At 44.0% G+C, this 253,729-nt stretch overlaps 3 protein-coding genes and 1 pseudogene across 6 annotated transcripts; 3 read left to right on the forward strand and 1 right to left on the reverse strand.

Annotated features, from left to right (window-relative positions):
- Positions 1 to 710: 710 nt before the first annotated feature.
- KPNA7 (karyopherin subunit alpha 7) lies at positions 711 to 17,347 on the forward strand. The gene is made up of 11 exons (XM_074964569.1): positions 711 to 794; positions 2,876 to 2,978; positions 6,718 to 6,855; positions 7,409 to 7,494; positions 9,248 to 9,516; positions 10,394 to 10,476; positions 12,427 to 12,690; positions 13,218 to 13,451; positions 14,315 to 14,497; positions 15,287 to 15,436; positions 17,078 to 17,347. The coding sequence occupies exons 2-11, from the start codon at positions 2,913 to 2,915 to the stop codon at positions 17,162 to 17,164; spliced, it is 1,560 nt and encodes a 519-aa protein (XP_074820670.1). The 5' UTR covers positions 711 to 794; positions 2,876 to 2,912; the 3' UTR covers positions 17,165 to 17,347.
- Positions 17,348 to 26,286: 8,939 nt separating this feature from the next.
- Positions 26,287 to 85,156, forward strand: SMURF1 (SMAD specific E3 ubiquitin protein ligase 1). 2 transcript variants are annotated; one of them, XM_074965146.1, is made up of 18 exons: positions 26,287 to 26,343; positions 57,608 to 57,646; positions 58,578 to 58,686; positions 59,297 to 59,430; positions 59,573 to 59,638; positions 60,764 to 60,839; positions 61,388 to 61,626; positions 62,431 to 62,515; positions 64,909 to 65,055; positions 65,727 to 65,928; positions 67,115 to 67,218; positions 69,672 to 69,786; positions 73,675 to 73,853; positions 74,702 to 74,839; positions 76,385 to 76,505; positions 78,152 to 78,353; positions 79,270 to 79,345; positions 80,487 to 85,156. In XM_074965146.1, the coding sequence occupies exons 1-18, from the start codon at positions 26,289 to 26,291 to the stop codon at positions 80,584 to 80,586; spliced, it is 2,187 nt and encodes a 728-aa protein (XP_074821247.1). In that variant the 5' UTR covers positions 26,287 to 26,288; the 3' UTR covers positions 80,587 to 85,156. The 2 variants fall into 2 exon arrangements, with proteins under 2 accessions (XP_074821247.1, XP_074821246.1); XM_074965145.1 differs by having other exon boundaries at positions 79,261 to 79,345; positions 80,487 to 85,155.
- A 14,216-nt stretch (positions 85,157 to 99,372) lies between these two features.
- LOC141994359 (urotensin-2 receptor-like) lies at positions 99,373 to 100,831 on the reverse strand (annotated as a pseudogene).
- Positions 100,832 to 105,047: 4,216 nt separating this feature from the next.
- Positions 105,048 to 237,528, forward strand: RNF216 (ring finger protein 216). 3 transcript variants are annotated; one of them, XM_074965149.1, is made up of 17 exons: positions 105,048 to 105,159; positions 148,653 to 148,778; positions 150,017 to 150,150; positions 153,638 to 154,507; positions 157,848 to 157,924; positions 162,638 to 162,740; positions 163,555 to 163,719; positions 164,953 to 165,067; positions 165,377 to 165,516; positions 166,565 to 166,615; positions 167,750 to 167,887; positions 169,294 to 169,442; positions 169,947 to 170,025; positions 215,091 to 215,188; positions 218,162 to 218,384; positions 231,788 to 231,857; positions 235,312 to 237,528. In XM_074965149.1, the coding sequence occupies exons 2-17, from the start codon at positions 148,712 to 148,714 to the stop codon at positions 235,629 to 235,631; spliced, it is 2,799 nt and encodes a 932-aa protein (XP_074821250.1). In that variant the 5' UTR covers positions 105,048 to 105,159; positions 148,653 to 148,711; the 3' UTR covers positions 235,632 to 237,528. The 3 variants fall into 3 exon arrangements, with proteins under 3 accessions (XP_074821250.1, XP_074821248.1, XP_074821249.1); XM_074965147.1 differs by lacking the exon at positions 105,048 to 105,159 and adding an exon at positions 127,939 to 128,062; XM_074965148.1 differs by lacking the exon at positions 105,048 to 105,159 and adding an exon at positions 129,102 to 129,296.
- Positions 237,529 to 253,729: the final 16,201 nt, after the last annotated feature.

Genomic DNA, 253,729 nt, shown 5'->3' on the forward strand with positions numbered 1-253,729 from the left:
CCCGGGCTCCTTGCCACCCGGCCTTCCCTGCACAGCCAGCTCCCAGGCTGCTGCCTGCCCGTTTCTCCCGCTCACATGCAGCCCCTCTCTCTGTACTGAACATGGTCCCCGCTAGCCTCAGATGGCCACTTCCTTTCCTTAAGGGGATTGTGGAGCAGATGTAGAGCCTGCCCCAAGCTTGATCCTTTCCACCCTTGCTCACCCAGGGTGAGCAACTGTGAGAGCAGTTTCATCTCAGGTTCATTTAGGGAAAAGACCATTTCCCAGATTTTCCCGGCTGTTTTTTTGTCTGAACTTTAACCACACCGCTTGCCCCTGCTAGCCAAGCAAATCCCAGCACCCTAGCAGAACAGTTAACGCACAACGTAGCCAGTCTGCATGGACTGGAAAATACCTGCTTCTAGTGCCCTGCTAGTCCTGGCCTGGCTGGGCCCTAACTTTGATGCAACAGGGTGCATGGCAAAGGGTGGGGAGAGACACTGGTGGGTTGGGGATGAAAAGCCCAAAGAGCCAAGCCAAGTCCCTGGCGCGAGAAGGGCTGGAGCAGAGCCCGTGGCTAGGGCCCCTTCGCAATCCCCAGCTGGCAGGGCGATTCCGACCCCTCCCCCCCCGCCAGCCTAGCGAAGGTAGAACCCGGCGTTGCTATGGCAAAAGAATTTTAAGCAATTACGGGGGCGGGGCGGCTCCAGGAAAGAGCCAATCAGGGAGGAGACACAGGTCCGCGGGAGATTAAAGTGCCACCTTCAGGCGGCTGCTCCAGCTGAAGTCTTTGCACAGCGCCAAGGGCTGAGCAGGTACGGGGGGGAGGGAGCAGCCCCCATTCCCCTGCCCTTTACCGCCTCCGCTGGGGGTGGGGGGCTTTGTTGAACACCTAGTGCCGCAGACGTTGCTGTGGAGGGGCTGTAGCGGGGGTCCCTGCGCCGGCTGGAGGGGTCGCTCGCCGCTTCCACTGGCGCTTGTTTGTCAGCCTGCAGCCCCCTCCTGCTGGGGGGAGAGGGGTGCAGTGGGTAGCCTCCCTCAGTCTGTAGGAGGCCAGGCTCTGCAGAGCTGCTCTCTGGGGGCGCAGCTTGTGGGCGGCTCGCCTGATGTGAATGCTTGCTGAGGCTGTAGCTACTCCCTCCTCTCCCAGCTGCTGGGGACAGGTCACTTTTCTGCTCTTGCTGGGAGGGCAGAAGTCCTATGCAGGTTACCGACCTGTTAGGTGTCTCGGGCAGCAGTGTTAGTTAGTTAGTACTAGAAGAGGCTCCTCCTGAGGGAGGCTTTCACCAGTTTTTCCTTGGACATTTAAAATCTTCCTCTGGGAAGAAGCAGGAGCATTTAGCCTCCCCTCCTCATCTCAAAGCCTGTTAGACTGAGCTCTCCCCCCACTATGCAATTCTGTAACAATTGACAAAGAAATGCAGAAATCAAATAAATGACTTGATGGGTGAAAGGTCTATTCTGCTAGTGGTACAGCCAGAAACAAAGGGTTTGCTCAGTAAACTGTCCTCCCCTATGTGCATGCAAGTTACAGCTTAAATCCAGCCCTAAAGCAGGGGTGGGTGAAGCCTGTGGAGTTGACTGGCCTCTTCCTCTCCCTGCTGCATGCTGGTAGAATGACTAGCCAAGAGTGTTTCCTCTTAGTGGGTGGCTGGCTAGTATGTACCTGTGGATTTGGCTATTAGTAGCAGTATCTGAGCCTCTGGCTTCTCATACACCTGTTAAGGCTAAATGGCTTTAAATGGTGCCTTAAGTGGGAAGCACCTCAAAGGGCCAACATTTTCAGGCTAGCCTCTCCAAAAGGCTTGGGCAATATATCCCATGCCTGGTGGTGAATACAAAAAGATAAAACTGGAACATGTGTGCAAAACTGCTACACTAGCATGTTTAGAACGACCTTACTTCTAACATCTCAGCTGCATCCATGATTTCAATGCCAGTAATCCCCTAGGACCGCTGTTGAAGGGTAAACTTGCCTTGCTTCTCCTTTACCAAACTGCTCAGGCTGTTTGGTCACCTGCATCATCTGCCACTGTGAAATAAACCAGCTGGTGGTGTGTACCATCTGCTTTCCCCAGCGGTACGCATCTGAGTTTGTCTGTAGTTGTGGCTAATATTGACCATTGTGTGGTCATTTTTTTTTTTTTAAACCAAACACTTGTAATCACAGCTTTGTGATGGGCAAGGCTTCTTAGTGCAAATTATGACTTGGAAAAATACTTAAATCTGAGCCACTTACTGGCTGTTGATAGTGGTGTAATAAGAATCAACAAATGTATCTGGGAAAATAGGAAAAGCTAGAACCCCTCTATTACCTTAACGGTGCAGGCTACCTGGTGGTGTAAGGAAATAGGCTTGCACATATTCAGACTCTTCATAGTCAGCCCTTTCAACGTCATGGATTCTCTTGCATCCGTCTCAAGCTTTGAATGTGTCTAAACTAAAGATGGCATGAGGTAGAATCTACAGTAACAAGTAATGGCTACAAAAACCTCTTAGGACATGTCTGGGTTCTTTTCCTAGATCTTTGCTCTGTGCTTAGTGACAAATGTAACTTCAATGGCCTAGTGTTAGTTACTGGGTTTTTGTCAGCGTTCTAAGTGACCCACGTTTGGTTAACTGCCAGGATAGCTCATGCTCCAGAGCATGAGCATTAAATGGTCTTTCCTGTCCCTGACCAGAAAACAAACTTGTACCTAAACACGGATGCAGTAGAGAGCTTTGTCCCCAGCACATGCCGTTTGGAGTACTAGACTTTGCACACGAGAACATGTTCACAGCCCATACCTGTGCCCGGTGCAGCCTCTCCCTTTAGACCAAGTTAAACCATGTCGGTGTAGTTTGTTGGCTAGTTGCCGTGAAACTAAATCTGTTCTGTCTCCAATCCTATCTGCAGGTGAAGCTTTGAACTTGCTCAACAGACAGCTGAAAAGATGCCTACCACAAACGAGCAAGATGAGAGGATGAGAAAGTTTAAAAATAAAGGCAAAGATACAGCTGTAAGTATGGAGGTCTCCAGTCAATCAGTGTCCTGACAAATTCATGTGTATGCATGATTCCTCACTAGGTGTCTTCCCTTATGGCACAGAACTTGAAAATGTTGACTGTGAGTGGTCTAAACAATATCTTTCAGAATATGATAAAGCATATAACATGAGATTTAGGCTTGGTCTACACTTGGTCTCAACCTGTGGGCTGCTTGTGGCCCACTAAGCATGCAGCTGTGGTCCATGTGATATCCTCAGGGTCATACAGGTAGCATATATATTGTGTGAATGTGGCCCACAGAAACCAGAGAGCTGCATATGTGGCCCACGATGGTAAATAGGCTGAGAACTATTGATCTATACTGTGAACTTATGTCAATAGAACTACATTGCTTCATGCCCCTGAGTGACGTAGTTATACTAAAATCTGTGGTGTAGACAGTTTCTTGGGAAAATGAATTACTTACGCAGAGAGGAGAAACCTGTCTCCTGTCAGTACAGGTAGCATCTTCACTAAGCACTACAGTGGCACAACTGCACCACTACAGCTGTATGTGTAGACAAGCCTTAATACAGCAGGAAGAAAACATGCCTTGGGCTTGAAGGAACAAGATCTAGCTTTAAACCACAAGAGAAACAAACTTGGTAAGAAATCATTGGGGCAGAAAGCTGGCTCTTGAAGCTTGTCAAAGGCAGAGATTCAGCTTTTCAGGTCTGTCAGACTGGAGCTTAAACTGTACTGGGCACAATTTTGTGCAGCTTGAAGCTAGCACTAAAACGGTCTCTTACTTGGCTTGGGGTTTCTTGTTTGAGTTTTACACTGCCCTCAAAACAGTTATCTGCCTGGGGGTCAAGGCTTTGAAAAGATTGCATAGAATATAGAATTTGAGAGGTGGATCTGGGTTTTATTCAGTTGGAACAGTGTTCTCTAGCACTTCCTCTATAGTCCTCTTGTAGAGAAACTGAGGAAAACATTTAAAAAGTAGGAAAAAATGCAAACTGACAAGATTTGGGGGCAGGTTTCATAACTGACGCAACTTTCTCCAGCTGGCGATATCTCAAGTTGACAAACCTTTAAAAGTCCTGCCGAGTTTTAAAATAAAAACATCCTGGGGTAAGGAAAATATTTGTAGGGGCTTGTGTAAACTTGAAAGCATCTTAGATTAACCTGAATTGCTTTAGGATAAACTGCCTTGCATCCACATGTTTAATTACATCATCTCATTCTACTTTAATCCATTTTGAATGCAGATACACTCTAATTTGGAAGGAGTTGCCCTGGAATAAGGTTGGTCTGAGTGCATCCCCATTCTGAATGAGCTATTCTGAGACTGGCAGTCCTCCCACCGCACTGCTATTGCACCCTGCATTAGTGCCTACCTGGGTGGGCCCGTCTGTTTACCTGTGTATGCACTACTGTTCCTGGGTCATTTTGATCAGATGTCATTGCCCTGATTAAATGTTGGTGTGCAGCCAGGTGTGCCCTCTTTTGGAGAGTGCGCGTGCTCTCTCAGTCGCATGCAAATTATAGCAGCCATGCTCCCATGTGGGATAACAGGAGAGGCATCGTGGGCATTGGTTTGACCAAGTCCTCAAATTCCAGTGGCTTCCGGTAGGTGTTCCCCCATACAGTGAGAAAAATCCCAGAACTCCTAAGCCTGGTGGTGGATCACTGTACCATGGGATGTCTGCCCAGAATGCTCTGCACTTACTTTGAAAAAGCACAGTGATGCATGGCCTCTGATTCTGTTACAGCACCATAACACAGCAGTCTGGACCCACAGCTTTGGGAATAGTTATACCTGATTGTCTTTGTGTCTCAATCAATCTGAAATAACACTCAAGTGGAGCCAAGTCCTTGTACGTGGCTGCAGTGAAGCTCTCTCTGAGAGAGGATAACTGTATTGTGATCAGTGTCAGATTTGTATGTGCACCAGAGAACAGTCTGACTATCCTGGCATCAGGAATGCCCTAAATGGGGGACTGACGGAGGATGGCTTTATCAAAACTTCCTGATAGGAAGTGCCATTGCAGACAGAGTTGTGACAGCCTTGAGAGAGGGGAAATGTCAGAACAAGTCCTCCTAAATCTTGGTCTGGAGTTTCCTAGTTAAATGAAACATCTATGCCAATATATTAGCTATTTCTAACATGTCTAAATGAAGCTGCCATTCCCCTTTAGCATGTGTGAGGATGCAAGACCAAAGCTGTCCTTCATAAATAATGACGAGGGCAGATTTCTGATGCAGAGTGATCTGAATTGCTTGGTAAATTGGGCACAAGCAAACAATGTCTTTAATACAGATAAATATATGCATCTAGGAGCAAAGAATGTAGGCTGTATTTACAGGATGTGGGAGTTGATCCTGGGAAGCAGTGACTCTGAAAAAGATTTGAGGGTTGTGGTGGATAATCAGCTGATCATGAGCTCCCAGGGCAATGCTGTCACCAAAATGGCTAATATGATTCTTGGGTACATAAACAGCAGAATTGCATGTAGGAGTAAGATTATTTTACCTCTGTATTTGGCACTGGTGCAACCGCTGGAAAAGTAGCTCCAGTTCTGGTGCCCACAATTCAAGAAGGATGTTGATAAATTGGAGAGGGCTCAGAGAAGAGCCATGAGAACAATTAAATGATTAGAAAACCTGCCTTATAATTGACTCAAGGAGCTCAGTTTCTTTAGTTTAACCAAGAGAGAGTTATGGGGTGACTTGAGTACCTACATGGGGAACCAATATTTAATAATGGGCTCTTCAATCTAACAGAGGTGTAACTTGATCCAATGGCTGGAAGTTAGACAAATTCAGACTGGAAATAGTGTAAATTTAACACTGAGGGTAATTAAGACTAGAACAAATTACCATGGATATTGATGTATTCCCCATCATTGGCGATTGGATGTTTTTTCTAAAAGGTATGTGCTCCAGGAAGCCAAATTCAAATTTTCATGTCTTTTATGATTGTGACAGAATATTGCTGTTTGGTTTTAAGCATTTTTAACTTTAAACATTCAGTTTCAGGAAATCATCTGGGGGGTGTCAGACAATTACTTAACAAGTGTTGAGATTCAGAAAAAGCTTTAAGCACAAATTGTCTGCATCACATGTCAAAATATACAAAGTAAATATTCTTAATCAAACTAGAATTTCTCAAATAGCACTTTTCTTTCTTTGCCTGTTGAATTTTCAATTGATATTTTTTTCACTGGTTTGTGTGGATGGTGAAATTGACACTTACAGACAAAAATGCAATCTTTCCAAACTTAATTATACAGGAGGTCAGACTAGATGAACACGATGGTCTCTTCTGGCCTCGCAATCTGAATCCGATTTACCTTAACTTTTTCCAGGATAGCACTAAAGCATCTACCACAGGAATATCCTCCGCTCTCCTAGTCACCAGAGCAGTTGCAAAGGTAGCTTCATGGCCGATGGCAGATCATTACAAGATTCCCCATTTTTTTGGTCTTGCAGCGTAACTCAAAACTTGCCATGATCCCTCGACCCCAATAACTATTGTTGTTGCCGATCTGTCATGTGTAAGACTTGTCACTATATTTGTGAAGCTACAAAGCTTAAATAAGTCAAACAGGAAATCTGAGCAGTATACTTGAAGACTAAACCTGGGATAGAAGTCAGATCACTTCCTAGAGAAATAACGTGTGCACTGCTATGAAACATCGTTTTTTTTTTTTTTCAGAGCTCACACTCACAAAACAGCTTGTAACATATGGCACTCTTCCTTCATAGGCAATGAGACGCCAGAGGATGGAGGTTAATGTAGAACTTCGGAAGGCCAAGAAAGATGAACAGATCCTAAAACGAAGGAATATTTCTTTCTCTTCCATGGGAGAGAGTCTTTCTCCAGAACAAGAGAAAAAGAATGCAGTGAGTACAGTGCACTGCTGTGCAAAAACCATTCTAGCTGCTAGACTCAATGGCCAACCTAACTTGCATAGTGACTTAGTTGGTAGCCACTCTGTAGTGTTCACTGCAACATCTGAGCAGCTCAAAGTCCTAGTTTAAGTGACTTAGTTCTACAGGAAGAATATTAAAAAAAAACCCAAGAAAGGGGATGTCTGAAAACCGTCTTCCAATGGTGTATGTTAGACTTCCTGTTAGAAGATAGAACTGGCAAGAACCCAAGCTGGCTACTTGAGCAGTGAATGCAATGTGATAGCTGATAGTCTGGCTACACTGGAACCTTCTCAACAAACTTTCAGAACTTACAACCTTATTCCTGCCTGGCACAAGGGATCAGTTACATCTGAGGCTTTCATGGACTTTCTTCTTCTCTCATCCTGAAACTGCACTGCATAAAGGATGGCTATTTAGACATGCAGTAGTGACCGATTGGGCCTAGGCTTCTATTTGACTACACAGGTTAAGTCTGAGTCTTGGCTTACCTTGTCTGACTCTGAATCTCATTTCTCCATGACAGACTGCTCAGCTCTCCTTGGAGGAAATAGTTCAAGCTGTGAATGGGAACAATCCTGAGCTTCATCTGAAGGCCACTCAGACAGCCAGGTATGTTGTAACAGTTTTCTGTGGAATAGAACACACACATTGATGTAGTGTCCATTTGTGCTAGAGACCTGTTCCCTGCTCAAGAGTTTTACTGCAGACCTAATTGAAGGACTAGAGAGGATGGATTGTCCAGTGGTTAGGGTATTGGCATAGGACTTGACATCTGTGTTGAAGTCCCTACTTCACCAGACTTCCTGTGTGACCTTGGGCAAGTTGCTTAGTGTCTCTGCCTCAGTTTTCAATCTGTAAAATGGGGATAATAGTACTTCACAACACAATTGTGAGGAAGGGAAGAAATCAGATTGAGGCATTCAAATACTGCAGTAATGGGGGGTGGGGGAGGGGGGACAGGAGGGCAAGGGTACAAAAGCCAGAATCCAAAACATGAGGCAACTCAAACATTCTCCTGTGTAGAGGTAGGGTTGCTTCCTTGCTAATTCTTGGGTGGGGAAAGGGATGATTCTTTCCTTTCCATAAGCAAGTGAGAGTGATGGAGGCCAAGTGGAGGGAGAGGGGGTGGAAGAAACCAACCAATGTCTGAAGCTCAGGTTAGAACAGTTTAAAAACTGACTTTAATGTCTGAGGGAACAAGCACTATGAAGGAACACAGCTGGTTAAGTGTCTCCTCTCCTCAAAAGGGTTAGGCCTGTTTGAGGTGCTACTCTTCCTTCGGCCACATAGCAGCCTCCCACCTTGGCCTTCAGAAGGCAGAGGGGTTGCTGTGGCTGCCGCCACTCACTGAAGGCTCCTCCTGGCTTCTTCTGCTGACTCTACTCCCTCAACAAGGGTATGATATGTCTGCCAGAATGACTAGGGCACATCTATACTGTAGTTAAACCTGTGGCTGGCCTGGGCTTGCAGGGCTCAGGCTAAGGGGCTGTTAATTGTAGTGTAGATGTTCCCAGGAGCTTGAGCCTGAGGTGGGAGGGTCCCAAAGGTCAGGCTGCAGCCCAAGTCTAAACGTCTGCACTGCAGTTAAACAGCCCCTTAGCCAGAGCCCCTGGCATGAGACAGCTGTGGGAGTTTTTTAATTGCAGTGTAGATGTACCCGAAGAGCCTTCCTAAAGGTCCCATGGTGGTTGATAGGCAGTGCAGTAACTTTGCTCCTCTGGGGACTGGTTCAAATGCATTTGCTTCACAAGTGACCAACTTGGCCTCTATTAGTCCCAACTTGTGCACATAATTAAAACAACTTGAAAACTAGATGTGACTGACCCCTTCAAGGAAGAGGAAGGCAGCCAGTCTTCCAGGTGCATGGCAGAGCTGACCTGCAATTGGCTCTTGAGTGTCACAGGAAAAATCTCAACAAGCTGTCGGTAGTCAAACTGGGAGACTGTACCAGAAAACAAGTCTTCTAAAGGATGCCCCACAAAAAGCAGTAAGCTTTAAACAGGAAAGAGGGAGCATTACTGCTCTTGTTAACATGTTCTCTGGTTGCCACTGCTCTGAGCCATAAACAAATCATGATATTGCTACCACCATGACCTCTTGAAGACCTGTGTGTTCTACGTTGCTTTTGTAGAAGACTAACTCTTGGATACACAAACAAAACTACTGTAGGATTTGCCTAAACTAGATGCTGAATTCAATTTTCCTGTAGTGAGAGCTACAGAGCTTGTCTACTCACTGTGTAAAACACTCCCAGGGTCTATCTCACTATCTGAACTATAGGATTGTGGTTCATCAAGATTTCCCACTGATGGAGAGAACTTACCCTAAGATGCCATTTCCTGTCTCCTGTCCCCCCCCACAGGAGGATGCTGTCCCGGCAGAGGAACCCACCTCTCAATCAGATTATTGAAGCAGGGATTATTCCCAAACTGGTGGAATTCTTGAGCCGTAATGATAACGTTACCTTGCAGTTCGAAGCCGCGTGGGCACTGACTAACATTGCTTCTGGAACATCTGACCAGACAAGAGCTGTTGTGGAGGCAGGTGCTGTCCCAGCCTTCGTAGCCCTCTTGTCTTCTCCACACATGCATATCAGTGAACAGTCTGTGTGGGCACTAGGTAACATAGCAGGTAAGATGTGCTCTCTAGCTTTCACAAAATGGTGACCTGTACAAGGGCTCTCCTTTGGAATGCCTCCAGATTTTGCCTTGTGATCAGTGTTGCCTTGGCAATAACCTCATGCCCTCTAGCCTTAATGGAACTAGATATCTAGGCTTCTCAAGATAAAGCCTAAAGTAGAATAAAGACTAGGGTAGAACCAATAAATTCATCTACTCAACCTTGTGGTATAGGCAAACCCCTTTGGCACACAGATGTTGGCTAACAACCCTTATTGAGACCTTAAATTCCTCTTGTAATGAAGGCAGAGTACTCAGTTTTTATTTTTTCCCCCATATCTGCCTCTTCTACCACTCCTTCCTTGCCCAAGAGAGCATAGTTTTGATTTTCTTAAAATTCAGTTGGTGTGAGGGGGAAAAACTGTCTGGCCACTGAATCCTCACCAATTGAAAACAAACAATACATCCGATGAAGTGAGCTGTAGCTCACGAAAGCTCATGCTCAAATAAATTGGTTAGTCTCTAAGGTGCCACAAGTCCTCCTTTTCTTTTTGCGAATACAGACTAACACGGCTGTTACTCTGAAACCAAACAATACTTTATAGCTCTAATGAGAAGTCCTTGTGGCACCTTAAGCTAACAAATTTGTTATCCTCTAAGGTGCCACAAGGACTCCTCGTTTTTGCTGATGCAGACTAACACTGCTACCACTCTGAAACCTGTCTCCATTTATGGCTCTAGTTTGCCTACCAAAAATAGACCACCTCATCACCTACTGTTGGTGGCAAGTGTAGATAGGACTTGTAGTAATGTTCTTTAACACAACAGGAAGATGTCTGGCTGCTAGATAAGACAACTGTCAACAAACCATTCTGCTCTTCTCCACACAGGTGATGGCCCCATGTACAGAGACTCCCTTATCCACAACAATGTGATTCCTCCTCTGTTGGCTCTGGTGTCGCCTTCTACGCCTGTAAATATTCTAACTCCTTGAATTAGTAGCTGTTAATCACTTGACTAATTGCTGAACTGTGACTACTAATCACTTGTAACACAGCCAAATGTTAACCCATTTGTGTCAAGGTGGGATGGGCTCTGCTCTTGAGATAAAACTGTTGGAGGAGGGGCTGGAAGAAAAGGATTAATTAGTGGCTTGTGATTGGCGAACTGAAGACTCCCACTGGATACAAACTAACAAAGATCTGACTGCTTTCACCTGTCGGATGTTGATTTGGCTGTCTAATGGTGGCAAATGTGTAGAGGTACCAAGCTGAACCCCCTGCACCTAGATCTAAGGAACTTTTCCACTCTAGGTCTCATCCTCTTTTAAACCTTTCCACTGGTCCAGTGCTCAGTAGTAAACAACTGTCAGAACTAGATAGAAAGTGGTGAGATGCTGAATTGTCACTCCCCAAAGGATGTGAAGGGGGCAGGGGGAAATGGCTAGTATTTGAGTCGGTGTTAAATGCTTCAAAACCAGTTACTATACACAAAGACAGTCCCTACCCCAAAGAATTTAAAACCTTGGCTCAAAAACCCAAAAAAACCCCAAATAATAAAGGGGGGGTTGGAGATTGGCAATGCAGGTGTATTATAAATCACTTTATCTGCAAACCCATGTGAGGGATCCACTAGACTCACCAGTCCAGTTGCTTACCACATAACTGTCAAATACACACTTCCCTGGACCAACTGCTTAGTCTGACCCTGCTGAGGGTTTCTGAGCTGATAACTGTGTCTCCAAGGCTCCCCTCCTCCCAGGAAGGGCTGAGGCTTTATATAAGATGCTCCCTGGGAAATGGCAGGGTTAGGGCTGGGCCTATTGACCTGCATGGATGCCTAGGGCAGGGTGTCTGTAGGGCACTGATGCCCTATATTGCCCTTTCCTATGGGTAGAATACAGGCAGGAGAGCCTGCTGTATACTTCTTCGAGGTAGAGGGGGGGCAATTTAGGGCAGTGTTAAGCAAACATCCTTCCCTTAGATCAGTGGTTCTCCAATTTTTGTATTGGTGACCCCTTTCACATAGCAAGCCTCTGTGTGCAACCCCCCCTTATAAATCAAACGCTTTTTAAAATTTAACACTACTATAAATGCTGGAGATGAAATGGGGTTTGAGGTGGAGGCTGACAGCTCATGACTCCCCACATAATAACCTTGTGACCTCCCAGTTTGAGAAGCCCTGCCTTAGATACTCCTAGTTCTTGCAGTATTTCTCTTGCTGCTGCATTCCTGGATGTTCTCGCATACTCTCGCCTCCTCCCAGGGAACAGCACAGACTGTGTATAGAAAACATAACTTGGTAGATGCAACTTTGTGAACCCAGATATTGCTGTCTTTCAGAAAGTCATTGCTTTCCTCCTGCTGTGATGAATATGGTCTGCACAGCACTAGCTATTCATAGCCTCTGTGCACAGTACATTAGATCAGCCAGTCTTGCCCATGCTGAGAAACCAACCACTCCAGATCAGAACTGGATAGGGGATTACTCCATAATCTTGGTCCCAAAGGTCAGGCAAATGCTTGCCTTGGAAATTGGCATTTAACTTGTAACATGCCAAACAGCTCTAGTTAAAAATCTCATACTGTTTTAGTATCTGTTTGAGAGACTTCTCACCAGGTGGCAATTTAACATGGTGGAAGGAGGCTGCTTTCTTACTCCTACCTCATCTCAGATGGGGGGCACCCTATTAACTAATCTCCCATCTTATCCTTTCTCCCCCACCCCCTGCCTCAAACTTCACAAACCTGCCACTGGCTTTGCAGGATTCCCCTACACTGACTGTCTTTGCTGTTCCCCTCTAACTCATGAGGAAATGCTATTAAATGGGGCAAATGCACCACTGCTAGAGTGCTTCCTTTCCCTGGCCTTAGCTTTGCAGACTTTCAGTCTTTGTATGAGAACATCCTCCCTTGTTTTTCAGGTTGGGTTCCTGCGAAATATAACGTGGACACTGTCAAACCTCTGCAGGAACAAGAACCCCTACCCTCCCCTTGAGGCAGTGAGGCAGATCCTGCCAGTACTCATTCGCCTACTGAAACATGAAGATAAGGACATTCTCTCTGACACGTGCTGGGCTGTTTCCTACCTGACTGATGGATCCAATGATCGCATCCATGTGGTGGTGGAGACGGGGATTCTCCCGAGGCTGGTGGAACTCATGGGCAGTCCAGAATTAAGTGTTGTGGTAGGTAGAGCACATGGCCTATGGCAAGGAATACTCATCCTTTCATGAACCTCACTCCTCCACAAAGGCACAATTCAGTGCTACAAAGGGAAACCTAAAAAGCAAGGCTCCTCCCTTCTAGGACTGGAATCGGAAGCATGCTGAAGGCGGGAGGGGAAACAAATGTATCCTTGTCCACTATAACAGGATTGTCCTGCTCCCTAGATTGCAGAGGTAGCTCTGCTGCTGATCCAACATCCTGGTCTTGCTCCTTTATGGTTGCATGACATAAAGGTTTAACAAGCCAACTTCCTCTGAAAGTGGAACTTGTCCTGAAGGTAGGACACCAGAGTTGTGCACTAATTTATGGCTGCATGGGCCAGCAGCATGAATGAACTTTTCTACTGGTCAGTAAGGGAAAGACCAACATTGAGGGGAAACACTTGTTAGTCTTTGGCAGGTACCCCAGACTTAAACTAGTTCTGCCTCTTGGGTGACAATCTCCTCATCTAGCTCATTCAAGGAGTGAATCATTTCTCTCTACCTAGACCCCTGCTCTACGTGCTATTGGAAATGTAGTCACTGGGACGGATGAGCAGACCCAGATGGCCATTGATGCAGGTGTGTTGGCCGTCCTGCCACAGCTCTTGCAACACCCAAAGCCAACTATACAGAAGGAAGCAGCATGGACTCTCAGTAACATTGCAGCAGGACCTTGCCATCAGATCCAGCAACTCATTACCTGTGGGCTGCTACCTCCCTTGGTGGAGCTGCTGGATAAGGTACGGGAGAAAGAAAAGGAGTACTTGTGGCACCTTAGAGACTAACCAATTTATTTGAGCATAAGCTTTCATGAGCTACAGCTCACTTCATCGGATGCCTTCTGTGGAAAGTATAAAAAGATCTTCTTCTATACTTTCCACAGTATGCATCCGATGAAGTGAGCTGTAGCTCACGAAAGCTTATGCTCAAATTGGTTAGTCTCCTTTTTCTTTTTGCGAATACAGACTAACACGGCTGTTACTCTGAAAGGTACGGGAGAAGCAGTGTGGGTGACATGTGGTGCTGGGATGACCACTACCACAAAAGCAGTGCTGAGTTAATAAAAGCACCATGCTTCCCACTTCTAGTCAGAGACTTGGTTTGGACTAAGAGGAACAGCATGTGCTGCTCATCCTCTTGAGGTACTCTGGCCTGTTTCATGTGCCTTAAAACTGCAAGGGAGCTGCCTGCTTTTCTCACATGCCCCTCATAGAAGCATGCAGGTACTCTTTCCCTATGATTAACCTCTTTCATACAGACATCACAAGTGTCAATGACTTGTGCCTGCTGATAGTTGTGGGGTGGGGAGGCAGAGTGAGGGCAGCTGGCTTCAGCAGTGTTACTGAGCATGCTCGGTCCATATGAGCATGCTCCGTACAAAGCCAAGCAGCAAATCAGGCGGGGGGCAGATTTGACCCTGCATGCCCTCCATGTGTCACCTCTACAAAGCTTAACTTAATTCAAGAACTAAGCAGACTCCTGAGACTACAGAGTGCTTAAGCAAACTGCATATCAAGGAAACTGTCTAGTCCTTTTCCACTTACTACATTTTATAGATACAGGTGACTGGATCTCCAAGTTCTAACAGGCATCTCTCTTGCAGGGAGAATTTAAAGCTCAGAAAGAGGCTGTGTGGGCAGTAGCCAACTTCACAACAGGAGGCACTGTACAGCAAGTGGTGGAGCTTGTCCAGTATGGGGTCCTGAAACCCCTGCTCAATCTGCTCTCTGCCAGAGATGGCAAAACCATCCTGGTCATCCTTGATACCATTTCAAATCTCTTCTTGGTAAGATCTTCATTTCCAGTGGTGGTCTTGCTTTTTTTGTAAGTGGTGGCTTTTCCCTTGGGGGGGGGGGGGGGGCTCAAACTTTTATGCACTAGGGTCACACCTTGCTTGTGCACATGGATCACCAGTATTGGCCCTACTCGTGGAATAGGCTGCAGGCAGTACAAGAATGCAAGTGTTGCCCTCAAATGACGACTAAATACCAAAAACTTGAGCTGACTTAGATAAAGTTAAAAGTAGTGCTAAGAGGAACAGAGCTGTAAGCAGGAATCTGCGCTTTTCTTCCTTCATAAGAGGATGCAACAAGCGAGTATGGCACTAAGTATCCTGTGTCCATACTGGCCCACCTCTAGAAATAAATCCATTCCTATTGACCTGCTGTGTAACAGCACAGAAGTAAAGGGTTCTTGAAAACTAAATCGTAATATGTAAATAAAAGCACTGAGGCTAACAACTAAAGATCAGCAACTGATCCCAGAGGATTATAACTAAATCCCATGGAGCCAAGTACTTATTGTGTGGTTTAATTTTTGTAAATACCTGAGTTTGAGGCCTCATTCTTGTAGCACTGCAGGATCCAATTGGAGAGCTTGTAGCTCACAAATGGGAGTTGACTGTCTTCAATACTTTGGTATACAGGAGTGGGTACTCAATGGATAGTCCCAGAACAAGGTGCCATCTGATGGAGTTAAATTATACTGTCACCAGATTATTTTCTTCAGCATGTCAAGAAGGCACCTCATGGCAGCTGATACCTAATCTCCTTGCTCCTTCTCCCAACATCCACAGGCAGCTGAGAAGCTGGAAGAGACAGAAAAGCTGTGCTTTCTAGTGGAGGAACTTGGTGGCCTGGAGAAAATTGAAGCACTGCAAACCCATGATAATACCATGGTTTATCGAGCTGCTTTAGGTCTCATAGAGAAATATTTTGCTAGTGAGGTATGTGGACTGTCTCAACTGTTCTCCCCGTTCTACCACTTGAAAGTAGTAATCACATGTGATCTCTGAGTAGTATCTTGTGCCAGGTCTCTCCATCCAGGCTTTCAGGACCCTGAAACAATCTTGAGTTTCTGCAGTTTGTTAGCCTCAGACTGTGCCATTATTCAGTTCACCAGTATCCATTACTGATCTGGACTCCAGAAGCTCAAGACTTGAGTTGATACCCAACAAAGTCAACCAGATCCTATCTTGCTTCTGGAGTTCCTTTTGGCTATCTCCAAATGACATCTGTTGGAATGATTCAAGATTTATATGAACTGCAAATGTACATAGGCTTTACTTATTTAAAGCTTAGCTAACTTATTGCCATGAATGGAAGACCAGACTAAACATCCTACTCTAATTGAGAACTCTTGTCAAGCTGCTATTCCTATAGGTAGAGGGTCAAATCATGTTAGTTCACAACAAATCTCCCTCTAGCAAAGGTTAAGCTTAGAACACTGGACTTATGCAGGAACTCTAAAGTTATGGTTACTGTTGCATGTGGGGAGGGGAAAATGATAGAGGGCACTTAGCCCTGTCTAGCAGCTCATGTGCCACTATGACTTAACTGCAGTTACAGCATTTGTGCATGCACAAACACAGAGCATAGCTGTGCTTCTAAAGTATCTGAAATGTATTTATAACATTAGGCTTAAGAGTGAACACTCATCGAGATGAATTGGGGCACCTTTAAATGACAAGCTTTTTGAGCAGGGCTTCTCATACCAGTCTGTACAGTGCCCAAGCACTGTGGGGCCCAGATTCTGTTCTAGAGATTCTAAAATCTCTAGGTGCGATATCAGCATAATGTTCATATCCCAAACCCTAAGGTCTAGAAACTATTGTTAAAAGGAACACTCTGCAGGATTTTAAAGTCATGACGTTTGTAGGGTAGCTGTTCTGGGTAGCTGACCCGAATCTTGAAGGATTAGGGACACAGGAAGAAGTCTGTTTTTGCCATCTTCCTTTTGAAGACACTGTCAGGCTGTAACAGCAGTGATCAGAACTTGAGTGAACCCTGATTCTACTGCTATGCTTCTGTGAGACACTTGACCTGTAGCCATGACAGTCAGCCCATCTACACAATCAATACCGGAGGCCTAGAATATCACTGCTTAGTGCAGTACTAGATGGCTTGGAACAGCACCTGAACTAGTCCCTAGTCTTCGTGGCACTGGCGGGGAGAGGACTGATCTGAGCGTTCCACTGCTATAAAACGAGTCATTTAGTCAAGTCAAATGGCCAGTCTCCATTGCATGAAACACCCTTAGGTAACTGCCCCCGATATGTCCACACTACAGCTGGAAGCAAGCTCAGGCAGCAGCTTGACCTCACAAGCCCATCCAACTTCTTGGATCGGAGCAAGGATGGCAAGCTGCAGTCTCTTCCGCTATTTCTAGTATACTAGATTGAGTGAAGCCAGTCCAAGTGTCTGCCTACTTGGGCTGGGAGGCTTGCGCCCAGCTGCAGCTTAGACCTACCCTGAGTACTTCCTAGATTTTAGAAGAGCAACAAGAGGGCATAAACTTGGGCCCTGGCAATCCCAATGAGCTGCTACTGCCACTATCATTCAGCTGAGGAATATCTGTCTTTCTCTAGGAGAATCCAAACCTGCAGCCAGAATCTGACCAAGAAAGACCAACCTTCAACTTCTCAACAGAGAAACCAGATTTCTACACCTTCTAAAGACAAAGCACCACAAAACACTGAGATGGTGGGTGGAGGTGTCCTCCTGTCTGGCAGCCGAGCCCTTAAAGAGGAACAAAGATGTTTAGTCTTTTTTTGTATTTCTGAAATCTGACAATAAATCACACTTTCTGGATTTGTACTACATGCTTCTGAAGCCTCTTTCCAAATCACTGCTGTGAATGTCTTCAACAGGGTCTGTCCTAATCTCTTTCTCTCTCTCTCTCCTGGGGTCCAACAGAACTGGTTTTCAGGCAAGGGGCATGGATGGAAAATTCAGTCCACCTCGTTCACAAAGCAAAATAAAAGCATTCTTAAGTTATACTCAGACTTCGTAAGAGAACACCCTGCTGCTTAGAGCATTAGAATAAAGCAAACTTTTATCTAGCCACATGGGATAAAATTTTCAAGTAAGCTTGGATGTGACTGAAACCTCCTTAGCTCTAAAATAAGCGATTTAAAGAGTTTCCATCTCATAGGCACAAAAAAAACCCCTGAACAACAGAAGGAAACTAAAGGCACTCTTTCATGGTTGACCTAAGCATCTGCTAAAGAGGATTTGTACTTTCTAAAACTGGCCTCAGTTGCTGATTGCCTAAAATGAGGCCTGAAGAAGTAGAAGCTGCTGACTTAATCTCATGCTAGTGGCAAAACTAGCTGTTGCAGGCAAGCCACAGCTTGCCTCAGTGGCCAAAAAAACAAGTTTGAGGCCATGTTTACTGTTGGAGTTTCCTGCTAATTTGCCAATGGCAGCTGCATTTTGAGCCATGTTAATGGAAGTTACATTTCCCTGGGGGGATCAGGAGGAACTAGCTCTTCCACGTCCTCCTTGCAGGCTGAGCATGGGGTGTACAGGCTAGGGTGAGAAGAGAGAATACTCCACTGTACAGCTTTTAAAACTGGTTCCATGAGTCAGTCTAATGTGTACCTGTACTATAAAGATAATTAGCTTGATTAAAGCACAAGCATATACTGAGGCTGCTTTTCACCAGGCTTTTTGCATACCAATTATGCATTTCATTATATGTAGCCTGAAGGCATTACCTATTTCACTGAGACTATCTTTTTAGATAACCATGAATTTAGCAATTTCTGTTTTGCTAGTCCAAGGACCAGCTGTAGGCAAGAATGGGCCCCTTGACTGTATAGTGACACTGGCTTTGGAGGAAGCCTTATTGTCTAGTTCTCAAACTAATACTCTGCTCAGAGCAGGAGCTGCATGACCAGGACTCCCAGCTCTGATGGGGACTAGAACAGTTAAGATCTCTGCCCTAACTATTGCCTTGATTTAAACATAGCTTGTTATAGTATCCAACTTCTGAAGCCCTTGTTCTCATAGTAATGTCACACTGCAGAGGTCTGATCAATCTCTATACCCGTGGTACCCAAAGAGTGGCCTATGAGTCTCCTCCTGACTAGTAACAGGATAGCTTTTAATGCTGAGGGGAATAAAACTACATTAAATGCTCTCAAATACTAATCTAGGCAGTGAGTGTAGCTGCTGCAACATTGTGTAGACTACTTCCTGCTGGCAAATAGTCTTATGGACTGCTTTATCCATCTATCTAAGATCTGGCCTACCTCTCTGAAGTCTATTTCAAACAGGTCCTCGTGTTCAAGGATGAACTTCAGCATTCCTACCCCCTCAATGCTTTCACACAGCACCAGGAGCTGCAGTTAGTAGTACAGAAGATGCCCTCAACTGTTTGAGGGTGAACGATCTCTCAGTGCTTCATAGAAGGTAAACCAGGGAAGGAATGAGTCTCCTAGAAGACTGCACTGTTCATAGCACCCTAATGGACTTCTTCATAAGAACTGCTCCCAACACCCCAATTCAGGAGTTAATAGCAGAAACCATAAACTGTCCTAGCTATGGACTTGGTCTTCAATTAATAGATGCCTGATGCTCTGACACTTCAGCTCCCTGATATTTATCTTTTATAAAGCAGATTCTGCCCCAGGCCATGAGGTGGTGGTGATAGAAAAGGGAGGGGCTGGGCAGAGGGCATCTGAACCTTGCTGTTTGCAGACACTTCCTATGCCTGTAATTACTTGACTCTACAAAAGGCTGCCTGTGGTGTCCAAATGAAAAATACATCACAGCTTCTTCCTCCTATGCTTTTTCTCCTAATTAGCAACTCTTGCCTAAAGACCCTCTCACAGAGCAGATCAAGAACCTGCCTATTCATTCCCACATGCAGTATCCAGTCTTCTGTAGAAAGCAATCTTGGTTTGGGTGGCACAGCAGCTAGGCTTGAGCAATGCTAACCTCTAGCTAACTCATTTGACTATAGCCCCAGGCAGTTATAAATGAAATCCTTGCTAGTTGAAAGCCATTTAGCCCATGTGCAATATGAGGCTGCCTCAGTCCTGGCGTAGAGGGTTTGCCCCAGCCTTATCCAGCTACTACAACAATGAGGGCAAGGGTGATGTGGCAGTTGGACATGATGCAATCTCAGTTGGAGCTATTGCTTCCGTCATAGAACTGTGACCAGTTGCCAGGGGAGCTTGCATGGCCCCTATCTAACTCAAGGGACATTTAGGTATTGCAGAAAACCCCAAAACCAGAAACTTCCCTAGCAGAACTGGAATATGCTGGAAGGCAGATGAACATCAGTGATGAATTTGCTTGAGGTAGATCTACACATGCAAGTGAGACTGCAAAACAGATGGGCAGGTGTGATATGTCTAGTTACCTTTTGACACCCTACGAAAAAAAGAAATTAGGCCTTGGATTATTCGCTCTCTGCTGGCCAATCGCAAGCCGCAGTGACAAACACTTGAATGGCATGTGGGACAGTTCAGATGGCTGTGATGATCATGAGATGGGAAACCGGTATAGTCATAACTACAGAATAAAAGCTACTGCATAAAGGGTAGGTATTATCTTGATCTTCTAATGTCTGTAGGAGTAATGGCTACCCTATTGGTGATTGGTGTAGAGTGGCTATATAAGGAAAAATACATAAGGTCTTCATGGAATGTAAATTCCACCTGATCTCTTCTCCTCTCCCGAAAATTTACCACAATTTAAGATTTCATGCCCCATTCAGGTTTCCTTTTGACCAAAAAAAAAAAAAAAAAAAGCCCCAGACTTGTTCAGGGGTTTGCACCCAGTGTTGCAGTGTATTAGGAAAATCTGGTATTGGAGAATAGAGAACCTCCTTCCATTAAAGTTAATTCAGCCTGGAAGCAGAACTGAACCTCTTCCCTCCTCTTATTTACCCAGTTGTAACTGAAGTGTTAATATGGCCAAGAGTTGCACACACAATCCATCTGCCCTGGTGAGATGCATGCAGTTTTAATCATGTGGGAGACGTGGGTATTCTTCTCTGTTTAACATTAAAATACCAGAGCTGCTGAATTACAAAGTGATCCTTTATTGTTTTTTTATTTCTTGGACATGATACTGTATATTCAAAACTGGGACAAAGCGTTGCCTGAACATGTAATTTAAACTATTAAATCTTTTGTCTGGGCCAGTGGGTTAACGTCAAAAGGGCTCCTCAGCTCAGCTGCCTGCTCCTTCCGGCATAGCATTGCTGCTGAGACTGATATTGTAGCTGGAAAATATTGTATTTCACCAGGTAAAAAGAATCTGAGGCAGATGTCTCTTTGGTGTAAATTGATACATAGCATAGAGGTGGGCCTTCCTCGGCCACCCTGTGACTGTCACCTTGAGATTGGATTACTTTAAAGCACTCTACCTGGTTGTGTCTGTGCTGAGCTTTTTCATCATCTCTCACCAATAGTCTAGCAGTGGTGAGTACACCAGTGGAAACTGTCCTCTAGCATTTGAACCACCGAGTTGTGTAACTTGGCAGCGCTGCTAGATGACGTGGGACTGATCTAAGCTAGCTCTACCGTCAACAGAGCTCCAATGATGGGCGATCTTTGAAAGACGCTCAGAATAGGCCAGGTCCATAAGACTCTTAGTACTCAGAATCTCAGCTGCCCAGTAACCAAGCAGTGTCTTTCTCAGACAGTATATTTCACTGATGCTCTGTAGTCTGCACTGGCTTCCTTCAGTTTCAGGGAGCAGTTGGAGGAGCTATAAATGCTTGGGATCTGGCTAGGCGAGAGACGGCCTCTTTCCCCAAAGGATGCTACAGTGGAGAAGCTTGAGTCACTGCACACTGGTTTAAAGGGGCAGGGACTGGTGCTAGGATGTTGTCAGGGAGAGGTCTTTTCCTCTGCAGCCCATTCCCCTTGGGCTGACAGAGCCCTGCCTTTGTTGCTGCCTAACATTTCTATTGCAGCAGCATTCGCCCTGCACCATTCAAGTGCATATGGCAGAAGTCAAATGGCACCAATCATCCTTATCCTGGGCTTGTTTTTCCAGCTCTTTTATATCCCGATGTAATAATGCTGCTTCAGCCATTACTGTGCAACAGAGCGTGCCTCTAGGTCAGCGGCTCAGTCTCTTGGCTTGGGGTCATCAAAGAAATGCTTGTTTAGGTAGCTTACTCTCAGACATTCTCATAAGGTGTCCCAGGTATATTCCATCTCTTCTTTTGTACTCCTTATACTGTTGTGGTAGCTGTACCCACTCTAGGATCTCTTATTACTGCTGTAACACCTAAGTACCACCAAAGGGATCAGGGGGCTGGACACTGTGCAAATGCAAAGCCAGGATCCCTGTCACAAAGAGCGCACATGAATGCACGCTGCAATGCTCCTTTAGTTTCCTTGGCTTTTGTTGTGGGGCTGTTGGATGAGCAGGGGTGAGATGTTATACTTTGGCAGTTGACTTTGCTGTGACTGGCTGAGCGAGCATATTCTTGTACAAGTGGCTAGAGTATTGGGATAGATGCCTGAATAAATATGCACATACCAGTGCTCTTTCAGTTGTCTCCTAGTGAGTGACTTTGCTACCCACAGGAATCTGCTTGCCTGCTTCACTGATGCTGCTATCCTGTAATCATCAACCTGAGAGGCCCCCTGCCTCAGGCACTGACTGAGTGTGAGGTGGCAATTTTCACTTTTGTTTTTACTGGGGCGGGGGTGGGGGAGTGGGGGGGGGGAACAGGAGGGTGTTTGAACTGCCTGACTTCTCTCATCATTGAAGGAAGCACCAGTCTGGCTCCAGAGTGTAACCCTACCCCGCCCAATCTATGCAATAAGAGTAACTGGTAGGATCTTTTGGTTGTATATCATTGCTAGGGCATCCGATGAAGTGAGCTGTAGCTCACGAAAGCTTATGCTCAAATAAATTGGTTAGTCTCTAAGGTGCCACAAGTACTCCTTTTCTTTTTTGCTAGGGCTAAATAATTCAACCAAAAGAGAGCTGTAGGGCAAAGGATTAATTATGAGGGATTAGTTGCCTGACTACCTAGTTCTCAACCTTGTATGAATCTGATCTCTCCTCTGAGAAGTTTGCATCCAATATAAGCACAGAGTGGAGATCAGATACACAAAGCTTAGGGTGAAGGTCCAGGCTTCAAGCGCTGCTGTTTAATTCAAATACACAATGTATGTGATTGTCCATGTCGAAAGGCTTGGAATAAGTGTTTTAAAGGAAGGATTTGAATGTAGGAAATCATCTGATGGTCTCCATTTCACCCATCACACCCGAACATCTTATCCAACGGTACAATCCAAGAAGACCAAAAATTCATGGAGTTTTCCTCTCTTTGCAGTCTACTTCTTGGAATTTATAAGAGAGGTGGCTGAGGTAGTATATTTTATTCGCCCAACTTCTGTTGGTGAAAGAGACAAGCTTTTGAACTCCACCGAGCTCTTCTTCTGTAGAGCTGAAAAGCTTGTCTCTTTCACCAACAGAAGCTGATCCAGTAAAAGATATCTCACCCGCCTTGTCTCTCTCATATCCAGGGATACCCACAAACTACAAGGACACTGCAGACGACAATGGAATTTATAAAGCAGTTTCCCCCTTTACCGCAACAGAATTCCATGTACAGAGAAGATTCACTGCTGAACTGATGCTGTGCTTAGTTAAGCCATCACAGACCTGTCTCAGCAAACAGATTGCAACGTCTACAACCGTTGTTCCTAAAAATGACAATCTGGAGACGAAAACAAACAGCAAGGAAAGTCTGCTGCTGGGAGACAAGGCATTTAGCCATCAGCATCCTGAAAATCAAACAGCAGGGACGCAGGGGTTAGTCTTAATATCCTTGCCTTCTTTCTCAGTCCTAATTTCTGAAAATATTTAAAGGAGTGGGACTTCTGGACTGAAAATATATTTCAGGCTGTCCAGTCCCTAGCTGAGCTAGGAGTTAACAAACACCTGTACAACACTTGGAAAACCTTAAGAGCCAGATTTTCAGCTGAGGACCTGGCCCTACCTGCTATATACTTCAAAATCCTGAATTATTATTTTTTTAACGGGAAGGGGCTTGAAATAACTGCATTTAGCCACTACCCCCCACCCCCTTCATGCTCCAGGAATCTTCATCTCATTCATCTGTCCTGGCTTCAATTTTTTCACCCCAAAGAAGGGAAGATTAGAAACTGCTATCTTAGCCTGTGGAAGGAGCCAGCCATGTCACTTTCATCCAGCAGCAGCAGATGATGATTTCAACCTAAATACACTCAGAAGCAAAGCAAAACCCAAGTGCATATTGTCCTGATTCCAGCTTCCAGTTCAATAAATCAGCAGGAGTGGGGAACTAGGTCATCTCCTTGCCAGCAGAAAAAAGAAAAGCTAACATTTGCCACACACTAGTGTTTACTCCTTCTGTCTGGCTATGCATAGCCTCATCTAACCTCCTCCAGTAGCATGTTCAACCTAGCATGTGCTTGCCTGAGACACAAAGCACCACATGCAAATAAATAATCAAGACATGCCAGTCTTAGCCCTACCAAAGGGTATAATCTATAGATTTATTAATGGATTGAATACAAGAGACACAAGCAGAGTTTGGAGGAGACTAAATCCACCTCTTTTGGGGGAGGGATTATGTTGTATTTATTATTCAAATGTTCATCATTGTTTGTTTTATTTTGCTGATAGCATTGTGTAGCTCCCTGAGCTAGGACGGGTTTGCTGTTTATAAAGACAATTATGTTATCCTATCTTTGTAAATCAAAGTTTTATGATATCTATGCAATATTTATTCTAGTTGATATTCTGTATCAGCATACATAGGCTATTTCAAAGTTTGGGTTGGATGGGAGAGTAATGGTGGTAGTTATAGCAGGAGACAGGGTATCAGGACTCCTAGGTTCTGTTCCTTGCTCTAATTTGCTATGTAATCCTGAATAAATCATTATACCCCTCTGTGTTCCAATCTCTTTGTAGCACAGAATAGTTGAGAGGGTTAATTAATGTTTGGAAAGCAATTTGAGATCCTTAAATAGAATGCTGTAAAAGAATAAAGAAAAGATGGGAATTGTCACAACCTGGCATGAGAGCACCGTTGTGATTTAGCATAACACAGAGACCTGGAAACATGAGCCTTCAGCCTGGCCATGTGGCAGAGGAATGTAAGCATGATGCACCGAGACATCATGGTGTGGAAAGTTCAGCAGATTCTGTGATATTGTGGCATGGAAATGTGCCAAAATGCTTGTTGTCTTGATATTTCCATGCCATGCCATATCAATCTTGTTATATATGTATATGCTCTCATCACTGTAATATCTGAATACCTCTGAAATATTACACATAGAAATATCAATAACCATCTCTATCTCCTTTCCTAGCCAGTAGGAGAAGTAGCTTGATTCGTTTTGCTTTATAATTTTGTGTGTGTTTGTTTACATGTATGTGAGTCACAAAATTATTGAGGGAGTGAGCTTTGCCTTTAGTTCTGAGGGTCATTCTTAGCTCTCATGGCTATGAGTTCCAAGTTCTTCCTGTCCTGTAACGCACGTACAAGAATGCATTTATTGACATTGAAAGGCAGCAAATTCATAACTGAGAAAAGGAAATACTTTAATTCAACTGTGGAACTCATTGCCACAGGATGATGTTGAGGCCAAGGATTTCGCAAGGTTCAGAGAGGGACTGAACATTGATATGGATCACAAGAATATCCAAAGTTAGAACAGTTAATGCTAAAAAAGGTATTTTCAGGATTTAAACCACTCTCTAACAATTAAGGGATTAGGATTAAACTTTCTTCAAGGGCAGATTATCCCACATCTGTTTACTAAGGGGTTTCTTGCATCTTCCTCTAAATAATCTGGTGCTGGCCTTGATTGGAGACAGACTACTGCACTAGATGGGTTAGGAGTCTGATCCAGTACGTAGGAGAATTCCTATATTGTTCCTGAGAAATGTAACTGCTATGGGTGGTCACGGTTGCAAAGGAAGCGGGTATCTTCCAGGTACCTTGAACCAACCCCAAAGAGGGCTTTGAGCATCATGATGGAGACTTTTCCCTGTATCCTGTATTCAATGGGGAGCCAATGCCTTGGAGAGCACTAGCATGAAGAGTGCACAGCAACTAGTGATATTGAACAAGACAGGCTGCTGCCTTTGGTACCAGCTGGAGCTTTTTCAGGGTGTCCAGCTTCATTCCTACATATGACAAATTGCAGTAATTGAGATCAGGAGTGCATGGGGCTGGGGCTGAGCCCCATAGGGGGGGAGTCCAGCATGGCTCAGTCCCAGAGGGCCCTGGAGGGGCGATGGGGGTGACCCATGACCCTTCGGAGGGAGGGGGCACATGGTGTGCAGCATGGCTCAGCCCCAGAGAACGGAGCGCAACAAGGCCTCAGTTTTCCTGTGGCCACCCTGAAATCCTGCACAGACTCAGTCTCCTCCCTGGTAAGAACCAACCTGCTCCCCTGTGGCTGCACTATTCGTGCCCTCCGCTGGGGGCGCTGCCCGTTCTGCCCAGAGCGTGACACCGGCCAGGCTCAGCCGGCGACCTCCCCGAGATGGCGGCAGCCGCTGGCCGCCGCGCTTGCGTCACGCCGTCTTCTCGCGCAGGAGCGAAGGCGGCGCGAGCGTGCAGTCCTCGTCCGGGTCGGGCTGGGCGTCGAGCTGCGAGCGGCGGCTTGCTGAGGCGCTGTGGCGGGGTCGCTGTGTGGGGCGGCGGCGGCCGGACAGGGGCAGCCCAGGCCGGGGGCCGGGAGAGGCAGGGCCCGGATGGGGGTGACTGTGGCCGGCGGCTGATTCCCACCCCCCCCCCACCCCTCTCCGCGGGGAGCGATGTCGAATCCAGGGACCCGGAGAAACGGCTCCAGCATCAAAATCCGGCTCACAGGTAGCGGAGCGGCGAGGGGCGGGGCGGCCGGGGTGGGGGTTTTACACCCCCCCCCCGCGCGCCCACACCCCGTGGGGCCTTGCACGGCAGAGAGGGGTCGGGGGAGGGGGCCGGAAAGGGATGGGGATCAGAGCCCGTCTGTGATCAATCCGGTGTTGCTCCTCTGGCTTGGGGCCAGTCGGGGCCCCGGGGGGGGGGGGTTGGGTTTCCTTTTCCCTTCCCTGGGAAGGAAGCTGGGGTGAGGAGGGTGGGGGTGCTCGGTTGGGTTTCCTTAACCCCGCCGATCATGGGAGGGCCCACCAGGGATTCTTTCCTCGAGTTGCAATTGGGGCGAGTTCCAGAGCGCTCAGGGCTGGGGGGTGTGTGTGTGTATGGGGGGGACGCTTTTCTCTCGTGTGGTGTGGTTTCTGAGGAGGCTGTAGCTTGCTGAAATCCAGAATAATTCTGGGGACTGAGTTAGAGAGTGCTGGGTAAAATTGAGAATTTTTCTTTCCTGTTTCTCTTCCTCTTTATTTCTAGCCAGACTCTGTTTCCTAGCAATGGTTTTTCCATTCTCACTGCTTCCTCCTGCAAATCTCCTTACCTCACAATCTACCATTTGTATTTCTCAAGCTTCTTTCTCCTGTTCCTGTTCCTTTCCCAGTTGGCGTTGTCAAGTGGGAGGTGTATGAAGTCTGAAGTCCAGACACCACTGAACTGCCTCTTTGGCTTTTTTTCTTCAATCAACTTTACATGTCTCCCCTCCCATTGTGTTTTGCATTTGCTCATTAGAGATCCCTTAACTGATGAATGTGTGAGTCCTGGTGTATGCATGCCTTATGGGGATGGACAGTTCCTGCTGGGAAGTATCCCTCTTTGGCAGTCTCCAGATGTCCTGTCCATTCCTGGCATCTTTTCTTTCCCCACAAAAAAGTCTGGTTTTGCTAGATGTGTTTAAAGAGTCATATTTTTCTGCTTGTCAATTTTGCTAGTGGAAAATCAGTTCCTCCCCACCCCCCTTAATAGTTTATATTTTGTTAGCCCTAATTAATAATGAATTTGCTTTTTTCTGCAATGGAGAGGTTCACTTGCTGGAAAACATATATTGAAAAATAAATCAAACATTTGTTTAATCTCTTTCAGACATTTTCACCTAATTCGCTTTCCTTCAGTAAATCACATACTACACTTTGAAGTTCATGTTTGGTCATGAGGTTGTAGTGGGTACATCAGTTTGTTATACCCTTACAGAGCTGAATTACCTATTATTTTATAAAAGGTGCAGCCTTCATTGGCATTTCTTGTTTAAGGGAAAGACATGTGATTTCTGTTTCTAAAGATGACAGCATCATGAATTACTGATGAATAAGATCCAGTACAGGTTTTGAAAGGCAACAGGTACATCCACAATAGGATCTCTTTGATTGAAAGAACCATAATGCTATGCTACTGCATGAACTTAAGATATATAGTTTTTGTTGGTACATAAAATATCATGGATTAATGAGAATATGGCATCAGTTAAGCTTTAATGATAAGCCTAATTTAGTTCCTAGTTACAGTGCAGTCAGTTATAAACACCTGCGTTAAAACCCATTTCCTTTTATAAAGTGCAAAGCTAGCTGATTTCAAATAGTATTTCTAGGAAACAGGGTGATTAAATATATGTTTCGGGTGGGGGGGAAGTAATTGATTGGAAGATATCAGCTCATTATTCTTTTTGGATCTAAACTACTACTGGTTTAGAATTTAGGCTTTGTGAGAAAAGGGTTTTAAAGATAGAATGAGTGTTTTATGAAACTGTACTTTAAACATTTTTAAACGTTTTATAGATATTTGATAGTTTTATACTGGTATATCTTAAATACATGCTCACAGATTCGTATAATTGTTTCTAAAACAGAAGTGCAGAACATTTTTTTGCTGATTTCAGAAGGAGCGGAGTAATTATTGTATAAGGGACACTGGCAGTCCCCTTCAGAACACTGTACACAGCCCAAGTAAAAATTATTCTGAACAGAAGTTACTGGTTTTGCATTTTTTAAACTAGTACTGCATCAGGTAGCTTGTATCTTCATTTTCACTTCTGGTTTGCATGAATCGACCTTCATAATTCAAAGCATTTCAGGAGATGCTGCATTTTTTGTTAATGGAGTAACTTTGGTGTCTTGTTTGAGCATAACGTTCTTTAAACTATATTGAGGGAATCTCCCACTTGGTCAATCTTACTTTCAGTTTTATTAATAAATAACCCCGACAGTGAATTAAAATCGGCAAGATTTACTCTAAAAAATAAATAATTACTTTTGGAGATTTGCCCCTTCAGAAGTATTAAACACACATTTTACGTCTTGCTTCATTTGAAATGTGCTTGTTGACTGATCAACTTTGAGTAACTATAGCTAATATGCCTTTTGTTACTACATTCTGTTTTGTTGTTGAGAGATATAAGCTGAATGAAACAAAACAGGACATCTTCTGTTTGATATACTACCTACATCATGTTGCCTTGTGACTTGCAATTTCTTTTCCTGTGATTATGAACCATCTCTGTTGTTTTACATCAGCTGAAAATTACTATGTAAATACCACTTACATAGAAGATGCCTTCAAGGACCACTTCATAAATGAGATGTGAATACTGGTAGAATCTTTCCTGTGTTTAAAGAAATGAACTTCATTCTTGTACATACACAAACATTTGCATTAACAGAAATGTTTTATTTATTTTTACTTATCCCAAGTTCTCGACACTTTGACAATGATTAAAAACACAGCTACTTGTGGACAGGATCAGACACTGTGGGCATTGCCACAATGCTATCCATAAAAAAAAAAAAAAAAGAGAGAGAATTGCATATCCCACCCCCCTGTTTAAAACAAAACAACAAAAAGCAAGTCCATGGAATAGAATGATCCCACCTTTCACAGACCCAAGCGCTCTGATGTCCCCCCTATACTCCAGACTTCCCCAGAGCCTGAGCAAATAAGGTCCTGGTGGAGGTAAGGCGTGCACAGGTTTTTACCATCATGTTGTCTGGTGCTTTTCAGAGCAACTCTGGACAACACAGTGTAAAAACATGTGTATATTAGTGTTATTATCAATGGTAGTGTAAGAATGAGAGCGTGCGCTCTCTTTTAAAAAAATAAATAAAAAAAGCTAGGTGCTTTGGTGGCAGTGTTGGGAAGCAATTTAAAGGAAGAAAGGATAGTATAGCCCTATGGATCAGTTCTGGGGAAAGGGGTTCATGCATAAGAATCTGAGTGAAAGAAAATGCAAAGATCTTTATGGGCTGAATGGACAAGTTGGTAGTAGAGGCAATTCTAATTGACAGAAAAGAAAGGGAGCTGGGGCGGAGAGGAGCAGTGTGATAAAACATGAGCGGATAAGTTGGGAGGGACAGAATTGTGAAGGGCCTTGAAAAGTAAGACAGCCATTTTTAACTTGATATCATGGAGATGGGGAGCCACTGGAGAGATTAAAGAGAAGGATGATATGGTCAGAGTGATAGGCAAGGAAGACTATTTTAACTGCATTTTGTACAGATTGGAGGGTGCAGTAAAGGTGTCAATGAGGGTATAGATGGGAGTCCTAGCTGTCTTGACAGGAAAAAAAGGTTGGATTTAGAAATGTTATGGAGGAACAGGCAACAAGATTTGGAGGCCGCCTGGATGTCTGAGGCAAGTGGGAGCACTAAAAGGTGACTCCTGGGTTACAGATCTGATTTTTACAGGAGAGATGGTTGTGTTAATAGTAGCAGAGAAAGGAGGAGAAGGGAGAATGGTGATACATACACCAATACCTTACAATAAACCTTGGATGAAATTTAGAGTAGTTCAGGTGCATTTAGTGTATAAAATTGAATGATCGGTATATTTCAAAAGCATGGCTTCCAAACATTTTGTAAGTAAACTCACCTGTAACTTAAACCTTTGGGGAATAAATTGACTTCAAGTTCAAAGTAAAATATTAAATTATATTTTAGATAGAATGCACTTACATTAGTGAAAAGGCAAATTTGAAAAGCACTTGTCACAAATGTATTAGCTTGTCTTGCTTTGGCTTCATTATTAATGTAATATTGCTTGCAGCAAAGTTAACTGATCAATAGCAACATTGAGACCGGTGATCCAGACAGTTTTATGTCTCATTTTCAGAAATGTTGAATAGCACTGCACATCTGTCTGTCTTGTCAGAAGCAGCTATGTACAACATATTAGGTACTTAGTATTTTTCTCACATTTTCATACAGAATGTAGTATACTGGTTGTAGAAAAGGATTGTCCTGGTACTGGTCTGACTATTATTATCCAGGGGTGAAAATTGAAATGGCTGGTTAATAAGCTCAGTATATTACACCAGTTGGACAGGGAAATGATTTTGTTGTAAACAGTGGGGTGGTGGGGAGGGGCAGGGAATAACAGTTGAGTCACTACAAACTCTGGATAATAGCATGGGATTTCATCAAAATCTGTGACCAAAACTTTCTTACTTTTTTACCTCAGTTTCTCTCCTGTGATGATTCTCAACCCCTTTACTGCAGACACTCTTCTGGGAGTCAGGTGGCTTTGTGGTTGGACCACTGGACGGAGTTCAGTCCTGGCTTTACCACAAACTTCCTCTGTGACCTTGAACAAGTCACTTAATCTCAGTGCCTCGGTTCCCCATTTGTGCAGTGGGGATAATACTACTGCTTTTCCACACAAAGGTGCTGTGAGAGTAAAGTCATAAGACGTAAGAACGGCAATACTGGGTCAGACCAAAGGTCCATGTAGCCCAGTATCCTGTCTTCCGACAGTGGGATACCTTGTATTGGCCAGAGGGAATGAACAAAACAGGTTATAAATCAAGTGATCCATTCCCTGTTGCTCATTCGCAGCTTCTGGCAAACAGAGGCTAGGGACACCATCCCTGCCCATCCTGGCTAACAGCCATTGATGGACCTATCCTCCATGAATTTATCTAGTTCTTTTTTGAACCCTGTTCAGCCTTGGCCTTCACAACATCGTCTGGCAATGAGTTCCGCAGGTTGACTGCGTTGTGTAAAGACATACTTCCTTTTGTTTGTTTTAAACCTGCTGCCTATTAATTTTATGTGTGTTATGAGAAGGAGTAAATAACACTTATTTACTTTCTCCACACCAGTCATGATTTTATAGACCTCTATCATATTCCCTTTGTCTCTTTTCCAAGCTGAAAAGTCCCAGTCTTATTAATCTCTCCTCATATGGCACCCGTTCCATAACTCTGATCATTTTTGTTGCCCTTTTCTGAACCTTTTCCAATGCCAATATATCTTTTTTGAGATGGGCGACCACATCTGCCCACAGTATTCAAGATGGGGGCGGTACCATGGATTTATATAGGGGCAATATGATATTTCCTGTTTTATCATCTGTCCCTTTCTTAATGATGCCCAACATTCTGTTTGCTTTTTTGACTGCTGCTGCACATTGAGTGGATATTTTCAGAGAACTATCCACAATGACTCCAAGATGTCTTTCTTGAATGGCAACAGCTAATTTAGACCCCATGGTTTTATATGTATAGTTAGGATTATGTTTTCCAATGAGCATTATTTTCCATTTATCAACACTGAATTTCATCTGCCACTTTGTTGCCCAGTCATCTAGTTTTTAGATCCTTTTGTAGCTCTTAGTTAAGTCCCAGGGAGACAGCAATCTTGAGTAGTTTTGTATCATCTGAACATTTTGCCACCTCACTGTTTACCCCTTTTTCCAGATCATTTGTGAATGTTTAATAGGACTGGTCCCAGTACAGACCCCTGGGGGACACCACTGTTTACCTTTCTCCATTCTGAAAACTGACCATTTATTCCTAGCCTTTGTTTCCTATCTTTTAACCAATTACCAATCTAAGAGGTAATCTAATCCTTTCATATCCCATGATAGCTTACTTTGCTTAGGAACCTTTGGTGAGGGACCTTGTTAAAGGCTTTATGAAAATCTAAGTACACTATATCCACTGTATTCCCCTTGCCAACATGCTTGTTGACCCCCTCAAAGCATTCTAGTATATGGTGAGGCATGATTTCCCTTTATAAAAACCATGTTGACTCTTCCCCAACCAATTATGTTCATCTATGTGTCTGACAATTTTGTTCTTTACTATAGTTTCAACCAGTTTTCTTGGTACTGAAGTCGGGCTTACCGGCCTGTAATTGCTGGGATCACCTCTAGAGCCCTTTTAAAAAATTGGTGTAACATTAGCTATCCTCCAGTCATTTGGTACAGAAGCTGATTTAAATGGTAGGTTACAGACTACAGTTAGTAGTTTTGCAGTTTCACATTTGAGTTCCTTCAGAACTCTTGGGTGAATACCATCTGGTCCTGGTGGCTTATTACTGTTTAGTTGATCAATTTGTTCCAAACCCTCCTCTAATGACACCTCAATCTGGGACAGTTCCTCAGATTTGTCATCTAAAAAGAATGGCTCAGGTTTGGGCATCTCCCTCTCATTCTCAGCCATGAAGATCGAGGCAAAGAATTCATTTAGTTTCTCCGCAATGGCCTTATCGTCCTTGAGTGCTCCTTTAGCATCTCGATCATCCAGTGGCCCCACTAGTTCCTGCTTCTGATGTACTGAATTTTTTTTTTTTTTTTTTTGCTATTACTTTTTGAGTCTTTGGCTAGCTGTTCTTCAAATTCTTTTTTTGGCCTTCCTAATTATATTTTTACACTTCATTTGCCAGAGTTTGTGCTCCTTTCTATTTTCCTCACTAGGATTTAACTTCCACTTTTTAAAGGATGCCTTTTTGCCTCTTACTGCATCTTTTACTTTGTTCAGACACAGTGGCAGTTTTTTGGTTCTCTTACTATGTTTTTTAATTTGGGGTATACATTTAAGTTGAGCCTGTATTATGGTATGAAACTCTCATAGTATGGTGATATGGAAGGGGAGGCATATAACTAGAGAAAAAAACTTAAATTTTTTTTTCTTTGTATTTGATGGGTAAGAATCCAGAGTGCAGCTTTTGTAATAGGCCTGCTGATATCTTCATTGAGCTACCAGAGTGGGAATCCAGAGAACAGCCTTTTCTTATGGGCAGGCTTGTGGGTAACAAGCCTTTTTTTTCCTACATGTAAGTCAAGACCATCTCAAAACCTTTGTCCTGGTAGAAGAAAATTAAATTTTCAAAAAGAGTTTGCTTCAACATCCCCCTCGGGTGGGGGAAGTAGGAATAAAGTCGCCATTGTTCCTAACTCAGCTTTCTTTTCTCAAACTCAGAATCTTCATATAAAGAATATAATTTGGAATACTGTTGAACAATTTAATTACTGCTTTTTCTTCTTTTTATTATCTACCAGGCTAAGAACTATTCTTTTCTCATCCATTCCTTTTAACTCTCTTTCATCTTGTATTTGTGTTTCTAAAACTGTTCTGAATGTCTTCTTTCTGTGTCTGCGAAGAAGTTAAACTTTTACTGAAAATTGGTTTCAATAGTGAACCACTGAACCAATATTGAAATGGCAGAAGTGGAGCAGATAAAACATCTTCATTATCATTTCAGATGCAGAAAGTGTGAGATTTGCTAATTTTTAGTCATGTTTTCTGAAACAGCATTGAAGATGATGTATTCGTACGTACACCACTTTTATTACTGATTTAGGGATGGAGTGGGACATGCTTCTGAAAATTATTTAGTAATTTCAATTTTGTAGTGTAGAGGTGATTAAGTTTTACCTTGTGTTCCCATTTATACAAGGAAATTGACCTATTGCTGACAGGAGCTGGCAAACACTTTACCTGCTGCTGGTGAAACACAAGTTTTCAGCATGGAGTGGTATCAGTTATATATAGCATGCTGAAGTTGGAACTCTGTGCTTCACAGAATACAAAGACATGCTCTCTGCCCCAGAGAGCTTACAATATAAATTTTAAACTGGACTTAGGCCTTGGTTCAGTACAGCACTTAAGCATGTATTTAACCTTAAGAACATAAGTAATCCCTTTGTCTTCAGTGGGAACACTCATGGACCTAAAGTTAAGCACATAAATCCTTTGCTGAAATGGGGCCACAGTTATTGGGAATGATTAACAAAGGTGGGAATAAGTCAAAGAAGGATGAAGGCTATGCCAGTTCAATAATGTGGTTACTTAATTTAGTCATGTGCACATCATGTGGTTCATTTAATGTTCTTTGGTATAAAAATAAGTAAGATGAAGATGTAAAGTAGTGAGTTCTCTTCTCTATCTTTGCTGAATATGGTTCTCTACACTGGTTCCATTGGAACCAATACTTGAAAATATTTCAAGTCCTCCTGTGGACAGAATAAAATTCTGGAATGCTGCTGAAAAATGTTGTCTGTACTAGCACTTTAACCATATGCAGTTTTGGTTCAGAGGGAACTGAGAACTATTCTCAGCAACCATTCAGCTTCCCAGTATGGCCAAGGCATCTGCTATTTTGTTGCTGAAGATGGTTTGTCTCTTTATACGCTGGTAGTTAAACTTTATAGAACATTGGTCCAGGATACCTCTTACTGACAACCATTGTAAACTGCATATGTTTCCTGTTGTAGATAGGGTTTTGAGTTTGGTGTGAGTGCCTGTGGTCTGCACTGAAGTCTTTCTGAAAATCTTCCATATTTGCTTGACACCTCCCGCTGTGCTAGAAATGATGAGTGCTAGTGTTGACTGACCACCAGCTTTTTTGCTGCCATATTATCTAACCCTGTTTAGAGCAAATTGTTAAAGACACAGTCAGTCCACATTAGAATTCCCACTGTTGCTAGTATTGATAGAGTTGGTGGAAGATTTTCACCAGTGCCTCAGTGTAGATGAGGTCTGTGTACATGGTAGGAGAAGAAACTTGAATCTAAAACCTTGTTTAGCTTTCCTTTTGAAAAAGGAAAATCTGCAATTCCATACTCCAGTTAAATAGACTGTCTGCTTGTAAATTGTGATTCAAGACAATTTGATAAGAGAATTGCAGTGCCATTTTAGTAATTTCTGAATGGGAAATCGGAATATGTTCTGCCTCTTCTCACATCCCAGTAACTCCTTGTGTAGACCTGAAAAGGCAACATTTTGAGCCTCCCCCACCCTTCTGTGGTGTGTGTGTTTGTATGGATTAAATTATTCTGTTTTTAAAGAGAGAGACACATCCTGGAAATATTTTTGGGGTGTCTAAATTGGAAGATATGTTGCTATCTAAGTCAAGTTAGTGTCACAAAGTAGGGTTGTATTCTGGGAAGAAAACTGTTTAAAAAAAAAAAAAATCTCACAAAGGGGTATAAATAGCTTGATACCTTCCTCTTCAGCAAATGATTTTTTTCAAGTTAAAGGCCAAAATTCATACTGGCTTGTTGTCAAGGTCACTGTAAGCACAGTAGACAGAAATCCCTAAGGCCACCAAACTCAGAGCATAGATGGGTAGAGTAGGCAGAGCAAGATTTTTTTAACCTCTTTTTTTGTTTTAAAGATATTGAAATTACTGTGTGTAGTAAGGCAGTTTAATAAACGTATTTATTTGGAATGTTTGTCCATCTATTTGTGGATAAAACAATCCACGGTTGTTTCAGAATAATGTTAAAATAATGCCTAATTAAAATGAGTATGTGGTGATGCATGCTACTCCATCAATTCCAGCTGTGTTCTCCTCCATTGCAGCTGAAAGGAATTCTAATTGGCTGAGGAATGTCTGTAGCATCATGTATCAGTGAACCCAAAGGTTTAGGCTGGCTGTGGCATGATGAAGCAATTTAAATGTTTTAAGATCCATGAGTCTGACTCTTGCTCTTATGGTTTCTTGAAATTGTGACAAATCCTCTGCAGCTAGGCACTTATATTATAGTAACTTTCTATTTTATTCTTTAATTTCTAATACTCAATTAGAGTGTGATGTAAACAATGTAAGTTTGAAGGAACACTGTCAATTCAAAATTATCAATTTAAAAAATGATTTCAGATATACTATGTGTCATTAAGTTTCCTTGCCAGTGTTTATGATCTTAGTCATATTTACCAAATACTTAGATTTTTTTCTCTCCCCAATGACTGTAAAAGATCTACACAAACAGGGAGACTGACTATGCAGGAGAATGAAATATACAAAAAATAAGCTGAAAAGTAAAAGATAGAGTATCTGAGCTCTTATCGGTAATATAGGTTTAAAAAAAAAAATCAGATGAGTGATTTTTTTTTTTAACTTGATAGTCTCTCCTTGTAAATTTTGCAATTTAGCATCTTTCAATAAAGGGGGGTTTATTATTGTACTTTTGGGGAAAAGTATAGAATGCTCATTATGCTTTTTTGTATCTTTGTACTTCAGTCTTCTGATTATACTTTCACTCAAATGATTAGATTAAAATAAAGTGCAGCACTGATCTGAAGCCTCTGTAGTTCAGCATATTACTATCTGAAGATTTGCATCTCTTGTTTCCTTTACAAAATGGCAAGATAAATCTGATTATGTTGATAAAGGAGGTAATATATTTTGTTTGAATAGTAAACTTTTTGGTCTCCGGAGTGTGGAGTATATTACAATAAATCTTTACATTATATCATTCTCTTTAAGTTCTAGATAAAAGAAAGTTGTGGAAATGTATTTTAGACAGCTGGCATTTGATTCACTTTGTACTCAAGATGACTGTTAATGTAAAGCTGAAATTTTTTTTCAGATGCTGAGTGGTGCCTGGCTTGCATCCAGTGTATGTACCATGCTCTTGAAAACTCTGGGTTGAAAACTCTGCGCCTTTGATCGATACTATTATATTTACTATAAATCCCATGGTAAATACTACCCAAAAAGCTTTTTGAAAAGAGAGAGCATTTTGTGAAACTAACACTCCTAATTGTTATACTGAAAGTGCAGAGGCTAAAAAGTCCAGATTTTTAAATGCATGTGAAGAGCTAAATGTACTGTACCTGGCTTGTGCTACATTTACTTAAGTCAATAGCGGTTTTATATGCATAATCACAAATGCTTAGTAGTACTTAATCCAGCTATGTAATTTATATGCTTTACAGTGATCGGTATATTTTGGGTTGAAATCTCCTGGTGCTTGCTTTTCAGCCCAAAGATAATCATAATGAGAAAGTTGGGTAAATTTATATTTGTGTGTTTTTGATTAATCAGTGTATATAACAGTTTTTTTTAAATGGACCTGATGCTGCACTCTAACTGAAAATTATGTAACTTCATTCTTCAACAATGACTAGTGTTAATAGCTTTTTTGAATACATCTTAGACAGATATTCTTTAGAAGTCTTTGGAAACATCAGTATATGATTTTACACTCAAGCTTACAATGCAGAACTCCAGTTTTACACATGCAGTTCAAATGTGTGTCAGATTCAGGGATAATTAATATTTGATTGTTAAAAGAAATTATTTTAAGAATAATGGAGAAACCCTGTTTAACAAGAGTCTGTCTACACTATAGCAGCACAGCTGCAGCATCACAGTGTAGAAGCTTCCTACATCAATGGAAGGGGTTTTTCCATTGATGTAGTTAATCTACCTCCATGTGAGGTGGTAGCTATTGACCTATCCATGTCTACAGTGGAGGTTAAGTCAACCTAACTGCATCACACGGGGCATGACATTTTTCATGGCACTGAGCAATGTAGCTAGGTTGATCTAACTTTTTTTGAAGTGTAGACCAAGCCTATGGATCTGAACTGTTTTCTTCTGACCAGGGTATGTGAGCACAGGCTCGTGTTGTGATATTAACCTTGTATTGAATGTTTGCCAGTTTTGTTGGGTTCTTGAAGTAGCATTTACTTTGGCATTGTTAGACAATAGCTGAAATATCAGCAGTGTCCCTCTTTTTTCTTTAAGATGGCCACAAATAAGGTCAACCTAGCTGTTTAAGGTGATTGTTTTTAACAGGCAGTTCTCTTATCTCTAATTTTCATATTATGCACACTCTCATTGTTTGTAAATGTCTTATTGAAATAGTAGACTCCTCAAACACTTTAGCATCAAGGAAAGAAGAAATTGATGGGTGCAAAAATAGTAACGTGCCACAATTTTCTGGATCTGTGACATTTTCTGAAAATTCTGTGATCTTGATTTTAAAAAACCTCTTTCCATTAGGAAGAGCACCTCCACTATGTGAAGTGATATACTGTTGCTTTGTTAACCTAGACTTAAAATTCTCTACCACCAAACAGCAATGGTACTTATCTCCTTTATATTTCAAAAAGCTTAACAAATGATTGTTATCCCCAATTTACAGCTGAATACTGAGGTGCAGATATGTGAAATGGTAAAAGGGGTAATTTTTGTAAGATTGCCCAGCGAAATCAGTGACAGAATTAGGAATGGAACCCAGTTCTTTTGACACACAGTCCATTCCCTGTCCCCTGGACCATGATGCCAGCAAAGATATATATTTGCCCTTCTTTCATCACTTTATTCAATTCAGGTGTGAAATTTAGTACTGGCATGAAGCATTTACTTGGTAATGTGTGGGGGAGTTTTTTTCTTCAACTCAGAAGTTAAATGCAAACCAAAAGCTTTATTAATATAACATTAAGTTTACAAATTTAAAAGCATATCAGAAAATGAAAATGATAGTTTTCTTTGCAAGATTAATGTACACTTACATACTGTGTAGTGAAGTATACATTTAACGGTAACTAGTCATTTAAAGTGTTTGTGGTAATACGGGCAAATTAATGTTACATTGAGCAGCATATTTTTTTCATTTCTTGACTTCAAGGTTAAATTTATAACTTGAATGTTGTATTAACATAACACTTTTTATTCAATAAGTATTGTTTAGATCTGTGTGTGTATGAATGTGTGTATATAAAAATAAAAATATGGGCAACAAACATAATCAGAGTTGTTGTAATTCTCCTGTCTACTCGCTCCACCTGCTGGCAGTAACCTTCTTGCCTCATCTATTGCAGGACTTTTGGAAACAAAATAAAAATTTAAAAGGTCACTGTTATTTTCAGTTTTTAGTTTAAAAATTAAATGCCCTCTCATTTAGAGGCCTCCGTTCAATAGCAAAGGTCCACCAGTATTTACGGAGCAAGTTTTGCTTCCCTGTATCTGGATTGTTTGAAACTCACATAGTGGTGTAAGCCACGGTAGTGATTTTCATTCTTCTTTGACTTGTCTAGCCATAGTGTTTTGATATGCTTTAGTGGAAATTAAAAATTATAAAACTACCCATCAAACTGAATTTGTAAAAACTTGCTTGGGAAAATAAGTGTTCTAAGTAGTCTGCAATCCAAAGCATTTCCTGTTCTGCATGCTTATCAAGCCTGTGAGCTCTACTTCCAAGCTGAACTAGAACAGATTTGAGAATTATTCCTAGCTGACTGGGGATGGGGTAAAAGAGAGGGAATAAAACAAAATTTCAGAGAAAATAGTACCACTTTTTTATTATTATTTCAAGCTACTAAGCATACAAATGTTGTACACAGAAAAAGCTTCATACTTTTGGGAGACCAAAGGAAAGAATTACTGTTCATTTGCGGAGGTGTGAAATGATATAAATGTTGTTGGAATACTTATTTGTGTGATCGATCCAAAGGCTCTATACATTTTTGACAGAACAGCTTCACTGTAGTAATCCGCGTACCAAGAAAAAACAAAATGACCTACTTGTTTCCTGGAATTTTTCTGCATTCACGCAGTTGTCAATCAGCAGTTAATTGTTAAATAAGACTGTTATGCTTTCAGATGCCTCAGTGGTGCTCCTTTTATGGTTGTAGCAATGGAAAGAATCATGTTGGAAGTCCCACACCTGGTCTTGAGTCTGATTTTTCTTTTTAGGACTATGGAGTCTAGATGTAGGAGGCTGGAAAAAGTGGTCCAGGGAATCAGTAGGTACTTTATTGCAAGACTTTTGGCCAGCCTGACTCGTCCAGAGAACCAGAAGCTGATACCTGTCAGTTTTATAGGTATTCATTAGTTCTATATAGCAGCAGTGAAAAAAGGCAGTTCTGGTCAGATTGCACTCTTCCTCAGTTTGGCAATGCTGTAAGCAAGAGCAGAGGTGCTCTAGAGCTATCTGTCTGCAGACTTCAGAAGGTACCCTAACTGCTATGTTCATAACCATAAGGGATAGAAACTTAATTTTTTAAATGTAAGCTTTGACTTTGCAGAAATTGATAGCAGTCACTAGGACAATTTCCTACTTACTTCAGGTGAACAGTTTTGACACGACATTTAGAACCCCTCTTTGTTGTCTTGGTAGAATACTATTTAATTTATCTTTTCCCACTACGTCCTTCAAATATTGATTATTTTTTTACATGCGCAAAGTGCTCTACAAAGATCTCACTAGTTCACATTCAGGACAATGCATCAAATTTCTACCATTCTGCAGTAGTTTAGAATAGCTTGTGCTTTTTTTTTAAACACCATATTATTTCATTTTGAAGTGTTCTTTGTGTGTTCCTAATAAGGAGTGGAACAATGTTTTCATACTTTTTTGAATGTGGTATACGGAAGTTAAATTTTTATCGGTTGTGTACTGAATTTTGCCTGATTTGGCTCTTTTCATCCTTTCAGTTTTAGTGTTACATGTTCTAACTAGGTGTGTCCTTTGTTTTAGATGTTTGGGTTAGAAATCAGACATTTGGGATATGAGAACTATGAATATGACATGAACTGAAGCAGTAGGTTAGGATTGAATATCTTGGACTGTTCTGTGGAAAAGAACAATTTAAAATTATTCTGTTGCTAGTGTAATTTTTAAAATGATTGAGTATGTATAGTAAAGCTGTCATAACAAGTGCAAGTACATTCAATAGGTTGAAAGTATAATGAGGAAACCCATCTTTCTGAGAGTCTCTATACTCTGCATTGCAGCAGTCTAGTAGCAGTCACTGCCTCCAGGGATGTAGCATGAACTTTATGTTGATGGTTTTGTAATTCTGTTTCTCTCTCTAATTTGAACTGTTCATTGGGACTGTTTTAATGGAGTATTGTGGAGGTAAATGAAATATCTAGTTAGAGGAATGTTAAACTCAAACCCAAGCAAATACTTTCCTCCATATTTAATTTAATTTGAGCTAGAATATTAGCATTGTATATGTTAACCATCCATGTGAAATATAATATGCTTGCTTGTTCAGCCAGTTTAAAAAAATCCTTCGTTTTCTACTGAACAGGTTTTCTCAATTAACTTCTAAAAATTATTAATTATAAGGTTTTAGTTCAAATCTTAGCATGGTTTGACTCTGTTAACTTTATTTCCCATGGAAAACACAGCAAAATTAATATTATGTAATCTCTGAAAATATTGCATCTTCTCTTTGGACCCAAAAGTCCCATATTTTTGCAGGGTTGGGGGCAGCTTTGGTATATTTTCATTGGAGCTACATTGCAATTATTTATCACCTTCCAGATGAGCATTTCAAAGTAGTACTGGAATTATAATTTGTTCATTCATTGGACACTGATTTTGGATGTAAGAACAATTTACTAATAGCAGTAACACTAGAAATTTCTCAATTTTATGTCTTTAAGATCTCAATCCTAATACTACATTAAAGCAGTAGTTGTCTCTTCAGTTCTCATCCATTGTAGATATAGATTTGATTGAGGTCAGTTAAATTGGTGGTATCCTGTTAGTACAGAAGTGTGATCTCAGCTGCCAAGCTGTATCCAGAAAGTCATAATATTTTAATAATTATGCATATGGAAAAGTAAGCTAATAAACTAGCTTTGCAGTGAAAATAATTATGGCATAAGTTGAAAAGTTTTAGCTAGAAAGCTTTGACTATAACACTATAAAAATCTATTGCTTTCATCCTGAACTGGATTGTCATTTTGTTCTTTTTGGTTTGCAATCAGTCCTTAGGTAAAAAATTTCTAGCATCTTTTGATGGAAAGTTTAGGCAGTGACACTTATCCTTCTCCATCTGCTTCTAAGAGGATTCTTCTTGTCTTTCCAGATTCCATTCCAGTATGTAGCCTAATAGCTTTAAGTGGCGTTTCACAGTTGGCTCAGTGAGGATAAGGACAACCTAATGCTTGTGGTCCAAGGGCTTACTGTGTTTCTCAGATGCCAGGGAATTGTCATGTCCTGCAGAGCATGAGCTGAAAACAAACTTAAATATTTAACATAGCTATGTGGTACAGGATACAGATTGGAATCATTTTGTATCCATGTTGTAAATTATGCTTGAGTTCACTAAACTCACAAGCAGGTTGTGAGCAGAATAATAAGGATAAATATTTTATGCATACAAGAGACATAGTTTGCTTGTATCAATTCTGTAATGTTCATAGACAGTGGGATGATATTGATCAGTCTTCTAAAATGAGAGGTGAGCAGGGATCTTTGTAACTGCAAACATGGAAAATATGATCTGCTTCTTACTCTGAAAACATTTCTCTTATTCCCATTGTATCTCAGTTGGTAGATTTGGTGTAACCAGTTTTTGTTTTGTTGTTCAGCCCTGGTGACTGCCAGTAGTGCTATGCTGTACAAACAGGGACTATTGATCACATTTGAAGTCATTAACTTGGCTGTTTAAATAGATGCTGTCCTATATAATTAGCGGAACAAGAGAGTAACACTGGCTGATACAACTTTATTCTAAATAAAAGCCTTCTTTTCATAACATCTTAATTTGATGCCATTCAGATGTTTTTCTTGTTTTGTATATTTAGCTTGCACAAGAACTAGGTTTTTAAAAAATTATTAAAATAAAATATATATTTAAAATCGAGGATAATAGTTTTGTAAATGTAAGTGAAGAATGGTATCAATATGATGTAAGACTGCAAAGCCTTTGATGCTAATTGTAAAATCAAGCTTGGAGGAAATGGTTACCAGGGTGTTTTGTGAGGTAAATGACTGGTTCATCTCATGCTGCCAGACAATTTCTTCGGTAGACAAATGAAAATATTTGGGGAGGAATGGCTTATCTCTCTGGCTCCAACTGCTTAGAGTACTCTGTACAAAATGTTTCAGCTTGCCGCCTCCTGCCCATAGTACCTTGTTTACACACTATTTACCTTTCACCTCTCCTTAGCTGAAAGGAATGAACATCTTAGCAGTTCTGAATTGTTATACTCCAATGGAGAAAAGAGGCAAGATATAATAGGTGTAAGCTGTTTTTTCAGTGGCTCTATATCTTTGTGGTATGCCTGTCAGTCTTCTATATAATTTGTATTTCCTAGGTGATGCTTAGCACAACTGAGTGTGAAGGTCAGCTACACAGTGTTTTGTGGTACACATGCTGGATTCCTTGACTATGTATTACAAATGAGTGCTAGATATGTGTTAGTGTAGCGTGAACAGCATTGGAACAGAATAGTGGTAATCTCATTAATATGTGTACAGTATGTGCCTGCAGACAGTCTAGTGTTCCTGAGTCACATTGTTGCTAGTCTCTGGAGAGTCTGCAAATTCAGCAGTAGGATGCATGCTTATTGACCCACATTTCCTCAGGCACAGAAATAGTCACGTGTGTCTTCCACACCAGGAAATGCATCTCATTTACTGTTTGGAAACCAGACAAGCATTGATGTACAGTAACTTGGTTCATCAAGCATTTATATGACTCCAACCAAAGTGCTTTCAGGGATTTACTCTTTGTATGACTGATATGTGATTTAGATAGACCAGGGGTTCTCAAATTTCATTGCACCGCAACCCCCTTCTGACAACAAAAATTACTATAGGACCCCAGGAGAGGGACCAAAGCCTGAGCCTGCTCAAGCCCCATCACCTCAGGTGGAGGGGGCAAAGCCAAAGCCCCACTGCCCTAGGCCGGGAGGCCAAACCCCAACGTCTTCAGCACCAGACAGGGGGCCTCTAACCTTAGCCCTGCTGCCCAGGGCTGAAGTCCTTGGACTTGGGTTTGAGCTTTGGTCCCGGGCCCCAGCAAGTCTAAGGCAGCCCTGGCAACCCCATTAAAATGGGGTCGTGACCCACAGATCACTGAGATAGACTATAGAGAGTATATGTGTATGCTTCCTTTAATTTTTGTCTATCAAGAAAACACAAATCTCTATGTGCACACTACTGCCTTATTCTTACAATAGCCAAGTAAAAAAATGCTTGCTTCTAAATCAAAAGTGTTTTAATTGTTTACCAGATATTAGAAATTTTGATATTAATCCAGTGAAAATGGTATTATATACGGGTATTTCCTACAACAGGTTAGCTGCTGTTATCTCATAGAGAATAGTGATTTTTATATTAAGATTAATAGACTCTGCAAAAGGATCAGGAATTGGGGGATGAATGAGAAATTTGATTTCAAAGAAATACTATAGACAACTTGTTCCATACTTTCTATGCATTTTCAGCTCTAAGCAAGAAGGCTTTAGTGGTGATCTTTAGAGAACTATAGGTGTCCAAATAGTAATGGGAATAAGAGTTTTAAGCTCTTTGTGCCAAACTACAGTAATTTGGACCGGTAAATGGAGGTAATGTACGATAGTTTGGGGATGTATAATAGAGTATGTATAAATCTCAGAATTTGACAGTTGAAACTTTGTAATGATTCAATTACGAGTAATATTTTAATCAAGAGACTTCTTATATTCAAAATCAAAGTTGTTGCCAAGAATCTCATCTTGTTTGATGTCTTGTTGCAGAAAATTTCTGTTCACTACCTCCCAAGACTTGAGAAATAAATTGCGTCCTAATGCTAAAACTTCCAAACTTGAGTTCCTAAAAATCAAACACCTAACTCCGTATTTAGGTGCTTAGGTAATAGGTCTGATTTACCAAAAAACAAAACAAAAACTTGGTGCCTGTAGTTTCTGTTGAAATAGGTGGGAGTTATCAATGCACTTCTGAAAATCAGAGCAATTACTTAAAAATAGATTTTTGGTGTGCAACTTTAGACACTTAAGTTTGAAAAATATAGGCCTTAGTCTTCAGATTTGGCTGTGCATTTTTATAATCTTCTGGGAATGGCTTAAGAAAATTATGCCTTGTTTTCTACTTCTGATAGAAATAATGTGGCTATCAAGGATTATTAATAAAAACCAAAATTGATTAATAGATGTTTGACCGCTAATCTGATACTTTAGGTGTTCTGTCTGGTGCCAGTGTATAGAATCGGTGGAGTTTTACTGTTTAGGTCTGTCTCTGTCTAGCTGCCATGGCAATGTGACTATAGAGCAGTATCACACTTCCTGGGTCCAGTATTAAATGGGGTTTGACTGTGTCCATTGCACAAATGGCTAAACTATGTGCAGCCACAGTTGGAAGGGTCCTGGAGGGAACAGTGATTGATATTGGTTTTCAAACACAGCCTCATTCGAGATGTAGACATGGTCAAATGTGGGTAATGAATGAAAATGGCTTTCTCCATTTTTAGTACTTATTTTCCTACAGGAAGGAATCCAAATGATGTTTAGAATGACTTCAGTGTGTTTATGCTGCAATAGCTTCATGTGGCAGGCTCACTTTGTTTGGCTGAGTGTTTTAGAAAGGGCTACGTTGAAGAGAAGGCAGTATATCTGTGCTAAGAAGCTGATCTTTCAGTATCAGCAGGGGTTGAAACTGTTCATCAGGATCTCATGTATAGTAACTAGCTGTGCATCAAAAAATAGGTAATCTAAAATCTTTAGAATTATAGATAAATCTTTTAAACTAATCTAGCTGATAGGCAAATCTTGCACTTGAAGGTCGTAAGTGTGAATGTCATTAATACCTTGATACGGTCCTAGATAAAATCTAAGACTTTATTACTAATCTGCGGGAATTCTTTCAAATGACATATGACACAACTGTCAACTTAAAATAAATATAACAGGGATTCAAGGCCGGTCACTCATATAGTTGTGAAATGAAGTTATATTCATGGGAAATAACTAAAACTGTATCCAGTATGTGTATTTTCTCCATATTGAAAACTAACAGTACCCCTGTCTAGCTGCTAGTGTCTGAGCAGTATCAGTGCCTTGATACCCGGCTGTGTGACACTGTACCTGGAAAAAATATTGGTGGGGCGGTGGAAGAGAAATGCTTTGAAGAGCTAGCCAGCACCAGGACATTATTCTCAGCGTTCCATGTTGGTATACAGATTTTAGGTTCCAGTGATACTGGATTACCAGATAGCATCAGCTGCCAAAAATAATTTCTTCTATTGGCCAGGAGGCCATGCCCCATCCTTTGGATGTGTGGTCATCCACGCATTTGTTACCCTTGGCTTGAGTATGGCAACACACTGTACCAAGGAAGGAAAATGACACTGATGAAAAAAGTCCACCTGGTTCAACTACTGGCTGTCCATCTGCTAAGTAGCCCAGATCAGTATGAACACCTCATCCTAGTCTTTTGGACACTCTTAGCTCCGCACTGAATGCTGGGTTTAATGTCCTGATCTTGATATTTATAGCCTTCAATGGGCTGGGGCTTGGTTACCTCAAAAATTGTCCCCCTTGTTGTCATGCTTACCCAGACAGCTGTATCTATCAGGAACAATGGAACTGTTGATAACAAGGGTGAAATTTGTGGAAGCAGGGAACAGAGTTGCCTTGGCAGTGGGGCCCATAGCTTTGGAATTCTCTCTATCACAAGGATTGATAAGTAGTCTTACTACATTTAGATGGAAATGTAAAAGCCATCTTTTCGCCATAGCTTTCTTACTAAAATATAAATGTGAAAGCCAGGTATATACTCTAGGAAATAGGGGAAAATCCCAGACCACTGGTTGCTTACGGTACTCAATATCAAAATGGAGGCTGCAATATTAATACCTATATACAATAGTAAGTAAAAGCAAAATAAATCCTATAGGTTTAAAAAAAGGAGAACATGGAATGTGGACTTCTTGAAAAGTACTTCACTATGTATTTATTTAGAGGCCACTCCAGTAGTAATGTCAGATTAAGAGACTTTATTTTATAATTTTACTTTAAAGAATAACCCTTAGTTCCAATAATTAGTTGGTGTAAGATTAACTGCTGGAGATTTGTTTCATGTTTAGACATATTCAAAATCTGGCCTTAAAGTTTTTGTGTCTGATATTTTACAGAGTGAAGTTTCCTTCTTTCTTAAATTGATGTCTTGTACTGGAAATCCTTCATTTGAATGTATTTAGTGATTTAAAAGAATTTAGGGAAAAGGGGGTGCTAGGATACTGTGGTTATGATGGTTATAGAAGTACCTTGGATAGTATTAGTTGCCATCAAAAGAATTGGTTGTAATTGAAAGTTGGAATATCCCTGTTGGTTCCAGGTCATTAATTGAATCTACAAGAGTGTGTGTTGGTTTCAGTCTATTTATATAGATCTCCCATGGACTTTCACTTGCTGTTGGGTCAGTTTATTCCTCTCTTACTTTATAATGGTATCTTTTAGCAGAATTAAGTTTACTCTTTGCTTCCCCCAGTTAAAAAGCTTTTTTCTTTCTGGTGGCTCTTGATTCCATCATCCGAAGTGATGTATAGTTTCAGCAGAAGCCAATTGCTAGCCACCTTTACACAGTGCATTACATAGCAGCTTTTGTTAGGTCTGCTCAGCTGAGTGCCAAGCTTTGACTGAAGTCATGCCTGTATTTTTACTTTAAGACCATGTTCCATGCAAGTTGTTTAACTGAAATCTTTCAAAGTGATACATTTAAACTCTCATGGGATGAACTAGCAGTTTGCATAGTTTACAGCTTACAGATGGCTTAACTGCATACATTTTTAAAATAACATTGTTTGTTTTTAAGCTCTTGCAAACATTCCTGTTGAGCGTTTGATGAAAACCAGACACTAATCTGTACCAAAAAAAGTATTGTCTATAAAAATTCCAGATAGGCTTATTTTCATTTAAATACTTTTGCTCTTGTATTGATTCAACATAAGAGACCCTGATTTTTCTGTTGTTGTCTTCCATTTATTTGAAAAATAAAATTTAATTTCACAATTGATTTTTAATATATATGGAATTCTGAATCATATCCTTGTCTCTTTTTTGGTACAATCTTTACGTAAATTAAATAGCATCTAAAATTGGAAGTAGTTTTTGATATAGTCTATGTGAAGGGCTATAAATCCCAAGCATTATTTGGCTGAGATGCAAAATGCTTTTTTATGAAGATTTCAGGATTGAAATGGCAAAAAAATGCTTGCCATTTGGATGGATGTTTTAGAGCTTTGACCATTTGGAAATACTATAATGTCGCTGTTGGGCTGTTGTCTTGTTATATTTAAATAAACTTTCTCAACAGCTTCAATGCAGAGGCTTCTGCTTTCCACTGTAGGACACTTGAAGCCTATGACCAGTCAGGTTTTTGCTATATTTTTACTGATGAGATAATTTATTTGGCGCTTAACTCTGTGTGTGTGTGTGTGTGTGTGTGTGTGTGTGTGTGTGTGTAAACAGGGTCAAAGATAATACTTGGTTAATAAGTATAATAGCTAACCATGTTTTGCCCTTGCCAGAGTTATATAAGCTGGCATGTGGTTCTCTTTTTGTCACCATTTCAAATGTGTTTTGCTCTGTGGACAATATATATAGCCGTCCAAGTTTTCCCAGTATACAAGGGACAAAGAAAGATGTTTCTTTGTAAGGACTCTCAAATTTGGTTGACACACAGATATTTGTTTAAAAAAAAAAGAGAGAGAGAGAGAGCAGCTGTGTGCACATAACTCGACCCTTGTCATTTGTGTTTCACGAATTGGTCACAAAAACATAATTATACTAGTAGAGTGGCTGGCTGAGCCCTTCGCTTTCAAAAGGGAGAACAGAGCGTATCTGGTAAAAGAGCAAGATCCAAAATGGTGCATTTTATAACTAGTATGTAGGTTTTCAGAAGACCATTACATATTTGAATTAGCACCCAAATGATCTGCTACACACAAGTTTTATAAAAATACATATTTTTAAAGAAAATCAGTTTTTGAGAAATTTGAAGAGCTTTCAAACTTGTGAAAGAAGAGGTTGAATATTATCTTAAATTCATTGTACCAGTAAATAGCTATGTAAATTATCTGAGTATTCTGTAAACACTTTTCTGCTAAATATGTACAAAGGAATTCCAAAGTAATTTTGGAAGAAAGCTTTTTGGATATTCACTTGGTTCTTTTCCTATTTCTCATGTCCTTAGAAAGTTACTCATTTATGTCTTGCATGAATTTCACTGTACAGTTGTGTTTGTAATCATTCAGAAGTGGATGAGTAGTTTAAGGCTAGAGTTTGTATTTGTGGAATGTTTGATTTCCTGGAAAATTAAAGGGGAGGGGGAGTCCAGGCCCCCATCTATATATTTAGTAATTAAGAATGTTTTTGCCTAAATATTCTTGTGGGTTTGATGTGTTACTAAATGAATGCTGTCTGCAGTTGGCAGCCCTTTTGTTTAGGTGGTTCTGTACTCTGCCAAAAATCTTAAATAATTTGAATGAATACTGATAACATTAACAGATGGGTAATTAAAGCACATTCATATAACATATCTAAGTGACGATTTCCATAATTTTTTTTAAAGAAACAAATAGTCCTGCCTTCCTAATATTAAAAGTTAGTACAAACTGATAAATGGCCTTTGCATCATTGTTAGTATTGTTCCTTTCTATTCCACACACGTACAGGATCCCAATGTCATTTAAAGATGTAGCTTCAGTCTTTTCATAAATAGGAAAGAACTACATTTAAAGGTTGAACCTAAAGATAATTTTAATAGCTAAAATCGGTACCTGTATTGTGTTCAGATCTCAAATTTTGTATTGAATTAACCATTCACTGTCGCACCTATATTTGTAAAAATCAAATGCATATTGGTGAAGTTATGATTAAAGATGCTGTTGTCAGATGCTTACTTTTTGGAATATTATTTGTTTTGCTGTTCAGCAAAGGCTGGGAGTATGGTATAACGTTAAGATATGGGGCAAGAGTCAGAACTCTTGAGTTTGATTACCAGCTCTACCTCAGACTTGCTGTGTGCGCTTGATATTTTCATGCTTTAAGAATGTTTTTAGTGCTTGGATAACAGAAACAGCTAATTTTAAAACTTCATCATGGGCTTATTTCTCAAAGATTTTGATGTTATTTCAAGAAAATTATGTGCTGCATATGTGCAACACTTGACCTTTCAACAAATTTTTTAATTTTATGGCAATGGTGGGGAGCTGTGCACATCAATATCTGTTTCAGAGAATGATCAGATATGTGCAAACCATTCAGATAAACATTGCTAGTCAGAGTATTTTTTTTTTTTAAATTGAGTGGAAATGAATATAATTTTATGGTTTAAGAAATAAAACTCACAAGAAATCCAAAATTGTGGTTACCATAGCAACTGTAACTTGGATGTATTGTTTCTACATCAGGGCATAAAATTAACAGCATAATCAGAAATATGCTGCATATATGGAAGGGAATATTACTACAGCTTTTGTTGGAATTGTAGCTTTGAATTTCCTGATTTTTGTTTAAATTCTCAGCTATGAAGTTGCGTTTAGGATGTTTGCACTTTATTTTCTGAACTTTATTCCCTGTATATACATCACGTAAAAAAAAAAAATTCTAACCAGTCTCTTAGTTGTTCACTTCTCAAAATACATATTGTATCCAGACTCTGACAGAAGACAATGGTGTAATGAGAGCATAATGTATTCTCAAATAGTTGAAAGATAATTTGTGGGCATTTCATAAAGAATTCACTTGGTCAGATTTGTTGGAACCATTTGTTAGAAAAGAGGGAAGAAAAATTTGACTGACTTTGTTTTCACTTTTGTTGTGGTTCTGATGGATACGTTACTTAGGAAAAGATTGAGAATAGTATACTATGCAGTGGGAATATGTGGCTGTATTCCCCTGAAATGTCAAGGGAGGCAGTGTAGTCCAATGAATATGGCACTGAACTGGGAATTGGGAGATCTGGGGACAGTTCCCCGCTCTGCCATTTACCTATCTGTAAAATCGGAATACTGATAAGACTGAAAAGTGCTTTGAGATCTGTGGCTAAAAATCGCTATTAAAGATCTAAATTGTCTTCTTTTGTTTTGTGAGGCTGGGAGACAGTTAAGGGGGGGAACATATAGGTAAGAAGGTGACTGAATAAGAGGAGTAGGTATTGGGTAGGAATTGAGTATAGAGGCTAAATAAGTGCGGCTGGTGAACGGGAATCAAAGGAAACTCCTACTTTCAAAAACTGATCTGCTTCCAGGAGAGGGAGCAGTGGCTGCACTAACAAGTCACTTCTGACTTCTTGAATTTCTGTTACAGAAATAGTAATTGTGCAGTGGGAGTGGGTGGGTTCTTGGCACAGAGGTGGAGGGAAGGACACAGGGTGAGAGTGGCTATGTTGTGTTGGGGCACAGGAGGATCATTCGTTAAGTGATACAATAGCTAGAATTGAGGGCATTTAAATAAATATTTAGGTTAGTAGATAAGTTGGATCGGGCACTAATTATGGGTGGGTAGCGAGGGGGACAGATGGGGAAGTTAATATTAAAAAAAAAAAAAATTCCGTACCTGCTAATATCTCCTGACAAAATTAAATTTGTGTATGTTTGAATGAATAAAATTGATTTAATTCAACACCAATTAATCTTCTTCTTTCCCATATAATTAATTCGAGAACTTTCACATGCCCCCCAATTTATTCTCTATTCCCCATTTCTGTAATTCACCACATATGCACAAAGGCCTAATTCTGTTCCCCTGCACACATTAGTCCCCTAATTCCTTCTGTAAATTCCTGCACAGTTCTGCTCAGAACTCTAATCTCAGTCCTCACGAATCAGCACTGCCCCACCATTTAGCCCTATATTTTTCGCGTGTGTGTGTGAGGACAGTAAAGGTTAAAATATTTCCAAAAGCTTGGAAAGCTAGCCAACTCTCCCATGTGTCCAACCCCCTGCTCAAAGCAGGACCGATCCCCAATTTTTGCCCCAGATCCCTAAATAGCCCCCTCAAGGATTGAACTCTCAACCCTGGGTTTAGCAGGCTAATGCTCAAACCACTGAGCTATCCCTCCCCCCAATTGCTAGCTATCGCTTAATAAAAATGACTCGCTCTAGGTGTGGTTTTTAAATCTCTCTTCAGAGGTGCCTACTGTTTGTAGATGGATATGTAGTGAGTTTCAACCCAGAAAAAAAACATACTTTGAACCCCACTGCAGCCCACATAAAAGGGCTGCATAAAAAGACCTAAATATCTTAAATCTAGTAACTCTTCCTTTGGCAGTTAATTAAGAGAGAACTTCATAGAAATGTAAAGGATAATGTATTGATTCAGTCCTGTAGCCCAGTTGAGTTCTAGTTTTAGTTAAGGTGGAGTGAAATGTCAGGATAGATTTGTATTTCCACTGAAGCCTGTTCTTTGCTGACTAGCGAACTGTCGTCGTTATAAGACTATTCTCCATCATTAATGCAGGTCAGTCATGTGATGTTTGCAAAATATTCAGATTAGTTATTACATGGACATCTGTACAGGTTTTCAGTTTGCCTCTGGTCTCTGGGTTTTAAATATCAGAGATCCAAGTATGTGATTTCTGAAAAGTTAAATACACACCACCCTCTGAAATCTTTCAGACCCTGAAGTGCAAAGTTGACTGAATTTTTAAAAAAAATTATTTCTGTCTCTCTCTACATTGGGAGCATTTTGCTGATATAACTATACTGGCAAAGTGCTCCTAGTGTGGATGCAGCATGTACTGGCAAAAGTACAGTTTTGCCAGTATAACTGTATACACGAGGGGCTTTTGCTGATGCAGTTACGTTGGTCATAGCTTGTCTCACCCTCACCAACATAGCTATACCAACAAAAACTTTTAGTATACACCTGACCTCAGACACACTGGGGGCTTTCTACACATGGAGCTCTGCAGCCATGCTGCTGTAGCACTTAGTGAAGACGCTACCTACGCCAGTGGGAGAGCTTCTCCCATCTGTGCAGGTATTCCACATCACCGAGAGGTGGTAGCTATGTTGACGGGAAAAGCCCTCTCATCAACATAGCGCTGTCTACATCCGAATTTCAGTTGGTATAATTGTGTCACTCAGGGTAGTAGATTTTCCACACCCCCAAACGACGTAGTTATACCATAAGTTTGTAATGTAGACCACATCTAAACGTAAACTAAATTGCAGCCCGATGTCCTTGTGTGGTATACAGTAATATTCATTACAATGTGTCAGTTATTTTGCATCTAGGACTTCCCGTTTTTCACTTTTACTCCTCTCTTCCCATAAGGAAACTTTCCAAGTAGTCATTTATAAATAAGAATTAAAAAACTTAACAGCATTAAAGATTTTAGAGCTTAAATAGAAATGACCTGTTAAAGTTCCTACTCTGTGCTAACTAACTTGACCTATGATTAGGGAGGGAAAGTCAAGACTGGTGTCAGATGTGTCAGTATTTTCCAAGTCAAAATCTTTTCTGCACCCTTATGTCCACCAATCTGGATTAATGCCTCTGACTGAGAATGCAGAGGGTTAAACACCTCTTGGAATGCAGTAATTGAAAGTGCATTTATACAAACAAAGATAATCAATTATAATACCTGATAAAAGCACAAAGATGACCAAAACCTAGCTCTGCAGACATCTTTCAATAAGACCTTCCCTCTTTCTGCACAGGAAGAGGTGACCATTCTCAGAGGACTTGTCTTCACTGCAAAGTTAACTCAAGTAATTCAAGTGTTGCTCCTAATTAGAATCCCATCCACACCCAAAAAGCCCTGACTTGAGTGCAGTGCTCCTTTTAACTCAAGTTGACTGGCCTGAGAAGGGGTATAGGCTAAAACTCAAGTGAACACAAGTTGTCAACTTCTAACACAACCACTCTGTAGTCTGGGTACAGGTTAGTGCCTCTGGTGTGCTTCTAGTCCTGCAGTATCTTCCCACAGTTCCTTCCATGTGCCCAGAAAGGATGGACAAGTTCTTCTACAATTCAGTGGCAAAGAGTTCAAAGTACCTCTGCTTAAAACACCGCCGGTATGCTAACGTATTGCGCACTATTCGGCTTATGTAAACCCTTCTGGTGCACACTAAAGGTTCCATAGTGTGCTTTAACATAACGCTGTTTGAAACAGCACTACATTAAAAGCGCATGAAGGAACATTACAGTGAGATTACTCATTACAGTATATACAAAAGAGAGAAGCCTAACTCCTCTATTTTTTGGCATCTACGTAAAACTCAAATTGCAAGAAATAAGCCCCAAAGAATAGAAGCCCTAAGTATGACAACAGTGTGGACACAGAAGCTCAAGTATTATTTCTCATTGGGGCCACTCCCACTTGAGCTCAACCAATTAAAGAGAAGTAACTTGAACAGATAACTTGAGTTAACTCTGCAGTAAAGTCATACCCAGAATGAGCACTGACGCTGAGGAAAAGACATTTTCCATACCTGCTGCCAAATAAGGTTCCACAGTAGTGCTTTACAAATCTGGCTCATGTGGTCTTTGAATCCGCTACTAGAATTGGCAGGTAGTTCCACAAAACCTTAATAAAATATTACAATCTGGATGTAAAGGCTACCTTTGGGGTGGAATGCAGCAGTCATTTAAAAATGCTTCTCAATTCTACACAAGAGTTCAGAACAGAATGTGAAGAAAACTATATCCTGTTGAAACAAGGTGAGGGGAAGCTATTTGGAAAGCATAATGTAAATGGCCAGCATGCCAGGGTTAACACCCCCAATATTTCTGCAGCAAATGCAGTGAGGTTTTTATGTTTACAAGTGGTATATAGCGCTCTGGCAGTACAATGCCCATGGCTAGACTACCATAGTGCACCCTGCCAGAAGAGTTTTGCTGGCGGTAGTGCACTTTTAAAAAAAGTCTGACATAAACACAGCCTGGAGGAGGAAAGCCATCTCCTCAATCACCAGCTCCACTTCCTGTTGCAGTCCCCTATCAAGTGCCTTTGTCACCTCTTTGTTTACTCGGATTTAAAAATCTGAGTTTTGTAAGTGAACCCATTGATAGGGCAGTTAAAAGCATTTTTGCTTCAGTGAGTTTAGTGCACAAATAGTGGAATGAAGCCAGGGATGCTGGCTACTGAGACTGCTTCATGAAGGTGTTTTTGGAGCATTGACTGTTTTGTGGCAGGAATTTTGTGTTACTAGAGTGAATAATAGCTTTAACTAAAATTGAGGGTTTTACAGACGGCAGTACTAAAATTGGCAGTAACACTCTACTACAGTAGACCAAAAGCTAGTGGCAAAGAAAAAACATTAAACGGAGAATCTAATTTTTCAGTAGTCAGGAGCTGCAGTGGCTTTTATTCAGGAGCTCTGCAGAAGGAATCTGCAAGAAACCCCCACAAAACTTGGGTCAGTCTGAAAATATTTAACAATGAGATTGAGTATAGGGCTTTAACTTGTATATTGGGAAATTTTCCCTTACTTCTCCAATAAGCTTTCATATTGATGGTGAGAAGTGGGGTGAGCGGCTGAACAACTCCATACTTTAAAGGGATTTTGTTAATTAGAAATTTCAACTAACAGTTTAACATTTCTGACTCTAATTTTTCCCATATTCACTTTTTTCTGTTTTTCCTCCTTTTTTCTCAAATCAACCCCAGCAATAGAAGAAAATTAAATTTTGCTCTAAGTGCTCACGTAGTAACTGACTCTGATTCTGTAATGCTATTTTATTTCAAATTGTGTCATCAGTGTTCTTATGAGTACAATGCTTCACAGACCTGCAGATTTTTCATTTTTTGTTCGAGGGTGGGGGAGGGGGGAATGGTTATGGAAGAAGATCCTGTGATCTAGCACCCAATTTAAAAAGACACTTATGATAATTGTATTTAAAAAAAAAATCTTTACCTGTTGCTACAAAGGATGTAAAAGCTAATGGTTTATTTTTGCAGTTAATTCAAGTTGAGTAGCAAGCTACTCTGGACAGTTTCATTTGGTTGTACATTTTATGAATTTAATGCGGTGTTGTTTTCAATCATATTTGCTCTTTGACAGCCTCTTACTCCACTTCCTAGTTGAAGGCAGATGCTGGTGGCATTGCTCCTAGGAAGCTGAAAGGGTCTCAGCAGAGGTGTGCCAAGATCGTTTTTCCCACACTCTTGTTACAACTACCTCCTAAGTCTAGCTTAGCCAAGGTGAAGATGCCTGTGTCTGACCCCACATTCCTAAGGCTGATTTCTGTGTAGGATGGGAACCCGTTAGCTGTAGGATGGGGAAGAGATGAGGAGAGCTGTTGATAGGCAGAGTGATGGCATAAGCATTATACAAGCATCCTGCTATTTGTGTCCAGAAGTCTCATCCTGACAGAGAGGAGACCTTCTCAACAAGTGGTTAGTGATACATGAATTGGACACTAGTTTATAGCTAGCCGCCTTTCTCTCACACACTCACTTAAGTAACACTTAAATATTTTGAAGATATTAAAGTTAATATTTGACAGTCAGTGGTTATGTTTCCTAGCCTGATATAGAAGTTTAATGAATATTGGACACCTCCTTTAACTGAGACTGGATACTGAAAAGCTCTTATTGAACAGTAGAATTAAGATTGGAGTCTTGAACAGAAGAGGACCTTATAGAAGTGGAGATGGACCAAAGTCTTTCCCTTCCCTTACTTCACTTCACTTCACTTCTGCTTTCTCTGCTATTCTTTTCTGTAGAATTGGGGAGAGGCAAATAATGTCTGATTTGTGGACCTTCAAGAAGGTCATGGATAATTGGATGCTTTTTTGGCTGTGTTCCCTTGGATGGGGCCTTGTCTTATATCTAGGGCAAAAAGATATTGTATTGAAGATGCCTTGAGCGCTTTTGCTTTTTTCCCTTCCTCTTTTATCTTATTTTATTACATGTAAAAATACCTTTGCATACAAGAATTGAATTTGCTGGCAGATTGAGGTGGAGAAAGCTGGGGTTCAGTAGGAGGGTAGGTTCAAAAATTCTACAAAAAAGTTACTGGTACAGTACAGTAACAACTGCTTGAAAAGCTATGACCAACAATCTGAATGGGTGGACATGAGGCAAGAGAAGTCACTTTTGGGTATGTAAATATAAAATACAGAGAGCACTTTCTGCATTGGGAAGTTCAGCAAAACTGGCACACTTTGAAAGATACTGAACTTGGTCTTTGTCGTATTAAACAATTCGTGCCAAAAGTTCATAAAGACCAAATTTCCTTTTTTTTTTTTTTTTTTGGGGGGGGGGGGGGGGTATGTGGTCAGCATTGAGGTATGAGGGTAAAGGCAATAGGGGATTAATTTAACTGCCTCTGTACATGAGTGCATGCAGAGACTACGCTGATTCCAAATTTTGAGGGCAAGAAGAAAGCAGTGTTCATATTTAACTAGGTCAGTTTTAAGTTAAGATCAAGATTGAGAATTTTTGGTGTCTAATCAATATGGGTGTTGAAGATATTTTTATAAAAGGTTTTTAGATATATTAATCTGTTATTTTTGTTTTGCAGTATTATGTGCCAAGAATCTTGCAAAAAAAGATTTCTTCAGTAAGTATAACTGACAGATTTCTAATACTGTATAAATAGCTTTATGGTATTGTTCTCACACTTGTATTTTTAAACTATAAATTATTATTGTCCTGACTCCTGTGCATGTCTAACTCTCTCACAGAGAAACACGGATAACTTCCACATTTGCCAGTAGCATTGGATTACTATTTAGGTTCATATGATGTAGACAGGCAGCCTAGATACAAGACTGGAGCGGGCGGAGGGACAATAATTCTAGTCCTGACTCTACCACTGATGTCACTTACCTCTGTGTCTATGTAAAAGAGGCGTGATACTGACCTCAGAAGAGGTGGTAACACTTAATGTTTGTAAAGCACTCTGAGCTTATAAAATACCATACAAGTGCTGGAGCCTAAACATCATACCAAGAAGTGCATAGAAATGCATAGATACTAATGAAGGTATTTGTTTAAATGAAATACTGTTTTAATTTAAGCAGTATTTAATATTTTTTCCCCTAAAGAATTTCAAAATTTGCTACTGGTTAGAATTATGTTAAGCAAATCTGTGTCACAAAAAATCTTTTTTTTGCATCCGATGAAGTGAGCTGTAGCTCACGAAAGCTTATGCTCAAATAAATTTGTTAGTCTCTAAGGTGTCACAAGTACTCCTTTTCTTTTTTAGAAAAGAATTTTAGGATAACTGTAAATTTTCCTTACAAGAATGTTAAAAGCTCATGGCAGAATTGGGATAAAAAGGAAAACTGAACACGAAAAAAAATAGTACAAAGGTCAAATTATGGTCATTGCTTTATTGGCCCTATATAAAATTACAAAAAGGTAACTTGCTGAAACTGAAACTTGTGATTGTTTTTTTTTCTTTCAGTTGCTAATGCATTAAAAATGTCTCTTTCTCTCATTATTAATTTGACGCTGTGATTCTAATTGTACCTTTTCCCCCTCCATAGGACTTCCTGATCCATTTGCAAAAATAGTGGTAGACGGATCAGGTCAGTGCCATTCAACTGACACTGTGAAGAACACATTAGACCCCAAGTGGAACCAGCATTATGATCTGTGAGTTACTTATTCTGTAAAACTATTGCAGGAATCTATCTGGAAAGTAAAACACAGGTGCAAGCCTCCTTTTCCCCCATTTGTTAGCAAGAAGAGCCACACTTCCTGAGGAAGCTTGACTTTATAATAACTTGTGGTTCTTAAAATATTCCTGGAGGGTTTTCTTTTTCTTTATGGACACTTGAAAAAAAAATTAGGCATGATTTTAAAGCATCAAGGTGTTTCAAACACAGCATGAAAGCTTTGACTCTAAGCTTGGCTAGGTTCCTGCATCAAAGTTATTTCCATTCTCCTTGTTGCAGTGATTAAAATGTTTTCAAAATAATAAACATAAATCTAAAAGAAATAAGTTTGGCATGTAATGAATTCGTGTGTCTCATACCTTTTAATGAGGTTGTCTGTAATTAACCAGAGCTGTAACATTAACATGCTGTGCAAAGTTACAGAACTCTAATTAATGCCGTAGCAAGATTAAGTGTTTCTGTATTTATGATAAAGCGACATGACTAAAATATATCAGAATTCAGTCGAGGTGGAGCAAAGTGAAAATACTGTAGAATAATAGAACAAGCTTGAATTAATCTGTTCTTCTAAATATATATTTTTCTAGATATGTTGGGAAAACTGATTCTATAACCATCAGTGTATGGAATCACAAGAAAATACACAAGAAACAGGGAGCTGGCTTCCTGGGGTGTGTCCGTCTCCTTTCCAATGCCATCAGTAGACTAAAAGATACTGGATGTTAGTATATTTTTTTACATGCATTTTAAAAAATGTATTTTGCAAAAGTCCTTGGTGGTATATATTTGAGTTGTGAATATTAACTTTTTTTATCTTCAGTTCAATATTTGCTTGGGTTGAGTTTTTTTTAATTCGTTTGCAGACCAGCGTTTGGATCTATGCAAATTAAACCCCACAGATACTGATGCAGTACGAGGCCAAATAGTGGGTAAGAACATTCCTGTCTGTATAAAAAGAAGCAGTTATAGTTCACACTTACAACTCCTCGGATTAAAACAAGATTCAGATGGTTGCTAAAAGGGAAAACTTGCCTAAAAAAAAAAAAAATCTTTCAAATGTCATTTCCTGAAGTCACTTATTGCTTCAGTCCCCTTTTGTGTTCCTTATACTAATATTAATTATATGTCCTGGTTACTGAAAATGAACAGGGACTAGGTTAGATCATTTGAAATTTGTTTAATCATAATTTAAATTGCTTTCTTCCAGCTGGTAATTGTAAGCGTAAATGGTATGAATAAGTAGGAATGGACGATTTTGGTGGTGGTTCTAATACAGCTACTTAGGGTAAACTTCCTTTATGGAAAACCAATTGTACATGTAGGCCAGGGTGATATATAACAGGAATTCATTGGTATTATCAACCCTAAAGGAAGATATTGAGATATAAACATTTTGCAGAACACCATTTTTAAGGCACTTTCCTGAGAATACCACCTGATAAAGAATTGTTGTTTTGACATTGTGGTAGTGTGCCTGCCTAGCCATCTCCTAGTGTGACCTGATCTGTAACTTGGGGTACTTAAAAATGAAGAAAAAGTTTGTCTAATCAATTGTTGTTTTTTTGCTCTGTTCGGAGCATTTTTAGCCCAAATTTTACTCTATTGTTTTGTGTTTTAAATATTTTGAACTATGCCTTCAACTTAAAAATACAATCAAATCCCCTTTCTTTTCCCGACTCCTCTTCACTGGAGGCAATGTAATTGGCAAAAATTGTAATTCTCCATTGTGGTGACATCTAGTGGTGAATAAAGTTCTAGTTCCAGGCTTCCTTGACTCAGTACTCACAGAAGAGATGTAGAACCTTCGTGAATGCTGATAAATAAAAATCATCCATGTTATAACACGTAAACGCTAGCTTGGATTATTCATAGGGAAGACTCAGCCTAGCTTTTGGAGCTGTGATGCTAGTAGTTTGCATTTGGGAAATCAAGATACTATCTCTTAATCAAGAACACTTATTAAAATATTGATTAGTGCAGATGTGAACTATTGATAAAATGATGCACTCTTGGAATGGCAGGATTTGTCTTCAATATTTCTTTTTCTATTTCAGTCAGTTTACAGACACGGGACAGAATAGGCTCAGGAGGTTCTGTGGTAGATTGTAGAGGGCTGTTGGAGAACGAAGGGTAAGTGTCACATCTGATTCTGCTGAGTATTTAGTTTCCCTTAATTCCATTCATGGTATTTTTGTTCATGCTATGTGTTATGGTTTGGAAAAATAAAATCGGGAATTCTTGTGAATAGTAATGCAGCCAAATTAATTAAGAAATGGTCCTGAGATATATCATCTCAGGACCATTTCTTTATAAATTTGTGTGTATTGCTAATCACACAATTTAATTATATATTTATACATACTTGTGTGTGCAAGCACATAAACATATATTGAATGAAATTTGTGTGTATAGAGTGTACACACACTATATATATATATATATATATATATATATATATATATATATATATATATATATAAAAAAAAACATAAATATAAATTTTAATTCAATATGTGTGCACACATTGAATGAATGAAAAATATATAATTATTTAAAGTAAGGTATAGTGTGTGTCACAGAAGTTGCAGTTCATTCAAATCAAATAATGGAGAGGAAGAAAATTAGCCATTTTTGTATACAAACCTTTGTGTTAATTTTGTGAGCGTCCCTGCTTTCAGAACGGTTTATGAAGATTCTGGACCTGGAAGGCCACTCAGCTGTTTCATGGAGGAACCAGCACCATATACAGATACTACTGGTGCTGCTGGTGGAGGGAATTGTAGGTTTGTGGAATCTCCTAGTCAAGATCAGAGGCTTCAGGCACAGCGACTTCGAAACCCTGAAGTCAGAGGTCATGTACAAACACCTCAGAATAGACCACATGGTCATCAGTCACCTGACCTACCTGAAGGTTACGGTAAGTGGTTCCGGAACTGTACATTTGCTGAAGTCTTTTAGAGAGCTTTATATCTAAACTTAATTTCAATATAAAATACATGCTTTACTTGTTAGTACAGGCAATATCTGTATGTCTGTAATGGTCTGTATTTAGGAACACGAGATAAGCAATACAGATATAAACTGAAGAATGACTGCTTAGAAAACAGCTACTGCAAGAGACACCTAGCGCTGATCGTAAACTAAACATGAGTTTGTGGTGTGATGCTGTTGCAGAAAAGCTAATGCTAAATTTGAATGTTTATGCATGGAGAGTGCATTTAAAACCCTTTTAAACTAGAGTAGCAGTGCTATTTTGCTTTCCCTGTGACATATTTCGTACAGGGTTGAGGCCCATAGTTTAGGAAAGAGCGAGGAAAAACTACAGGAAAATATAAAGGCAACAAAGAAACAAGAATCAGAGGATAAGATGAGAGGGAGAATTAAATCTTACCTAGGAAAAAAGAAGACACCAGATTTGGGAGTAAGGCAATTATCTAGTTTATTTTAAGATAGTAATATAATCAACACATTATAAAAGAAGAGAATTAGTTCAAGGCATCGTGATCTGAACTTAAGATATTAGAAATATTAAGAGCAGTTGGATAGTGAAACATACTAATGAGTCCAAAGTGCAAGAGATCAGACTGGATGGTTTAAGTTATCTATTCTCTCCCTGATTATGTTGTAAAAGAATATGCTTATAGCTTTAAGAAACTGCTTATAGATTTTTAAGAATTTATAATTTAGAATAATTAAGGAATATTTTCCCTCCTTTATGTAGAACAAAGGACAACGGTACAGGGACAGGTTTATTTTTTGCACACACAGACTGGAGTTAGTACGTGGCATGACCCCAGGATACCAAGGTATGTATTCATAGCTACACAAAGTCAGTTATTTTCATCTTATGGCAGTCAGCTGAATCATGAAGTGCTGATGATATGAAGTGATTCCTACTCTGAGAGACAGCAGAATAAGGAATCATCATAGATTTCTTTATTGACTTCAGTTCAATCCCTTCAGGATACTTACTTGCTTATTAATTACAAATTAACTACCGGCGACTTTTAAATATAGTAAAAACTTCATGTAACCTTTACTGAAGTCACACTGATAAAACATTGATTTGACTTCATCCTTTTAATAAAGTTGCAAATTGCTTTGTTGAATATGACCTAAAATTTTTCTGAAATTGAGAGCAGTTTGAGTGCTCAACTGAGAAAAGCTAAATTCTGCTGGCTTTAGACTACTGATAACTTCTGACTCCTGAATGGTTCGTTGATGTCTTCAATTATAGTATGGCTCACCTTTTGTGCAGCTGAAGCAGAAATATTTTGCCAATTCTACACTCTAGAGACTTGAAAAATTACTTTTAAAGAACTATTTAAAATTCTCTTAATTTCAGACCAACAGATTTCAGCTGGGAAAATATGAATCCTCCACAAAATTAATTTGGTAAAGCCTTTTTAAAGAATTAGCCTGTGCTAATCCAGTCTTTTGTGACTACACATCCATCGCTGGCTAGTTTCCCTGAGGGGATTTGCTTCTCCATAATGTTCCTATAGGCAGTCTGTGCCCCAAAGCCTGCAAAGTAAAACTATGAAAGTCTGCAACTTTATGCTCACTGTGCAGACAAAATAACTAACTGGAGTAATGCAAGATACTGGATAGATGAAGCAAAGTGCAGAGACAGGCTTCCAAGAACAACAGTTTAAGTAAACAGGTCTCAGTGTCTTACTAGCGATAACATTGCCTTATTTTTTAGCAAAGGTGGTTCTCTCTTTCTGTACCTGTTTTGAGACAAGACTTCATAATCGGGGCAGAAACTTGTCCTTGCCATTAAGCACAAATGTACACTAAAAATTGGATGTGATCAGATCACTAAACTACTGTTTCAGATGTACAGCTGATCTAAACACATAGCCATAACTGAAATCTTTTAGAAAACCTGATGAAAACCTGCTTTTTCCCACACTAAGGAAGTTTAGATTATATAAAATGTGCTTTCCCCATAGCCTCTCAATCCACTGACTTATGGTTCATAATGTATCGCTAGATTTAGGAATATTCCCATTCAGAATATCTGTCAGGGAGCATGTTGAACCTCAACTAAAATGTGCATCATAGCAGCTGTCTAGTGCATTTTTCACTTCCTTATTAATGAGAACAACTTTGGTGTCTAAATAAGTCTTCAATGACTCCATCCCTTTTTTGCCCCTACTAGTATTTTCCTATACTTAGGCTGCTGGAGTCCTCTGCCTTTGCAATTCTGCATGTGTAAAATACATCATGTCAATGGAATTGAAATTTTACCTGTAAGTAAGTGTACTGTCTTCAATAGCACTTGTAAAAAATTACATTTGAGATTACCTAGAATGAAAAGGAAAACGTTGTCAACAATGCCTCCCTAGATAAATGAGTTGTACTGAAATTATTAATCATATGGTTAGAATCAGAAACTTGCTCATTAGAAGTGATATCTCCTTGCCTGCTTGTACCTATTTTTATCACTAACACTTTCAAAAAGATAGTGGGAATAGTCAGCCACCTCAGCTTTTAACGGTCTGGGTTCTTGAACACTGTAATTCATAGTCTTACATTTCTGAATGCTGTATTTTTTGGGAAGAAGCCCCTGTTAGTGTTTAAAGGAGTTTCCTTTAGTGCATTTGTATTGGTAGTCCTCTTCCCATGAGCAATCCCTACATGGTGTTTACGCCATTTGAAAATATTCCCCATTTAATTGCTTAACCAAGTATCCGTATTTAGTTCTCAGTTATTCTTCAGTTCTAACCCTCTGGCTCCTAATCACTTTTATTGCTGTACTCTGAACTCCTTCCAATTCCTCATTCTCTGTGTTAATGAGATGTTCAGAAATGACTGCAATTTTCCAGATGCAGTTGCAAATAGGGTCTATTATCTCATTGCTCTGTAGTGATGTGCCTCTGAATGTGTAGTCCAAAACTACACTGTCAACACTGACCTTTCTTTGCTGCCATATTGTATTGCAAACTCATGTCTAATTTGCTTTCTGCTGTCACTCCAAGGTGTTTATAACATTCCTGGTTTTCAGATCTGTCCCTCCTATTTGAATATCTGGGTTTCTTGCATAACAAATAAAACAGAATGCCATGTAAGACGGGGGCCAATCTCCCCTCGCCTTCATGAACTCCAAGTTCACTCATCTTATTTTCAGAGTAATTTGTTTTTTTCTTTTAATTACCAATACTTTCTAACTGTTTTCCTTCTCCTCTCTCTCTAGAGACCTTAACAGTGTGAATTGTGATGAACTAGGACCTCTGCCACCGGGTTGGGAAGTGAGAAGTACAGTGTCTGGAAGAATATATTTTGTAGATCACAATAACAGAACCACACAGTTCACAGACCCAAGATTACATCACATTATGAAGTAAGAACTTCACACAGTAGAGAATTCATCTTTTAATTTTAGGCTCCTGTGGTTTGAAGTATCTATTAAAAATAGCTTAGCTTTTTCTTTGTCCCTAATCAGTTAAATTTAGATATAATGCTGTAACTTTTTGAGACCAGCATATTTTTTTAATCCTAACAATAGATACAGTATTTACTACCTCGTTTTGGTGTTACTTGTTTTACTTGCATGGAGCCCAAGTAAAATGCAATGAGAATGTGGTCTTAAGCTGTTTAATTTATAAAGCTCTTATGCAAACAGTTTTGTAATGGAATGTCCTAGCTCTTAAAGTGGTCTCAGTGTTGGAGAAGTCAATGAAATTTTTCATCACTGTTCAGTCAGCAGTCAATATAAGCATTGTACAAAGGTGAATAATATTGTCTTTCAGAACTTCTTAATAGTATTATCATGAACCATTGAATTGGGAATAGTTGAGTTATCTCAGTTTTTGTATGTATCCTGATTTGTTACAGCCTCCAATAAAAGGCAGCAGGGCTGCAGTAATTACGCTGCTCAATCCACTTTGCTTCATTTAAGTATTAATGAAAAGGCGGGCTAACTAGTTCTTTCATTGTCACGACCATTGCCTTATGCCACATTTTCTACTGCTGTGCATTTAGAGAAAATGTTTTACTTCGTTTTTTCCAAAGCCATCAATGCCAACTAAAAGAACCGAGCCAGCCTTTGCCAGTCCCAAATGAGGGGTCATTAGAAGATGGTGAGGAGTTGCCTGCACAAAGATATGAAAGAGACTTAGTACAGAAATTAAAAGTCCTTAGACATGAACTCTCTCTTCAGCAACCACAAGCTGGTCACTGCCGCATTGAAGTATCCAGAGAAGAAATATTTGAGGTATGTAGGTTTGTGCATCACCGGTGAGATGTGAGAGTCAAATGCTGCTGTTAGTTCTTATGCAAAATTGCTCTTTGGTCACAGTGAATCTGATTCATCCTAGGGCATGTACTAAAGTAGATATGGCTAAGGAGATAAAGCTGCTGTAAAACATAAGCTTGGGCTACAAAATTGCAGGATTATTTTTCATACTTAAATTTGTAGCTAGAGAAGGGCAGCTGAAGTACCACTTCAGAGCATATTGAATTATCTGTCTGGTTTTTTTTTTGTTTTTTTTTTTTTTTTTACCTTTCTGACTGGGTAGCAGACCTATCCTATTACCTTCTTAACTCTGAGTTTCAGTTTGTGATTAGAGCCCTCGCTTGTTTTGAGTATTTCCCTCCCCCTCCCTCCCCCCCCCCCACACCCACCCACCCACACACACACACACACACACACACTTCCCTTAGGAGCGTGGGGAGGGTAGGTCATGCAACTCAACACCGACAGAGTTTTTTTTAAATGCAGAGCAGCACAGTATGAAAATATAGGGGAATAACATTGAGGAAAATGTTAACTGCTGAGGTTCAAATGTTGAATATAAGGTTGTGGTGGTATGAAAATATCTTCAGAATGTGCCATGCAGAGAGAAGTCTGTGCCGGCGTTTCCACACTTGTGCAGCTTGTCTTGTCTCACTGAAACCTTTTTTTCTTTCTGTAGACTTCGCAGGAAACTTGACCCTCTTTATCTAAAATTACAAGCAGTCAAGAATTTAATGTGACAGTTTGGTTAGATTTTTAACAAATTAATCTGAATTTTTCTTAGTGAAATCCCTTAGTTGTGTTTCCAGTCCATCTATCGTTGATTGACATTATTGCTTGTGCTTTTCAGTCATATAAAGATTTATTTTAATTGGGGAAGTCTCTTCTTATTCTGGGAATGGGTAGTATTAAGAGCATGTGTACATAGAAAAAACATCTGAATTTATAGAATCAGACTCCATGTATCTTCTCCTATTTAACACTAATACTAGTGGGATGTTATTGGAGTTCACATTGACACCAACCATGAAATACTCTAATTCATTATACTGGGGAAATCTTGACTCAAATGACAACCTATATGGTTCTAGTGTTTTATAGTAGACTTATAACCATGGAAAGGAAAGAACTGTCTTATTTGTAATAAATATATATATATATATAGGAGTCCTACCGTCAGATAATGAAGATGAGGCCAAAAGACTTGAAAAAGAGGCTGATGGTGAAATTTCGAGGAGAAGAAGGCTTGGATTATGGTGGAGTGGCAAGGTGAGACCTGGATTTTTTTAGTCCTTTTTGTCTGGAATGTTTTAGTTTAACTGTAAAACAGCCTTTTAAAGTGCTTAGTGACCTACACCTATTGCCACCACTGACATGCTGTGAGAATTCATCTTTACCCTGACAATGCCTCTGCTACAATGTTTATTCAGGTCTTAATCACTTCCTGTCTAGACGGATGCTGTTCCATATCTTTTTATGATTTTCCCAAATCTCTGCAGACAACTTCAGAGGATCCAGAATTATGTAGCTAGACTACTCTCTTGTTCCAGATAGTGGAACAGTATAACCCCTGTTACTTTCATCAAGATCCTGTCCATCTCCAAATTCTATCCAAAAACTGACTTTCCACAAAATTCTGCTTGTAATTTTTCTTATTTGCTTTATTCTTTTTGGTTTTGCCCCTCCTTTTTCATGTCACATCAATGCTTAACATTTGGAAGCTGCTTTTTTGCTATTACTGTGCTGTCTGTGACTTTTCCTTCCAGCACCTCGTACTTCTGAGTCATTTCCCCTTTAAATATTACTTTAAAACCTTGCTTTTTCTTACAATGAGTCACTTGGTTATACAGTTTGCTTTAATGAGAGATCCTTTATGCAAAATATTTACTGTATGTTTGTTTTGCTGCCGCATTCCTCCTTTGCTTTTATTACTGGAAGTGTGGGAAAATACAGGTTGAATTGCAGATCATTTTGGAGGGAATACTGTCAACGTAAAACTGCCACTTAAGTCTGAAAATTTTTCCTACTATTGTTAGTAATAATACCTAAAAATTCTATAACTGAAGTAGGTTTGAAATAAACCTCATTTCAGTTGGGCATACTTTGGATAGTCACACTTTTCTTCCAAATTGTCAGCTTTGTATGGTTGTCACACAGCAAGAGGAATTAAAAGAACATTTTTAAATACGAAAATGTGATTGTAAATCTACAACCCATTGGTGGGGCAGATGTGTAGTACATGAAACTACTGAATACTGCCCCCCCCCCCCAAAAGACTAATTCAAGTTGATGTCCCTTCAATTACATCATTGCCCTTAAACTTAACTTTTCCTCAAAACTCATGTTTGTGTGTGTTCTCAAATGTATGCATATATAAATCTGTAATTTTAAAGACTGGGTGCTGAATTAAGGCACCAGTGGGTTGTAAAGGAGTGCAGACTCACCCCTGCTGCGCCTCCTGCTGGTTGTTGGGAATTAGCTCTTTTCTAGCCTGGAGCACCCTCTGCAGGCCGGTGATCTGCACAGCTCTGGCCCCCGTGTCCCTCACAGACCTCGGTGCCCGTTTCTCTGGGGTTCTGCCCCCTGGCCATACCCCCACACTCTGCCTCTGGGTCTCCCCTTTTTGGGGAACCCCCAACCCACTATCCCCACCTTGCCTCAGTCTGGGCTACTGCCAGTCATCGCCAAGCCCCCGCACCCTGGGGCAGATGGCAGCGTAAAAGCCACTCATCATAGGCAAGGGGGTTTGGATCTGTTGCCTTCCTCTGCCTCCCAGTACTTCTATGGGCCTTGGACCAGGCCCTACAGCCTGGGGAGTTGACAGCCTATAGCACCCCAACTCAGCCTGCTCCTTCCCCAGGACAGCACCACCCTCAGTACCCTGTCAGGCAGGCAGCCAGGTCCTGCTCTCTCCCAGCCTCGAGAGAGACTCCTTGGCCTCTGCCTCACAGCCTTTTCATACAGGCCAGCTGGGGCCTGACTGGGGCGTGGCCCACCTGTGGCTGCTTCCCCAATCAGCCAGCCACAGCCCTCTCCAGGGCTGCTTTTAACCCCTTCTATTTTAGGAGCAGGGTAGCCACCCTGCTATATGGGTAAAATGTTCAAAAGCACACAAGTGGCTTAGGAGCCTAAAGCTCCTGGAAAGTCAGTGGGGCTTAGGCTCCTACATCACTTAATCACTTATATGAACATATGACCCAAATACACATTAACTGCTCAAAAACTTTAATGCATAATAAAGGTTGCCCAGTGGTGCCTCGTATCCTTCCAGTTAGCTAGCTCTGCACCAAAAGTTAGTGCAGAGCTAGCTATCTGTAAATATTATGAACACTCATGTTAAGGGGGCTCCAGCCAATCCATTGATTAAATAACCCAGCAACTTGTTTTCCTTTGATCACACTCAGTCCCACAGTTTGAGTGAAAAGTATGAGTTATGATTACATTACCCTAACTGCTTACTAGAGTCTGTTTTCCCACTTTTTTTTATTAATGCTAATTTCCTTGACAATACTTTTAAAGTAAAATCAAAATCTGTATGTAAATGAGCCAGACGTTTCCTGGCTTCCTAGAGGAAGCTTTATAGTTCTCCACCCTCAGCAATATAGATTACCAGATTTCTGATATAAAATTGAAAATAAATCATTCAGGACTGTTTGACAGAGTTATAATAAATGTTTGAAATTTCAGTGAAACTTTCACTAAAATCCTGCTTTGTTTGGCAGAGAGTGGTTATATTTACTGTGCCATGAAATGTTGAACCCCTATTATGGACTCTTCCAGTACTCTACTGACAATATTTACATGCTGCAAATCAATCCAGACTCTTCTATCAATCCTGTAAGTATTAACATTAGGGCAATAATCATATGTGTTAAACTTCAGTTGAAGCTCAACCGCACTTCTACTTCTGTTAATAATTGTCCAATCTTAAGAGGGTAAACAATAAAGCTTTGTGATGGGATATGAACTAATGCGATAGCAAGTTTTAGACAGATGTACCAGGAAGTAGTATGTGGCTTATGGTATGTCAGCACTGCTGTGTGCTGTCATGTGAGCTGCTTTGGTACTGTTAAACACCTGGTCCGTTAAGACCATATGCATGGGTGCAGCTTCTCTTAAATACTAGGGTTGGGAAGTATTGGAAAGTGTAAGCACTATTCCTTCCTGAACAATGCCTAGCCAATGAGTGGAGTGGCCCCACATACTTTGCCCTCAGTCAGAGAAGTCAATATGAGACTCCATTTAATAAAGAATTAAACGAGGGTAATATAATGTCAGTCACCATGGGTTTATGGAACATAGATCCTGTCCAACTAATTTAGATTTTTATGAGATTACAAATTTGGTTGATAAAGGTCATAGTGCTGATGTAATAAACTTAGACTTCTTTAAGACATTTGACTTGGTACCACATGACATTTTGATTAAGAAACTAGACTAGTACAGTATTAAACGTGACATACACTAAATGGATTAAAAAGTGGCTCATGGACAGGTCTCAGTACATAATTATAAACTGGTGATTGTCATTGAGAGGGTGTTTCTACTGAGGTATACCGAGATTAGTTCTTGGCCTATACTATTTAATTTTTTTATCAGTGACCTGGAAGAAAACATAAAATCATTACTGATAGTTTGCAGATGACACACGCATTGGGGGAGTGTAAATAACGCCGAGGACAGGTCACTGATACAGAGTTATCTAGGTTGCTTGGTAAACTGAGCACAAACAATATGCTCTTTAATATGGCTTAAATGTAAAGTTATATATCTAGGAACAAAGAATGTAGGTCGTACTTACAGGATGGGGGCCTCTATTCTAGGAAGCAGTGACTGTGAAAAAAACTTGGTGATCATGGTGGATAATCAGTTGAGCATTAGTTCCTAGTGTGACTCTGACCAGAAGGGCTAATGTGATCCTTGCATGCATAAACAGGGGAACCTCAAGTAAGAGTGGGGAGGTTATATTACCTCTGTATTTGGCATCTGGTACAGTCGCTACTGGAACACTGTGTCCAGTTGTGGGGTAAACAACTCAAAAGGATGTTTATTAATAAACAGGATAGAATTCTGAGAAGTGCCAAGGATACTGATTAAAGAATTGGGAGCTATGCCTTATAGTGAAAAACTCCGAGCTCAATCTGTTTAGTTTAACAAAGAGAAGATTAAGGGGTGACTTAATCACAGTTTATAAGTACCTACATGGGGAACAAAAATTTGATGATTGGATATTCAGTCTAGCAGACAATGGTATAACAAGATCCAATGTCTGGAAGTTGAAGTTAGACAGACTCGGATGGGAAATTAACCTTTGGAACAACTTAACAAGGGTTGTGGTGGATTCTCCATCACTTCCGGTCTTGGTTTAAAAATTGTATGTTTTTCTGAAAGATTTTCTCAGTTCAAACAGAAATTAATTCAGGGAGGACCTCTGGGCTGTGTTATGCAGGAGGTCAGAGTAGATCAGCGTTTCTCAAATGCAGCCACTGTGGCTGCATGTGGCCACCAGGGGCTTTTCTTGCAGCCACAGCCTCCTGGGCTGTGATTTTTTTGGGGGGATCCCTAGTGTAGGCATGACTTACACCTCATGCAGTTAAATCAGTGACTAAAATCCCAGTGTTGACAAGTTAAGATGGCACTGTGCAAGAGGATGTATTGGAAGAAATTTGGCCTCAGGTTGAAAAAGCCTACTCCTTAAAAATTGAGGCAAACCTGCAAGCATAAGCAACATGTGGCTGGTCTAGAACTGGATGAAATGAGCTATTTGCCAACTTCCAACAGAAGAAATTATCAACAAGATTTAGGGGTGAAGCGGATAATACTCGATGAGCATTTGATTTGTTTGGATTTTCCCTTCTGCTTGTATTTCTAAAGGGTTTCTTTGGGTTCATATTTTTGCATTTCTTTTTTTGATTTTGGACCCTTCAGATGTTGTTTGGAGACCATTCCAAATTAAGTTGATCTAGTTAATTCATTAGATATCGTCTGTGACATCTTATCATTAAATGGCTCTTTTGTGCTTGGTCATATTACAGTAGGTGAAATGATGACTCTTTGGGTATGTCTACATTGCAGTGTAAGTCCAGAGTTAGCGGGACTCGCGTCAGCTGACTATGGGTTAGAAAACCCAGGGCTCGATCATCTACACTGATTGTCAACTGTACATTAAGAATTTTCTACCCCAGGCTTGAACTCGGAGCTCTGGTGTCTGCAGTGCACCATGCAGGCCTGAGTCCCACCAACCATATCCCAGACTTTCCAGTGACTCCTGAAATGTGGCAGCTTTAGCCCTTTGACCATGGTGCAATGTGGGAAACTTGACTGTCCACCCTGCATGTTACAGGAAATTTGAACAGCTAGCTAACACATCCTGCCAAGCAATCATTTTGGTCTCTGTGCTCCCAGCTGTCAGAACCAGCAATGTGTTGGCAGCACTTCTCTTGCTTGTGCTTTCACTCCTGTGTCTGGAAACAGGCAGAGCTTCCATGAGAAGCTGGTGGACATTCCAGTGGTGTTTTCTGGCCCACCAAAGGCACCTGACTCAGCTTATGATGGAGGCGGAGGAAGAAAACAAGGAGAACACAACATGGTAGACTTAAAGAGGCTGATGCTGCACATTCAGTATAGCTGCTGATGCCCCCTGCGTAGATCAGCTCTTCTGGAGTAGAGCCACAAGCATAGACTGGTGGGACCACATCATCATGCAGACAGGATGATCAGCAATGGGTTCAGAATTTTCACATGAAGAAAAGCTACATTTCTGGAATTTTGTGAGCAGCTTACCCTACCTCTCCCCTACCCCCACCCACACCTCCCTCCAGCATAAAGCTACACGAGGACAGCCATGCTGGTCCAGAAGCAGGTTGCTATAACAGTCTGGAGGCTGGCTACCCCAGACTGCTACGGGTTCTTTGCCAACCAGTTTGGTGTTGGAAAAATCAACCGTGGGTAAAGTGGTGGCAGAGATTTCTGAGGCAGTCAGGTGTGTGGTTTACTCCAGCATGTTGAGCATAATGGACATTCCTGAAGTAATTTCTAGCTTTGAGAGAATGGGCTGTTCCTAGGGGTGAGGATGGGGCATCAAAAAGCTCCTCCAAGTGTGGCCCCAGGTTGTGCTGCTCCTGAGGCAAAGCCTCCTCTGGGACCAGTTTCAGCAGCTGTCTCATTTCGCTGGCCTCACTCACTTTTTCTGTTCAGTCTCCATTGCAAACACAGAAAGCTCTCTGATGGTGTGTTTGCAGCTCGCTGGTCAGAAAACAATGCATGGTTTAAATACTGACCCACCAAGCTTCTGTATTACAGCAAGGAGCAGGGGGACGGATGCTTCCATTTCCCTGCAGTCAGCTGGCGGTTCTTGGGATAGAGAGGACAAAGGAAGTTGGCCCATGAGATTGTGGGATACCTTTGGTAGACTTCTAGGACTTCAGTCAGGAGGCTGTATCTACACTGCAAAGCAGAAAGGTTTGAACCCTCTAATACTGCAGTAACCTAGGACTCTAGGTCTGAACCAGAGCCTGAGAGAGTTGTGTGTAGACAGAAGGGAGTATGGGCTCAAATGTGAGTGAGCCCAGGCTTGCATAGCAGTGGAGACATACCTCCTGGTTCCCAGCAGGTTGCAAATCCTTGGATACAAAGTCATTGCTACTGGCATAAATATAGCCACAAGATGTCAGCAGTGGACTGCTTTTCCAATGATTTATTCTTTTTCTTCTGTGTCCCCTGCAGGATCACTTATCATATTTCCATTTTGTTGGTCGGATAATGGGTTTAGCTGTGTTCCATGGACACTACATCAATGGGGGTTTCACAGTTCCCTTCTACAAACAGCTGCTGGGGAAACCCATTCAGCTATCTGATCTGGAATCTGTTGACCCAGAACTGCACAAGAGTTTAGTTTGGATTTTGTAAGTACTATTCATTTACCGAGTACTTAACTGTAGAAGACAGAGCACTAGACCTCAGGGGTAGTAAGATATCACATTAAAAGAGAGCCTTCACAGTAGAGCAGATTTTGCAAAAACACGCAATTTCCTAGCCGCTGCTTCCCAATCCAAGAATTGAAGGTACTTGTGAAGGAAAGCTCTTATACAGACACCGCTCCGCTCTTGCTGGATCCTTCAAGGAAATCCTAACCTTGTCCTTAGTCGCCTAATATTCAGTTGTGGAAATTATTTATATCAAAATCTAATGAATTCTGTGTGTGATTGCTTGGGAAACAACCAGTGAGGGAGTGTGCCCTTGGTTCTACTGTTTTAGACATACATAAGAAATTATCTTTTATAGTCACATCTCTTAGATTTACTCAGATATATTTGAAATTCCTTCAGAGTTTCATTGGTCAAAGACAAATCATTTTTATCCATGCAGCTTTTCCTTTTGTGTTCTAATTCATTGTCAATTCACCAGCAGTTCAGAAAGTTACATGATCTTCCTCATACTTTGCGTTGAAATCTGGCAACAAATCAGTTAATTATATTTTAAATATAACAATTAACTGTCTGTTTACTAGCAGGGTGTGCCAATCTGATAGAGAAAAGGGAAACTAACATATAGGTTGGGCTTCTGAAACCCACAAGGCTATATATGAGAGAGGCAACTTAGAAAACAGTAAATGTAGGGCTTATGAAAGATGGCAGCTGGACCCTTCACTCCACAGATTAACTTGCTTAAGTATTCAATAAACAACTGGTCTGTGTGCATCAACAGACTGGGGGGGGAATGTCAGTTTTATCCTTTTCCTTTTAATTGACAGAGAGAATGACATCACCCCGGTGTTGGATCATACTTTCTGTGTGGAACACAATGCTTTTGGGCGGATTCTGCAGCATGAGCTCAAACCAAATGGCAGAAATGTTCCTGTTACAGAAGAGAACAAGAAAGAATATGTCAGGTATCACAGGAAGAATCAGCTGCCCCAAACATAACAGGAAGGGGTTGGAGAAGATGAGTTCTTTATACAATTCTTAGGATCTGAAAAGTGAAGTAACAAAGAGTGCACATTTAGAGGGAGTTCTGAAAATTGTTTTTAGTGAACAAGTGTATGTTTTGTTTAGGACTTGGAGGAAAAAAGATTCACATAGAAAAAGCACGTTGGAAAATCCTTTGCTTTCCTGAAAGTTCCCATTTCCAGCCCATCACAACCACTTGTGTCCATTATAATGACTCCTCCTTTGTCTAGGGAGGAATGAAGACCTTTCTCTGAGCAAGTAAACAGTGGTCCTTCAATCAGGCAGAGCAAATTACTAGAAAATAACTCCTTGGCACTTAAGCCCCTGCAAAGCCATTGGAGTGAAAGACCAAGTTCTGTTCTGAGTTGTGGTTCTCTGCATGGCAGTAGCTTCTGCTGGCACTAAATCAGTCTATTCTGAAGGATAAATAGGTCTAAGGGTCTTAGATTTGGGGACATTTTTGCTGCAGGATTTATAAGGTATAGATTTATGGATTTTAAGGCCAGAAGAGGACTAGTATAATTCTCTAGTCAGGGGTTCTAAACCTTTTCCATACCAGACCCACCTTCTATTTAGCAATATGGGAAGGGCAGGTTATGACCACCTGATTGAGAACCCATCATCTAGTCTAATCTGCAGCATTGCAGAGTACATAGAATTTCATCCATAAATTCCTGGATGGTGTCCAATAATTTGTGCTTGAGCTAGGTACATCTCTTTTTAGGAAAAAATCCAAAGAGAATTCAAGATCACACCTATATCAAACGTAGAGAGCAGGTTCATATTTCTCCCTTAGTTGTTTATTATTATACATATTAATTCATTGCTGCTTTCAGTTGACTTCTGTCCTGTTACTTACTGATATTGAAAAACATGACTAAATTCATTTTGGGATTAGACTTCTGAGCTGGTGCTTAGCAGACATGCCTAAAAGTGGTGATAGGTATTTGAAGGGAGACTGATGGTTGAGGGCAGAACTTTAAGATTTTTTTTCAGAAAATCTGCAACACCTAAGTACAGAATAATACTTTTTTTTGAGGCATTTCAAACATTAATTTACTGCTTTCCCTTAGGCTGGGAATACAAATGCTCTGAATTGATGGGAGATGTAACGAATGATACAAACAAGATCCAGTGACCTATTCCCAGTAACTAGTTAGGGCTGACTTTTCTGGCCTGATTTTGTATGAAGTTTTCATCTTTATATACCTTCCTGACATACCAGTGTAATTTGTATATGTGCCATAAGAGCTAGGAGGAATAAATTGAGGTTTTTTAAAGTTAGTTCTTGTTTTCTTTGTGTTGATATGGAACTGGTAGTTATGGAAGGAAAATGGTCAAAAACGTTTTTTCTGTAAACACAGTTTTTTGTCTATCCAAACCATAATAGGTCTTTGACCAAACTTTTCTACTCTGCTAATATAAAAAGGCCCTGTTCTAACCAGCACATTGCTCCTAACTTTCCATTTTGGGCTTTCCCCCCCCAGGTTGTATGTAAACTGGCGATTTATGAGAGGAATTGAGGCACAATTTCTGGCTCTACAAAAAGGCTTTAATGAACTTATTCCTCAACACTTACTAAAGCCTTTTGACCAGAAGGAGCTTGAGGTACACGTGTTAATCATTCAGAATGACTTTATTTTGTGATCAGGATGACCCATGAGCAAATGTTTAGAGTATTAATGTAAAAATTGTTTTGCCCTTTTCAATTATAATGAACAGTACTAGAAAGCTGTGTCATTTTAATCACAGTTGCTAGTTTGTTCTGGCTTTTTTGTACGCGTGAGATACTAGCATTACGGCTAGGGCTGTCTAAAATGGGAGATGTTTAGACAACATGTATTTTTACCAAGGGCTAATGCTGGAGGGTGGACAGTTTTGGTTTTTTCAGCAATAAGACTGATTCTATATTGCAGATCGCATAAACAGGGAATTGAGAGGGTCTAGCTTGTTAGCCTCCTCAGAACAGCTTGTCTTCTGTAGTTGTTTACAATCCAGGTCATTTATTGACGCTACATAGAGCAAAAATTAGAGTACTTAAAATGAAAGCAGAAAATTTAAGTATAGAATATACAGAAAAGACCTGGGCCTGTTATTTAAAACCTGAATTTCAAAATGCAGCCACTTAAAATAGTATTTTTTCTTTATATCACATTCATTTATTTCTGTTTTGTGTTCTTTCAGTGCAAATGGTTTGCTCCTTTAATAGTAAAGCAGATGTTCTCAGCTTGTAGCTTGCGGACCATTGATGGTCCTGGAAGCACTTGCTAGCAATCTGTGGCATGCCAGCTAATCACATAATGCTATTTCTTGTTTCAGTCTTCTAAATTGCCTTGAAAGGCAAATAAAAAATGCATTAAAAACTTTGTAGCAATGGCAGCATTTGTTTATATGGAAAATATCACAATGTTAAATGAATGTGAATGAGAGGGAAGGGTGTCTACAGATCATGGCACAAGACAGATCCATGAGACAATACTCTTTTTTAAAATGTGGTCCACCACCTGAAACAGTCTGAGTACCTTTGGAGTATACAATATCATTAATTTTAAGCAATTGGATCTTGTATCCCCACTTCCTTATCACCATTCCAGCTGGTTGGGACCGTGGCCTATCATGACTTTTTCCCACTACTCAACATTCCATTTTCACTTATGGAAGAGAGATGAGGAATTTGTTTTGTAGTCTATATTAGAGATGATAAACAGAATAGCGTATAGATATATTTGCCATGGCACAGTTGGCAGTAATCTGGTAAGATCTCACAAATTAAGCAGGGTTTGGCTGTAGTCATTGGTGGGATGGAAGACCTCCAGATAAAGTGCTATGAAAAGTGGTGTGTATGATTCATTAGGTGACCCTCATTTGCCTAAGTCTGAAGCTCTGGTATAGTGTAAGGAGTCTCACTGTGCTTTTCAGGTTACATGTTAAAAACAAAACAAAACAAAAAAACTAGTGATAATTAAAGTAGAGGGTTGGCTCTGATTTCTTCTCCAAAACCCAGTTTAGGTAATTGCATTCGCCTACCTAAAATCCACTTGCCGTTTCAATTGGAGAGGGTATTCACCTCCTGTCTTGAGCTGTTTAGTAGCATTACTATATACTGTGTACCAGAAAACTTTTTCATTGTGGGTAAAATGATTTGTGTATGTGCAGTATATTACAGTTTGTAAAGCAGGTTGGGGTAATAGATATTAACGTAAGATATCATTTCAGTGCCTGTTGCTTTAAAGTGTTTTTTAATTATGTAACAGCTAATAATAGGAGGCCTGGATAAGATAGACCTGAATGACTGGAAGTCAAACACACGTCTAAAGCACTGCATGGCAGATAGCAATATCGTAAAGTGGTTTTGGCAAGCCGTGGAAACGTTTGATGAGGAAAGAAGGGCGAGGCTGTTACAGTTTGTGACTGGGTCCACACGTGTCCCTCTTCAAGGTTTCAAGGCTTTGCAAGGTGACTGATGTGGAGTCTGAGTTAATGCATAGTCGTAGAAGGCAGTAAAAGTTGTTCCATATTCACTGCACAATAATAGTAGCATGTCAATATGTGGTCCTAGAATTTAGTAATCTAATTACTGAAACCCTGCCCTTGAATTGAAGTTCTCATTTTTCAACACCTCTGCCAGTAATGAACACGTTAGCAGTTGCCGGTAGTGAGATGCATTGACAAGTCTGTATTCCTGTTATCAGGTAGCAGTTCAGTTGGTGTCACCACTAGTATGTGCCAGTCTCCTGAGAAGACTATTTTCCAGCCTGGTGTAGTTAAAATCATTGTATATACAACCACTGTATATTTAAGTGCATGAAATTTACAAATCTCATAGGGTCCCTGAGTACACATGAACAACTTAAACTGTTTCTTAAATGAAGATTTTATACTCTGACTCAAAACCTTTGCTATAAGTATTTTTTTATTAGACTTCAAATGTATCTCCCGAAATTGCCTTTCTGGCAACAGAATTTCAGTGTCTTAAGCACATTATGAATGGACCCATTATAGATACATGTTGGCTGAGAATAAATGGAGCCTTGCAGACGTAGTGTTTTGTGTGCATCTCCCAAGTGCTGCTTGCCCTAACAGCTCTCCCATTTTGAAAACGGGGAAGCTCTTATTTAAGTAAAAACCCATATGTTTTCTGAGGGCCATGTTGGGTGATATCTTTGTTCTTAACAAAGCTACTTCCAGCTATTTCCCCAAAACCCCTGGGCCAACTCTGCACTGACTGGTGTGCGCAGTTAACCTCTGGTACATTCCTGCTTGAAATCGGAATGAATTCCCTTCCTCCCCCAGTATTTGGCAAATTCATTATGTATTAGAGCTGTGTTGCTGAAGTGCGTTAACTAGAATATCTGTCTGTAAGGTTCTACAGGCGCTGCAGGACCCAGGCTGTTTACCATCCATTTGATAGATGCAAATACAGACAACCTTCCAAAAGCCCACACTTGGTAAGATGAAGGTGTTGTTAAAATCTGCTTCCTCTTGTGTTGGTGCACAGTATATTAATTTATTTCCATTTGTCCAGTCAAGTCTTCACAGATAAAGGGATACTCATTACAAGAAATAATCAAAGACAATGATTCAGTAATTCCATGTATTCCTTGTGCAGCAGTACAGTAATGGTGTTCTTGCATGTACATTTAGCTATAAAATTAGAAAAAAGGCACTACTAATACATTTGCAGAATTGAGCTTCAAGAGAATCTGAGATTAGCTTTTGCATAGACCAACTCTCTCTCTCTTGTGTACAGGAAGCCATTTTAATAGGTACCCTAAATATTTTGGCATTCAGAACCAAAATGTAGGAAAACTCTTACTTTGAAGCAACACTTTCAATAAATTATCCACTTAACTGCTGCCCTAATATGCCTCATACTTGGGGCAAAGTATGTAGCCAGTGCTGCCCTGTATGTTAGGCACGCTGCTGTCTGACATTTCATTGGACCTCAGACAGCAGTAGTATTGTCTTGATACAGGAAACGCTTTGGATTCAGTAACTTCTCCCCCTGTTAAGCGAGGAAAAAGTTAGCGTTACGATGACTAAACCAGTGCTTCAAAATGCTTTGGATGCTAGCCAGAGGCACGGTAACCTGGTGCCTTTTACATGTTGCAAGTGTTTTCAGGTCAAATATTGCATGGAAATGTTTGTATTTTTATTGAAAGCTTTTAACTTTATTCCACCATTGGAATTATACATTATTATTAAGCAAAAAAAAATTATCAAAAATTTCACATGTGAAAACTAAATTTTTATTTTAAAAAGTGTAGCCATATTAGAGGCAATATTTTTTTTAAAAAAACTAGGTAAAGGGTAACACTGAACAGTGAAGTTAAACAAGCTCAAATGCTAACAAAATTCCTTTTTCCCCAGTTCACATCTCCCATGTGCAGGTTCATGAACTACAGGAAAAGGTGCTAAGTAAGCCCTAATCTTGTTTAATTTGGTCACTGAAACAGCTAATAATTTTCACCTTTACCACGGTTCATTTTATAGAGTACATCTTTAAACATGGGTTAACTAGGTTTTTGCAAGTGAAATGTTTTGGGTCATATACAGCAATGTTCATACTGTTATTTTCATCTTGGCTAGCTTTAACCGGATTGACATTCCGCCTTATGAGTCATATGAGAAGCTTTATGAGAAGCTACTGACAGCTGTGGAAGAGACATGTGGATTTGCTGTGGAGTGAAGAGGCAACCAAAGGAAACAGACACTAGCTCATGGACCACCAGATCAAAAGCTAGAAGAAGCTTGCTGTGAACTTCCTGCTAAGCTGTCTGAAGCATTGGAACACTAGACAACTTAGAGAGATGCGGTTGTTTCCCCTCCTTTGTTGGTGGGGGGAGGGGGCTTTTGGTGGTGGTTCCCAGCCATTTTCTCCCCTTTGTTACAATAATCCCCACCCTCTTCTTCCATCCCCATAAAATGAAATGCAGCCAAGTTCAGCATTTGGCTTTGATTACACCAGATATTCTGCTAGACTTGTAACACATATTGTGATAGGGTCAATGACCTGTGGTCTTTTTATAGGAGTATCAATCTGTAGTTGAGTATCTGAGCTTGGTTTGCTGAGGACTTGCAACTGGTAGGAGTACCTGGCTATTTTGTCTTAAAGCAAGCTTGAGCCTCTTATAGAGTCCAGCAGCTATTGAATATCTGACTGGCACTGGAATTCAGAATTGCACGTTTTAAACACCTGTTAAAACAAATTTCTAGCAGAAAATAAAACTCCATATGCACATGTAACTGAAGTTCTGCCTTAGCAGGAAGCTCTCAGTGAAAGTAGTGGCTCACGTCTAGAAAAATGAAGGAATCCAGGGCAGCTTAAGTGGTGTATATTATTTCTTTTTGGATGTCCTGGTTGAAATTTAATTGTTTTGCACATGGGAAAAATATTTCTCCAGCAGATTCACTTACCATAGTCTGTCCAAATGTAACTACATTTCAAAGAAGCTTGGTAAAGAGAAAGCAAACAGACAAAATTTTCAAATCAGATAAATCCAAAAAGCTGTGATTTCTGTGCCACTGTTTTATCTGAGAGACACTTGTGAGTTGAAATTCTAAAAGATTTTATGAGGAAATTGCTAAAAGCTAAGCTAATGGAACAAAGTTCTGTTAAGTCATTGGCCTTGTGAAAGGTGTTTTTGAGGGGGAGGTAAAAGGATAACTATATAGTGAATAAAGTCTAAACTTTACGTAAAGCTATTGGAAGGTTTTATCTTTTAAGTTCTATAGAGATGGAAATTACTCCAGAGTGCCACGTATGGCATTTTTTTTCAACTATCTGAAACTAATGTTCAAGGTTGGTACTCTAACTCATTTGCTAAAATGGATTCCCAGTGCAATGGGAAACGAAAGCAAATCAAGTACCTGGGTCAAATAACATTTCTTCCAGTTTGCACACCAAGATAAGACAGTATTTTAACAAAATAACATGAGTTCATAAAGAGCAAGTTAGCCATCAAACATGTCTAAACATAAGTAAAGCAGACTTGCTTTGTATAGGATTTTCTTTGGCAAGCCTGATTTTTAGAGAGATTCGTTACTGAAACATTTAACAGATGTTATGGTTATGGAATAGTGCATTGGAATTCAGCTGTGGGTCAGAGATTGTTCTTAGAAAATGTCTACTGGAATATTTCTATTTTGTCTTTTTTAATTGAATTTGATAATAGCTTTAAACTGTGATAGGACAAAAAGTTATATACTTGTCAAAATCCTGGAATCTTCCCCCTTTGTTTTATTTTCCATTGACCATAAGTCTTGTGATTTGATGTTGGAGGTGTCAGAATTGCATTCCAAGTAGGAAATTGTATAATTTTGTAAGATTTGCACAGTTTGGCTAGAGAAGCTCACATGGCAGGATTTTGTAAGAAAGACCTGTTCAGACAGCTGTACGCAGAGTCTTTAGAATCTAGTGGCACTTAAGGACCAGTTTCTGCATTATGGGTTATTGGGCATGGAAGGAGAAATTGTGTGACACTTGCAGTAGAGGGAAAAATGCAACTTTCTGCAGCCGCACATCTGTGCAGTCTTGTATTGGGTAATGTAATTCCACTAGTCCTGGCTTGTTGAAAATGGCTATGAAATCAGTCACTGCCAATGGGATGTATTTAACCCTTTCAATGCATTTGTATGTGCAATATACCATAGGCAGATAAGAAAAATCCAAAACAGGTTGTTGCCCCAAAATATTATATGCTGTCTCACGTTGTGGTTTTTTTTCACTGAAAGGGCTAACAATAAATAAATAAATAAACCCACTAGCTTCACACAAAAGCACAGCTGGCTCTCTAAAACCAATCAAGGTGAGGATGAGGGCTCTCAGTCCGGAGAACTGCAAGTCAGCAAGCAAGTTAGCATGTGATAGTTTCTCTCTTTTTAGATCAACACTTCGTTGGTTGCACAAAATAGGCAAGGATTTCTGTTTTGTAAAGTTCTATGTTTTTATATATTTAAAAGCCGTGCTGATGTCCCTTCTCCATGTTGGCAGCAGTGAGGAGAGGGAACTGTCCTCTAAATTACTTAAGCGATAAATCTTTGAAACAGCTTTCCCACCTCTCCCGTTATGTTGTCTTCAATTTTGTGCCACTACCGTAACAATGGAGCATTAATTTTATATCATTCTGTACATGAATGTGTGAGGGAGGCCTTGAAACTGTCTGGATGGAGAAAATAAACAAGCTAGGCAAGTGTGGGTTTAAAACAATGCTTGGTTCTGCCTAAGACTCACTATTCTGGTTTCACATCTGGTTTCATGGCCAAGAAATTGTGAAAGACAAGCAGAAAGTTGAGATGAGATGGTGCTGGAGGGAACTTAGTCATTGACTGACTGAGGTTTTTTCTGAGTCTGTTCTTGTCACCTCTGACACCCAGAATTTTAAAGCATGTTCTTTCCCTTGTGGTCTGCCAGCATGAAGAAGATGGAATGTGTTCTCTGCAACAACTTCCAGTGTTTGAACTGGTTGGTTGTTTACAGACTTGCCCAAAGAATAACACAGAAAAGTTTACCGTTCACATTTCACCATCACCCATCTGCCTTGTACACAAATACATTTTGGAGCAGACCTGAGGAAAGTGCAAGTTACATCTTCTGAATTCTTTCTTGTACCTATTCCAAAAGCAAGTTTAGAAACTGCTCCAGTGGTACAGACTTTCAGTACTTGCCCTGATATTGCTTATCAGCCGATCCTATACACTCAGGGACGTAGGAGACCACCACTCTGCTTGTGTTTTAAATCGGGAAGAAATGAGACTGCTTTATGAATGTTAGTTAACTTGGGCATTATGTTTGACAGAGCCCTGCTTTAAAAGGCTGCTTGTTGGTTGAGATGGTGAAATCAAAGCTTGCTCAGCTGTACATTTTTAGTTCAAGTCAAGGAAGGTGGTTTTGAAATCCTAGCAGATTTCATAAAAGTAAAGACCCCGCCACCACACACTCTGTGCCCAGGGTCACTGCTGTGTCGCACAGCAGGGTCCCGAAACACAGTATATGTGATTCTGTTTTTAATTTGTTAATTTTTGTTCCTTGACCACTTTATAATGTATTTTTAATTTATTATTTTGTAATGTCTTGTTTAAGTATTGCTGCTATCCTTGTTATTCTTCCCACTGTTTTTATTGCAGATTTATTTTGTGAAAGTTGTACACTAAAGTTTCATTTTATGTCTAAATCAAAGTATTTAAAGAAATACTAGTTCTATTTAATGTGGTTATGGAACCAGCTGGAATAAACAGTGATTGTATAGTAGGCTGGACCCAGGAGGTCATGTTCATTTTTGTTACATATGCAATAAACTCACAACTTTAAACTCTTGGTATCTACCATTTTGTTTCTCAAACTGTGGATAAGAAGTGATGATTGTGACTAAGGGAGTGATGTCAGTCAGCCCATATTTGGGGAATGGTAGAACAGTAGGGAAGGCAACAAAGAAATGGATTTGAAATGCAATTAAACTGAGTATTTAGCAAAGCTTACAGTAGAACCTAAGGTGTTTGACAGTCTGCATCTATAATGGTTTTTACAAAAGTTTTGTAAAGCATTGGTTAATCACTAATGCAGCACTAACAATGATGGACGCTCTAGTGGTGACCAGACACTTTTACCACAGCATTGTCTAATTCTCTGCAGACAAGCTGTGAAAGATAGCAAAGAAATCCGTTAGATTTAACTGAGAACACATGGGTTCTTCAGATGAAAATCTTCCCCAGGTAGCATTCGTTATCTTTTAAGCTGTACAGTTTGTTGGGACATTTTTACCAGTCCTAATTTGCTTCCCTCCTCTGGCTTGTCATGATTTTTGCTGCTCCTTCTGCAGCTTCCTTCCTTTCTGCAAAATCTCTACCCTCAGGAAAAACAGATATTCCATTTTAATGGTACTTGGGTAAAAGTAACTGACAAGTGTGGTCTCATATTACTAATGTTTTGCTTTGGCAATGAGAAACTTATTTTACCGAAGTGACATAGACTAATGCTTGGCTGTATTTCCAAGGTGGATATGGGTGTTCTGGGGTTGATACAGAGGCATGTGTTGTGGCATAGCCTTTCCTGTCTAAAGCTTTTCTTGCTATGGTTTGTTTGATCTTCATGTATATTGTTACAAAACTGGGATCATTCATCTGTTTTTGCTGTTTGTTGTTGAGTCAGTTTCATGGTATAATAAGTGAATCTACATGTAATGAGTGAATGATTGTGGCCTTAATCCAAGTTTTTCCTTTTTCAACCAGCTAGTAGGGATTTAACCACTTTTGCTGATGGTTTGGAACAGAAAAAGCCATCAATTCTTCACTGCTCTGTCAAGCATTTGTGCTACCTTGTGTTTTCTTTATTAAATACTTTGGAAAAAAAATTCCTGGTCTCCATAGACTTCTTTTGGTATGCAAACCCATAGTGCTTTGGAATTTTTTTTTTCTTCCTGACACTCTAAATAGGTGGCTGTCTGTCAATTAATTGATACTTTTTTGAAGTGAGGGTCTTGGATTTTTTGCTTTAAAGCAAATGAGATGATAGGGCTATATTGTACTCTCTGAACTTTTGGTAGAGACAGAAAAATGTAAAGTTTCTGCTAAAGGAAAATATAGGGATAGTTAGTGGACAAATAACTTGCCCTCTTATAAACAGAAATGCAGGAGGTCCAGATGGAATAAACCTCTTGGATTACGTTTTCCATTTCCTCTGCCTTCTTTCAACAAGTCTGGTGGAAACAGCATCTGGTGATAAGGATCTGCCCATTAATGACCTCACTTGTTTATGTATTTATGATGCTGCCTGTGGTGTGCTATGCACTGTACAAACACGCGGGAAAACAATCTCTGCCCCAAAGAGCTTAGTTTAAAAAAGCAAGACAAAAGGTGGTGGGAAGAGTTGTAATATACAAACAGTGGGATAGGTGGTGATTGGTAAACTTATTTAATACATTTGTACAAATGTATCTTATATTTTGATCCCCAGCTACCCCCTTCCCTATCCCTTTAGTTCATTCCACACCCCCTGCCTCTTTCATTTCCCTTGTACCCAGCCCTCTTCTGCAGTTACCCCATCTGTAAAATGGAGATCATTATACTGACTGTTGAAAAGCGCTTTGAGATCTACCAAATGGAAATCTCTTTGAGTGTTATATGGCTGAGTTGCAGAAAAACTCAGCCAATCAGAGCAGCTAAACAGAAAACACCCTTTAAAGTCCACCTCATCTTTAATCCATACATTTTACCTTTTGTTAATTACACTTTCTCATTCCTTAACCTTAACCTTAGTGGAATTATCTCTGAGTTGTAAAAGGTTAACCAATAAGCTTGATGCTTATCAGTTTCTGTTAACAATTTAACTCCACCCATGGTCCTGGCTGCCACCGGCAGTCGAACCCCACCTAAAACGTGGGAGTGCTGCAGCACCCCCTGCACCCAGTTAAATGTTTAACCGTGTAACCAATAGAATTTTAATCAGGTACCTGGTTGTTTTTACATGTTATTTACATGCCTAATTTATTACCCCTTTCACTCTCCCTGCCCTCAGATGCCCCCGGTTACGTCTCTCCTCATTAGGCCAGAAGCAGTTCAGAAACACGCTGGTGACATCAGAGCACCGTGAAACGTCGTGTTACTGCTTCTTTGCCAACCTCTGCTGCAAGACTTACTTCTTCCAAGAGAGGTGCTGGAGCTTGTCACTGCTGCTGATGGAGTAGGTGCTGCAGCCACATGCCCTACGCAGCTCTGTCCACTGGTCCCAGTGCTTAAATGGGGAGTTTGGCTTGCAGCGTTGAGCAGAGAGGTGCCAAGGTCACGGTAGTGTTTTCTTAGCTAGTGGAACCTAGTTAGGGATGTTCACCCAACAACTGAGCCATATTTTGGGTGGCTTTACCAGGTATTCATGGTTGTGGGTTGCTAATTACGGTATGACCTGGAAGGGGAGGGTTAATTGTTCTGGCAACTAGTGATGGTGCTTAGTCTCTCTAGACTCTCATTGGCTGTCAGTTATTTACTAGGGGGATTGTCCAAAAAAATGCTTGTGTATTGGATGTCTTCTCTGAGCCCTGCTTGGGCCAGTTTTCTTCCATTCATCTGGCAGCACTGGTTTACAAGAGGTTTGCAAGGAGATAAGTGAACAGTCACAAGGAGTTTGGATTGGAAACTAAACTGAGTTGCTGGTCTCCAGTTGTAGGGCTCTTCTTGGAAAATTAGGAGCTAGGCATCCAGAATGCAGGCTGCTACCTTAAAAGGGTCTCTCCAGGCTGTTCGTTTGTGGCTGGGATGTTTAAAGAAACCGGAGGGAATCCGGTGTCCCATTCTTACGAAAATTGAATAGGATTTAGGTGTCTAACTCAAGTTCCTTTGCAAATTCTAGCTTGTTTTAGCAACAAAGAGTAAAACCAGCTTGAACGATTTCTTGGGGGTTGTATTTTCCAAAGGGGAGCTGGCCCAGGTCACAGGGGAACTACCTTTTTAGAAAAGCTGATTTGTCTGCGCTTGGAGCAACCACAAACCTAGACAGGACACTTGAAATTAATTTACTAGTCGTTGGGTGTCAATCTTGCCCCATGTAAATGGATGCTATAGTGATGAGTATAGATACCTTAAGATTTACCACCAAAGGTTTCTGGGAAAGCAACCGGTTGTGGCAGTAGAAGTAGAATCCTTGAAGGTTCCTACTTAATTACACAACAAATTAGACCTCAAAGTTTATATCGAACTACCTAGTGAATTGCTGGTCATGCTACTTGGGTAAAGGGTTAAATCCTTCCAGGGACTGGCATCTACTGAAGATTTGAAACTGATTAGCAGCCACTCTGCTGTTTAAAACAGGAGTCAGGACAAAATGTACCCCCCAGCTGCTAATCCTGTCAAAGCCTCTAATTGATGGTGAAAGATTCATTTAAACAGAACCAGCTGCCCTTGCGAGCCAGGGCCTATCTATTGGGAGCTGAAGACTGTCTTTTTTTTTTTTTTTTTTCTTTTACAGGCAGATGCCCTTTGATGAGGAAATCTTTGAGAAGAGAGAGAAATTATGGGAAGTCTGTCATGGTTACATTTACCCCACTTGTGCCAGGTTTCATCACGATTACATAAGATGATAGGAAGAAAATTAACACTTCCAAGATCCCCTTGTTGAATCTGTTTAGCCACTAATCTTCGCTTTTGTATGCTGAGAATAAGGGCTCAGCCCTACTGCTGTGTGCTGAGTGGGTGGCTGGTCTTCATTCCTTTTACCAGCTCCTCTCTAGGGGTCAAGTCCCAAGTGAGAGGGCTGAGCCTGGGTGTGGAGAAGACGCATGGCTGAAGCTACGTGTGAGGATAGGATTCCACTGAAATGAGATTATGCCTTCCAGCAAAATCAGGTGTGCCCGGGGATAGCATAGGGGCATTTTTATCACATGACTGAACAGATGGGGGAAGCAATTATATAGGTGAACTTTCGTGATGGCCTGGAAAACTTGCCATTGAGTGAAAAGCTAAAGAAGTTGAATCTATTTAGAAAGATCAAGATTTATCAAAGAGAAAGTTAAGAAGGCAATTATCACAATCTGTAAGTACCTACATGGAGAAAAATTTCTGGTTGTCAACGGTTCTCTAATCTAGCATAACAAGATCCAGTGTCTGGAAGCCAAAGCCAGACAAATTCAGACTAGAAACGAGGTGCAGATTTTTAAGGAACGGGGATTAACCATTGGAACAATTTACCTAGGGATTTGGTGGATTCTCCATCACTCAACATCTCTAAATCCGGTGTGTGTGTCTGCTCAACCAGAAGTTATGGGCTTGGTACAGGGATCCCTGGGTTAAATTCTATGGCCTGTACTATGTAGCAGGTCAGACTAGACGATTACAGTGGTACCTTTTGGCCTTAATCTCTGAAAATACCTGATCCAAAACTCCTAGAGCTAGCACTGATGTGTGTTATTGTTGGCTCCTGGTCAAGGCATGTGTTGGACTGAGATGCAGTTGAGCAACTCTGCATCAAACCTTGAGAAATGATGCAGGGCTTGGGGTGGGGAGAAAGCAAAGGAGAAAAGGATCTTTTTCTTCTCCACCGAACCAGAAAGATCTATCACTCACCCAGATGATGGAGATGGTACCACAAGCTTCTCCCAGGACCTTGCAGAGTAGATGAATCCCTGTGGTCAATTTCAAGTGCTCCTGCTCTTAGTTCTTTCCATCTTCCATCGATTCCTTCAGTGTTACTTTAACTCTTAATATGTCTGCTTAGTAACTCCCTGTGCACCGACTCTTTGCCTCCAGCCTCAGTGATCCCTAGGAGGGCTCTTCAGATAGAGCGTGTTAACATGTGTCTGAAAAACAGAAGCAGCTCTGTAAGAGGCCAAACTACACAAGCTAGGCCCTGTGTCCCTGGAAATGAAGGTTTCTGAAACCTTCTAGTGCTTGGCCGCCATCCTATTTGGCTCTGCTCACCTCCTGAAAGGGGTTATTAGGTTGGCTTAATGATTGCTGTGCTTTTGGCAATCAAAAATTGTCAGCCCACAACAATTCGCTGCTCTTGGCAGAGACTGCCACTGGTTGGCCCCCTCTGCATACGAGCAGAGGTATGTATGTATGGGGAGAAATTATTTTCTGAACTTTCTGCTGCTTACAGAATAGAACCTATGGAGTGGGTGGGAGGGGACATAAAGGGGTCCCAGGGTGTGCTCAGGAGCTCAGCGGGTTTTGGGGGAGGAGGGGTGCTGTGCGGGGAACGTGGACCTGCGCCTAACTTCATCATATTGAAGTATTTTGGCCTCTGTTTTCTTTTGTTTTGCAGCAGCATGATCACTCAAGGGGCCTTCGGTGCAAATGTTGACAGCATGTTTTCTGCGGGTCATTGAGATGATAGCCCCAATCGTTAGTGTCAGGTCCATGCGGCACAGCGCAGTTCCTCCAGGCCTGAGGATGCTCAGATCTGGTTGCCAGGTTGGGAGGTGTTTGGATCCAGAGTGCAGGCGCACGCCCACTCATTACAGGAAAAGAACATGACCGTAGCAGCTGTGAGGTCTGAATGGCTCTTGACGTGATCCAAGTCTGCCCGAGGAAGAAGCCAACAGTCTTTATTCAACTCCAGTTACTAATTTATTTCCCCTTCTCTTGAAGGGCTGCCAAGGATGCAGTGAATTCTACTGCAGCAGTGTCAACCCGCTGACCCCACTGTGACAGGCTCCTCCTGAAGACTAATTTATGACTTAATTGGCCATGACGTGAAGAAATGCCATTAAATAACCGCTTTCAAGGGGACGATCTTCCTAATAATTACATGTTGTTGTTCACTGAGAGTGTTGGTTTGATGCGCATCCATGTGGATTTTGCTGGGCCCGGTGCCTTTACAGTTAGCTTGTCCACTGAACTCAAGGTATGCTCTATGTGCTTCAGCTTGAGGAGACATCAGGGCCAGAAAGTTTAGCAGAACTGTGCGGGAGGGGGACAGGGAGGGCCAATGTAAATTAGAGGGGATGGAGGATAAGAGGGAAGGGCAATGAGAAAGCAAGGGGAAAATGTGTAGCCATCATATGTGAGGGACATTGTGAAGGAAGGAAAAAGAGGCAGGAGTGTGCAGAAGATAGACTGGGGAAGGCCTAGGGGAGGGGCACTAGAATGCCGAGGAGAGCTATGTTTGTATTGCATGTGGAAACCAAGCAGCTCCTTTCCTTTCTGTGCTTAATGCCCCCGAGACTGGCCTAAGGTGGTAGCCCCTTGCCAGAGCAGGCAGTGTTGATGATGGGGAAGATGCAGAAGCGAAGCCATCCTGACTTCCAAGGTCCCGGGGGGGAAGGGTGAGAATGACTCTGGGCATGAGGATTCAAGAGGGAAATGGCAAAAAGTCAGGAATGCAATAGTAGAAGCCTACCCAGTGTGCCCAGTTCATCCCGTCTGCAAATTATGGTATTGTGGGCTAGTGGTTAGGGCAGGAGGCTGAGACTGGGGCAAACTGGCTCTGCCACTAATTTGCTGTATGACATTGGGCAAGTGGTTTCACTTTTCTGTGCCTCGGTTTCCCCATCTGCAACAAGAGGATAACAGCCACCCTTACAAATCACTCTGACACATTCCAATGGCAGTGCTCATAGGGCTCCCTTTCAGCACCCTGGACAGCATTTCCCCCCCCACCCCTTTTCCTTGGTTTTGACACCAGATTATTTCTTCACCACCCGGGGCTCAAAAACCCAGCAATGCTACTCCTTGAAGAGTGGACACGCTGGATCTTCATTAGCCAGAGCCCCCTCCTTGCTAAGCCTTGATTGACACATCGCTCCCATTTTCCCCCTTGACTTCTTGTGCCTGTCCTGAAAGGAGGTTGGTGCTTCCCCAGTGGCATTACCGGACCTTCACGTTGGGAAGCTGTAATTCAGTCTTGTGTGCTCTCAATCAGAGATCTTCTCAGCAGTGCCCGTGGGTCCCTGCCTGTGCCCTACACATCCTCCAGCTCTAGTATGAGGGTATGTAGGGAGGGGCAGACCCACCACTACTCTAGGTCCTTCTCAACCACCTGTGGCTGGACACGACCATCGCAGTGTGCTTTTGTGGTTATACCCAGAGGTAAAAGTAAGCTGGTCCAGTCCAGCATACTAGACCGGCTTCCCTGGTGGGGATTTAAAGGGACCAGGACCGCGGCCTCTGCGGTGAGCCCTGGGCCCTTTAAAACACCACTGGAGCTCCGGCAGCTCCCCGCAGTGGCCAGAGCCCCTGGCCCTTTAAATCACCTCTGGAGCCCTGCTGCCGCTACCCCGGGGCTCCAGCAGCCAGGCTCGGGCGGTGATTTAAAGGGCCCAGAGCTCCACGGCGGCTGGAGCCCTGGGCCCTTTAATTCGCCCCAAGCCGCCTCTGCAGCTGGTAGCTCCAGGGTGATTTAAAGGCCCTGGGGCTCCCAGCCAGAGCCCTGAGGCCTTTAAATCTTGATTTAAAGGCCCTGCCTCTTCTGGTTGAGGCCACGCCCCCTCAGGAAAGTACCTGTAAGTCCCTTAGGTTACTCTCACCCCTGGTTATACCTCTTGACAAGAATGTTTGTATCTCATGCTGATCGTCAAAGCCTTCAGGAGGGAACTTTTTGACCCCAAACACAGCATTACAACACTGGCCAGACACAGCCCTTTGTTTGGGCATGTGCAGGAGCAGAGTTGCCTTTCTCGGGAGCAATAGCTATTGGGTCCCTGCCAAAAGCGGGGTATGCCTACAAAAACCTCAAGAGTGGTTCAGCCGGTGGTGTGCTGGGAGCCTTTGTCCTGCGCCCCAGTATCCTCTTGTTCTTACCTTGTGCTTCCTGTCTGTCTGCATCCACCCATTGTCTCACCTTATGCTTAGATTGCAAGCTCTTCGGGGTATGGATGCTGCCTTTTCATGATGTGCTTGTATAGGCCTTAGCACTGATCAGTGATTGGGTTCCTAGGCATTACTGGAGAACACATCATAACAGACTTGGGGCACCAAGCGGCTGCTCTGGCCTGTCATGTCCTGTGTTCTAAAGGCCTTGCCCAAAGGCCCACTCCACATAAACCTAGCAAAGACAGCAAGGGACAAGTGAAATGGAGAGCCGACGAACTCCGAGGGATATTGGTCAGGATCAGCCCATTTCGTTAGCAGTGTCCTTCAGTCATTTAGGGCTCTCGTCTGGTGCTCAGGCTTCTTTTCTATGCCAAGAACTCATCCTGGGATAACATCTCCGTTTAGAGATGCCATTACGAGATTCACCATGCTGGAAAGGATCATTCAGCCACGATCCCTTCATCTTCCCTTGGGTGAGTGGAATGTGTCGTTCTGGTACCGCATGTCCTGGAGTCGTCATGGCTGCAACGCCCCTCCTGGGGGTTCCACCCTTTGCCCAGGCAACTTTACGTCGGTGTTAGGAAATGATTTAAGGCCTCGGTGGGAGGGGAAAGACAGTAACAGCCCATTGCCCCACCAATTCAGGGAAGCGATGGGCAAGCGGCCATGCCCAAGGTGAGGCTAGCAGGAATTGCAGCCTGGCTTCTCTTTGTAAGGCTTGCGGGATCCTGACCGATTTGAATCAAGCCCCGTCATCGCTGTCCGTTAATTAATTGTGTAGCTGGTGGAGACTTGGAGGATGCAGCTGGTGGAAGCTCACACACAAGTCGCTGCTGAGGTCTCTCCTGATGCACTGCTCGCTTCTCCCTAGCAATCCTGTCCCCTCCAGGAGGTGGATTTTCCCCCCCAAACTTTGTGGATATGATTTATTCTCCCTCCTCCTCACCACCCCTAAGTGTTAGATTAATTGGAGATGGCTTTCACTTCCTGTCCTAAACTACTGGGCTGTGTTGCTTTGCATGAGTTACTGACTGCTGGCAATGTCTGTACTGACACCACAGGGATTGGTGAACCCTGGACCTGTACCCGTTAGCACCAAAAACACAAGCACCCACCACTAGAGCTAAAGGAGTCCTCTCCTCCCCTTCTCTTCTACACAGGTTCTCCACTCCACTCATCACTGTGGTATCGGCGTGAATTCAAAAAGGGCATTTCTACGCAGCAGGCTTTTAGCCTTGCTTGAGCTGGCCACTAAAGGGAGACATGATACTGCCTTCCTCACCAGAGGTGGTAACATTTAGGTAGTGGGGGCAGTGGTTCGTGTAGGGGCAGCTTGTGAAGCTCTTTGAGATCCTTCAGACTGAAAAGACACTCTAGAAATGTTGGATGATGTTATATCAACAGCTTCCCAAATGCCTAGGGTTTCTTTTTCTAAAGGTCAGGATGTACTTTGGTACTTTTGTACTTAATGCATCTAGGTGAGTGAAAGTGTTCTGAGTTTCCAAGCTTGGTAGCAAGCCTGTGAGAGATTTTGGGCGGGATGGGCCCACGGGGCCTCTGTACTTGTGCTTGCAGCTACAGCCCAGTGGAGAGCTGATTGTGTGCAGTGTGAGGGCAACTGGCTTTCTGCTCCCCGCACAGGAATCAAAGGCCTGCTCCACAGAGCGTGAGGCCGCTGCAGCCGAGCAGGGAGGTAATAGGCGGATGTAAAAACGGAGCATGGACGAACAAAGGTAAAGGTGGGGGGGGGGAGAGTCACTAAGGAAACAGGTACCTAAAGAGGCACCACCAGGGGTTTAGAGAGAAGAAATCCAGCCAGACAAGCCTGATTGGTTTTTTTGTTCTGAAGGATTACAAAATGCCGGGCCAAAGGGCCCGCAGGTGGTGCAGCAGATTGGGATCTCAGTAAAGCCTCAGATACAGTCTCACAGAATCGTATTTAAAGATCCAATCAGGGCTTGCACAGAAAGGCTGGCCTGTGGCCTCGGATCCGAAGCGCTAGGGTAGCTGTGGCTTGCGGCGCATCGAGCGGGGCAGTTGCCTCCGGAGCACCGCAGGGACCAGCGTGGGGTCCGTTCTGAGTGTACGTCTTCGTTACTGGTCTGGAAGGTACATCTACCCAGCCCGCGGCAGCGAGGCTCAGAGCCCGGCTCGACAGACCCAGGCTCGCGCCACGGCACTAAAACCAGCAGTGTAGACGCCGTGATTCAGACTGGAGCCCACCCCCCTCTCTGACCTGCACAGCTCTTCTTAGTGCCAGAGCGTGAACCCGAGTCTGCGGAGCGGGATCTGAAACTCATTGCCGCTTGCTGTGTGACGGGCCTGAAGAGGGAGTAAGGAGCACCTCAATGAAACGCCTAGATATTAAATTGGGACAGTCCTCTGCAGTGTGGACTAAAACCAGTGAGGAGGCTGATTTGTGGCTTCCAAGCATCACAGCAAATCTATGCAACCAGAGAGACTTTAGTTAAATGGATTGGCTGCTTCCTGCCCTTCAGGCACCAAGCTTGCAGCTGACTGAGTGGTGCTATGGAGGGGAAGGGTTGTCTTGTAGCTGGGAGTAAGGAGTCCTGGGTTCGGTTCCCGGCTCTGCTAAAGTTTTCCCTGCATGGGCACTTAATCAGCCTGTGCCCTCATCTGTAAAATGGGGATAGTACTTCCCTGCTGTCACGCATGGGCGTGACACCTCCCCAGCGCAAAGGGGCCACTCTTTGTAAAGTGCTATAGGATCCTGGCATGGAAGAAGCCATTAGTCATGCTGTGTATTTGTTAACCTCTCTGGGCCCAGCAGGTGAGCGACTGGCAGCCATTCACTGAGCTGTAGTTTCCTGCATGGTGTCCTTCAGATAGCAATAAAGTGGTAGCAACTTTAGATCCCTGCTGACCTGGATTAGATCTGGGCCACTGACCCACTGGTGAAAGACTCCAGATCCACTCACCAATCTCCAAATCCCCACCAGCCTGTCCCTGCAGGACGGTGATCATGTTCCACGTGTGTCTGTGACTCACGGCCCCCCGGCATGGCAGTGACTCTGGGAACTTGTTCTTGTGTGAGGGGAGTGGGTCAGAGCCTCAGGTGATGGCACTGGCAGTTTTGCCTGAGCAAGGACTGTGGGGCTGGGCCCACTGTGTTTCGTATACAGAGCCCATTAAATACGGTGATGAATTCCCACTCCCAGTGGCCCTGAGAACTCATGTCTCCAGCAGAACAATGGCTGGAGTATGGCTGCCAACCTAGGACCTCTGGGCCTGAGCAGCCCTTGGGAGGGAGGGACTGGCGGATGTATATCTTGACTCGTAGGTTAAATATCCCCATTTCTAAAGTGGGACCAGTGGCGGATTACCACACGGGCCAATGGGGCCTGTGCTCAGGGACCCCAGCCAATTTGCAACCCCCGGAAAAACCTTTCCCCACCGTGGCCCCAGGGCTAGAGGAGCTCTTGCTTCCCACCGCGGCCCCGGGGTCGCAGCAGGGCACAGCATCTCTGGTCTCGGGGCAGAAAGCGGCAGGGCTGTGGGTGGAACAGGGATGGAGTCACAGGGGAAGGGGTGGAATGGGGTGGGGCCATGGGCAGGGCCCACAGGCAGAAGGGGTGGAATGGAGGTGGGACTGCAGGCGGAAGGGCTGGGGTGGGGCCACAATTCCGATGCCAGGGCCCCAGGAGATCTTAGTCCACCTCTGAGTGGGACCCTCCCTTTCCCATTTCCTGGCAGTGCCCACACGGCTTGGCCCACTCCCCCGCGTCCCCCTCTGGGCCAAGCCTCGTAAACTGCTCCCACCCACACCATTTAAAGGGACCTGCTCTCAGCTCTGGCCCAACCGAGAGCTGCCCCTACGTGCAGAGAAAACTGTCTCCTTCTCTTTCCACGAATTTTTATTTTACTGATGAAACCTTTGCACCCAATAATAAAAATGCAATGTCTGGCGTGGGGGGTGGGGGTGGGGGGCTAGCAATCAATGGGCTTGAGTGCCCGCCTCGTGGCGCCCTGTGCGTGGCAAGAGAGGAATGCAGCAGAGCTGGGCGGGCTGGGCCACAGCCGTTCCTCACTCTGATGTCGCAGGGGAGCGGAGTCCAGGGAGCCTGGTTGCGTCCGCACTGCAGCTGGTCACCCACCTGCCTCCTGGGCTTGTCCGGCGTTTTAACTTTGGCCCTTCTGTTGGGAGAAGAGTTCCCTGGGGTCCACCGACAGCATCTGTACCATGCACAGCCCTTCGTCCACCGCGTATTCTCACCACGCGCCCCGTCACAGTGGTTACAACCTCCAGCGCTCTCCTGCTGTGAGGTCCCAGGGCTTAACCTTCTCTGCTGAGCTTGGTCACCTGTAGGGTACAGTTCACGATGCGCCATTGTCCAGCCAGCTTCTCCTTCCTGGGGTGTTACCACTGGGGGCTGTCAGTCAGCCAGCAGGGATAGCCTACAGCAGAGTCAGTTTGTTGCCTGCCTAGGGAAAATGTTAATTGTGTTCATTTTAATTTCATGATGGTGCCCAAATAGCAGGCTGAGGGGGACCCAATAACAGAAGAAGCTCAGTTAGATGGCAACCATCACTGCTGGGGCAGGAACCAGTAGCACAGGGGCAGGTGCATAGGTGCAAGTGACAGCAGGAGGTTTGGCACCGTTGTTCCTCCCCCGCCTCTGTCTCCCAAGGAGAGCCCAGCGACAGAAGACCTTCAGGGGGGTGAGTTGATAGGGACACAGCTCTTCCCCACGGACCCTAGAGAGAGGGAAGGGGACACGAGCACAGCGATACTCAGACTGAGGTTTGGGAGCTGCAAGTGGCTTTTTAATGCGTCTCCTGTGGCTCTTTGCAGCGGATGATATTAACACAACTTGTGACTTAATTATTAATCAATCAGGATGCTTTTACTAGCTTAGTAACCACCTGTAGTTGATAACATAATAACACTTGGCCAGTCATTTTGCTGTGAGAATACTATATATGTATATAAACTAAATCTCTCCCCGCCAGACTGTTTAAATCTGAATCTATAGCACTGCAGTAAATGAGATAATGAATTCACACCACTGTGGCTCGTTTGGGTCGCTAATTTGGCTCCTGAACCCCTGAGGTCTGAGCATCCCTGCAACAGAACAAGTGGCGAGGATCTTATGGGGAAATAACTGTTCAACTCGGGCCCGATTGTCTTGGGTCAGACCAGAACGGGCCTGGAAGGTGACTCTGTGAGGGAGTGCACACGAGGCTGGAGGTGTGTGGAGGGCAGTAGGGTCACAGGAAGAGAGCGACTGGGTGGGCCAAGCGAGTGGATGTGCCTGTGTGGGTGGGCGGAAGTGGATATAACTCTGAGGGTGGGTGGGGGTGAAAGCTGGAGTGGGCACCTGTTGGTGGGGAGGTTAGGGGCTGGGAGAGGAGGTGGGGGGGGGGGCGAGACGAGCGGGAAGAGTCAGTGGATGTGTGAGGAGAGGGATGGGGGAGAGCATCCATGGCTGTGAGAGCACGAGCCAGTCAAGTGATGCAGTGCGAAACTCAGGCCAGCAGCCTGTCCCCCTCCACACCTTACCTGGATCAGGACCATCTCTGCAGGTTGCAGCTATTTTTCCACAGCTGGTTTTTAGTTATCTTTACTGGCCTACAAAGAATTGCGCGCAGGGCAAGGAGGCATTCAGTCAGACAGAAGCCTGGTGGCCTCAGACACGGGTCAGGCCAAAAGCAGTTGCCCCAAAGGGCTCAGACATGGCCGTCTGGGAGCCCCGCTGCCTCGCTGAGGGCAGCAGCGAGCACCATCTGGCTAGCACAGAGGGACTCCTCCAGGCCTCCAGAGGGGGCTGCCTCCAGAGAAGGACAATTGGTGGAACATGTTAATGAACGCACACTGGAGCCAGGGGAGTGTCTACATTAGGGCTCCCAGTAGGTGTTAGCAAGAGAAGCCATTTGTCACTAAAATTCCCTAATCTAGGCCAGGCCTTTCAAGGCCCCTTGTGGCCTAGGGAAACTATGTTTCTGCTTGTGCAAACACCATGCCTATGTTAGACTGACTTCCCCCGAATTTCCCACAACTGCTACTCGCAGCGAAGTCCCACCAGTCATGGCGCCTGGGAGAGTGTCCGTGTAGACAGACTCCCAGCCGCCACTCTTGTGGAGACTTGCTCGGAGCAGGCTTAGTCACTATGGTGGTTAAAATGCTGACAGCCTGCCTAGACTAGAGCCCTTCCACTGGCAGACCATACAGCGGTGGTAGCAATGGTGGGAAACGGTAAGCTGATGTAACATAGGCCAGGCCTTAGAACCACATCCAGCCTGTCAGATCTGCCAGGGCACTAAAATGCACAGTAGAATTGACTCTGTCCTTGAAAGTTAACTTCTGTTGTGTGGGTGTGATGAGGGAAGGTCACAGCCTTCTGGGTCTGGATTTAGCAGTCGTTCGATAGCTGTCAAAAGCAACGCGTCCAAAACAATCCCGAAAGAATGATGGCACAGAACTGAAAGGATCAATTCAGTTCAGAGCCCTGCGTTTTGCCTGTAGATCATTTTACTAGTAAATCTAAAATAATTTTCAATGGAACTTCAACGGTGACAGTGAGACTGGGTTTTAATGATAATCTGAGATACTCCCCAAAAAAGAGAAGCTGGGAACCTGGTTCTTCCAATGGTCAGAGATTCTGCCTCTCTTGGCTGGGAGCTATTGTTTTACCTCTTTATTGTGGTGACATGTCATTGTTTATTAACATCCTATCAGCTTTAACACACTGGGCTTTTCAAGGGAAAGATGTTGATTAAAATGCAAACACAAATGAAATGAACTGGTTCTACGGGAGGGGGGGCGGGGGAAGCAGCATCTGTGTTTTCCATTCAATTACATTAGATTTAAAGGCTCTCTCTTAATGTGGAGAAGCAGTGACTGCCAAGTATTAAGCGATCCTTAAAGCCTTTGTCTGGTGCTGGATGCCAGAAAACTGAGGCATAGTGCTTGTGCCATGTAGCCTTCTTTTCCTTGCCACACCGACTCGAAATGAGTGTTACATAAACATAATGTAGACCAGAGCTGCTACTGTAATGATCGTCTACATGTGTAATGACCTACCAGCACCGTGTGGGGGCAACATGGCTAGAACTCAGGACTTTCAGCTCCAAAGCCTGGGCTTCTACCATGTTCCCAATAAGTAACTTGGTTAGCTGGTAGCTGTAGTAGGCTCTTATCCTCTATGTGGATCGGCCACCAGAGGGGAATATGTTGCTCATACCTAGTGTGTTACATTTGAATGTAATTTCTGGTGCAGCTGTGCCATGCAGGTGGTACCAAACGTAAATAAAACCCATGAGCATGAACCATTAAATAGTTCCCTTCCCCTTCACACCGACTCGCCTTTCACAGAGTGCAGACATCCTCGTTAGTGAGCCCTGTGATCTGAGCGATGGCTATGGATTCTGTGTATGCGTGGCTTTCAGAGACCATGGACCTCCTCAAGGAGCGCCTCTTGGGCTTTATCTTGGAGAGGTTGATGCAGTTCTTCTGGCGACTCCTCAGGTACTCTTTGTAATTCTTGGAGAGCAGCGTGTAAAGGAAAGGGTTAATGCAGCTGTTGCTGTAAGCCAGGCAGGTCACGATGAAATTGATGTAGATCATGGTGGTGTTGGTGAGATTCTCTGGCTTGTAGTAGTAGATGCTGAGCAGCTGCCAGAGCCAGAAGGGTATGAAACAAACCCAGCAGGTGAGGATGATGCTCAATATCATGTACAGGATGCCCCGGTTCATTTCCCTGGTGGTGAAAACAGCAGTCTGAGATCTCTAGTATGTCCTGGCCAACTTAATGTATAAGTAGCCGATGACAAGCCCAGGGGCCAGGATGCAGGTGTCAAAAAGGATGGTGAGGTACACTTTGTAGGTCTCTATCTGCCAAGTGGGGTGGCACATGCGCTTGGTCACCCCGCCCTGGTCGCTCGTCCTGAGGTCTATGAGGATCATGGTTGGGAAGGCAAGAAGAAAGGACATCAAGCAGGTGACAGCCCTCCGGTAGTCTCTGGATCTCCCAATAGTGTCTAATGGCTTGACTACAGCTACACCTTGACTACACCTTTCGGTGCTCATGATGGTGAGGATGAAGATGCTGGTGTGCCTGGTGAGGAGGTCCAGGCAGAACAGGACCCTGCAACCCACATCTCCAAAGTACCAGTCCTTCACGAAATATGTGCAGACCACGAAGGGAATGGTCGACAGGTACAGGAGATCTGCCAGCGCCAGGTTGACAATATAAATGTACATCGAGCCAGTGAACGTCATGGAGAGATTCACGACCACCAATGTGTAGATGTTGCCAACTGTGTCCACCAGACGCATCACGGCCAGGATGCACCCCAGGAAGGAGGTGACCAAGACATCACTAGTGTCAGCGAGGACTTCAAACGTGGCATTGGCATGATCCATGGCGTTCTTAGGGTGGCAGGGCACAGAAGTGCATTGACCCAGCTCCATCTCTCTGCGATTATGGATTTTTCCAGCCCCAGAGCATCATAATAGATGCACTTAACTGTGAAGATGTCGTGTTGAGACGCTGTCGTCAGACGTGCAGACAGATTCCGTGCAGCTGAGCAGACAGGGCTGCGTTAGATACAAAGGTCCCTGTCACTATAACAGCATCATTCTGATTTTTTGCCGGTGCCCACAAATTTACAGCCTCTAAAAAAACAATTGCCACTCTCCCTCAGCGGTATGTTGTTTCACCCTGCAGAAGACAGCCTTCAAGGACCACAGATGGAAGTGAAGATAGGAGTCCATTATCTGCAGACAGCTGTCTTCAAGTCCAAAGGCTAAAGCCCCTAACGTATATTAAAGCTGTGGCTGGCAGATAGATGGGGAAGCGATCACTCTGCTGGAAATAATCCTGGTGCAGCTGCCTGTCCAAGCAGTTTTCCTTCCCCTGAAAATTCAGGCGTTTATTTACTCTGATTGCCTTCTAAGTGGTCCTTGTGACCCTGGGGGCTTTTAAGTTGTCAGCAATTGAACTGAAGCTGCGAGCAAGAGTTGCTCTTCTCCTGACCTGTCCAAAGTTCCGTGGCATGTTTTCTGCTTTAGCCTTTGGACAGATAAACAGTGGCCCGAGTGCTGTGCAATAGGAGCTGATAGCCTCCCAGAGACAGAGAGGGAGAGAGAGATGTGAGGGTGATCTGCTCTCCTTGCAGATGCTAGAATGTAAATCGGAAGCAGTGTTGGTTTAATTCCAAGGCAGATCTTAGCTGCTGTTAACAAAGATAAGGCTGGACCACTGAGGGGTCCCTGCCAGTCCTCAATGAGGTGGGTATTAGGCTCTGGGCTGAGAGCAGAGCTGGGATGATCTGTTCCAGCAGACTCCTCTCTCTCCCCATGCTGGTAAATCCATGCATTTTCCAAGAGCTGGAGCTGGAGAGACGTGGGATCTGCTGCTCTGACAGCCCCCCAAGAGGTGGGATTTGTCCCTTTTCGGAACAGAGAAGAGGAGGTAAAACCAGCACTGACACATTCTTCCCACGCGGATGCATGCACACACCCGGCGGCACCTGCTCCCTTAGCAACACTGGGTGTTGGGCTCTGCCTCTTGAAATGTATTTCTACAGGGAGATCTTTGCTCCTTTCTTTCTAGGCTCTTGCACTGTAATTTTAATTTTGCACAGCTCTTCCTTTGTGCTTCAGGGGGGCGCTGAGAGGCTAATGCCGCTGTGCAAGATGCACATACCCTCATTTGATTTGGGCATGGTGGGGGGCTATTTTTAAACCTGCTGCCTCTCTCAGGATGGAGAGGTATTGAACCAGCAGCTGGAACATGTATTCCAGGAAAAGTGAGCAGAGAAGCATGAAAAGACCAAAAGAAAATGCTGTCTAATGCCTCATTCCTGTAATAGGAGGGCCATAAAAATCAGAAGAAAGGGAATGGCATAACCCTAGCTAACAGTGGCATGAACAAAGTGTGATCACTTACATTTCCACAGTGCCTTTTATAACAAAAGATTGCCAGAACAGATTAGATGAAGATCCCCTTCCTTTGTGATGGAGTCACCTCTGGGGTGGAATGCATCAGCTGCTTAGCAGCACACAGCAACAGCATGTAATTGTTTAGGAGAGGAAGTGAAGAATAATAATGCTGGATCTAATTGCCGCGGCTGTTTAAGCACATGGTGTGTCATTATCCCAGTTTGTATTTTGGCAGGATACTGCCGCTCCCAACTCTGGCGAGATGGTCTGGGGCATCCTGGGGGAGTCCGCCCGAATGAAGAGAACCCCCTCCCCCTGCAGCAAGTCCCTGACACTGAAGCAGTGCTGCTGTTGCTCCACATTAGCACTGGTGCTGAGGAGGCCTTGAATGCACACGGGCAAGGAAGAGGTAAGAACTGCATTTCTCCCACGTGTATTGATTACGGCATGAATCTTTCAGCCACATCCTACATACAGGCTGAGGCCATCCGATACAACCATGCTTTGGCCATTGTCTCAGTGAGTCCCTCGCACTTACTATATAATATCGGGGATCCCTAAAAGGTACGTTGCCCTCACTTGGTGTGGCATCTATGTAAGGATGGAAGAGAACCCCAGAAATTCCTTAGTCACTGGTCAGCTACGTAATAAATATTACAATTGTTAAAGCCACAGTGGCAGGTTGGGTTTACAAGACATCCTGGGTACTGATTTAAAGTGCAGCTCTGCTCTGAGGAGTGACAGTAAAAATGGCACCATTGCATCTCCATCGGGTGTCGGTAATTCCAGACCAAACAGAGTCACTTTAAAGGTAAGAAGATTTGTTTTTCCTTAGCTGCCAGTCTGAGATCTGACAGCCAAGCAAGACTGATTCTCTCTCTCTCTCTCTCTCTCTCTCTCTCATATACTACACCCATCTCTGTAGTATCCGAGCACCTTCCACTTAAAATCAATAGCAATAGCAAAGCCCTTAGTCGACTTCCTGGAGTCTGTAGCACTTTCCCCTTTTTGGAGACAAAACTTCTGGGGGCAGGATTTTCTTTTAGCTGGCCTTCAGAGGTAGAAGCTGTGTCCATGTTGTAACCTTCTCATACATTGTTGCCAGGGAACGGTGGTGCAGACTGTATCAGGTGCTTGGTGGAATCTGTGCTATCTCCATTACAAAGCTGTAACTCACCAGAACTTAGCAAGCAAGTCTGCGGATGTTGCATGAGAAGGCACAGAACCCAGCTCCTCTCCTCTGGCTGTAGTGGCTCTAAACGGGTGTAAGGCTGCTGTGGTCTCTGGAGTTGATAGTTGTGACTCCGGCTAGGAGCTGGGGGAGAACCAGACTTTGTTTTGCAGGAAAATCTGCAACACTCAAACGAGATTTCCCTTCAGAACGGGGGGGGGAGGGGAGGTGGAATGGAAATTTCCCATAAAACAAAATTTTGGAAAATAAAGTTAATCTTGGGTCGATTGAAACATTTTGTTCCAGTTTCCAACATTCTTGTCAAAGTGTCAGGCCACATTTACAAGATAATTTTTTAAAAAAAATTCTAAATCAAAAGTTGTTTTGAAATGAAAAATCAAAAACGTCCTGAAAATCTCAAAATGGAGAGCTTAGACCGTATCGATCATTTTTAAAACATTTCCCCCCCGATGAAATTTTGTTGACATCGACACATTTCCACAAAACATTTTGCTTTCAGCCAATCGGCATTTTCTGACAGGATATCGTTGTCGTGAGCTCAGCTCTGCCAGGATTTGCACAGAGCTGCTGTGTTAGGAGGTCCCAGTTTTAGTCACTTCTCAGTGTTGGAGCTGAACTTCAAGGGGCCTGGTTTGAATCTGCAGCAGACGGGTCTCAGCTTTTCCCCCAGGCGCTCCAACCCACCCAGGGTTTCTTGTAGTTTCCAAGGATTGTGATGGTGGGGTCATGGTGCAAAATCCCAGACTTTGCTTAGGTACTGCTCAGGGTATGGCTGGTGCTGGGAGAGGGCACTGTGGGTGGGAAGGGTGCCCAGGGCAGGTGCTGGGCAGGGCTTGTGCTTTTGGACAGGGGGTTGCTGCTGGTTGTTTCTCATCTCCAGCCCCACAGCAGGAGCAGCCTCGGGGGATGTCTACACTGCAGCTGCAAGCCCACCTGATTCCCTAGGTGTGAGAAGCCAAGCTGTGATGTCCGGCCGGATGGCTATCTTTAGCGTGCTAGCTTGGGCCCCACTAGCCCAGGTTGGTCTATCCAGACTGCAGCATTGACTTATCCTGGGGCAACACTTGGTCTGCGCGCCAGGGAGCGGCGGGAAGGAGGGCTGGGGAGCTGGCTACTCTGGGAGTGCAGGAGAAGAGACCAGCAGCTGTAGGAAGTGGGGGATGGGGAGGGAGCTATTACTCCCCTGCCCCAACTCCCACAAGGTTTTGCTTTTCCTTCTCACTGGGTGAGGTGTAATCCAGCAGGCAGCCTCTGGTGACCCACCTGCAGATCTTCCCCCCTCCCCCCCCTCAGAATTCCTGACCAAGCCCAGGGCTACTGGATAGGAAATTATTACTGGTTTGACCGTATCACCCAGGAGCTCCAATCCCAGCCCAGGCCCCATTGCATTAGGTGCTGTGCAAACGCTGAACAAAGAGACAGACAGTCCCCTGCCCCGAAGAGCTCGCAATCGAAGTCAAAGGTGGAACCATCTGCCAGCAGCTGGATTTTCCATGCATAGACTTTTCTGAACACCGTCTCCTTGCGGGCTCATCCTGTGCTTGGAAGCCAGCAAGAAGCACGTTGACATGTTCTGGCCAGTGGGCTCCACCCCAAAGTAGCAGCCGGGCTCCGTATCCGCAGCTGTAACCGACGGCAGGCCCAGGAGGAGAAGCTTTACATTCTTTCTAACAGCAAATGCCCTGCCCGGTCTCCCAAGTGGGTGGCCGGTCTGTGCATGAAGCGTATTGCAAAGTAGCTTTGCCGTGCACTGAGTGGAGGCCCTGCTTCTTCCGTAGAAAGGTCTGCAGCTTCTGCTGCTGCCAGGCTCCCTGAAGCAGAGGCATCGCAATAGCCCTGAGGCTCTTCCTTTCTCCTGGGATTTCATCGCTTCAGCCTGCAGGATGCGCTCGGACACGGGGCTGTGGCCGGAGGGAAGTTCTCATGCGGTGAGTTAATAGGCTCAAGTTTCAGTTATTGTGCAGCAGTCAGAACGTGCCGCTGTCTGCAGTGCGCCGTTGTCCTGTGCTCTAGGCCAGTGGTTCTCAACTGCGGCCCGCTGGGTGCTTGCAGCCCAATCAGCACACAGCTGCGGCCCGTGTGACATCCTCAGGGCCATCCAGGTAGTATATCTATCGCGTGGATGCGGCCCACGTAACGCAGAGAACCGCATATGCGGCCCACAATGGTAAATTGGTTGAGAACCCCTCTCCTAGGCAATTAACCTTCCCCGGGCTCAGGCGCTCTGGCGTTTGTTCATTACTGGAGGAGAGCCAGCTTTGTCCACCAACTGGGGCTCTTTGGGTCTGTTCCATCTGTCTGCCACAGGGCTGAACTGAACCCCCTGACATGAGCTTGGGCTTGTTGTTTGATTTATTCTTTTGCCAGGCCTATCCATGGCTCTAGGTGCGCTAACCGGTGCTGAGCTCTCTGCTCACTCCAGGGCTGACACCACTGTCACCACTGGCCCCTTTCTCGATGGACTCAGCAAAGGGCCATAAATGGGCCATGAAGAAGGACCTATCCTGCCCCCTAGAGCTGGTCCTGCCTGCTCAGGATTGAGGCACACACATGGGGGGAAGCTAGCACTCCTCACCCTGTCCCCCGATCGGTGGGGAAAGAGGGGATTTAGCTGCCAGTGCTATGAACTTGTTGTTTTTTATGGCTCTGGATGCTTACTGCTCTCCAGTCAAAGTGCAGCCGTCCCATGCTCTAGTCACCCTTGACGACCTTTAAAAATATACGAATAAATAGACCCCTCAGATCAAATCAAACCACATAACAAAAATCTACCTCTCTTAGGTATCTACATGGCCCCCTTACCCGAGTATCTGAGCACCACACAATTGTCAGTATATTTATCCTCGCAATACCCCTGTGAGACAGGGCAGTACTATTATCCCATTGTACACATGGGGAAACTGAGGCACAGAGCAACTAAGTGACTTGCCCCACGTCTCACTAATGTCCAGATTAACCAACGTGCGCTCGGTGCCCTGGCACGGGGTCCCCACCTCAGGAGGGCCCCCTATCACCAGAAAAAGAAACAGCAGTGGCGGCAAAGCCCTGAGTGGCACCAGGTCACAATGCCACTCACTCCAATCTCGCCCACACGCATCCCCCTGCTGGGACGGAGGGGTGGCTGGGCCAAACCTGAATGAGTGGTGCTGTCATCTGGCACTTGGCCCACATGCTTCTACCATAACCACCAAAACATCAGGCTCGCACTGAGTCCCATAGCGAAGAACATCTGTGCTAGGGGGTGAGTGCGGGGGGGGGCGGCTATCTCACGTTGGCTATCCAATTGAAGGAAGATGGGGGGGGGCCAATTTCCATAGTGCACAGCACCCCAAAATTCTTTCATCTGGGCCTGGTCACACAGAGGCTGTAGCAGAGCCGGCAATTGAAACGGGCTTGCCTGTGGTGGGGGCTAGCACCCTAACCCCTTCCCCACACCATTCTTCTTGTGGGCTGTGCACTATGCTCTGAAAGTTAACAGCCGGGGAAGTTACGGACTCTGGAGGGGAAGGAAGTTGCAAAGGAAAGAAGGAAAAAAAATAACTAATCCTTGTATAATTTATGAATCTGAACCTCTTGGGGCAGGGGAAATCATCTGTTTGGCTGGACAGATTCGTTTCTGCCAAGAGGACAAGCCCTTTCAAGGATGAACTTGCACTGTGAATAGGGTGGGGGAAGGCACACGGGACGTGTTGTGTTTGTCAACATTTGTGGCTCGTAACAGCTCTCGGCTGTCCCTCTCTGCCCTGCCTCAGTGGAATTCTAGCACCAGTAGCTCCATATGCCCGCTTGCAGCTCTCACTAGTACACTCAAGGCTTTCTCTTTGAATGAGCACAACACATCCAACCCTGTGCAGAAATATCCAGCTATAATTCACAGTGTGGCTGGACGGCGAGAGAGAGGCAGAGCCTTCAGCGAGCGCTGCCCACCCAGCACTGCATTGGCACCTCTTCATTCTGCAGGCGTCCAAGGCGCACTGCCCTCTGCAGAGTTGACCTTCCGGCTGAGGGGTTGGCATTGATTTTTTTTTCCCCCCCGGTGCCTTTGAAACCTTTCTGGGGCTTGATTCCCCACCTGTCTCGTTGGCAGTGGCTCTGGCCTCAGCAGAAGGGGCTGCCTCTGCTGAATGAGGGATGAATCCTGGCATGTGCCTAGTGCTGGTGTAGCTTAGTTGGGCCTGATGGGGACAACATGGGTTGCTGGTCCCTGCTGCTGGGGAGAGCTGATGTTCAAAGCCGCATTTGTGAAACCCTTTTCCTCATTTCAGCCCACATCCCTGTCAGCCAAAGGCTGGAGTATGAATCACTGAGCCCCGGCAGAGCTCCTGTAATCCTTCTCTGCTGCAACCGGGCAGCTTAAATCACAGGCTAAACCCTCGCGTTCCCGCGGGCAGAGCCATTGTTCCCAGGCCCTCTGCTCTGCTGCATTGTTCCTGTAACAGCAGCCACTGGACTTACTGGACCCTGAGTGTGGCCCAGTCAGTGGAGCCCTGGCCTGTGTCATAAAGAGCAGCCTCTCGGTAGACACCTGTATGCCCGGGCCTTGGTCCCAGCTCGATGTATGGCTGGCTGCAGAGCAGAACGGCGCATATTCATGGGAGATTGGCACGTACAGCAACGGGGCAAACTCCTGTGGGTCTTTGGCCAGGCACACACCTGTCAGGCCTTCCCCACCAGCCCCAGCATGGCTGTTTTCCTACCCATGCCCCCTCTGCCATGGCATAAAGCCACCTGGGGGAAGTATTGCCACTGCATAGTAACTCACTGCCCAGAGCGGGGAGCTAGCCACATAGAATAAAGTGTAATGCTCATGTATAGGGGCTTCCACCTGCTCAGGGGAAGAGCCAGGAATGACCATGGCTCTTCCCCTGAACTGCCCCCACCAGGCCTGACTGTTGGCTCTCCTCCAGGGGCAGGGATGGGGTCTATCTGAGCATCCCCCACCACACCAGTCAGCTGAGCCAAGGCTTTTTAGCAACAGCCCCTCCTAATAGCACCCAAGCAAATAAATATCCCTTGGAGCAAGCGATGGGCATGCTGAAGATGCAAGCCATGTTAGACCCCTGCAGCCACAGCTACAATGTAAGAGCAACCACTCTGTGTCCTCAGTGTTCGATCCAGCATGAGCTGCGTTCCCCAGCAGCAAGAGAAATACAGGAGCCTCAACTCTTGGGATGGATGTTTAATGGAGGCATGAAAACGAGATGCCACCGAAAGATGAGACACCGCCAAAGATCCCGGATCCCTATTGGCAGAAAGGAGTGCTCTCAGCCTTATATGGTCAGGTCTGCTCACATTTTGTTGAGCAGACGGTGGTACAAAGTATGGATGGGGCGGATCGGAGGGGGAAACAGGAAAACCATCAAGAGAAACCCTCCTGGAACAGTCCCATTGAATTGAACAGGAATGAAACCACTGGGGAGATATAGAAATCACTCAAAAAAAAAAAAAAAAAAACCCCGAGAGGATTTAATAGACAATAGGACCTCAAGTGCTTTTCTACAGGGTTTTTGATGCAGCCTATAGAATTATGTAGCAGTGATAACATTCTCTATTACTATGTATAGGTTGCTTCAAAAGCCCTATAGAAAGGCGGTAATCCTCACTTGAATCCTCTAGGCGCCTTCGCAAGGAGGGGAGTGGGAAGTAAGGGTGAAAAGAATGCCCACTGAAAGGCGCCGATGTGATTATAATCTTCTGTGGACAGGCTCATTGAAGCTGAACTGCTGTGAGATGCTTAGGTACCATGGTGACAGGAGTCTTTGAAGTACCGTTGAGAGATTCTGTAGGATGCGTCCTTCCCACAGAGACAGGTAGGGGGCAGTCCAGAGCCATCCACGCCAGAGCACTGGGCCTGCCTGTCCTGATTTTTGGGGTACATTTAGGTTTTATTCCTGCTCCAACTGGAGCATCTCGGCAGCTCTGATTAGCAGTGAACAGGGTTGCTTTGCCCTTCAGTGCTCTTTTAGGGGAATTCTTCAAAGTGCTTTGTAACAAAGGAAGCCTTGCAACAGCCCGGCAAAGTGGGTAAGCACTCGATCCCTGTTTGTAAAATGGGGAAACTAACGCTCACAACCCTATCATAGCAAAGAGAGCATCCGTGATCAGCACTAGGATGCAGATCTTGAAGCCAATGCAATAACTCTTTAGTTGCTGGGAAATTATCCAAATGAAGGCCAAAAAAAAAAAAAAATCCACCCTTAAGTGGACATCTTTGGTCCCTGCCCCTGGAGGAGCTACCCTAGGTTTCTAGTGTTTTTGATTCAGCCTGAAATTCACCATGTACACTCACCTCTGCCCTTTGCCTGTAGGGAGACTATTCACAATGGCAAATTAACCATCGCAAACTGAAACTCCTCAGCTGTTAAACTGTTCCCCTGCTCCTGATGTCAGTGTAACATGGCAGAACAAACGTGGTTATTTTCATAATGTGACTCATTGTAGACGGATTGTTTTCCAAGGAGGATTTTTTTTCTCTCGAGTCTATCCAGGGTTTCCCAGTGAAAAAGCAGCCCTGCTGTTTAAATCACTGGTTATGAAATCACGAAGCAGAAACAGGAGAGAAGTGGCCTGGATAGCATGTCCTGCAGAGATGGATGGATAGATGGACGGACATGAGCATTGCAGAAGAGGCCTTCATTGGTGGGAATTCATTGTGTGGAACTGACCATGTTCTGCCACAGAACAACAGCCAGCACAGAGAGGAGAAGCCAGCATCTATTCCTTCTTGTGCATCATCAACAGGATACTCAGTGAGCTCTAGTGAGTTACCCTTTTGGCAAGCCCTTAGAGGTTGCACAGACATCAAAAAGGACACAGCCAAATGGCAGTGGAGTTGCCGAATTGATGGCCCGAATTGTCCTGCAGAACTCTTATTACAGGTGATGCTGCATGAGATGGAAAGAACCCAGCTTGACCCTCAGATCCCAGGCTGCATTAGCAAAGTTGGCTGTTAAGAGGAAGCAAATCTCTTCCTCCTTTTAAACAAATCACAGCTTGAGCTGGAGTCAATGAAGAATAATAAACACGGAGCCCCAGAATGCCGGTCCGAGTTACTTTTCGGAGTGAAACCACAGCTCTATAGCTCTAAAAGAGCTGACGCCCATGCAAGGCAATGTTGCCTGCAAGTGTCACCTCTGCCAGTCAGAGTGTGATGACATAAACCATGTCTTTCTCTCTGGAAGATTAAATGCCACTGTTGGATTAAACAGCTTTTGTGGATTAGTCTCCTCTGCTCAGCTCAGCTGACAGAGACAGTAGCTGGCTTTGGATTTCTTTTAACGTAAACTCTGTCAGACCCTCTTGGTGAGTCTTCGAATCCCCTTGCCTCCACCAGCACACAGAGCAGTGTGGTGTGTGCATGTAGATGACTCTGGGGGGCACAATCTAAAGGGGAGGACATGTGACTGCCCCATGTGTCTCCTCTGCCTAGCAGGCCCCGTCCTGAGCCCATCCCGGGGCTGCCACGTTCTGCCGCCCCACCAGACTTACCTGCAGGGGGCGCTCTGTCCTTCTCCTGCTGCGCCTCCCACCCCCCGCAATGTTCAGCCCCTCTCCCTGGCAGCTGGGGCGGGAGCGGGACAGAGCCGCTTCTCATGGCTGAAGCTGGCCACTCCAGCAGTGCAGCGGCTGCCTGAGAGAGCCTGGCTGGGGAGGTGGCGGGCTGCACTCCACCTGCGCTGGCTGCCAGGGACAGGGGCTGAATTGGCTGGAAATGTGCTGCGGGGGAGGGGAGACTTTGGCTCACTCAGCCCCTGTGCCTGGCAGCCGGGCCTGGCCACCTCCCCAGCCAGGCTCTCTCAGGCAGCCACCGCGCTGCACAGAGCAGCGACCCGGAGTGGCCAGCGTGAGAAGCAGCTGGTCCTGCCCCCTCCACTCCCTGCTGGGCCCAGTACAGGGGCAGGAGTGCCAGGGGGCAGGCACAGCGGGAGAAGGACTGAGCCCCTCTCCCTCCCTGCACTGCCCCTGGCAGGCCAAGCATAAATCTATGTGGCACTTGACCCGCATGCCCCCCCCACCCCCCCATGTCGTCTATGCGTGGGCATGATTTATTGATAATAGACAATTGCTCTGTCAATTGCCTTGGGCAGCATCTTGTTTTCTGGGCATTCTCCTATGAAAAGCTCTTCTCCTGCTCTTTGCTGTTCTCTCCTTCCTCCGCTGGATTTGCAAGGGGGTGTGGAGAGGAGTGAAAATGCGCAACCCGCAGCCCACATCTGGGAGCTTTTATGTCTCCCTTGGCACCAGCTGAGCACTTCCCTCCACTCTGGTATCTAATGGGATGTTTCACTGACAATCTGGCTCCTACGCTCTTCTGGTCTTGGGGAGGCACAGACAGGCCCCAGAGGGAGAAGAAGAGGGGCACCGATGCTGCTTCTCCTAATCCCCTCAATGATCCAAAGGTTCTGTGGCAAGGGCTCTTTGTTGGGCTAATGACCAATCAAGGCCCAGAGTGCAGACTGCTGGCCGGAGCAGACCCAAGGGAGTGGGAGACTAAACACTGTCAACCAGCACAGACCCTGGGCCAGAACCAAGGGGAAAGAGGAAACCAAATACTGCAGGAGGGACCCAAAGGTGATGGGTACACTCTGCCCTGCAGCAGGCCCAGACCCAAAGGCCCCCAAGGAAAGTGGGACATAACCCTGATAGCCCAAGCCTCAGGGGTGGGTCGGGTCTAACCGTGGTTGGCCAAGTGATGTAGTGCAAGCTTACATTAACAAGCGATCACTTTAATTGCATCCCTTCCAATATTTCAAGTGACCAGGTATGGCCTGTCTGCCCCCTGGAGACCAACGGTGGGGCGGCTGGGCCAGACCTGAGTTGCGCTGGGACCCTGTGCACCAGGCTGCAAGGCCACTTAATTTGGGGGCCCCTCACATTCTCTTTTCGGTTCTTGTGTGTCAGGGTTCTGGATTCCAAGAAATAAAGTCGTGTTATGTTGTGACCTTCCAGCAAGAGTATTTTCTGTTTTTATCTGACTTCTCTGTGAGCAGGCCATGAGCATAACAGGCCAAAGCAAAATGGGGTAGGAGGGATGTAAACACGGCTGGGACATGCCTATCTGGGGGGGCTACTAAATACCTCCATTTCCTGCCTCCAGTGGGCTCTAGCCATCATGAGTCCAGGCACAAGGAATGCTTAAGGCAACATTTCCAGGGTGGTGTCACAAAAAGATACCGGGAGGTTGCAAGATATGGACAAAAAGGGGGGGGGGGGAAGCAAAATGCAAGAATGCCAGAATATGTCCTAGTTGAAGTGTCTTCTGTCCCTGGGGCTGGCTGGCCTTGGCCCCCCACTCTGGGCATTGTGGTCTGGCCTCTGGCATATGGGATCACACCACCACTCACTCAAATTTAGCACGGTCACCCTCCTCCGTCAGGTGCTGCAATGTGATCCAGTGTGCCAGGGGCCAGAGCTGCTGCTGTGGGGTGAGTGCAGGGCAGGCTCTCTCTGCAACTCCACTCCCTCTCTGGTAACATAAGTGAGCCAAAAGAGGGTCTTGGCATGAAATAATTTGGGACCCATTACTCTAGGGCATTCCAGTTTCAAGAGGTACCTGTATGATGGCTAACATGAATTGGTGTATCCTGGTCTGTGGGGAGTTCGCTTCTGATGATACCCTTGGGCAGGTTGGGGGTTTGGGAAAGATTTATTTCAGGATATGATCCCCATCAAGTATGGATTGTAATTGCTTGATGATATCCGTATGGGTTCCGGTATGGTTTAGTAGGTGACAACTAGGGGTGTGTGATCAGTGCGTTTTTTCCCCTGTATTGAAGCAGGTTCTCTCAGGGCATTTGAGTGTCCTGTTGACTGATGCAGTCTCCTTGTTTAGCAATGGTGATTTTAGTGTGTTAAAGTGTGTATCCTGGACTTTCTCTTTGCATATTCTGTGGTACCTGAGTGCCTGGCTGTAGATAACAGATGTCTTGGTGTGTTTCCATTGTTGAAGCTGTTTATGGTGTCCAGGAAATTGGTGCTGGCGTGAGAATGTTCTAGAAAGAATTGGATGGGTGGGTGGTGGTGGTTGAAAATGTTGTGGAAACTTCTGAGTGAGTTTAGGTTGTCTGTCCAGAGGACGAAAATATCATTGCTGTATCTCATGTACAGCGTCGGTTTCATCTTGCATTTTTCCAGAAATTCTTCCTCAAGCTGGCCCATGGAGAGGTTGGGATATTGGGGAGTCAGCCTAGTACCCATGGCTGTTCCCAGGTTTGGACGAAGGGTTTGCTGTTGGATGTAAAGTTGTTCTGGGTGAGGATGAAATGGATGAGGTTGGTGATGTGCTTGGGGTGGATATGAGTGGTGTTCATTGTCTTGCAGATATCTGAGGCGGGCAGCAATGCTGTCACGGTGAGGGATGTTGGTGTGAAAATATTACCTCACCCACCTTGTGTCTCATATCCTGGGACCATCACGTCTACACCACCACTGCAAACAAAGAATTAAGCGTACGATTTTGTCATGGAGGTCATGGATTCTGTGGTTTTAACAGATGTCCAAGACTTCTTTAGATTCAACTTCAGCCCCGCTCAGGCTTTGGTTTCAGCCCAGCATGGTGGGGCTTGGGCTTCAGCCCTGCCGTGAGCATGCCCTGATGTTATACATTTTTACCATGACGGCTCTGTGAACTTTGCCTAACTTTACTGTGACAAAAATCATATCCATACAAACAGTCAATAGATGAGATGCCAGTACATGGTGCTTGAGATTATGTAACACAGTTCCTGGATTTTGTAGGGCCAATAAAACTCACTGTTGTGTGCTGCAAATGGTTTCTTCCGTTCAGCTTTTTATATGGAGTTCTTTGCACAGAAAGCTGCTCTGGCTGTGTGTTCAGACCAGTTTTGCAGACCCAAAAGTTACGGATGCAGAGCCAGGCTTGGGGTGCTTATCCAAGCTGAACTTCCAAAGCTTTGAGGCCGGTGACCTCTGGTTCCACCCCACTTCATCTCAGTGGAATCAGGTGTGGCTGATGATGGGGAGATGAGCGCACAGATTGGATCAGCACAGAAACATGGACCCTAAAGAGGACACTTCAAGCTTTTTGTTTCTTTGTCCCTGCCAAATATTAGTCCAATATTTCAGAAAGGAAACTCCGAATCCAGCCCCAAGAACTATCTCATTTGTCGCCCAGTAATTTCAGTTCCTTTGCTCCTGATCTTTTCTAATCAGGCTCATTTTTCTCAATTTGGATTTTGTTTCATCCCGCTGTACCGGGTGCAGAGTAAAAAGTAAAGTCTCCGGGAGCCAAATATTCGGAAACACTCTAACAGGCCCATAGTTAATCCCTCACCTGCTTATCTTAGTATTGGGTATAAACACTCCATTTACCTGTCTGTCTGTCCATTTCATTGCAACAGCTAGGCATTCCGGTTTCTACTAAGGAAAATACAAGCAAATACTAAGGCTGATTGTGTATGTGTGTGTATATCTTTCATCCCGAAGCATCTTTGCAGACACAAGAAGCCATACAGCATCACCATTCCTTCCTGCCCCGGGCTTGTTCCTCCTTGAAGCCCAGCCTGGTTATGTCCCTGCGTATGATGGCCTGCCGTCTAGTCGGTGGCTGGCTTCTAGGTCGGACTGACCTTGGTAGTGTCTGCATTATTTTCTGTGTCATCCTATTAGTTGCTTGTCTTCTCTGGTGTCCCTACTGTCGGAATCTTTTTGATCGCAGCCAATCCCATACTCTGACTTCCCATTCTACGCTCCCTCTAACTTCATTTGTCTGAAAATCATTCCACTCTACACCTGCCATCATTTGAAGAATGCTCATCTCCTCTGCCTCCAGCCTTCTGAGGTCTGTTTCCTTTCATGCAGCTGCTTCCAGACCACAGAGTAACACTGTTAGTATCCTAGAGCGGTAATGTTCACATTGGCACCAAATGCAATGTTTCTCTGTCCATAATTTCATCAATTTCTGAGCAGCCGATGGAGCTGCACAGTACCACTCCCTGTGCTGTCAGGGCTGCACCCTGCCCTGGCACCAGGGGCCGAGCCTTGCCTCGTCCCAGTGCTTCCTTCCCTGGTCTTAGCCTTGTGGTGCCAAGGCAGGATGCAGCCCTGAGAGCACAGGGAGAGGTACCATGCAGCTCCGCGGGTACCCCGTGCCCTGGTCCCCATGGAATGCCCCAGCATCCGGGCCGCTGCAGTCCCCTGTCTGCAATCTCCCCTCCCAGCTGCAGCACTGGGACTCCACCAGAGGTTCCCCCTTTAGGCAGGGATGCATGTGCCCCAGCTTATTAACTCCTGTGTGGGCAGCAGGTCCCTGGCCACAGGCAGATTTGCGGGGTTGCAACCAGGGAAGGCATGTCCCAGTGCTTCTTTCCCTGGCTGCAGCCCTACAAACCTGCCTTCCCCTTATTCCAGATAAGGGCAACTTTTTGCTGGGCACAAGAGGTAGCTAATAAGTAGAATCTACTGTATTGTGATCACTGCTATTGATTGATTACACTGAACTGTGCACACAGCCACTCTGTGCTAATACATCCTATGGGGGGAGGGATAGCTCAGTGGTTTGAGCATTGGCCTGCTAAACCCAGGGTTGCGAGCTCAATCCTTGAGGGGGCCATTTAGGGATCGGGGGCAAAAATTGGGGATTGGTCCTGCTTTGAGCAAGGGGGTTGGACTAGATGACCTTCTGAGGTCCCTTCCAACCCTGATAGTCTATGATTGTATGATTTTTGTCATCCCAACCCCCCTCTACCCACTCGTTTGTTTCATTCACCTGTTTATGTCTGTTAGCTGATGAGCTTTTGGGGGCTGGAACTTTCATTCAGTGTGTTTGTACAGCACCTAATGCAATGGAGCCCTGAGCTTCAGCTGGGGCCTCTGGCTGCTAGCGTCGTACCAATAATATTTAATAAATGTGCTTTGTGACTGACAATGGGTCTTAAGGATCAAAGCCACACAACACATAATTGGACTTGGCTCCATCAGTAACAGGCATGTGTCAGATTGTGGGGAGAGATGAGGAATATCCATTTCCCAGCAACATGATCACTGGACCTTGATTTAATTCCTTCAGTGTATTTCTTGTGTTCTGCCTGCCTACCTCCTCTAGACCTATATAGCTGCTATCAGTCAGATCAAATTAATTGACTGTACCGTAGTATTGTGACAGCATATGGTGTTAATAGATAAGAGTTTGTACTTCATGCAGTTTTCTCTAAGGACCTGATTATCCTGGCTGTCCTTGTGTAACACCGACAGACGCTGGTCTTCGGTGGGTGGGATCGAACCTGGGGCCTTTGGAGCTTAGTGCATGAGCTAAAAGCCATATGCCTGTTAGCTAAGTCTGTAGAGCAGACTCATTCATTTCTCTCTCTAAGTGGTCTCGGTGTCACTAGATGGGACATAACACCACACCCAGGAGGTGTGTGGGTTACACTTGTTTCTCCGGCCATAATAACCGGATCCAAACACCCCTGAACTTCGGGAAAGTTTGGATCCCACAACACACAAGATACTTCTGTGTTCCTCACTCCTCTGTGCACCAACATAGGGTGGAGGGGGGCGGGAATCTTGAAAGTAACTGGCAATTGGAATAGGTGGGCTGGGAGGAAGCACATGGCTTTTATATTACGAGAGCTGTAGAGTTCAGATTCAGAAATCTGGGTGTGTTTGGAGTGGGGGTTTTAGTTCAGTTCATAACAGAGATTGATCCCAGCCACCAAATCCAGATCCAGTTTGGATTCTGAGCTCCCCCTCATACAACCCGAAAAGGAAAGAGTGAGGAGTGTATACGTCTCTGAGCTCATCCCTCCCACCAAACATTCAGGGCTTTGCATTTGTGGTCTGATTACCTGGTTTCTGCTTGTTAGTTATCTACACTGCACTGCTGTGGGTTACCCCCATCCCTGCTTCTTCATACCCTTATTTATCTACCCAACTCACACCCCATCTGCTCGTGCTTCCAGACCCAGACCCCACACTCACCCATGCATGCCCGCATACACAGACCTGACCCTTGCAGGGAAGAAGTGTTAGCATGTGGCTAAAGCATAGGGCTGGGCGTTAGGGGATCTTGGTTCTATTGTCTCCCTATGTGATCTTTGGCAAGTCATGTAACTTCTCTGGGCCTCGATTTCTCCATCTTTAAAACGGGAATAACAACATGTACGTACCTGTTGTGAGGTTAAATTCATTAATGTTGGTTGACTTCTTTGATCTTCTCAGATGAAATGTACAATTCAAATATTATAATCAGACCTCTTTATCCTATATCTAGACTCCCATAACCATACTCTTGTACCCAGAGCCCCATTGTCACAACGAACTCCGAGCCTGTTCCAACACCCAGACCAACGTGCAAATGTGGAAAGGATAAACCTTCAATGTGCATCCTTGAAGGGAGGTTTGTCCAGCCCTATATGTTTACACAAGCATGTTGCTTTACCCTCGCCACTCTATCTTCATTTAGGGGCTTATCATTTTTTTTTTTTTTTTTTTTTGCAGTGAGGGGATTTATTGGCTGGCTATAATTTAGAGGGGCTGAGAAGAGGGCACGGGGAGTAGTTACGTCTCTGGCTTCTGCCCCGTTCTCTTTCACTCTGTCTCTGGACCTCGATTCGAAGCTCTTCATGCAGCCGCTCCTTGGCTCTCACCTGCTTTAGACTGCAGGTAAAACAATCCCCCCACCGACTTATCATTCACCTTGAATAAGTGATTGTAGTTCTTCTGAATTTCCTCGGGGCTGAGCTTGGAGATGTTGAGGATCTGCTGGGCCTCCTGAAGGCTGATCCCTGGGATGCTGGTGGCTGCAGCAGAAGGGGCTTGTCTTTGGAAGGAAGGCAGAGAACATCAGGTAACACAGAGATCTGTTCAACTGGAGACCTTGCCAACTGATTGATTTTCTTGATCCCGGAGCCCCACCTAGTGGATATACAGTAGTTTACAGAGTAACAGCCGTGTTAGTCTGTATTCGCAAAAAGAAAGGAGTACTTGTGGCACCTTAGAGACTAACCAATTTATTTGAGCATAAGCTTTCGAGAGCTACAGCTCACTTCATCGGATGCATACTTCATCGGATGCATACTGTCACAGTATGCATCCGATGAAGTGAGCTGTAGCTCTCGAAAGCTTATGCTCAAATAAATTGGTTAGTCTCTAAGGTGCCACAAGTCCTCCTTTTCTTTATACAGTAGTTTAGTTAGCGAAGCTGCCCTGAAATGGCATGTTGGAAAGGCAGCAGAGTAGAAATGAGAGGTAAGTGCTATAAAACCCCAGTCTGATGCAGTGAGTAATGGTAGCTACACTGTAGCCCTCTGGTGTAATCAGCACGTACTGCAGCAAAGAGTGATGTTAACAGCTGGGCCTAATCTCTCCAGATTAGATTAGAGCTGGGCATGGTGTGTGCCGATCTTGTGATTGCTTGACCTGCAATATCCCTGCTATCTCCTGAGCATTCACACTGCCCTGCCAGCACATCTGAGCCCTGACCTTCCACTCCGTTGCCTGGGCCCTCACACAGCTTTGCCAGTGAACATCAGCCCTCACCTGCAACACCTGCTGCTTGAAGCTCTGGGAAGAGCAGAAATAGTGCCGTGATTCTGTGCACGAGGCCAATGCCCATGAGTGGCGAGGTTTGAAAACACACTAGGATCATTTTCATTAGAGTCTTAAATGGGCTTTGAATTGCCTTCAGTTATTTACTGAATGACTTGCACTGAAAAAAACCCAAAAACCACAATCACAGAACTTTTCCTATTGCGCTGGCTGCATTTTTAAGAGGAGCCATAAAACAGTGAATTGGTTTCAAACAAGCCTCTGATAATGGGATGAGCTTTTAAGTACGCACAGCTATTTCCCAGTCTATTGTTCAAGGTGCAGCCTTTGCTACAGAATTACCTAATGAAAAGGGTCTGGTCTATGCTTAAAAATGAGGTTGACATAGCTACGGTGCTCAGGCGTGTGAAAATCCACACCCCTGACTGGTGTAGCTATGCTAGTGTAGATGCAACTAGGTTGATGGAAGAATGCCTCCTTTGATGTAGCTACCATCGCTCGGGGAGGTGGTGGTTCCTACAGTGACAGAAAACCCCTTCTGTTGCTGTAGGCTGCGTCTACACTACGGGGTTATGCGGGCATAACTACCACACCCACAGTTGTGCTACAATAGTCCCCGCAGTGTAGGCATGGCCCGAGTGGTAGAGGGATGTATTTCGTTGCTGATAATGCAAAAATCTCGATGTATTTAAGAAAGGTTGATAAATTAGATTTCGAGTAGATTAGAGAGAAGTCTGTTCAAGGCGACTTCTCTGCGCACTCTGTGGGCACTGCCATTTTCGACTGCATGGCCACCCCTCAAAATAGTTTCCTGCATCACTTGCCAAAGCTATTAAGTTAGCTGACAGACTCATTTACTTAAAACACCTATGACTCAGTCATGTGATACTTTATGTTGCTTGGATATTTAGACACTGTCCACTTGAAAATGAAATATACTATGTGCATTTATTCATGAAAGTTGATTTAAATAAGGAGCTAGCTATTCGAGCTAACCATGAAGCATTTTCCCATCCTGCAAGAATTTTCAAGAGGCTGAATGCTTTTCCCATCCCAAACTTAGATAAAAAGTTGAAATCTCAAATTTTCATGACTAAAAAATTTTAAAAAACCATATCTGGTCAATCAAAACATTTTGTTTCAATAGCCTTGAAATGGTTCATTTCAATTTTGACCTTTAATTTATTTTTTTACTTCACGTTTGAAACAAAAAGTTGCTTCGACCCAAAACCGTGCACGTTTTCATTTTGAAAATGTGGAAACCGGATGTTTTCTTCAAAAAAATTTTTTCCAAACATTTTTTGAAACCGCAACACGGGTCAAAATTGACTCTTTCCTGCAAACGGTTTGTTTAGATGAGTTGACATTTTCAGACCAAAAAAGTTATCATCTGCGGTCCCGCTGTCGACTAACCTATACATTTATAATGCTCCCATTACTCTGGTATCTAAATACTAATAATGACTGTGTGCTTGTATAGTACCTCGTATCCCGATGCACCTTACAAAGACTAATTAACCCTCAACGCCCATGTGTTCTGGCAAAAGCCAAAATCACGAAGGAAGTCTGACTCATAGGCAACTGCCTTATCTTTCTTCAGCAAGGCAGTCTTCCATTAACATCATAAGATACATTTAAAAATAGTGTTAGGGATCAGCGTGGAAATATGAATTGACCAGCAAAACGCAGAGCTGAGAGGTGAGGAAAAGAAACCTCAGAATTGTATGCTCTGGTTCTTACTGAGCTATGTGACGTGTGTGTGTGTGAGTGAGAGAGACTACAATTAACAAAAAAAGCAAGAAAATTCTAACAATCTGCCATCAACCCTCTTCTGCAGTTCATTAATCCACACGCATGTGAAAAAGAGAGAGTGAATTGTGACATCTGAAAAAACCCAAATGTCTGTACTGCAATTTTAGCCCTGCAGCCTGGCCTGACCTGCCCCCGCAAGCCAGAATCAGCTGACCTGGGCCATGCCGGGGAGTGGAGGGGGGTGTGTGTGTCTCTCTTGTATTGCAGTGTAGGAATATGGACTCTTGTCTCTCTCTCTAAGTTCTTATCATGTGTCCTTACCACACTATCCAGTTCTGAGAGCCCTATTCTCCTGCGGCAGAATATGAGTGGGACACCCATTAGAAAAAGGAGTGAGTAGAAAAGCATTGCGTGGGAAATTCATCTTGGGGGGGCCAAATGGGCTGAGTGTGAGATTCCATTGGAATGACTCCGTTTTGGCCATTGATTTAAAGGATCACTCTGTTTTGTCGTGCTCTGGCTGACATTCCAGCCAAAGCAGTGAAGATAGGTTGCTGTTTTGTTCGTTTCATTTTAGAGGTTTCGTGAGACAAAGGAACTTTTCCAAATGTTCTAGAGTTCTTTAGTGCCCTAATGTTCATCCATTCCTCCTTTACACAAGGACTGTCAGCAAGGGAAGGGTTTTGTACTTATGGAAATGTATGTTAAGAAAGCAATAGCCCTGTTGAGTGAGAGCCCCTGATCTTCACCACTTCAAGCAAAGCATCAGATTGTGGAAATGAGCTCAACATCTTGCCTAAAATGTAACGCAGAGGAAAGTCAGTCTGTTACAGCTCAGTGGAATGATGTGATCAGTGTTGCATGCTGTGCATTGGATGGATGGTTAATTACTAACAACTAGCCATGGGGAAGGGGAAAGCAAGGAGATAGGACACATGGGGGCATATTCTGCTGTCATTCTCCATGAGGAAATCCCATTAGCATTAGCCAGAATCCCATGTGTTGAATGAAGGAAGAATATACCCCCAAGAAGAAAAATTGGACACTCGGGTGTGGTGGCTTCTAGATGCCGTGGGACCTGTCCAGTTTCAGTGCAGTGGGGTGGAGGCAGGATTTGTAGAGGTGGTCCAGGGAGGTGCCCAGCCAGTGCATTCTGGAGCCCAGCTCTGTAGGGTTCCCTGCTGTACTGGGAACAGAGGAACAGTTGGTGAATCTATCACTATGTGGATCCTTCAGCCAATGCTCCCTGCAGAGGAGAGGATTCAGGACCTGCAGGACTGCTGAGCAGCTCTGCAACCTCCGTGGTGAGTATTCCTGAGAACCCCAGTCAGGTGAGCTGCAAGCTGGGGCCAAGGATTTGGGCCCAAGGAAAGAGAAGGAGGGGCAATCTTGGTGAAAGAGAAAAGAGAGACTAGAATTAAAGTGTAGAGGGGTGGGGGAAGGCGGAGACACAAAACAGGAAGGGAAGCGGGGGCGGGGGGGTGGTGCCGCAGCTGGTAGTGAAGCCAAGCAAAAGAGACTTTCCCCTACAAGAGAAGGAATGACCCAGTTAGGAAGGAATTTTCAATGCTGATAAATGCAAAGTAATGCACATTGGAAAACGTAATCCTAACTATACATATAAAATGATGGGGTCTAAATTAGCTGTGACCACTCAAGAAAGAGATCTTGGAGTCATTGTGGATAGTTCTCTGAAAACATCCACTCAATGTGCAGCGGTTCAAAAAAGTGAACAGAATGTTAGGAACCATTAGGAAAGGGATAGATGATAAGACAGAAAATATCATATTGCCTCTATATAAACCCATGGTACGCCCACATCTTGAATACTGCGTGCAGATGTGGTCTCCTCATCTCAAAAATATATTGGAATTGGAAAAGGTTCAGGGAAGGGCAACAAAAATGATTAGGGGTATGGAATGGCTGCCATATGAGGAGAGATTAATAAGACTGGGACTTTTCAGCTTGGAAAAGAGACAACTAAGGGGGGATATGAGAGAGGTCTATAAAATCATGACTGGTGTGGAGAAAATAGATAAGGAAGTGTTATTTACTCCTCATAACACAAGAATGAGGAGAGGCTGAGGGAACTGGGATTGTTTAGTCTACGGAAGAGAAGAATGAGGGGGGATTTGATAGCTGCTTTTAACTACCTGAAAGGTGGATCCAAAGAGGATGGATCTAGACTATTCTCAGTGATAGCAGATGACAGGACAAGGAGTAATGGTCTCAAGTTGCAGTGGGGGAGATTTAGGTTGGATATTAGGAAAAACTTTTTCACTAGGAGGGTGGTGAAACACTGGAATGCATTACCTAGGGAGGTGGTGGAATCCCCTTCCTTGGAGGTTTTTAAGGTCAGGCTTGACAAAGCCCTGGCTTGGATGATTTAGTTGGGATTGGTCCTACTCTGGGCAGGGGGTTGGACTAGATGGCCTCCAGAGGTCCCTTCCAACTCTGTTATTCTATGATTCTATGATTCTAACTAGGGGCTACCAAATCAAATTAATAGGCAGCAGGTTTAAAATAAACAAAAGGAAGTATTTTTTCACACAATGCACAGTCGATCTGTGGAACTCCTTGCCAGAGGATGTTGTGAAGGCCAAGACTATGAGAGGGTTCAAAAAAGAACTAGATAAATTCATGGAGGATAGGTCCATCCATGGCTATTAGCTGGGATGGGCAGGGAGGGTGTCCCTAGCCTCTGTTTGCCAGAAGTTGGGAATGGGTACTGGGGGATGGATCACTTGATGATAACCTGTTCTGTTCATTCTCTCTGGGGCACCTGGCACTGACCAGTCAGAAGACAGGATACTGGGCCAAGTGGACCTTTAGTCTGATCCAGTATGGCTATTCTTATGTTCTTCTGAATTAGAAAGGAAATGGAGAGGGAGAAATGGAGGGAAGGAATTTATTTTTTATAATTTCCATTGCAGTAGCCCCCGGTCAGGGCAGCATTGTGCACATGTAATGAAAGATGGCCCCTGCCCCAATCTTAGTGGAATGAGGAGGAGGAGACAAAGAACTGGAAAAGGAGATGGGAGAAGAGAGGCCACATTCAGCTGCAAATCTGCACCTAGAATGGTGTGTGCGCAAATCCCATTGATGGACAGGCTGTGAGTGAGAATGAAGCCAAAAGGGGATACCCTGTAGATCTGAGAAAGTAACTTGGCCCAGAGCCTCTAGGGGCAGGGAAAATTTTTTTTTCTAGTTGTTGCTGCTTTTGTTTTCCAGTGCCATAAAAACCCAAAGGGCCAGACTGTGCCCAGCCACCAGTAGGTGCACAGAAGGGGGGAGAGGGTACAAGAAGCCTCCCCCTGCCACTTGCACCCCTGTGCAGGGACTGAGTATGGTCCCATTGGGCAGCATAGACCCTGCTAGCACGGCCACCTTTACTAGCTACCCAAAAGGTTGCAGGGAAAGGCAGGGGCAAGGGAGAGCCATGGCTGAGTCCCACTACCCTCTCTACAAAAGCCAGCAGAGTTATCCAGGTATGGAGTGAACACCTTCTACTCAAGTTCCTTTAGGAGCCCTGGAAGGAATTTTGGCTGAGTCAATGAGGCTTTTTCCTAGGGGCTCCTTCTGCAGCACAGCCCATCTGCCCCTCTCCAGTGCACCTTTTGCTGGAAAAGCCAGCATGTAGCCCTCCCTAATTAATTAACCCACCAGTGCTGCTCTTTAATACTTGATTGACTGAAAAGAGAGTTTTACAGGATACTCCAGTTCAACCTAGCCTCCTACCAGTCCTGCTTCAAGTTTAATCTCGGTGAAAACACTATTGTGAAAATCTTCCGGGAAACCGCTACCTAGTAATATCTGGTGCTACATAGGGATGGAGTGGAGCTGCACTGACACTTCCATGTGCAAATGCAATAAATTCAGCTAATAAAACTACTAGTTCCTCAGATTGCAATACCAATATGTACACTGCCCGGCATTGTAATATTTTTTTAATCATCTAACTAAATGGCGTAGCCTGGTGCTAGCTGGGACAGGGACCTTCTCTCTGTACTACGCCTAGCACAATGGGGGCTGGGCTGTGACTGGGGCTCTTAGGTACTGCAGTAATACAAATAAATAATAAATGTTGGAGACAAGAGTGTAGGGAAAGGGGTGGTCTTTGCAGCTGCGTGTCCTACAGCAAAATAGTTTCCTCCTTTAGGATTTCTAAACTGGGTTACCAGGGCTTACTGATCAAATAACAAGGCTCCGTGAATTTCCGTTGAAGTGTCAATGAAAGAGTTCTTCAACCCTCAGTACAGTCAGATGTTTCTTTCCATCTGAGAATGTGTTTTACATCTGACAGGGTTCCACAGGGCAGGCTTGGATAAGTCAGTGCTCCACTGGATCCATTGTTAGTGGCACTGGCTATATTCAAGCAGGTTTCCTGATGGTTTTTGTCATGCTAAATATAGTTTAGTGGCTGATCTACTCTGTCACTTTTATTTTGAATAAGTTCAGTCTGGATAGTGGCTTACAATTTCCATACTCGAAAATCTTTGTTATTTTTATTTATGTATTTGTTTGACACTAGTTTATTCTTATCCTCCAGCTGGGCATAGCGTGGCCATCTACCAGATTTACAGCTGCCCCTAAACCAATCAGAAAGTTCATACTTGTGCCTGTCACACTGTTAGTTTAGGCAGTAACATGCTCATGTTACTGCTATCTGGTTTCCCTCCCAATCTTACCCATTTGTTTGCTGCATCCACCTGCTGCCTTGTCATTAATGTAAACTCTTTAGAGCAGGCACTGTCTTTCTATTTGTTTGTACTGCATCTTGTATGATGGGCCCCCAATCCCTGACTGCAGCCCATGGGCATTGTGGGAATACAAATAATAAATTCCAGCCTGACGGTTTGTATATGTAAACGTTTCCTCCTCTTTTCATCTGTGAGTCAGTCTCTATGTGGTGACCCTTTTTGAAACTGCATTTTCTGTTGCAATGTACCTTGTATGAATGTCTGATTGGAAGGTTTGTGCTCTGTCACCTGGCTCCTTGCCTCAACATACTGATCTTCATGAACTTTCTTTCCAGAAGGGCCACAGTGCCTGACTGTATGTACAGCAAGTCTTTTCTGACTTCAGACTAGTGGGTTGTGGACTATGTTGCTTTAACCAACTGTGCTGATTTTTACCTGGTTACTGCACATTTAAGATCTGGAACAGAGTGATCCAGAGGTGAAAAGCTTGTCAGTTAGATGTTAGTTTCAACTGGAGTGGAGACCGAACAAGGACTCCTTACTTGATCCATTTGTGGGTATGTTACATTCCAGGAGCCTGATTCTTCACTGCCTTGCACCTTGTATGGTCATGCAGACCTGGGCAAACTGAGTGCAAAACATTAGGATTCTGATTTTTATCCAGTTGAAACCATTTTTGTCTACTGGAGGCATGACTAACTTATAGGAAATCAGGAACCATGACATGCATGACTTGTCTTTTTGCTGGTTAGGAGTGCTTTGTTGCACATTTAGCAGTTCAGAGACCCCTTCAAATGTCTTGGGCACGTAGATCAGACTTTTCCAGCCTCCAAGAGTTATAGGAAAGGCCGTAGAAAAAGAAGCGCCCATGAGGGTACTGGCAATTTTATCATAGTCCTTTTATTAGAGCCCAGTAGATAGCAGTTTTTTATTTGATGGGAGTTGCACAGTGGTTGCCTTATAACCAGCATTTTTTGTTTTGTTTATATGGAAATACAAAATGCTTCTCTATAGCAGGGTTATGGGCTTAGGTTTATTTCTTCTACAGGTAAGTGGGGGAAAAACACCTTGTTCTTTTTGTCTTCTTAATTGACTCAGTTATTTATATTGAGTTCAATATGAGTCATTCAGATACTGTGGTGATGTGAGCAACATAAATAGCTAGAGAACTAGAAAGCTAATTCAGAATCACCATGAGCCCATAGAGTCAAAAGTTACCTACTAGTTAGTGTTGCTTTTTTACTTCATTGTAGCAATGCCATCTGCTATGAATTTCTGTGGTTTCATGTAATAATGACAAGCCCCTATATAGCGCTTTTCATCAGTAGATCACAAAGCATTTTATAGCAGTCAGTATTAGTCCCCTTTTACAGATGAAGAAACTGAGGCACTTAGCACTGGAGTGACTTGCTCAAGCTCATCCTGGGAAGGGAATGGGATGGGGAGAGGACAGAAAAGAGCTAAGGGAAAGGGATGGGATAGGATGGAGTGAGTGGGGGAGGAAGAATAGAGCCCAGGGCATGGAATGGAACAGAATTGTACTATTTCACTAGTGTATTGACCTCATAGAAACTGATTGTGCCTCTTTTATTAATTTAAATTTTATTTTCTTTGATGTTTACCTGATATAAGATCATCTTCAGTTGTTTTAAGGTCATTGTGATTTATCCCTGTATTGTACTGTTTCAGTAAGCACCCACTGCTATAAGACAGTTATATTGAAATTTGTATTATCACTTCTAGCCAGTCCAGTGTCCCAAGGGGAACAGCCTGTAAGGTGCTTATGACAGGTCCGGGTGGTTGAGACAAAGGACTAGCACCCAGCAATAACCTGCATTCAACCAGGAACTGAACCTCTGCTCCCTGGGGCTGAAACTCACCCTAGACAAAGGGCTGGCAGGGCATGAGGGCTAGGTACCACCTTGGGGCTGAAGTGAGTCATGGGTCTTGGGCACACCCCTGACCTTTACTGCAGGTCAGCCATTTGCTCTCCTTGTATCTCAGGTGGGTGGATCTGGATCTTGCAGTCGCCCTGTTACTAGGGGGAAATTTGGTACATATGAAGATCATTCAGTGGCCCATGTCGGCCTCTTCACTTTTAGGGGTCTGCTGGCCAGCTCGAAGCCAGCCTACCCCTGCACCCCCTGGCCGTGTGGGCTCCACTATCCAGGCCAATGTTCCCTCTAATTTTTGACAGGCTCTGTGTGTAAAATATTTCTTCTGTGCAAATTTCTGTGTGCGGGGTTTAGGATCTGTGTGCATGCGCACAGCTTAGAGGGAACAGTGCTCCAGCCTCATGCTCCCACCTCACCACACGATGGCCTATCAGCTGGGCCTCTGCCATCCCACCCCATCGGCTGGGGCTTCGCTCTGCCAGGGAGGGGGCAAAGCCCAGCCCGGGCTGGGCTCTCTTCTCCACCCCCAGTCCCCCTCATGCTGGGCCCCCAGGGCTGTACTGGGGGGGGGTCCATCTGCCCCTGCAGCTAGTGCTCTGCCCCCCCTCCCCACCATAGCTCCGCCCCCAGGCTCTGATTCCCTCACTCCCCCCACCCCCAAGCCATCCCGGGCCCTAGGGCCCCGCTCCCTCCCGCGCAGGTAGGGGGCCACAGGAGGACCAGCCCGGGCCCTCTCTATGGTGCGCTCCCGGAGACGGGCCCCTTCCGACCGCCCTTCCCTTCCCTTCCCTTCCCCGCGTCCTCGCCTCTCTCTGGTCGGAGGGGGCGCGGTCACGTGGCGGCCAGGCGGCGCAGGCGCGGCGTGGGCCGGAAGGAGGCAGGGAGCCTGGCTGGCCGCGGCGACTCAATGAAGCGGGGGTCGCGGGAGGTGAGGGTCGGACGGAGCGGCCCAGGGGGAGGCGGAGCGGCCAGGCCGGGTGAGTACCCCACGCCGCTGGGCAGGGCCTGGCCCCGGCGGCTCGGCCACGGCTCCCCTCCGCCCCCCCCAGGCGTCCGGCGGCCCCCCCGTCACCTCCTTCCCCCCGCCCCCCCAAGCCGCGGGGACGGCGCCAGGGCTGGGCCCAGAGCAGGGAAGGGAGCGAGGCGGGGGCCGGGGGTTCCGTGTCCGGCTCTGCCCCTGGCTCGCCCTGTGACCTTGGGCAAGTCACAGACCCCCCCGCCCCCAGGCCCGGCCGGGGTCCCCTCCGGGCAGGGGGAAGGAGGCGGGGCCCGTGTCCCTAGGGTGCGGCAGGGCAAAGTTACTGCGCTGGTGTTTCCTTCGGGCCCTGAGCTGCCAGCGGCGGGGGGAGGAGCGGGTACTGCCTCTCGAGCCCGGCTGGGGGGGGCGGGAGGAGCGGGTACTGCCTCTCGAGCCCGGCGGGGGGGGGTTACTGCCTCTCGAGCCCGGCGGGGGGGGGGTTACTGCCTCTGTAGCCCGGCTTTGGGAGGGGCTCCCTAGTTGTGTAGCGCGTCTGTAATTGACGTGATGCCCCTCAGCAGGGACAGGACCTGCTCGTTCGCCTCAAAGCCCGGACTTCCAGCTTGGAAGGAGCCCGCGAGAGACGCTGCTCCGGCTACAATAGCCCAGGCGAATTTGCTTCAGTGCCTCTGATCTGGTAGCAGCTGTCGAGCGTGTGCATGTTGGCCGCCCCTGACCCTGCTGGCGGCACGAACCGCGCTAAGAGCCCCTCTGGCCATGGGCCGTTTTGCCCAGCCTCGCCTCGGCTAGGCCCTGCTGCGTGTTTACCTTCTGAACAACTAGAGCAGCACGCCGGGGCCTGGCCGGGAACAGCTCACAGAAGTACACGAAGTTCGCCTCCCCTTCTCGCCTCATTTCCTGTTGTGGAACGCTTCGGGCTGAGTAGGAAGCTTGAGGGTTAAAGGAACCTCTATTTTTAAAAACAAAACCTGACTGCTCCTTGAGGTTCTCATTTAAAGGGGGGCATGGGTTCAGCTGCTAGCTCCATGAGTGAGAGAGCAGTTGTGGAAGTGAAGTGCCAAGTTGTATGAGACACAAGCAGCTCTGCCACATGGTAATAGATGATTCAATGGTGAAAATGATTGTGTTTGGCCTGTGCTAGCTTTTCTGCAGTTGCTACCATTGGAGCTACACCTCTAGCAGACAAATGACTGTGCAAGGTCAAGGTTTCAAAAGAGAGTCACGTTCCCAAGGTAACTTTTGAAGTCAGACCCTTCTTTAATTAGAACCTAACGCAGTGAAAATTGGAACTAGACTTGTAACTGGTTTCCAGCAGGAATGAGGGAGAAAATTTTTCAGACGTGTATCTACAATATGGTATATTTAATCTGGTATATTATAACAATGCCATTTTTAGAGTGTAAGCTTTTCAGGTTCATACCTCTAGTGCTGGTACAGCACTGAAGACACTGTTGGTGTTCCTGGAAAGTAGTAATATAGGTTTTCAGGCTTTACTACTATGAGCCATCTTTCTTAGGAGTTCTGCAGCAGATTTTGCAAAAATGCTAATGACAGTTGGGCACTTACCTGTCATTTGTGCCTTTTGAAAACCTCCACCTTAATGACTGCATCCGATGAAGTGAGCTGTAGCTCACGAAAGCTTATGCTCAAATAAATTGGTTAGTCTCTAAGGCGCCACTAGTACTCCTTCTCTTCACTTGTATCCAGTAAATGTCTGAAAAGTGGCATGTGCTTCAATCTTGTTTTTTAATCTTAAAATAGCTCTATCTACAGTACAAAAAAGTAAACAGTCCATTTTTCTCTTCAGCTTTTTGTCAAAACTGGTTGAAATTTCAACTTTTTAAACAAAATTTTGTGTCTTACTCCTCAATCTGATACCTTTTGGTGTTCTTTACATAAAATAAGAAGTATGCTCCATCCACACTCACATTCTTTACTAGAGGTAAGAGTGAAATACTACAGGGCTGTGACTTAATTTATTGGTGTCTTTCACCAGCACTCTTTTAAGTAGGTGGTGGTCATGTTTCTGAATGTTTCAGCTCTGATCTAAATAGTTGCAATAGCTTGATAGCTGAAAAAAGCTGCTGATCTTCTTCATGCCAAAATGAAGCAATTTGCATCTGTTTTCATGTCTGTCTTCAATCTTTCCCCCATCCTAGAGTCTTGGTTCTTTTTTAAGTGTCCTCTGTTCTGTGGTTCCTACCCTTCCCCAGACACTGCAGTGTGTAGAAGCTTGACAGTCATAGCTAAGGCCCTGCCAAATTCACGGCCATGAAAAACACATCATGGACCGTGAAAGCTGATCTCCCCCCATGAAATCTGGTTTTGTGTGCTTTACCCTATACAATACAGATTTCACAGAGGAAACCAGAGTTTCTCAAATTGGGGGTCCTGCCCCAAAAGGGAATTGTGGGGGGAGGGGTCACAAGGTTATTTTAAGGGGGTATTTACACCCTTACTTTTGTGCTGCCTTCAGAGCTGGCTGGCTGGAGAGTGGCAGCTGTTGACCAGGCACCCAGCTCTGCAGGCAGCAGCGCAGAAGTAAGGGTGGCAATACCATCCCAGGCCATCCTTACTTCTGCGCTGCTGCTGGCGGTGGCTCTGCCTGCAGAGCTGGGCTCCCAGCCCGCAGCCACCGCTCTCCAGCTGCCCAGCTCTGAAGGCAGCGCTGCCGCCTGCAGCAACACGGAAGTAAGGGTAGCAGTACCGCAATCCCCCCAGAACTCCTTTTTGGGTCAGAACCCCTACAATTACAATACGCTGAAATTTCAGATTTAAATAACTGAAATCATGAAATTTACTATTTTTAAAAATTCTGTGACTGTGAAAATGACTAAAATGGACTGTGAATTTGGTAGGGTCCTAATCATAGCTCTCTGGGAGAAGATGGGCCTCATTGGCTAGAGAGATCAACAAGATATATCTTACGCCTCTGCCGAGAAGGCTCTTGTGCCTGAATGTACTCTTCCTTTTGTCCCCTGGAATCTTCAGTAGCTGCGTGGGAACAGAATGGATATCCACTGCTCCACTGACTCAAATCTTCAGCTGCTGAAACAGTTGTATAGTGCCATGTTGGGAGGGGAGGGGTACTAGCTGCAGGGTAGGGTCCTTATTCTGTGGCAGTAGCAAAACTGCAGGGCCAACTTTAAAGATGTTACCCCTGCAATACTAATCAATGTAAAAATTCCATCTGTAGTACTGTTGCTATGCAAAATCCTACTTACTTCAGTGGGCTTTTCCATATTACATAATCATCTTAATGGGTTTTATTTGCTGGGTGTCTGCATAATGAGTAAGGATATGATTTGGTCATGGATTCTGTGACTTTAACAGATCTCCATGACATCTTTTGCTCTGGCTTTAGGCCTGCACATGCCAGGGTTCAGGCTGTCAGCCCCACGCATGGCGGGGTTCAGGCTTCCGTGATTTATTGTTTATTGTCCGCGTCCTGTCTGTGACTTTTACTAAAAATACCTGTGACAAAATCTTAGCCTTGATAATGAAACTAGATATTGACAAGCAGTTCTTCTCTACAGGAGGTTACAAACACTTGGCAAAAGATTCAGACTCATTTTCAGTGGAAGAACTGTACTGGCTCGGTTCAGTCCATACTGTGTAGTGATGCTGCCCTCCATGGTTGATGCAAAGCATTATTTAAAGTCTTTTTTTGTGAGTGGTATATGATTTTTGGCCAAGCTGATCACTGTTATACAGCTAAATAAATGAGTGCAAGCGGGTGCTTTAAAAGTGTGGGGGGCGGGGAGTGTGAGGAAAGGTGGGATGTATATCGCTTACAACAGGACAGTATTACTCCTTATTTATTTATTGTAGCACCTTGGTGGTCATCCATGACTAGGGCTCCTTTGTGCTAGGTGCTTTACAAACACAGAACAAAGAGCCTGTGGCTTGCTTTTCATCTTAGACATACATTTCAGAAATGCTTTTGGTGCTATAAATTCCACAGCAGGCAGATACTGTGTCTTGTTTGGAAATGGGGTGGGTGTTAGTACGGTTATCTGACAGACATGGCCGATTAGTTGTGTGTTTAGCACTGTCTTGTAACTGGACACATACTGTACATTCTAATAGTCTCTAAGTGGCAAAAGTAGATGACTCATATTAGGGTTAAAATAACTGATATTGAAGGATGAGTTGAAGGAACAACTGAAAGGTGACAGGAAGTGTTGCAAAGTGGCCAGTAGCTGATTAATAAGAATAAAAACAAACAGCAAAGCAGTGAGGAAGTGAGGCCCTATTGCTGTTTTCAGAGTCTGGAAGAAACTCCCATTCATTAGTTTGAAATGTGCATCTAGAAAAATACTCTGACATTTTGAGTAGCTTTCAGTGTAATAGTGCAGGCTAACTCCTATACACTAATGGGTTTCAGTGTGCAGATAAATCTCTGTATTAAGTATTTTTGCATACCTTTCCTGAAACTTTGTATTGAGCCTTGGTATATGGGAACTTTGTATCAAATCCTTATATAGAAACTTTGTATTGAACCTTGGTATAATGTTATAGCCCCTAAGGATAGAATAAGAAAAATCTTTTTGCTAGGAGTAGAATAAGATCTCCCCCCTTTGTAATCAGTTGCCCTGTTGAATGAACGAGGTGTGAATGAGCAAGGCATGGAAGGCAACCACCTCCAGACAGCTGCGACCCACCACAAGAACAATAAAACTTGTCAAGTGGGCTCACTAAAGAAGAGCAGACATGTTGATGGCCTTGGGGGTTAGAAGCAAGCACCTTCTTTTGAAAACACCCTCTTTGAACAGCATTGGGACAACACCCAGAAGGAAGCAGCACAAAGGACCAGTGGACACAGATACAGATTTTGAATCTGGTATAGATTTGCATGAGAGGGAAGCTGCTGTAAATGTGAGGTGTCTTGCAGAGGACCCCGGGTCTCGTCTTTCCAATATGGGAGCATCGATTCGAATCGGCAGAAGCCCGGCTCCACCCCTTCCCCATCTAACTCACTTGGCTAGTGAAGTTAAGGGGAGCAACTAGTTGGTAACAACAACAAGACGGAGTGTGTGTATGTGAGAGCATGAGTGTAATATCTGTCATACATATATGATACAGTGTTAATGGATACATGTATTACCAGTAAATGTAGTGCTTGCCTTATTGCCCCTGAAAAGATCCTGTGCAGTATTTTAAGTACAACAAGTGCTTGCAGTAGGCTTCATTCTTTTCAGGGGACTTAGAACTGTGCTAATGTTTCTCCAGTCAGAAACGTGTTGCATGTGGACTCCATCTGGAAACCTTTTAAGTTTTGGCTTAAATGATATAAGTCAGAAAAGTGGACTTGTGTTCTGAAATCATGTTAGATTTTCTTTTCCAGGCAACTAACAAAGATGGGCCATCACTGAACTAATGACCTTTTGATTGTGGGGGTGGATGGGTTATGTATTCTGAAGTTGCTACACATAAATTACTGTAAATGGGAGTTATACAGACTGTGATAGATCCCTTGCTATTTACAGTAAGTACATGGGCAGTAGAAGCCATGGAATATGCAACTTATTTGGGAAGCTATCTGTTAGCCCATGTGATCAAGCTTTAGCTATGTATGGACATGATGGTTCTTATAGGCTTCAGTGCAGACATAATTCATTGGGTAAACTGTCTCCTCATGACAAGTGTCTGTCTGTAACACTAATTTGAAAAACTAAATCAACTGAGAACTACAGTAAAATGTTAAGCAGCTGTCTGAAACTGATGAGCAAAGAAATGTACAGTTCATCCATAGCTTGCCATGTTTCCTGAAGTGTTGCAGCATAGAGAATATGGAATGCTTTACGCTGATCTGAGTCACAGATGTGGAGCTGAAATTACCTTATTTTCAGTTGTTGGAACTCTTGCATTGCTCTTATAGAATTCTGGCTTCCATGCTGATTTATCTTGCAATATCTTAAGTGTGGAATTTTCAGACTGATCACTGGTCCCAGTCCAATATCAGTTTTCAGAACCAGTACGCCTTTCTAGATAGTGATCAGCCCAAGTTTCTAACCCATTCCAATTATGAAAGATTCAGTGTTTTTGCTGCGCTGAATGTTAACTATTTTTAAAGGACAGTTAATATTTGTACCTGTCAGGGTTCCCTCTCCTAGGCGGTTTTCTATGCTGTTGACACTCTAACAAGTCTTGTTTCCGCATGCAAGAGGCGTTATAAATGCCCATTTAAATGGAGAAAGTATTGAATTTAGGAAATAAGTAACAAATTACACTGAGGCAAATTACTATGTCTGTTTCTGTCTCCTGCCAAGATAACTAGCTTCAGACAGCTGGCATACTGGGTCAGTCTTCTGCGAAGAGGCACATGAAGGTGGTTGTGAGAATGAGAGGTGGTTAATGGGGAATGGCAAAGCTAGTACTGCAAGGGTTCAGCTCGGTTATTATTCTCTTTGAGTTCTCTATTGGCACTGCTCAGCCAGGGGAAATGTAAATCGAGTATGGGTTCTGGCCTCTGTCTTCATGGAAATCTGACATTTCATTGTCCGTGATGCTTGTCAGTCATGTTAAGGCTGTTTTTAAGGTTTGTCATTGTCATTATTTATAACTCAAAATGTAACAAAGTTGATGAACCAAAGGTGTAGCCAGCTGCTTGGGCTCTGAAGATTATTGTGATGTATGATACTTCAAGTTGATTTCTGAAGACAGGCACTGTATTTCTCATTCACACCAACTTTTCACCTCTGTAGGTTGGCTGAGCAACTGTCAAAACAAGTTTTTGGTGAATTAACATTTGTTTTGATAAGCTTTTACCTAAGGTCTGTAGAAGTCTGACTTGCTGTTTCTGTGCACTATAATTCAGAAACATATCCACCTACTATAGATGCCATTCATTTTTTGAATTACATGTGGTAAGAAACTTTACAGCAAAGTGACTGCCAGTAAACCTCGTCTGTTTTAGTAGCACCTGCTATTCGAGGACCTGAAAGTGCTTTATAAACACTAACAACTTCTCAGTACTGGGAGGTGGCCAGTATTGTTCCCATTTCTCAGTCAGAGGCAAGTGAGACGCAGGTTGTGACTTCCCAACGGCATCGAAAAGCCATTGCAGAGCTGGAAATGGAACTTACCCGCTAGGTAACATTCCTAAGAAGAGCCGATTCACTTTTGGTTTTGATGTGAGAAAATAACAGCTCTCCAGTGCTTCTTGCAGGTCACTTTTGCTTAATAAGGTACATAAAGACTAACACCGAACCAGGATTTGAAAACATGCATTTATCCAGGCTCTAGTACAAAACTCCCTAATGGAGAAGTGGGTTAAGATGGCACCTGAGGGAAACTGACAGACTCTAACCTTCACAACTACACGCAGCAGAACAGGGAAGCTGACCAGAGAGTTGTCAGCCTCAGTCTGCTGCTGTTTCAGAGCACTCCTGTAATATTTTTTGGGGGAGGAGGCAGCTGCAGCAGTGTAACTGAAAGGGAGAAAAATAAATATTCCTTTCCCTTTTTTCCCCTACACAGAGAACTTGCAGCTGCATATGATTTTCTATTCTGCCGCTGCTTGTAGGGTTTTCAGCAGCAGACGAGGGAAACTGGCAAGACTCATAGGTTTTTAGCTCTGCTACAGAACGTGGTTAAAGTCCCATCTACAGCAAACATTGGAATTGTACTGTGGTGGATCAGGCTAACCTGTGTAGGAACTGGTATCCCTTTGGAACAGTTGTCGTATAAGTAGGCTTGTAATTATTAGAATATAGTCTTAATTTTAATACCACATCAACAGAGCACTCAACAGGTTTTGTTTTTTATTTGTGGCTCTGCTCACTGGTCCATACAGTCTATACAATTAATAGGCTGTTTGATGAAGTACAATTTTATAAATTCCCTTGCAGGATTTTTGGACTTTTCTAGATGAAAACATCCTGCATTTGGCATTTCAGATGTGTGAGAGACTGAGAGGTGTGGGGTTCAAAAACGAAGGCAAAAGGGAAATAATTTTTCCAAACCAGGTTTGCACAGGCTGCAGCCAAACGTTCTTAGCTTCATCCGTAGTGACCCTTATGTTTGGAGAGCATTTATTTTTGACTAGATGAAACTGATGGATTCTAACTGGTGGTCTAAATGTCACCTGTAGAACTGAAACATAGATGTGCAGTGCCTGCCTTCAAAGCATTTTAGCTGGTCAGCAGACAATTTATTTCGTCTGTATGGGCTTTTTAATTAGTGGTAGAGTACATAAAGTAGAGAGACCTCAGAAAAGCGTAATATAAAATACAGAACGCTTCTGAGACTGGCCACTGGCTAGTTATCCTTGTTTCAGTTCTGAGTAAGGATGTTAAATCCTATGTCTTTCATATATGAATACATGTGCTTTCAGGTATCTTGACACATACTAATTAAAAAACAATCAGATAAAAAAAGTCAAACCCTAAACTGGCCATTCTCATGTGACAGGGCTGAAGCTGGTCCAGGGGCTGCCAGAATCCTGCCTGCCAGCCGTGCTCTGCTTATGAGAACATGCAGTCATGGCTTCTCCTGAGCAGAGATGAGTTGAAGGCAGAGAATAGAAGGACCATTTCACAATAAAACAAAACATACTTGCCAAAAAGAGGCCTCACAGTCTGTTCTTGTGAATATCTAATAATTGGGAATCGTTAGCCCTTGAATGAACACTAATACATTCAGATTTCTATTCCAACAAGATTACCTCTGACCAACTTTTTAGGTACAGCACATTGTTTGTGTGCACTTCTCCAAATTATGGAGAAGTAGTTCTGCATCCATGCTAGTAGAAGAGTTTATGAATGCACTATGGTAGATACTAGGGTAGCTAACAACTCTTGCAACAATTAACTAACTACAACTTTGGTTTGCATGTTTTAGAAAAGAGTACTGTATGGGTACTTGACACGCTTCTGGGTAACCATAGTAGCAAGCAACTGATTTTTAAAGGGACACTGTCAACTTAAATCATATGTTGTTAATCACACAGTAGAGGTTAGTTTGCATTTCTTAAGTTATTAAATCATTTAAAATCCTGTTTACGTACCTATGCTCCTTTTCTGTTGGCTGTAAGAAATGCAAGACATGAACAATAAAAATCAGTTGTTGTTTTCACTCAGAGGTCCTTAATACTGGAATGTTTGGGTCTCAAATGCTTCAGGGGAACATCTGCTTGTTCTAAAAACAGCTTTCACTGAATCCTCTTTAAAAAAAAAAAAAAAAAGCCCTCTGTACAAATTGACCCCTGAAACTCTCCTTTCTCCCCAAGATAAGCAGGCTAGCTGCTGCAATAAAAGATATTGTTACTGTTCCACCCAGTCGTGCCTTCTACCTCATTTCAAACTGTCCCTGTTAGTGAAGAGTGGGGTATGCTCACCGACTCCAGCTCTTTTGAAAGTGAAACTGTTTGTGGTAACTCCAGTCAGAACGCAACATGCACTCCCCTTCTCTGTTTGTCCTTAGTGACGCTCCCTGGTTAGTGCATTATGGATGGATCCATGTCTAAATCAGATCTTCCTGAGTGCTGCTCAGTGTTCTCTCTCCTGGGTTCTTCAGTCCACTGGGTTCATTCTCTGCTCAGCTGCTCTACATTTGGAGTACCATGAGAAGCCCTTATGCTCACTGTGTTACAACTAGTTTCCCTGCCTCCCTTGTCTCCAATGCTGTCTGCTGCTGTCAACTTAAAGTGGCTCTGAGATTCTGGCCTGCACCTGTTGGTTTTGGGCTGATCTCTCCCTTGCAGCTTCCATGAGCTGCTTCTTTTAGCCCTGATTCTTGACAGCAGTTTGCCAGCTGCCTGCATCACTTCATGCTCTTGCTCCCAGCTGCAGCATGTTGGGGTTAGTCCAGCCAGCAGTCCTATCTCTCTCGCTCCCCCTTAAGAGCCTAGGCTAGAAGCTGGAGAAGCAGCCTTTAAGGGCTCTTGAAGATGTGCATCCAAGGTGTTAAACAGCAGTTTAAAAATCACATTTATGGCTGGATTTTTGTATCTATTCTTGTTACAAGTAACACTGAAGATTCCTGAAACTGTCGAGACAAATAAGAGGAAAGACTCTGCACTATTTTTACTTTATGTATTTTAGTACTTTATATACTAGTAGTCTCATTGTGTCCCTTCTGCAGGCAGCCAGTCAGTTTCTCCTGCTCTGTGTGTGCCTTTTGCACAATGAGGAAAAGAGAAACATATTAAAAGTAAGAAAGCAAAGTCAAATAATAGGTTGTCAGTGGCACTGACAGGCAGGTGCAGCACCTGAAACCTCCTCAAGTTTCAAAGAATAGTTTTAAAGTAACTTCAAGTTAATTGTGTTCCTCTGAATCAGGAAGAGAGGCTGTCTGCCTATCTTCATTTCAGTAGAAGTCACAGCTAATCTACAAGAGTGAAAACTAGAAGAAAAACGGATGGCTGTTGTAATGGAGTGTGTTGAACAGCAGATCACATGGTTTTACATGGCATTCCTTTGGTCCCCACCCTCAGGACAAAATAGCTTCTTAAAACAACTGTTTGTTTGAAAGAGGAGTTGTGAGCTGTTTCGGAAGCCATTTGTACCACCGTGTGTGTGTGTGTTACTCCAAAATTCCAGTACAGTTGTATTTCTAATAACTGAACCATCCCTCTAGTGAACTGCCAGCATGACTTTTGATTATCCCAACATATTTGCTGTGGTCCAAAGGGTTTGAATGGTTGAGATTCTGTTGCTCTATCTCAGGCAAGGAAGTTGCAAGTTAAAATTCTCTTCTGGAGTGTACGGGGCAGTGATTCTCAGTCTCTTTACCATTGTGAGCCGCATATGCAGTTCTCTGTGGTGGTTTGTTTTTTTGTTTGGGTTTTTTTTTTTTTTTTTTTTTTTTTTTTTGGTGGGTTGCATCCACACTATATATACATACACATACACTCCCTGTATGGCCCTGAGGATCTCACATGTGTTGCAGCTGTGTGCCGGTTGGGCCACGGCTTGAGAACTGCTGTTACAGATTAATGTTCTGTACAGTATCTTAATGCTGAGTTATCCCTTCACTTGCAAAGCTTCGGGGTTCTTCACTCTCAAACAAAAACAAAAACAAGGCCTCAAATTGCAGTAACCATTCCTCTAGTCAGTCTTCTTTCAGGGCTCACTTTGGCATTATCGGCTGAGTGACCAAGGTTCCCTCATCCTTGGAGCTGAGCATACTGCTTTTCCAACATAGCACTCTCCTCTTCAGCTGGCCAGAGTAACGAGACAATACAGAACCTCACCACAAGGGCATTAGTCTGATTTGACTCAGCTTGTTTGGAAAGCCTTTGTTTGAGGATAGGTCCATCAGTGATTACTAGCCAGAATGGTCAGGGACGCAACCCCATGTTCCAGGTGTCCCTAACAGCTAGAACCGGGTGATGGGATTGATCCCTTTATAATTGCCCTCTGAAGCAGCTAGCACTGGCCACTGTCAGATGATAGGATACTGGGCTAGCTGGACCATTGGTCTGACCCAGTTTGGCCCTTCTTATGAAACTTCTAGTACTTGAATTTGACAAGTGGTAACAGAGGAAGTAACTTTAAAGGCACAGTCAACTTTGAAATCTAGATGGTTTCAAAATGAGTTAAAAGTAGTATTAGATACACCTGCCTCTGAGTCCTTTGTGACGTGATAATTACTTTCCAACTTTTTAAAGTCTCTCTTCTTCCCGCCCCCACCCCGGTTGATATGTGCAAAAACCCCACACAAATAGCAAAAACTGTCCCTCCAGAAAAATTGGCTATTCATAGTGCTCTCTGAGGAACATTGTTTACTTTTTTGCTAATCTTTAAACTATATTGGTCATAGATGTTACTAGTAACAAAAGTGAATGGAGAGAACACCCTGGAGAAATATGGTTAAATGATGGTAGTCATAAAAGAGGCATTGTTTTAGTGGTAAAAAGGGTATAAACTATGATAGCACTGTCTATTATTATTATTATTTTAAGTGCAGTAAGCTATGCTGCAGCTGGAAACAAAGTGGCCTCACCAGCGAAAGTCTTTGTCCACACATTCATAACTTCTAGAGCCGTGGTTTTCAACCAGGGGTACGTAGAGGTCTTCCATGGGGTACGTCAACTCAGCTAGATATTTTCCTAGTTTTACAACAGGCTACATAAAAAGCACTAGCGAAGTCAGTACAAACTAAAATTTCATACAATGGCTTGTTTATACAGCTCTATAAACTATACACTGAAAAGTAAGTACAAGATTTATATTCCAATTGATTTATTTTATAATTTTATGGTAAAAATGAGAAAGTGAGCAATTTTTCAGTAATAGTGTGCTGAGACACTTTTTTATATTTTTATGTCTGATTTTGTAAGCAAGTAGTTTAAGTGAGGTGAAACTTGGGGTTACACAAGACAAATCAGACTCCTGAAAGGGGTACAGTAGTCTGGAAAGGTTGAGAGGCACAGTTCTAGAGCAGTGGTCTCCAAACTTTTTTGATCGCGCACCCCCAGGGAAAAAAAGTGGAAGGGCTGCGGCCGGCGTGCCGGCGGCGCTTCTCCTGCCACACACTCCCAGGGGTCGTCTTGCGGACCCCACTTTGGAGACCACTGTTCTAGAGGACAGGACGGTGTTTACTCGACTGGAGCCAGTGTTCTCATCGTATTTCCCCCCCAGTGCGTCTGCTGTCCTTTGACCTTGGCGCAAGTGTATTCCAACAGAACCAGTGTTGCAGGTATAAATTGTAAACTTTGGTTTTACTCTTTTGAAAGGTGTAATCCAGCAGTTCCAGATGAGCAGCAGATATTGTCAGACTCTTTGCCTATGAAGCTATCATTTAACCTGGAGAGCTTTCATTAACCTCTACCTAGCTCTGTTCAGCAATTGTGTTCTGGTCGGTGCTGCTCTATGTAATGAAATCTGCAAAGAAATTTCAATCTAAAACATACAACATTAAGCCAGGCTAGTTTAGCGCGTCATGTTTTGTTTTGTTTTTTGTTTGATTAAGGGCTGCTGTTCTGTTTTTTATGGTGTGATTCTTGCCTTTTGTGTGTTAGTCAAAATTTAAGCATTATTTAAGTAGCTTCTTTTTGTTTTAACAGTTTGAAATCAGCCAAAAATTCAACTAGCTTTACAAGAGAAAACAAGTTAGCAGCCTGCAGGGAAAAGGTGGGACCTGACACTTTTCTGTTGATATAAAGGAGCTATATTGTTGGGTAGCTTGGGCTCAAATTGTTGTGTGGGGAGCTTGGTGACTCTTCAACACACTTAGGAGTTCAGCATTCCCTATCTTCCCCTGCAGTATTTGCAACCCAAACACTGCAGCTTTGTGCTAGAGCCAGAACATGAAAAGGACTAAAACAGATCTGTCCAAGCAACATTAAGCTCCAAACTGCATAAATACAGAACATTAAATGACACTTTTAAAGACAACTATTATAAAAAATAACTAAGCAGAGTTCCCCTCTAAATTCTTGTGCCATCTGAACATATCCATCCCAACACAAACAAGGGGAGGCCGAGAAGTACTTGGGGAGGGCACTTTGCGTTCTGTTCCTTGCACGCAGAATTTCTTTGGGTGGTTGTTCTTGGAATTTCCTTTTTTTTTTTTTTTATTCAACTTAAGTCACCACTGCACATTCCTGGTATTTTTCATAAGGATTTTTGATAGTCCTCGGAAGTTCCAGTACATCAGTGATCTCAACATATTCAGTACACTAGAGTAGCTTCTTCAGCTCTTAGCTGCAATTGGGACAGCAGGAAGCTTTGCAGATCATGATGTCCTTAGGCATGGGCCATGACTGGAAAGTACACCTATGAGTCTAGAAGTAAGTAGAGGGATACTGCCAACTTGAAGTCTAGTAGGTATAAAAAATTAAAAGTAGTTTTAGGTACTACACCTGTTTAAGTGCCCTACCAGTCTTTGTGGTTTTACAATCACACTGTTCTATTAATTTTTCTCCCTTATTGCAGTGTGAAAGACCCACACACAGAGTAGTGGATGCTGACTATACATTGCTGTCAAATAGGCAGAGTAAAGAAGCAGAAATAGAGAGAAATAACTCTTTAATCTCATCTTGGTTAATTAAAAAGGGTAGGGGAGCTTCAATGTGATTCCACTTTTTTGTTTATGGTGTTCCTTTAATATACTGTAAGCTGCTCACAGAGGCTACAAAATCGTGGTACAAACTGTGCATCATCCTCCCAAAGATTGTTAGCCTAAAGGGAGTGAAATATAAATCCCAGTTCAATCTTCTCCTGTGTTGGTGGAAGTACAGGGACAGAATAGCTTGTCTGCCATATTTCTGTGTATTTCTTCTCCATTTTTTGGACAGGTTTAATCCTTTTGTTAGTATCCTTTGAATGGACTGTATTGGAATTGTGGTGGTGATTAGTCTGGTTATAAGTAGGTTTATACTTCCCTTAACTAAAGTCCTGCAAATGAGGATGTAGTGTAACTTTTTTTTTTCATCTTTTTTGCTCATTTTCTTTACTATTCATGCAGTGAAAGACCATGTTCATTCAGTGTAAAACTGTAGGGTTCTTTGATCTTTGTTGCCTATCGAATTGTTTCCAGCCTGGCACTACAAACTCATATCAATTTCTTTTTCATGCCACTTGGTGGAACTTGTCCATGCTTGTAGGTTCTTGAAACAGACCCTTATTAGGATATTAATGAATGTCTTGTTCTGGGTGAAAGTCTGTTTTTACCTTTTTTTAGAGTGATTCACCTTTGGCTTTTTGATCACTGCCCTTCAGGAAAAGAAAAGTGGTAAACGGAAAGAGTTGGCACTCCACTGAGTCTGGCCTCTACTCATGAAGTTGTTTCGATGGTACATGGCAGTCAAATTCAGACTGCCATGTACCATTTTTTTTCAAAGCTCCTTCATTTTCTGGGTGTATGTGCACATGTCATTCTACTGTAGGGGAGGGCAGGTTTGTCTCCTTTAAATTTGCTTGAGATACGATCTGTCTATGTATCTGCTTGCCATTACTCCTCAGGATGTTAAAAACTTGTCCACTCTAAGTGTGTTGTTTTTTTTTCTTGTGAAGTATTTGGAAGAGTTTTCCCTCTGGGTGAAACAGCTGGTTATGGAGAATAAAATCCTGGTTTCTTAGTTTTTTGCCTTGAGCAGTAATTTTCTGATGTGGACACCAATGTTTTAGTTCCCAGCATGATGAGTCATGTTGCAGAGGAGGGAACAGGACTAGCTAAATTTGGATGGGGTTTGGGAGGAGAAGTTCTCTGAAAGTTCTTCTGTACTAAAGCATATTGCCAATACTGTTGCAACCCCTAGCATACCTGTAAAACACCACACATGCACACATAGGCGCTTGCAGTCGTTTGCCCTTCCTCTGAGCAAAACTGATTACTGTGACATGCATTACTCAGTGCAGTGTCACTGGGGGCTTTTTTGCAGTGATCGTGCAAATGCTAATGGGGCAATGACAATGGTGCAATTAGTCCTCCCTATGCAGTCCCAAAATTCTCTTGCCTATCTTTTGGTGAGAGTTTTGACAGCTTGAGCATGGGCTGTCACCTGACAAGCCACTTTCCTGTTAGCTGCATGCAGGCTCTGAAAGCAGCCAAGGTTGGGTAATTGCAACAATCCACGGGCCCTGCATTGCTAGCATGGAATACTGTGCAGGGCCTTCTTACAGTATGTGCCTCTCTAGCTAGAATAGATGCACTACATTGTTGCAGCTTGCTTTAATCAGTTGCATCAGTGCAAGGTAAAATGAAGCAACTTGTAATGTAATGCTGACAATAGCTCATCTTAATTAATTAGCCTCTTACAGTTTGTGTGGCAACTTCCACCTTCTCTGTATGTGTGTATATATATATCTTCTTACTATATGTTCCATTCTATGCATCCGATGAAGTGGGCTGTAGCCCACGAAGGCTTATGCTCTAATAAATGTGTTAGTCTCTAAGGTGCCACAAGTACTTTTGTTCTTTTTGTAATGCAGACAAGACCTTAAACACAAGAATATTTATACTAAATATTGACAACTGGCAGCCATGGGGCTGGTTAATTTTAGGTCCTGTCTACAGAAAATGACACAATGCTGTCTTTGTTAAAAAGATAATCGTCACAGTAAGGACTATTTTCCTCCCCCAGTAGTGCCAGCAGTTAATGTCAGAGTCCTCCTTGGTAGGTTATTAATTATGCCCTGTGTGCAACATTAACTCTTGCATGTTGCAAAGAGAACTGTTAACTTTCTTTATTTGATATTGGGCTCAATTACTTAAACTGGGGTGTTCTGCCTGGTGTAGTGGGTCCGGGTGTGGTTGACTGTGCCAGTAAGGAAAAACTGCTCTAGTTTCCTAGAGCATTGACTCTCACTGCTGGTGCAGTAAATTTGTATTGAGCAACATCCTTGCTCTACTGATCTGAAAACACTTCTTTCAACACTCAATCATACTTATTTGTCTACAGTCATGGGCTTTGCAGCTGTGTATTTGCACACTGCCCTGTAGCTAAGGCTTGTTTTCCTAGCTGGGAGTTAGCAGAGTCTCTAGTGCTGAGATTCAGTATGTGCTTTAGACTTTGTGAAGTTCATTCTTCGTTTTGCCTCTGTATTTCTTATGCAGGTGATAAAGGTGACTAGTTGTTTGGATATACTTTAACTGTTTCCTTCCTCTTTCTGTAGCTGCTGCCGTTACTGCAGTTTGTCTACAGTAGTAAAGTAGAATCCTAGGGACTGAAATGTACCACTTTTCAAATGACTGGCAGATAGGGTCTTTGTATAGCAAGTTCTCAGCTGTGTTCCTTCTGCCCTGCATAAGAATGCATACTTCATGTCTGTAATATAGATCAGTTTTCCATCCTCACAGTGGGCAATTAACTCTTACATCAAAAAGGAACCCTTTTTACCTACAGGACAACTTTGGGCTTCGAGCTCATATTAAAATATACGTATTTGAAGTTGGGAGTTTGGGGAACTGGGAGTGGGAAGGACAGGAGTTGTTAGGTGGTGTGATAACCCTGCTATTGTCTAGTATGTAAAATACAAACTTGCAGCGTGCCATCTTCTGTTCATTCTGGTGATGGGGTTTTGAGGTGTGGGGGGAGCATCTGTTTGTACTGGTGCATGATGGGAGTAGACACATAGCACATGTGACTTTCAAAGCATCTAGAGACCTGGAGTGTCTTGGGTGGTTCCTGTGCAGAAGAGCTGTTCTAATTTATACTCTTACAGGCCCTCTCTGTCAGGAGTTAACTTCTGTGTCAACTTAATTAAATGTGTCTAAACATCATAAACTTCTCCTATGACAAGTTTGAACTCCTCAAAGCAAGGTGTTTCAGACTTGTGGTTTTTAAAAAAAAAAAAAAAAAAGCACCAGCCCACCACCACCTCCTTGCCCCACTGAGTATAATCACATAACTTAGACTCTAAGGCAGTGGTTCTCAGCTAGGGTACATGTACCCCTTGAGGTACACAGAGGTCTTCCAGGGGGTACACCAACTCATCTAGATATTTGCCTAGTTTTACAACAGGCTACATAAAAAGCACTAGCAAAGTCAGTACAAACTAAAATTTCCTACAGACAATGACTTGTTTATACAGCACTATATGCTGAAATGTAAATACAATACTTATATTCCAATTGATTTATTCTATAAATATGACAAAAATGACAGTGAACAATTTTTCAGTACTAGTGTGCTGTGATACTTTTTTTTTGTATTTTTATGTCTGATTTTGTAAGCAAGGAATTAAGTGAGGTGAAACTTGAGGGTATGGAAGACAAATCAGACTCCTGAAAGGGGTACAGTAGTCTGGAAAGGTTGAGTGCCGTTGCTCTCAGGTAATTTGGTTTGCTTCCCTGCCACCTTGTCTTCAACATTTCCTCTCCCTCCCGCAACTGAAATAGCCATGGACTATCACAAAAAGCAAGATGGAAATCTCTTTGTCATGGTGTTGTAGCGTCATTGGTCCCAGGATATTAGAGAGACTGTATGGGTGAGGTAATCTTGTATTGAACCAACTTCTGTTGAGCTAACCAGATCTCTTCTTTAGTTGATTCAGTAAAAATTACCACCTTATCCATCTTGTTTCTCTAAGATGAAAATCTATTATTTATGCTGGAATGGCTTCTGGAATCTTCCTTTGAGTTCATAGTCCAGATTCTCTTTTGTGCTGGAATAGTCAGTTGGGTGCCATCTTGCACATTTCTCACATTCAGATGTGAGAAACTTCATCAGGGTGAGAAACTAATCCAAGCCAAAATCCTCTGCCTTATAAAGGAATCTAATCTCTTGTGGAGAGTAAAGCATGATCTGAGGGCATTTGCCAGGTGTTAAGAACAAAGTCTGTGAAAGACAACTAGTTCCCGGGATTCCTTCACTTGCCTGTTTGCAGTGTTGGTGTGGGTGTGCCATGGACGGGGGAATAATACGTATTTGCATTCTGTATGTTCACTGCCAGGGAAAGTGTAGTGCACAGTACTGTGATACATACCTGAAAGCTCCAACTAGATGAATGAAGTGTCAATTTGGGATTTCATTGTGTGTTCTCAAACAGTTTAAAGATTCATGGAAAATCAAGATGAAAAACTGTTCTACCAGTAGATAAAATTGCTCCTGAGTTCAACTTCTGCATAATTCTAGTTCACTGCTTTCTTCATAGTACAGATACCATCTCTTATTGGCTCTAGAAAAAAACTGTGATATGGCTTGCTTCATAACGTAAGGATAGTGGTGATGGGGTTTATCAACTGATAACACAGTGCCATCCATTATTTCAATTGCTACAGTTTTGTCCAGTTACCAGCCTACACAAATAGTTAGTGTCTTCTACCAGCAGATGGCAGCAGAAAACCCCACCTGATAGTCTGTGTCATTCTTTGGTTTACCTCTGAAGACTGAGAGTGGCATTTCTGGTAGTGTAAGTTTAGAGTTTTTCCTTTAGGGATCCTTAAATGAGCTACCCATCTCTCCCACCAGGCTCTGGTAGTTTAAAGCCAGTTTGTCACTTTCTCCATAGCATCTCATGCCTCCTTGGTCTCATCTGCTTTCAGTCACTTTAGCCTGTTCCTCAGAATAAAAGAAAACTGGACCATGTCCTGTTTTGAGGAGCATTGAGAATTTTCTGCCAAAGACTGGGTGTGGGTGTGCACGTGGGAGGGTTGGCCAAGCAGGGCCTGGAGGACCCCAGAGATGCTTAGTCTGTATCAGAAAGAGCTATTCAGATAAGTGTATGAAGACTTTGTCCTCTATGTCTGATTCCTTCTCTGTGAAGCATGTGTGCGCTTCTACTCTGCATCTATAATTAAGGCTAAGACTTTGTTTCGGTTACTTTTAGTAAAAGTCACAGACAGGTCACAGTCAACAAACAAAAATTCACGGAAGACGTGACCTATTTGTGACTCTTGCTGTTCTGTGATTTCCTCTGTCACCGTGGTGGCTGGCAGCTGTGGGCCCCCCCCCCCCCCCCGCCCAGGGCAGCTAGGAGCTGTGGGGTACCCATATTTCCCAAAGAGAAAAAGGGAGACCCCAGACACTCCCTGAGGAGTCCCCCTCTACTGCCCCCCCCCCTCGTGCAAGGCTGTCTCCCATCCCTGGAACCCTGAGGGGGAGCCCCTTCAGGAGACTGTCACCTGTTAGTGGAACCCTGCCAGGGCCCCGCTGCCTGCCAGCTTGAGTCCCACAGTTCCTGGGGCTGAAGCAGAGAATTTCACGGAGGTCTTGAAGTCACGGATTCAGTGATTTCCATGACACAAACGTAGCCTTATCTGTAATGCACCCATGTGAGCATGTTTGTTTGCAAACTCCTAGAACAGATTCAGTGGTGTAACACAGTCACTCCCTAGAGAGGCTCTGCGGAAGCTATTTTCTGTGGTTTCTCCTGTCCTTTGTTCTGCCGATGGGTGGTGGTGGTTGAAATCCTACTTCCCCATTGTTCTTTTCCAGGTCAGAAGAGTGGCAGCTTCTTACCCGTCTAGTTTTCTTTCCTATCAAGTCTTTCTATACTGGAATAGGCATTCCATCTGTTGAATGACTTGTGATCTTGGCTTAAAACTAGGAATAAAGGAGAGATTTAATTGTTATCTGATTTCCTGGCTTGTTTGCCAGAACACTAAAATTAAACCAAGTTTAAATGATTCCTTTCTTTGGATGACATTTAAAATAACTAGGCCTTTGGCTTCAAGAATGGCCCTCTCAGTGCAGTGGTAGAAACAATAAATCTGAGAAGCAGATCCCATCAGTGAATTAAAGACCGTAGATGAGGCTGTTTCAAAATTAGGTGAAGTGTAATGGTGAGGTCTGCCTTTAAAATGGCCAGAGATACTACCTGTCTTAGTTCTGACTAGTACAGTAAATATTAAACACTGATTCTCTCCAGTGAAGGGCCACCTTTACCTTTTGCTTGACTCTAGTAGCTTCCAAAAAAATCACCTATGCACCTCAAGTGGCTTGTTTTCTCTTTGCTTAATATGATCACCGTGTCACAGGCTCAGCTTCCTTAAAATGTGTGTGCTTGGCTTTTCCTGAAGTAATTTTGCATTTCTAGAACCTGCAATGGAAAAAATCCAACTGAGCACAGTCGCAGTAGGGTCTTGGAACACAATCGTTCCTGAACTGAAATTAGTCCGTGTGTGGTGTGGGCTCTGAAGAGAGAACAAGATGGGACCATCTGTGTGTTCACTCCCATTTCTGTCTTGTTTTTCAGGTCCTGAGGTTGTGATTGCCATGCTCAGGTATTGATGCTCATATGCACAGCTGTTTAAAATGGCAGAGGGAGGTGGCAACGAAGAGGTAATTCACTTGAACAGTTTCCGTAGCCACAGTGGGAAAGGTAAGTAACTTCACATGCACTTGCAAAGTCCCTAGATCGAACACTAGTGCTTGCAAGCAGTAAACCTCTGAAAGCTGTGAGAGTAATACCTAAGGTGTTAGCATGCTTTGCTGCACCAAATCACATACTCAGTTGGTTGCCAAGAAGTGTGAATTTCTCCTTCTCCCATTCCACTTTCTTCAGGCAGTTTGCTAAACTCCTGGAAATAAGCACTCAGAATAGAGCTACTTTCACAAATCTTTGAGGGGCTAGTAGTGCAGCCCACCTTTTAAGGATCTCCTGGCATGGAGGCTGGCTTTGCATTCATGTCCTAATAGACTATGTAAGTTGGCATTTGTTCCTTCACAGGTGGAGTTTAAAATACCGGTGTCTTTGTGTATTTGGAGATAAAGGGATAAATCTGTTCTCTGTAGGCAAGTGATGGGCTGTCATGGCAGTTTTTTGTTGCATTGGATTACTGAAGGTTGAACCAAAATCTTGAGTATCAAATCCATGCTTTGCCTCTGGGATAAGAGAAACCATAAATCTCTGTATGAAAAGTTTGTTCAAGGTTCCAGTAACTCTGTTTATTTTCTGTGTTCTTATTTCATTCTTGGAAAGAGCCTTTTAAGATAGGGTCACCACTTCCTGGCAGAATACACTTTTGTCTGGAGTAGTAGATTTCCTAAAGCTGGTGATCCTACCTCATTCACTCAGACTCCTGCTAGGTCATTCTTTGCTTTCATAAGCAAATGAATGGCATTTGGATCCCTTTCCCTCCTCCAGCACCTGCTCAAATGATCAATCAAATGAACAGCCTTTAAGATGTTGACCATGCTGGAGCCTCCAGTATGCAGTGCCTCCTATCCCATTCCTTGTGGAAATGAATTGAAGAAGCTGAGCACTGAGACTAAAGTATCTATTAGCACTTGCAGCAGCCTGTGCTGCTATACCATTCCTAAACCAACTCCTGCTGGAATCTGAGATGAGCATTTGCACAGCACTAAAGAATAAACATATTTTTTACATATGCTTCTGTTTGAGGTGTCTTCTGCTGTTGTCTGCACTTGTACAGATTTCCTTACGTTAGCATGCTGACTGGTAAGGATTCTAACAATGAATTTGAGATCCTTTCCCCATTATTGCATTGCAAACTTTAGGACTTTTATTTTTATTTTAAGATTGAAATTTGTAGGATCTAAATATTTGAGCTGTTGCAAACCGTTAGCAAATAGATAATGTTATCTGCCTTGCTGCAGAGTGGATAAACAGGAGAGATGAAGGACTTATCACCATATCGGACTCCTCAGATGAAGAATTGCCTTTGTTGCTAGATACGCCAGTTCAGCAGCAGCAGGAGGAAGACGACGACGATGTAGTCATCCTGGTGGAGGTGATTTTCATATGTTGTACACATTACCACATTATTCTTTGCCTCTCTGAATAATCTATTGTGCAGGTGAATAACATGCTCCTTCAGAGCTCACAGTGACCACTGCGGTAGCTTATTCAGCAGGAGCACCTGAACTTAGTGTTAGCTGATGGCTGCATTGGCAACTTTTTGGGATCTCAGCTCCTCCATCTTATTTGGGTAAAGTGAGGTTAACAAAACCATGCTGCTTAAGACAGGTGGTGTAGCCAACAAAGATTACAGCTCCCAGCATATAATGATTTGTCTCTTAATCCAGAAAGATGGAGCACTGTATACTGGGATGTGTAGAGCTGCTCCATATTTAAAATGAGGGTGGTCATGGACTTTGCTTGATTTATGGGCGTGTCAGCCACTTCTGCAGTCAAGAGCACAAAATTCTTGCCCACTGCTTCCAGTAAACTTCTGGACTTGCATTTAGGGAAGTGGGGATATATTTGAGTATTTAGCCATCTGGCATGTCTCAGTGATCAAATCTGAGCGTTAAGAACCAGAATGTCCTGATCACTGACACATAAGGGAACCTGTGGTAAACTGACTCTGTGTTTCCAGCCTTCTTAAGATAAGTGTGCAATGACTGTTTTTGGCTTTAATCTTTAACATGAAAAGGATCAAGCAATGCCATATGGTCTTAAATTTAACCATTTCCGTGTAGTATACCAGTGCCCTGGTTCGATGCCTACATATTATACTTTGGGGGCATATGTTCCTGGCACAATGTTGAATAAATTGCATTCTTGACTTCAGTTTTGTATGCAATAAGCTTTTGCCAAGGTATGCAATTGTGGGGCTATTGACTACTGCTTTCCTCTAACACCTTTCCTCTCCTTTCCATATGCACTGCTTTGGGTCTTGGGCTGGCACCTCTTTCTTGGGATGAAAAGGAGCATTTTTTTCACTCTGACTGCATTTGGGATGCAGTCGCCAGTGTGTTAACCATAATTGCTTTAGCAGGTCTCATCTAGACTCAGACTCTGCAATTCTAGTCCCTCTGGGGCAACAACAGTGGTGATTAGTGATCAAGGTATATTTTTTTATTTAGAACAAAAACATTTAAGAGAAACATCTTAAAAATAGTAAATCAGCCTAAACATAATGCTTGCTTACCACTCCCTGGATCTGGGAAGGCCCAATTCCTTAGATTCCTCCATGGAGCCTGTCTCCCTAGACAACTCCTGACAAGTGCCCTTACCTTCTCAGGAATCCACTTTTAAACGTTTGACTCCCTTTGAGCTGGTAGGTCCCAGCATTACAAAACAAGGTTTACAGTTGGAGACAAGATACAATATCTCTGAAGTTAACAGTTGGGGCCCCATTGTCTTTCTAGTATGTGCCTAGGTGTTCTGATCTGGGAAGGCATTGTTTTTCTTTCCTCGTTTGTTCTTCCCCCACAGCTCCAATATAAGTTAGAGGAGTGCGTTCATATGGGAAAGCCTTATAACCCAGAACACACAATCTTCCCTTGCTGACCTGGTCTCACACAGTGTTAATAAAATTATTATAGTTCATTGCTTCCCAGCTCCACTTTTGCCACACCACCTTGCCAACATTTTCTCTCTAGTTTCTTGGAGGTGGTTATCTTTCCTTGGGGGCGAGGGTCAATACAAAAATATCTCCGAGGTTGCGCTCAGTACTGTTGCTGGGGAGAGGTGAAGTCCAAGAGCATAGTCACCCTGAATTCTCCTGACTAAGCAACCCAAGGATTTGGTACAGTTTAGGGACACAGGTTGCCAGGTGTACTACAAAAAGGATCCATGCTTTCTCCATGTCAGAGGGGACAACTAAGTTGTAAGTGGATCTCTTGAGGTGATTTGGATACTTAGTGTGTCATGGTATGTTCATTGTTTTTCTCTAAATAAACAGAAGCATAGTACTTGAAGACAATGTAAACAGAGTTTTACAGTTAACCAAAGCAGCTCTGTGGCCAAACTTTTTACCTTGTTGTACTCTTAACTTGGATCCTGAGATCTGGATTTTAAGTGAACTAAAATGACTTAAATACCTTACTCTCAACTCCTTAACAGAATATGTATAGATCTCTCTCAGTATCACTCCTCCTACTCTTCTGTTTCTCTTTCCTCCAATCCTTGTCAATTTACTCTGCCCAGGGTGCAAAATTAACCACTTCCTGCCTCCTCCCACTTGCATCTGAGTACAGTCCTCCACTGGCCCCTAACACATGCATCTGGCTCTTGGTGTCACACAAACCCTGTTCTTCAAATTTCTTAAAAGTCTCTTCTGTGACGGGCTTATGAACTGTACTTTTCCACTGAATGTAATGTTACTGTAGGAAAAAGTATAACCACTGAGTGGGAATTAACACCACCACAACATTACTCTGTTGCTGTAACTCTTGTCTGTCCGTCACCTTCCCTTGTAATGTCTTGTATCCTAAATATGCACAAGTTCCCTGTGATATGGAGCTTGTCTAGTATCTCTAAAATGCAAGACACACTTATGGCACATGGTGCCATAACCTGATTTTTGGAGTTCTATCCCTGCAAGACTTAATGAGTCCTCAGAGGCAGACATCAGCTCCTTACACTTTTTTGACAGTTAATGTTGCAAGAAAACACAGGACTTGAACCAGACTGCCAGACTGGGTTCTAATGGGTTACAAAACCTTTTGGTTTATCTAAAAATACTTCTAAATATGTTTTTTGATGATCTGGTGCATAATACATTCTCAGATTTTAGTTACATTTTTCTAAAGCTGCAGAAATACACATGTGATATTCAGGCAAAGCATATTCTACCTTATAACATTATTTCTCACCTGCACATGTCGTCATACAGAACAAGTTCAAAAACTGCAACTTACTTAGATTGTTCTTAAAAGCATATTTCACCTTCAAGCTATTTTAAAAAATCCTAAAAGTTGTCCAATTTTTTTCCCATTAAAGCAACTACAGGTGTCTAGCAAAACCGATTTCTTAACAGAGTGCCCATTCCATTCCAATGTTTGAAAAACATAGGAATGGCTCTTCAGCCTCGATTCATGGGTTACAAACCTCAGTCTGCCAGAAGCAGAAACAGTGGCTGGGACTAGCACATGAATTCTGGTTCCTGCTGCCTGTTAAGTGAATTGGTGAATTGAGGTCTAATTATCAAACTGGTCAGAGTTCCCACTTCTTATTTTAATGGTGGGTGGCGCAGAGTGATAGGAGTCCATTCAAATCATGTGTACTTAGTTTGCCCAGACATCTTTTACTATTAGTTTTGGTCAGAGTTAAAATACAGTTGAACTGTGTTACGAGAAAACCATGAAATATAAGGTAGGGCAAGTTGCCTGTAATGAGTATTTGAGCCCTTATCATACTGCTTGGTAAACATCTTACTTCCCCTGCCTCAGGCCAGAATTTTAGTTGGATGCACAGGTCATCTAGACAGACTACTCCATGACGTATGCAAAATGGAGCGCTCCCACTATTCAGTTTTCTTTTCTTTTTAGACCCCAAAACAGCAGATTCTGCGTCCCAATGTCATCAGATCCGCTGCGAAGTGGCAAAGTGTGAACCAGCTGGGAGAAGTATCTAAGGGTGACATGGCATTGAAGAGCTTACATCTGCAAGAGGGGATTCGGCCTTTTGTGGTGTGCCAGAGAGCCCATTGTAACCACATGGGGGAGAATGGTGCAGGGCCAAGCAGAGACAAGAATGGAAACCATGCCTCACAGCTGCCTGGACCCTCTGAACACTGTAGGCACAGGGTTGAAAGAGGGGGTGATTCAGAGCCTGGGCCAAGTGTGGTTCAAGCAATAAAGACAAGTCCAAGTCCCAGTGGTGAAAGGGAAATAATCAACCTGGAGGAAGCTGGCTTCCTACCTAAATGGGAGGAAAATCGGGAAGTACAGGACCAGGAGGATGAAGACCTGGATCAAGACCTCTTACAAAACCTCAGAGGAGCAATTGCTGCTGCAGCAGCAGCAAGCAGACAGGCCACCAGAGACAACAGTCGGTTGGATCATCCTTATTTCCAGCCTGTAGACAATGAGCCACGTACTGTAGCAAGCTGTTGTGCTCCGCAGCAAGGGCAGCCTGAAGCAGAACTGGGATCTTTGCTAAGGGCATACCGGGAGGAGAACCCTGGGCCAGCCTTTCCCAGACCTGAACCACAACAGGATGGGATTCCAGGCCTAGCTTCTCCTCAACCAGCTCATCCACCAGAGGAAATGAGAGGCCAGTGGGCAGCAATAGACAATGAACAGCCAGGCCCAGCCTTCCCTGCACAGGGATCACATGAGCCTGGCTCTGGTAACGTTCCAGAGCAAGGAGCTGCTGGGCAGGACGAAGACCTCACTGCCCTGCTCATCAAAGAAACAGTAAGTATTCTGTGTGCTGTGTTAGCTGAGGAAGTCACCACATTCTCTTTCCCACACTGTGCATTTATAGCCTTTAAAAATGATTGGGGTTTTTGACAGAACATGTCCTGACACAGCACTTCACGAGTTCAAAGCACAGCTCCCATTGATTTCAGTTGCAACTGTGAGTGCCTGTTACCTTGTCAAATCAGACCCCAGGGTCTCAAGTTGGGCACCCAGAAAATGAACACACAATTAGTGACCACTTGTGAAAAGTTAGGCAAAAGTCATTTAAACTGAATATATCTCACAGGAACTCTGTGGCAGTGGCAGGGATTGAATTCGGTTCTCCAAGGTAGCATTCATCTATCCTTACCATGAGACCCTCCTGCCTCGTTCTCTACATGCTTTCTGACTTCAGCAACAAATGAATCCAGGGTCCTACAGACATGTCTCCTTTACTACACAGCCCTGATTCATCTTCAGAGCAGTTTCATTCTGTGCACTGAATGAAGCAGAGGTCCTGTGGAAATAATAGTATGTGATCCTGCAATTATAGACTGCATTATAATGCATAAAAACAAAGGGGCTGAATTAAGGTTGCCTGGGCAACCTTAATTCTAGCATTTCCTAACGTCTGAGTGTCTGAGTTGGCATCCTTAATACTGTTCTTTTTAATATAGAGTTGTTGAGTGTAACTTCCTAAATTTTTTAAAAAGCCATCTGAAAAACAAATTCCATCATGTGGCATCATATTGACATTCACATGGGTCATCAGCAGGATTGGCACCTTTAGATCCATCTCACTTGAGCCAAAAGAGTAAATGATAGCAGTAGAAGGTTGTCATTCTCTATGTGGACCAGCACTAGAAGTGGATGAGACTCTTTGCCAGTAGCTTTCACAGATGTCTGACAGCAGAGGAATGGTGAGACTTGGGAATCTTGGGTTCTGTTCCCAGTTCTGAAGAAGTGTGTTCTCTAGTGGGCACAGATTGTCCTGCTCGTTTCCCTCAAGTTTGACTCCCTTCCTTCTCCCCCATCCTCTTTGCCCTGTCCCAGTCCTGCCTTCTTGTCCCAATCTCCTTGCCCAGCCAATCCTAGTCTCACCTCTCCAGACTTCCCATCCCACTCCCAGTCTCCTTGCACAGCTGTTTCCAGATTTCCCTCCCCATCCCCTGCCACATCCAGCTCCTGTCTCCTCTGCATTCAAATTAGGCAACTTTCTCCTCCATCCTGCCTAGGCTAAGCTGGAGGGGTGAGGGTGTCATTCAGAGCACAGGAGATACAGGCTTCCTGTGCTCATTTCTGATGCCTCACCCTGGCCCAGCCTGCAGCCCCCCAGATCTGCAATTGCAGGGGAAGTCCTGCCCACATGCAAACTGGAGCATGCCTAGTGCAGACAGATTATTTGGGAATTTTACCTGTGAAGCTCTAGCAAGTGCCTAATGAGCATGCATGTGCCCACATGCAAACTGACTCCTCCTCCTAATTCTCCCAACCCCCCCAAAAACTTATTATTTGGCCAAATTTGGATGGATTTTCATGGGGATGGAAAAAGGCACAAAGGTCACCCCCTGCCAGATTTCAGTTTCCTGCTCCAAAGCATGGACATTCCAGGGGTTTTGAAACAAAATGTCACCAGAAATCTTTTAACATGGGCAAAATGTATTTTTCCTTAGCGTCGTTCTTGGGGATGCTGAACCATTCTGGCTGAAATTTTCCAAAACACTTAGCCAGAGGCAGATGGCTGGCATGTAAATTTCATCACAAACAGTTTTACAGAGTTTCATAAGCAACTGAAAACAGGGTCATACAATGGGGAAGGAGTGTCAGATAACTTTAGGAAAAGGTGGGGCTGGTAGGACTGCCTATAATAAGAACATAAAATTATGACCCTAACTTGATACTGGAAAACCATCCTTTGCTTATAGCTTTATATTCCTTACCCCACCCTTTTTCTGTGTTGTCTTCTATGATTGTAAGCCCTTCAGGACAGTTATGGTCTTCTACTTCATGTGCACAATGCCTAGTGGAATGGAGCGGTCATCTAAGCTCTGCAACAATAACAGATTGTGCTACAATCTGGAGGCAGAAATACTCCTTATCCTCTGGCATATTTTAATCTCTCCTCATATGGAGGCTGTTCTGTAACCGTAATCACTTTTGTTGCCCTTCTCTGTACCGTTTCCAATTCTAATATATCTTTTTTGAGATGAGGTGAACATAAGAACTGCCACACTGGGTCAGACAGAAGGTCCATCTAGCCCAATACTCTGTCTTCCGACAGCAGCCAATGCCAGGTGCCCTAGAGGGAATGAACAGAACAGGGAATCATCAAGAAATCCATCCCCTGTCGCCCATTCCCAGCTTCCAGCAAACCAGAACTGCATGCATTACTCAGGGTCTGAGTGTACCATGGATTTATATAGTGGCATTATGATATTATCTGTCTTATCTATCCATTTCCTAATAGTTTCTAACATTGTTAGCTTTTTTTGACTGCTGCTTCACATTGAGTTTCAGAGAACTATTCACAATGACCTCAAGATCTATCTTGAGTGGTAACAGCTAATTTAAACCCCATCATTTTGTATCTATAGTTGGGATTCTGTTTTTCCATGTGCATTACTTTACATTTATCAACATTGAATTTCTTCTTCCATTTTGTTGCCCAGTCACACAGTTTTGTGAGATCCCTTTGTGCTTCTTCACAGTTCCCTTTGGGCTTAACTTTGGACATGACATAAAGTTGACTTTTGTTCTTGAACTACTATGGTTTTTTACAGTCTTGCAAGTCAAAATGCTGTACATGATCAGGTTTACTCTCCCTATCCCTTTAGGGATAGGGTGGTGCCTTTTGTAAGGAAAATGCTGGAAAAACTTTGTACAAAAACTATAAGAAATGTTCGGTCTTCTCAGTTCTGGTTTATCTTAGCATTGACAGACACCTGGGTGCTTGGAGTGCACTCCTTTTACTGATTGTGTTTCAGGGCGTTGCGTGTCTTAGCAGAAAAGATTAAACTACTTAGGACAGGAAACTGTTAAACAATAGCTACACTTGCTTCATAGAGCCTTCCTTCAGTACCACCCCCCAGTGTGTCCAAGGGTAGCTGGCCTAACTTCTTGTGCAAAGGGATGGGTGGGTGTGGTGAGTAGATAGTGAATGCGGGAACCTAAACTCTATAGTTGCCACTCTCCAGGCTGGTTAAGCTTAAATTTTCTCATAGAAGATGCTCTGACACCTGAAGGAGGGGACAAGCTAGCTAAGTTATATATGTTCTGTTCCTACTGATATTGCTGCTAGGTTTTTTCTATTACTTTAATTTCCAATATAACAAACCTCTTGCTTTTCCCACCGTAGGAAGCAAGATTCCCAGATGTGAGGAAAGAGTATGTTGAGGAATTAATTCACATCAAGAACTGTTATGACCTAAATGTGTAAGTACAGAGCGGAGAGTCCGAGCTTCTCACATAGCAGTAAATTGGTTAATGGAACTGTTTGTTCATGAAATAACAAATAAGTTGGCTACAGTCACAGATTTGTTGTCCTGACCCTAGTCATATTGCTTCAAAATGTGCCGGGGAGGAAGTCTGCATTGCCACGAGTGTCTAGAAGCACAGATCCTTCCTTAATCGTAACAGAACCCTTCTTGAAAACAAAGCCTCCCCCACTCCTGGCATTGTCCCTGCTCAGCAAAACCGGCTGCTATTACGTTCTAGCTCCACCAACCTTATTCTTGGTAATATGAAAAATATTCTGCCTTCAGCTTTTCTATTCATTCAAATCTTTGTGTCACAGCTAGAGTTGTGTAATTACTAACAAACTTCTAGAAAAATGCCAGTAGGTGTCTCGGCTGCAGTAAAGCACAGAGACGACTTTTTTTGTAAAGCATTGCTCAAAGGAGACTGAATTAGTCCAGAACGCCTAAAGCTCTCTCGCTACGTTAGAAATACCCCTTCAGGTACAAGTAGCGCTTAAAATAATACTTTTCTGGGTTCTTGGCAAAATTGAGTAGTATGTTGGTACCTTGTATCGTCTCACTTTTGGAATGTTCTTAGTATCACAAAGTTAAAAAGTCTTATTAGGTCATGCAGGATTGTGCTCTGCAAAATATTTTTCTAGGACATTATTCAGCCTGGTTTTGAATGTCCTGGCACAGAGGTTTCCATTCCTTCCCCTGGGAAATACTCCGCAGCCTACAGGATCTCATGTTCAGGAAGATGTTTTGTTACATTCCCTCAAGCTGGTAGTTCCTTAAATATATTCCATTGCTTCTAAATAGACATTTAGATAGTTTCTTTCCATCCTTCATGTTTATACCCGTAATATTTACAGACTGTTCTGATGTATTACTAGCTTTCCTCCCCCTGTTGCTTTAAAAAAGTCAGTGGATGGGCTTGACTTTCCTTTGCCTATCTGATTTGAAAAGAGTTTCCTGTTTGTTCCTGCACTCCAGCTTGTGACAAACTGGGCGTGTACTCCTTATAAAGCTGACACTATGTCCTGGACTCGCCACCTGATGCTTTGATGCGGTTTTCCGTAACACTGCAGTGGCATATCCTATTAGATTTTTCTCTAAATATTTTCTATATACATGACAAAACTAACGTGTCCTTGGTTGATAGTGTTAACTTTATAAATATCAGTTGCTGGTAGCCTAGAACTTGAGCAAAACTTTGGCAAGTAAAACCAGTCCGAGGATTGTTAAATTATTTTGCCAGTTGCGTTGGTGGCTCCAGAAAAATTATTCTATGTTAAACACCGTATTTGAGATCTCTCTTGATCACCCTAGGATCAAAATGCCACTGAACACTGAGTAAAGAACAATGTCCTTCATTAACGCAGCACCACCCTCTTCCTCATTTCCTTGCTGAAATCTTGACAACTGGGCAGTTGAGGAGTCTAATGTCTTGGTATCAGCAGAACTGGATAAGTTGCAGGATTTTGAAAGAAGAGGAAGTGGCTCCAAGTATTTTGCTTCATCAGCATGGGTCTGTAGCGTAGAGCCTATCAGTATGGCCTGAAGATGCCCTTTCACAGTCTAAAACATGTTAAAACTGATTAGTAAGCAAAGCAAAAATTGAAAATAATGGTCAGTGGCTGGAGTGTTCACAATCTTTTATATGAGGATAGTTCTTGCCTGGCTAAACAAGATAATGAATTGAACAATATCAGGATGCATGAATTTACAAGTTATGTGGAACCATAATTAGGACAGTCAGCAATGAACCTAGGATGTTCAATACATAATGGTCCTAGAATTCCAAGTCTGCCACAATAACTGTTTGTGCTTTAAGATCTCTCCACCAGAGACAAGAGTTTGGGACTTTGGCTTCCCTAATAGAAGCCACTAATTTCTCACTTTCCTATCCATGCTTTGAAGCATCCTTTCCCCATCAGTCTCCTATCATTGAGTCAAATTACCCATACTATCCTGCAAGGGTTCAATAGAGTTAAACTCCAATTTTAGCTTCTAGGACCCTATTGATCTAGGACAAATGAGGTGAGTGGGTGTTTATCCAGTAGGCACTCAAAAATATCTGCTCTGTAGTGCATGGGTGACTGACGGGTCAAGAAAGGCTTCTTGCCTGTATTTTTATTCCTTTTAATAAGCTATCTTTTGGGTTGTCATCACATCTTTTGTGTTGGAATAAGCAGGTCAGAGCACTGATCAGCCTTACTTACAAGAGCACTTTCATCTCAATGGCATGTCAAGCTGAAATGTAATAAATAAAAGGGGCCAGATTTGGGCTGTGACAAGGCTCTTCACGGGCTTGATGTCCTCTGGTGCAGGTACACTACAGCATGCTCACTGCATAGAGGGGCCCATTTAGCTAATTGTTAGGCATATTGAAGGTTAACTTCCCTGAAAATTCTAGGCACCCAAATGACCATATACAGAATAATTAAAATGTAAACTGATTGTTCCACAATTAAAATTGTTACATTTCAGCTGCTCTGGCTTGAGCTCTGTGAAATTTCCATTTCACTGGACATCAGCAGTTTTTAAAAAAATGGCAAGTGCTGTCAAATACATACAATGCCGTGGCATGAAGCTGTTTTCTAAGACGGACATATTAAAAAATGTCCTCTGACATACCAGATAAAATGTAAACATCCCACTTAGCAGGGTACCATATATCGTAAATTTTCATTTGCGGACACTTTTGATTGACTGAGCTTATTTTCTGGGTCAATATGTCGGTGCCTAATATAACTCTTCGCTTTGATTGTGAGAGTTGTGAGGGTGGGAAAGTGTTGCATTTGAACTGGCTTTTTTAAAAAAAGCCACTCTTCTGATCGCAAACGTGAGTTGTTAGCATTGGCTGGCGCTAGGAAGAATGCTATGGCTGTTATCTAGCACCTTTCATTCAAAGATTTCTGTGCTTTACAAACATTAACTGTTCCTCCGAGCACCTCTGAGATAGGTTTTATCCCATTGTGTGGATGGAGAGACTAAGGAACTGTTTGTGTGACCCTGACTGGCCATGCTAGTTTTGGCATGTGTCTCTACACTGCGATAAATTTGCGGCACCGAGTCTCAGAGCCCAGGTCAGCTGGCTCTGGCTGCAGGAGTATAAATTGCAGCACCGATGATTGAGCTTGGCCTGGAGCCTGAGCTCCGAGACCCCGTGAGGGGTGGGAGCATCTCAGATAGGGTGACCCGATGTCCTGATTTTATAGGGACAGTCCCAGTATTTGGGGTTTTGTCTTATATAGGTGCCTATTATACCCCACCCCGTCCCGTTTTTTTCACACTTGCTGTCTGGTTACCCTAATCTCAGAGGCCAGGCTCCAGCCTGAGCCTGAACATCTACACTGCAGTTTTATAGCCCTGCAGCCTCAGTCTTGCAAGCCCAAGTCAGCTGGCCTGGGCCGGCCACAGCCATGCTATGGGTCTTTTGCCACAGTATAGTCATAACCTCAGTAACAGAGCTGGCAATATGTCATTGAGTTCTGATTCACAGTCCTTTACTCTGATCACTACAACCCATTTCCTCTGTAGGTATAGGTTCTGAAATCTTCTCCTCACAGCTCTGCAACGTATATGCCCTGATGAGCTGTTTGCCATGGCCTTTTCTGAGCAAAAGCTTTTAGTTAAGCTAAACTGAAACTTTTTCATCTGCCAAATTCGTGATCGGTAGTAGTAGAACCTCTGCTGCATTGGACTTGGAGTGAAGTATGTGGTTTATTTTTAAAACAAACAAATTTTAAATACGCCTTAAACAGTTGTAGCTAAACCAGTTCCTAACATGGTCTAGACAGTGCCTGTGTGACTTAAACCTTATTGCAGTGAAACCCATATTCAAACCAAGTTTAAACATAGTTAAATCTTCCGACCTCCATCTATCCTCACACAGAAACAGAGAAGAAACCAAGATTTGAAACAGATCTCTGGCTTGGAAAGGCTGGTGCAGGGCTGGTGCAACACCTTGTGCTCTTGGATTTCTTTAATCTTAAAACAAAACTTTCAAAAGGTGTTTTTGTACTAGCTGAAACAGCAACCACTGGGTTTGAGCTTGTGCTGCATGCATGATGACTGTTATTCTTCCCTATTCAATCTCTGTGCTGTTAGTTCTACAATGAAGCACAAATTAAAAAGTAGTAAATGTTTTTTATTTGAAATCAAAAGTGATTTGAAATGTACCCAAAGAAGGTGCCTAATTTAACATGGCCACTTTTCTGGCCATAGCTGCCCTTAAATGTAGTGACGTAAGTCATATTTGCCATCTCCTTTCTGATATGGAAATAATTATGATGTTAACTCATCTGTGTGAACTGAACTTCAGGGTCAAGTAAAAGAATGTTCAAATGTTTGAACAATAAATAAAAGCGAGTGGATTTGTCTTTCAAATCATCCTGTCGGTAGTTTATTCTAACCTGAAATGCCGCCTTTTAGCCTGTGGTGCCCAGCTGTAGCATATCCATAGAACTTCTTAATTTGAAGAAGCTAAATTTGAAAATCGGGGTAGCCGTGTTAGTCTGTATGCAGAAAAACAACAAGGAGTCTGGTGGCACCATAAAGACTGACTAAGATTTATTTGGGCATAAGCTTTCGTGGGTAAAAAACCCACTTCATTCTAAAGTTTAAGAATGTATGCTGGGATGTGGACTCACAAACCCACAAGTAACTACACTTATCTTTGCAGACTTTGTAATTTTCTTCTGGAAAATCCAGATTATCCAAAGAAGGAAGGCAGAGTGGTCTTAAATCCCAATAGCAGCCTGCTCGCCAGCCAAGATGAGACAAAGGCAAGTGAGAAGTGTCTTCATATCTAATATGCATCCCAGCAAACGCATTCGATTTGGGCTGCTTTCAGTAAAAGCTTTTTCTTTCAGTACGTTTGTGCAATGAAGCCCTGATCCCTGATTGGGGGTCATTTGGTATATCTGTAATATAAGTAATTCTATCCAAACCATGCTTGTAAAATGACTTCCAAAGGGGTTTCTTCCATTGGGTATTGTGCATTCCTAGTTCTTGCCAGTTTATCCCTTCAAATGTACTGTACAAGACTGCACCACACGCAATCTCCTTCCATCAAGGAGAAACGGAAAGCACCCTAACTCCTTCAATGCTCTTCAGTAGGTGATTGATATTAATATGGAGTGCTTCTACATACCTAGCTCCTTTGAGTATGAAGTAGACTGAAATTCAAATCTTCTTCTCGTGTGGCATTGGAGCACTGCCATTCAGCCACTAGACTGGCTAGCTGCTTCAGTGTATTTCCCCACTTTATTTCCATCAAAAGTAACTGGAAAGGTTCCTTGTCTCCCCATTGGCTGCTTTTCTTTTATTTAAATAGATCTCAAATGGTTATACATGGGCTAGTCGGCATAGAGATTAAGTCTCATGCTTCTGAGAACAGAGCAAATCTTAATCCTACTCAGATGAACCCACTGATCATTAGAATAACCTAATTCTACACACACTGCGCACACACTCAGAACAGTCAGTTTAGTTCTGTGTGATCTTGCCAGCTTTCGCTCATCACTGCTGAAAGAGGAAAACCTTTTTATTTTTAAAAGGTCAGGCTTGCATTAACTCCTGTTTTAATGTTCTCTCCAGGTGCCTAAAGTGGACTACTTTGACTTTTCCAAACTTGCCCCGCTTGATCAACGATGCTTTATCCAAGCAGCTGACCTCCTTATGGCCGACTTCAAAATGCTAAGCAGTCAGGACATCAAGTGGGCACTACATGAACTCAAGGGACACTATGCAATCACACGAAAGGTTCTTCAGTCAGATTCTGTTTTTCTTTCCAAGGTTGCCTATCCCTGGCGCTGGAAGGGGGAAGCATGGTGCCTTTGTTTGCACCATCGGCTAGTATTAAAAATGCTCCTTTATTTGGAGTGCAATTGATCTTCAGATCAGTGGCTGGTAGGAAATGGCTGATTTTGTGAAATTTCTGAAGTATCCCATCCTGCTGCTGATGCTGTTATGCTTCTCCCAGAATACAGAGTTATTGGGGGTGCTGGCTAGTTAGTGGTGATACAACATAGCCTGTCCCGAGGAATATTCCAGGCCTCATGGCCAAAAGGAGGTGTAGTTGCCAGTAGAGCCTATGCTAACCAAATCTTAAGACAAACATGTCAGTTGTATACAAACACAACTTAAACATAACGGAGTGTCACCTCCTAAATTAGATGAGTAACAATGAGATGCGATCAGACCCTTGTGTAACTTACAGCTGATGTATGAGATCCCTCTCTCCTCACTCATTCTTTTTCTAATCACTTGGGTTATAAAGAATTGGTTGAGGCTGCTGAGCCATTCTGGCCCCCTTAGATTTAGCTCGCATGGTAGTTTCCTTTTAGAAGAATATCCGTATAGCAGAATTGCAGAACAACTCAAAGAAAGTGAGTTCAATGGGCAATACATTTATCTTAGCCTAGTCTAAGTTGTTGCTGGCTAGTGACCAGTTTTGTCTGAAACTGTTAGACCTCCCCCCCATCTAATACCACAACATTGAAATAAGACTAAACACCTCACCCCTCAGACTAGCTTAATGCTTAAGTAGAAAAGTTTTGCTCCTAGTTGAGTTCAGAGAGAGCATGATATGGCCCTAAAACCTTCACAGATTACCCGCAAAAACATTCTTCAGAATGTGTTACAGACTGTACCCACTACGTTCAGGGCACTGGCATTGCAGCATTGTAGATAGCACTGTAGGGGCGGTTGTATATCGTTCCTCTGCGCCTGAGCAATACAGCACTCTGTTTCCCACGCAGTGTGATCTCCCCATGTCTCTACGGTGGTAGGATGAGTGAAGGAAGGAGAAGCAGACTTATTTCTGAGGCATTTGCTGCCCTGTCTTCAAGTCAGACTTGAAGGCCCTGTGAATTTTTAGCGCTTTAATGGACACACACAGTTCTTGTTTTCTTGCAAAGAGTAGTAGAGACTTATCTGGAATGATTGTGTTAACATCCCTCTTTCCTTGTTTCCTCTTTTCTTTTTTTTTTTTAGGCCTTTTCTGATGCCCTCAAAAAATGGCAGGAGCTGTCTCCTGAAAACAGTGGGAAGCGAAAAAGGAGGAAAGAAATGAACCAGTTTTCCTACATTGATTTCAAATTTGAGCAAGGTAAGCAGCAGCTGGTGTTTATGGTAGTCTGTGTGCATCTTGCAAGCAGAGCTTACCCACCACAGAAGGTACCATTGTTAGGTGCTCTGACCCTGAAACCTCTGTTTTCTGCCACTGTCTAGTATAGATGTGAAGATATGATGGTATTCATGAATAAATAATGTGTCTTTCTGATACAGTACTGCTTCTGAACTCTGAAGTTGTATAATGAGTAGTGGTCTGTCGTGTCACAGGTATAGCTAAGGAAACACCCTGAGCTTTGATCTCACTGCCCAGTCCATTCTCATCCTGCTTCTTATCCTGCTTTAGGTGACGTGAAAATTGAGAAGCGGATGTTCTTCTTGGAGAACAAGAGACGGCACTACAGGTCCTACGACAGGCTCTCGCTTCTCCCACCCGTGCAACTGGAGCAGGAGTTCTATGAACAGAAAATTAAAGAGATGGCAGAGGTGAGACTGTCATGAATTGCCCTCATCGTCTGCCTGTCTCCTGCATAAATACACACACCTGAACAAAACACTGAATATCAATTCTCCCTCCTCCCAGTTCCCATTCATGACTTTTTAGAAATGAGCTGTGGTTTGGCACCTTGGGAATAGCCAAGCTAGCAACCTAGTCAGAGCTTACTACATGCGTAGGCAGCTAACTACCATTTCTGCCTAGAGTAATCTCCTTACAGCTCACATTTTCACTTGATTTGGGATGCTGAGCTGAAGTTAAAATGTCATTCTGGACCCTCCTTAATCCAGGGGAGAAGTGTGGTTGGATTTTGCTCCTTGAGTTCTAGGACTGCTCATTCTCTGCCCTAGAAAGCTTTAAACCTCCTCCGTTTGGCAGTAACATGCCTTCTTTCATCACAATACCAATGGTAAGACTTCCTTTGGAGTTTGTGAATACAGCTCTATAATTAGCAAGCATGGTCCCTGTTGTGCCTACAAGGCAATCTGTCTACCCACTTCACCTTCTGGAGGCTAGGCTATCTGTAGAACTCCTCTGTCTACCTACATTGAAACTAAAAGCAGAACTCAAACCCAAGTCTGCCAAAGCAGAAACCTGCCACCCGTTACTACAAACTGCCTCTGCTGCTCGTATTCTAGGAAAGGACTGAGTTTATATCTTAACACTGACTTGTTGGGGAAAGAATTGCTTTAAAAACTTTATATAAATTGATGGTGTTCCTTTAAAAACAAGGCAGATGCTCTCAATCATCTCTGTAAAAGCCCTTCAGTCTGGTATCTGCTCTGCCCATTGGGTCTGCAAGAGCCTGAATTTGCTGACTGTCTGAAATCTGGTTCATAGCAGTGGTGGGTTTAAGAGCAGAGTCTTAAATAGCTTGATAGGTAACTGGAATTGGAATGGTAGGTTGAGCAGTTTGTGGGCAGCCTGTCATGTGTAACATACTTCTGATGCTTAAATCTTAAGATTACATAAAAGTGTTTAGTGTCTGGAATGGAGCGTTATTAGTTCGATAATTACAAATGCACATGTCTTTGTCAGCATGCAGACTTCCTTCTTGCCCTGCAGATGAACGAGGAGCAGTATCAGAAGGTCAGTAGCTCTGTCACCTGATTTTTCTAATAAGTATTTGCATTTACTCCCTTATTTCTAAGCTGACTTGTCTGGCGTCTCACATACTCCATTCATTTGCTGTAGGATTGTTTTTGCTGAGCTGGCAAAACCCCTAGAGTGTGTGTGTGTGTGTGTGTTTGGCCTGGCTTTTAGAAAAGGTTACCAACAGCTGAGTCCAGGAAGGCAGTATTGATGCATGTAATGAATTGTAGTAACTCATTTGGTTGCTGCTAATAACCTGATTAGCCAGTGCCAGCACTGCAGTAGATTAGTAATCAGAGTTGCCATTGCTACACACATTATGACAATTTAAAACAGATGTGCTATTCTTGGAGAGGCTTCTCTTCCATTCGCTATGGGGGGCTTGTTAGAAATCTGAAAACTTAAGCCTTTCCATTTCAATTAAGAGAGATGATGGTTGGACTTCTATTCAGCTGCCATGAATTACCTTTTCCTTTCAATATCCATTACCTTTAAGCTTTGGAGTGCATATTGGCCTTTACAAGGAAGGGACCATGCCTAGTTCCATCAGTGCCATCGTATCAGAGACAGGAACTGTGCAAGCGTCCCTTCCTCTACAACACTGCTGCCAATGCACCATACTCCTGACCTGTGATATGGATAAATATCCTTTGGGGTAGTTGCAGGCCACTAAACTTGAATCCTAGTCTCCAAATGTGAACGGTGCATTCTGTTACCTTCCTCCCCTCTAGTGATACTTTTATTCTTCTGTCATTCAAATCCCCTCATTCTTAGCGCTTAGGCAGACTAGCAAATACACCAAAGCGTGCATGGGTTTGGTAATTGGCTACAACGGTGGCTTGTCCTACATCGCAGTCTGTTAGAGAGTGGTTAGAACTTCCGTTTTTTAACTTTCTTGGGGAATTTAAACTCTAAACAAAGCAACTATTTGACTGTTACAAACTGTAGCTATTCTTGTTAGAAATGCTCATGCCACTTTCAGCTTATTGGGAGTCTCAGACAGGGTGGTAAGGTTGTGTCTCAACCGCACATGCTAATTTTATGGGTGTCTCATTTATATATTTGCAGTAGCCTATTGCTGTTGCTATTTGGGTTGGATGGTGGGGGAATTAATCTTTTTAATGGTTGCAGGATGGTCAGATGATCGAGTGTCGTTGTTGCTATGGAGAATTTGCGTTTGAAGAACTGACGCAGTGTGCAGATGGTCACTTGTTCTGCAAGGAGTGCCTAATCAAATATGCTCAGGAGGCAGTCTTTGGCTCTGGGAAGGTAAGCATGTCCCAACGAGAGAATGAAAAGTGGATGGAGGCATGTGTAGGTTCATGTAATCAATAATGTGAAGTATGTAGTTATGCTGGAGGAATTTGTGAACTTGGTATAACTGCACGTCTTATGAAGTGTTCTGTCGTGTGGAACACACTTAGACTTTAGTAGCAAAAAACCAAATTTGTCTTGCCCTCCTGCGGATAGCTAACAACTGCATACTGGGATCTTTGTCATTGAATTGAATTGAAACTCTCCTTAGCAGTGCTAAATGCACAACAATTATTAATGCATGGTTAAGGTTACATAGTTAAGCAAGCGGAATTAAGGTTCTCAAGCAACATGTTTCCCAAAAGTATGCAGTTGCCCGTATCAGTAGCCAGGCTCAATGGGGTGAGTAAAAGAAAGACAGTGTTTTCACTTTCTTCCGATGTCTTTGCTTCCAAACCAGAGCCATAACCCAGTTTTGCACAGTGGGGTAGGTTGGTGGCTGGGACTCAAGATTTGAACTCTGAGGCAGAGGTTTTCAAACTGTGGGGTTCGCTCTCCTAAGGGGGCATGGAGGAACCTTTGTGGGAGGGAGAGGGGGCAAGCTGCAATGCCAGGTGGCTCAGACTTCAGCCCCTGCAGCGGGGCTCAGGCTTCAGTGCTTGGGTAGGAAGTGCCGCCTCCACCCCCGACTCTCCTCTTTTTTTGGGCTGGGTTGGGGGGGTACAACCAAAAATTGTAATTCAAAGTGGGGATCAGCTCAAAAAGTTTGAAAACCGCTGCTCTGAGGCATGCAGGGAGTGAAGACCCAGGGGATTCTCCTTTGTAGTGTTCCAATTCCATTTTTTTGTTTAGCTTTTAAATATCTATACATTCATAGATATTAGTATATACCATGTCTTGTGATGCAGCTTGAAATGGAGGAACTTCAGTGTAGTGGTATAGCAACACTAATGCATAGCTGAATGTCTGTGACTTTTAAAATAAGTCCACATGGGGGTTGTGATTTGGATGCGACAACAAAAGTATACACTTAGCAGGCTTTATCTTATAAAACCATGTCACTGTTCTGTTCATAAGGGAGAAATATTTCAAAATATTGGAAAAGGGTGAATTCTGCCATTAATGATCTACCTTCTGTGGGAAAATTGCCACTGCGCAAAATGATTGACCATGTTTGATAGCTGAGTGTTTACACGGTATATGGCACTTGTCTGATATATTATTATCTGTTCCCCTTCCACCTCTGCACTTATGCAGTCATCTGCTGTGGTCACATCTGGAAATGTCCGTTTCAATACCAACATTTTCGTTGTCTTAGACCACTCAGTTCTGTTGAATCAATCTTGATTCAGCAGAATTGAGTGATGCCTTATGTTTTATGAACTTTCCTTGTCTCTTCTTCTCTTCCTTCACCAATGTAGTCAGAGCTCAGCTGCATGGAAGGGAGCTGCACATGTTCATTCCCAACCAGTGAGCTGGAGAAGGTACTCCCAGAGAACATCCTGTGTAAATACTATGAGCGGAAAGCTGAGGAAGAGGTGGCTGCTGCCTGTGCGGATGAGCTAGTCAGGTAAGTTCCCAGCTTGTCAAAGTGGGTTAATACTGTGAAATGGATGAACAAGTGGTAGTTTGACACCTAGTGTTGCAGTAGATTCTGGTTCTGTAGCCCAAAACATTAGCTGGCTTGGTAACACAAGGCAGCTGGGTTTTTTTAAAGGCTGTCTGTAACGAAGATATCTGACTTTTACCTGTGAATATTTTTATTAATAGACGCTAGCTTTCTTTGGTCGTAGAAACAGATCAGAATCAGAGCGTTGCATCCCGTATGGTTTGTCAGCTCTGCACTAATCCTCTGTGTGAAATAGTCTAGAAGCAGCACTGAGCACGTGATCTTTGGGACACAAAGAGGGGCTGCAATCAGAGAACTGTAGGAAGAAAAGAGGCAGTGCTGAGGTCATTGAATTTTTTTTTGACAGACAGGCCATAGCTGACTTCCTTGTTAAGGGGCGTGTGGAGTTGTTACAACAGAGTTACTCAATATAGGATGTTAATGTTGTCTTCTCTTGTGCTGTAGGTGTCCTTTCTGTAACTTCCCGGCACTCCTGGACAACGATGTGAAGCGGTTCAGCTGTCCCAACCCTCGCTGCAGGAAGGTAAAGGGCTGATATTTACCTGGTCGTCTCTTTCAGAGTTTTGAGGTATAGCGCTTGAGGGCTGCTCTGTTTTGCTAGGGGTATGAAATGTGCATGTGACAGGGGTGTGGTGGAGGGAGCGAATTCTTGCCAAGGTGGCTGTTGGTCTTCTGGTAAGGCATGTGATTAAAGGCAGGGCTGCATTTCAGGGTACTGTTAATACAGACTTGGTTAAATCCTGCTCTGTGCGCTCCGCTTAGGAGATGGTTGCACAGTAATGTCTCTCAAGATACTTAAGCATGAGTTTAAAATGGACTGGTAATAGGGTCTTTTTAAAATGTCATTTGGTTTTTATGACCATTCTAACTGTAATGAAACTCGAAGAGAACTGGGGAAACCAAAATCAAATTCCCTCATAGAATGACACTTCCTATTGTTGCTGGATGTCACCACTCTGGATCCAGACTTCGTTAGTGCCAGAAGGTCACCATCTGCAGGGTTTATACGAAATCTGTCCACTCAAAGGACTGGAAATTTACATACTCTTCACAAAACCCGTTAATCAGCACCCTTGTTGCCATCTCAGCAGCGGGCTTAGCCACTGAATGGGTGATGGAGAATGAGCCATGGAGGTAGTCTCACCAGGTCAGAGGAGAGGTACGCTGGCAGAGCAGAATGGGGAAACCCTGAACTGCGACAGCTTGTGCTGCATCTGCTCTGTAGAGAAATGGGATTTAGTTTCTTCCAGAGACTTTCTGAGTGCTAAATGCCTGTAGAATCTTGATGGTAGGACTTAATTTTTTCTCAGTATGCCTCCTAACTCACTGGTGCCAGTGAATTAAGACCTGCGTAGTGTCTGTATCCAAGCTCTAATGCCTAATGAGTCTTGCTCAACCTAAGCCATGATATCAGGGACTCTTATGGGATGGTCTGTATCACAAAAGCTCCTATCTTAAATGACTTGCACTCATGCGTGTAGCTACTGTAGCCACTGAGAATTCTTATTCTAAATTTTGTGTGGCCATTTGCCTACTATGATAGTTAGTCTCTAAGGTGCCACAAGTACTCCTTTTCATCTTGTACTGGAAGTCTAATTTTTTTTTTTTTTTTTTTTTTTTTGGAGAAACTTGTATTGCTAAGAATAAATATTACATTATTGTCAGCATTGTGAAGCTGAGAGCAAGACTAGCCTGATGAAGGATCAGCAGTTGCTTTTTGGATTCTGGAGCTACAGACCCACTGAACTAATGTCAACCGGTTAACATTTGAGAAATTGTACTGCTAGCCCAAGTGAAAACTACAGCATCCTTACATGTGGGCTAAGGAAGGCTGAGAACCACTAGGTGGCACCAATGACTTGCACAATCAACCAGTTTTTAAAACTGCATGATAAAATAATAGAACGCTCCTCTTTTTTTTTTTTTTTTTTTAAAGTGAACCATACAGGTCCACCCCACCGGTTACAACAAGTAAGCAGAATTCAGAGTTTGAAGAATATTACAGTTTTTTAAAAGTACAGGTATTCTTTTCAGAATGTAAAGTTATGGCATGAAGGTCTGGCAGAGTGTTCAGGTCGATCAGTGCTCCAAATGCACTATCCTTTTGATTGGCTGGTTCTTCTGATATCACGGTATTTCAGGCTAACTTGCCAGTACTTGAAACAGGGACTGGATTTCCACGATATCAACAGCTTGTATTGGTGCATTAGCCAGAGGTCTGTGGGGGCGATCAGGATTTTTAGAAGATTACTTCCAAAAGAAACAATTTTGGGCCTAATAGGAAGAAGAATAGGAAGAATTCTTGAAATGGGAGGACTTGTCCTTGTTTTGTAGCTGTGCTTGCAATGGTTTCCCCAAGTTCCATTTATCTTGTGTCTTTCCATGATGGGGATTTCACCTGTTAACATCCCCATTTGCAGGAAGCTTTTTTTTTTTTTTTTTAGTGAGGCGCATAAAGGGTTAGCATGGGAATGTGGGGTGATGCAGGAGTGCAGTGGATGTTCGATATCGGAAGGGCTGCAGAGAATCAACAGTGGTGCCTCCAGCAAGTTACGACAGTTGGCTCTGGAAGGAACCCTTCCTTAGCTGGAAGGACTTTGGCTGCATTGCAGAACATAAAGTGAGGAGAAGTATAAAGTGAAGTGGTAGGGATGAAATGAGAGCCTTGTGGTTTCAGCAGAGGGGACACAAGATCCTTGTGAGGGGGCAGGGAGTGGAGTACCAGTGGTCCCATACCATTTTCATTCTCTTTCTCTCTCAGCCTCTCTGGTCTCAATTCCAGGGTTCACACTGATGTTGTTTGGCTTCTCCCAAAACTTGCCCTAAGATCTTGTAGAGGGGTGGTTGGTTCAAGTCTGGGCCAAAAGTAAATCTGCACTCCTTGAAGAGTTGAAAGCATTATCCCTTGGCCATGTGCTTCATCCAGCCTGAGGCATGCAGGCATCATGCCAGACACTCTGCTGGGCTACTGCTTGTGCATCTCTCGCACATGATCAGGCCTCTTAGTGGCTGAGATGTAACCAGTTTTAACATCAGCAATGGGCAGAATTGCCAGTAAGAGGGAGGCATTGCCGGTCGCCTACAGTAACTACTGAATGGGCATGTGAAGAGCATGTAATGAGCAGGGATCCTAGTTTTCTGTGATGACAAAATTCTGTGATTTAAAAAAAACATAAAAATCAGCATTTTCCCTTTAGTTTCCCTGGTCACAATATATAGGTATCAGTTAAACACAATGTTTTCTTGATATCTTTTTAAAATGTTTGAAGCCTACCAATGCCATCAATCATTATAATAAAATAAAATTAATAGAATGATCCAGTCACAGTGCGTTGTCTCTTTACTGTTGTCAGTGACTCTGCTGTTTCAGCCTCGTTTTCATTTCTTTTCATTCAGTTTGTGTAGCGCTTTCCACGCATTGTACAATTGTCTGCCTTTGAACGTAATCCACAGCCTTCCTGCGTACAGTACAGAATAGCACATTAATTATCAATATGAAATTTGTCCTTGCTAAACTCAGTGACATGGTCTTTAGGGGTGATTTTTAAAGTTTTTTGGCATCTTTACATAACTTTAATTACACATATCCGGAGGCTGAAATGAAATTTGAGATGCATTAAAACACGACCCCCTATACGCCACTGAGTAACCGCTATATGCCAGAAGCAGTTTATTGGAGTATGTTTAGCTATGTATATTTAAAGCGCATTCAAAAATCAACCACAAGAGGGGGAGCTTGTGTGCATTGAATAAGTGACACTGGCACTTTCGGTAAAATTTAGTAAATAGTTATTTTTTCACAAAATGTAAAAACTAAAAGTTCTCTGTTTAAAAAAATACCACCACCACCACCCCCGCCACCCCTGACAAAATACCACATTTTTCCGTGGCAAATGGATTTCTAGTATCCCTGGTAATGAGTCTACACCATCTGTCAGGGCCATTGCAGCTCCAGCTGTGATATGTGAAGTTTGGCTCTTAGTGAGCTGTCCAGACCTTGCATCTTAATGTCACCTGCTGGGTGGAGGGCGTATAATAAAGCTTAATTCACCGAAGAGAAACATAGCTTAAGCAACTCTGCAAGTAAAGAAAAGATGCTTGTACACGTTTAATGTGGTCTGTGTGCGTTACATGAACGTCCTCTTGTATTTTAAGCATTGAGCTTGTCGGTGTTTTGTATTGGGTGGAGTTAGCTTTGTGGAGCTGCTAACACCCATCATACAGTTCTCTGCTGGCCGAAGCTAAACCACCTCGACTTCAAGGCATTTGATCCGTTCTGTAGTGAGCCACATACATGATGTGTGTAGGAAGAGGCTGTACACAGTGGTGTCTGGTTTGCAGCAGCGCTCTGACTTGCCGAATGTGAGTGGGACTAGCCCGTGCTGGTGATGCATTACACCACCTTTGTGCTGCCTCACATTAAAGCAGACTTCTGTGCAGCCGCGGCATTTGAACCTTCCAGCCCTCTTATGACGCATGTTACTTTCCCATGCGTTTTGGCATGCTGAGGTCTTTGCAGTTTTCCAAACTGAAGCTGCCAAGCCCCTTGATGAAATTACCAAGCAGCATTTCTCTCATGACTTCAAAAACTAAAAGGGCAGGCACTCATCCACAAGGGAAATACTCTTCCTCTCCGAAAAGAGAACCTCTTCTCCCCCAGCGTGGCCCCTATGATCAGCTTGCATACACCCCTGAGTGTGAAGGCAGTGCAATCTGTTGTGTTACATGGTGTGCTTGCAGGTATCACAGACCCTTTGTGTTGTGGGCGGGGGAGATTGTCACCCCTCTTTGCAGTCTCAGCACAAAGCAGTGCAGGGCTTCCAGCCAGCTAAAAGATGAGAAGGTGAGAGATGTTGCCATGGTAATAACACATGCATGAAGCAGCATTGTCCCTCTGGGTGTTGGGGAGCTCAGAACACCAAGCAGAATATTTTCAAAGCCACAGGGGAACCTTCTGCTGCATGGTAGCCTCTTGCATTTCCTAGATTTGCTTTCTGAACTCCCCTATGTCACTGAGGAGCCTCTCTCTCCCCTGACAAACTGGGTTGCCTTCCTCGTTTAGAGGGTGGTGCCTCTTAGAGTGCAGAAACTCTCACTGCGTCTGAGCTGAAAGCTTCCAGGCTCTTGTTCTTCACAGGGTAGTGTCTCCTTTAAATGAGGCTGTGATTAGGAAATGAATGTGCCCGACGAGTACTCTCTGCTATCCTGCTGGAAAAAAGGGTGATTCTGAGATACCTGCATTAGTGGGAAACCCTTCTACAACTTTGCCTTTAGATCTTCGGTATTGTTCCGTTGGCTACAGCAAGGCAACTATTGGATGTTCTTTTATTATGAAGGGCTAAGTTTTTAAAGCTGCTGTTGGAGCTGACTTCCCAGGACTGAGTTGAAGGTGGTGACTATGAACAAGCTCACCCAGTTGCTTTGAACCTTCATTTCCTATTGAACTCAAACTCTGACTAAGCTTGTACAGAGCTTTTGCTAGCGAACTCTATTTGAGCATGGCCCTTTCTAGCGGGGTGCGAACCGTGCGTCCCTGGTCTGTGTTAATAGGCGTGAACCGCATTGTACAGAGGGTGTTACATGATCAGCAAGCTTTAAAGTTACAAAGGCAATCAGTGGGCTTTGCTCCTCAAATTGGGGTCTGTACAGAGGTATGCTGGACTACTGTAGGAAACAGCTCTATCTGCTACAGAGCAGTTATGCCACCCAAGCTACATATGTCTTGGTTGCACCCTACAACAGAAGGTTTCTATACTGAAAGAAAATATTTGTGTAAGCAAAGGACCCACCAGCAGAGAGTAAACACAAGGTGACATCACATTCCATAGTAGACTTTTTTTCCCCCTCTGAGCATGTAATTTTAGAAACAAATACATGCCACCCAACAATATTCTTCATTTGCTTTTCGTAGGTTTGGGCAGCTAAGCTTTAAATGCCTATACGGCCCTAAGACTTAAACTGCATCAGGGACTCTTTCCGCATTGTTTGTGAAGATAGTGACAGAAATTCTTCTGGTTTAAAGAAATTAAGCTTGTCCAAAATGCCTCTGAGTTGGATGTGCATATAGAGAATTGCTTAATTCTCCTTGTTTTGCAACATGTTTTTCCCAGCTGCTGAGTCTGCTATGTCTCATTCAGCTTCCTGACAGCAGTGCAAACATTTCGAAGGTCCCATGCTCTTACGTGTCACTCCCTATTCATCAGTTCATATGCCTGGGCTCTATGTATTTCACTGAGAGTATTTATTCGGATTTAGTTGCCACTTTTATTTTGCCTCTCTGCTTTTCGGGGAGTTGGGGCAAGGCTGGAGATGGATATTGCCACTTCCTGCCTGGTGGTGGTGGTGACCTCCAGTCCCATTTTAATTTTTTTAATTCCCTCACCCTGTTTGAATAGTATTTGCTGGGGTGGGGGAAGGAATGGAAATGTGATGCAGCAGATCTTGCTCCTTTCCATACTGATGGGGTTTAGTATGCATGTGTTCTGTAGTCTAGAATTTGAGTCCGCTCGCACATGCATCTGCGCATTCTCATGGGGAAACCTGCTGCTCACTTGTGCCTTGTCCAGTAGAACCATTTTGAGGCTATCTATTCTATTTGCTAATGACCCTGCCCACCCTCTGTTGCAGTTCCCTGGGGTTCAGTGGATGTATGTCTCTGTACTCCAGGGATTTGCTTTTTTTACCTTCAGGTGAATGCCTTTTGTGCACCCTTCTAGCTGAGTGGTGTAGATGGGAACACGCTCCATTATATTGCTGCCAAAACCACAACAAATGGCAAGTTTCCGTCTGTCGTCTACGCTCAGCTCTAAGGCACTCTGCTGCTGGGCAGGCGATTCATTTTTCTACCATAAAAGGGCAATGAAACTTGTCTGTAGCCTTGGTGCTCTCCGCAGTGCAGTCAGAAGGCAGGGCAAGGGGAGATGCTATCGGCACTGGCAGCAGCAGTATTACAGCAGGAGCTTTGGAATTTCAGTATCTGCTCCTCAAAGGGACTGTGGGAGGGAGGGATCAAGGCCGGTGGGGGGTGGGGAGAATGTGAGTGTATTCTCTGCAGATAATGTCCCTTTAGACTTTGTGATGAAGCGCCAAAGCAAGGTAGATAACAGGGTGGGAAGAAAGCACTCATGAAATAGCAATGTCTATTTAAAGGAATAGATCCGACCTATGAATACAGTGTGTGCACCAGACCACGTGACCTATCCTCCAAGGTGCTTAATGTCCAACTCCAGGGAAATTGCTGAGAGTCGAGTTTGCTCAGCACCTTGCAAGATCAAGGCCCTTCACACGTACATGTATGAAATGCTTTTAAAGGAAAGGTGTACGCTCGAGATGTGCGGGAAAGTAAAACGTAGTTTTAAAAACTGACCTGATGACAGAGATCAGTGAAATAGTGAGTCTCTGTTGTGTATCTAACCCAAAGCCTCCTAAAACAGGAACTTTCAACCAGGCTGTATAAAAATAGCCCATGTAAGTCAATGCAATTTAGTGCACCACAATTTATTCCTGTACTTGGTTTCTACCATATATAGCAATATCCATTCAGTGAAAAGATGATTGTAACACTCTCTTCTACCACTCACCAAAGAATACCTCTTTTCAGGTCCATAAGAGGTAGTGCTGTCTTCCCTTTATAGCTCAGTCCTTTGGGCCTCTACTGAGCAGAGGCAATAAGTTGGATCTGACTTCTGTGGGATGGAAACTTGGTATGCGAGTAATAGAGTTGAGGCAATCCATTCCTTCCACTTAAATTGTGGCTACATTGAGCCCAGAATCATGTGGTGGTGGTGAAGATAGTCTGGCTATCTTGAGAATTACTCTGATTCTACATGTCTTGTTGGTGTCTCAGTGCAAAATTGCCCTGAACACTAGTTACTGATCAGCTGATGGATTCCCAGGATCACTATTTTATGTTGCAAGAGTGTTCTGGTCAGGTGATGCCGGACCGGAAAAGCTGGGTGGTTGCTTCTGTATGGCAACCTATGGAAAGTGCATTCCATGCATCTTTTAACTGGACTATAACTACTGCCACTGACAGAGGTGGGGTGTGTGACTGTTTTGACTCACTGGGTGGGGGAAGGATTGCCCAGAGGCAAGTCTGGGGATCTTCTGCAGCCTAAGATTTGTCTTAAATTCAGCCCACCTTCCCTGAGACACTCTCATGAAGATAAAGGGGGATTGCAATGCTTGGTTTCTTCTGTTCAATGATAAGGAACAAAGGGAGGGGGTAGTTTAATGTGATCACTGCGATGTTTTAGAAGGGTCATGGAGGCAACCCTGAACCTCTGTACAAACCAAAGTTATTTAGTCATTGAATTTATTAAATTTTCCCCTCATTGTTGCAGATTCCCTATTTACAGTTTGCATTTGTTCTGGGAGCAGATAGTGAGGCGAACAGGCATTTAATGTTTGCTCAGAGACCTGAGAACCACTCCCCACTTCAGACATTAAAATCCGATGACTTCTGAAAAGGAAAGGCCATGAGTCACTCTCTTGAACCAGTGAGTAAAGATTAGAAATAGGCCAGTGAGTAAGAGTGAGTGACTAAACCCCAGACCTGCCCCAGCACACTTCTCTGGTGCTCTGCTGATGGGAGTGTTCTTAGGCTTGGTCCTGAGGTGGAAAAGACTATAAGTGTTCCCAGGCCAATTTTAAAACATTATTCTGACCTTATTCAAGAACTGAATCTCCTCTTTCCCTCTCCCACACTGAGATCCCCATGACAACCACCACTGCTGCGTTACCTCAGTTTTGCCCACTAGAGAACCATAAAACTTATGGGAGGACAGAATGACTTTCAGGACACACCTTGTTTTGCACTAACTAGTCATGCTCTTGAAAAGAAAAGGAGTACTTGTGGCACCTTAGAGACTAATCAATTTATTTGAGCATAAGCTTTCATGAGCTACAGCTCACTTCATCCGATGAAGTGAGCTGTAGCTCATGAAAGCTTATGCTCAAATAAATTGGTTAGTCTCTAAGGTGCCACAAGTACTCCTTTTCTTTTTGCGAATACAGACTAACACGGCTGTTACTCTGAAAACGGCTCTTGAAAACGTAATTCTGAATATTGGGGGGGGGGGGGATTTGGGTGGAGTCTTACTATCATGGTAGCTCATTTACCTCCTTCAGAAAAGTGCATCAGGATGGCATGTCCTTGGATATGCAGCACAAAGTTGTGTTTAGCTTCCCCATTTTGTACTAGTGTAAACAGGTTTCTGCATATGAGACAGTCATCAGGCTTCCTGGGCTAATTCAAAGCCACTGTGTCTAATGTCTGTCTCTGAGGCTGACGGTGGAGTTTGTTTCCTAATTTGGTCACAGCATGCTTGGGGCTGGCTTGCTTAACTTTTTTTTTTTTTTAAAGCACTTGTCCTTTTTATATCATTGTAGTGGAGGGGAAACTGTTCATATGAGAGAACCTACCGTTCATCTCACTTCCTCTCCATAGAGGAAGTGACACTTACTAAGATCTCTGCAGCTTTAAAAAAAAAAAAAAAAAAAAAGCTAACCAAGAATCTATGCTAATGACCCCCATCATCTTTCCCCCTACCCATTCCTTTACTGTCCTTTCTGAATGCTCAGGAGCTAATCTTAATGATCTTATTGATTGAGAATCCCATATGGATAGTCATTTGAACTTTTAAAGCCAGAAGAGTTTTGAAAATTATCACTCTTCTCATGAAAAGGGAGAAGGTTATTAAAGAAAGGTTTTAAAAAAGACAAGCACATTCACCTGCATTTTGACTGTTTTGTAGGTACTTTTATAAACAGTTTTGAGCATTTGCATTTTTGTGTGTGTGTATGGCAAAGAAGGGGGGCTAGTGACTTACCTGATCTCCTTATGAGATGTTGGATTTTTGTATTTCATACAGCATCAAAAGCGAAGCAATGTGACTGGCAAGGGACAATGTGTGAGCTGAAGGGCCTATAAAAATAAGTAAGCAAGTAAGTAGTGAGAATGGGCACCTGTGACCCTCTATAAAGCAGGGCTAATCTTCCATCTCCCCCCCCCCCCACCAATAAATAAATAAATCCCAGCCAAATTGCCATTGATTGCTGGAATGCAGGAGGAAAAACTTACTAACAGTCCAACAGTCATTTGGAGTTCTGTTAAACTCTCCGCATTTTTGGGTTGAAGTGGGCAGCCATAGCTGTTACATCACTCAAACTAACAATCCTATATTAGAAATGTAACAATAACATGTGTACGGGTGATCATTGTCTCACCTGGAAGCAAATGTGGAGACAAACAGCTGAAGAATCAATAACTAGCCTGTAGCTTCGTTTTTGATTCATAGGCTGTACTTCTCAGGAAAAAAATGGGTTTTCCAGGTGAATCTGACCTAGGTTGTACCACAGTCAACTCTCTTGTGCAGGGAGAGACAATGCTCTTGCAATCCTTGCTGTGAGGAGGAGGCCTTATATTCGAGACCCTGCAGGGATTAGAAGAGAAGATCTCTCACCTTTCAGAGGTTTGAGATGCAGGAGTGCACACCCAAATCTCTGAACTCCTCTGCTTCTATTGTGGGTGCAGAGTGCACATCATTTGTACCATGTGGTTTACCCGTGCAACACTGCTTTAGGGTGCACCATTAAGAGATTATGAATGCGGGCGTGAAACAGACGCCAGATATAGCCTGTCTCTGTAGAAATCTTTGTGATGTGAAAGCTAATGTACTAATAGGGTGCCGACTGAATAGCTACAATTGCCCTCCATTTCATATGCTATAACTGTTAAATGCAAAATAGTCAGTACTGACCCCCGACAGGCAGTAACAGTAGTCTCCACACTGAAAGTGGAATTGTGTTTTTCAGTTTAGTAAAAACCACGGAGGGGTGGGTTGGGGGTGTATGTTAGCCCTCAAAGTGAGTCACCCACCTGAAAAAAGAACAGGAGTACTTGTGGCACCTTAGAGACTAACAAATTTATTTGAGCATGAGCTTTCGTGAGCTACAGCTCACTTCATCGGATGCATTGCGTTGACGTTCACAGCTTAAAATCTCTGCATCCCAGTAAACTTTCTCTATTACTGCTTTTACCCTTCAAGGCTCTGCATTCTTATGCATTCATCCTGTTACTGTTGTTGCATTATTAATGGGGCTGTAGCAATCCATCCAGAATGCTGACATGACTGATTACTACTTGTAACAGAGACATGAAGAGCAAGGTAGAAACTGGGTCAGGAAGCAGTCTCATGGTAAAGTATTGCTACCAGAACTGCCCAGCAGAACCACTTGTGTGAGATTTTTTATTGCAGTGGAGTGTATGTTTGTGGGTGTGCAGGTCAGATGGCAACGCTGCACAGCCAGAATGGCTAACAGCATATTAATCCCCTGGGTTTTGTCTCTAGTGAGAGACTGAGAAATTGAATAATGTGCTGTTCTTTATAATAATACTAAGAGCATCCTAAAACTTGTGCTCTTTGAACCTTCATATTGCAGAATGAAGCCCCTTCTCTGAATGTCAGTGAAAGGAGGGGGAGCATAGATGGCTGGGTTAGTTCTGTGTTCAGAGCTTGCCACACTTAATGCACTCAAACGGTCATTGCTCGCGTAAGAGCACGCTATAGCAGAAAGCAGCTGCCCATGTGCAATTCTCTGCTTGACATTAGTGAAAGAGAGGAGTAATTTTTCTGTGCAGCTCATTTCACAGTAAATTTAGAATACAGTTAGGGCTGCTATGAACACAGCTTTGTCCTCCAAACCATCATCGAAACGGCGAGATGGGCGCAGAGGCAGTGCACGGTAGCATGGCTCGACCTGGCTAACGCCTTTGGGTCCATGCCCCACCACCACATCTTTGCCATGCTCCAGGAGTTTGGGATGCCAGAGAACTTCTTCCATGTGATCCGAGAGGTGTACAAGGGATGCAGCACCACCATTCGCTCGGTCGAAGGGGAGACCGCCAAGATCCCGATCCGGAGCGGAGTTAAGCAGGGCTGTCCCCTCAGCCCCATCATCTTTAACATCGCCATGGAGCCGTTGCTCCATGCGATCTCCAATGGCGCAGATGGCTTCAACCTCCACGGTGAGAGGGTGAGCGTCTTGGCTTACGCGGATGACCTGGTCCTGACCGCGGACGATCCAGAGAACCTCCAACGTATGCTAGATGCCACCAGTCGAGCTGCCGATTGGATGGGGCTCCGCTTCAGTGCAAAGAAGTGCGCATCTCTCCACATCGACGGCAGCAAAAGGGACTCAGTGCAGACGACAGGGTTCCAGATCCAGGGCTAGCCCGTCATCTCCCTGGCAGAGGGGCAGGCCTACCGGCACCTCGGCACGCCAACGGGTTTCCATGTCCGGCAGACGCCCGAGGACACCATCCAGGAGATCTTGCAGGATGCCGCCGAGATCGACGCCTCACTGCTAGCACTGTGGCAAAAGATAAATGCCCTGAACACCTTCCTGATCCACCGCCTCTCATTCGTCCTAAGGGGATCCGCCGTGGCGAAGGTACCCCTCAACAAGGCAGACAAGATCGTCCAGCAGCTGGTGAAGAAGTGGCTGTTCCTTCCCCAGAGAGCCAGCAACGAGCTGGTCTATATTGCCCACAGGCATGGCGGTGCCAATGTTCCCAGCATGGGTGACCTGTGTGACATCGCGGTGATCACCCACACCTTCTGCCTGCTGACGTGTCCCGACGCCATGGTAAGGAACATCGCAACAAACGCCCTCCATGACACAACAAAGAAGCGGATCGGCAGAACTCCCTCCAACCAAGACACCGCCAGCTTCCTGAGTGGTTCCCTGGATGGCGAATTCGGACGGGACGGGGGCGACATCGCTTCACTGTGGTCACGCGCCCGCAATGCCATGTGTCGCCTGGGGAAACGCGTCGGCTGCTGCTGGGAGTGGTGCGAGGAGCGCCAGGAGCTGGGAGTCCTGGTGCCACAGATCAGGTCTGAGGACAACACTATCGTCACCCCGAGCGCCAGGGGCATGCTGGAGAGGACCCTGAAGGCAGCCATCCACTCGCTGTACATGGAAGCCCTGAAGCGTAAACCGGACCAGGGTAAAGCCTTTGAACTGACCAGCAAGTGGGACGCCAGCAACCACTTCCTGGCCGGGGGCGGCTTCACCCGTTTCGCTGACTGGCGGTTCATCCACCGCGCCCGGCTCAACTGCATCCCGCTCAACGGTGCCGTCCGCCACGGGAACCGAGACAAACGTTGCAGGAAGTGCGGCTACTCCAACGAGACCCTGCCCCACGTCCTGTGCAGCTGCAAGCCCCACTCCAGAGCCTGGCAGCTGCGCCACAACGCCATCCAGAACCGCCTGGTGAAAGCCATCGCACCGTGCCTGGGGGAGGTCGCCGTGAACTGCGCCATCCCCGGTACTGACAGCCCGCTGCGACCCGATGTGTCAGTCACCGACGAGGCCCAGAAAAAGATCATCCTTGTCCACGTCACGCTCTGCTTTGAGAACAGGACCCCGGCCTTCCGAGAAGCCCGAGCTCGTAAGCTGGAAAAATACGCCCCTCTGGCCGACACCCTGAGAGCCAAGGGCTACAAGGTGCAGATGGATGCCCTGATCGTCGGAGCCCTGGGCGCTTGGGACCCCTGCAACGGGCATGTGCTGCGGACCTGTGGAATCGGTCGACGCTACGCACGGCTCATGCGGCGCCTCATGGTCTCGGATGCCATCCGATGGTCCAGGGACATCTACATCAAACACATCACCGGCCACCGACAGTACCAGGAGGTGTGAGCCGGAACGACATCGTGCACCCACTATGGGAAAGGGACAGAGAGACTTTTCCCATTGGACCATAGAAACTGGAACCATAAACTCACTGAACATTAAATCCCACTAAATGAGGGTAGATCCATCCCCATCATCGTATCCGCTCATTATACTCCACACCTGAACATAGCCATTATATGGATAACTTACCCCCATAGCTCAATGTCTGTACTTTGACCCGTTAAACTTTTACCCCCAGTCGGGGAGACTGCAGATTATGTATTCCTTACGCCACCAGCTCCTAAACCAAATTTCGCACCCCTTGATGATCTGTACCTTATTCCCTGATAACCAGAAACTTCTATGCTTGAACTCTGTACCGTTTTCTTTTTATCTCAACATTATCTTAATAAAATTATTAACCTGTGAATGCTGGGCTATTGTGAGTATAAGGCAGTCTGTCTCCCCTACTCTTTTAATGTAGCTGCTCCTTTTTGCTCAATTGGCAAAGCATTCCCTCAGGAGTCTGGCATCCCTCTGGGCCCTTACTGTGAACAGTTACACTGTTATGCGTGCTTGTTTCTTGAATGCGATGCAAGTGTGAATAGGGAAATGTCACTCATTGCAAAATGTATTGACTGTGATAAGTGACAGTTAACAGAAAGCAATCACTTCCACAGCAGCAAGGGCATTTGTCTGTCTTCTGAAGAGAGGCCATCTGGAATGGTTAAAATACCTGGGTTAGTAGAAAAAAATATGCAAATATAGAAAATGGCAAATATGTAGTAATAAAGGACTAAATAAAAAAAGTGCCTTTCCCAAAAAGCTTAGAAGGTGAACTGCTAGCATGACTTTCTGGATCTCTTCCCTTAAGTATCCTAGTAGAGTTATTCTGAAGCTCCTTCCACTTCATTGTAAGTATTGTGTCTTCACTTGGAAGAAGGGTGTGTCCTTCACAGGATAGCTAAGTTTAAAAATCCTAGCAGAGAAAAGTCACAGGGTAGATCTGCCTCGATCTAGCTGATCAGGGTAAACCTCAAGTTCTCTCACTTGGAAAAAAAAAACACACATACATACAGTTCCCCCCGCACCCCCTTCAGGGTAGAAAAAGCACTCTGGGTGCAAGTAGGAACAGTACTAAATCCATCCTCATAATCGTATCCACTCATTATACTCCACACCTGAACGTAGCCATTATATGAACAATATACCCCCATATCTCAGTGTCTGTACTTTGACCCGTTAAACTTTTACCCCCAGTTGGGGAGATTGCAGATTATGTATTCCTTACACCACCTGTTCCTAAACCGAAATTCGCACCCCTCGATGATCTGTACCTTATTCCCTGATAACCAGAAACTTCTGTGCTTAAACTCTGTACCGTTTTCTTTTTACTTCAACATCATCTTAATAAAATTATTAAATCCCTATGTTGTGACCATGTCTACGCTAGGAAGAAGGCTATTGGTAATGTGTTACAACATGCTTTGTCCACACTAGGATTTTAATTTTAACATATTAATAGAGCAGGAGGATGGGGGCAGGAGCTGGCTGGTTAAAGCACGCTGGAATGTGAGAGTCAGAAGAAGCCATGTGAATATGTGGCTTCATCCTGACCCCATGTGGCTGTCTAGACTAGCCTTTTTTTTTTTTCCCCCTCTAAAGGAAATCTTCAACTGGTAGAAAGAAAAGGAGTACTTGTGGCACCTTAGAGACTAACCAATTTATTTGAGCATAAGCTTTCGTGAGCTACATGCATCCGATGAAGTGAGTTGTAGCTCACGAAAGCTTATGCTCAAATAAATTGGTTAGTCTCTAAGGTGCCACAAGTACTCCTTTTCTTTTTGCGAATACAGACTAACACGGCTGCTACTCTGAAACCTGTCAGCTGGTAGAAGGTCTAGTAAGACCGCACACAGGCCTGTCTGGCCACTGTGTGATCTAATCCTGTTCAGAGCAAGTCTAGACAACAGTCGTGTGAAGGCTGGTACATGCTCTGTGCTAATTCTGCCATCGGTGGAGTTGCACTGGTGGGAGATTAGCCTCCTTCATATTAGACTTTCTGTAGTGTGTGCAACAACCAGATGGCATTGTTGCTGGAGGCCCACAGGAATGTATCAAAATAATTGTGGGTCTCTAATCTCCTTACCTGACTGGTTGAAGAACATTAGCTCTCTATCAAGATAGACGTTTCGCTTGTATTCTTAACAAGGCAGATAGGTCTAAAACTTGAGCAGCAAGATATTTTCACATGCAGGTGGATTTTAGGCCAGCCAGCCGTGACAGTGTCCCTTGAAACATTTCAGAGTAGCAGCCGTGTTAGTCTGTATTCGCAAAAAGAAAAGGAGTACTTGTGGCACCTTAGCATGCTCAAATAAATTGGTTAGTCTCTAAGGTGCCACAAGTCCTCCTTTCCTTGAAACATTACAATCCTCTGTAAACCTAACTCAGTCAACAGTTGTCTTGGGCCCCTACCTTTACCTCTCTCTTCTTGGATCTTTTGTTATGATGAGGAAGCCTTCAAAGGAAGGACTCGTTAGTCTAATCTGTTGCCCTCTTCCCTGAGTTGTTTATCCAGGGTAAAGTCAGTCAAGTTTAGCTCTCTGGCTCAGCTGATTTTCAAGTCAGTCTTAGGGCTTGTCTATATTTACAGCACTGCAGCGGTGCCGCTGTAGTGTTTTGTTAAAGATGCTACCTGCACCGACAGCAGAAGCTTCTTCCGTCAGCGTAGATACTCCACACCTCCAAGAGGCGGTAGGTGTGGTGGGCTTGTCCCGTCGACATAGCACTGTCTACACGAGGAGTTAGGTCAGTATAACTGCATCGCTCATATGTAGATTTTCCACATCTCTGAGCAATGCAGTTATACCAATGTAAGTTTGTAGTGTAGACCAGGTCTTAGTTTGCATTTGTGTTTAGATCAATGAGGCTCTTAAAGTTGAGCCCAGCTCCCACATTAACTACAGGGTGGCAGGGCTGCCCCATTATTCATAAAAGTAATCCTAAAACAGAACATTTCTATCATGTAGCCAAAGTTCTTGAGGGATGGTAAGATTGTCCATTTGACCAGGCATGCATTCTTCAAATGGAAGCTGGGCAGTAATTGCTTTTTATTTTTTTAGTTGAGTATTTGTAAATGTGGAGTTAAAGGGTCTAAACAGTTTACAACTTCATATTCTAAAAAAGTAATGATTTGCAACTGAAGTCAAGTGTCTGTGCTCAGGAAAATGCTTCCTGTACGTCAAAAAGGTTACATGTGCATTTTTAATTAAAGGCATCAGGATTAATGGAGCTTTGACTGTTCAAGGCTTCTTTCCTTGAAATTAATTTTATTTAAATGTTCCTGAGAATAAAATTGCCAGCCGTAGCTGTATTATTATATGGATTCAGAAACTGGAAAGGGTCTTTCTAAATTATAACACCAAGTGCCAGCTTTCTCTCTCTCTACTAATTTTTCATCTTGAAGCTTTTCGGTGGAAAGAGGATTAGGTGAAAACACATTTTAAGGGACAATTTTTAGCCTTTTATTTTGAGGAAATTAGCTAATCTGTGAACTGTTCAGCAGGCAGAAAGCACTGGAAAGGTGAAAGTAAGATGGAGCACAGTTAAATCCTTCACTGTCTGAATGTCACTTGTCCATTGCTTCCTACGGACCATCAAGTTGGAGTAGGTGTCTTTGGGATTCAACACTGAGTAGGTTAAACTGTGAAAAGACAAAGGTCCAAATCAAGACAGATCTTCATATTTAGCAGGTTTCAGAGTAGCAGCCGTGTTAGTCTGCATCTGCAAAAAGAACAGGAGTACTTGTGGCACCTTAGAGACGAACAAATTTATTAGAGCATAAGCTTTCTTGGGCTACAGCCCACGTCATCGGATGCATTGAATGCAACATATGGTAAGAAGATGTAGATATATAGATAGATCGATACAGAGAAGGTGGAAGTTGCCATACAAAATGTAAGAGGCTAATGAGTTTAAATATTTAGCAGTGGTCTGAAGCATGCGCCATACAAAAAACAGACTCTCTACTTACACTAGCTACCTAAAAATCCATGTATCACCAAAGGCCCCAGTCAGGATCAGGGCACTGTTGTGCTAGCCACTGCATAAGCTCATGGAAGAAGATAGCTCCTGACCTGACGAGCATTCTCTAGAAAGACAAAATGTATGAAAGGAGGAAGGGAAGCTATGTACCAGCAAAGCAGTGAGACCAGAGTGATGGAAACAAGACTGTTTTTAATTTCATTATAATAAAACTAATGACCCATGCTGAATTCCTCTGTTTGGTATGAGCCCCCATATCTAGCTCTTTCTCTCTTTTATATTAACCCTAACCTTGTGTTCCTTGTTTAGCCTTTCCCATTTTCTAGCTAACCTTTGCCTAACTACATAAAACATTAACCTACCTCTTTAAGCTTTACCCTCTTCTATTTCCTTTTAGTAACATATTTAACCCTTGCCTTCTATTTTTGGTTGTTTAGATGAATCTCTTGCTTATTTCTACTTTTTTTTTTTAAGGGCATTGACTGGACACCTTTTATGCCATCCCATGCTTCAAGTGACACCTCCTCTGCGCTGCCAGGCATTGAACCCTTAGGTCCTAGTGCTGAGGATAGTGAGGGACAGAGGCTGGCACATGTGTGGACAGGATGTGTGGCTCAAGGTGGTTTCTGTCTTAGACACAGATAGCGGAGCAGAGGTAATTGTTAAGTGGCCTCTATTATTGCTATTAGTGTAAACAAAGCAGATGTTTCCAGGAGTCAAGAGGAACATTTAATGGAATGTGTTGGCCTAGGCTGATGTAAAACATTGCTACAAGTTTTCAGAATGAGCTCAGCAGTACTAAAATCTGATGGGAGTTTAATGTTGAGTCTGCCTTTTCAAACCGAGGGGTCATCTGGGAAAGCCTCAGCTAATGGAAACACAAGTACACTTGTCATAAATCAGTGCCAAAATACTGAACAGACATAGCTGATTTTATATCTTCCAGCCACCAGCATATCTGGCCATTAGCTATTCAGTGGCTGCTTTTTTCACTATGTATTTATTTTTCATGTTGGTGTTTGACTTTAAAGGGGAAAGCATAGGCTGTAATGGAGGGCTTAGGAAACAGTTCACCTCCATTTGACCAAGGCAGGGTTCTTCCCTTAGATTCACTGAGTGCTTGTGGTGTCTCTTTGACTGTCAGTCAGTCTTTCTGGGATATGGTAGATGAGAAAAGCATCACATTTTTCTATTAAACAAGTTGTCTTCATGGCAAAATAAAATCAGTGGCATTTCTACAGTGACTTTGCTACGGAGCTATCATGAAATCCAGGAATGGTGTGGGAGGCAGGAAATGAAGAAAACTCAGCGCTGTTTAGAGATCATATAGCTTAAAAACAAAGAAGCTCATTCTCTAAAATTAAAGAGCAGTATTTTGGAGATAAGTCAGCCATCCAAACCTAGCTTACCTCCCACACGTTTCTTTGAAAGTTTGAGCATATATTTACCATTGCCCACAAGATAAAGATGGCCGCATTTATTCAACGATTCATCTCTTATGAAGTTGGCCGGAAAGGGTTGGCTTTTAATGGCTCTTACATTTTTTTCAGCAGAGACTTCTATTTGACTTCCCCTTTTCTGTGTCACTGTGGATCAGTCAGGAGGACATGCGCCTCTGTGCTAGGTCTTGAGGTACAGTCCCAACATTGGCTTAGCTTCATACTGCTTAAACTGCAATACTCGTGTGCTTTTAGAGTGGTGCAGGTGCCACCCCCCAAATGAGACAATAGCCAAGGACCTGGGTCACAGAGGCATTGTCTATGTGGAAAAGTTGCGTGTGGACACTCTTCTTCTGCTACAAACATGGCTTTTTGGGTTGTTTTTCTGCTTAAACCTTCCCAGGTGACACAGGCTAAACCAATAAAAAAGCAGTCTTATTGGCTTTGCCGCTGGCCTGCTGGGGGGACCACGGGCAAGTCGCTTCACCCCCTGTGTCTCAGTTTCCCCATTTGTAAAATGGGTATAATGATGCCTCCCTTTTGTAAAGCACTTAAAGATCTACTGATAAAAAGCTGTGTAAAAACTAGACATTCTGTGCAAACAAGGTTATGCTGGTATAACTGTTAGCTTAAATTCACACCTTAGTTTATACTGGTGTAATCTCATGCAGATATGTCCTGAGTGTGGCCTGTTACTAACCCCCTCTTTAGACCAGGGAGGTGATTGGCAACTGGCAGGGTATCACACTAGGAGAAAAGTGATCTATCAGTTAGCCAGGACCCAAACCATATTCACTTCAGTGGTTACAAGGCTGCTGTTACTAAACTGAGTAACTTCCTTTCTGTCTTCTGGAATTAAGACTGTTAAATCTACCTAGATATTGGCATTGTGCCATCACCATGAGCATTAAATAGCATTGCTGACTCTCTCCCTCCCTCTACCTGCACTGTCCAGTGGGTCAATGTGAAGGTGACAGAAGAACCTAGTTTTATGTAGCATCTCATTCTGCCAAACTGAACCCTGGTATGCATGGGAGACTGATAGTGAGTTGTTCAAGGACAGCTCAGTGGTGTCCAGGATGCAGTGTCTCCTTCTGCCATAGTTACTTTAAGTAAGGAAGTATTATTTTAAGTTCATCACTTATCTCGGCACAAGCATGGGATGAGTTCATTGCACAAAAATGGGGGTAAATAAAGGTGATGTTGGAGGCATAATACACTAAGCCCAATCCTTATAGTTGTTGAACGGCACTTGAGAACTGAGGACTGAATGGGAGCTCCGGGTACTCAACAGCATGCAGGTCAGACCCACTGTCTGTAGCTTGGACTCTTTACTGTATTGCTGTAACTATTACTATCCCCTTTCTCATGCCATAAGAACGGCCGTACTGGGTCAGACCAAAGGTCCATCTAGCCCAGTATCCTGTCTTCCAACAGTGGCCAATGCCAGGTGCCCCAGAGGGAATGAACAGGACTGGTAATCATCCAGTGATCCATCTCCTGTTGCCTATTCCCAGCTTCTGGCAAACAGAGGCTAGGGACACTATCCCAGCCCATCCTGGCTAGTAACCATTGATGGACCTTCCTCCATGCATGTATCTCATCCTTTTTTGAACCCTGTTATAGTCTTGTTCTTCACAACATAACAAAGAGTTCCACAGGTTGACTGTGCGATGTGTGAAGAAATACTTCCTCTTGTTTTAAACCTGCTGCCTATTCATTTTAATTTGGTGACCCTTAGTTCTTGTGTAATGAGTAAATAACACTTCCTTATTTCCACCAGTCATGATTTTATAGACCACTATCATATCCCCCCTTAGTTGTCTCTTTTCCAAGCTGAAAGGTCCCAATCTTATCACTCTCTCTTCAGATGGAAGCTGTTCCATGCTTCTAATCATTTTTGTTGCCCTTTTCTGTACCTTTTCCAATGCCAATATATCTTTTTTTTGAGATGAGGCAACCACATCTGCATGCAGTATCCAAGATGTGGGCATACCATGGATTTATATGGAGGCAATATGGTATTATCTCTCCCTTTCCTAATGATTCCCAATTTCCCAATACCCAGACAAAAGCTGTGGTAAAACTGCTCTACTTGGGGTCGGTGCTTCAGTCCCTTTGTGTATGCAGCACACGCTTTGAAAGGCAGTCTTGTGGGGGGTCGCATTGCCCTTCCTTGATGTACACCCCATCCTATAGGACTAGCAGGTGTCTATTCAACACACAGCGATTAACATCAGCTATGTTAAACTTGTCCCTGGTGGTTGTGTGCTTACCTCAAGAACATAGCTGTGGCTATACCAGAAAAGATCTAGGGCCATCTAACCTGTTTCCAATGTGGGTTCATTCCAGATGCTTCAGAGGAATGTATAAAATCCATAGAATATACTTGGTTGCCCAGTACTTTTTCCTGCTTGTGCCTCTCTACATGAGCGCTAATGGCCCCCTATTACTTCTCTTTAATAGTTTAATTGTGGACGCTACTCTTACACAAGTGTCTAATGCTATTTTAAACCTTGCTGTTTGCTTCAACAGTCTCGTGCAGCAGAATTCTATGGATTGAAGGAGCACTGTATCAAATGCAAGGTTATGCCGCCTAGGTCACGGTTATAAAACGGGGGAGTGTATTCTGGATTGGACAGTTCTATGAAAGGGACTTAGTGTCATTGTGCATAACCAATGGAACATGAGCTCCCAGTGCAATGCAGAGGCTGAAAAAGATAACCCAATCCTTGGGTTTTATAAACCAGGGAATATTAGAGTAGGATTAGGGATGACATATTACCAATGTACCTTGGCATTAGCGATACCCTGTGCTCAGTTAAAGAATGATGTCAAAAAAGATTCAGAAAAGAGCTACAAGATTTGAGGTCTGGAAAACTTGCCTTTAAAATGAGAGGCTAAAGCTAGTTTTTCCAATAAAAGGTAGAGAAGTGATTTCAACAATCTATAATACCCCCATTTAGAGAAGACTTCTGATGTTACGGGACTCTACGATGTAGCAGACAAAGACACAACAGGATGCAATGGCTGGAAGCTGAAGCTAGACAAAGTCGGACTAGAAATAAGAAGCAGATCTTTTGCAGTGAGGTTGGTTTAACCATTGGAACAATTTATCTAAGGATTTGGTGGATTCTCCATCACTTGAAGCATTTAAATCAAAACTGGATGTTTCAGAGTGGTAGCCATGTTAGTCTGTATCAGTAAAAACAACGAGGAGTCCTTGTGGCACCTTAGAGACGGACAAATGTATTTGGGTATAAGATTTGGTGGGCTAGAACCAAATAAATTTGTTGGTCTCTAAGGTGCGACGAGGACTCCTCGTTGTTAAAACTGGGTGTGTTTCTAAAGGAGATGCTGTAGCTCAACTGGAAGTCATGGGCTTGATGCAGGAATTACCGAGTTCCATTCTATGGCCTGTGTTACTCAGGAGATCAGGATAGAGGATCCTACTGGTTCCTCTTGGCTTTGAAAATCTATTAAATGTATTTCCTCCTACCCATTTGAAATCTACTGCCTTGTAACTTCATTATGGTCTATGGCCATATCACTTCAAGCTGTGATCCTGCTAAATCTCACAAGTTAAGTAAGGTTGGGTCTGAATAGACTTGGATGGGAGACTGCAAAGGAATCGAGGAACTGTAGGAAGTGATAGTGTTGATTCAGTAGGTAGTGCTCTTCCCTCGCAGTACACAGCACGTTAACAGGCACTGCTGCTGGAGGTGGCGTGTTGGCAAGGAAACACAAAGTTGATATCCTGGCTCGAAAGATTGTGTGTCTCCCCCACAGAAGTTGGTCCAATAACAGGTATTACCTCACCCTCCTTGTCTCTCTGATATCCTGGCGTCAGTTGTGGTCTCTAAAGATCCATATGGTAAGTGCTGTAGGCACTAGCTAGATTGCAATTTGGGTAATTGCCTTACCTAAATTTCCCACTGTGGATTTAATTTTATAAGTTATTCTTCACTTAGGTGTGGTGTATGTTCTATTTACGCTACACAGCTGCTGTTTTTGTGCCAGAAGTGGCTGCGTTTCAGTAGTGTGTGACATGATCCCTATTTTTTAAATGTTTTGGGAGCTTTCTGTGAAAAGGCACAACACAAACTTGAACTACGGTGAGTTAATTCCTGCTAATAAACTCTTACCTGTATCATGTAAAGTGGACCTAGAGAGCTATGTTAGTCGAAGCCTTTAACTGTTGTATTGGCTGTGTGCTTCCATTTGTGGTTATTCTTAGAGCCCTGCGCAGTTACAAAATTTATATCCATGAATATAAAGCAGATATCTGCAGGGCTCTACCAGGAACCACAACTCGCAGGAGCCAGCACCTAGCCGAGGCAGCTTCTCCCGCGTGGCTGTACCGCCCCCAGCCCTGCCCACTGGTGCAGGCACCAGGCTCGCCCACAGCTCGTTAGTGAGTGCAAGCGGCTCGCACATTCGCAGACAGGAAGCGCCTAGGGACAGCTGCTGGTGAACCTGGTGCCTGACCCAGTGGGCAGGGCTGGGGGTGGTATAGCCACGCCGGAGGAGCTGCCTGGGCTGAGCGATTGCTCCTGCTCGTGGCTGCGTGACATGCTGCTGCTTTGGCCACTGTGGTTTCTGATAAAGCCCTGCAGCTCCACGGAGATTCACTGTATATCCGTGGATATCCGCAGATATAAATGTTGTATCCGTGCAGGGCTCTAGTTGTTCTTTCCACTTAAGCTATTAAGGCAAATGGACAATAGAGTCTGGTACCAAAATGAGCTGGGACTTCCTCACAGTAGCCCACCCCCTGCTTCATACGTTAAGAAGCTTTGCTTCCTTGTAGCTATTTTTCATGTGGATTAGTGCAATGCACCAAAGCAGCTGCATCAATAAAATACCAGGAAAAAGCTGTCGTATTTCAGAAACAGTCAGGCATTCCAATCCCTCGAATCTAAAACCAAAGCAAACATAAATTTTAATAATCCTAAGAAATATGTAATACCACCGTAATGATCCTGGCAAACATTTATAACCTAGTCCCTTCAAGCCTTGTATTAAGCCAAGGGTGTGTCTATGTTACAAGCACTCCAGCAGCACAACTGTGGTGCGGTAGCGTAGGTGCTTGTTACAGCAATGGAAGCGGTTTTTCCATCACCGTGGTAAATCCACCCCCTTGAGAGCCAGTAGCTAGATTGGCAGAAGAATTCTTCCATCGACCTAGTGGTGTTTACACTGGGGCTTAGGTCAGCTTAACCACAGCTCTCTGGAGTGTGACTTTTTCACATTTCCAATGACACAGCTGGGTCAGCCTATGTTTTAGCTGTAGACCACACCTTAGATTGTAAAGTGGGGTAGAGACGCTGCTTAAACAGGGCCTGGAAATTCCATGCACTCAGAGCAAATCGGAATTCTGCAGGCTGAGTAGGATCAGTGAACTGCTGCTGTCCAGTCCAGAGTGAAGGAGGGGAGAGTAACAGACTGGCTCACGTACAGCTGCTCTTTTAACAAGCGGGAAAGTGACTGCAGGGACAGAACACTCTTGGTGTTCTGAGCCCTGGGGGAACAGGGCAGCTCCCGCAGATACCTTTCTCAAGGGGAGAAGGAGGGAGCAAAATCGCCTCTGAGCTGGTGCTATTTTAAGAGTAGTGATGGGGGAGCAGAGAACAGAGCCTGGTGTAAGATGATGAGCTGGATACTAGAGGCCCTTCAGCATGCAGTACAGGAGCCTTGCAAAGAGGTAATGTCCAGCATTTAGCTATTGGAAGGGCAGTATTGATTTGAGGGGTTCCCCAGCTTTAACTGGGATGCAGCCTTTTTTGTTTAAGGGGGATAGAACTGGTTGCAGACAGAGTTGATTGAGACTGGGGGAGGAGGGAGTGAAGATGTGACCAAGTGAGTTGAATAGGTGCAGGTTTGGCGGGAGGGATGTGGCGGGGTGGGCGTCTTTCACACAGATTAGCATGGTTACTGCCTTGGTGAGTAAGAGTCCAACTCTCCAAACCCAGTTTTAAGAGCCTGGAGCAGACGGACTAAACTCCTTACTCTCATTGAAGCAGATTTGAGCCACAGGTGATACTTGGCCCCTGAATTAAACACTGCAAAATTGGAAGTCTCACTGGAGAGAAGCCCCAGTGTAGAAAACAGTGGATGTTCCAATTCATGGGTGAAGTGAATTAGCAAGACCTGGTTGGGGTTGGAGTTGGGGGAAGGAAAGGAGACTTATGCCTGGCTGTAGCCAGTTCCATTAGTCCTCATTTTAATAATGGTTAGTGATTATAGCAGTCTCATTTCAGAGCACTTAACGTGCACTAATACTTACCCTACCCTTGTGGGTAGGTAGGTATTGTCCCCTTTTTTACAAAATGGGGAAATGGAGTCAGTATGGTGCATGAATTCCCAGAGCCACAGCAGTGGAATCTGGCATTAGAAATTGGCAGATCCTAGCTTCCCGTGCTGTGCTTAAACCATGCTCTTCTCCGGAATCAAACTTCATGTAAGGTGCCTTCAGGATGCAGTGGCTAAATTCTCTTTTGCCAGAAAAGGAAATGAGACGTACTGCCAAACTCTTGACAACTTCTCTTCTCCAGCCTTTCTCACTGGCTTCCTGAAGCATCCAATTCTGATCCACAGTAGACCTAAGACGCCAAAGGGAACAAATGAGGCTGGGATAGCTGTTCTCAGCGTAATTCAACTGCACATAATAGCTAAGTCAGTGCATGAGTCTTTGCAACAGAGAAATGGAAATCACTGACTTTGGACTGGGAAATATACACAGCTAGCATTTTTGCCTTCATAAGTATTTTTGTTTCCCTGTGGAATCTTCTAAATTCCTATAGGAGCCACCCTTCCCTACCTACACACGGTGCCTGCCTCTTGCCTTACTACCATAACGACGAATGCCTTCTTTGGGGCCAGTCAGCACTGCTAGCGAACTGGTTGCAGGGTTTGACCCATTTAAACCCAAAGTATATAGCTCTGTATGCCAAACCTTTCCTGGCCTGCGGAAGACACAAGGGCTTAGACAAAATTAGATTAGATCTCCAGGATGGCCCTGCAGAGGACTGACCATTGGGCGGTGTAAATGCCTTTTGACTGTCTATTAGGTGTACGTTAAACTTCAGGAAGTCCCTTAGTGCTGGGAGATGTGCAAGAGTGACATTACAGTAGCATAACACAAGTTCTGGAGGGGAGTAGCCCCACTACATTGTTCTTCCTTGCCTTCATAATGTGGACCTCTCCACGCACAGCTATGAATGATGAAGTAGCTGTAGCTTAAATTCACTCTGTTAAAGCCAGAACTCAGCCAAATAAAGTTTCAAAGAGCCCTTCCCCCTCTTCGTTATCTTAGCAGTGCTCCTTCCTTTTTAGCTGAAGGCGCCATTGTATAGACGAGAGCGTCTTCGGTTTTTACACTCTGTAAGGCTTAGATAGCAAACAGCCATAAGAGGGCCCCAGAGTCCCACTCTTGAATGCTTTCCCCTTTGTCCAGTGGTCCCTATGCTTCCTCCTCCGTTATAAATCTCACCCAGGCTGTCTCCGGAGACGGCTGTTTTGGGACTGGTCTCAACTGTTCTTGTACCGGTATGACTAAGGAGGGGGGACAATATAGTTATACCAGTGTAAAACTGCCTTATCAGTATAAAATTGGCTGTACTGGTATAGCTTATTTCTAAACAGGAAGCGGAATAAGCAATAGTGGTATAACTGCATCCATGCCTGCGGGCGGAAGGCACCGCTTTAACTATACTGTAGTACTCAAGACTTTTGATAAGCTTGGGAGGAGCCATTCATCTGCATGCAAAATGCAAGTATGTGTATTTGTATCGTGCCTAGCACAGTGGAGCCCTGCTTCTGCCTGGGGCTTCTGAGTTGCTACACAAACATAAATAATTAATACGGCTCACAGTAGATTACTCTTCTTTAGAACAAAATCACTGTGTAAAATACCGGAGTACCGCCAAGTAACTGATAAGGTAGAAATCGTATCAAAACTTTGCTATGTAGCAAGCAGGGACTTCAGTAAAACATGGCCAAAATGGTGCGAACACAGTAGATAGTTTAACCCAAAACATGTTTCTCCCAGGAGAGGGGTGGGGATGGAGGGGAAAGAGTGTCCTGATGCTGGCTAGGAGTCGGGCATCCTGTACAGGAGCACCTTTGCAAGCTTCCCAGGTAATGCTCTGTGCATCCCCCAGCCATTTGCAGTGCTGAATTCCCACACAGCTTGTTAGTCAATGCTAACCGCCAGCAGCCCCCCAAAATTCCAGTTCATAGATCCTATTAACTGTGCTGCTCATTGCTGCAGTATCAAAAGTAGCTAACAACAATGAATATATACAGCTGCACAGTTTACCAGTAGGGTAGTGAAGTATTAGCTCAGATTTACAAGTGTCGGGAAAGAAGGTGTAGTGACTAGGTGGGGAGTAACCCCCAACTTCCTGATGGCTTGTCTGATGCCTTCACCGTAAGGACATCCTTGTGACCCCTGTTCCCTACAGCCAATTTGACATCATTTGGAGAGAGGTAAATGTCGGGGGTGGGGGGCTAGAAATATGAAGAGCTTGTCTTACTATAAACATAACATTCAAGCCTTATGGATTGGTGGAATCCCATTTTTAGGAACTACTTACATTGCATTTGAACTGAAGAACTCATATTCTAATTTGGTATATGAATCATCTACAGAGTCTGACTAACTTTACTTTAAGTGAAGTCAGTATTTTCAATTGTGCACTTCTCTCTCTGTCTGAAACCTTATTAAAACTTGGCCCTTTACAAAACAAACTACCTAGAATGCAGTAAAGCAATCCTAGGGCCTTTATTCTCCTACATTTGCTCGCTAGGGGAGATTAAATTTACTGATTAGGCTCATAATTGAGATTCATGACTATTGTATAGTAAAGACATCCCTGTCATGTCTTTTTTTTTTTTTTACAAGTGCTAATAGAAATATCAGAAAAGGACGAGGATAATTAGAAGCAATCCTAAGATTCCTCCTAGTTGTTTATATTCACAGAACGTTACGGGTGATTTATTTAGTACCCACTTGTCAGAATAATGACATGCCTTCGTCTGAATCTGAAAATAATAGAATGAGGTGTTGGTTTCTGTCTGCCCCTCTTTTTGAGGGATGGAATGGAGGGAGTGTCCTAAATCCCCAAAGTACCGTGCCTATTCCTTTCACCACTGGAAACTGGGGATTACAGAGGCGAATACAGCTGATCTTTTGGAGGATGCATAGCACTTGGCTCAATAGCTGAGCATACGCTAATGGACGTGCAGGTGGTCAGAAATATACGTACAGCTCATGGCTATTGAAGGTCAGCCTTAAAAATAACACACTGAACAATACAGCCAAGGGGTTTTGCAACCTGCAGTCATGTGGCAGAAAGCTGTTCTATATTTAATAACTCTGATATTGTACTGTGCGCTAGTGAGGCTTATTTTTTCCTTTTTGACAGCTCTGTGATGAGAATTTACAATAAGGGTGAGTGTTTGTTTGCCATGTTCATGCCGAAGGTTGCACTTTGAAATTGGTGCGTCCAGACAGGTTGACAATAACCGGAAATTAATTTTTGTGGGGCTTTTATATAGCACATCCTCTCTGCACTCTTGGGAAGTCAAATAGTGTTTATCATAAATGGCTCATCTATAATAGCCTCTACAGCTGCTCAGTACTGCCACCATAGAGAATCTAAACCACTGCCCCAAACTGTATAATGCAGTGTGTGTTAGTAAAGATTAGATTATCCTCGTCAGGTGGCACAAGCAGCATTCAACTTATCTTGGGGAAATGCTGGTGGTGAAAGACACGCTTCCAGCAGCTCTTCATGAGTCGCAAGCTCAGCCATGAATGCTTCAAAGTAAATTTGTAAGGGCTGGAATGGAAGGGAGAAGTACTTGATTCTGTTCCTGTTGACAGTATATTGCAAAAAGGGCACTGTCCATTTCGTGCTCCTGGCTTCTTCCTCTTTAGGAAATTTAGTTTAATTAGACAAGTTGCTGTTATCCATGAGAACGACCGTACTGGGTGAGACCAGTGGTCTGTCTATCCCAGTATCCTGTCTTCTGACAGTGGCTAGTGCCAGATGCTTCGGAGGGAACAAAGAGAACAGGGCAATTTTGAATGATCCATTCGCTGTCATTCAGTTGGAGGTTTCGGGGCACCCAGAGCATAGGGTAGCATCCCTGACATCTGGGCTAATAGCTATTGATGGAACTATCCTCCATGAACTTATCTAATTCTTTTTTGAACCCAATTATGCTCTTGGCCTTCACAACAATCCATGGCAACGAGTTCCACAGATTGACTGTGTGTTATGTGAAGAAGTACTTTTTGTTTGTTTTTAAACCTGTTGCCTATTCATTTAATCAGGTGACTCCTGGTGTTACGTGTTAGGGACAGTTCTGAGGAATTGTGCAAATATGCATGTGGGAACAACATAAGAGACTTGTATGTTCTGAACTATGAAATTGATGTGATGTTGCTTTTAAATTAAAAATACCATTTCAGAGGAATCAAAGTTTCAGGTTCATTATTGCTTTTGTCCCGCTGTTGTATTGACAAAGATGCAGCCTTTGTGTAATGGGACTGGGAAATAGACAGGGAAAACTCTGTCAGGAACCTCTCAAGTTTTGAGTTGGACAGTTAACTTTTTTTAAGTGCAACTTCCCTTGAAGAGAAAGGAACGCTAACAATGGCAGGTGTACCCATTCTGACACCCACAGCTGAGTTTTGGATCTGGATCAAGGAACCACGTATTCTTTAATTAAAGTATCCATTCTCAGGTGATTCTCTGCCACAGTCTCACAAAGGAGGCTGCCAGTCTTCTATGCAAGGAAAAGAGATGTTTGCTGTGGATGCTTTCCGCCTCCACAAGGACAAATATTGGTGTGTATCTATTCTCAGTCACAGCCAAGCTTGAGTGGCAAAATGACTCTGCTGACCTGAGGAAACTTTTTTTTTTTTTTTGGTTAGCACAAGTTCTAATAAATCGAATCAGACAGTCACACAGCTTTATAAGCTTCCAGGGATGGTATTCCATCATCTGACAGAAAAATAAGTTGCTAGTAACTTCATAGTTGGTGCAATGTGCATGTTTGTATAACTGTTTTTTGATTCCTGTCATACTTTGTCCTTGGTGGAGGATAATCTTGCACTGTACAAAAGAGAAGATTCTATACTAGGTAGACTTATTTGCACTGTTTGAGTGGTCCGTTTTAAATATGTTAGGTTTTGTAAAATCTTGGTTTTACAAAACTAAAGATCAATGTAACTTTTACTTCTGGAATATTTTAACATTCCTAAGCAATATTTGCCCTCCAAGCATTGTGTCCTTGCCCTACTGCATGATCCAGAAAATGAATACCACTCTAAACAAACTGAAATTGGCTAGGCAGTTTTCACGGTTGAAAATGAGTAAAATGCAAAGATTAAACTGCACTAATGGTGACCAGTAAACTGTTTTAATTCATTTAGTTTTAATATTCTGCAGTAACATGGACACATCTGGTTTAAGCTATATGCTTTTAAAAAAGCCCCTTCTAACAACTCTTTAAAAAGTGTCACCACCCCGAGTATACAAAGAAGGAATCTGAAGATTAAGTAAACATAAATGTGTCCATACATAGAGTATGTAGGAGGTGACTAAGTGGGGAGTATTTACATATTTTTTTCAGATTTTTAAAAAAACCTGCCCACTTAGCAGCAGTCGAAGGAGCTTCTGTTTGTATCTCACCTAGCAGAGCAGCTGCTGCTATTGAAGCTGGAGGGCTCTGGTTCAAATCAGTGCTATGGAAATGTTTGGGACAGTACATACAGTGAGTGTAGCTGCCCAGAAAGAAGGTAACTGTGTAAAAACGCAGTCTGCTTTTGACCACCAGTTTGCTGCTGTCTCTTTAATAAAAAAACAATAAAACCCCACAAGACATCTGTATTATTCTGCAGACCGACAGCTTCACTGTAGCACATCTGCCTCCCTTAATAAAATTGGATAGTGTCCCGGTGAGGGTGGTGACTGGTCTGTGATGCTTCCTGCATTTTAAGGAAGTCACTGAAGTTCCTTGTTCTTGACACCACTTGTCTCCCCTCTGTAGAAATGCAGCAGATGGCTTCTTTTCCTTTTATGGCGAGCAGTGCTGATTTCCCCTTACACTCAAAGCACAGGTTGGAAGTGAAACTGAGACTTGCTCAGTTGGGAGGAAGAAGCTTGTTCACACAGAAGGCTGGAAGGGGTGGGGAGGTACTTTGCAACATAGTAAATTCCAGTTTAAAAAAGCAGAATTGCAACATCTACCTAAAGGTGCTGATTATTGTTGGGTTTTGAGGTTGTTTTTTAAGCCTATTGCTTAAAATAGCCAGTAGCAGCTTTGACCATCCATATTTTCCAAGGGTGAAAAGAAAACTTAAACTGGAACAGGTCTGGGCAAGGATGGCTTTCATTTGAACCAACGCTGCTGAATTTATAAAACACATGAAGACACCGCCCCCTCTTTAAAAATTAATTTGACATGTTAACAGTGTCAGATATATCCACAAAAGGCTGCTATCTCATCCAAAATAGTTTCCTTCATCAATCCCTATGAGCCCTTTCATATACTAGGTAAGGGGATGCTTATGTTTCTGAGCTGGCACCGGTTTCACTCAAGGACTACTGAACAGGTGATGCTCACCTAGGTAACTAGCAGCAGATAGTGTTAATTAAAGCAGAGGGTAACTCTCAATTTAGGAGAACCTTTGATGTGATTTGTCTCTTCGTAACCCAAAAAACCCTGTAGCCCCTCTTACTTGCTTCAGATCGTATTTCATTAATTCAGTGCAGTTGTAGGTTGGCAAGCTGTTTAAATCACTAGATGTTTAAGGTTTCAGAGTAGCAGCAGTGTTAGTCTGTATCCGCAAAAAGAAAAGGAGGACTTGTGGCAGACTAACATTTATTTGAGCATAAGCTTTCGTGAGCTACAGCTCACTTCTCACTGTGAAACCCGTTGGCAGCTATTGAGTTACAGGTCTGATTCAGCCTTTCTAAACTTTAATGAAAGGTAAAATTAGTCCATTTGGTATGTCACTTGCTATTGTGCTCCCCATGTGGTTCATGAGCTGTCCCTGCCTCATACAACTACTGACCTAAACAAAAAACAGGTCACTATTTCTCCCTCATTGGGGGAAAGTAAGGAGGCAAAATGTAATGGTTCATTATGGGCTCCCATCCACTCTTTTCCCTCAATGGGTAATTGCAACACCGTTCATTCTTATAGTAGAGTCAAACTAGCTGAACTTTTCATACTTCTGTCACCTGAACAAATGAAACAAAACATTCAACCTGAAAATAGTGTGTAAATTCAGTACATTTTAGGCACCATGGACTTAATTCCTTCAGCCAGTTACTATTTGATTTTTGATTATTTTTTATTTTAATTTCTCAGCCTTGCTTAATAATAAAAAGACATTTTAACACCTTTATTGCCTCACTTTTGACTGTTGAATGTCCCAAAAGCTGTCAGTATCTGATGGTGGAAACCTCCTATCTTCATGAATGCTGATAAGCGATCAGTAGTAGTGGTCTCGCCCAAGTGTTGGGAAAGCATTTTGAAAATAGTTCACAATAGCAGTAACACATCCTTTATCAGTGATTTAATGAGTCTGTTGTGCTACATTCTCTGTTTTGCTATTCCCCTTAAATCTTTGTAGTTGAGTGGTACTTTTGTTATAAAGACATCTAGAAAACTTACTGGAATTGGCAAAGGTGCACACAGCCTGTAAGCTAGGAGGCAAACTATTCCTATGGTGTTGAGGAGGACTGGGTTGTCAAAATAGCATCCCAGTAGGCTTGTTGCATTTATCCACTTGGCTGTCAGTCCTATTCATACATTTTTGCTGCCTTACTTTCCCCAGTTATGATATCCTAGGCCTTATGTCTTCCTGAATGTAAATACCTACCACCTGTGGGCATGCTGCCTGACTAATCCTGCAGACTAGACCACACAAGGGATGTCAACTGAGATACTAAAACCAGCCAGTTGGTATTTTGAGGGCAGCCCTGACTTGACTCCTCCCTTACCTACAAGCTGAAAACTATTAAAGCACATGCTGCTTGAAGTGCATTTAAAAAAAAAAAAGTCTTCACGAGAAACATCACAATTTTTTGAGGTCCTGTGCCTCAGCTTGAATTGTAACCTATCAAACAGTTGACAAATGCAAAGGGTTTTTCACAGAAAAACACTGGAAAGGGCTGGCTGAAGCATTGCACTGGAGTGCTATAGTGAGGATTTAACAAAAATTTTGCTGTTACATAAGTTTCTAGTGTGTGCTTTCCTAACCCATAATAAATAATACACAACTTGGCATGACTGGCAGCCTCTGATCAAGAGGCTTTGGACTAGAATAGCTGCAGGACAACTTTCTTCCCCCAGCAATCATTTCACATCTTTGTGTGTGACCCATTCTATTTCTCTTTGAGAAAAGATTATTAAAATTAGATGTGATGGTGTCTGGGGCTCCATTGTGCTGGTTACTGTGAAAACAGTCCCTGCCCCCAAGGGACTTATACTCTAAATAGGTATCTTATTATTATACTTGGTGGTAAGGTGCTCTTATCTAAAATAGGCTTTACCAGGCTAGAATGTCCCTGCAGGCTGGAAGTTGGAGTTCTTTGCAAGCCAAAGACCACTTTTAAGTGGTAAAGTGTAAATTGACTGTTGTGCTTGGATGCTTAGCCCAGTGCTAGGAGAATGCTGAAAACGTGAATTGAAGTTGAGGCTGCGTGCATCCGTGTCCATCCCTGCTGTTGCAAGAGGAATTTGGGGCTGGTAAATGTTTGACACAGGAAGAATGAGTAAATCCTAACATGATTTCTGATTGTAGTAAACTCCCTGATACTGGTGCCAAATGAGTAAAGCAGTTCTCAATCTGCAATGATGTCAAAACAAGCACCAGTCCTTGCAATAGTAAAAATCTCCATGTCTCTCTCTCTCTCTCTCTCTCTCTCTGGCCAATTTTTGGAAGATGCTGGCTATTTTCCCCATTCCCTGAGAAGACAAGAGGTCTTGAGATCCCTTCTGCTGCATGAACCAAAGCTCTTAACCCTGAACTACCTTAAAATAAGTGGTATAATTTTAAAATGTTCTGGTTTGTTTCCTTGCTGTGGTTAGGCATTAGCAGAAATTACTACTGCCACTTAGAAATTACTGCTTCCTTCTCAAACGAATTTTCTGGAGTCAAGGTGTTCTGGTTTATTTGGGGGTTTCTAATGAAAGGCGGAAGAACATTAACACAGGAAGCAGTCCTTACACCAGTAACAATATAAACGATCTAGAAGTGAGCATAATGAAAGCTCTTTGGGGCTACTGCTCAGCAAAGGGGATGGGGGAAGTGTTTGGGGTTTTTGTTTTTGTTTTTTTTAGCAGTGGAATGTGTTGCAACAAAAAGGAAACACTTTTTCTATGGGTTTCACAATACTGTAAAAGGCATTGCAGATTTCTCTTCCTGTCTAACTTATGTTGAGATGAGCCCCTCCCCACCATATTGATGCTGAGACTGCACTAATCATAGGATGGGATGAAGTGTGAAATACATGTGGTCTTTTCCTTTCTCTTTTTACTCTTAACTGGCTTGTGGCAAATCACAGTTGGACCGTTTTATTCCAGAATGAGTTTCCACGCACAGACATGCTCTGAAACTGTTGAAGGTATTAATTAAAACTGATTTAACCACTCTGGGGCAAGATGGTGTGTAGACAAGCCCTTATTAGGCAGGATATTGTCATGCTAACATGTCTCACTAGTGTTTAGCTTCTACACATTCATTGCAGAGTGACTTTGATCGGTTAGCCTAGCTCGGGAGTATGTCGACTCTGCAAAGTCCTCGCTGATGGTGTATTCCTGTGTGTGTGTGTGTGTCACTAGGACATCTGCAGTAAGCTGAGCCACTCTGATTCTTTCATGGTGATTTCTGGGAGAGTTTGTCTTCCTGTGCATACTGGAGGAATTTTGGGAAGGCAGAGGAGAACGACTGGCACTCAAACACCTGCCTAGCCTGTGTCCTCACTGCTAATAGGGCAGGTTACCTGCCTGAATGTAAACCTCACTCAGGCTTGAGTTATACCCCCAGCAGGCCAGCTAGCCCAGGTTGAAGGCACCACCAAACTTGGGTGAGAGGTTTTTGTTTGTGAATGGGAGGACGGTTGGGGCAGCACCTGAGAGAGAACCTGGGTTAACTGTGATGAAAACAGACCCTAAAAGTATGCACCACCCTGCTTGTATTGTTTTATTTCATGGTCTCTGTGTGTATATAATGTCTTCTTCAGTTTCCACAGTATGCATCCGATGAAGTGAGCTGTAGCTCACGAAAGCTCATGCTCAAATAAATTGGTTAGTCTCTAAGGTGCCACAAGTACTCCTTCACCCTGCTTCAGGAGCTGAAGAATTTGTGTTAAAGTGGGGCTGGAGATTCCTACATTTGTGTATTTTTCCTGGGAGGTAGCGGTGATTTCTCTACTGCTTCAAAGCTTTTAGGTCTATAGGGGTTTACGCCCTCTCTGTTGCTGGCTGGAAAATACCACTATTTGTTCACTTGGTACTGCTCGTTCAATCAGAATGATAGTGTGTACACCTGACAGAACTAATACATCATGTAAGTTACTAAATGCGCTCTTCCATCTCCTACTTCATATTTTGCCAAATAGTCTGACTGGAATCCTGAAATCTCCACCTTCCCTCTCGTTCTGGAAGTGACTTTTTTAACCATCTCTCTGTTTTTTTCCACCAAAATAGCTGTCTGTGTGCTCTAAGCCTGCTCCCTCCAATTCCAAAGACCTACATCTCTCAAAGCTGCAACGTTAAAATAACAAAGTGTTGTTAGAGCTTAAAAGTGGAATGAGTGCCTACACCTTTACTCCCCAAATGAACTTTGCACTGCCTACATGTCTGGAGAGGCTGTCTTCTCTCCTCTAATGAAAGGATAGAATGTTGCATGGTCTCTTCCAAACCTCTTCATGTATTAACACAAAAAGAAAAGGAGTACTTGTGGCACCTTAGAGACTAACCAATTTATTTGAGCATGAGCTTTCGTGAGCTACAGCTCACTTCACGAAAGCTCATGCTCAAATAAATTGGTTAGTCTCTAAGGTGCCACAAGTGCTCCTTTTCTTTTTGCGAATACAGACTAACACGGCTGTTACTCTGAAACATGTATTAACACAATGGATAGTACTCTGTTCCGTGAGGAAAGATTCTGTGTGCGTGTGCTTATATTAAAACCCAGGGACTAACCTCCCCTTCATAATACTCCGTTTCTTGATGGTTTTGATTTCCTTGAATCTTTCTAGTGCAGCACTGTTTCCACCCAGGAACATCTCACCAGGCACCTACTGCAGGACATTGGTTTTAGATTTACAGATACATTTCTTATTGTTCTTCCATGGTAGTGAATGAGTTACAGATGACTCACCTTCATGTTAAGGTGAAATTTTCGAGGCTGAGGTTGGCCCTTCACAGAGCTGCTAAGAGTTTTATAAGTTTGCCATAAATATTTCATTTGCAAAATCCATCAATAATTAACCAAACACACATCTTGTGTTATCTATCTGTAATTAAGTGGTTCTCAAAGAAAAGTCTGGTTAGTTGCACTCTGCCCTGTGGCTAGCAGTAAAGTTTACCATATATAATGGCAAAGCAGCTCTTTTATCAATATAGCTTATTACAGCCATGCAGTGCCTGCCCCAAATTAAATATGCTACACTGGATAAAGCATAGTTTTGCTGGTACAACTGCATCAAGACTAGGGGCTTTTGCTTGCAAAGCTGTCAGGGATAACACTTCATCACTGCTTTGCTGGCAAAAGTTTGTAATGCAGCACTGGTCTGTGTCTAAACTTTTACTGTTCCCAGGGCTTCTGATTTTCAGCTCTGACCCTTTTGTTAACCACAAATCACCAAATCAGTTACCATCAAAGTTGTCACTTTACAGAGAACATTTGAAAGGGTATGCCAACCTGAAACTCCCATCTTGTTTCAAGAAATGAGTTAAAGTGTTTCCTAGGTGTATTATGTGAACCTGAGTGTTCCTGAGACTATTGTTACTTTAAAGTCCTTTTCCTGTGTATATGGTTCTCTTCCCTGTTGCTGTGTGAAAGACTTGTGGGAGCAGGAGAACTGACTAGAGAAGGGAAAGAGAAAAATAATTATGCAAAATGTGGTCAAAAAGTGCAAATTAAACCAACTTGGGGGTTGGAGGGAAAGAACCGAAATGAACTCCACCGATCCCTTTCAATTAGAGTAACTAGAGGTATTGCTTGTAGGGGAAAAGATGGTGGTGCACACAGCATTGATGTAAATAGCTGTTGTCCCTTTAATGTAACTTTCAGTTATGTTACAGCCTTCTAGCGGAACCTTTGTCGTGAGGCTGCATCATTTTTGTTTTACACTTTTCTATACCACAGTGCAATCTGGGTGTGACCACTTAAGGGACGGATGCCAACTTGGTGCATGGTAGAGTTGCCCTTCAAATAAAAGTGAAACAGAATTGTACTTCGTACCTTTTGGAAACGATTTCAGTGTGGTCTCAAAGTCTCTGAAGCTACTTCAGTATGGTCTATAATGGCGAGCTCTGTTGATTTCACTGTATTTTTCCCGCAATGTCATGTCTACTGTTACTTGGTATGTCTGGAGCAGGAGATGATCTAGAGCTCAAGCTATTGGAAGTGGCATCTGCCTTCATAAAAATATTGCATTTAGGATTTAAGTGGATACCATTGAGAGGCCCACTCTGTTAAATGGAATAAGGTAATCAGTCCTATGCGTTTAGTGTAGCTGTGGGAGGGCTGGGCCGTGAGGGCCTTGAACTAGCCTGCTTGTGTTTAATTATTTACTTTGGCTGGGAAGATTGTACCCATTATCTTGTATCAACTTAGCAAATCTAAAAACTGTGGTCAACTGCATGTGTGACTCTGGTAGCAAATGACTGAACTTGATACGACTTCCTGCCCCAGCAAAAAGGCTAAATGGCTCCACGTATGCTAATTTAAATCTTATCGTCAGCATGAGGTCACAGGCTATATTTAACCTGCCTATATAAAGCTAACTGAATGGCACAGTTTCTGACTGCCCGAGAGTGCAGGTTGAAGCAGGTTGGTGCCTGGAGGCCTTTGAAAAGCTCACCAAGAGAGAGGCCTTTCTCACTATGTATAAGCAGAACAACTTCCTGAGCAAATTGGAAGTAGCTTTTTTTCTTTTTTTTTTTCCAGAGCTTATTAGCTCAACGGAGTAGGGCTGGCTGACTGTAGAATTAGATTGTGTTACTTTGGAGAGAAAAGCTGGTCCGAACTGAAAAGTTTGTTACTCAGCTCTTCATCTAGTTAGGGGGAAAGGACAAGATTCTGATGTAATGAAGATTGCTGTGTCTGATGCAAATAGTTCTAATCCCATTTAGTGCTCACATCTCCATGTCTGCAGCCTTAGATTCCCATTTCTCCTGTCTTCATCTATCAAACTCAGTTCAGAAATTGCATTGCAATACACCTTTAAATAAATCACAAAACATTTCAAATGGTGAAATCTTTCAGGCTGGCAAGCAGCCAGGTTAAACCAGTGTTCTTTTCTACAAGTTTTTGTGTCTTAGATTCTAAATACAGACCCTCCACTTCCCAGTACAGTAAGTATGCAGTAGATTGATGGCCCACTCTGATAAAGCTAATGCAATTTCCAGACTTGGCTAACAGTACCTCAGTACTGTTGGCTGGCCGTGTTTTTTTTGCATGGAACTGCTGACATTCTTGCTGCATAGGTCTGACTGCTGCAATCAAATGACCATTAACCTAGTCTTGCTGAATCAGACCTCCGAAAAACATTGTTTTCTCTGAAACACATTTCTGGAATTTCTGATCAAAAGAATGCAATTGATTATTGCAGAGTACTCCAGCAGGTTACCAGTAACTTGGTAGCTCACCTCTAAAACCTAACCTGGTCATGTGGGATGGGAATTCACTAGACTGCTTTCTACAGCAGCTCAAATTATGAGTGGCTAGCTGAGGGGGATCCAATAGTTTTCTAATAGTGGTCCACGGCCCATATCCTAGACTTGTGGAGTACACTTTATCAGTCACTTTTGCTAGGAGGAAGGTTAAATTTCACCTTTCTGATTTCTTGATGATTGGTTGAGTTAACTTTCTTATATGGGAGGAAGAAGGCCATACAAGCCTTTTTACCAACATTAAATATAGGGCTTGTCGAAAAACAGAAAAGCCATTTCACAAAAAAGTTTGAAGCTATTAATTTTGCAAGGCGTTAAAAGAGAACAGTTTCCCCCCTTTTCTCTTCTCCTCTTTGCCACTGAGTGCAGTAAAACTAACAATGTCCAGGGTGGCACTCTTGCATTTTTCTTTCTTTCTTTTCTGCTGTAACATATCCAGCATTTGAAAAGATAGAGTTGTAAGGTTGCTTTTGTTTCCTCTTGCCACTTTAACTTTTCAAAACAACCTTGATTTTTGGAAAAGTTAGATTAGCAAAAGAAAACTGAAAGTGAGAGTGATGCCAGGTCACCCCAGACATCATTCAGTCTGTTGCATTGATAAAATGTCAACACTTTCAGTTTTGATGAACAAGCAACTTTGAAAAAACAGCTCTTCACTAGAACTTTTTTGTTTAAAAATCAATTTTTCATCAAACATGCAAACAAACTTTGACTAGCTCTAATTTACAGTATGAAATTAAACAAACCTCTCTTCACCCATGTTTTAACTTTCAATCATTTGCACAACATAAACTTGCGTAGGTAATAATCTTGCTTAGCATAATCTTGGAAGCCAGCCCAAACTGGTTCAGGATTCCTGTCAGCACCATACACTCCTAAAGAAACCTAGCTATGCTAAAAAGAGTGGAGGCTTCCCTCTTCCTAGGCATCACAGCTGTTGACAACATGTTTGATCCTTTTAGCACCTAGGTTCTGTTTTGTCACATGGCAACAAGTACTGCCAGTCAAGTATTCTTATTAAAAAGACAAGCAGCTGTGATTACAGTGCTGGGTCTCTAGGGGGCAGCATTAACTGTGAAACAGATGAAACTTTCAGGAGGCAAATACAAAGCAAATTATCAGGGGAAGGAAGAAAACAGGCTTCATTTTAATACCTTCCAGCTAGTAATTATATTTGAACATTGCCCCCTTTGTGTACACAGGGTGTTATGTGCATTCTGCCATACTGCGTCTATACAGTGCGTTTGGCGTTGGCACCTGCTGCCAGTGTTACGCGTCTCCTGTATCTGAATCAACAGTGTTAATCCTCTTCTGGACTAAATAGTGGATGTAGCAATCCACCCTAGGAAGAGGCTGTTTCCGTATTGGCAAGTCTGGATGCCCAGAATGCTATTGCCAAGTTTCCATGCAACGCGCAGATAAGTACATATCCTTGTACATCTCTGCTGCTCGGATATCCGTTTCTCTAGCTAAACTGGATTTTAGTTCAGGTTCTTTAACTTGACTGTTCTAGCTCTACTTGAGAGACCCTAGAAACGGTCCCAAATGCTGAGTGTTGTGGGTTTGTCTACATACAGAGGTTACACCCCATTTAATTATTTTATATTGAGTTTAGCTAATCCAGTGTAATTTTGTCTGGACATTTTTAATATCCGTTTAAAACTAGTGATCTGTGTCTCGCTTGCACTTCTCAATTCACTGCTTTAAAAATCATACCCTTCATTCAACGAGTGAGTTCAGCTTTGTGTAGTCCAGCCTTAAAATGCTACTCTGAGAGCGCTCTGGTCATCACTGCCTGTAAATGAAACTCTCAAAATCCAATCACCATTCAGGATGCATGAGGCAGCAGAGATTCTGTCCCCCGGGCACTCAATACATTCAAAATCCAGTTTACCTTTACCCCAATTCTGTACTCTGTTTACTGCCGATAATCTAACCCTCTTCGATGTAGGGGCCACACAGGAGTAGCTGCTAGGGTATCCCAAGCTGTCGTCCACATTTTTTGGGAAACGTGGCGGACTCCCAGAGCAGCAGCATTAAGATGTCATTGAATGGCCACAACACAGCACTTGAATTAACCAGCGTACAGAGAGCTACGGCAAGTTACAGGACCCCACTTACAGCTGCCACTGAGAGTGGGAGGGTGGTGATGACAGACTAGTGATGGAGCCTGCAGTTGATTTCTTCTGCATTTTGCTTGATCAGTAAGTGGCCTTGTGTAAATTCTTATGCAGTGAGAGGGAGCAAGCATGCAGGAATGCTGTGGGCAGTGAGTCAGCCATCTCAGTCTTTGTCTTCTTACATTTCACTCCATGCACCATTTGTCTGGCCTGAATCTGACAGTCAGTGTTGATCAGATAATGACAGTGTGAACAGCACTGGCTAGCCAAGCAGGGATGGAGGCTGATTGGTAGAAGTGTTGAATTTTTAGCTTTGCCTGATCGTCTGGAAATTGGATCTTGAAGAGCTTTTTGTGTGGGTTGGGGGAAGGGGTAAGCAGGCTAATTTTATCACTGCTGTTTTGTTTAAATGCATTCTAAACAAACTTTACAGCCCAAGGCCTTGTCCACACTGCCACTTTACAGTGCTGCAGCTTTCTCCCTTAGGGGTGTGAAAAAACACCCCCCCCCCCCCCCGAGCGCAGCAAGTTACAGTGCTGTAAAGCCCAGTGTAAACAGTGCCCCAGCGCTGGGAGCTCCCCTCCTGGAGGTGGAGTACCAGGAGTGCTGGGAGAGTTCTCGCTGGCTTGCTCTTCAAAGCGCTGTTGCTGGAGTGCTTTGAAGTTTGAGTGTAGCCCTGCCCTAAGTGTTCATTCTGGCACAAGTGTCGAGCCATTTAGAGAGCTACAATTAGACTTTTGCATCTGCAGCGTCTTGGAGTAACTGGCAAGGGATTGTCTGTTTTTGATCTCTCTGCTGAATGCTAACGTGCTCTCCTTACCTCTGGTCCCAAATATGGAGAGCTGTGTAACCATTTCTCTGCTCCTGGAAACAAAGGATCATCCTCAGCCCCAACATGTTTGCGCTAATCACCGCAGCTTCCTGTCAGCCTGCAGGAAACGGGAGCCACTACCTTCAAAAGATGTACAGTGAAAGGATTACATTACGTGATTGAATGGTTCTCCAGCACATCCTCTTTTCTCTTCTCCTTGCTCAATGTTTTAGTGAATTGTCCCACCCTACATGGCAAGCTTAGGCAGATGCAAACAAGTAATCAGTACTTAATGTCCCACTTATCCATAGTCATTTTGGAACTGTTCAGTAACACAATGGCCTTTGAGAGGACAGTGTGTTTATTGGCTAATTTAGGCAAACTGATTGTTACACTGAAAGCTCGGTGCTGTTAACACAGAGAGCCTAAACTGCTAAAATAGCAGGTGAATGGATGAGTTAAAGGAATACAGAAAACCAAGTAAAATAAATACAAAACAAAAATAAACTTACTATATTGGAAACATAATGCTAAATTAACTTTCCCAGGTTAGGCTCCAGGATGAACAGAACAGTAAGTAGGCAGCATTTTCCCCGGCCCAGGAGTCAGGAAACTGGGTTCTGTTCCTGGTGTGACACTGGGCAAGTCACATCGCCTCTGTTTTTATCCTCACACTTTTTGCCCTTATCCTTTTAAAGTGTAAGCTGTTTGGGACAGGGGGTAGGGTGACCACATGTCCCGATTTTATAGGGACAGTCCCCATTTTTGGTTCTTTCTTATATAGGCTCCGATTTTTCACATTTGCTCTCTGGTCACCCTAGCAGGGGGTGTCTTTTTGTGTGTTTGTACATTGGCCCGCACAGATTAGGCAATCTTGGTTTGGACATGTAGGTGCTGTTGTAATACAAATAAATAATTCAGACTGGCTGTAACATTCAGCCCGGAGTGCTGCATATAAGAAAACAGACATAGTAAAGAAATGCACTTTCTCTTTATGAAACAGAGCTGCTTTGTAAAGCAAAAAAGGCTTCTTAATAATGGGCTGGACTTTATCACTGTTCAAACTGAGCAATGATCAGAGACCTATGGTTACTTAGTATTAAAGCTAAGATTTTGTCACAGATATTTTTAGTAAAAGTCATGGACAGGTCATGGGCAATAAAGAAAAATTCATGGAGGCCTGCACCTGACTTTTACTAAAAAATATCCGTGACACAATGGTGAGCTGCGGGGCAGCTGCAGAGGCTGACTGGGAGCTCTGGGGCCCCACCACCACTCGTGGGGGCTCAGAGCTCCAGGGGTCCCCCTCCACCCGTGGCTCTGAACTGCAGGGTACTTGCCACCGGGGGAAACCAGGAGCTGCAGGATACCCCGGCCACCCACAGTGGCTCGGAGCTGGGGGAGCCCCCGCAGCTCCTGGCTGCCGTGGGGGGTAAGAGGGACTGAAGTCACAGAGGTCTTTGGAAGTCACGGATTCCGTGACAAAATTGTAGCCTTAGTACATGTAAAATGCTCAATAGCTGAGCTGGTTAATTCAATTCATATCATGAAGCTCAAAGCAAAATGCCCAGGCCTCTGATCTTGACAAAACACCATGAGGCTATTAGGTAGCCCATCAGGCCAGATTCATAGTGGTAGAAACAATATGGAATGCTTGCAAAAGCTATGCAAAGTATCTTTGGGGGAGAACTCATTAGAATTCCATTTCAGCTGCACTTAACCTACCTTTTGTATTGGCTAACAGCTCACTTGTGCAAATATTGATTGTGAAGGACTCCAGAAGTATATAAGGCAATAATTGCCATTTCTTTAGGCATGGTGGAGGCTAAGGGGAGAAACTGGACACATTTTAACTCCCTTTACTGGGTGTGCAGCATCATCTCTCACTCCTCAGTTGTGGAGGAACAAGTCCTCCTGGGAGCAGAAGATGAGAATTCTATTTGGAAGTATATTGAAGACGCTGTGGTCTAAGGGAGAGAGGAACAGCAGAAGGTTCCTAACAGTGGGGGGGCCCACCAGCACCTGAACCATGGCCCTGTCCTCCCACACCATCCCTTCTCTCTGAGGCCCTGTCCCCTGTTTGCTCCTCTCTACCCCCCCACCCCTCATTGCTCATCCTTATGGCTGGTAAAAAGTGTGGTGACCATGGTCCCCTGGCCCCTCCCCATTCCAATGCCCCTGAAGGGAGATGGGGGGGTTAGGTATGTACAGTGTTTGAGGCAAGGATGGGAGCAATATTAGCAAAACACCAATGTTGAGAAACAAGTGGAATGATTTGGCATGAGACTGAGTCGTACCTGATTCTTCAGAAAAGTATTATCTATAATATAGCGAGACCCCTGGGGTTGTTAAACAATCAGTAATAATTGAATCCTAATTGGAAAGACATGGGGTGTCAAGAGGAAATGGGTTGTATTTTGAGTTGCACTGGACTTGAATATCTTCTCTTAATGTTCCAAGCTACTGCTTCTACCCCATATATGGAAACTGTGGTAATTTATCAGGTTAGTCAGCCAGGAAATGAGCATAGAGAGAGAGAGAGAGAGAGAAAGAGAAAAAAAATATTTTATATGTAACTGTTTTGCTGATCAAAGGATGCTAATGGCTCGCTTTTCATCCCTCAAATAGAAATAGATTAGTTAGTGTCAAAATTCCTTCACGTACCCTGTTTTGACATCTTTTGTGATCCTGCATGAGAGAGAATCTACAGGGAAGAGGATGGGTTTATTCCAAAGTTCTGGTTACATTTTTCACTTCTGCTCTGGTTAAGGATTCGTAATAATTGGCTCAGATTCCTTCGCAGTTCTCCAATTGTCCGCCCACGTGCTGCCTTTAAGCATCAGGCCACTGGTGTATTTAAAGTTTTCGGCTCTCTTAATTTTGTGAGGACTTGCTAAGCAGGACCTTGATTTGCTTTGTGGGCAGGGTGACAGGGAGATTCCAGTGCACCTGAGAAGTGGTGATAGGCTTTTCATTATTACCATGCTATGGAAACCCTCCATTTCTAATTATGAGCATCCTCTAAAGTTGGGGAGGGTTAGCACCATTTTGGAGTTCCCCTCACATTGACTAAGACAGCTGCAGTTAGCACCACATGTACATCTTAGTCCCTCAAAACTTCTCCTCGGCTTCACCTGTTAAAAATGGCAGGTGGCCACTCACCCCAAAACTTGTTCAGCTAGGAGTTCCTGGCCACGTCTTACATAGCTAGTGGTGACGGCTTCATACCTAGAGCCCATTGTTAAGCGATTATTGTAACAGCAGAAATCTTCCAAATTCCTGTTGCACGTGCCCATCATTGGGGTCTCTAGCTGAGTGCTGATGGTTTGCCAAACTCAGCTGCTGCTGGTGAACCTCTACTCTATGTTCAAAAAGAAAAGGAGTATTTGTGGCACCTTAGAGACTAACAAATATATTTGAGCATAAGCATGCTGTATGTTGTAGGCCTGATATTTCAGCGCAAATCTACGCAGTTTGGGGAACACCTCACAAGTTGTAGCTTTGCTATTCGATGACGTGTCTGGGGTTGTCTCTTCCCATTAACACATGTTGTTCTCCTCAGGAAACCTGCAGGAAGTGCCAGGGGCTATGGAAGGAGCACATGAATCTAACCTGTGAACAGCTGGCTGAGAAGGATGACATAAAATATAGAACGTCTATGTAAGTAACTTCCTGACTCTGGAAAAACTGGAAACTTATTCCAATTTCTAATGTGGGTTAGGCAAGAAACCATCTGTGTCGCTAAATTCAGTAATAAGTATTGTGTGTAGGAATACATAAAGAGAGCCCTTGTTTGTGTATTAATAAGGCCCTTGACTTTGTGTGGGTATAATTACATTCCACTGAGAGGGTTCTGGGGACATGAAAAATGAACAGGTACCCGGCTTCCGTGATAGAATATCCATGAATGATTTTCAGCAATGTAGTCCACGAGGTAAATCAAGATGATGGGAGTTTCTATACCAGAACACTGTTGATTCATTTAATCTGGCATCTTGCAGCAGTTAGTACCTGTTCATTCAGAGGAAATGAAACCTTAATACTGCATCTGGCTGGTTATGTTATGTCATACACACAGAGGAGGGGTGCACAGAGACACTGAATAATCCTTAGTTTGTCACCAGGTCACTCATTAATGTTCAGTGCTAAGCTAAACTGATAATGCAGTGCTGTTTGCCCAGGTGTCACACAAAACTCTCTCACCTCTGGCCTCCTCTTCTGCATAAACGGAGATGTGGACATACGTTTACATATGCCCCTATTTTACATGCTGTTACAAGCTAGGGATTATTCTGTGAAGATTTTTTCAGATCTTCATTTGAAACGCAGATGCTGAAATGTAAGGAGTTTCATAAAATCTCTTTTGGAGTCTGATCTTTCTCCATACAGTAGCAACAGCCAAAATATTCTGGCATCTCTGTCATTGGAGATTTTTCAGGAGCAGGTTAGACAAACACCTGTCAGGGATGGTCTAGATAATACTTACTCCTGCCTTGAGTGCAGAGGACTGGACTAGATGACCTCTTGAGGGCCCTTCCAATCCTGTGATGCTCATTGTAGAAAGGAAGTGGGGGTTGCTATACCAAACTGCTGGTCTGGCATACTGGAGATAAAATAGTCTGCTGCTGTTAATTTGGTGTGTGTTCTCTTGGGTGTATCCCAGTCTCTAGTAATATTGTATTGTGTCATCTCCGATCTGGTATTTACTGTGCTTGGGGCAGGCAGAAATTGAGTTTCAATACTAGAATCGATCTGTGGAGGTTTTAGCATTGAGAGTCCAAGTGAAGCCTCTCCATTCATCCCTTGGTACATAAATTTTCAGCAAAATATTAACTTTCATGGACATCATTCAGTATCTTTCTGCCACTCCTTTCCCAGTAGAAAAGGGGAAGTAGGAGTATTGTGATTGTCATGTCCCAAATAAGAAGGGAAAACATAGCTTTAAATCCTTTAACAGAGTTTTGCCTTCGGTAGTTGTCCAGATGAGATTTCACGTGTGAAGACAATAAAGCTTCCTATTGAATATAAGGAAAAGGAAGCACAGCTGGAGTTCAGGCCTAGCTTCCTGCCTTGTTCGGCGTTTCCAAAAATGTACAAACAGCATCCTGTTAAGAGGACGAGGGAGGAGCAGCAATCAGAGGAGATTCAGTTCCATGGACTGCTTTTTCTGTTTCTTCCTAATACGGATCCAAGTATCTGGATGAAATTCAGAGAGGTTGTGGATACTAGTTCATTAGCCACTAAACTATAAAATTTACGCTAGGTCTGAAGTTGATGTTCATTGAATTGTGAGGAATTAATGATGCTGGCGAGAGCAAGGTATATTATGGGCTGTTGCTGTGAAGTCTGTCTCCACACTGCTCTGTGAGCGCACCTCAGTACAACATAGCCTCTGCTGATGAGTTCCAGACTGCTTTGATCAGGCTGATTGTGTGCTGAACTTGTGTCCACATCACAAGTCCACTAGGATAACTAGATTGAGACACACACGCCCACTCGCCCCATGGAAATGTGTTCCATACACAGCCTAGCCAGCAGAGGCAAAGGAATCCATCTCTTTCAATTTCAGTGCAGCACCTCCACTGGGCTACTGCGACAGTTTCTTCAGTCTCCAACCTATTGGTTTGGACTTTGCTAGTCTCTCTCTCTCCTAGGTGGCAAATTCAAGGATTTAGCCTGGCCTAAAGCTCAGTAAGATGGATCTTATCATCAGAAATAGATTTCTCAGCCCTCGTGGTGACAGGAACTAATTGCCAAGACTTTTCCTTCCAAGTCCCACACCAAGATAATATAGTTAATGGAGCCTTTCCAGTGGATTATACCCCAAGAATTATAATCCTAGAATTATGTCCATTGTCCGCAAGCCATCTCCCAGAGGGATAGGTTGTGCAGTGCCATTGTTAGAACTAAACACTTCCAGATAATGTTCTGGATTCCAGCTTGTATTCCGTGCTATAATAAAGCCTATGTGCATATCTTTGAACAGTAACATCTAGAGAGTCTGTGTGGGAATGGGGGGAGACTTGAGGGATAAAATGCCCATTTTCCATAGGAAAGACTTGATTTTTCTTTAATTTCTGGTGAATAAAAAAAAGTAATGTCCAAAAATCTCATGCCTAGCCAACTAAAAATTGAAAAATATGTTCATGGCAACTTGGTAACCAAAGCAACAGCCAGACATAAGAGCTGTAGTTCGTGAATGACATTACACAGTTTGCTTTCCCTGCACCTTTATCTCCTTGACTATATTTCTGTGCAGCCAAGTCAAGAATCCATGTGCCCTTTGACTTTGGTTTGAAATTCTTTCCAAGCCAGAGCTTAGCCCTGCTGCATTTTGGCTCACATGGAAACCAGATTTAAGTCTGTAGAATGTGACCAGTGATTAACTTCCTTTCACTCAATTTGTTTTCTACTCATCAAGGGTCGACTCCAAATGGAGTTCAGCCCAGACCTCCTTGGAACAACACAAGGCTTTGGAGACGAAGTAGGGAGAAACAGGACTGTCTAAGAAGTGAGGGGGAAATTAGGGAAAGTGCTATTAGGAGAGATGGGTTCTCGTTACTCACGCTGAGAATAGGCAAAGCAAACATAGCAATTCCGACTTTTTTCCCTTTTACTCCTCTTATGTTGCAGAGAAGAAAAAATGACTGCAGCCCGAATTAGAAAATGCCATAAGTGTGGGACTGGCCTAATTAAATCTGAGGGTTGCAACCGCATGTCCTGTCGTTGTGGTGCCCAAATGTGCTACCTCTGCCGAGCCTCCATTAATGGGTATGACCACTTCTGCCAACACCCTCGATCACCAGGGGCCCCTTGCCAGGATTGTGCAAAATGCTCTCTCTGGACTGACCCCACGGTAAGTGATTAATAAATCATGGAATATTGCAATCACTGTTGAGTGTTAATACCTTGTGTTAGGAGCTCTCCACTGTATGAGCTCTGTTTACAGATCAGCATAGGTGCAGGTTTAAGACAGCACAACAGTTTCCTTTCATCAGGGCCAGCCAAATTGCTCTGGTAAAGGACCCCAGCACTCCCTTTAACAAAGAAAAAACTGAAAGACTTCTTGTAAAGATGGTTCTCCAGTCGGGAATGCTAAGAACAATGATCATGGCATCTGGGTAGCGGGACAGGCATGCAGCAAGAAGGAGTGAGAAGTATATGTAGTAGTTAGAGCAGAGGATGGGAGTTTGGATTCCAGGGATTTATTCCCAGTTCTGTGTCCGACTCATTGTTTGTTTGACTTTTGGGGAAATCGTTTGCTCTGTGTGCCTGATTACCAATCAGATGTGGGTATTGTGACTCTGGGTGGGGATGGATGAATGAATGTTTGTTTGTAAAGTGCCTGAAAGTCAAAGGTACAAAGTTACTGGTATAATGTATCAGTTATGTCCACTCTTGCTGCTTTTGGCAGTGCTTAGACTGAGAAGGACTGAAGCGTAGCTTTAACGTGTGGAGAAGGCTGTAATAGGTATAATAATCAGGGAAGTCATGTTCCTGAAGATTTTCAGTTGTACAAAGCCAGAAAATGGGATGGGGGCAGAAGAAGGGAGTTGAGAGCTTCCTGCTACCAGGAAGCAGCCTTCAAACAGCAAAGCTGCAAGCTGGTTTTCCCCAGTACTTGCTTGAGCTTGACTGGTTCAGACTCTTCACCCTTGAAGGAGTAGCCACACTAGGTGCACAGTGGATTACCAGAGCTTCACTGGTTCATCTTTACGCAGGGAATGCATGCACCTCTTTGACTTCCTTACTCTGTGAACTGCCCTGAGTTGCTGCCATCCTTTAGGTGAACACCAGACTGGCATCCCCACAGTCCCTCCCCTCGCCCTGCAGGCTCTCAAGAGTTTCTAAAGAATTCTGAACCCAGCTAGGTTCAATCGCTGGTTTAAACCCCCATCCCTCCCAAGAGTTGCCTTTTCCCTAATTTCTCCCAGCACTGAATAGTTGTTGCCCAGAACAAAGCCAGACCGTGAGCTAACTACACCTTTTCCCCATGCCACAGCCAAAGTATTTCTGATGCCCGTTCCTTCGGTGTCCAAACAGTCTAATTCCACTGTTCCGTTCCCCAGAGGGACCTGATTCCGCAAGTCAGGAACAGTAGCGCTTCCTCGTTCCAACAAGGCTGCTGATTGTATTCAGCAATGACATCTCTGCAGAGTTGGGGAGAACACGAGGGCATTCAAAAAGCTCATACTGTACTTAAAATAAAACAAAGACTATACTGTCATCCAGCCCTCTTCCGCTGGTTAATTAACCAATGTGGCAAAGCAAAATTTCCCACTCTCAGCTGGGAGGCGGCACTGCCAACTTCTTTGGATGACAAAGCGTTGGCTAGCCGAGGAGTTGAAGCTGGCTGAGTTCTCTGTTCTGTGTGTACAAGGGTGCCATGAAACACGTGGGACAGTGTAGGCTTTTAAGCTGAAATTGTAAATGGATCTTTGGTGTATTAACTCTTTTTTAAAAAAAAAAAGTTTCAAAGAGAATATGTGAAAGGGTTTAGGGCAGCTAATTCAGCCATGCCCCAGCTCTGTTCTAGCATGGGGAGTTTGGTGGAGGGGAAAGAACAATACAGAGAAAGTAACCCAAGGTCAAGAAATGCAAGATGCAAACTGAGTTGTGTATCTCATAAGAGGAAATCGAGAGAGGCAGAAGAACATCAGGAACCCTATCCGGCTTCTATCCTCTGTCTTGGTGGAGACATCATTTCAGTGAATTGGTACCCTGCTCAGCACTGTGCCCCCTTGCTCCATGTCTGGGCACCATTGTCATTTGTGTGTCCCTTTCACCCCTTTTCTGTGTAATCCTTTTTATTTTTTTCTTTCCTTCCTAACCCTCTTTATTCCTTAATCAACAGAAGGCTCCATGCTGCTTGGTATGGAGTTGGGGTGTCCATGATTGGATCTGTAGGACTGGTTCATGTGCCCTTGTTAGCAAACTTCGTGCTAAAGCTACAGAGAAGAAATGCTTGAGCCACTCAGCTGCTTCCTGAATCTGTAGCCCTGTACATGCGAGCAGCTCCTGCCTAGCTGTCAGTATTATGGAGTGCTGCAATCGTGAAATGGACGTGTGCATTCAAGTGTGGCTTTTATTAGAGGCAGGGCAGATCTAGAAGCAAGCTGCTTTCTCCACCTTCACTGCTGTTTTTTTGTCTCTAAATGTACACCCTGGACTAGTTCAGCATCTCCCTTCCCCCCACTACTTAGGTTGGGGAAACAGAGTTACCACATTCTGGTTGTCTTATTAACAGAGCAAGAAATGGTAGCTATGGTTCAGGAGTCCACCTTGCTCATTTTTATTTCATGAATATGCATTTTAACTTGCTGTTACATTTTGGGATGATGGATAGCCTTGGTGAAGAATCCATTATGGAAGCGTTGGTAGGGACCCTATAGTTAAGACCAATTTCTGTTTTGCCCTTAGAGCCAGGCATGTAACCTCTGTTTTGCATGAAAAATACCATGTATCCTTCCCCAAACTTTGAACGCTCACTCTGAGTCTAGAATGAGTCTTCTGAGACTATACAAATGAATCTGTTAATCAGTTTGTTAAAAATTAATTAAAAACTGAGTCCTTTAAAACATTTAGCATTTTCATTCTTTGTCCCAAATGATCTTACCAGAATAATGCAGGCACTTAAATCTTTCTATATAATACAACTAATTTAAATCTGGTCCGTAGACAATATTTTAAAAGATTAAGTTGTAACTAAGCTAAGTTATTAGTGATTGTATCTAATGGTTATGGTTATATAAGCTACAGACAAGCTCAGGCAACTACTAAGTGGGGCCATTGTGACATATGGGATAATTTAACCAATTATCACCTCTGCAGCTAATTTGCATTCAACAATTCTGTTGGTTGTCATGAGTTAAGGATATGAGGGAGACTGGACTCAGATGCTGACAGCTCTCATTGGTAGACTGCTTGGCCCAGCTGTCACTTCAGGTGTTCTGTGGCCACATGCTAGCTTGAAAGGCTTTCCATGACCCTGCAGCCCCGATTCCATTGCACACTTAGGCAGTGCTGCTGGGGGAGTCCTTTAAAGCATAGAGACTTTGGGACTCTAGTTCCCTGTCCCCCGTCACACATTGCTGGTCTCACTAAGGCCACCCTCTAAGCCCATAAATCAGTTGCAAATTAAGGGCTAGATTTTACCAGTATGCTCAGCTGGTCTGTGCTGAACTGGTGATGCGACACAGCTGTAAACCCTAATGACTCAGGCAGTTTGACTGTTTTGGTGAACCAGTGAATCTGCCCTTAGAAGTTTAAAAATTTAAAAATATTTGTTTAATATTACCTGTCTTCAAATTATTGGAAATATTGCATGGTAGCCTTCATGTTGAGTTTCTTGTTTAGGGTTTATGACATTGTAAAATACTTAGGAAATTCTCAAACAAACTAAGTTAAGCTGAAGTTAAATTTGAGAGTGTGCTTGAGTAACTTAAGGCAAAAATCATTCCACAGATGTTACAATTATCCCAAAATCAAGCATTATAAACAGAGGAAATTCAGAGTTAAGCTTATACATAAAAGAACTCCAGACATGTTAAGGTAAGAAATGTACAATTAAGGCACTCAAACAACTTTAACTCTGCTCGTGGGGGTGGGCATGAGGACTCACTCTAGAAACCAGTTTAGTCTAATGTGGGACCACAAACTCTAAAATGCCTTAGTCATAATACTGTGGTTATTACATATAATCCACTCAGGCCCCTTAAAACTGAATGGTTGTTATTTTAATAACTCTGCATCTCTTTGTGACAAATCTGAGGAACTGATGGAGGTTTTGGAACAAATTGATAAACCAAACAGTAGTAAGTCACCAGGACCAGATGGTATTCACCCAAGAGGTCTGAAGAAACTCAAATATGAAATTCCAGAACTACTAACTGTGGTATGTAACCTGTTGCTTAAATCAGCCTCTGTACCAGATGACTGGTGGATAGCTAATGTGATGCCAGTTTTTTCAAAAAGGCTGTAGAGGTGATCCTGGCAATTACAGACTGGTAAATCTGACTTCAGTGCCTGGCAAATTGGTTGAAACTGTAGTAAAGAACAGAATTATCAGACACATAGATGAACATGGTATGTTGGGGAAGGGTCAACACGGCTTCTGTAAAAGGAAATCATGCCTCTCCAATCTATTAAAATTCTTGAAGGGTGTCTCACGATGCACTGTCCACCTGTGGAACTTGTTGCAAGGGGATGTTAGGAAGGCTAAAAGTATAACTGGGTTCAAAAAAGAATTGGATAAGTTCATGGAGGATAGGTCCATCCATGACTATTAGTCAAGATGGTCAGAGACACATCCCCATGTTCTGGGTATCCCTAAACACCTGACTGCTAGAAGCTGGGACTGGATGACGGGGTGGATCACTTGATAAAGTGCCTTGTTCTGTTCACTCCTTCTGAAGCATCTGGCAGTGGTCACTGTCCGAAGACTGCATACTGGGCTAGATGGACCATGGATCTGACACACTATTGCTGTTATGTTCTTATGCCAATGTGTTCTCTAGCAGCACCCCCCTCTTCCTACAGTACTGTGTCTACCCTATCCCATTTATGACACAGAGCTGCCTTTATCCCCCTTTCCTGTTGCATGAAGGAACACACAAGAAATAGTCTGCGTCTGGTGCTCCTCAGGCTCTCCACAGCTGATCTGGGAATGATTTGAAACAAAACCTTTAATCCTTTGGCAGTCTCTTTCATGAAATCATTTCAAGTTTATTAATAACGGCTGTGGCCACACATACATGGAAAAAAGAGAGCATTAAAAAACCCAGAAAGGGAGGCCCTGATGGATAAACCCATTCAGAGTTATTTTTCTAAAGCAAAAAAACTCAACCCAGAAACAATTAGTGGGTCTGTCCTTTCTCCTTTCGCATGAGGCTGGCAGACATTTTTCAGTGACGTTCGGTAATTAAAGATGGTACAAAAAACCCTGTAGATAAAACAGTATTTTGAAAAGCTTCATTGATAGCATAAAATAGATTCTATTTTGGGAGCTGCGGTTGGGATTTAGCCTCTGTCTGTGACTTGTGAATCTTTCCTTTCTCCTTTGACACTGCGGTTTCTCTTCCCTGGTGTTTTTGGCTTCACTGTGTGCATGCACAGTGCTGCTGAGGCAGTAGATGCGCCTCCTTAAAAGCATTGTCAGAATTTGCTTTCCATTTGTTGCAATGAAGAGGTGCTTTCCCTAGCAACTGAACCCAGCTCTTTATTTAATCTCTCCACGAATCTGCCACGAGCGCTAAGTCAGAGCCATCCTTTTCCTCCGTGCTTGGCGTAATGCTTTGTGCATTCCTCTGAACTCAAAGGGGAAGCAGCTGAAAGGAAGAGCGGTCTTTCTCTAAGATGTAACCAGAGCCTTCCCTTGTTTTTGGAACCCCTCAAAGTAGAAAACCGGTCAGCTGACAGTCCAGCACTCTTCTTGGTTCTACTCTGTGTCACGTCTTTCATTTGACTGGTAGAACTTGGTGAGACACTGTTTGCATACCCCCGTACTGGAATCGGGGCCAGATCTAAGGGCTAGTCTATACTGGCAATGTTAAAGCACTTTAATGTGGCTTGTGTAGTCGTGGCAGAGCGCTGGGAAAGAGCTCTCCCAGCGCTCTTAAAAAAACCCACCTCCACGAGAAGTGCGGCTCCCTGCGCTGGTGCACTGTCTACACTGGCACTTTACAGCGCTGAAACTTGCAGCGCTCGTGGGGGTGTTTTTTTCACACCCCTGAGCGAGAAAATTGCAGCAGGATAAAGTGCCAGTGTAAACAAGCCCTTAGTCTTGTGTTGCCATTTAAAATGCAGAATATTTTAATAGGTCTTGGGCAACTTTGTGATGTGGTGTCTGCGGTCATTGATGTAAATGAATCCCTGCAGGGCCTAATTGCTTTTCGCTTGGCACCTCCTTATACTTCATATATAAGAGACTTGTATATAAGGACCAAGATAAGCAAAGTCGCGCCCCCCCACCCCCACCCCCACGCCCCCCGTGCTACCATCATCACAGAAATGGATCCTGTGCCTATGTGATCTTAATGTGTGAACCCTGCTTGGTGCTGTAGAGGAGGCTAAGAGAACCACAGATTTCCTACTGTTAACAAGCCAGAGGGGACCGGTACCAATTTGGTGTGATTAGCTTGAATTTGTGCAGCCGGTGAACAGACCGACTGGAATTATTGGCTGATGATTCTTTTTTTTTTTTTTTCTCATTAAATCTGTTGGGATGCATAACACTGATAAACACTATAGATTGTGCTTGCTGCTTTACTTGGAGGCACATCGTGTAACATGGTTTTGTTGGCACCCAAGGATTAGTCCTTCCTAACCTCTTTCCTGGTCTTGCCTACTAGTCTGGTAAACTCTGCCAATACAGTAAGGGTGCATAATCTTAACCCTCTGGTTACTTTTTTGGGGAAAGGGAGGGTGCCTTGTCCGTGATTGTAAATAGTTTTTATCGTGTCTGGAAACATCGGGTTCATCTTTTGGCTTCACCTACTTAACACTAGCCATTATAGGCTCACAAAAATTGCCAGATCAGATTAGCGGTTCTTATAGTTCAGTATCCTGTCTCAAACAATGGCCAGTACCAGATGCTGTAGAAGAAGATGCAAGAAATGCTGCAGTAAGCAGTTATGGAATGACTTGCCCAGAAGGAATTTCTCTTATTAATTCCCTTCAGTTAGAGGTTGATTTATGCCCAGAAGCAGGGGAGTTTATATCCTTTCTGGAACTCTCATTCTTTTAATCCTTCCAGTTAGAACTCTGGATGCTCTTGTTATCCATGCAGATGTCCAGTACTGTTTTCATGCCGCAAACTGTTGCTCTCAATTATTGTTGCAGTGAGTTCCACATAATGTAATGTGGAAAATTGTTTGATCATGTCTGCAAAATGATGCTCAGAAACTGCCTACTCCTCACAGAAGCCCTGTGTGACAGATTTAGTGTATGTCTGGATATGTCTCCATCATTCTGCAAACTCCATTTTGTTTTATGAGCATCATTTTGATTCTAAAATGCACCGTGCCTGCCTTTTTTAACCTCCATGTTGGACTGGGTTATCCAGTAGATGTTATCAGGGTCTCTCTCTGTCCACTAGGAGACCAATCAGGAGTCATTACATTCAATGGATGGTCTTCCATTCAAATGGAAGCACCTTAAAACAGTCAGTTGGCTGCAGCCAAGGGGCACCAGTTTTCCCAGTGTGGACTTCAAGTGGGCTATAACAAAGCAACAAATCACCTGATAGTGGATTTGAAGCTCCTTGGAGAGGGGTGTCACGTGACAAAGGAGGGACTGGAACTTTTATAAAAGGGAGATGCTCTCAATTACAGGAACAAGAAGGCAAGACTGAGTGGGGGGTAAGGTCCTGGAACCCGGAAAGGACTGATGAACGCGCAAAGGGCTTTCTGAGCAGTGAGGACACTGAAGGGAGAGATTGCAATGCATATTTTTTATTCTTCCATAGATGTATGTATCTCATGTGCTTAGTCTATGTAAAGAGTGTTTGATTGAGAAATTTCTTTGCAAAGTCTCTGCATGCATTTCTTTAACTGTCACATAGTCTCTGAAGGATGAAATAGTAATTCGGAGGGTCTAGCCCTGGGGAGCATGCTGTTGCTACTGGAGAGGTTTGGGATGACCAGCCATTCAGGGCCTAGGCAATTGGACTGTGGAGTCCAATTTCCCAGGAAGGAGTGCTAGATAGAGGTTCTGCACCCCGAGAGTGTGCTTAGAGGCCTAGAGACAGTGCTGCTGCTTTATGGGGGATCCAAGGTTTGGATCTATCACAGCAGCCTGGTGAGCACAAAGGGAAGCTCATCCAGGATTGTAACCTCCTATGGCAAGTTTAGTGCCATACATCTTTCATGTGGCCGCCTTTTTTAATAGACCAGTATTGGGACCTGAATTGTTACTGCTTCATGCACGGCTTCTATCGATACTCGTTCTGAGTGCCAGTCAGTGTAGCTTATGTTTGCTGTTTCCGTGAAGTGCTGAAGTTCAAGTACAAGCAGAATGGCTAAATTTCCAACCCCGTGTTGTGCTGCGTAACTTACTAGTATTTATATCACTCCTTTTAAGAACTAAAGAGGACTGATTAATCTGTGTATAATCTACGAATGGGAAAAGGGGGGAAATCTACTGAATGCCTGCTGTCCCAGTAACAACAATAGATCTTTGGTCAATAAATGCCCAAAGGAAGTATCTCCACTGCAGAAGGGAATCAGTAAACCACGCTGGAACATCACACCTGAAGCTGCACCGGAAGTCTTTTCAGAGCAAAGAACAGCTGCAGGTGAAGCACCAGTGAAAACTGTTCCTGGGTTTTTTTGGGAGGTAGGAGTTGGGGTGGGGGGAATAGCTTTGCCTACAGATGAGTTTAAGTTGTTATAATCTTTATTCTTTTGATTATCAGGGGATCATGGAATAGCTTCTGCTTTAGGGGCATAGCAGTAACATGTGAGAGCATTCCTATTATAAGTGGTGGTCATTTACAGCACTAAGATCTCTGGAGTAAGAATTGTTTTGTCAGATTTTAATTCTGACCTGTAACTGTGCACATATAACAGTCGGCGCTTTTGGTGTTAACTTTTCCTCCACAAGAATGTCCTAAAGTCTCTCTTATTGCTCACACACTGCATCAGGTTTTGTGCCTCAGTGTTCCAGCTGGTATGCATTTTTCTTAAATACTGATAGCAATTAAACCCTATTAAGCACTTGCCAAAGTTTTAACGCAGGGTTTGATTTTAAGTGGGAAAGTGTGTTTTATTGGCTTTTTTTTTTTTGTACGCTTACATTAGTAGACATCACTCTTCTAGAAGGTGGGTGGAAAATGGTTCTAGGCTGTGGCTTTGCAGCGCACAAAATGTGGAATTAATTATAAATATTCCTGAAAATTGGATTTCACAACGGAAAAGTTGACTGCTTCATTGCTGCCTGACCGCATAGAATTCAGCGGCTAACTTGTTAAGCAGTGTCGTTCTCTGGGAGCATATTAAACCTGTGCTCTAGGACCTGCACTTGCCTGCCTTTGGGTTTCTGTATTGATCTTCAGATGTTACTTTTGATCTATAAAACCCTAGGTGGGCTGGGGCCTACCTACCTAAGAGATTCCATCTTTCCCTGTGCTATGTTGCCACAGTTGTGGTCAGCTGAGGCATCTGAACAGAGGCCCCCTCAATATAAGAGAGGGTGTGGCTGGCAGAGTGGTCTTCATTAGGGCCTCAAGCCTCTGGAACTCACTTCTTCCCCCTGGTCTGTAACAGTTAGAGTTTCAGTCTCCAGGGTGTGCTGTAAGGCCTACCTTTTCTCTCTGGCTCCTGAGGAAGTGGGTTGTAGAGAGAGCTGCTGTGGGACCCTGGGGATTGTGTGCGAGATTATGTATCTGTTGATGTATCCGCTTCAGACGTCATCCATGGAATTGAGCTACTGTGACAAGTGTGTCTGCAGAATCCACAATGTACACAGAAATTATACAAGTCAGCAGGGCTTTGGGATTGTCACTGAGTGACACAAAAAGCATTCTCTTTGCTCAGGAGGTAGGAATCTCCTAAAGATGAATCTTTCCTTGCTGAGTGGTGGTAAAACCGCATCATGTACATCGGCAGTTCTCAACCAGGGGTCTGTGAGCCCTTTCAAGAGGGCCACAGGGCCCCATGGCTGAAACCCAGAGATCCCCGGCACCCACCTGAAGCTGGGAGGTGTGGGGCTGAAGCCCCGATCCCCGGCGCCCCCTGTGAGGCAGAAACCCTGAGTCCATGGGAAGAGTTGGGGACATGGAGGGCATTGGCGCCCTTTTCTCCTCTCCCCCTCCTCCCCCCCGCCCCAAACTGCAGCACAAGAACATGGCAGGCCCTGGGGCAGCCCCATCTCCTCTCCCCAGCCAGGTCAGAGGTAGGAAGCCAGAGCCGGGCAGTGCGGGGCAACTGGTGCTCTGGCTGGTGCCATGGAGCAGGCAGCAGCAGTGTTCCCTCCTCTCCTGCTGGTGCCCCGGCTGCTCCTTCAGCTCCCAGCCCCCTTTGCTCCTGCTCACACAGCCCCTCGCCACCCCCTCCCTGCACCCTGAGCTACCCCCTGCCTGCACACAGCCCCTCGCCACCCCCTCCCTGCACTCTGAGCTACCCCCTGCCTGCACACAGCCCCTCGCCAACCCCCCCTCAGCCCACAGCCACCCCCTGTGTGCATACAGCCCCAGTTACCCCTTCCCTACACCTTGAGCTACCCCTCCTGCCTGCACACAGCCCCTAGCTATCCCCTCCCTGCACCCTAAGCTGGTTTCAAACTTTTTGAGCTAAGCCCCCCACCTTTGAGTTATAATTTTTGGTTGCCCCCTGCCCCCCCCCTCCAAACTCAGACTGGCTGGGTGGCCTGCTGAGGTGAGTCAGGGGTGGAGGTAGTGTTCCCTCCCTGGACCCAACCATGCGGAGGTGGCTTGAGCCCCACTGGCCCCTGCCTGCCCCCACCACCGCAATGGAAGTCAAACTATGCCTGTGCCCAAGGTGGCCCCCCCCCAACCTGCTGGGCCCTGGAGTTTTTATAGCATGTCGAGGGGGGCTTCAGAGAGGAAAAGGTTGAGAACCCCCGACGTACATGGCAGGAGCAAGCTATTCCAGGGGGAGCACTCCATGGCTTTATCCCCAAACTCTTACGAGAGAGCTGGTATGCAGAAGAATGGCTCCTGGCTAGGGCCTAGCAATTGCATGTTGTTAGGGGTGGGGATATTGCTTAGGATAAAACAAGCTGCAGGCTATACCCTTTTTGTGGAGGAGGAGGGCAGGGTAAGGTTAGCAGAAGTAGTGACCTGTTCCTTATATACAGATTTTCAGATGCAGCTGGTCCAAGAAGTGGAAATACGGGGGGGGGGGGTGTGAAACTGCTATTTCAATAGTATTTTAAACCAGCTGAAAATGGAAAATACTGATAGCTTGAGAATTCTAGGCCAGAGATGAAGATAAAAACTCAACACTGGATATGCCTCTGAACTCCGTTTGCCTCTTCCTAACTATATGCTGTGTTCTGTGACTCTCCCAGTCAGGGAAAATAGCAATCTGGAATCTGTAGTTTGGACTCAGAGGGTAATTAAAAGCTTGTGCATGATTTATGGTACGCTTATTCCATAAAATAGATGTACTTCAGCACTTTCACGGCAATATGTAGACTGTCCTTAACAATCCATGAAAAAGTGTTTCGGAAAGACTTAAATTTAACCACTGACTCAGAAGAATAATCAAAGACAGGGAAGGGATCCTGAAGAAAGCCATCAAGCCGATTAGGATAAAGATTCCCAGAGACAATTAGGATATCTTCCCTCCCCCCCATGAACACACCCTGAAAAAGCTTAGCCACCAATGCTGCTAGACATGTACTGGAGGACTAGCTCTGAATCAGGAATCTGGCAGAACTTACAATCACTTTTATATGTGCACACTCATAACATCTTTCACAGGAGTGTCCCAGAGCACTTTCCAAAATACAAGATATTTTCCACATTAAAAAATTGCAAGAAGAAATGTATGGGTTTTGCAGTAATGGAAATAAGATGGATAGAATTAACTAGAGCCATGCATATTGTGAGCCATGTACAGTTTAAATTCCCCATATATCCAACTGCACTCTCCAACAGTTGAAGAGAACATAACTTTTATTTCTTACACAAATGACCCCCAAGTGCTTCTGACTAATGCAGATATTCTGTGTCCTGCAATAGTTCCCACGCCTTAGGTTTTAGAAACTAGCGCTGAGGAAGAAGGTGCTGGTCAGAATGCTTATTTCCTGCTCTTCTCAAACAATGACAGGGTGTCAGTGTTTCATCTCGGTAGCCTCCAATGGCTGGCAGAAAGTAACCTTAATGTAACATTGCAAAGAATGGTTAAGAGACTCACTGCCATAAATACAAACGTAGGTTCTACAATCAAACATCCCAAATGTTCTTTTGTTAGGCACAAATAGGAAGCCATCTCATTGGCCCTTTGATGACATGATCTGATTTGCCTTGACAGTTCTTGCTTGCCGTTCTGTAATGGAAAAGCCATTATCAGAGTGATATGGAGCAGGCAGAACTGGATAGTTGATATCAAAAGAAACAAACAAAATGATTCCTGGCTTTCACACTAAAATTAGAATGATTTGTATTAAGTTTAATGATATCAACTTGATTGGGATCATCTGGGTATCAGAATCAGTTCCCCTCACTTAGGCACTTTTCTCATCTATCTGGGTACTTACGGCCCCCATCACTTCACCTCCCTCGAGGGCCACTCATACAGACCTTTGTAAAGTGTTTTGATCATTTTACGAAAAGGGCCATCTATCTAAATGCCAGCTATTAGCCACCACAACTGTCTAACTGTATAGGATTCACAAGGCTATCGCAAATCCAGGAGGTGCAGAAGGGTAATGCAAGTGATTCAGGAGGAGGCTGAAGAGGAGGAAAAAGAAGCGAAGAAGTTATTGGAGGACCCAGGGTGTACATGCTTGCTGGATGTGGAGGGATCTTTCAGTCCCGAGTTTGATCTCACAAACCCTTTTATATTAGAGAGATAAGATGGGTGAGGTAATCTCTCCTATTGGACCAATTCTGTTGGTGAAAGAGACACGCTTCTGAGCTACACAGAGCTCTTCTTCAGACCATCTTGTCTCTCTAATATCCTGGAACCAACCCAGTTAAAACAATACTGCAAATCCCTTTATATAATATAACTGAACATTCTTACTGTAACTTCTAGACGGCTTTAAAAAAAACACGCTAGAATTCATGTCCTCAGAATCCAAGATAAGATCTAAATGACTCATTAGTGCAGCATTCAGCTACTAGAGCCAGGATTTAAGTTGTGTTAATCCAATTGTTGGGCCCACCACTCTGGAGCTGTTGAGGTAGTGTAAATATTTAATAGACTATTGCCATTTTAAAAGATTAATAGCACTCCAACAACTCTTCCGGACGGGAGCGAGTGTTTCACTGCTGCACTCTGGGTTGTCAAGCTAGTGAATTTTAACACTGATCCAGCTGAAAAGCAATCAGATGGCTCTTAATTATTCTCCGTGGAGCAGGCTTGGATTCTGTACAGAATCTGTACTGCAGTACTGCTATTGTTGATGATGCTATTCTGACAAAATGTAGAGTGGTCGCAAGAGGACCACTCTGCCAGTTTCACTTTTAACACTCTCACAAAACTGCATTAGCCCTGGTCAGAATGCAGAGATCTGTTTGCAGCAGTAACTGGTTTATTAACCTGTTCGTTTGTTTATTTCCTTGTAATTTAGGAAGATGATGAGAAGATAATCCAGGAGATTCAGAAGGAGGCTGAAGAGGAGCAAAAGAAGAAAAATGGAGGTAGGTCATGTAATTGCCCTCATACAAAACTGAGGATCCAGGGTGGATTTTAGAGGCACCAGGAGAGAGCAAGCGCTTCTAAGCTGCTGGTGAGTCTCTGGTCCCTAGTTGCATCTTCAAAGGCCAGGCTCTTTGCAAATTCCCTTGTAATAACAGCACCCCAATAAATCTCATTTGGAGTATTGCTACAGAAGTTTGTTGGTTTCATATTGTACAAAAACTTCTAACTGCCCTAGCTGTGTCCATAGTAGGTAATGGCTCTGATCTGCCAGGCAGGAACTAGTTTGTTTTCTGGTCCTCTTATCTTGTAGATATTGGGATTGCCTCAGAAGGGTGTGCTTTGTCTCTCAAGTGACCACTTTAGCTTAAGGAGTTTTCAGTTGTTCTAAAGGAAATGTTTTCTGGTCCTTAGCCAAAAGGGGGGTGGCTACAATATATGACCCCAGAGGCCATCTCTGGCAGTGCAAGGGTGAAGAGCCTTGCACAGTGGTGGGAATGCTAGTAGAGACAGGGCATAGGGATCTTTGCTGGGGTGTCTTCTAGAGCTGAAGCCGTTAACCCTGGGGGTGGTCAGAAAAGGCCTAAATGACACTGGTTGAAAATTCCTGTGCCTCACTGTTGCTCCAGCTTGTGGGCTACTCAGGGCAGGAGACTATGCCACTCACCCGTTCTTGGACAGTGTGGGAGAGAAAACGGAGGCTCCTCCCGGCACCAAGAGCTCCCCCTGAGGAAGAGGGAGAGGAAAGTCAGACTTCTTGGTCCAAAAATCTGTTGTCTTTTAACTAAATGATCTGAATTGTGACAGATTCTGGTCTTCGAAATTAAATGAAAACAAAGACAGGAAGCCGTGGAGGAAGTTCAGAAGACCTAAATGAAGATGAATCAGGAACCAAATTGAGGGAAAGCCACAAAACTAGTCTCTCCCAACTAGGGCCTCCCTTTGTACTCCTCATTGTCCAAACCTAAAAGAGCGGGGCCTGGACAGTTCTGTGGGGTGAGGGATTCCCTGCACTGGAGCCAAGGGGGATTCTACCCATATAGGTGTGGTCTGGAAGGGGAGAGGAGTCCACAGTCCCGTGTATTTAGATATTCTCTGAGTGCAGCTGGGAGGGGATTCTGGAAGAGCAGAAAACTCCTTAGGTATCTGACAGCTACAGATTCAAAACTAGTGTAATGCTGATGTGCCATGCTCTTCCCTGCAAAGCTCTGCTAGACATGCCAGTGCCGCTCAGCACCTCTGAAAACCAGAGCAGTTCTCTGAGAGTTGTTGTCATCCAGCAAAGGATGTAATTAAAAATCAGTGTTCTTCGCGGAGTATCTGTCTGTCGATCCCACTTTAGGGTTGCATGTGCCTCATGCGTGCAAGACCAGAAATTTGAGGAGCAGTGTCAACAAGGCTGCACATGTGCATTCCTTGTGCCTCCTCTTGCTCCCGTATGAGGGCATACAGGGCGGGGTGGATACTACCCCTCTCCCATTTCCCTCTGACAGCCCTTGGCAGTGAGACAGAGCCTGGCAAGTGCCTGACCTGCTAGTTGGTAGCTTTGACTAAATTTTCTTTAAACCTGAACTATTCAGAACTTTTATTATCATCTTCATCCACTGTAATCCTATCGACGTGTCTGGACTACATATTGATGGCTAGACCCTCTGTACACCCACACATCTCCCACAGGGCTCCTTAGCATGGCAAACTCGAAATTGTAGGCTTCAAGTCCTGCCCATCCTATGATGGGCTAATCCAGGGTTTCTCAAACTTCATTTCACTGCAACCCACTTCTGACCAAAAAAAAAAAAAAATTTACTACATGACCCTGGGAAGGGGGACCGAAGACTGAGCCCCTCCACCCCAGGCAGAGGGGGTGGGGGGTAAAAGCCTGAGCCCCGCCCCCCCCGGGGGGCAAAGCCAAAGTTTGAGAGCTTCAGCCCTGGGTGGTGGGGCTCAGACTTCTGGCTTCCGATCCAGGCCCCAGCAAGTCTAACGCCATCCCTGGTGATCCCATTAAAATGGGGTCATGACCCACTTTGGGGTCCCCACCCACAGTTTGCAAACTGCTGGATTCCTTTAAAAGATAGACATGGTGAGCATACCTTCTGTCTAGAGTCACCATACCCAGCAGATGCTCCCTGTGCCTTTCACTTTCCCTGAGGGTGTGTGAGCTGCATGGCTCAGACTCCAGCTTCTGGAACAATCCATGAAGGTCTCTTCAGACCCGGGAGAGACTTGTCCACTAGCAGGATCTGGCTAGCAGACCCTCTAGCTAGCAGGATCTTGTCCACTAGCAGCAGACAGGCTATGCCCAAGACTGGCGCAGAGAAGATGACATCAAGAGAGGAACCAACACAGTTGCCTCCTGCACCCAAAACAGACGACAGCATCAAACAGCCACCAACACCTCTGACACTGAAGTCCGGCACCGACAGGGACTTGGTTTGAACTTGCAGGCAGAGACTCCAGGCAGAGCTTGGTGTCCTCGGATAAGGATAGACAACACAAAGCCTCTTGAGACAAATCCACAATCCTGAGCAGCTCAAGGCGACCCCTTAATAATAATTAGTATGTGTTGGAGTGTGGGGAAGGAAGGATTGGAAAGCCGCCTTAAACAGAAGGTCCTGCCCCTTTGCTGGATCAGAAAACAGGCCCTGAGTCAGTTTAAACTCAAGCGGTTTATGAAGAAGTCTTTTCTCTGTTGGTCTCTGGAGAATCCAATTTGAACCAGTATATGCGAACCTCTCCAGGTGGTGGCATATCTCTGGTGGTGTTACAACCTAAGTGAATTTGCATAATCACCCCCCACTGGTCCTAGCTCATGGAGGAGCTGTGCTCACCCTCCCCCATGGAATTGCATACCATCCCTGGCCCACAATGATACATAAACTTAATACTGTAAGATCTCCCTAAGATATTGCAGGAAATCGCACCCTCCATCCCTGCTATTCAGAGTCCTCTGAGCCCTTGCAGTTCAAAGCCAGTGCTACTGAGTTAGGGCTGTGGCCACTCCACCCTTTATGCCCTGGTGAAGAGGCCCAGGGTGCATGCCGAGCCCTGACAGAGACTGCTACTCAAATGTCCATTCTCTCATGGCACATGGGCGCCAACCGTGGGATCAACGCTGACTAAATCTTGGAGAATCACAGTTACTGTAGGTCTGTAACCGTTCTTTCTAGAGCCAGGGGTTACTCCCTGCTACCATCAGAATTGACAGAGCTGGAAGCCTCTGCCCATAACCTCAGTGCTAGAAGGACAGAAGTGCTGCAGCCGAGGATCCAAATGCAGTGGTAGAGCTGCACCTGTCCGCCCCATGCCTGCTTCTTGCTAGAGCTCCTAGTTGCTCCGTACATGAACAGCGCACGCTCCTGCAGCTGGAACTGAAGAACCTCCCTGTGAGCAGAGGAGGGAGTTTCTGCTCCGGCCTAGGGTGTTCCTAAAGTTCTGTTTTTAATTTCTTTGCAGAAAGCAGTTTCAAGAGGATCGGCCCTCCTGTGGAAAAGCCTGTGGAGAAAATCCAGAGAGTTGAAGTCATCCCAAGACCGGTCCCTCAGAACCTCCATCAGCCCCGAATGCCCCCTTATCCCTTCGTGCATCCACCCTTCCCACTGCCTCCTGTCCGCCCACTGTACAACAACATACCCCTGAACATCGGACCCATCCCTGCCCCATACGTGCCCCCACTGCCTAACATGCGGGTGAACTACGATTTCCCCCAGATCAATGTTCAGCTGGAGCACAACTTGCCTATGCACTTTGGTCCGCAGCCTCGGCATCGGTTCTGATCCAGTTCAAACAGCACTCGTAATGGAGTCTGCAAGGAGAAGCCACGCTGGCCCCACCACCACCCTCCCCTCTGTCCCCCATCATTTCAGCCTGCTGCAAGAGGTACAGATCTAGATTCCCCTCCCCCCATGCACAGTATTTAAGGCTTCTATGGTGTTTAAATCTTCATAGTTCAACATTTGGTTCTCTTGAATCTTCTAACCGTGCTGCCCACCCTTTGGAGCAGTAAGAGGGTGCATAGTTCAGGCCAGGGGAACTCTGAGGGTCTTTCTGTTTCACAAAGGCTGTTCAGTCAACCATTGAGAGGGAAGGGACGCTACGTGGGGATGTAGCCATTCGGCCCACCCCTTGTGCCAAAAACTTACCTTCCTGTCTGCAAAAGCAGTGCCCCTCTATTTAATGCAAAGGCTAGCTGGAAGGGAAGGTGATGTGGGGCAGCTTGAAATTATTCAGATGCTGGTAATAAGATTCAGCTGCATCTTCCTTCACGCTTGGATAATATTGGGGAGAAGGGGTGAATCTGAGCATCAGGACTGATTACCCCTCGGAGAATAGTCCCAGGTTTTTACTGTAACCTGCGATTGCCCTGACAGACAGGAGTCTGTACAAGCAAATCTACAACCATTTTGCTTAGCCCGGAAGCGCCTGTCATGGTGAGAGTCCAGTGCTAGGATACAGAAGCCATCTGGCTGCGAAGTACCACTCATGCCACAGCACAGCAGCTCAAAGAAAGAGGCTACAAACCACTTTGCAACCTGGCTTAGTATTGTAAGGCCACGACTTTCAGAAGTGATGCTTGATTTGGAGTGCCTAACCTGAGACCCCCTAAAGGGGGCATGATTTTTCAAAGGATGAGTGGCCAATACTGCCTGGAACACAGGGTCCTTTTCAGTGTCTCAAGTTGGGCACACATAATCACTAGTCATTTATGAAAATCTTGGTTGTAACAGTTGGTAGAAACATACAAATTGTTCCGAAGATAAACATGAAGGCCCGGATTCAGAGTTGCATAGGGGCTAAACTTCATGCCCCCCGGTGCAGTAACCGATTGTGTACATTTAGTGCTGTTGTGCGTGCAAGCCTGGTAACTGTATACATACACTGTGCACACATCCAGCTCTGAAAACCTGGGCCCACGGCTTTCCGTGCATGTTTAAATCACTTTAAAAGGGGCTGGAAACTGATCAGAGGTGCTGTCATCGTTAGGGTACCGCTGCTCTGGATCTGGAGGCGTACTTTCCAGTTGGTGTAGACGTACCTCCACTAGCTTGATGATGCTAGTGTGCTAAAAATAGCAATGTAGCCACAGCAGCATGAGCAACGGGCTGGGCGAGCTGCCCGAGCACATATCTAGAGTCTCAGAGCAGCTCGCCCATCCTGCTGCTCATGCCACCGCAATCAGAGGTGATGCGGGTATGTCTAACCGAGCCGGAAATTACACCTCCGGTTCTAGTCTAGGCATACGTACTCTAAGCAGCAAAATACCCCTTTCGACACATTTAATAAACTTCAAACTGTAATACTGCTGAGCTTAGCAAAAGAGATGCTTAGGAGGACCAGTTTTCCTTTAAGAAGCAGTGTGGCAAACTCCTTCAGGCAATCGGGCTCACTCCTGCTTTACCTGTGACCTGAGTTGAGGAGCAGGCTCTGGCTGGCTTGAACTGGGAGCCGTGTTTGACTCTGGGGCAGTATTGTGGTTTGGCTGCAGACTGCATGTGAATAAGCCAAGTGAGGGATGAGGTAGACTAGAAGGATGGGGTGGAAGGCTTGAAGCTGCCTGTGTCAAATGGGTACATTTTATGCTAGAGCTGCAGCTTTGCAAGCACAAGCCTCCCCCCCGCACCCTTGCTGTAGTGACTGGTAGGAACAGAGTGGAAGATGAAACTATCAGAATATCCTTCCACAACTGTGGTTGTCTAGTTAAAAAAAAAAAAAAAAAAAAAAAAAAAACTACCAACCTCTTCATCACACAGCTGTCCCCCAAACTGTTTGATATTTGTTGTTGTTGCTGTTAGGAACCAGATCGAATTAATCTCCCCTCTTTTGATTTCCCTCCCTGGAAGTTAACACCCAAGATTTCTTTGCAGGTGTCTGCCTTGCCTCACTAGTCCGTCCGATTTGCCCTCTCTGCAAGCAGCGTCTCTTTGGGCATTGAGCAGGCAGTGAACCAGGGCGCTGGGAAGTCTGTGACTGGCAGCTGCAGGAGGCACCAGGAGGAGGGCAAACGAGAGTGGCTGGCTGGGCTGTCATGGGCAGGGTGTACTCTCAGAAGGAATATGGCAGCGAGCAATCCCTGGCTGGGCTGTGAGGAGGACATTGCTATCAGTAGGGGATAGTCTCCAGGAGGACCTTGCACAGTGGATGTTTTCATCCTTTTTGGAGCTGATACAATTTCTCCACTCCCAGATGTTATGTATAGGCTGAGAGATGCCCTCTTAACTATTTGTTTCAGGTTGTTGAGTGCTGTTGCCAACGTAGAGTTGTTCACCACACCGTTAACTATTAGTTGACATTGCTGCTAAGACTTTTTAATTTAAAAAATAGTCTAGGGGACGTAGTGGCTTACTGAATGCTGCTCAGCTGGTTTTTATTCAGGTTTAAATCTGCACCTTATACTGAATGATCCCCTCAGTCGCCATGGGCAGCCATGTTGACACAGTGTGTTTGAGACGGGGATGGAGGGCAGCTTGGATGTGCGCACTTCCTAGCCACTTTTGCAGTTTCTCAGTAGTTCGGTTGAAAGGGCTCCGCCATATGCCTTCCCCTCCGCACGGCGGCAGCTGTGTATGCAGAGCGAGTCCTACTGCTTCATACCCTGCTTCAAGAACATGCCTGGAACGTGCCATCCCTCGGGCACAGAGCGGAGCTTCTGCTGTCCCTCTAGCTGGTCAGTGCCCGCACTGGAGATGGAGCTTAGCTTTGTGTCTTGTCTAATTGAATCGAGGAGTAGTGTCCCAGGCTGCCAGTCCACCTCGGCTCTTGCTGCAGAGGCGGTGCTCCGCATGCTATACTGTGACCTGTCTAGCCAATTAAGGAATAAGGCTAATGTATTTCAGAAGGAGTCTTGTTTTCCTCGCTCAGCTGGGAGACTAGAGGCATGATGTTGGGTCTTAAGGAAGTAGTTCAATCAGGCATCCAAGAGTGCCAGGGTGGAGTGAATTTTACCTTTGTCAGCTGGCCCTTTGTTTTATCCTGAGAGACATGAGCAGAAAAGCCCTGACCCCCGTTACTGGTTTTACAAATTGTAAAGAAAAAAGGGGCCAAGTCCCTTGGGAGGGTTGTTTTTAAAAAAAGTAATAGAAACAAAGCAGCATGCGCATGGGTACAGGAGAGCCCAGTTGGTGTCTCCTGTATGATGCTTCAGACATGTATTTCTAACAACTACATCTCTAAGCAGCATGGAGCATTCTCCTGACTAAGGGCTGCTGCCTTTGCAGAATGCTCATCTCATGGACCTCCTCAGTCTGATAAGTTTATCTGGAATCTCATTGTGGGAGGGGAGGGCACCATAGCTGAAACAGCTTAGGAACTGGCTTCAGCTGACATCCTAAAGAAAGTACTTCCCCTGGCAGGACGCTGGTGGTCACCTTAGCATGCTGGCGGTGGTGCTGGTACAGCTAATAGGAGTATTTGAGAAATAGGAGCATGGGAAATCTTGATCACTGAGCTGGCTTTCCAAACCATGGCCGTGGCCTTCATCCAAAACAAACCTGGCCCATTGGAGTGAGTCTGCTGCCTCCTCGCCGCCATTCAAATACTTCCTAAATAAAGCAATTGTTCTTTGAAAGCCTCAGATGAAGCAGGTACTAATTCTAATACCCAGTGCCTTTGGGGAGTCTGTGTCCTTCATTCTTCAAGTGTGTTGCACAGGGACTCTCGAATACTCTGCTTATCAAGCACAATTACTGTTCTTTCAAATCCAGTTAAATATAAATTGCTTTTGCCTACACTTCCCCCCCATTCCTGCATGTGCAGTTACAGTAGAAGAGACTATTTGGGATGGTTTCATAGCTGGAAGCACTCTCCAGTTAAAAATTTGAGGTTATGAATCTTTGGCCATATGTGCGCGTCTCTCTCCATATCTACAATAGACTCCTGTAGTGAACGTCTATCACCACAATAAAGAGCTGGAAAGAACCAGACCCACCATTCACAACTGAGCCATATCTTTGAAGTGGATGGTGGTACCAACTCTCTGTAATTTTTGTTAGGTTTAATTTTTGGGTGGAAAGATTCAATTTTATACGGTAGTTACTACGTTTTTTTTTTTTAGTTCCCCTCTGTCAGTCTGAGTTCAGCAAAACTGCTTGGACAGCATGAGTGTTTGGATTCTACTCTACTGTACCAATCACTCAAGCGAATTTCAGCCTCAGTGCTTGACCAATAGTATAGCAAATGCCTATCACCATGCAAAAATAGAAGTGGTGTGGCCACTTGCACACAGCCATATTGAAACCCTAGAATATAGACCATTAACAAAAATAATGGCCTGGCTCAAACTCCTGGCTTTTGTGTGTTTTTAAAATATATATAAAATATATATAAAGGCCTGTGCAGGGAAAGGCTGGAAATGGGAAGAGAGGCACTTGACAAAGTAGCCAAGGGAGGTCTAGTGTCTGTACTTGACCAGTTTTTAGTCTTCTGTGTTAACGGTAAGCACTGATTCCCACTACATGAGCAAACTTTGTACCCTCTGGATTTGATGGCGCACGGCAAGCCTCCTCACTTTCCCATCTTCACGTCAAAGGAGGCAGGATTCCCCCTCGGTAGCGTTTGGGGACGTTGTGGTGATGAGGAGTCTTCGCTGAGATGTTCCTGAAGCATGTGTGCGCCTGATGTCTCTCCATTGGCGGTCCTAGCGCAGCCCTGCTGAAGGGAAGGAGAGAATTCTTTCTCCCATCACAATGGTGAAGGCCTGTTTTGTGTCTGCAAGGAGAGAAATCAGGGCCCATTGTATGAAACCAACATCAAGTCCTGTGGGCGGCTACAGGCAGTCCAGAGAGATCAGATCAGCTCTTCACCCAGCATCGCCCCTGCATTTCACCTTTCGGTCCTTTCTGGGTCTGTGGTGGGGCTCCTGTCACAGAGAAAGCTCTGGACTAGGAATTGCCCTGCAGAGAAATGTGGGACCTCTCCTTCTCTGTCATCCTAACTGGCGATTTTAGAGCCCTCCATTGTCTTCTAGCAACAGTTGGGTTAATGGGGATGTTTCTCTGCTTAAAGAACAAACCATTTCCTGCACAATTAAAACCAGAAAATTCCATGTTTTGGACTTACCTGGTGTTTTTATGGGTACATCTCCCCTGCAAAATAAGACCCACCACAGCGAGTCTCAGAGCCTGGGTCAACTGACATGGGCTCTCGGGGCTCAGAATAGCAGTGTAACTGTTCAGGCATGGGCTGGAGGCCAGGATCTGAGACCCTCCTCCCTCACTGAGTTTCTGAGCCCAGGCTCCAGCCTGCGTCTGAACATCTACGCTGCTGTTTTGAGCCCCAGAGAGCCCCAGCTGAGCTGTGAAACTCGCTGCTGCAGGCTTTTTTTTTTTTTTTTAAACAGTGTAGACATACCCTTTGCCCCCTTTAAAACCTCAATGTTCTTCAAAGGGAGATGGGAAATGTGTCTTGTGGGCCCATATCGATGTTATGACTGGTACTTTTTATGATTAATTGCAGTGTCCCATTTTACTTGCCTTAAAGGTGGAGAGAGAAATTTGGTATTTGCACTTAGCAAAACGTTATATTAAAAAGAAAAAAAAAAAAACAACCTTGTAAAGACAAATTGTGCATGTTCTGCAACTTTGTATAGCAATAGCTGAAAATGAATAGGTGGTTTATTAAAAAAAATATTTTTCTTTACCCTCTGGTAGAAAACTGTTCTAATTCTGTGTGTAAAAAGTCCCTGTATAATATTGTAATTTGAATTTTTTGTAAATAAATTTTTGTGCACTCTGGCTTTCACTTCTGTGCTTTTCATTGCTCCATCAATGTCCATGAGAAGCTGGTTGGTTTGAGTTTGAGGATAATTATAGGCGACAGCTGGTAGAAAGCAGAGACCAACCATAATTCTCGTACCAGGTTTCAGTCAGAGTGGTTAAAAACTGTGAAAGTTAGTCGGCAAAACATTCGAGCCTCCTGTAAAAGCTTGATGTGTTCCAAAAGCCTAAAAGGAAAACGAGAACGGGATATAAAATGGCTTCCATTCTCTCATTGCTGTGTGAAGCAGGACTAATCATGTAAAGTAGTCCTTTAAAAGCACTGCATGGGCATGTGTAGACACACTCTAGCCCAGGGGTTCTCAAACTTTTGTACTGGTGACCCCTTTCACATAGCAAGCCTCTGAGTGAGACACCCCCGCCCTTATAAATTAAAAACACTTTATATATTTAACACCATTATAAATGCTGGAGATGAAGCGGGGTTTGGGGTGGAGGCTGGCTGCTCACGACCCCCCCATGCAATAACCTCACGACCCCCTGAGGGGTCCTGACCCCCAGTTTGAGAACCCCTGCTCTAGCCTATCTGGATTTTCAGGGCCATATTCACCTGTATGCTCTGGCTGCTTTGTGGTGTGAATGTTTAAAATAGAAATAGGAAATGAAAGAGGAAATGTCCATACTGGCAGCCTAGCGACGGACTGAGACAGGAAGAGTGGGGAGACGGTTGGAGGCAGGGGACTGTGGGAGACTTCCCTGACTCTCTTCTTTGTCATTTATCTGGGCGTTTTTCATTTGGCTTCAGCCCCATAAATGTGTGGGGGAAGGATCCCTGAGCCCCAAAAAGCAAGTAAAAATAGGGAAGTGTGAACTCATACTATGGGGCAGGGGCAGTGTTACAAAAAACCACAGCCAGCTTCATGCGCAGAGCTAGACTTGGCTCTAAAATCAGGGAAGGAACAGGCAAAAATGGCTGTGACATATGGGATGAGGGAAGCAGGCATCAGAAAGCATTTACATTGGGACTCCATGCTCTTGTCAAGCCCTGGCTTTCCAGACCCTCTGTTCTGCAATTCTTGGTGCAGACCATGGGCAGAGGGGAGATATAGGTCATATAATCCCCGTACAGACAAGGACAGTGCTGCCTTAGCTCAGTGTAGCTGTCCTCCCCCTTCTCTCCCACCCACGGTTTTTACCTCTACGGGCCACATTGAGATAAAACTGTCGCTTGCCTTGATTTGGCAGGGATTTTACTTCATAGCTATAGGGGGGCTGTGGTGCGGTGTGCGGGCGCATACATTAAAAAGAAATCAACCCCCTTTTTTCCCTAGTCGAGATGTGGCCCCAGTGACTAGCTTCAGTAACTCACTCCCTGGTGTCTGGTCTAAGCTACACAATGATCTTATCTTCTCTGGCTCAAACCAAGACAATAGGGCCCAGTTGCGCTCTCCTTGTACTGTTTTGGGGATGGGAGCGGGAAGGGTTATGCATCCGATGAAGTGAGCTGTAGCTCACGAAAGCTTATGCTCAAATAAATTGGTTAGTCTCTAAGGTGCCACAAGTCCTCCTTTTCTTTTTGCGAATACAGACTAACACGGCTGCTACTCTGAAAAGGGTTAAACTGACTTTCTGAGTTGTGGCGTTGTCACTGCGCATCCCATCTTCCTACTGAGGGGCTTGCTCCTAATGCCAGGTAAGTAGCTTTGTTTGGGTGGGGAGGTTACATTTATTTTTCCCTCCCCTTTCTCCTAGGGAGTGAATTTTTTTCCCCTCCCCAGGAGAAGAGAACCGTCCCCAGTCCCATTAAGCAGCCGGGCAGCTTTGTGTGGATAATTAACAGGCAAATCCAGAAAGATTAGCCAGGCATTTCAAAGGCTCTGTGCCTCCCGCATCCCCCGCTCTCCAGCTGCACGGCTGGCTCTGTGGAAGCTGCAGGTTCAGTGTACTTTAGCGTGCAGGCCCTCACACTGAGAGGCTCCACAGTAATGCGGTAGACAGCTTGCTGTGCTGCTTGGGCATAGATTGTGCGCTCTCCCCTGTCTTGTTAGTACATTTAATTCCTCCCTCTCCACTCAGCTCGTTTTCTAGGAGGTCGAATTACACACACACACACAATCTACAAATGTAGGTTAAAAAACAAGGTTGCAAAATCAAGTGCTCGCAAGTTAGGCAAGGCCAGATTAAAGGTGCCTTTGCAGCCTTAATTCAGCACCCTTGTGTGTAGATGCATGACAAGTTTTTAATTACGTGATCCGCTACCCTTTTTTTTCCCCGGAGGACCCCGGCTCATTCAGTGCACAGGACCGATGGGTCTTAGCCAGTAAGCAGCTAGTCAGTATTTGGTTTTCTCCTTGCACGCTATTCAAACCCTGCTCTGAAGACAGAATTATTAATTTCCTCATGGGCTCTTCTCTGCCACACATCACTCGTATCTGAGTGCTTCACCAACATTCATTTATTAATCTTTACAACGCTCCCGTGAGATGGCGGTGTTGGGCTAGCCCCATTTTACAGGTGGGGAGCTGAGGCAGAGTTTAAGGTGAAAAGTATCCACTAATTTTAGGTACCCAGTTTGAGACGGCTAGGACCTGGGTTTTCAGAGTACTTAGCATTCTATAGCACTGGGTAGCACAGCTCCCATTGACTTCAGTTGCTCTTCCGAGGACTCTACACTTCTACAAATCAGGCCAACAGGTCTCAAGCCAGGCCTCCAGAAAATGAGGCACGCACAAGCCGTGGAAAAGTTTGTTTTAAGGGACTTGTGTAGCCATGCATAGAAACTCCGGCAGAGATCAGGATAGAATCCAGTTCTCCTGTGCAACTTTCAACCGTCTTAACCATGAGACTTTCCTTTTTCTTCCTGCAATGGCCTGCCTCATCCATTGCTTCCCTGCCAACTTCTGCAGCAAATGAGGCAGGGATCCTATGGTCATCCTGCAGCCTGGGTCATCCACAGAGCAGGTCCATCTTGGGCACTGAATGAGGCAGGGGTCCTGTGGGAAAACTAGGATGATATTCTGTAATTGAAAACTTGTCGTGCATATGCACAAGGGGGCTGAATTAAGGTTGCACAGACAACCGTTCTTCTGGTATTACCGAATTTTTGAGTGCTTGACTTTGCAACCTGGATGTTCTTTTAAGATCAGGTTTGTGTGTGTTTGTGAGAGACTTGAAAAAAAGCAAGCTGAAAAAAATTCCAGCACATGCCATCACGTTGGGATCTGCATAGGTCTTCAGCAGGATTGAAACTTCTAGCTCCGCTGCACCAACCTCTGTGACTTGAGCTAACAGTGTAACCTGATAGCAATAGTAGGTTGTCATTCTCCATGTGGACCAGAGCGAGAAGGGGATGGGAGACACTGTGCCAGTGGGCTTCACAGATATTTGCTGACAGCAGAGAGATGGTGAGGCTCAGGAGTGTGGGCTTCCATGCCAGGCTCTGGAGGGGAGTGTGCTGTAAAAGGCACAGGCATTGCTGAGTTTCCCCCAAGCTTGACCCCTTTTCCAACCTGTCCTTGTCCTTTCGCGCCTGGCTTCCCATCCCATCCCAGGCCCATTCTCCACTCCGCAGGCTTTGGCAAAGTTACAAGCAACAGAAAAGGTCTTATAATAAGGGTTGTGCTACCAGCCCCATCTAGAACTAAGTAAATTCTAGCTTACCTATTGAAGCATCTTCTCTATGAATGGTGCTGGCAATAATGAAGCTGGGCTCTTTGGTGCTTCTAGAGTACCGGTCACTGTACTATTTAAGTGCATACTCAAGGGTCCCTATTACATAAAAGACGCAACCATGTCATTGGCGCGCTCTGGGATTGTGCTTAAATAGAGAGGCCTGATTATTTTCAGAGATGCCGAGCAATTGCAACTCCTGGCCTTAGGGGGGGTCGTGGGCACCTGGTTGTGCTGGGAATCACTCCCATGAAACAAACATTGAGACTCTGGCACAAAGCCGTCTGAAACGCTAGTTGAGTCAGTGATATAAGTCAGCCCCATCAGAAGTAGAAGAGAGGTTTACTGTAGCCGCTTTCTAGTGCTGGAGAGCAGAATTCCAGTTGTGGGTTTGTACAGTACCTTGCACATCGAGGCTCTGATCTGTCAGGGTTTCCAGGAACTGCTGTACTACCAATAACAGTAAGGGGAGTGTTCGGATAGTATGAATGGCCACCATAGACTTGGCTGCAACAACCCCACACGACTCTTCGGAAGGGCAGGCAGACTGTATTTGAGACTTTCACATGTGAAGAGCAGCGGCTGCTTTAGCTAAGGCGGAGCTGAGTGGGGACCCAGGTCTGGAATGGAAGGAGATGCTTAGCAGAGTTGCTGAGGAAGCTTGTCTGGCTTGAGCACAGAGGGAGCAATCGTACTGCTTACCCATGACTCTTCAGGGTGGGGAGGTGGCTAATGAAAGATTGCAGCAGATGCACACAGTAGGGAAGCTGACCTTCAGGGAACGCGGCCTCGCAAGACACAACAACAAAGCCTGCCTCTTCTCAAAACAGCTGAGCAAACGCCTCGGAAAACACCATCAGGCCTTGGCTCCCAACCTCAGAGAAAAGCCTACCCCAGATGAAAGGGAATCTGTGGTGTGAACCACGCCTGCCTCTTCAACTGCTCTCTTGGGGGCAAGGGAGCGTGGCCAGGAGCGGGATGAGGCCTTCTGCAGGAGCCTTACGCGTGGGCCAGTTGCTGCTTTTACTCTAGGGTGCGCTGTGAGATGCAGCCCTAGTGCTAGTGATCTGAATGCACCAGGGAGCACCCTAGACCCCAGAGCTGGAGAGCACAAGGGATTGCTGGCTAGCTCCTCTCTGTAACTGTGTGTGTTTAGCAGCAGGGAGCAGGAGCTGGGATTTTCCAAGATCATTTATAGCACAGACGCAGCCCCCTCCTTTCACTCTGCAATCTGCTCTTCACACCACTGCTGTCCACAACCACCCTCCTTACTGGCTGCCCCCTCTTGCTGGTTTAATTACACCAGGGAGAATTAGGGGTGAAGTGAAAGCAGCTGGGCTGGGGCGCAAAGCCCTGAGAAATCTGATGCTGCAGCTAATTACTGTTTAAAGCAATTATTTAAAAAAAAAGTGTCTTTCTGGTCCAAAGTTGCCTCCAAGCGCTGCTTCTCTGGGCCCCTGAGGGTGCAAAGCACAATAGCTGCCTCAAACAAGGCCTTCAGCTTCGGATCAGTGCAATTCTGCTGCTGCTTTGCTACAATTGTCTCAGCACTGATGGCGCAGCAGATGTCAAAGCTTCCAACCTTCTTCCCCTTCTAGTAGCAGCGACTGGGTGTAAGGATGCAACCACAGAATAGTTGCATCTAATGCAGTAGTGCCGCTGAGCCCCCCGAGAACAGGACCCCATTGTGTCAGGTGCTGTATAAACGTTAGAGACAGCCCCTGGCTGGGGGAGTGTACAGTCTAAATAGATGATATGGTGATAGGGGCTGAGAGAAGGCAGAGGGAAGTTGCTGCTTATTGGGACCCCAATGTGTGGGGAGGGGCAGCTGGAAGCTTGTCCCAGGCATGCAGCTGATCACTGAACAAACAAGGGGGCTGGGGGGAGCATAGAGTGAATGCCTCGGAGAGGTGCTGGGTGAGTAGAAGCAGGGCTGGGTGATTGGCAAAGGATGAAGCTTGGGAACGAAGGAAGGTGCCAATGGGCAGTTCTGGGGAACGAGGGGGGTGCAGGCTATTGCACTGCATGCGGCGTGCTCCAGATATTGATGGTGTTCAGCCAACTGCCGACGCGGTCAGAGGTGGGGCTCGGAGACGTGCCACCCTCCTGCCTAGAACAAACTTCAGCAAGCTGGCACCACGCAACCCCCCCGAATTCCTCTAGGACAGCAGGTTCAGCGCGTGCTTAAGCAAAGCCAAAGGAGCTAATGGCCATGACAGGTGGGAGACACCAGGGCCATGAATTTGGGGTCACCTTTCTGCCTGGGCTCCCCTCTGCTCTTATGCTAAGCCCAGAAAGCTCATCAGTGCTCTGAGAGGTGCTCACGCCGTCCCCACTCCAGAGCAGCCCAGCTCTGCACTCCTGGGGCCTTGCAGCCCATGCTGGATTCCTCAGTGTCACCAAGTCTCTGAACTCCAGGGCACTGAGTGGCACTTTGGGGGCCGGCCCAGCCTCCCTGCCCTGCATTCCCAGCTAGCTGCCCTGCAGGCCTGGGGCTGCCAGCGTGTCACTCTGGATCCCTGGCTCTCCCCCTCCCTCTTTCCATCCCTCCAGGGAGCAGAGAAATGCCCATGGCCAGGAACCTACAGGGGATTTCAGATAGGGGAGGAGCATGGAGTGAGGAAGCTGGGCTGACACATTATTTCCAGGGCATGGGGAAGTCGGGGGGGGGGGGGGGATTGTGAGACCTGAGTGGCTGGGCTGTGCTCCCCTCTGGTCAAAATGGTACAGCTCCCTCACCTGAAAGCTCCTGCCTGGCTCCTGTCCCAGGTGCCTTCCTGAGAAGGGGGAGCAAGGAAGCCTAGAGCTGCAGCAGGCGCGGGGCGTGCCTAGGCCCCAGGAGGACAGCAGCAAGGTAGGGAGGGGCCTGCCAGCAGTCACTGGGGTAGCGGAGGGCAGGTGCTTTAACTGTGAGCTTCACTGTGTGTGTGTATGTGGGGGCAGGTGCACTACTTGAATTGCTCCCCTGTGGCCCGATTACGTCACACCTGCATGTTGTTGCATGTGATGCCGTAATTGGTTGTAATGTGTCAAACCTGTTTCTAGGGCCATTTTCTCACCCCAGGAAACAAACAGCCGTTTTGCAACCTGTACTGGGTTAACGGGGGAGGGGGAGCTGTTATTTTGATGGCACAGTGTCCCAGCTTGGCAGGTTTGGAGGCTGAGAGGTGAGATCAGGGCACAGGCAGTTGCCAGCCAACCAGCTGTGGTAGCCGGATGGCCCTGGGCGTGGCAGGGATGGTGATCTCTGCTGTGTTTGTGGCATGGAGCCTCTGCTTGTCCAAGGAAGTTAAGCCCGCCTGGCTTTGTGGTTGTGTCATACTCTAGTTAACGCTGCCTCTTACTTTGCATTGAGTGTGACTATTGGCCAGTAAGCACCTGCTGAAGTGAAAGGTGTTTGACGGACCTGGTGGTTTAAGGGACTGGGACCTAGATATGGAGCCTTGCACCTCAGAGTCACTGAATGTGACATACCCCACAATGGGCATTGCCCATTATGTCTTCTTCATGGCCTCAGCCAAGTTCCCATTTGGCATCACATGTGGTATCATGTTTGCGCCCTTGCAATAGAGAGGCTAACCGTGAAATGGACCATTGACAATGAGCTCATGCCCAGCTCTGGACCCTCCAGGTCAAAATGAAGGTTGCTGGTAGGACAGCTCGGGGAAGCTTAATGGAGCCACTGATGGAAAAATCAAGCCTGCAAGGCACCAGGGCTACAGCTCCAGCACTAAATTCCCTTTAAAGTGTTTCCAAAACCAGAGCCGAAGGAGTGGTACCAGCCAGAATAAAGGTGCTCCATGAGCAGCTGGGGCAAGGTGGGGAAACCTCACAGCCCCTGAAGGTGTAGTGAGGTGAACTCTAGAACGTTTTCAGGGCATTTGCCTGGTCCATCTATTCCTAAACCCTCTTACATCCTTCTTCCCTTACTCTTTGCCTTCCGGCTACAGTCAGTTTTCTGGCTGCCTGCACCTACTGATTCTTTACCTTTTCTTCCCTTGCCCTCTTTCCTCTCTTACCTGAGTCTCTGCTGCCCCAGAGATGCCCTGCCATGTGCTGAAACCTTACAACATATATGTGGGGTCCTGGGTGGCCTGGTGCCTTGGCCACTGGACTGGGTCTCAGGAGACCTTGGTCCTGTTCCTGGCTTTGCTACCTGTCTGCTGTGCTAGCAAGTCACTTCCCCACTGCGTGTCTCAGATTATATGTCTCTCCTTTGGATGGCACTTGGAGACAGATGAGTGAAATGTGCTATGTAAGATCTAGGTGTTATTACTCTCTCTCTTCCTCCAGTGTTTGCTCAGAATGAGGGCAGAGCAGGGTTTATAGACAGCAGCTGAGCAGTGCTGATGGCTTTAGTTTATTAACAGAACAGCTCCAAACTTTCTTTTTAAAGGTGGGGCTGATCCCAAGGCTTGGGCTGAGATTGGGGGCTGTCCTTACGGTGCCTGAATCGGGTCACTGGGCAAACTGGTACCGGTGCCTCAGCCCAGCTGTTCCTTTCAGCACAAACACAGCAAATGGAAGGAGGGGAGGGCAAGAGAGGAGAGGAGGAGGAAACTGTGTTCTTTGGGCATTGCCTGGCTTCCTGGCCATGGCAGCCAGGTCTGTCGAGTGATCTAGCTGAGCCCATGCTGCTGGAATTGTGTTTTATTAAAGATGATGTGGCAAAGCAAGAGGCCAGGAAGGAAATGGCCCAGTGAAATGAAGTGTGCGTGTTGGCCAGCTGGCTGGATCTTCTTTGCAACCCTATGCTCTGAGCTGCTTGAGTGCTGGCAGGAGGGAGGCGGGCCTCTTCCCGATGGGGTGGCAACTATTCATAGCCAGAGAGCATTCAGAAACCCTTCCAAGCGCCCTGAGGGGCAGCATCAAAGAGCCGGGTGACCCTTGGAGGCCAGGCGAAGCCCCATTCGCTGTTCAGGGCAGGGCAGCGAGGTCAGTGGCCTCCATTCACCTGTGAGTTCAGCTTGGCTGCTCTCAGGAAAAGACAGATGACCCTGGTGCGGGGGAGTGCAACTGAAGAGCGCAGGAGCGTCCTTCCCCCTGCATCCCAGCAGGGTCATCTCCAGGGGAAAACCCCTCCAAGCTCCAAGCATCCTGAGATGCGCTGGCCAGGAGGGCACAATGCGGCTAGGAGGAAGGAAAGTGGGGACTGGGTTTGAGCGAGTGTGTATCTCCTCTGGCAAGGGGAGGCAGGGAGGCTGTTTGTGATCCTGCCCCAGGGTGGGGAGGCAGGGAAGCAGAGGCGCACAGAGCCAGCTGGGGAGAGGTTGGCTCCTGATGCTGGCAGTGCTGAAGTGAGCCCCCCAGCCCGCCAGGGAGCTTTGCGCAGGGGAAGGGTGTGGGGTGGGGAACCCAGTGCTGCTACTGAGGCAGAGCTGCCCTGTCTGTGTGCATGGTAACTTGCTCCCCAGCGTACCTGGGAGGAGGGCTGGATGTGGTCCAGAGGGTGAGGGGCATCAGGTCTCACAATCCCCCCTCCCCAGAAATAGCAGAGTTGGCACCCTGGGGGGCTGGGTCATGTTAACAGAGGTAATACTTTGTTTTTTTAATGATAACGGCCAGTGCTGGCCTGGAACCCAGGGTTGGTTGGTGCCTTTCACTACTCTCTGTAACTGGGCAGGGTTGATTTAATATTAGACTAAAAGCAGGTGATGGGGGAGGGGCAATATTTGCTGTGAGGTTTATTTAGTGTCCCCTAAAATGGTGGGGGGGGGGCTGAACTGCATTAGGGAGCACTAATGCGATCATGCTGTGTGACCTTTCACTGGCTTCTACTCTAGAAGACGCTTGCTCCTCTTACTACTATGCACTACTCTAGCAAGTGTCAGCTCGCCTCTGTGGGCTGATCAGCCCTGCTTTACAGGTGGGGAAATGGAGAGGCAGAGTTTAAGTGCACTGAAAACTCTGTGGTGGAGCCAGGAACTGAGCTGTGCCCATAGCTGCTTGGTGGGTTATTGGCCATGCCGGAAAAAAAAAATTATTTTGGATCAACACTGACTGAATTTTTTTCAAATTTTCTGGCAAAAAGTTAAAGGCAAAACAAACCTCCTGAGTCAAAGTCAGGAGTTCAAAGGTTTTGTTTAAAAAAAAAAAAAATGGAAAGAAATTTGAAACTGAAAAGTGGCTTCAAACTGAAATATTCTGGAAAGGTTGAATGATTCCCCCCCATGCCTGCCCAGTATTTTGTTGTTTTGGTTGCTATGAATTTGCATTTTTCAGTGGGGAAAAAAAGGTTGGCTGAAAAATTTCATCCAGCTCTCCCCAGGAGTCCTGAGGCCATGTCCCCCTGCTCTAACCACGAATCCAAACTCCCTGCGCAGATGCACTTAAAAAAAAAATCACATTTGGCTGATCTGGTTGTGTCCTGTCCCAAAATGCTGAGGCTGCCTGGTTGCTCTGTAACTGCAGAACAGCCTTTGACCTGCTGCCCAGCAAGGACCCTACTGACCCTCCTCAAAGGAAACCTAGCCACCTGCTTCTCCACATCCCCCAGAGACAGAAGGCAACTGTCCAGGCCTGGCCTCAGTCGATGGCTGCACTGTTAACTGCTGGCTAATTGCTGTGAGTGGGACACGCTCAAACCCAGGCCTCTGAAAGATGCCCCCTGAGCAGAGGCTGCGTTCCCTTTGCATGCTGCATGACCAGCTGCAGGGCTGGCGTGAGCCCTCCTCTTTCTGCCCGGCCTCACAGGCTCCCCCAGCTACCACCCTTACCTCTGAGAGCCCTTGGCCTTAGACCTGTTTCCATGGCAGCAGGACCTGCCGTGTAGAGCAAGCTGGGATCAGCTCTTTGCATCCTCCTTATGGCCGAGGGACTCCCTTCTGCCCTTATCCCTGAGCTGAGGACTGTCCCAACCTGCCTCCCCAGCTGAGGCATTTAAAAGTGAGAAACTATCCACCCAGTTCACACGTGCGCTCATTCCCATTGGGTGTTTATCCCACTCCCCTCTGTGCAGAATCCTCTTGTTCCCAGGTGCATTGGGGGGGGGGGGAGGAGAGAAGAGAAGAGAGGGAAGCTGCTTTCAGGGGTACCTCAGGGGGAGAACACAGCTGTGCAGGGAGAAGAGTGTTTCAGGTCCTGATTTTGCTCCTCCCCCTGCCCACAAGTTGCTATACACCTACCTGCCAGCACTGCTGCCTCAGGCTTTTCTCTCTGCATCTTCAGCCCCAAGCAGCAGAACTATTTCCAGACCCTTTAACTGTCAGCCACTCTGAGTCTGCCTCTCCTGACATGCTGATTTGTCTGCCCAAGGAGCTGAGCACCAGTGTGCTCACAGGGGCATCCTGGAACTTATCACTGCAGCTCAAAGGAACAGCTGCTTCTAGATCTGGCTGAGCACATCCTCACCCCAGTCCCAGGGTGGGTGGCGGCTATGGTACTGGAACAGGATCCTCTTGTGCAGAACGCTCCAGTGAGCAGGGCCATGTGGGTGGCTGATGCCCTGCATGGGGCAGCCTAGGGAGCTGTGGCATGACTGACTGAGCTTCTAGCAGGAGCCTGCTACTCCAGTAAGGTTATTGCTGCTTAGGACAAACTTAAGTCTCTGCTGTAAGTTGCCTGTATCTTAGTGGCAGGAAGAGTCAAAGGCTGCAAGTTGTAGGGGAAGGTGTGTGTGAATGCAGGTTAGAAGCCATTTCAGTTGAGGCTTTTCCCCATGAGAACTAGTGCTGACAGACAGGGAACTAAGAGTACCTGGCCTAAGTAACAGCATGAGGCAACTTGCTCTAGTCCCCCAGCTCTGCATAGGCTAACAGGCATGGGCAGGACAGTAAGGTGTTTGAACTCAGGCCCTCATTTGAATGGTGCTTTGCAGAGGTGAATAGCAGCAGCAGGATGCTCTGCTCTGGCCAAGCACCTGCCTCTGCAGCTGCTCTAACAAGGGATTAGTCCCTCCAGACTGCCAGCAGACACAGGATACTGCAGGCTGAGTGTGGAATGAAACCCCACCCCTGTTGGGTCACTCTTCCCCCCCCCCCCCCCCCAACACCTGCCCTTACTGTAGTCTTGGTTCTTCACTTGACCTGGTGCCAAAAAGAAAAGCAGCCCCAGCAAGCAGCAGGCTCCCCAGCTTAAGGGGAAGCCAGTGCACTAACCTCAAAAGGAGTCCCAAACACAGCCCTGCAACAGTAGGTAGAGATGGGCCCTGGGTGTTAAGGCCTTGAGATGACCTGCTCCCTTCTCTCTCCTACAAAGGGAGATCATGGCTTGAATGGAGTAGAGCTGAATCAAGCCTCTCCACCCTCAAGCTATGAAAGAGGCTTTAACATTAGTATTCTGTACCAGCTGGGAGCAGGGTAAGAGCTGGGTGTGCCCCCTCACCTCCTTAGCACACACTGGCTCATGAGCTGATAAGTCATTCAGAACTGCAGGGCCAGGAACTCACTGGATGCAAGCCAAGCTTCAGTCAAGGGAAGCTTCCTTTAATCCCCTTTGCAGAGCTGCCAGAACCAGCTATTGGTGTGGGGTGAGGATGTGGTTCTTCATTATGGACT

The sequence above is a fragment of the Natator depressus genome, chromosome 10 (genome assembly GCF_965152275.1).
Source record: "Natator depressus isolate rNatDep1 chromosome 10, rNatDep2.hap1, whole genome shotgun sequence".
In the NCBI taxonomy this organism is placed as follows: domain Eukaryota; kingdom Metazoa; phylum Chordata; order Testudines; family Cheloniidae; genus Natator; species Natator depressus.

What these genes read in the sequence shown, in the direction of transcription:
- SMURF1 (XM_074965145.1), top strand. Translation starts at nt 26,289, where the DNA reads ATGTCGAATCCAGGGACCCGGAGAAACGGCTCCAGCATCAAAATCCGG. An exon ending in AGTACGAGGCCAAATAGTGG is followed by an intron (nt 59,639 to 60,763) that starts GTAAGAACATTC and finishes TTTCTATTTCAG; the next exon opens with TCAGTTTACAGACACGGGAC. An exon ending in CTTCCAAAAGCCCACACTTG is followed by an intron (nt 79,346 to 80,486) that starts GTAAGATGAAGG and finishes CATCTTGGCTAG; the next exon opens with CTTTAACCGGATTGACATTC.
- RNF216 (XM_074965149.1), top strand. Translation starts at nt 148,712, where the DNA reads ATGGCAGAGGGAGGTGGCAACGAAGAGGTAATTCACTTGAACAGTTTC. An exon ending in ACTATGCAATCACACGAAAG is followed by an intron (nt 163,720 to 164,952) that starts GTTCTTCAGTCA and finishes TTTTTTTTTTAG; the next exon opens with GCCTTTTCTGATGCCCTCAA. An exon ending in CTCTCTGGACTGACCCCACG is followed by an intron (nt 218,385 to 231,787) that starts GTAAGTGATTAA and finishes CTTGTAATTTAG; the next exon opens with GAAGATGATGAGAAGATAAT.
- KPNA7 (XM_074964569.1), top strand. Translation starts at nt 2,913, where the DNA reads ATGCCTACCACAAACGAGCAAGATGAGAGGATGAGAAAGTTTAAAAAT. An exon ending in TGGTGTCGCCTTCTACGCCT is followed by an intron (nt 10,477 to 12,426) that starts GTAAATATTCTA and finishes CTTGTTTTTCAG; the next exon opens with GTTGGGTTCCTGCGAAATAT. An exon ending in TGGTGGAGCTGCTGGATAAG is followed by an intron (nt 13,452 to 14,314) that starts GTACGGGAGAAA and finishes TCTCTCTTGCAG; the next exon opens with GGAGAATTTAAAGCTCAGAA.